Below are 243,793 nucleotides of genomic sequence, written 5' to 3'. Positions count from 1 at the left end.
GCTTCCTTTGGCTCAGGCCAGGATTCCTAGGTCCTGGGACTGAGTCCCATGTTGGTCTCCTTGCTCAGTGGGGAGCCTGCTTCTCCCTCTGCCTGCTGTTCTCCCTACTTGTGCTCTCTCTCTCTGAAAAATAAACAAATAAAATCTTAAAAAAAAATATAGAAACACCTGTCAAGAGATGGTTAAGGAAGATGTAGTATATTTATATAATGGAATACTACTCAGCCATAAAAAAGAAAAACTTGCAATTTGTGACATGAATGGACCTTGAATGTATTACATTAAGCAAAATAAGTCAGATGCAGACAAATGCCTATAATTTCACTCACTGAGTTTAAAAACAACAATAGACAAAACAAAACCTCATAGATACAGAGAACAGACTAATGGTTAGAGAAGGAGTTTGGGGTGGGCCAAACAGGTGAAGTGGGGCAACTGTATACTGATGGACAGTGACTTCACTTTTGTTGGTGATCACTTTGTAGTATATACAGATGTTGAACTATAGAGTTGTACACCTGACACATATGAAAGTGTAGGACAAATGTCACCATTTATGGGTTTGATTCTCAAAATATTTTCATCTTGAGAGAGGAGAAACTGGATGTTAAGTTTGGCAAGTAATAGCAGTCTCTTCAATTCAGCCTTGATTTCCAAAATGGAAAACAAGATTCAACAGCATCTAACTCATCAGCTGGGCATGTTTTATATTTTTTTATGGCATGTAATTTAGAACATTAAGATAAATGAATTTTTTAAAGATTTTATTTATTTGACAGAGAGAGAGAGAGATCACAAGTAGGCAGAGAGGCAGGCAGAGAGAGAGGGAGAAGCAGGCTCCCCGCCAACCAGGGAGCCTGACTCAGGGCTTGATCCCAGGACCCTGAGATCATGACCTGAGGTCTAACCCATTGAGCCACCCAGGTGCCCCAAGATAAATGAATATTGAAGAATGGAATGAAGAATGTGCATGAATTCTGTTGTGAAGATGGGAGTGAGGGGACTCTGATTTCTGGCTTAAGTAACAGGGTGGATATGAAACCCTGGACCAGGACTGAGGGGAAGGGAGCAGATGAACAGTGTAACCTGAGCCATTTTCTTTCACCTCTCCTGCCAGAAAAGGAAAACCTGGCGCTGTGGTGCCAAGAGTACCACCCTGGCACAGATCCTAACCTAATGTGAAGAGGGGGCCTGGGCTAGCTCCCAACTCTGTCCCTCTTGCCCACAAACATACAATTCCTTTCTCTTCTACAATTTCTCATGATATGCTAAGGTTGGCCCTCGTCTAGGAAGGAGGGAAAAAAGAACCACTGTGGAAAAGTGAAAAGGATTTAGTAATAACGTTGCGTGGGAACCATTATTAATTTCAGTTTTTGACATGTCTGAGATGCCTATAAGGTAACCAAGTGGAGATTTCTGATAGGCACCTAACAAAAAAATCTGGACATATAGGTAAGAGATTTGGGTTCATTCTATTATGCTCATTGAGGGCAGATGAAGTCACAAGAGGAGAGTAGCCAACTGTCAAGAACCTGTGGCTTCAGAGCATTAAAAGAAGCCAGGATTCAGGAATGATCCCTAGTCTAGGGAACCTAACATTATGAGGATTAAGCAGAGGAAGAAGCCTGTACAGATTGTGGGCCCCAAGAAGGGAGAAAAACAGAGTGGTGTTATGGAAGCCAAGGAAAGACCATTTAAGGAAGGAGAGGTGGAGAGAAGACTCAAAGTGCTCATTTACTACCCATGCCCTTTTGATGCTCCTTAGAGCACAGCAGGAAACAGCTCCCCCCAATGTGGCCTTTACTTCAAAATTCATGCAAATGTCGTATTCTATTCTTGAATATATTTTTGTTTTAATATAATAGTATTTTAGGGGCGCCTGGGTGGCTCAGTGGTTAAAGCCGCTGCCTTCGGCTCAGGTCATGATCTCAGGGTCCTGGGATCGAGTCCCGCATTGGGCTCTCTGCTCAGCAGCAAGCCTGCTTCCCTCTCTCTCTGCCTGCCTCTCTGCCTACTTGTGATCTCTGTCTGTCAAATAAGTAAATAAAAAAAAAATCTTTAATATAATAGTATTTTAAATGATATACCATAGAAGAAAAACAGAATAAAAATTCCAAACCTTATGAACTATCATAAGAAATTACTTCCATCTTCTGGGTCTCATACCTAAATGGCAAACAAACTCTAGCTGATTAGAGCCCTAACTTATCTGTCCATACTGACTCACTGGCTGTAGAAATTCCCCATTTTTGCAATTATCAACAATTTTATTTATTTATTTAAAAAAATATTTTATGTATTTATTTGGCAGAGAGAGACACAGAGAGAGGGAACACAAGCAGGGGGAGCGGGAGAGAAGCAGGCTTCCTGCTAAGCATGGAGCCCGATGCGGGGCTCAATCCCAGGATCCTGGAATCATGACCTGAGCGGAAGGCAGACGCCCAACAACTGAGCCACGCAGGGGCCCCGCAATTATCAACAATTATAAATAAAAAAGTGGGGCACACATCCCTTGGTTAGCCTAGCAGGTTCCAGTGGGAATAGGTCAAACTATCTATCTGTGAAGAATTTGTTTCAAACTGTTATATGTGCAATTCATAATGTCCTCTTGTGATAAAAGCTAGTTTTCTTATTCAAGTACTATTGATATTAACAAGGTGTCCTTGTTAATTCTTACACTCAATGGGTATTCAAAAGTTTATTGGATGAACAAACTTATGTGTATTAATTTATATGAGTTAGAACAGTCAATTCCCTCCATGTCAGGAAAAAAAAATCCATTCATTTTGCTAAATCAAGGAAAGATAGGGGGAAATACATGCCATCTACAAACTCAAGAGTCATGTTGCCTTATCTGCCACAGGGAAGGTATTCTGAAGTTAGGGAGTCTGGTATCAGGTCAATTAAACCACCACCCAGCTGGGACTTCTTCCCCCCAACCCTTTAAAAAATATTTTATTTATTTATTTGACAGAGAGAACAAGAGAGCACAAGAGGGGGGAGCACCGGGGGGAAGGGAGACGCATGCTCTCTGCTAATCAGGGAGCCTGATGCAGGGCTCAATCTCAGGACCCCAGGATCATGACCTGAGCAGAAGGCAGAAGCTCAACTGATGGAGCCACCCAGGCGCTCCAGCTAGGACTTCTTCCTTTGCTAGAACTACTGTTGGGCTGCCACGGGCAGGAGGCAGAAAGGAAGAGAAGGTGAGGTCAAGCCCCCAGCCACCTGTTTCATCCAGTTTGTTTATTTAATGTTTTCGACTCCAGTGTATTGAAATTTGATCTCACATGAGAATAGGGCTCTTTGCTCAAAAAAGAAAAAAAAAAGGCTTGAAAACCAATGGATTAGACTCTAAGGTCTAGAAAGACTTTCAAATTATATATGACTCAAAATATCTTTAATATTGCATAGCTAAGTTTTTGATATATTTCTGGCAATGTAAAGTTTCTGGGAAGAATTTTAAAAACTGTAATTTCCTCAAAGATCAAAATAAAAATAGGAAAAATAAGAAATGTCTTAAAACTGGAAAATCAGGAATAAAAGCTATACTGAAGAGAAAACAAAAGAATTAAAAGAAAACGGATGACACATCTTTTTCAAATGTCACATTTAATGTTTTCACCACTGTACTTCAAATCTACATTGTACAAAGTGACCAGTAAGTGTGCCACGGTAATTGACCAACCTCTGAGATTGTACCTTTCACACCAGTGTCTTCTTGGGCTCTTTTGATACTAAACACGTTTCTCATTCAAGTGAATTGAAATGCTTCAGTTGGGTTGATTCTCAGGAGCCTCATAAAAAAAAAACAAAGATATTGCACCATCTTTGTTTAGTAATTCAATGTTTGTTTCTTTCACAGCAAATAATTACTTCATTGAAGTTAAAACTTCCAAACATAACTTATTAATAGTCTTCAAATTCAGCTCAGATCACTCAAGATGAAAATACTCTGCTAAATACAGATAACTTACAATAACTTTAACAGTTAATTGTCCATAACACACACCAAGGTTTTTTCCTAGACCAATTTTAAGACGATCCATTAGTATTCCTTGTACAGGTGAAAAACGATCTTCAATTTTCTTGTCTTTTTATTTTTAATATAAAAGTTGGAAGGGACATTCAAGTTTCAAGTCTCCACATTGAACTTAAAAAAAAAAAATAGTCATCATCAGCATGTGGAGGTAAACAAGCCAAGTTGTATAACTCCAGGAGGTAGAGGCCTTCAATTTGTATTCATATATACATATGCACAGAAGAATTCAGTGTTCCAACAGAAAAAAAAAAATTTGTCAAAAAGTAATAAGTTATTTACTACTGTGACATTTCAAGACTCCCACAGCTTTGCCTAAGGACACAAACACATTTGACATAATTCCCTATGCGCCTTTTTTTGTGGCTTTAAAATTTTTAAAAATTTGTTGTCTTTATTTATTTATTTTTTAACTGTCCAGTGCAGGAAAAGTCTCACAAAATTTCACAGACCTAAAATGTGCAAGCTAGTTCTCTCTCTATACAGCAATGTTGGGATTCTTTTGAAATTAGCCCAGAAATGAATTATTTACACACATGAAAGATGCATGCTTGGGGGGTTCTTTTATGTAAGAAAGAGCAGAAAAACTTCTAATAAAAATAGATTAAATATATATATATATATTTATACTGGGTAAGGAAAACAGAAGTTTAGTCTCTCCTAGTCACAAACTCATTCTCTCTACCCACAACATTGGATTTTAGACAGCACACATCACCGTCACGGCTCTAATGAGAAGCTAATTATAGGGCTTGATCATTAGGTGGCATGCCCCACCCCCCACCCCCCCAGGTGCAGCCACGATCAGCTCATGTGGCTCCATGATTGGTCACAGGCAAGGTTTCTAGATTCTTTTGTTTTAGAAAACCCCAAATTTTCAGGAATGGCTCAAATATCAAAATGTACGACTGTCCTCTGTGTGTGTGTGTGTGAACAATCTCACTTCATTTTAAAAAAAGAAAAACAAAACAAAACAAAAACACAAAACCCCCAAATCCCAAATTTGGTTCAATTCTCTTTTGTTCTGAGGTGAGCCATAACAGCTGCACTAAATTCATAAAACATGTGCAACTCTGGGTAAAATATTTTTCTTCTAAAAGCACAACCACTTTACAAGATTAAAAGTCTAGTAACATTTCTAAATATTATTCATATCATACAAGTAGTGGTTGTTAATTTAAAACTTCATTAGTAAAATTACAGTACAAGCATGATTAACCTCCAGAATTGCAAATCCCAGACTCCAGTGGAAAGCTACATTACATCTTCAGTAGTACATTATCTTCCACCGTCACTCCCACACCAGAGGAGATGGGGGCATCTCAGACGGCTGGGCGACAGTGGAACTGGAAAAAAATGGAGACACAGTGAAACCAGGTGTGACACCACAAAGGGCAAGAGGATGAGTCAATGCTGTGTGTTTTCCTCTCTCCCTTTAAAAAAATTATAAAGTCCATTTCTGGATTTTTATTTGTTTAACTTCTCTAAAGCTACATTTGTTCCAAATTGTTCATTCAAGAATCTGTATTGATAAGTGAGGCAACAGTGATGGGCTTAAAGATGACAAGTCATTTACTCGCGGTGGGAGGCCGAGCATAATCCTCTTTTGGAAAGGGATGATGCCTGCCATCTATCTCATAGGACAGTGATGAATACATGAGATAATGTAGGTAAAGTGCCTTCTACCGTGCCTACTTTGTAATATGAAGTAGGTGGTAGGTATTATAGTAATGTCTATAATCAACCAAGAAAATAACCTCAAGGGAAGCAGAATTATCCATTTAAAAGCAGCCTCTCAAAATACAGTGACTTTAAATGGGAACCTATGTGAATGAGCCTTACAGGCACTCTTTTATGAAGTATGAATTCAACAGTAATGGATAATCATTTAGCATTTGTTATCCACGGATCAGTTTTCCGTTATTTCATGTATCTGTCTAATTTTGCTAACTAGATTATAAATTTGAGGGTGTGTGTATAACCATTTTGCTTCCCAGGGGCCCAGGATAATGAATAACTTGTACCTGAAAGGTATTAAAACACATGACTGACTGGGTCACTAACTCTTAGGGGAAAATAATAAAGTAATTTTAAATCACAGAAAGGTAAAAATGCAACCTAATTCCTTCTTTCCACAGAAAAATACATGGAAGAAATGAAAGTCACTCTGATTAAAAAAATTCTAAACAAAAATTCTTGACCCTGATTTAATAACTTTAATCAACTTCAACACCATGTCAAGGCAGGAAGCAAGAAGAAGAGGGGAAGGGAAAGGCAGAAAGGCAAGTGGAGAAGAAAGGAGGAAGAATGCAGCCTCTCGGGGCGCCTGGGTGGCTCAGTGGGTTAAGCCACTGCCTACGGCTCAGGTCATGATCTCAGGGTCCTGGGATCGAGTCCCGCATCAGGCTCTCTGCTCGGCAGGGAGCCTGCTTTCCCCTCTCTCTCTGCCTGCCTCTCTGTCTACTTGTGATCCCTCTCTGTCAAATAAATAAATAAAATCTTAAAAAAAAAAAAAAAAAAAAAAAGAATGCGGCCTCTCAGATCTAAATCCACCCTTCTCTGTCCTGCTTTGTGATACTGGAGCCAGACCCTACTCACAGTTATCCTTTGCCACCCGGCTTATGCTGGAAGGACACTGCAAGGCCACAGCATCAGGAAGCAGCTTCCCTTCCTGGTTCTGGAGTGGTTTTTTGACGTGGAAGGCCCAGTTTTGTCCTACCCAAGTTTTCTGGCAAGTTTCTCTGCAACCCAGCAGGCCTCTCTGAAGGACCAGTTCTGCCCACACCTTTTGCTAAGTTTCTTCACCACCCTCAAGCTCTGTGTGTTCTTGTGGCAGTCATATCCTCTACAAAGAGGTCCAAATTTTATTAGCCTTGGGTGGAGGGTCCTTCTCTAAATTCTTAATATCTTCCTTAGTCTAGAGGGAGTACCTGCCTTCTGCATTTGCTACTTCGGGGCCCTCCAGAATCTTCTTATGCACCTTTTAGAAGTTAACCATCTTTTCCTAGTTAATGCTTCTCACTATTAAATTTTCCCTGTTCACATTACTGGTGTGCTTTCTTTCTTCTGGCTGTACCTTAATTGATGCAAGGAATAGGGAAAAAGACACTGAGAAGGAAAGGACAGGGTGGGAGACAAAGTGAATGAGACTTGTCAGGTTCTAAAGCAGCTATAAAGCTCTTTAAACAAAACTCTAGATAGAACACACCAGCACTCGACCTATAAAATCATCTTGCTTGCATTATTATTAAGGTGGTGGGGACGGTAGTGGGAACCAGGATGACCACGTCTATTTCGAGGGCAGTGGCCACCATGCCGCTGCTGCAGGAGGATCCCTATGCATGTGCACGAGCAGGGAGCAGAGCGGTCATCTGTGAACAAAACTGCCAAAGCAACCCCCCCACCACCCAATCAACCACCATGAAGGGGCATCAGTGTAGAAACCAATGCTCACATTTTTTACTTGCTTTTGACTAAAGCCAAAACTCGTAAAAGAAACCTTCTTTTTGCCTGTATTATCTAAATAAAAAGAGAAATATGCTGAATAATCAAATCACAATGACATCCTTTTAGTAACGAGAAAGTAAGAATTACATACATATAGTTACCTAATAAAGCTCTTAAAAGCAGCAGACTGCGGGTTGATGCAGAGAGGCACTCTGTTTCCTTTCTGCTGTTCCAAAATGAACTGGTGAATAATTTCTGTGGAGAAAACAAACATCATACAATCCATGCCAATCTGCATGCCTGTGAGCACTGGACTCTCAGCTAACTGGCCAGCATCTGTAAACAGCACTTCCTATTGGTTTTATGAGGTCAAGCACACAGATCATGTATAAGGCAGGATCCAGTGGAACTTTCCTGAAACCAAAATGACAGTGGCTGCTAAACACAGGCAACTTCCCCACCCCCCTGACCAAATGGCATTTATATGGATTCAAAACTCCATCCAAGGGAGCTATAAAATGGTCTACAAATTTGAGAGTGATTCCACGGAGCTGGCCTTATGAATCGATTTTCTACGTTGATGGTGATTATTGCTCTTTTGAAAATCACTTAAAAAAAACCCCACAGTTGTTTAGGTACATAGTTTTGGGCTGTTTACCTCGGGGACTACTATCTTCTAAAATGCCCTAAAATGTCTAATATCATTCAGAATTTTGGGTGTCATTAACCTCCATCTCCACCCCAACAGGAGATCGTGTCAGGGAATTTTATGAGTAGACTATTGGAAATTCTCCTCTCTTGTGATCGTTCAAGGAATGATTCCCTCAGTGGATGTTTATCCTTCCTAAAATTTGCATGTTATATAGACAAGTCCAACGTGTTTCATTCAATGGAATTACACTGAGTGAATACATATTATCTGCTTTGAGTCTCACACTCACTAAATAAGTCCGTCTGAAAAGCTCCTCTGCCTGACCCTTCACTGGATGCAATATTAAATCTGTTTCTATAACACACATAGCTTTCTTGGCATATATGCCCTGGATAAACAGCTATATGCAAGGTTGTAAAATAAACATATGGAGGAACTTTGGTTCCTCAGTTTTCCACAGCCACATAATGGAAAATGTTATTATTTATCCTGCCTGGCCGGAGGCCAAAAAAGATACTCACCTTTAACCTGTCGAACAGAACTGAGGTTCTTCTCAAAAGTGTCATCAAACTTGGGATTGGTGATGGGCTCAAAGTCACTGGTATAAACTCTTCCAGTAGAGGTGGAAAAGCAACATTTACACATACACGTGTGATAGCGTAGTCGGCCTTCATCTAGGTAGGGGTGGGCTAAGGCATCCTTAGCGGATATTCTTTTGGACTGAAATCAAATTTAGAGACCAGCACATCAACACTACAGATAAACATGACTGTCCACACAGGATCTTTCATTAAGACACAGTGACTGCTTCTCACAGCTTATCCCTAATTTATAGTGTGTCTTGTATAAAGAGGCATGTCTGAACACAGAGGCACGTTAATGCAGCAGCAGAGTGAGTATCTAACGTAGGACAACCAACCACCAGACACCACCAGAAAGCATTCAGAAGTGACTCTGCTAAGATCCCGAAGAGTTCCTACCTTGAAACAGATATATGCACGGTCAAAAATGACGAATACCATGACATTTAAATATGCAAAGCTTTGGAGGGGATAAGTTTACATTTTAAATAACAGTTATATTTTCTAAATGTGTTTCAGCATTTGGTAGAGATGTGATCACAGTGGCAATTTTACAAAGTTGCTTGAAACTTTTATTCTCTTAGAATACCAACTGAACTTAGGGCCAAAGCCTATGGGGAACTACTGGGGTCAGGCGGCAGATCGGGTCTGAATGCCATGTTTTGACAGCCAGCACCGTCTGACTGTCAGTGGCCTGTGGTTTTCTAGCACTTCAGATCAGAATACTTCATGTAGTAGGTTCATTTCTCCATTAAAAAAAAAAAAAAAAAAAGCAACCCTGCTCCTCTTTTTAGCTTAGTGGACATACATGTACATTTTAAAGAATTTAAGGATGGATTCAGTACAGAGTAGAACAAAAATGGACACTCTGCCCCACTTCACACACAACACAATTAAAAACAAAGGAAACCATTTGGTACTCAAACCAAAAATAAATGGATCATCCTGACTGGTTCTGGTCCCCCAAGTAACAAAATGTTAAATATTTCCCATAAACCTGGTTTCCCTAAAAACACTTCTATCTCTAATTTTTTGCGATGCTGATGTTAAAAGGCATGTCATGACTTTTCAGGATATGATAATCACAAAAGAAAGCTGCTGTTTATACCCCATGAACAGACGAATGTAAACTTGACAACCTTGGTTTTATTTCTTTCACTACCTGTCCTATGGTATATCTGGTGATCCAGCCCTTCTGAAGCTTGACTCGCTGGTACTCTTAGCAAGTAAGCTGCTTCTTTTTTTTTCTAAATGGATCCAGCTGTTCCTGGAGGTTTCACTGGGATAAAGGTCTATTGTCAGAACCAAAGGAAACAAGCTGGCTAGACAGTACATTGTACCTGGGACCAGGCCCCTTGGGAGTCCTCAGTGACCCTGGCCGGTCTCATGTGAGGGACTGAGCTCCTTGGCTTTTTGCATACTAGAGCTGGTTCTTGGACAAATCTATTTCTGTTTCTGGCTGAGCATGGCCAATTGTGAACACACAGGTGTTAGCAGTGGGTGAATCTGGGTTTTGAGTTTATCATCTGACTATTAAGTCATTTCCGTCAGGTGGCAGATGTCAGAAACTGGGTCCCTCTCAGCTGCCATCAGCAGCTGGAATCTGGTTTTCCTGTTAGTTTTTTTTTGTCTGTGGATTCTGATATTTCCTAAAATTCCAGAATGCAGGTTGGGACAACATCAAAATCCATGCTCTGTGTTTGTACGTTCTGTGTGCACCAACATGGGGTCCTCTAAAGTGTTTTACCTCAGAGAAGTCTTTGAACAAAAGTAAATCAAATCCTTAGCATGCAACCAATGATCAGCTTTCATTTTTCTAAATAATGTCTCTTTAGAACTTCTGCAAAGAAAGGAAACTGGCATTTTGTAAAGGGTATGAACACTGAAAAGAAAAACTGCTTTACTAACTTGAAAAAGAGATCACAAAATTACTCAGATTTTTCAATAATGTTCTTTGGAAGGACCTAGTGGTGCTTAATTATGTCCTTTCTCTCTCTCTCTCTCTCTCTCTCTATATATATATATATGTGTGTGTATATATATATATATTAAAATATTTATTTATCTGAGAGAAAGCAAATGTGCGTGCATGTACAAGTTGGGGGAAGGGCAGAGAGAGAGGGAGAAGCAGACTCCCTGCTTGAGCACAGAGCCTGACTTGGGGCTTGATCCCAGGGCCCTAAGATCATGACCTGAGTCAAAATCAAGATTCAGACACTCAACTGACTGAGCCACCAAGGTGTCCCATATTCATATATATTCTTAATTACATATTGTACACACGTTGCTTAACTGATCAACATTTATAATAGATGTGGACACTCGTTTCTACCCTAGATTTTGTTGATTCATCAGAATTGTGGCTCTTTTAGTTCTGAAGAGTTGATAAAAATTTCCATTTTACAAATAAAAAACATTTCTAAGCAAACACATTGATGTACTTTGTATACCTCGAGGGGAGTTAATATATCATGTTATGAGATCTCTTAAAAAACTAATGGGGCAGGGACGCCTGGGTGGCTCAGTGGGTTAGGCCGCTGCCTTCAGCTCAGGTCATGATCTCAGGATCCTGGGATCGAGTCCCGCATCGGGCTCTCCGCTCAGCGGAGAGCCTGCTTCCCTTCCTCTCTCTCTGCCTGCCTCTCTTGTGATTTCTCTCTGTCAAATAAATAAATAAAATCTTAAAAAAAAAAACAAAAAAACAAAAAAAAAACACTATTCTTCTTTATGTATTAAATGTGTTGGCTATTTAGAAATTTTTTCTTGCTAAAGTTGTAACTCATAGGGGTGCCTGGGTGACTCAGTCAGTTAAGTGTCTGACTCTTGATTTTGCCTCTGGTCATGATCTCAGCGTCCTGGAATTGAGCCCTGTCCTGTGTCAGGCTCTGCGCTCAGTGTGGAGTCCGCTTGTCCTTCTTCCTCTGCTCTGGCTCTTTCTGTCTCTGTGTTTCTCAAATAAATAAATAAATAAATAAAATCTTAAAAAAAAAAAAAAAAAGGTGTAACTCAAAGATTAAATGAAGCTTTAACTGTGAATTAAAATAATATTCTTGGTTTAGTAGGTTACAAAGTAAAAAGCAAAATTCTTCTCTTAAAAGTTTAATATCTGGTATATAATTGTATAAGATAAAGAGGTCATATGGTATTACTATACAAGGTGACTCTGGACAAATCAGTCTGAGTTAATAGTTAAAAATATTTTAAAATCTCTGTTTTCTTTCTGATTTTACTGCCATGTACATGTAATGCCATCACAATATTCTATAAGTTTTGGGTTTGTTTTCTTTTTTTTTTTTTTTTTAGATTTTATTTATTTATTTGATAGAGAGAAATCACAAGAGAGGCAGGCAGAGAGAGAGGAAGGGAAGCAGGCTCTCCGCTGAGCAGAGAGCCCGATGCGGGACTCGATCCCAGGACCCTGAGATCATGACCCGAGCCGAAGGCAGCGGCTTAACCCACTGAGCCACCCAGGCGCCCCTTGGGTTTGTTTTCTCACAAAAAGCCTAATCATTTTGAATTTAATTTTTTTCCCACTGATTTTGCTGGTCAGATAAACTAATATTTCTTTGTGTAAGATTACAGAATTGCAAAATTACGTATTCAACTACATTAGGTAAGTGATAACAGGTAGTGTGCTTTTAAAAAGAAATTAGTTTTTAGAATGCTACAATTCATAAGGACTTAATTTGTCAACTTAAATTTTAATCTGATTCTTAGTTAATATTAAGACCTTGGCAATAATTAATTTGAGTTAATAGACAGTCCTTGGGATACCTGGACAACATAATTTTAATACACAAAGACTCTTCATTAACATATCATAGAGGAGCCATCAAAAACAGTTAAAAAAGATGTGCAAGTATCTTTGGGTTAAAGTAATATGTATTTTGTAAAGAGCAGAAAAGAGTATGTGGTGATAGGAAGATGTGTATGCAAGATAACAGATATATTTGGCAAGAGAAGAAAAGTGAATAATTTTGTCTAACTTCCTAATAATTATTGCTGTGCTTTAAAAATACTGCTTGTAACTATTTATTGCATTTAGATAAAGTCTCTGGAGGTTTGTTTAATGCCTTCACTATTTGAGTTAATAGTTAATTACACCTTTATAAACTGATTATTACATTCCATCCTTTCCAACACTATTGATATTATTATAATAAAAGAACCAGAGCCCTTCACCTTATCCTTTAGTGGTTTCTGGTTTCTCCTTATATTTGCCTAAAGGCTTCTACTACAAGCTAAGGAATTAAACTTCCCTTGAGAAACATCACAAGAACCTCAGTAAAGGACTGTTACACCAGGTACTCCTGACTACTAAATTCAGGACATAAGCTTATGGGAACACCTGATATTATCACCACAGACAGCCATCACCTAGATTAAACCAAGTAACCGAGTCAGGATTTCAGAATGTGTCAGTCCAAGAGCAGACACATGCTTAAACCAAGATCAGTAAAGTAATTAAATAATTATCTCAGACTAACCGGACTAAATAAACTGATTTAATTATGGCTAATGTTCTATTTTTAACGGATTTTTTAAAAAGATTTTATTTATTTATTTGACAGACAAAGATCACAAGTAGACAGAGGCAGGCAGAGAGAGAGAGAGAGAGAGAGAGAGAGAGAGGAGGAAGCAGGCTCCTTGCTGAGCAGAGAGCCCGATGAGGGACTTGATCCCAGGACCCTGGGATCATGACTTGAGCTGAAAGCAGAGGCTTTAACCCACTGAGCCACCCAGACGCCCCTAACGGATATTTTTTAAAACCTCATTTCTTTCTTCTTAATGTATCTCTAGCCTTCAATTTAACAGGTTAAAATCAGAAACACTCTTTAAAAATGCCATCTATTTCTAATTGAACCCTCAGAATTGGAAAGAAAAGAATCCGTAATATCGGTCATAAACTAATAAAGCATCAGGCCAATTTAAAAATGATTCTGTAAATAAATAATAATATATTTTGGTTGGCCTTGTTCTATAAGACAATGATAAAAATGGGTAAATATTACATGGGTGCGTTAATGGAATTCTTTTTTTTTTTTTTTTTTTTTTAGCTTTGAGGCATTTTATTATAAAAAGCTAACACTTGTATACATAAACTAACAAGAACTTAAAATTCATCACACATTTACTTCATTTTTTAGCTTGACCTTCTAGTAAATCTTTAGCTTCATTGATTTTGGCTGCTATATAAGGAGATCCTCCCTTGTCTGGGTGATTTAAAAGCATAATTCGTCGATGAGCATCTCTTATTTTTCCCTTATTGGCAGTAGGACTTACACCTAGTATTAATGCTGCTTCTCGTTTTGTCATTTTGGGTTCAAACCCACCTCTATAATAGCCACCACTGAAGGCAGATTTTGGTAGACTCTGAAAAACTTGTTTTACTTGAGGCTCCATATGTTTCATGGCTTGCAAAACATAACGGCCTGCAAATCCTGCAGCAGCAATGGTCAGTCCAACTGCTACCACTGTACTTGCCATGGCTCTGGCTTGGCTCCCGGGCCTCCACCGAGAGTGCGGTTCATCCCAGCCCCAAGGCCGCAGCCACCAATTCCCACTGCTCCAACAGAGAGCAACGCGGCAACCCCCCTGGAATTCTTTTTTTTTTTTTTTTAAATAACCATGGAGTTATTTGCATAAGTCCAATAAGAACTGATCCTCTTTTTATTTTTTTACCAGATAAATTTTTTTTAAAAGATTTTATTTAGTTATTTGACAGAGAGAGATCACAAGTAGGCAGAGAGGCAGGTAGATAGAGGAGGAAGCAGGCTCCCTGCTGAGCAGAGAGCCCGATGTGGGGCTCAATCCCAGAATCCTGAGATCATGACCTGAACTGAAGGCAGAGGTTTAACCCACTGAGCCACCCAGGCACCCCTTACCAGATAAATCTTACCTCCTTCTTATAGATAAACCTAATGTATAACTATGAACACACCAAAACTTTCATTTAAATTAGGTGTGACAATCCCACTCTTAAGGAAAAAGGACATTTCATGTGTAGAACTGATGTCTAAAAGGCCTCCCAGGAAAACATGCCTGGTATCCACTCTGTGGCTTAGGAAATTCCAGCCTTAGGGCCGTAAAGATTATGAACTTCTGGCAGGACAGGATCATTAATAATCATGGGATCTCAGAGAAACAGGACAGCTAACAGCTCTAAGTACTACAAGTACAAGTTGGTACAGGTGAATCACATAGTTCTTGGTTCCCAATCTTAACAGAATAAAAAGAGTAACATATTTCTGACACATAAACATAAAATTTAACCTCAGGGCCTTTATTATAATTTATTTATTATATATTAATATACAAAATATATTTATTATATATTGTCTAGAGGCAGACAGAAATGACCTCTAAAGCTTGAAATTCATGTGGTTCTAGTTTTGTTAACCACAAAAGATATATAAAAAATATATACAAAGTCTTTAGGTATTAACATCTGTTGTATAAATAGTTTAACTACGTAGAAGGCTTGCCAAATAAAACAAAAAATCAAACTAATGACACTAACTCACTAGCTCACTGAGCATATGATGTGCTGGAAACTGTCCTCAATGGTAGAAGCTTGGCCACAGGGAGGGGGTGTGGAAACAAGAAGGGCCACTCTGTTTTGCTTCCCGTATCATGGGCACCTCACATGCTGAAGTAAACAAATGGAAACCAAAAAATAAATACCAAATGAAGAAAAAATTCACTCCATCCCCTGAAATGCAGCTGTTTTCTCATTATGAACATACCAATGTAAATTTCATAAATGGTACTTTTGTGGTTTTTCCCTCTTTAAATACCTGCTGTGTTTGTACAGGAATTCTTATACTCTCGGCGAGTAAGATGTTCTTTTCTAAATGTTTTCATTTTTGAGTCTTCTTTGGTAATAGTTACCAGAACAGAGATGAGTAATAAATACTCTTTGGATGAATAGGTAAATGAAGACCTGAACTTTGTCCCAGAAGAGTCAAGACTACAAATGGCATTTGATAAAGCTACCATCTCAACCACCAAATGAGTCAACAGTTCCTTATGCAATATAATGGGTAGATTATTTCCAAGAATGTTAAAATTCTTTTCTCCTGATTTACCTTGGCGTCAAACTCTTTTTTCAAATCCTGAGATAAATAAGGATGGTGCAGTTCCTTATCTCTTTTCACCTAGATGTTTATGTGTTAATAATCAAACTTCTGTGCAGTGAGTGAGCACAATGGTACACACAAAAACTGGGGATTGAAGTTTATCTTTGAAAAGTCATTATTTACATTGCTCATCTATTTAAAGCCAGGATGTTTTTCTTAGAACAGATGTATCTTTAATTCATTAAAACAATATAAAAATAAACACTACTTACTGGATCAAAGACCAACATCCTGCAAAGGAGATGAACAGCTTCATGTGTAGCCTGGCTAGACAGGGTGTAAAGTACAGGAAGAGATGGCTGTAAGAAATGAAGAATTAAAATATGTGAGTCTCTGTGTACGTAGATACAGAATATAGCCAATTTATTACAAGTATCCAGCTCAAAAGTTGTGTGCATATACGTATAACCTCAAAGGGAAGGGGTATTCCCCTCATTAACCAATCTTCAGAAGCAGCAACTGTCACTGACTTCCAGTAGAATATTTTATATTGCAGGATTACCTATTGTAAGTTAGCTCACAAAGGAGCCTACAAAAAATGAAAGCTAATCCTGTAAATATGGTGCTCCTGTTAGCCTTATACTGTAAATGCTCAGGCAAGAAGGGAAGACCAAACATGCCTGGGATTGGGAGGCAAAAATATTTAAAACCACAGGTACGGGGGCACCTGGGTGGCTCAGTGGGTTAAAGCCTCTGCTTTCAGCTCAGGTCATGATCCCAGGGTCCTGGGATCGAGCCCCACATCGGGCTCTCTGCTCAGCAGGGGGCCTGCTTCCTCCTCTCTCTGCCTACTTGTGAACTCTGTCTGTCAAATAAATAAATAAAATCTTTAAAAAACAAACAAACAAACAAAAAAACCACAGGTACGTGCAAAGTCAAGCATGGAAACTGCATGTGAACTGTCTTACATGTCGCCTATTTCCAACAAAGCCACATATTAAAACCCAGTAAGAATAGCAGCAAGGTGTCTCAGAATCATCGGGAGAGAATTATTCACCTCATAGAAGTTTTCTGCAGGATCAAGGACTAACAGAGATAAGATGAGATGAGGCTCTAATTCACTAACTGATTGGATAAATCAACCTGTGAGAATCCCAGTATTCTTAAGCACAGGAGATGGTTGGACTAAATGATCTCTGAAGTTCACTTTAGCTCAAAAATTATATGAAACTCGATAGGATTATGACAGAAAAAGTATTACGTGCACAGAACCCATTTATTGGCACTCAAATATTTGTTTGCTAATAGAGGAGTATTTCTTGTTAAAAATATGTAAGTCTATGGTAGTCCTGAAATTATCTATATTAGTCAAGGAGTGGCATGTGGAGAGTGTGGAGGTTTTGATTTACAACTTAATTTACATATTTCCCCAAACAATTTCTTTATTGTGTAAAATGAACTAATTTGATATTTTTTTAAAGATTCTGATTCTTGTTTTGACTGTAAATAGCTGGTCCTTTTCAATGGCTTATGCAGGTTAGCAGCCAAATTTCAGCCAATTCTTACTGACCAAAATATCTCATCATAAGCAAATCTCTCCTTTCCACTTTTTAAAAAAAAATAACTTTTAAAAAATAATTTTTAAGATTTTATTTTTTTAGTGATCTCTACACCCAACACGGGGCTCAAACCCACAAACCTGAAGTCAAGTGTCGCACGTTCCACCAACTGAGCTAGCCAGGAGCCCCTCCTTTCCACTTTCTAAGTGAATCTAGTGTTATAGATGTTATAACATCTATAACATCTATAGATGGTGTGTTATAGCTTAAGGTCAGGGTCAGGGTCAGGAACACTGGGATGAGTACTAGAACAGGTGGGTTCCAATTCTAACTTTGCCATCACTACAGTCAAGTAAGTTGCTAGAACCTCAGCTTTCTCTTCTATTAGATTGTACTGGCACAGACCAGCCTACTGACCCAAAGCATTGTTAATCATTTATCATCCACAAAATGCCAGGGCCTGGGTTAGATGTTGGAGTAACAAAGATGAATATCGGGTCTTGGATGGGCAAGGAAAACATATGAACAAACAATTCTAGAGGATGGAGAATAGAGGACAAATTAGATGGCAAAATTTTTTTTTTTTTTTTTTTAAGATTTATTTATTTGACAGATAGAGACCACAAGTAGGCAAGTAGGCAGAAAGGCAGGCAGAGAGAGAGAGAGGAGGAAGCAGGCTCCCAGCCAAGCAGAGAGCCCGACGCGGGGCTCGATCCCAGGACCCCGGGATCATGACCTGAGCCGAAGGCAGAGGCCCCAACCCGCCGAGCCACCCAGGCGCCCCTAGATGGCAAAATTTTTAAGACACGAGGACAACTGGATACATGAGGAGCTTGTGAAAATCAAATGAGTGGATGTTAAGGCAACCTGAAATTTTACACCCTCTTCCATCTTATCTTTCTTTATAGAATTACACCCTAACAAACACACTAAAAATAAGGCTAAGTTTCACCACAGCCTGGAACCATCATCTTATGTTTTCTCCTTTTCTGTGTTGCATGTTCAGAAGGGGCACAGAGAAAAAGAAGTCAGTTCAGTTATGTCAATACCTCTCCAGAAGGATAACCATAATAATTTAGTTCCTAGCACTGGCTCCATGGGAAAGATGCTGTACTAGAGACGCCAAATATCTAATTCCATTTTCTTCCCCTCTAATTCATCAGCCATTATGATTGAAAGCAGCTGGGCACAAGGTATCAGAACTAGATAAGAAGTTCATATTTCTAAGTCAAGCACAACAGAATCAATTTGAATGAAAAAACAGAATGCTTAGAAATATGCCCTAAATACTTAGTTTGGGAAAAAGTTTTTGTCAATTCCCCCAACATTCACAGACATTACTTTTTCCCTTTTAAGACATGCCAGGCCATTTTCTGTTCGTTTTGCAAGTTTATAAGCCACGTAGCAATGTAGGAGTGAGTGGGCGCCAGTGCTGAATCACGAGGATGGGAAGGGTTATAAAGAGTCCTCCATTAATGACTATGATTAACTGTCAGTGAAATGAAGCAAGGATGAGCTTCTGGACCTGGGTGAGGGGCCCTAAACGATATGTCACAGTCATCATAAGCCAAGGGCAGAGTGCTGATCACCACAATAGTCAAATGGCTAGGCTGGCTTGGCCGTTTGAGTCCTGTCCTGTAAGTTTTCAGCGGGTGGAAAAAAAGCTGTGATCATCAGTCAGCAACGTTAATTAAGTATGCACAATGTGCAGTGCACTATACGGTGAACACGCGGGATTATATAAGAGAAATCCCGACCTGAAAAATAATTAGTTTGAATTGAATGAACTCTCTAACATAATCTATTAAATGTAAGATTCGGTTCCTGTCAGGAGACAGAACCATTTTCACTTTAACGAAAATATTACATGCATTTCTGTCACAATTAGTTGGAGCAATCTGAGCAAAAAGGAAAATCTAAACCTTGTAAGAGGTGAACTGAAGGACTAAGGGCTGTTAATAGACTTTTCAATCCTACCAGTAAGTCAGTGCCTCAGAAATTATCTACTTTCTTTTCTTCTTTTAAATATTTTATTATTTTAGAGCAAGTGAGAAGAGGAGAGGGGGAGGGAGAGAATCTCACGCAGAATCTGTGCTGAGCGCAGAGCCCAATGCGGGGCTTAATCCCACGATCCTGAGATCATGACCTGAGCTGAAATCAGGAGCTGGTGGCTTCACTGACTGAGCCACCCAGGTGCCCCATGTATCTACTTTATTTTTTTGTTTTACTTTTAAAGATTTTTATTTATTTATTTGGCAGAGAGAGACACAGTGAGAGAGGAAACACAAGCGGGGGGAGTGGGAGAGGGAGCAGCAGGCTTCCTGCTGAGCAGGGAGCCTGATGCAGGGCTCAATCCCAGGACCCTAGGATCATGCCTGAGCGGAAGGCAGATGCCCAAAGACTGAGCCGCCCAGGCTCCCCTCCCAAGTATCTACTTTAAAAGATACTTGGGTCATGGCAACTAAGATTGTATTCATCCAAGATTCTGAGTTGTAGAAAAGAAACAATAAATAAAAAATACCAAATACCACTCCCTCTTCACTCATAAATCAAGTGGCTGAGCTTGATTTCAATCTCTCAATTCCAAGGATGGGCATCTGACCCAGGCCTGGCCAATCAAATGAAATATTCCCCTGAACACCTTTGACTGGCTCTGGGAAAGATACAGGTTCTGAAACAGAGGACAGCCAATGGACTGGCTAATCCAACACATACCCCCCCAGTCCTCTTCTCCTTTACCTACCTTTATTACAGAAGATAGGAAACACTCATTTTTTTTTAAAGCTTGTCTAACATCTGGGAGGTTACATATTACACAGTTCTAGACAATGATATAGAAGCAGAACCTTGCTAGGCAGGCTTCTGGGAAAATGTTCTTTCCTAATAAAAGGGACAGATAACCACTAGTGTTCCCTCTTTCCTCCACTTTCTTGCTTTGAATGTGAATACGATTTCAAGCTAGTCATTTTGTGGCCAGGAGGAGATAAGCTAGAGGGTATGAAATCAATATTCTACAGATGGCAGAGCAGAAAGAAAGAAAAAAACCCTGGGTCCTTGATGACGTAAATTGAGCTGCTATACCAACTCCAGACTGCAAACCTCTCAACTTCTTGATAGGAGAAAAAAATGAACCCCTATGTCTTTAAACCATAGCAAGCAAGATTTTCTATTGCTCATAACCAAACATATTCATGACTGAATAAGAGACCTTGCAAATATTTTTTCGAGATCTGTTTGGGAAAGCTCTTTTCTGAAGGATTGATATGCTGGTAGAACGTAGATCTGGACCACTGGTTCCATTTTTACAAACACACAGGGGAAAAGAAAGCTTGTCTGAAAATGAAGCCAACACACGGGAAAACAAAACAGAGAAGAATCAGATTCCTGGCTCCGAACATCACTTGACTACTTAAACCCAGCAAAGACTGAGTCAGCTGTAGATCAACAACTTCATATGAAAAGTGCTATGAGCCAGTAAGTTCCCTTTTTTGCTTAAGCCAGTTTTAACTGAGTTTCACCGAAAAGAGTCCTGACTGATAAACTGTATGGGAGTATGTGTGTGTGTGTGTGTGTGTGTGTATATATATGTATATATATATTTTTTTAAGATTTTAATTTATTTATTTGACAGAGATAGATCGCAAGTAGGTAGAGGGGCAGAGAGAGGGGGGGAAGCAGGCTCCCCGTCAGAGAGCCCAATGCGGGACTCAATCCCAGGACCCTGAGATCACGACCCGAGCCAAAGGGAGAGGGTTAACCCACTGAGCCACCAGGCACCCATGGGAATATGTATATTAATTAACCACACAAGAAAATTAATTTGAGAGAGTAATCTGTACTCTAAGAAAATAGCCAATTAGATTCTCCTTTTGTGTATGTATGGTTGTATTTTTTAAGAAGTCCCAACAAACAACAGGACGTATTTTTCTTTATATAAATATATATAAATAAATAAAATATGTCTGGGAAGATATTCTCATATTAATCTAGAGGTGACTGGGATAGTATGGGGGGTAGCTATGGAGACTAACTGTAAAATTTTTATTTTACATGTACTCACATTACTTGCGTATGTATAAATGAAATTAATAAAAAAAATCTGCTGTGAAGGTGTATGTGTCAGGCAGTGTATACTGGCTAAGAACGTAAGTTTTAGAAGTAGAAAAACCTACTTTTGAGATCTGGCTTATGACCTTAAGCTTATTATTTGACCTCAGTAATCCTTCATCTCCTGTTTGTAAAAAGGAACAAATGGGGGGCGCCTGGGTGGCTCAGTGGGTTAAGCCGCTGCCTTCGGCTCAGGTCATGATCTCGGGGTCCTGGGATCGAGTCCCGCATCGAGCTCTCTGCTCAGCAGGGAGCCTGCTTCCCACTCTCTCTCTCTCTCTCTGACTGCCTCTCTATCTACTTGTGATCTCTCTCTGTCAAATAAATAAATAAAATCTTAAAAAAAAAAAAAGGGAACAAATGGTTTATTATAGTGCTGTGAGGACTTAATGAACTAATATATAAGAAATGGTTGGGACAGTGACTCATATATAGCACACTTCTAAATATTATTAGAAATGATTATTAGTAGTAAAGAATGGCTATTTCCATTTAACTTTGAGTAGCTACTTAAGTGGGAAATACTTGAAAAAAGTTTAGTTTTTCTTTTTATAGTCCAAACTCAAAACTTGTATTGAAATTTTAGAAGTATTTCTCATGAGTTTAAATATAGTTTATCGGGGCGCCTGGGTGGCTCAGTGGGTTAAAGCCTCTGCCTTCAGCTCGGGTCATGATCCCAGGGTCCTGGGATCGAGCCCCGCATCCGGCTCTCTGCTCAGCAGGGAGCCTGCTTCCTCCTCTCTCTCTGCCTGCCTCTCTGCCTAGTTGTGATTTCTCTCTGTCAAATAAATAAAATAAAAAAAAAAAACATTAAATATAGTTTATCTAACTCCTATATCCAGTAATTTAGTATAAGTACAGCAAGGTATATCTTGCCCTGGGAAGACCTCCAATAGCCTAAGCAGCTTCATTAAGAATTCTGAGTCCTGGGTGCCTGGGTGGCTCAGCGGGTTAAAGCCTCTGCCTTCAGCTTCGGTCATGATCTCAGGGTCCTGGGATGGAGCTCCGCATCGGGCTCTCTGCTTAGCAGGGAGCCTGCTTCCCCGCCCCCTACCTCTGCCTACTTGTGATCTCTCTCTGGCAAATAAATAAATAAAATATTAAATAAAAAGAGAATTCTGAGTCCTTTCTAAAAGTTAGAGGCTTTTTCTCTGTGCATCCATTTTTATCTCATTTAATTAGTAAATGAGATAAATACAGTAAAAGTGTAAATACAGCTAATTCTGCCTTGTTCATATACTTATCTATAAATTTATCTATAGGTTTTTGTAAAGAACTTTCATCATGGTAACACATAAAAAGGACTGAACCTTATCTAATGCCTTTTCTGCATCAATTGAGATAATCATGATTTTTCTCATTTAAAATGTCAAAATACATTAATAGATTTTCTGTAGGTGAACTGTCTTTGGATCCCTGGAACAAACTCCATTTGATCGTAATGTCGTATATATTAAAAAAAAAAATCACAAGCTATAGCTATATCATGTTAGGGTGGTAACTTTAACTGGTAATATTAATATTTATTAAATGTTTAGAATGCCAGACACTATTTGATGCTCTCCTGGCATGCACTATCTCTTTATCATCATAACAATTTAATGAGGTAGGAACCATTTTTATTCCCATTTTATAGAAGAATGAACTGAGGCACACAGAGGTTAAATAATTTACCCAAGATCACAAAATGAGTTACCAGGGGAGGCAGGATTCACATTCAGTCTGTCTGAAAACTGTAGCATTCAACTCCCGGGACACCGTCAACATGCTGTGCACTGCGCTAAGCCTGACACTGCCACCGCAGCCTGCACTCTTCATCACTACAGACCAAAGAAATAAACGAGCATATATCTGGTGCGGGGCGCTGAGCGAAGAACTATGCTCTTTGCAGAACAGTCATCATGTACAGAACTACACAAGGTACAGTGTCCATACTGGATTTGGGACCAAATTCATCTTTTAAAGTTAAAAAAAAAAAAAAAATCCAAGTGGCTACATACCAATATTCTTGGGCATGGGTATGTATGTGTCTTCCGATCTCAGCTCTAAATAGGTATAACATGAATGGAGATACCTTCAAACAGCTGCTAACAGGCCAACAAGAGGCATAAAAGATATGCATCATGGGGTCAGGGAAGGAATAGAGAGTGGAAAGGGGAAAAGTAGAGTCTGAATGATGGTCTAAGTAAAGAGCTTCAAGGGTCTGCTAACCTTTCTTGAGAGCACTAGTGGTATACAGATCAACTAGCAAATGTAGATGAAAACCTGAAGTTCTATACTGGGGAAAAACTGGAACTAAGTAATATGCTAAGTTCATTTACATTTAATTACACATGGTAGGCATAACTTTCTCTATACCAGTCTACCTGGGTTACTGCTCAAAGACCATGGACAGCTGACTCAGGAGACCATTTCTAGCTCTGGTTAAAAGCATCTAAAGATAAGATTTAAAAGTTTTGGGGTACCTGTGTGGCTCAGTTGGTTAAGCATCTGGCCTTTGGCTCAGGTCATGATCCTGGGATCAAGCTCTGTATCTGGATCTGAGATCCAGTCAGCTTCTCCCTTTCCCTCTGCCCTTCCTCCCTGCTTGTGCTCTCTCTCTCTCTCTAATTAATAAATAAAATCTTAAAAAAAAAAAAAAAGACTTTAAAGTTTTGTGCAAAGTGTATCTGGACTTTGAAGAAAAATGGTCACCTAATTTGTTTCCACTTTACCAGTCTTCTCTTCAAAACCAAAATATTCCAGTAGCTGATTTAAATTTAGTGGTAGCTGTGGTGCTCTCTTAAGACTATCACAAAACTTAATGATAAACAAAATAAATTCTAAGAGGCATTCTTGTTAAGAGGCCGGTTCATATAAAAATGTGTAGGAAAAAATTCTGCTTAACATCTTAACCCACTTAACTAGTTAAATAAACATAGGACTTTAAATTTTTCTGTCTTCCCTCCTTTGTTTTAGACAGTAATATGATACTTAACTATTTTTTATTTAATTTAAAATTTAAGGTTTTTACAACTAACAGATTTTTAAAAAATTTCTAGAAGGAAAAAGACTCGGGGCACCTGGGTGGCTCAGTGGGTTAAAGCCTCTGCCTTCAGCTCAGGTCATAACCCCAGGGTCCTGGGATCGAGTCCTGCATCGGGCTCTCTGCTCCGCAGGGAGCCTGCTGCCTCCTCTCTCTCTGCCTAGTTGTGATTTCTCTCTGTCAAATAAATAAAATATTAAAAAAAAAAAAAAAGAAGGAAAAGGACTCACTTGCCAGGAATGCTCAAAGGAGAGCATAGATACCTTCTATGGTGCAGTATGTTACCTTTTTGAGCTGTTCTAGTAGGCAGGGAGGAAACTCCTTAGGAAGCCTTGCTCTCTCAGCTGCACTTCAGCAGCTCTGACACAAAGGATTAATTAGCTGGCAACCATTAGCAATAGTTAAAATTCCTCTAGAGATGGAAGGGTGGCACCAGGGTATGTGATCTTAATCACATTTCATTACTGGCTACATTTAGCCAGGAAAGATTTGCTGACCTAAGGTCAGGAAAAGAGGAAAATTATTTTGCTAGTTCCAAGGACACATTTACCATGAAGTATTGATAAATTACTTTAATATTCCTGATAATGGCCAATAAATAGAACATAATAGATCTTTTGAGTTCCTTCCATTAATACAGAACCTTCCTCTAGGTTAAGACTTACTGTGTGTTCTTCTAAGAGAGTTAGGGCTCAAATTATTTCACAGTTTATAAACTTAATACAACAGAAAGATATAACCAACAGGGGGTAATTATTTAAAATACCAGCATCCACAGCTCTGTTTTTCTAGTTCAGACTGGTTTTAGAAGAGAACACACTTAACCCATTGCCCCCTCCCTATGATGTGAAAATGGGAGCTTTGGAGTCACACTGGAATTAGGGAGAGAAACTGCAGGGGCAAGGCACAAGGCCCTGCCTAAATGTCTGGCTGGTAATTTGAGAGGAGTATCAAACTCAGTCTGTCATTTGGTCATTCAGATCAATCAGATGTAATGATCAATCAGAGCATAAATGACTAATTTATTTTTATTTATTTTTAAAGATTTTATTTAATTATTTGACAGAGATCACAAGTAGGCAGAGAGGCAGGCAGAGAGAGGAGGAAGCAGGCTCTCTGCTGAGCAGAGAGCCCGATGCAGGGCTCGATCCCAGGACCCTGGGATCATGACCCAAGCCAAAGGCAGAGGCTTAACCCACTGAGCCACCCAGGTGCCCCTATAGATGACTAGTTTAAAAGAAACCAAGGCAGAGCCCATGAAAATTAGTTGCCGAGTCTTTCTGTTCAAGCCTTCTTTCTGTTTCAGTTTGCTGCACCGAGGAAAACTATTTCCCTCGCTCACTCTTCACATCAGTAAGCTGTTCTGTCCGAAGTAGATTAGGAAAAGTTCTCCTAAAAAAATGCTGCTTATGTGGAGATAAAAGCCATCTTCTTGTCTTTCTCAGCAGTGACTTATCTGGTTACAAGCAATATTGATCAGTGCAAATCTGGCAATCTCTTCTTCATACTTCCTTTCTACAAGCATTCAAACATGGTTCTGTGTGAGTGGTAAGAGTGCAATAGAATTAGCCTCATACTCCTGGTTGGAATAGGAGAAACCAGGTATTTTGGCTCAGTATTCAGAAAAGACATCTTGATACACATGGCGCCGAAGTGAAAGCTCCACCCCAGTAACTTTTCCCAGACACATCAAAGACCAGGAGACAAAATGCCAGGAGTCTTTTCTTAGCAACCGTGCTACAGAAGTATTTATTCTCTCCCACAGCATTGGGAATGATGACATTTTATTTGGTTTGACAAATATTTAACAATTTCTTATTTATGACTGTGACCTAAAAAACTAAATAAAACCTGTAAGTCATGTTTTTGTTTAAAAAGTCTCAAGTCATTATTCTGTTGAAAGAGAAGTCCTGCCCAGGTGGTTACCAACTATAGGCCCTGGCCTCTCATTTACCTGTTTATGAGGGCCCCTGAGTATGTGCGCCTTAGCGCCTTCACAAGCCGTCCTCATTGCTTCCAGCGATGGTGTGCCCAAAAGATCCGTGATCAAATCCAGCTGCAAAGAAACATGAAATACAGACAGATAGTAAGAGCTCATGGAAACAACTTTCCATTATTCTTAAATCACTGCCCTTAGAGACGAGGACCAAATGTGGGGTGAAAACAAGCCTTTAAGGTAAGTTCCAGATTAACTGATAGGAGCCCCTACTTTCACTTTCTGGACTATTAAAAAAGCCAGAAAAATGTTTTTATTAGGAACCCACAGGACAGAAATAAAATACATTTTGGCAAGCAGGGCATTCTAAGGCTATAGTAACTTAGGAATCTGCATGTATCTGCCCTGGGTCTTGATAAGACAGTATCTACGATCTTTGCGGGGTGAACTGCTGTTTTGCTCATGGCTAATGACTCTTCTTTTCAAGCAGTTAATGAATGGATTCTGATGCTTCGAATGGATTCAGGCTCATCAAGGAGTTAATCCATAAATCAGGCAGCTGTGACTCAGTAAATACTCAGAACTTTCACATCTGAAATGAAAGCTAAGCTATTGATGTTTGGGCCTGTACACATCATTTACATACTAGTTATTCTAGAAATCCCTTACAATGGCAGAAAATGGTCGTTCTTAGAAAAAACTGTAACACTGCATAAGACCACCTTAGTCAGCTGAGCATGACAGAAGATGGTCTTCTCAAGTCTTGGTAGATAGGAAACCACCTTCACAATTTTCTGTGGTGTGAAAACTGTTCTAACTTCATAACCTAATTAGCAATAACATGTCATTCAGATTTCTCCAGGATGGAAAATTCTTACCTACGTACTGGGATTGCCAGATATAAAGCCCTATTTTCTGCACTTCTCAAAACTATGAAGTTTAGGGTGCCTGGGAGGCTCAGTTGGTTAAGCAGTTGCCTTTGGCTCAGGTCATGATCCCAGGATCCTGGGATTGAGTCCCACATCAGGCTCCCTGCTCAGTGGGGAGCTGCTTCTCCCTCTCCCCTTGTTCCTCCTCCCTGCTCATGCACTCTCTCTGTCAATAAATAAATAAAATCTTAAAAAAAAAAAAAACAATTGAGTTTAGATAAGGATCACTGCCCTCCAGGATAACGGAGATGATCAAGCAGCTGTATTCCACAGAAGATTTCTATCATAGCTTTTTGGGAAGTGTGTTGGTGATACTTTTAGACCTCTAACAACAACTACCACAAAGGCAGAAGAGAATGACTGGCTCATGAAAACCAATGGGAACATTCAGAAAGTTGTCTAAAATGGGTAAGATCCATGGATGAGAAACATTTCCATGAAGTCTGCTAGGGTTTTTATTTCTTAAAGATACAGAGAAAATGTTACAGAAAATAACTACTTCCAATTAGAAGTTAGATTCTTTTCCCACTTTACGTCTTGATTTCTCATCCTAAAATACACTGATGATAGATAGATGCGAGTTCTCTGTCAGTGGCTACATCAGACTGGCAAACTCAAGACCCTATGCATTTCTCTAGGAAATAAGATAGCTGAATCCTACCTACGCCAGTTGCTTCATATGTATATGAATATATATATACATTCTTTCCAGCAGCAATCCAAGATCCTTCAATATACAGGAATTGAACAACCCCCCCCATTTTTTTTTTTTAAAGATTTATTTATTTGACAGATAGAGATTACAAGTAGGCAGAGAGGCAGGCAGAGAGAGAGAGAGAGACGGAAGCTGGCTCCCAGCTAAGCAGAGAGCCCGATGCGGGGCTTGATCCCAGGACCCTGGGATCATGACCTGAGCTGAAGGCAGAGGCTTTAACCCGCTGAGCCATCCAGGCGCCCCACAACCCCCCCATTTTTAAAAGATTTATTTATTTGAGGGATGCCTGGGTGGCTCAGTTGTTAAACATCTGCCTTCGGCTCAGGTTGTGGTCCCGGGGTCCTGGGATAGAGCCCTATATCAGGCTCCCTGCTCAGTGGGAAGCCTGCTTCTCCCTCTCCCAATCCCCCAGCTTTTGTTCCCTCTCTTGCTGTCTCTCTCTCTGTCAAATAAATAAATCTTAAAAAAAAAAAAAGATTTATTTGAGAGAGAACATACATTTGCATGCATGTGCACGCGCACACATACATACACACCCACACACAGGGTGGGAGGGAGAGGGAGAATCTTAAGAATGATGTGGCGCTGATCCCACAACCCCAAGATCATAACCTGAGCTGAAGTCAAGTCGGATGCTCAACTGACTGAGCCACCCAAGTGTCCCGAACAACCCCTTAACTTTTATTTAAGCTTTTCTTTTCTTTCTTTTTTTTTTTTTAAGATTGTATTTATTTGACAGACAGAGATCACAAGTAGGCAGAGAGGCAGGCAGAGAGAGAGAGGGGGAAGCAGGCTCCCCTCTGAGCAGAGAGCCCGATGCGGGGTTCGATCCCAGGACTCTGAGATCATGACCCAAGCTGAAGGGGCTCAAACCACTAAGCCAACCAGGCGGCCCTATTTAAGCTTTTCTGTGTGGTAGACATGTCTCATGTCCAGACATGATGGGTCTTATAGGTAGTCCATTAAAATCTACTTTCTAAAAAAACTGAATAGTAAAGTGCGTACTGTCAACAGTACCCAACATTATTATATAATTTTTTTTATCACCAGGATCAATTTCTAAGATGTAAACTTGATAAAAATAGACCGAATGTATAGCAGGGAAATAATTTCAAATGCTGATCATAGCAGATACAGTTTCTAATGTATCAGTTAATTCTTTTCTAGAAGAGTATAAAAGAAATTACTCCATTTTGGGTCAGGTGCAGGTATTATTTACAAAGATACACAGTAGTCAGGGTGATTTTTAAAAATGTGATCAATCAAGTCATAACACTCCCTTGTTCAAAATCTTCATACAGCTTTCCATTACACTTTGGACAGAATAAAATCCAAAGTCCTTATCCAGTCACCACGGTCAGGCGCTCTCTCTCTCTCTGACCTGGTCTCCTACGATTTCTCCTTTGATCATGCCATCCCTCCAACAGGCCACATTTGTTCCTGCCTCAGGAGCTGAATTATGTTGCTTGTCTTTTTCTTGGAATTCACCCAGTATCTCGCTCCCTCATTTCACTTGAGCCACTCCTTGAATGTCATCCTTTCAGAGAATCCTTTAGCACTGCTTTGCCCTAGCATCATTTCCTGTCCCTAACCTGGTTCAATTTTTCTTCACAGAATTTATCATTACTTAGCTTTATATTTATTTGTGTACTTATTTATTTTCTGTCTCATGTGAAAGTCGCACAAAGGCGAGAACTAACTTTGTCTTATTTACCGCTGCATCCCGAGCATCCTGGCATCACTATCATAGACTCTAACACTTGTTGAGAGCTCACTATGTGCCAGGCGTCATTTTCAGTTTATTACTTTTAATCTGCACAACGATCCTCAGAATGGTTTAATCTGCCCAAGAATTAATAGATAGTAAGTGTCAGAGCTAGGATTCGAACCCACCAATTTGATTCTGAAGACTAAGCACATCATTGTTATATTATTCTCATGCAACCACTATTGTTAAGATTTATGGATAAAAAAGTACTTAGGAATTATCCCAAGAAAACATGGAAGATAACGAATTCACTCTTAGGGCAGATAAAGTATCACAAATGGTTTCCTAAAGCTAAGTTTTAATAAGCTTCTAATGTTCTCTGCCATATTTAAATATGTTAGCTCCAAAATAAAGGTTAGAAATGTTCTTAAATGTTCAGATTTAAGGAAATCAACACTCACAATTTATATTCTAAGCACAAAGTGTAAGTACATGAAGCCATCAAATACATTTTCAGGTCTGACCCATTCAGTCAGAAAGAACAGAGGCCCTCTAACTAAGGAAGATTACACCTGTGCAAATTGTTACACCAGTCAGCTGCTATGCATCAGTGCATGTAATAAAGTCAGCACTCCCTCTAATAGGTTTGTAAGTTACAGAATGAATCTCTCTGTCATCTTCAACTTCCTAACTTTCTGAATTTTAAGTGAACCTCAATTTGCTGAAAGCAATTTAGACAGTACAACGAATAAGCCCAAGACACGTGTACAAGACAGTTTTTCCTTTAAATCTGTAGTAGAATTGAAAGCTACTAAAGCCCAAAGTAAAATCATACCTGCTGAATGGGACTTTGTGCCTGAAACAGTATTCTTCGTCCTAGTAGTTCTGCAAAGATACATCCGACAGACCAGATGTCAATAGCATTGCTGTAATGACGACTGCCCATCAGGATTTCTGGAGCCCGATAATACTGAGTAACAACTTCCTGAGTCATATGACGGGATTCATCTAATTCCTCCACTCTGGCCAATCCAAAATCACAAATCTAAATAGAAAAGATTATCAAAATATTGTAAGAGACAAATATATTTACAGATATATAAAGTAAAACACAATAAGCAAAAAAATCAGGATCTTGATAGACCTCTGAACATTGAAAAGTATTCAATGCTACAGGTATTGTATATTTGTGTCAATATATGATTTGCTCTTATTTGTATAAGAGGAAAAAAGTCTCAAACTTCCTTATTTCTACATAAAATGATGTATCTTAAAAATATTCTTCTCAGGTGCTTGGATGGCTCAGTTGGTTCAGCGATTGCCTTTGGCTCAGGTCATGATCCTGGGGTCCTGGACAGAATCCTGCATTGGGCTCCCTGTTCTGCAAGGGAGACTGCGTCTCTCTCTCCCTCTGCCTACCACTCCCCCTGCTTATGCTCTCACTGTGTCAAATAAATAAAATCTTAAAAAAAAAAAACTTCTCTCTCATCTTTTTAACTGATAAGCAAAGCAAAAAGACAGCTCAATGCATATTTCTAGGTTTAATGTAGAAACCAAACTATGTATTTTTAAGGCTTATCAAGGAATTATAGAGGGAAAAAAGGGGGCCTATCTTAAAGACCTCCTGAGCTATGTTCACCATCTTTATGGAATACACATAGTAAAATTTCTTTATATCTATGGTTTTCAAACTGAGTCCTCAACTTCCCATGTACCTATCTATTTAAAATACTATTCACACTCAAATACATATGTCAAATGTATTACACTGTAGAATACCAATGTTACTAGTTTCACTCATTTCTTTGTGCTGTAAATATTTAACTGAATGCCTCTTATGGTTTGGATATATGCTAGAGCCCGATAACACAATAGTAAATGAGAACGATTGGTTAATTTATATGCAGACCTGGGAATAAATCTTTTCTTGTTATTTCTGTTTCATTGAAAAGGAAAAAAGGGTCTGGCAGCTTTAAAAAATGTTTGAAAACCGTACCAAAAAGGAAAAACAAAACAAACCCCCAAACCCTAAGTTGCTTATCAAATTCTCCCAAAGGAAAGTGTTCAAATAACACATATTTAAAAAACTCTCTTCCTTGGCCATGATGTTTTAGGATGTCTTTAAAACAAAACAGAACCAAAGAACTTAAATCCATTTTCCTCTATCTTTATTGTATTTAGAGTAAAAAAACAAAAAACAAAAAACAAAACAAGAAAAAACAAGCAACCACCCACCGGACAGGAAATGTTTTCTGTTATAAAGCAAGTCCTTTGTTAAAAAGACCAGTCTGTCTGGAGTCATTTTTGGCAATTTATCTGGAAGACAAGCTAAACCCAAAGTAAGAAGCTTATATGATCAGAAAACCAGAAAGATAATGAGATTTCCAACAAAATTATCCATTTTGTGCTTAATAGGAAACAAAATATATTCAGAATATGAAAGGATACTAATATAAAAGAAATGTTTTATCATAGTTATTTTTTTTTTAAAGATTTTATTTATTTATTTGACAGACGGAGATCACAAGTAGGCAGAGAAGCAGGCAGAGAGAGAGAGAGGAGGAAGCAGGCTCCCCGCTGAGCAGAGAGCCCGATGCAGGGCTCGATCCCAGGACCCTGCAATCATGACCTGAGCAGAAAGGAGAGGCTTTAACCCACTGAGCCACCCAGGTGCCCCTATCATAGTTATTTTTGATGAATTTGTACATTTGAGAAAAGAATCGGTGTCTGTAGCTTGGAACTCCATTTTGGGTCTTAAAAGTAGGCTGCTAAGACAAGTCAAAGGAGTGGGGCACAATTTCAGTTCATCCTGATCTTTGTGTTGTTTATTCATTAATGACATATTCCTCTAGTTACTTGTCCATGTAGCTAGAAGTTATAATACCATAAGAGATTATTTGAAAAATGGACCTTAAGCTGGTAATGGCACCAAGCAAAACAGCTTCTAAACATGATGCTTTGTGTAGTTCTCCAACCGGAAACCAAAATAAGAAGAAACTGGCTTAAGCTGTCATAAAACTGATTTGGTCTGAACAGAAAAAGAATTCTTAAGGTTTAAAAAAATTTGTTTTTAAAATTAAATTAGGGTTATGGGGATAGGGTGTAACTCTTTTTATTTTTTTAAGATTTTATTTATTTATTTGACAGAGACCACAAGTAGGCAGAGAGGCAGACAGAGAGAGGAAGGGGAGCAGGCTCCCTGCCGAGTAGAGAGCCCAATGCGGGGCTCGATCCCAGGACCCTGGGATCATGACCTGGGCTGAAGGCAGAGTCTTTAACCCACTGAGCCACCCAGGTGCCCCGGAACTCTCTTTAAAAAAGTGGAAAGGTAGCCCGGAAATGAACTCAATGATCTATAGAAGGAATGTTTACTTTAGTGGACACTGGGAACAATTCATTTCTCTGTGGAAAGAGACTGAACTACAATACTAGTTGTTTTCAGGAAAATATGAAAGATAGCTTTTTTTTTTTTTAAGATTTTATTTGAGAGAAAGCAGAGAGAACAAGAGACAGCATGAGTGGGGGCAGGGGAGAGGGACAAACAGACTCCCTGCTGAGTAGGAAGCCTGACACAGGGTTGGATACCAGGGCCCTGAGATCATGATCTGAGCTGAAGGCAGATGCTTAACTGAGTAAGCCACACAGGCGCCCCTGAAAGATAGTTAAAAAAAAAAAATTTTTTTTTTCTAGAGTTACATCAGGAACAGTTCTTCAAGGCTATAATGGAGTTTTTTTTTTCACAGTATTAACATACCAGTTTTTTTAAAAAAAAAAAAAAAGATTTTTATTTATTTATTTGTCAGAGAGAGAGTGAGAGTGAGAGAGAGTGCAAGCGCGCGCGTGCGCATGCAAGCAGGCACAGTGGCAGGCAGAGGCAGAGAGGGAAGCAGGCTCACGCTGAGCAAGGAGTCCGATGTGGGATTCAGTCCCAGGATGTTAGGATCATGACCTAAGCTGAAGGCAGTGGCTTAACCTACTGAACCACCCAGGTGTCTCAACATACCAGCTTTTAAAGAAAATTGGTCCAGAGTTTAAAGAAAGCTTTTAAAATATAAAATATTCATTTATATACTTGCTTTTAATATTTAGTTTAACTGCCATCAAGCTAACTAGCAATGACATCTTGATAACTTATAAAGCAGGCAACATCTAAAAGCCAGTTTTCCTGGGGTGCCTGGGTGGCACAGTAGGTTAAAGCATCTGACTCTTGTTTTCGGTTTAGGTCATGATCTCAGTGAGATCAAGCCCTGTATCGTGCTTTGTGCTCAGCATGGAGTCCACTTGGAACTCTCTCTCCCTTTCTCTCTGCCCCTCCCCATTCTGCACCTTCTTTCTTCCAAATAAACAAATCTTTATTTATTTAAACTTAAATATAAATAAACTTTATTTTTTTATTAAAACAAAAAACAAAAACAAAGTTTTCTTTTTCAAATATTATCAGTTGGAATGTTAAGAGTATTCACTGCAGACTGAAGCACCATGTAATATCGTAGCCACTCATAAAATAGAATTTAAATTTGCTTACACAGAGAGGACACAACTCTAGGAAGGCCCTTATCTCTAATTTCTATGATGGAAAAAATATGGTGGGCCTCTCACTAGGAGTTCTGCTAATACATCTATTAGAGGCAGGGAAATGCAAAATGTGGATTTTGTGATTTGTGAGCCACTCTACAAGAAACAACAGGTGGAGGGTAGGTGGAGATACTAGGGGGAAGTAAAACTGAAATTGATGGCTTGAAATTTTGGGGCTACTACTGTAATTAAATCCTGTAATCAATTCCCCTTCAGAAGGAGTAGCAGAATTGGCTACTATATAGTCAAATATATTTGACCCTTTTCTGACATAGTATTTTTAACTTTTTTTTTCAATAAAGATTTTATTTATTTCAGAGAGCAAGCAAGAGAGAGCATGAATAGGGTGAGGGGCAGAGGGAGAAGCAGATTCTCTGCTAAGCAGGGAGCCCTGACATGGGGCTTGATCCCAGGACTTCTGGAGCATGACTTGAGCTAAAGGCGGGTGCCTAACCAACTGAGCCACCCAAGCGCCCCTAGTATTTTCACTTTTCAGTGTTTTCACTTCCCTACTTTGCTATCTGTCACACAGAGCATAGAAATGTCAGTTGTGCAAAAATACAGTCTTTTTTTTTCTTAAGATTTTATTTATTTGAGAGAGAGAGAGAGAGAGAGCATGAGAGGAGAAAGGTCAGCGGGAGAAACGGACTCCCTAATGAGCAGGGGGCCCGATGTGGGATCCTGGGACTCCAGGATCATGACCTGAGCTGAAGGTAGTCGCTTAACCAATTGAGCCCCCCAGGTGCCCCGCAAAACACAGTCTTTTTAAAAGCTATACTTCATTCTCATAAAAATAACTTACTAGTCTTGAAATAATTCTTTAGATACACACTTTCTTTAGCAATAGAACAATCTAAAAAGAAATTACCTTCTCTATCTTCTTCCTGGTCACACTGTAATTCCAATTTCAGTGTTTCCAAAACATATGCAAACTATCATGAAGAAATCATGAGTCAAGATGAAAAATCAGTTACTATGGCCATGACTAGTGATATTGGTAAAGAAAACTCAGTTCTTTAATTTTTGGTAAAGTGATGAAAATAACTTTAACTCTTTCACAAAGACACATTGTTCTTAAACCTGCCTTGACATTCTGAATTTTTCTCAGATATTTAAAGAAACTGAAAAGCTACCTTTAGAACACAGTTGCTGTTCACAAGGAGATTCCCTGGCTTAATGTCTCGATGTAAAATGCCAGCTGAATGGAGATATTTCAAACCTGAAATAACAAATGGATTTAATTGCAGATATTTAATTCTTTTCACTCAACCAATGATCTGGGAAAAACCACAGTAACAGAAATTATAGGATTTAAGGTTGTTCTTTAAATAATGACATAATAAACATTATTAAAAGCTAGACTCAGTCCTACCTCATAAAACTGTAATTTTGTAAAATGAAGTGTCATCAAAGGTTTACACAACCTACAGATAAGCTTTTCAGGCGCTGAATTAAAGTTGACCATACCAATATTCTTGGATTGCTCCTATGTGTGGGGGGCTACTGGAGCTTGGCTATTGGTACGCTCAACCTATGATTCTGAGCCAGCTCCCACAAATCCTCATCACCCACCAGGGAGCCCTTCCCAGGGCAGACTTTCACTGATCAGACAAAATTCAGTGACCTGCCCAGGTTTGTCAGTAGTATTCCCCACCACTGATATTCAAGAGGGGTAGTTAATTACTTTCAACTATTTTTTCACATCTTAAGAGACTGACTTTAGCACTGCTTTTAGAAAAAGGTCATAGCTTCAAGGCTTGAGTCTTTTGAATAAAACACAGCAAATTATACACACACACACACACACACACACACATACATATATATGTATTTTACAAGGGTAAAAAAAAATCCAATATCCAATATCTTTGTTCTGCCATAGAATAGCAACAAATCTATGGAGAGTGAACATCCTAGTTTTAATACTTTGTATGTGTTTTCATTCTGTTGGCAGATGCTTTTTAATCTCCATAAAGAATACAATCTATGAATCCTGGTGTAGGAGCTGAGGGAGAATATTTTACTAGGTAAGAAAGCTGTTTCAGCTTTAAACAATTCTCCATTTGTAACAGCAAAATTCCAAGGGACAAACCTGATGGCCAGAGGCAGCTCCAGGAATGTTGGCTAACACTGCCTCTCCCTCAAGTCGGCGCTCTCTAACGAGCCGGTCTGGAGAATCACCTAGCTGGCTGTTTCTCAGCCTCCTCGATCCTTTGGCTTTTAAGAGTCATTTTGGTTTTTTTAGAGTTGGACTCAGGTCTGACAACGAGCACTCTGACAAAACTTGAAGAATAAACGTCATCCGTAGGGAAGGGAACACAGTTATTTTTCAATGGAATCACCTGGATATTCACCTGGAATCACCGCATATTCCTGTTTAGAGGGAACTTTGTGACAGACCACGGGGTTCCACAAACCATCCTGCTTATTTACCTTCCCTACATTAACCTACTTAACCGAGTTATGAATTAGGCCTTTCTCTTCCATCCATGGAAATACGAACCATTTGGCCACTCTTAAAAGCTTATTTAACATCAAGTGTAGAGATTATTAAATATACCTTGGTCAAAAGAAAAAAGTCGTTAGGGAAGAAAAAAGCCTCGGAAGGTCAGATTAAAGTTCAAATAAAAAGTAAAACATTTCACTTTATACAGTGACACTATAGTTTTCTTCACAAAGGAAAGCTTACCTCGCAAAATCTGATAAAGAAAAACTTTGACATGATCTGAGCTGAGTGGTTGAGGAGAGACGATAATTTTATGTAGGTCACTCTGCATCAATTCTGTGACAACATATCTTGAGGTTTTAAGTTAAGGAAAATTCCGAGAATTCAGCCCCCAATCTCTCAAAGTAGGCAGTAGGTCTAAAGAATAACTTCCATTCTTAAAGCTGGAAAAAGCTTAGGGAAAAAAAGCTTCTAGACAGCATGACAGAAGTAAAAATTCCAGCCCTCACAAAATTAAACAAACAAACAAACAAACAAACAAACCATGGCCAAAATTAAAGAATTCACCATTCAAAGTCAGCAGAAATAAACTGTCTCTATAATCAGCATTATAAAAGAAAAATAAGGATAAACAGTTTTAAAAAGTTTTTAATTCCAATGTAGTTAACGCAGTGCTCTATTAGTTTCAGGTGTACAATATAGTGACTCGACAATTCTATACAGTACTCAGTGCTCATCCCGATAAATGCATTTTTTAATTTTTATTTATTTAACAGAGAGAGAGAAATCACAAGTAGGCAGAGAGGCAGGCAGAGAGAGAGAGGGAAGCAGGCTCCCCACCGAGCAGAGAGCCCGATGTGGGGCTCAATCCCAGGACCCTGAGACCATGACCTGAGCCGAAGGCAGAGGCTTAACCTGGCTTAACCTGGCTGGCTCAGGTGCCCCCCGGATAAATGCACTCTTAATCCCCCTTTACCGATCCCCCCAATCACACTCTCTCTGGTATTTGTTTTCTACAGTTAAGAGTCTGGTTTTTCCCTTTGTTCATCTGTTTTGTTTCCCTTTTTTTTTTTTTTTTTTAATTTATTTGACAGAGAGGGATCACAAGTAGACAGAGAGGCAGGCAGAGAGAGAGGGGAAAGCAGGCTCCCTGCCGAGCAGAGAGCCCGATGCGGGGCTCGATCCTAGGACCCTGAGATCATGACCTGAGTCGCAGGCAGTGGCTTAACCCACTGAGCCACCCAGGCGCCCCTCATCTGTTTTGTTTCTTAAATTCCACACATGAATGAAATCATATGGCATTTGTCTTTCTCCAACTGATTTGTTTTGCATTATATTCTCTAGACCCATCCACAGTTGTTGCAAATGGGAAGATTTCATTCCTCTTTATATTCTATTGTGTATCTATGTACCATATATTCTTTATCTATTCATCTAGTGGACACTTGGGTTGCTTCCACAATTTGACTGTTGTAAATAATGCTGCAATAAACTTAGGGGTGCACATATCTCTTTGAATTAGTGTTTTTGTATTTTGGGAGTAAATACCCAATAGTGAGATTACTGGATCCTAAGGCAGTTTTATTTTTGAGGAACCTCCATACTGTTTTCCACAGTGGCTATATGGTTTGTGTCCCCACCAACAGTGCACCAGGGCTCTTTTCTCTCCACATCCATGCCAACACCTGTTGTTTCTTGCATTGTTGATTTTAGCCATTCTGATAGGTATGAGGTGACATCTCATTGTGGTTTTGATTTGCATTTCCCTGATGACAAGAGATGTTGAGAATCTTTTCATGTGTCTGTTGACCATCTGTATATCTTTGGAGAAATGTCTGTTTTCTGCCTATTTTTAACTGATTTTTTTTTGGGGGGGGAGGTTCAGTTGCATAAGTTCTTTATATATTGGAAAATAACCCTTTATTGGATATGTCATTGGCAAATATCTTCTCAAAAATAATAAACATTTTAACTTATTTTTTACAGATTTTATTTATTGGAAAGGGAGAGACAGCACGAGCAAGAGAACATGAGCAGGGGGAGCAACAGAGGGAGGAGAAGCAGGCTCCCAGCTGAGCAGGGAGCCCAATGTAGGGCTCCATCCCTGGACCTGAGATCATGACCTGAGCCCAAAGGCAGACGCTTAGCCAACTGCGCCACCCAAGAGCCCCAAGGATAAACGTTTTAAATGACAGCCAGGCCAAGAAGAATGTGAAGACCAGATAGTCTCGGGTCTATTCAAACATGTTACTGGAGCATCCTTTGAATCCAAACAAGAGAGGGGGTTGGGGGGGGGGGGGAGTCTCACTCTAGGCCACCACGGCACCAATGGAAAGGATGACAACCTACCCATCAACAGTGGCCCAAGTTACTTTACAAAGAATAGTACTCCTAGAAATATGCAAAATGATTAGTTAAAATCCAAATCTACCCACAATCTTAATTCTTTTATTTAACTTTTCTTTTTTTTTTTAACATTTATGACTCCTTTATTAAGTCTGAAGCTTCCTATGCTTTGTACTTTAATACCGTCAGGGTTTTCTTCAAACAACACATGGCAGATGATCAAAGGCTGGATGGGCGGAGCCCAGGGAGCAATGAAGATGTGGAATTCAGAACTCTTGTGAAGGTAACTCTTTTGCTATATTTAAAATAGGGCAAATTCATGTCTTACCCTGAGCACAGTTAACGACTCATTACAAGTTTGGGTGAATTTTATAATTTAAATTTAACCTTCCTTAAGATTAGGGGAGAGTACCCTTGATTTCAGGAGATTCCTACCAGGTTTCAAATTCTTTGGACACCTTGTGAAAGTCAGTTTCACGTTCTGAGTTACAACACTAAAGCTCCCCTAGCCCTGTACAACTGAAAGCAGGGAAAGGCAAAACAGCAACAACAAAGCAGAGCTGTTACTGGGCTGCAGAGTTATTCTGCTTTCTTCCTTAGCTCTTCAGATCCTAACTTTCTTCTTCCAGAGTGATATAATGGAATCTTCTGAAAGGACAACCCATCTGACAGCCTGTAAAACACAGTATCAGCATTGTCCCACAGCTAGTCCTAGAAGACAGACCATCTTAAGGGGTTGATGTAGTCTTAGTGTGCTTAGCATTAACTATAAATGAACTAAGACGGTCCCAGGTCTCCTATTTTAGCACTTATATGCTTGCTGTAAGGGTAAATGCTAGGAATATAAAAATAAAGATGAGAAGGAGTCTGCCTTCAAAACTTAAAGTTTTAAAAAGTGCTGTTAGGCTTTGGATTTTACCTTTATGAGCTTTAAAGACTCTTATACCAAGTGGTCATTATCTGGGCAGAATGATTTAAAAACCCTTCTAATTTAACATTTTAGCAAAAGCAAATGGTAACAACTTGAGAGTAGGGAGAATTAATAACTGGTAACACTGGACACACAGTCAAAATGCCCTCGAGACATTTTCTTCAAATGGCTTCTAGAACACCCAACTGTCGCCTTTTCTTTTCTCTCACTGGTTGTTCTCAATTCTTTGTTGTTTCCCTTCTCCAATCATTTAATGTCGAAATGCCTCAGGGTTTGGTTCTCTTGTCTTTCCACACTCATTTTCTTGGGAAATTGGATCCAATCCCAAGACTTTAAACAATATACATGCAGGTGACTCCCAACTTTATATCTCTAGTTAATTTTGTTTCCTTAAGTCCAGCCTTGTTTATCAAACTGTCTACCTATCATCTCCTCTGAATGTCTAATTGACATCTCAGACTGTCCAAAACTGTCCAAACGTGTATTCTCCATCCCTCAACCAAATCATTTCTTTTAGTCATAAGCTTTGTTAGAGCAAACCTGTTTTTTTCCAGCAAGCTGCGCATACCACAAGCCACAAACCTTGGAGTCATCCTAGATTTCTCTTTTTCCCTCTTATTCTACCTCTATTCCATCAGAAAATGCTGTTGGCTCTTTCAAAATTTAGCCACAGAATTAGACTACTTATCATGTCCACTGTTACCTCCCTTGGCCCAAGACCTTTAGATTTCTAAGACACACAAGCCAGAATAAATTTTGACTCTTATTTCTAATCATCTATATATTGACAGTTATTCTATTATATAATATATAGAGAATATATATTATATAGAAATATACTCTATTTTATATCATATATCATATATTATATATGTAATTTTAATGTTTTCATATTCTTAAGTTACTTTTCTTCTAGGTTTTATTAATCAGATTCTTTCCAAAGAATTACATTCTACTCTGTAATGAAGGTTAGTGAGAAAATGGGATTTTTACATGTAGAATTTCCTAAGGAGAGTCTTCAGTGACATGTTAGACTCATTCTAAAAAACAATACATATCAGTTAAATTATGATATTATTACCAGGATTAGAATTAGACTTTTTTCTTTTTTTAAGATTTTATTTATTTGACAGAGATCGTAAGTAGGCAGAGAGGCAGGCGTGGGGGGTGCGGGGAAGCAGGCTCCCTGCTGAGCAGAGAGCCCGATGCAGGGGACTCAGTCCTGGGACTCTGGGATCATGACCTGAGCCTAAGGCAGAGGCTTTAACCCACTGAGCCTCCCAGGTGACCCACTTAAAATTTCTTCTTATAAAATTTTTTAAACACATGGAAAAGTTGAAAAAATGAAATAGTGATCACCCATATATATACAGCCACCCCTTAGATTCTACACTTAACATTTTGCCGTATTTGCTTTAGTACATGTTTATCTTTGGCTCTTTCCATTCATCAATTCATCTTATTTTCTTGGCTACATTTCACAGGACATTTTCTTAAATGAAAGCCCGATTATGTCACTCTTCTGCAAAAGTTTCCCATTTCATTTAGAGTCAAAGCCAAAGTCATTAAAAATGTCCTTAACAGGGCCATAAATGATCTGTCCTCCTTACTTCTCTGACCTCTCCTATCATTTCTGCTATTTTGCTATTTTCTGAACATGCTAGACATACTCTGACCATAGGCCTTTGCTCTAGCAGTTCCCTCTGCCTGGAATGGACTTTCCCAGACAGCACGGATAACTCTTTCACCTCCTTTGTGTTTTTGTGAACACTTTGTGTTCAAACCACATCTTTTTTTTTTTTTTTTAAGATTTTTATTTATTTATTTGACAGACAGAGATCACAAGTAGGCAGAGAGGCAGGCAGAGAGAGAGATTGGAGGAAGCAGGCTCCCCGCTGAGCAGAGAGCCCGACACGGGACTCGATCCCAGGACTCTGGGATCATGACCTGAGCCGAAGGCAGAGGCTTTGACCCACTGAGCCACCCAGGCGCCCCTCAAACCATATCTTTTGAAGGAGGCCTACCTCGACCATTCTAATACTGCATCTTGCATGCCTTATACAATAGCTACCCACTTGCACAGCTCTACTTTGTCTCTTTTCCTTTAGTACTTGTCCTATATAATTTACTTGATATGTTTACTGTTTATCTGTCTCCTCAACCCTGCCCCAAAAGGGCAAGTGTTTTTGTCTGTTTTGCTCACAAGTCTTTCCCAAATTCTCAGACACACATGTCTGCACACAGTTAAGTCTCCTATAAACAACTGTTGGGTGAATGAACTATATATACAGTATGTGAGTGTATATATATATACACACATACACACATATATGGAGTACCCACTAGGTACTCTACTAAGTATTTTAAATATATCACCTCATCTGATTTTCATGGCATTCCTGCAAGGAGATGGTAGTATTCCCAATTATAGATGAGGAAATTGAGGCTAACAGAAGGCAAGTAACCTAAGTTTACACAGTAGTAAAATTGGACTTGACTATGTTTAAGATTGTTTCAATGGCTGGATTTTATCTTCTTTTTCTGAATTATCATTTTAAAAACTGTAATAAAATATACTAAATGTTCACTGTGTTTCGTATAGAAGACTTTCAGCTAATCAATGCAGAAGCAATGCTACATGAGTAAAAAAAAATTGCCATTTTTCAACCTCTATGACATCATGGATACAAGCACCAATTATCAATGGCTGCTAAAACCATTTGAAAGGGAAACTGATCAGCATCACCTCAGTCCACCACTCAACCCCAGCTACACTTAATTTGTGATATTATGTCTTTGTGACATTCACACCACTGGCAGAAAATATTCATGTCTTTAAAAACCTCAATATAGGGATGCCTAGGTGGCTCAGTTGGTTAGGTGCCTGACTCTTGATTTCGGGTTGGGTCATGATCTCAGGGTTGTGAGATCGAGTCCCATATTGAGCCCCATTTTGGGCTCTGTGCTGGGCATGGAACCTGCTTAATATTCTTTCTCCCTCTGTCCCTCTCCCACCCCGTGAAGCCTCTCTCAAAATAACAAAAACAACAACAAAAAAAAACCTCAATATAATCAATGTTCTAGCTCCAATGACCAGTTTACGAGAAATATGAGGAATAAAAGAACAAGACACCATGAAGAAGTAATCAGCTAAACACAATGTGGAACATTCTTCAGGAAAAATTCTCCAACAAATAAATAACCAAAAAAAGGGGGTTGGATATGTGAGGGGAAGAGGATGTAGGAATGTTTGGGATAAGAGAGTCTCAAAAGATGTAATAACCAAATGCAATATATGGACTTTGTTTAGAACCTGATTCAAACAAACCTGATTTAAAAAGAGATCTTTGAGGAAATCAGGGAACAGTAAGAAATTAGATAATTTTATTAGATGTGATAATGACATAATGGTTAGGTTGTTTAAAGTCCTTTACAGTTAGAAATGCATATTTAAGTATTTGTAGGTAAAATAATTTGATGTTTGGGATCTAGTTTAAAATAACTCCAGCCTTCCTTTTCTAGGCCCTCAGTAAAAAGAGAAGAGATGAGATTGGAAAAATGATGAATAATTGTTAAATCTGGGTGTTGGGTAAATATGACAGTTATTACACTATTGTTTCTACTTTTCCGTATTTTTGAAAATTTCCAAAAAAGTTAAAAAAAAAAAAACCAAAACCAACTTCCACTATAGGAAACTAGGTAAATACAAAAAAACCAAGGAAAAGAAAAACTACCTAGAATCCTAGCTCTTTGAATGAACTTACATCTTTGTGAAAATGTTGTACATGTATATTTATCTATATATATGTATATTTAAAATTGGAATTATAACATATACATGGTGTTGCTGCCGGTCTTCTTAACTTAATAAAATATAGGGATTTTTCTCCTGTTATTATTCTAATAAAGCAGAATTCTTATGACCTTATAGTGTTCTAATGTACAAACAGAATTCATTTAACCAATCTATCATTGTTGAAAATCCAAGTTATTTCTGACTTTAACTTTAAATAAACCTGAGATAAACATCATATATCTCTATCTACCCATATCTTTTAGATGAATCTGATTATTTTCTCACACATTCCTTTAAGTGGAATTACAGTGCTGAAGTAGAATGTATGACATATACCTTTTTTCATTTAAAGTAACTTGTGAATACTTTCCATGATATATAGTTCTTCTACATAATTTTAAGTGCTTAAATAGTATTCCATTTTTTGGAATATGTCATGACTTAAGCAATCCCTGTCACGGTCGTTTAGGTTATTACTGTGTGACTGTAATGAAGCTCTGTGAGACGGCTTAAGAGTTTTAAAGTTTCATTTCATGAGGGATCCTCAATCATGTATAGATCCTTTCTCTTGGGTAAATCCATTTCTCTGGAGAAGAGCCTTCCAAACTTCTGTCTTAGAAGGCACAAGCCAGGCTGCCAGGATTCTGTATGAGTTGGGGAAGGGGCCAAAGACACCACAGCTCAGCTCTGCTGGCTTAGGAAATAAAGTTTTAGTCTTCTGCAAGACAGAAAAAGAAGATCTGAATCTTACTATTTCTCTCTTGTATATACTTAAAAATTACTTCCCCACTAGGAAATCTTTTTGTTTTCTCTATTTCATCATTTCCACCCACTAGGAAATCTAATCATAGAGACAGGAAAAAACTTCTACTTGTACCATTAAGCCTTAACCAAAAGTCCCAATATTCTTTTTTTTTTTTTTTTAAGATTTTATTTATTTATTTGACAGAGATCACAAGTAGGCAGAGAGGCAGGTAGGGGGCGGGGGGGGGGGAGGGGAGAGCAGGCTCCCTGCTGAGCAGAGAGCCCTATGTGGGACTCGATCCCAGGACCCTGAGATCATGACCTGAGCCGAAGGCAGCGGCTTAACCCACTGAGCCATCCAGGCGCCCCCAAAAGTCCCAATATTCTTGAGTTGGTTCCAAAATCTCAAGGGACCAACACCAGAAACATTATACATAAACAACAACAAAACCAGAAAAACTTTACAGCTGCCATCACTCTATTAAGTGTTGTTAACTTGAGATTTTACTCGGGAAAAAAAAAATTCCTGAAGACAGTATGACACATGTCAGTCATGTCTGCTGAGTCTGGTAACTTTTTGTTCCTGTAAGGATTGAAAATTTCTCGCATGGAAGTGATAGCAGGTTATATTCTATTCTGCCTTTCATATCTACAAAACGGGCAGCCAAGTTGTGATGCCAAAATCTTTACTGTTAGTAGTGACAGTTGGTATGCATGCAAATAGTAGAGAGAAAACATCTTAATTTTCAAGTTATTGGGTTGAATTCGTATTGCTGGCACTTGAAAAATCTTGCTTTGACTTATAAAGGGAGTAAACGACACAGAAGCCAAAAACCGAGAAAAGTATGAAATAATGTCATATGCTTTCTTCTAACAGAGACTACATTTTCAAAGAAAGGGGAAAAGGAAAACATTGGCTGGCTGGAATGGGTAGGTTCTATAACCAGATATTTTATAAATAATTATTCATCTCAGAAAAAAATTCTTACATTTCATTTAGCATTATGAAACATTATTTCCAGATCAGGGTGTTGTTCACTCTAAATCTACTGGATTTGAACTGACAATACTAGACTATTACTGACCAAGAAAAATAATTTCATGTGGTTCAATCCTAACACAGAGAAAAGTATATCAGGTATCAAAATGAAAAGCAAAGGGGCACCTGGGTGGCTCAGTGGGTTAAAACCTCTGCCTTCGGCTCAGGTCATGGTCTCAGGGTCCTGGGATCGAGCCCCGCATCAGGCTCTCTGCTCGGCGGGGAGTCTGCTTCCCCCTCTCTCTCTGCCTACTTGTGATCTCTCTCTCTCTGTCAAATATATAACATCTTAAAAAAAAAAAAAGAAAGAAAAGCAAGGCACTGAAAGTGAATATAAAGCATGATTTCACATGGTAAAGTCAATTCTTCTCTACTAAGACCACATACATGTGTGTAATTTCTTATACAATATAAACCATCATGTATTCCCCCTGCTAAACACAAATGACTAGATTACCATGTCACTGTCTTCAGGATCTGTATACCTGAAAAAGCTTTTATTCAATTGCCTGTTATAATACTTAAGAAAGGAGAATGCTACTTTTATACTTTTGTTTAAGATGATAAGCTGACTTACAAGAGAATGAGATAGAGCACTGAGGGATGTGGAGAATTGTTGAATGGCTATATTGTACATCTGAAACTAATAGCACGGTAAGTTACATTGGAATTAAAATTAAAAGCTTAATAAAAATGAAAAAAAATTTTGAATGGGGTAGGTTGATAAACCTTTACCATTTTGTTTATTACCTGTGTGCAGAGGGGCTTTCCTCTCCTCTAAAATACTATTTTTTAATGTTTATTATTTCTTATAGGTTTTATTTATTTACTTGTCAGAGAGAGAGAGAGAGAGAGACAGAGAGTGGGAGAGCATGAGCAGGGAAAGGGCAGAGGGAGAAGCAGGCTCCACAATGAGACTGATGTGCGACTTGATCCCAGGACCCTGGGATCATGACCTGAGCTGAAGGCAGATGCTTAGCCAACTGAGCCACTGCCTCTAAAATATTTTAAACACAAAAGACTGAAAGATTTTAAATGTATTATTTTTAGAAAGTGATTAAAATGATGACTCTGCAGAGAGTAAGTTTTATCAAGTTTTAGTTTAGCAAAGTAAATTCTTCAGGGGAAATACATTTTTCACTCCACAAATAAAGGAGTTTTTCCTTCATAGAAAACAAGCCAATGAACAGGCCAACCTTTAAAAACTTGATTTCTCTGTATAATACAATTTCTGAATTTGAAGACCGAACAATACAGCTTCAGAAATTTAGAAGCAACACACACCACTTTATGATAAGGTTTCTGCTTTGCTCCAGCAAAAATCCTCTGAAGTCTCAATCCCCAGCATAATGTCTCCCAGATGTCTCAACTAGTTGCCATGCCAACTAAAGCAGCTTAAATTAAATGAGGGCCCGAAAAAGCACCTGCATCACTCCAGGTCTGTTGCGCATTAAATAAAGCTCTCTTGACAGGGACTCAGAGGTGCCATTAACTTGAACAGCAGCTATCTGATTATTGTTTCTGAGTAATTTAATGAGGGTCTCCAAATAAGAGGGAAAACAGGGTATGCTTTCTCTCTCTAGGTCCTTCCAAATGGGACAGCCTCTCCAACAGCTGGTGTACCCACTGGGTCAATGACTTTGCTATGGTCATTTAAGTTACCTTTGGGTAAAGAGAAAATACAGGATTAAAGTTAGGATTTTCAGGAGAATATTAACAGATTAACCATTTCCCCCTATTAAATCTCATCATTAAAAATATGATCATAAAAAACACTGCACGGTATACCAACCTCAGAGTGATCTGAACAGCCCTGTTATAAAATAAATTGCTGCTGATTGCAGCAATTAGTTAAGTAGCTCCACGAAATATGGATTTCTAAATGTACTGATTTGCTTCAGAAAAATGAGCAATGAAAATTAACAATTAAACTGGGGGGGGGGGAAATCTCTGATCCTCAAGTGCCCAAGGAAAACAACAGTGTTTCCACATTATTTTAAAGACCTTTTTGTTGCCGATCTGTTATTCTTGTTAATGTTGACATTTTAGAAACTTATTTTTAACAGGGTAGAAAACAGTGCTTTTGATGCTTTCTCAAATATTGTTAGTCACTGGGGGATATCACTTAATAGAAACAAACTCAGGCCAGGGAGGGTATGTGATTTATCCCAGGTCACATTCCCAGTCTGAAAAAAAGCTATTATTACCTTTGGTTTCCCAATTTCTGGTCCAGTGCACTCTCTACCCCACCGATCTGTTTTCCCTAGGAGCCTGACTGCTAGTATTCCCATTTCTTTTTTTTTTTTTTTTAAGATTTTATTTATTTGACAGACAGAGATCACAAGTAGGCAGAGAGGCAGGCAGAGAGAGAGAGAAGCAGGCTCCCCACTGAGCAGAGAGCCTGATGCGGGGCTCGATCCCAGGACCCTGAGATCATGACCTGAGCCGAAGGCAGAGGCTTAACCCACTGAGCCACCCAGGCGCCCCTAGTATTTCCGTTTCTTATCCAAGTATCATCACCGTATGCAGATTACTTTGAAATAAAGAAAAGCTGAATTATTACTTTTTTTAAAAAAAGATTTTATTTTTAAGTAATCTCTACACCCAACATGGAGCTTGAATTTACAACCCCCAGATCAAGAGTTGCATTCTCTGCTGACTGAGTCAGCCAGGTGCCCCCGACTCACTTTTAATTATGTGCTATGAGGAGAAGAAAAGGAGAAAGGAACCCAACTTTTTGTTGAAGCTTCTTTGTGCCATTTTGTATGTCACCTCATTCAATTCTTATAATGCCTAATTTGAAACTATCCTTATTTAAGAGACGGGCACACAGAGGCTGGGAGAGCTTAAGCTGTAAACACATAGCTTGGATTCAAACCTAGGTTGTAATGATTCTGCAGTCTGATCTTTTCCATGAAATTTCCTTCACTTTGTTTACTACTGAGAGAGAAAATGAAATTCATGAGAATGCCATTACTTGCACTGTTGCAAAATTAGTTTTCAAACAAAAATCAGAAATTCAATACTATAATACATGACACATCTTTAAGAATCCCTTCCTTGTCATGTGTTTTCAAATGGGAAGTCACTCTATTCTCCAACAAATATTCTGAATAGGAGCATGTGCCAGACACTGTTCTAGGCACTGAAAATACAATAGTGTGGTGCAAGAATGTCACTGCATTCACTGACTTTATAGTTTAACAAGGGAGAGGGACCATTAAACAAGCAATTACAATAGATTTGCTCAAAGATTACAACAATGTCATGGCTGTTAATCTCGTAAAGCCCCTTAGGCACTGATCTGCAACTGACTACGCCAGACTTGCATCACACAGCCAATAGAAATAAGAGAAACTAAGTAACTCCACCAAGAGATATTCTTCTAAAGAGATAAATCTCTAAATTATTAGGACTGCTAAGTTCCAGTAACTACAGAGATTTAGACCTTTAAACATGTAAGAAAACCAGGGCCTCTGTCTGGCTCAGTCAGTAGAGTATGCAGCTCTTGATCTTGGGGTTATAAGTTTGAGCCCTGCACTGGATGCAGAGATTACCTAAAAATAAATCTTAAAAAAATGTGAGAAAACCACTGAGATTTCTTCAGCTCCTACTGGATTTCTAAATTAGATGAACATTCTAATTGGCAATTTACCTCTATCTATAGAACACTTACATACATTTGGTTTCCTTAAAATGGTTCACCTAAAAAAGTTTTTTTAAACACATGAGAAATAATAAAAATAAAAGCAATTAACACTCACTGAGTTCTTACTATGCACCAGGCACATTCTAAGCACTTCGAATTATCTCAAAGAATTCTTACAACACAAGTCACAGGCTATTATAAAGAACTAATAGTTCTCTTTTTTGAGTTTGAGTCTTTCCTTTTGGAAGGAACTGAATCCTAAGATGTCTCAAGTAATTGCCCAAATCCACACAAGTATTCTTATTCATTTCTTCTAGCACCTGAATTAGTCTTAGTTCTGTCACTAGGAGGCCACAGCCTCAAATAAGAAATAACCCCACAGTTTGCCAAGGGATTATCTCAGTTTGCTGAAAAGCATTTTTGGGGCCTACTATATGCCATTTTTAACATAGGTCCTCTCATTTAATCCTCATAACAACCTGGGACTATTCTCACGTAACAGATCAAGACTGGAGGTGAAGGAGGCTGACAGGTTAAATAATGATACTCTTTTGCCATCAACAGAAAAGACAAATGTTAAAAAATCAGAGATGAGTTTTTCTACCTCACATTCTTTGCCTCTATCTTTTTCTACCTCCTGAATATTCCACTTCCTTCAAAGCTTACTCCTTTTACTTTCTTTAGTCAAATTATAAAGCCAAAATTGATATTCAACAAACATTTCCTTGTACCTATGAATCTCATATGCTTACTTGAAATAGTTTCTTGAATAGCTTCATGTTCCCTATTTTCTTTAAATAGATGAGAACTTAAAAAATTAGCATATGTGTTTATCTGTTAGCCTACTATTCATAAGTATATAAATATAAAAATAATAGGGACTCCCAGCTAATATATTGTGTGTGGTGGGGGAGAGGGTTGGGCTAGCAGCCCTTGACAAGAAAATGAGAAGAAAAAAAAAAAGTCTTCATTAGAGATAGCTGGAAATATAGGACAGGCTTTTGGTGGGAGGTCTAAGTTGAGAATGTAAGTTTGGGAATCATTAAATGTGATAAGAAATAATCTGTATTTTCTACTAAATGAAGTCTGCCACAGACAGGCTTTTTAATTGATTTTGCTTTTAGTCACAATCTTCCTTTTCTTTGAACAAAGTTTTTCTTATTAAAAATTTTTTTTCTCATTTCGTTCCTTTTTTGTTCAAAAAACCTGGCTATTGAAATTATGGAAGTATATCACCATTACTGAGTTATAAATTCAACCTTAACATCATGACTTTCTTTCGAAAAAATGCACATCAGCGTCATTAGCAGAATTTTTAGTGCATAGTGCCCAAATATAGTATACAGGACGCCCTGCTAGACTTCCACCAAAGTTGCTGAGTATGAAGATGTGTTCAGGAAGGACAGAAGATTGAAGTAGGAAAAAAAAGCATAAATAAGGAATCTTCTAGGGATCAAAGAAATGAGGTGGGACTATATTAGAGATACCAGAAAGGCAGAGAAAAGAGAAGTATTTAAGTTTAAAACTGGTTCTCCACAGTTTTCTCCGATACAAAAATGATTATGGGCAAGAAGAGTAGGAAACTCTCTAGAGTCTAGCAAGCCCACCATACCCTCAATGGTAAGCCTCCCCTGAACCCTTGCTCCAATTAAAACAAACCTGTACTATGACCAATATTTGTTTAACTCACCTCTGTGATGCTGCATCTATTTTAGGAAGTAATGTAAGAAATGTATGATAATCAGCCTCATGACAGAAAACCCGACCACTCTGACTTTGAAAGGTAATTTTGCAGAAAAAGCTACATAATCACCACAGAGACAAATGCTGACACCAGATTCTGACCTTCAATTATGAGGAAGATGACTGACTCCTTTTCTGTTTTTAGGAAGTCATGAGTATTCAAAGCAGTCTCAGAGGCTACAGGGCTGGTGCCAGCAGCATCTTTGTGTAACCATCATCATTAGCATCCATAAATACTGACTGGGCACCAAGTGGGTGTAGAGAGCACGCTAACTCAACGACGAAACAGTGAGGAAATACAGATGAAGGCAAGGCAACATTCAAGAGGTTAGAAAAGACTGAGACTGCTATGTAAAAAATCAAGTAGAGAAAACAAGGAAGCATAAAGATTTTAATGTACAATACATGGCCACAGAAGCTTGACTGGAAAAGAAAAATATTTACTGAGAAGAAAAGTGCTAATATTTATTGAGACTTTTCTATAGATCAAGCATCCAGCTTTAAACTTATTTAACCTCATGTACTGCTAATTATGCTAAGAAATAAGTATATCCTGGTTCCATTATACAAACAAGTCGAGAGGTTTAGAGAGGCAAAGGAACCAACCAAAGGTTATAGCTAGTATGCAGCAGAGCAAATGCAAGATCCTGGCCTTCGTTCTTAACTTGTGCTCTCTTTCAAAAGATGAACTTCGGGAAAAATGGTGAAGGAAATAATTCTACTTCAGAAGAGAAGACTAAGAACCTGGTTTTAAATATGAGTAGTTAAATGAATTTAGGTAGTGGGAGGCAGTGTGGCCGAAGCTTTGGAATGAAAGGCCAGGTTAAGAATCTCAACTGCTACTTACTAGCTTGATTATATTGGACAGGTTAAATAGTTTCTCTGAGTTTGTTTCTACATCTATAAAAGAGGCACAATGATATCTACCACACAGTTACTGCCAGGGTTTAGATGTTGTATGTGGATCACATATAAATGCCTGGCACACAGGTAACAAGGATTACCTGGTGGCTGCTATCATCATCATTGTGATGGGCAGGAGAAAGAGTACTGAACTTATTAAATATCAAGAAGCCAGGCACTGTGCCAAATGTACTACATACATGAATTCACTTATTCCTTGCAACAGTCCTTTTTAAAAAAAAAAAATTTAAAGATTTTATTTATTTGACAGATAGAGATCAAAAGTAGGCAGAGAGGCAGGCAGAGAGAGAGAAAGAGAAGCAGGCACCCTGCCAAGCAGAGAGCCCGATGTGGGGCTCAATCCCAGGACCCTGGGATCATGACCCAAGCCAAAGGCAGAGGCTTTAATACACCAAGTGACCCAGGTGCCCCGCAACAGTCCTTCAAAGAAAAATATCTCCATTTATCACTGAGAAAAAGTGAGCCTCAAGGAAGAGTAACAAAATTTTTTGAAGGTCAAAAAACTAATGGGAGGAAGGGACATAGGATATGAACTCAGGAATGCCCAATATCAAAGTCCACGCATTTGCCAAAATATATGGCTGACTGTGTTCTTATTTTTCCCAACATTTCCCCCTCTCTGAAGAAAAAGGCAAAAGAATGCAATTACCAAAAAACACATAAAAATTAAAGAAAACACACAAAGTTTAAAAAGATCCTTTAAGGGCACCTGGGTGGCTCAGATGGTTAGGTGTCTATCTTTGGCTCAGATCATGATCCTGGGGTCCTGGGATCAAGCCCCATGTCAGGCTCCCTGCTCAACGGGAGTCTGCTTCTCCCTCTCTCTCCTCCTACTGTTCCCCCTGCTTGTGCTCTCTTGCTCTGTCAAATAAATAAAATAAAATCTTTAAAAAAATAAATAAGATCCTTTAAGTTACTGGTTGTAAAAGGAAAGATTAAGACTATCATTGCTAAAGAAGAAAATTTTGGGCCACCTGGGTGGCTCAGTGGGTTAAAGCATCTGCCTTCAGCTCAGGTCCAGGTCATGATCCCAGGGTCCTGGGATTAAGCCCTGCATCAGGCTCTCTGCTCAGCAGGGAGCCTGCTTCCTCCTCTCTCTGCCTGTCTCTCTGCCTACTTGTGATCTCTGTTTGTCAAATAAATGAATAAAATAATATCTTAAAAAAATAAAGAAAATTTTATTCACTTATTAAATAGGGTCTTGTGGTTTTTTGGGCATTAAACATGTCAATCATAGTGACGTTCCTTCATATGAGGACATAAAACCCTTTTAGACCACGAAAAGTTTTCTACAGGACATATTATTTTTGAGGGGTGGTTTTGGACAGATTGGAAACTCAAGGGAGCAATTATAAAAATGCTGATCTCTGAGACTTTTGAGAACCTCCACACAGGGACCCTGCTTCTGGTAAAGGGCTTCTAGTAACCTAATGGGTCTCTCCATTTTGATCTCAGGATGGTAAAAATTAGTAAATGATTAGTATTCCACATAACTAAAACAATAAAAACAAACACATGCAAAACAAAACTGCTCAGCTCATGCATAACAGACTTCCTTTGGAAAAAAGCCACAACCTAATCCTATTTCCTACCATCTGGTTCTCCTGCCACCTTTAAGTGATTTATCAGTAAGAGGAAAAAACTATCAATTAAACATATAATTATTAAACCTATTACCAACTGCACAAATCAGTGCTCTTAATATTTAATAATAACATTCATATAGTATGCAGAGAGCAAACTGATATACTAAGTAGTACATAAATAAATTGTATCTGGCTAACATACAGGTTTGTGCTAGTGTGCTCTGTGAAGTTCCCTGAAGTGCTGCTCTCAAATAAATTGAGTTGGTAGCAGGAGACTCAGCTGGTCTATCAAGTGGCTAAAAGCCCCACTGCTTCCCCACATCCTCCAATTAAGGCAGGTTTGATATATTTAGTGGCTTCTGAAACCTCTGGATCTCCATGTAACACATGCCTCCTGGTATCTACCAACCTTAAAAAACAGAAATAAAAGTCGGAACAGTGGGATATACAAAAAAGATAAAATAAATGGTCCTATGAGTCTCCCTAAATGCTCACACCTGAATTAAATATGTCACGAGGCTAATAATCAGAAGGTTAACCAGAAGGTTAAGCAGTTCAGGAGAATGATAATGGGGTTATGAGGTTTTTCAACAGCTTAAATTAGGTGTGGCTTTGTTGTCATCCAATAATAGTTGGGAGGCCTGGCAGCATTTCATTCCCACAGCTGGGAAGTTATAGAGACACATTTATTTTTTAATGGAGAGGTGAAGGTGAAAAAACTAGATTCAAGCTCCCCCCCCCCTTTTTTTGCTTCACCTGGAACACATGTATTTCAAAGAGCTGATGTGAATAAGTTGCTCTATCTATAGTGATTCTCTTCAAAGCAGAGGGGAAAGAAATTCCAATTGTGAGTTGGAACTTTAAATGTTCTCTAAAACATTCTTAGGATTTGCTAATACGCTAAGCCTGGGTGGGTAATCCACATGCAGGCAGGAAGGGACACTATTAGGAGAGGTAACCATGGGGCAGAAGAAAGGGAATGGTTCTTGGGACAGTGGGCTGAAGGAGGAAATTGTGTCTTATCTTCCTAATTAATAGGAAGGGTTTGGGAGAGCTACTGGAGAAAGGACCAAGAAGCACATAATGTGGATTCAGTCTGGATGGAAGTCTTGGAAGTGCCACTGGGTTGTATGTGGAATACATTTTTCTGGGAGGAGGAGAGCAGGTAAGTAAACATGAGGTACTGAGCTTATCAATTCACTCCTCATTAACAGTTCACAGCCTATTTAAAAAAATAAAAATAAAAAATAAAAACAGGCCATTATGAACGTCCATTTGTTTGCAACAAGTACTTGCTAATGCCATCTGTTGGTAGTCGGTGCTTGCCTTGACGCATTTTGTTGGCATCAGAAAATTCAAATGGATTCCTACTGTCTTTCAGCTTCAGTAAATCCTATCTCCTCTATAAGGCCTTCCCCTACTACTTTTATAGCACTTATTAAGTGCCAGGCACTGTTTTAAGTCAGTCTGTCAATCTATACCAATTTAATTCTCAAAATAACTCTATGAGGGAGATGCCATCTATTATTCTTATTTCATTAACCAGGAAATTGAGGCACAGAGAAGTTATAGGTAATAAGATCACAAAGTCACAGAGATAGTGAGAGGCAAAGCTGGAATTCAAATCTAGGTAGTATGGCTCCAGACTCCATGCTCTTAGCCACAACAGATTTTCTATTAAGTCAAGTTAGAATGCTGACTAGGTACGCCCTGGAGTAATCATAAGATTTTGAAATAAACAGAGGTGGAGGACCCCTGTTCCTGTTTCATGATGTGACAGTAAGTTATTAAACTCAAGACTGCTACTGTCGGGCGGCAGAAGTTAAGGGATGATGAATATGGCAGGGCAGAAGGATGGAGAAGGGGACTGATTTTAAAGTGCTTTAGTATCAAGAATATCAATTAAAGCTCTAGTTATCTAGTACTAAAGAAGCCATCAAAGCTTTGCACGGGGAAGAAATGGAGACACTCTCCAGTCAGTTTTCCAAATATAACAAGAATATGGGATGAAGGTCAATATTCCATATTCCCATATTCAGGCCCGCCAAATGGTCTCTGACTTAGATCATTTCCACCTCCCAGACAAAAGAGAAAGAATAAAACCGATTCATTACACAGCTTCCGCTATCAATAAATACTGGGGAAATTTGAAGCTATTAGGAATAAATGTTTATTAATGATAAGGTGTTGTGCAAATAGGTCATAAAAAAGCACGGCTAAATGAACAATTCAGAGAGCTCATCGTCCTGGACAGCTCAAGTTGCGTATAACTGTGGAATCTGTAATATGGTCTTATGTAGACGACTACCTATCAGGTTCTAAAACTCTCACCATCTGCAATTCAGAACTATAGTGGTCTGACCTGCTTGCTCAAGTAAATTGAAGTCTGAGAACACATTTAATGTTTTACGTGCAATGAGCAACTCATTTTGTAAGAAAAATTATTAATGATATGTTAAAAGCTCTCACAGAGCAAAATAAGGGTATTTAACTGGTTTAGCTGGATTGGGAGAAGAAAACTGAGAATTTGTTGTATCAAATTATTTCCTACAGAATGAATATGGGCAGGAAGCTTTGAAAACACAATTTTATTCCCTAAACAATCTTTACTGACTTCAGATAATGAAAACTGGATCATTCTTTTTTCCATTGCACATTGGACAAAAACCAACACTAAGCCAGACCAAAAAGAAATCTTACAGTATTAAATATTTATCAAGTAGGTGTCATATTGGTCAAAGGTTCTATAATCCTTTTTTTTTTTTTTTTTAAGAGTCTTCATCTTTGTGTGATACATGTTGGAACAAATAGGAATCAGGTGATTTTCCCAAAAAGACACAGTGTATTTGTGATTTAATAAGTTATAATACACGGATTGTCATGTCTGGCTCCTTCAGCCATGAATTCTCTTATATGAAAAGTCCAAGAATGACAATGAAAACATGCCCAAACCCATATTAAGCATTAATTCTGAAATCTTGCCATTCCTATTTGAAAGAAGAAAATCTCAAAACCATAAATATGGGAGACTTTTAATAGACTCACATTCCCTTTCCCCCAAATCAGGTCCACAGAGGAGGGAAATTTCAACCTAGATCTCAGATATGTAACTGCCTCTGAAATAAAAATGAGGGCATTAAATAGCATGGATAATGAAACTCTGGTTTATGGATATTGTTGATTTCAAGCAATGCTTTCCATGTGGAAGAAAAACAGCAATGCATCACAGAGAGAATTGCTTTCTCCTGTAACAAATGGTCAGCCCTAAATCTCATCATCTTCTTTGGAACAAAAAGCATGGGCGCCTTTGCAACGAGAAAAAAAAAAAGAAAATCAGTGTGTGCTTCAATTAGAATCACTGACCTTTTCTGAAGCATGCTTGTGCTTCTCTATAGAAATCAATGGAATAAAAGGTCATGTTTTTAAAATGTTTGAATACAACAATCTCTTTCCCAGGCAATGGCAAATTCCTTTTATTTTTAAGGTAATTAATCTGTCGTATATAGAATGTCAAAGATTTAAAAATTAAAACCACCTTTAATTTGCAATTTAAAACTAATTAAAAATATCAATTCTGTCACCAGAAAAAAGGGAAAAATCATTGGAAAGATACATACTATGTTCTTCATTCTGCATACTCTGTCATAGCCCAAAAGGTTCTGTTGGCTGAGTCCTTGTCACTAAGGCTATAAACAGAAAGAGCATCCTAGAGGAAAAAAAGGTTACTTTAAACAGCTCTCTTCTTTCCAAAGTGTCTTGAAGAAGACAAAAGCAAGCTCTATGAGTGTCAAACGGAGATGGTAAAGCTTGGTGATTATTAACTTCCCACCATCATAACTCTCCAAAGCAAATGCACATACACACAAAAATGGAGACTAAGAGTCAAGAAACAGATGCCAAAAGAAATGATTGGAAATAGTCACGATTTTTTCTGGATATTAAAAAAGATATTTGAAAGCAGAGCCTTTGCCTAGATTAGAAACATTTTACTTCTCCAGTTTTTTTAATTCATGAAGAGAAAGGGCAAATTCTTCAATCACCTCTTAATCCATTTAGGGAATAAATGCATATATCAGTCATATAAAATACTCCTTACTGCCATCATAACAAATCTTAATACTTTCTCTAAGGACAATGAGCCTTCAAATTAGACCCACCAACCTTTCCTAACGGGTCTAAAAACTTACTTCTGTGTCCAGACAATCTGGTTTCAAATATCCTTCTGCCCAACAGAATTTGAGAGCAATTTACTCCAGTCCGATCTATTGTAAAGCAGCAAGAATGATGTCATTAAAACCTGAGAGCAGATTGCTATCAGTGGTATAAACAATCCCAAACAGCATTCTGAAGGGAAGACAAGCCTCTCAATATGACAAGCTACAGATGCTTCCTTACCTACCAAGTGAAATTCATTTTAAAAGACAAAGTTATAAAAGGAACCAGTTATGAAGGGCAGGGAGGATTCAAAATATACAGAGAACAAAAATATCTAAGAAGAAAGAATCTAGGAGAGGTGTATCAGAGAAGTCTGAGTACTTTTTATGGCAGTAAGATGAGATGAAATAAAATGGTGGTCCATGTAAAGGGGTCTGCCTCTCTGTCAAGATAGAAGTTTGCTGTATGTCAATTTTATCTTTAAAAAGATGTAAGAAAAAAGATGTAAGTTCTGCCTTTTTCATTTGTTCAGAGTGCCCACTTTCTAACATTTGTGTAATGAATGATCTAATATACACTCAGATGTGCAACCTATTAGCACTGTTCCACACCACTTAATTAGAACAGCTATGCAGAAAGTCGCATGGACCCACAAACACAAAATCAGATACTGCCTAAAACTTTGTGGGAAAATAAAAATGCAGCTGGAAATACTGAAAATATAATTTATCCTACTAATAGGTCATTGATCTTGTATGGCTCCTATAAGGAAGGACCAGAGGAAATATTTTATTCTATGAAAACTTTAAGTCCTAGGTAAGTCTTCCAAACTCTTTTTAGGAATGAGAGAAGGGCAGAGCAGTTTTTTCTGCTTAAGAAAATTACTCTAGTATTATAATTATTTGAAAATCATGAATCATCCACAATTGAACCATGAACCCCTTAAGGATAACAACAATGCCCATTATACTTCACTACCTGCTGGTACTTCTATCCTGAAGATAAAGTTCTAAAGTTACGCATAAAATGAACTTTGAGTATCACAAGTCATCTGGGAAGATACCATGTTGGAAACAAATATGTCAAATTCACATTAAATTCAACAGTATTGTGTTCTCTGGCGTTGAAGCAGAATGCTGTTTTCTTTGAACCCCACAGAAACAGCTGGCTCTTGTTAAGGGGTCATACTATATAAACTATCTCTCTCAACAGCATCATGCTTAGTTTGGGGACATTCTCTCACTAGGGAAGCCTATGGGAGCTGAAATTACCTGAGGGAACAGCACAATCTTGATTCTTAGTTCATGCTCACTCTGGAAAATCCGCTAAATGAATGGAATGGGACACAAAGTAATTACCACTTTTATTCATGTTTAAAAAGTCAAAGAATGAATGAAGCAGAGATTTGAGGTGATTAGTTCAAGGCTCCAAGTCAAAAACACACATAGCCTTAAACTTCTGCTACTTCATTTTAAATCCTTTCCACTCTTGTGTCAGAATGAAAATACAGTTGGAACTTTCTTCCTGAAATAGAAAATAGATTCTAACTTTCCTAAAGCTTAAACATAAGATGAATTAGATCCTCAAGTTTTTTTAATATTCTTTTTTTTAAAAGATTTTATTTATTTATTTGACAGACAGAGATCACAAGTAGGCAGAGAAGCAGGCAGAGAGAGAGGAGGAAGCAGGCTCCCTGCTGAGCAGAGAGCCCAATGTGGGGCTCGATCCCAGGACCCTGGGATCATGACCTGAGCCGAAGGCAGAGGCTTTAACCCACTGAGCCACCCAGGCGCCCCTACATCCTCAAGTTTTTAAACACTGGTAGATCAATCACAGTTAATTTGGTCATCAAAAAGCATTTACGATGAATACATGAAGAGCATCGACACCATTCTGAGGAGCAGTCTTCATGTAAAGAGCTAACAAGTGGAAACAGAGTAAGCTGTTTCCATTTCCCCTCCTTTTCTAGGCTGTGGTTGGTCCCACTGCTAACGCTCAAAGACCTCTCCTTAAAAAAACAAAAGAAAGAATAAAAGAAAAAAAAATACCAGAAAGTAAAGAGACTAATAGTCTCTTATCCTTGTCTTTTCTAGCAGTCTTCACAGTAATCCAGATCTTAGCTAGATGACACAAACAGCTGGTTCACATTTGCTACTTAAAAGTCCCTTAGGTGGTCACTGTTAACTTCAACATTCGTGCTGATAATTATTCTGGTGACTTTAGTCTAGTGGATCCTAACTCCGAGGGCACATTCAGATCACTGGGAGAACTTTTCAAAAATACTTACTGATACCTCGGACCAAACTCAGAATATAGGGTTCGAGCATTTGAATTTTTTTTTTTTTAAAGATTTTATGACCCATCATGACCCAAGCCGAAGGCAGAGCTTAACTGAGGCACCCAGGCACCCCCATTTGAATTTTTTTTCAAAAGCTCCTTAGATGATTTTAATGAACAACCAGGGTAGAGAATCTCTATCCCTCAATTTCTCAACTGTCTGACCTCTAAGGACTTTTGTTACTATTCTACTTTGTCTACCTTAAAGCATGACTCTACTTTCTATCTCGAAACGACTACAACTTGTTCTAACTACAAATTCCTTTCTTTGAGCACAGTCTCCATATTCTAACCACACTACTACTCCTTCTAAACCTGTTGCTTGCTATCACCCCAACATCTGTCTTTGGAACTCATCTCTCCTTTCTCAGGGTACACCAACTCCTCTTCTGATATTAAGTGCTTCTCTATCGATGTAGCCAGCCTTCTGTGATGATCTAGGGAGGCCCCTCCCCATTTTTTTCATTTCCTTGTTCTGCCTCTGTGAATACCCAACCAGCCATCAACATCAAAGCCCAGGCTGTTGAGTACATGGCTGAAGAGGTCCCAATGAATTGCCAAGAATCCTGGGTCTGCACCACAGTTGCTGCCTCTCAGCCCTAAGAGCTACGTCCTTTTTAAGTTTTTTTTCTTTTTTAATTGTGGTAAAATATACATAATGGGGAGTCCCTCTCCATCAGATGCAGCCCCCCAGATGTGGGACAATGATCAGGGGGAAGCCAGTGGTGCAGGCAATGAAAAGATTCACCTGAGGCAGAACAAGGGAGATATAAGTTTATTGAATACATTGCAAGGTAGTGGTGGGGTGGAGAGCAAACAAGAGACTGTCTGCAAGGTGGCAGTGAGTAGGGGTTCTATTTAAAGTGGGAAGGTGAGGAGGTATGGGGATGCATGGAATTTTCCCTTTTTTGGTAATTGTGCCTGGTTGTAAGTAGCCCATTCCTCAGTTTGGGCCAATGGATATTTTGAGGTGGGTTACCTGATGGGCCTGTCAGTATTCAGCCAGGTGGTCGTTGTGGGCCCTTTAACCTTGATCAAGTTTCCATTGCTCAAGTCTGTTGTCTAAAAGTGGCCTCTACACATAACAAGAAATTAACCATTTTAACCATTTTTACATGTACAATTCAGTGGCATTATGTACATTCACAATGTTGTGTAACTGTCACTAATTTTAGAACTTCCTCATTAGCCCAAAGAGAAACTGTTAAGTTTATAAAGGACACTTCTGATTCTGTCATTCCTCATCACAAGTACCTTTCACTGCGCCTTCAAATGCCTACTGAATAAAGATGAATGTTTTTAGTTTAACATTCAAGGCCCTCCATGATTTGCCCCAACTAGCTTAATTTCTCATTATCCATGCATGCTAAATTCTAGCCAAATGGACGACTTGCCATTCCCTAAAAGATGATCCTGATACTTAATCTCTCCATCTTGAATATCCATTTTCCTCAAGGCTACCTGTCCAAATCCTTCTCATCTTTCAACAATCAGCTGAAATGTCATTTTCTTCATGAAGTCTTAGACTGTTTTTTTTTCTGCCTGAAGCAATCTCTCCTTTTAAAGCTCCACACCATTTGCCCATATTCTTTTAGAACTTCTACCATATATATGTGTGTATGTGTATATATGTGTATATATATATATATATATATATATGTGTGTATGTATATATACATATATATGATGGAAGAAATTCTAACAATATGGGAATCTTCAAAGCTCCTCAGATGTAGATTTCTGGTTCTTGCTGGTACGGTTTGATTGAGAGTATGAGTGCACTTATGTATGTATACACCTACTTCATTTTGTTTGTTCTTAGCAATTCAAAGACTTCTAAGATTCCCTGAGGTTTACAGAGCTCTTTCTTTGTTTTCTTTTTTTGGAAAGATTTCATTTATTCATTTGTCAGAGAGAGAGAGAGAGGCAGAGGGAGATGCAGGTTCCCCACTGAGCAAGGAGCCTGATGCGGGACTCAGATTCCAGAACCCTGGGATCATGACCCGAGCTAAAGGCAGACATTAACCGTCTCAGCCACCCAGGCATCCCTACAGAGCTGTTTCACAGCACCAAGGAATCATGTATTGTGTATTCTTTAAATTACAAAATGCAGCTATAAAATATACTATACAAATACTATTAGTTAAACTTAAAACGACTGCGTTTGAGGAGCCCAAAACTACATTATTGCTCATCAAGGACTCTAACTGGTCAAAATGGGGATGGAGGTTCCCTTGCTGCCTTTATGACAAGACATTCCCATTTAAACAATGCCTGCACAGAACAAACCTATTATAGAAACACTTCTGAAAGTAAAAGGAGGAACTTATTAATAATTATACAGGACATTAGGTAAAATCCAGGAGTCCTGATAAACAGGGACACATGATTCCCCCATTAGACTTCTCACTTCCATAGTTTTAGCAGTAGTTGCTTCTAGTACAAATAACCTGTTCTACCCATATTCTTCTCCATAAAACATTAAGAGCATGTTTCATTATATTTCAAAGTAAAAGTAAACTTTTCCCAAGGCAGGCCAAATTTTTATTTCTAATCCAGCAGGCATCCAGTACTTTCTGGGAAAAGGCATGTTTATGTACAGAATTCAGGATTCTCACTAAAGCATGATAAACGATTTTCAATCAAATAATTACAACTGGTTTTTCTTGGGTTAAATTTCAGTAGGCTCAAAGTATTTTCATTTAGCGCTGAAGTATTTTCACACAGTTTTCCAAACAGAAAGTCAAAGTGCAAAATGAATAACGTAATCCTTTAACAGCTAAAAGCTCAGTTAAAAAATAATCTTTCTTAATTATTAAGGAACATATTTTGCAGGGTGATACATTAGATTTAAAAAATATGAAAACAGAAAAGCTACAAGATAAAGAGAACATGGGAGAATTTATTGCTCCTTTCATATTGGACTCCTGCTAAATCTGCTGGACCCTGTAGGCAGATTTGTCAACAGTTAAAATCTGGACATCATCTTTCTACAAGTTGCTTAAGGAGCTATCTAAAGAAAACTCAAGCCACTGATGGTGGGCACTGTTGCAATCATTTTATTGAAGTTTCAGGGGAAAATGTATGATTAACTGCATACTATATGATCATACTCTTACTGTACATCTGATTACATCAAAATGTTCATAGACTCAGATTTTCTAAAATGATATTAACCATTAAAATCAATGTAAAGAGAGGGGCACCTGGGTGGCTCAGTGGGTTAAAGCCTCTGCCTTCAGCTCAGGTCATGATCTTGGAGTCCTGGGATCGAGTCCGGCATTGGGCTCTCTGCTCAGCAGGGAGCCTGCTTCCTCCTCTCTCCCTGCCTCTCTGACTACTTGTAATCTCTGTCTATCAAATAAATCAATAAAATCTTAAAATCAGTGTAAAGAGATCTTAAAATGTTTCTGTAGTAATAGTTACACATGCAATATAACAGCACAATTTTTTAATCTTAGAAAAAAGTGCAATAAATGGTACTGTATGTATAATAGAAGGTTAAGATTATTTATTTCCTTTTAATGACTTAAATAATATGATAAATACATACTTTTGACTCTATGAACTGATTCCTTTATCAACTAACTAAATAGTAGAACATCCATTAGAATAGCAACATACTTAGAACTTACCTAAAATGACAGAGCCTCAAACAGACCTCAAGAGTTTCTTCAAAGCACAATTCCATGATCATACATTTAAAACTCAAAATATTATCCATTCTAAAATCTGCAAAGACACAACAATCCTCTAATTTAAAAAAAAAAAAAGCCACTGTCTAAAACCGTGTGTAATGTGTATGCCATGTTCTTGAGATACTACAGAGGGAGCTGCTAACACAGATGAATAATTGCCTTCCTACAAAGTCTTTATAATCCTGGGGCAGCTATAGGAACAAATCCTTTTTATGCTGAAAGGATTCAGTGTTTTCCAAATAGCATCACCAGTAGAAAACACCTTTTTTTCCTATGCATTATTCTATATATAGCTAAAAATTATACAACAGAAAACAAGAATATTTGAGGCTTAGGTTTGAAGCTCTTTTGTGGCTAACTAATTACAATAGGTGTCCATTTTTTAACCTGAAGGTAAAAAAATTAAATAAGAAAGTAAAACATTTAAGTAAATGGTCTACCAGATGGTTCCACAAAAACTTATGGCAAGGACTTAATTCAACATTCATGAACAATTCTGAAGAGAGGAATTGCACAGAAACATTATGCTAACTAACGAAATGGGCTGAAATAAGCCACCAACAGGTACTATACTATCTATGCCACTCACGGTTTTAAACTATAACTATGTTAACTTTCCCTCTGCTCTGCAAGTATTTGAAATAATAATCAATCAAGGATCTCCCAGACTCCAATTATGGTCACTAATAAGTGACTGAGAACTCCTAGCTTACAGAAGCACACAAAGTTTTTAAAGGAATGACAAACCCAAGTATACAGAATTAATGCCTGATATAAACAATTCACGCTTGAACTAAAGAACAGAAAATGATATTATAAATTAGCTAAGTGCTCACTGAAGAGAATCTAAATATATCTGGCACTTATTAAATATAAACATATTCACAATTTATTATTCGAAAACATTCTTTCCTCACAGATGGCCTAGGTGCAATCAAGGGTTAACTTAGCAGATCTAGGCTACCCAAACCCTACATATTCCAAAAATCTTTAGGACTGGCTCAGGACCAACTCCTGGGAAATAACCTTTGAGCCCTTGCAATGTCCTGCCTCATAAGAGTGTCTTAGTATACCTGGGGCTTTGGTCACATCAGACAGTTTATGCTAACAGTATGATTTATGGTGACACCTGTTTTTGTTTGCCTGGGGCCTTGGGCCAGCTGTATTAGTTTAACCTCTGGGTGTGGAAGAGGAGGAGGGCTGGAGACTGAGTAGCTAAGGTTAGCCCTGTGGGTGCTCTATGCCTACCTGACTGACCTCTGATAAAAACCCTGGACACTAAGGCTCAGGTGAGCCTCCCCAGTTGACAACATTTATCTGTGTTGTCATACACTGTTGCTGGGAAAATTAAGCAAGATCTGTGCAATTCTATGGGGAGACCAAATTGGAACTTTGTACCTGGTTTCTGATGGACTCTGCCTTATGCACCACTTCCCTTTGCTGACTTAATCTGTATCTTTTTGCTGTAATAAACTGTAGCCATGGTTAGAATACCTTTCCTGGATCTTATGAGTTCTTTCAGCAAATCACGGAATCTGAGGGTAATTTTGGGGACCCCTGACACAACCTACAATACAATAAAATTCGTATTTAATAAAGAAGATTTCTTCTAATTTCAAGGTTTGCTGTCAGCAACGTCATTTCCAAACAGGTAGAAATAGCATTACACATTCATAGGAATGCTTCTAATTCTAATGCTTTCCAGCCAGCTAAAAGGATAAAAGTGACTCCTGGCCAGGTGTAGGAAGTTACTTTGGATGAATGACACAAGTATGGCTCCACTTCCATGAGTTCCCTACCTTGGTAATTTTCAGGAAGCCTATGAATTTCTCCTTTCTTTCTCCTCACTTGTTACTTCTGATCTACAGTTGAGGAGAAAAGAACTTTCTCAATTCTTTACATTTCTAAATTCTTTAAATAAGCATATGTCAAGAAGCATCTGACCAGGCCCAAGATCGCAGGTATACAAAGACACTCTTGTTATCCAGAAGCTGATCAAGACCCAGTCCCTCCTTTGAAAGTGTAAGGTTGGTGCACCCCAAGTCCACTGAGTTAAGCCTTTACTAATTCCATAAAAGACTTATGGGTTTATGGTCATAAAAGACCAAGGATTACAGCATTCAAGAGCTCTAGGTTTATCAGATCACAATATTGCAGCAGTGTCGATCAGCGATAATTCTATCACTTTACAACGTTTCCCAATTCCCCAGTCAGCTTAGCTATTCTCCTTCCCTTAGGGAAGCTCTTAATTGTTCCCAGTTACTAAAGAAATTATCAAAGATAATTGTCTAGTATAGAATTACCTACCACCTGTGTAAGAATGAGATTTTTAATCTCACTGTTAAGTCTGAAAAACTATCTTGCTTTCATATTTGTTTCCACTCTTAAGTCATAGGTCTAGTGTTAATAACAAGCCTTGGGTCAATAAACTAGTGTCCTGAGCTCACTGAATTTAAAGATTTAGGACTCCCTGTCTTTCACTTCAAGTTTTACCCTGTTAAATACAGAATGGTAAATTGTGATGCTTTTCCTAGGACTAACCTATGTCCCAATTTTTTATTTTCATGCACAGTCCCAGGAGTTAATACTAGGCATTATTTTAGAGTTTGTTATTATCCATGATACCTTACATACTATTTTTACATATTAACAGTAGTAATATAATGGTAAAGCCTCTATCCTGAGAGAATCATGTAGGAGTTGAAATAAGGACCACAGAGTCAGACCATTTGGAATTGAACCTCAATCTTAATATTTACTAGGTCTGTGATCTTAGTCAAGTCTTTTTTATCTTTTGTGCCTCAATTTCCTCTTCTATAATATGGGAACAGTCAAAGTCTCTCTCCCAGATGGTTGTTATAGAGAATAAATAAACTTGTATGTGTAAATAACTTAGAATTGTGCCTGGCATCTGAAAAAAACTTACTTAAGTAATGACTATTACCAGCATCATCACCATTACTCCAAAGAACTTGGGATTTGACTTACATTATCTCTTTAATTTTCATCTTACCCCAAGTGGTAGAAAAAAAGGGCAGCATTATCCTCTTAACTGATAGGCAGTTGTTGTATAGCAACAAGAGTACTTTCTTGAGTTCCATACAACATAGCACTGGCTTCATCTGCAAAATGGGGATGGTAATAGCCTATCTCATAGGCTGTGTGGAGATTAAGTAAAATATGTGCTCCAAAGTCCGGTTTTATGGTATCACAATTCAGGATACATTGATAATACTGCTCTGTCAGATTTCAAAATTACCTGGTTCCAGGTACTCAACCACCTCTGCAAAGATGAGATTTTATACACCTTAAAGCATGAACCCCCAAAGGTGCTAGAAGAATAAATTAATATTGTCCCCTTCTTTCACATTCCCTGGTTAGGATACATTTCTTCAAAATAGTCAATGTGTGGAGGTTGGAGTATGTCAAGGGCAGAGAGTACCTGAGAAAAGGGAAAAAAAAAAAAAAGTCAAATTTAGAGAACTAAAAAGGAAGCAAAATATGACATAAATGCAAGTAAATACTATTAACTTTTTAATGATGTAAGGCTTAGTTACAATTGCCCACTGAGATGAACTAAATTTGTCAGTCAAGTAACAGTCTTAAACACTAAGGTGGGTTTGTAAAACTACTATGTAAAAGACAATTCTATCTAAACTAAAATGACAGGGCCAACTGGGTTCTACCACATGCCACCAGATTGCTGCATGGCAAGTGTTTTGAAACGCCATTATTTTTAACAATCAGTGTTGCTCTAAGAGCACGAAGAGACACATCTATCATTCATTCCTCTACTCCTCTGTTCAAAAAATGTTTACCAAGTACATTCTACCTGGCAAGCACCATGGTAGGCTCTTTGGTTATACTGATAAACAAAAGTGATACCATCCCTGCTCTCATGACTAGTAGTGAGGAAGGCATTAAAGAAATAAGCAGTTATACAACTATATAATTATGATATATATTATTTGAAGGGAAAAAGTCAAGAGGAATGGGGACAAAAGTTTCCCTGAAGGGCGCCTGGGTGGCTCAGTTGGTTAAGCAACTGCCTTCGGCTCAGGTCATGATCCTGGAGTCCTGGGACTGAGTCCCACGTTAGGCTCCCTGATCAGCAGGGAGTCTCCTTCTTCCGCTGACCTCTCTCCTCTCATGTTCTCTGTCTCTCATTCTCTCTCTCTCTCTCAAATAAATAAATAAGTAAAATTAAAAAAAAAAAAGTTTCCCTGAAGTAACACTAAGAGTTGAAGGGTGAATAGGAGTTGGCCAGGCAATGAGTAGGTACTGTAAAGGCACTGAAGCAAGAAGGAACCAGGCAAATTCTAGAAACAAATGCCAGTGCTTATGGAACATAGAGGGTGGGAGGAAAACAGATTGGGATAAAACAGAAGAGGAAGGCAGGGGATATATCACATAAAAATCTCTTTAAGTTTTTGTTAAGCATTTTGGATTTTATTCCAAGTACCAAAAAAGAAGTCACCAGGGTGGAAAGACTTTAAGGCATCTGAAATTCAAGTCCTTTATAAAAGCAGCATACTAACAAAGTCAGTTCTGCCTTTGAAACATAACAAATAGGCCTACTTCCCCTACCAGCTGTCCAGCTATTCTGTTAGTTCCATCTATGATATCACACGTAAGAATCTGAACCTACCTAACTAATAAGAAACCTGAGGGTGAAAGAACATGGAAGAAATTTTTAACAGGAAATGAATTGTGGTACAAGTTCAAATTTTCTATCTTTAGCTAAGTTTTTTTTTTTAAGAAAAAACTTTTATTATGGAAAATTTCAAACATATAAAAGTAGATAGAACAGTATCAAGAATGCTCATGTAATCAATACCCAGTCTTAGTAATCTACATATGCAATTATTATTGCTTCTATACTCCCACTCTCCCTATATAATTCTGAAGCAAATAGCAAACTTATTTCAGCCATACATCAGTAAGCATCACTAAAAGACGAAAAGCTTTTTTTTTTTTTAAAGATTTTATTTATTTATTTGAGAGAGAGAATGGAGAGAGAGAATGAGCATGAGAAGTGGGAGGGGGTCAGAGGGAGAAGCAGACTCCCTGCCAAGCAGGGAGCCCGATATGGGACTCGATCCTGGGACTCCAGGATCATGATCTGAGCTGAAGGCAGTCGCTTAAACAACTGAGCCACCCAGGCGTCCCTATTATTGCTTCTATACCCCCACTCTCCCTATATAATTCTGAAGCAAATAGCAAACTTATTTTAGCCATACATCAGTAAGCATCACTAAAAGATGAAAAGCTTTTATTTTGTTTATTTATTTATTTTTAAATAATGTGGTGCCTGAACTCACATCCCTGAGTTCAAGAGTTGGACACTTAGCCTGCTGAGTCACCCAGGCACCCCAAAGAGAAAAACTTCTAAAAAATATAATTATCAAGTCTAAAAATTGTTTTTTAATACCATCAAATATCCAGTTCTGAAATTTCCAATTTTCTTTTCCTTTTTAAAGTGTTTTTGGTCTAAATTAGGACCTAAATAAGATTTATATATTATGGTTGATTTGTGTTTTAAGTTTTAACCTACAGATTTCTCCTCTTTTTCTTTTCCCCTTGCAATTTACATGTGGAAGAACCTTTGCTCATTTTTTTTCAGCCAAGCATTTGTCACTTTAAAATTCTAAATTAAACTAAAACCTCCTGTAATGAAAGTCTTTACTCACTTTAAAACCAGTTATACATGAAAGTTTGAAAATAGTTTAGATGCTTTATAAAGAATCTTGATCCTTCCTTTCTGAATTAAAATGTTTATACTTAGAATCTTGGTATAAATGAAAGATAACAGATTTTTTGGTTTCTTCAAAAATAATTTTTATCATATAAAAGATAAATTATTTCATTTCTATAAATTTAAAACCCTATAATTAGCTAGTGTCACAAATTCACACAAATTCATTTCTGATTATGCGATAGAACAATTTTTAACATGAATATTTGATGTTTGAGGAAGACAGAAATTAGTGTTTTACTTGACATCTTTCGGACTCTCCATTCTGTATCTGAACAACACACATCCTGTCTTGGGGGAAACCAGAATGCAATGAGTGACAGCGTCCATTAGACAAAGCTATTTTACACTTCAAATCTATCTGCTATAATTAGAGGTTATCTAGAGAAAGTGACAACCATACATTTTAAACCTTGATGGAGAAGAATGAGGCTTTCTTATTCCAGATTTGATGAGGCTTTTTGTAGAAAAGCCATATAAAACAGGGTCAGACATTTACACTAAAGCATTTAGCTGTGATTGTTAGCTTCAAAGGTACAATATTTTAAATTCTGCTTGGAATTTTTTAAATGCCTGTTGTTTTATATTACTGCTATTTTATCTCAAAATGTTTATCAGAGGATGGCATTCCACAGTGTTTCCACAGGTGCAAAACCAGTGCTTAGATCAATAGAAATGATCCAGGAATCTCAGAAATGATATAAATAAGTAAGAAGGAATAGTACCAGTTTCAAACTCCAGACTTCATGTATGACTCCCTATTTAAATAGCCCGAGTCCCTCTATAACCCCATTATTTGTGGGAATAGAGTGTGTGAGATTAGCCTTATGATGTAAATAGGAGGACTCTTATAAAGACTGACTTGTAAAGAGTCAAAGTATCCCCAAAATACCACCAACTCTTCAAAGGATCTTAAATACAAAAAAGGCAAGCAGACTGGTCTAATTAAAAAAATGGACTAAAATACCTCTGTCAATAATGGTCATTACCAAACAGTGTCTCAAATCTTTTTAAGAACTGGACAAAAGCCCATTATGGTGGCAGTTTTTTAGAATTTTAACCTCTGTGATGTTGAGATTCACTATAAATTGGTTATGCAATACAAAACTGGCTGCTTCTTCTTAGCCCTTTACCAACAAAACAACTGCTGTAAATAATCCTAATCCTAAATATAAAAACTAGAAATTTAACTATTCATAAAATACAATTAAATCTCATGTTTAGCAAAGGAGCTACCCCTTCCCCAATTTTACTCCCCAACAGATTTTAAGTTCTTTAAGGTGGAGACTATGTAATTACTACTATTTTTAATAAAGTTGTAAAATACAGCTGCCAAGTACGTAATTTGATTAATTTTTACACAAAGTATATAATGTGATGGATTTTTACTTCATGGTTAACATCTAGATCAAGAAGTTAAGCATTTCAACAACCAGAAGGTCCCCTTGTCCCTTTCTGGTCAAATCCCATCCCTGCTCAGAGGTATCCACTATTCTCATTTCCATCACCACAGATTCATTTTGCCTGTCCTTGAACCTTATATAAATTGAATCATAAAAAATGAAGCCTTTGTGTATGACTTTTTTCCTTTACTGTTATGCCTATGAGATTCACTCCTATTGATGTGCATATCAGTGATTCATCCTTTTTATTGGTGTGTACTATACCATCATGTGAATGGACTATAACACAATGTACTTATCCAGACAATCCAATTGTCTGCGGGCAGACATTTGGGTTATTTCCAATTTCTAGGTATTAAGAACAAAGCAGCCATGAACACTCCTGTACATGTCTTTTGGTGGATATATGATTTGTCTGGAGTATACCAAAGAATATAAATGCTGGATCACTGGGTAGGTGTGTATTTAGCTAAATTTAGTGGAAACTGCCAGTTTTCCTTTCCTAAGTGGTTATAGAAATTTACACTCACCAGCAATGTTAAGAACGTCAGTTGATTTGCATTCTTGTCAACAGTAGGTATTGTCAGTCTTTTTGATTTTAGCCACTCCGGTGGGTATATTATTATCTCGTGCTTTTAATTTACCTTTCTCTGATGACTAATGACTTTGAGCACTTTGTTACATGCCCATTAGCTATTTGGTTATCCTCTTTTGTCAAATTCTTAAGTCTTTTACTAATGGGCAAAAGTTCTTGATTTGTAGAAGCTCTTTATAAAATAAATGATGTTTAGATACAGAATTTACAGTTCAAAAAATGTCAAGTAAATAGTTACTTCTAATGGTCTTTCTCAAATGCCAAATATTTATAATTGTCTATCACACAGTTGTTTAAAATTGCCTAACACATAACACATTCTAGAAACAAGTTTTTTGTGGAATATATGTCTAAGGCCTGTCCTTTCATTCTCTTAACTTTTGATGAGCATTAATTCTTAAGGTTAATGCTGTCCATCTCTGCAAATTTTTTTTTTTTTTTTTAAATGGTTAAAAGCTTGGAGTGCCTGGGTGGCTAGCTCAGGTCAGTTAAACTTGATTTTGGCTTAGGTCATGGTCTCAGATGGTGAGATCAAGCCCCGTGTCAGTCTTCACGCTGAGTGTGGAGCCTGCTTAAGATGCCCCCTTCCTCTGCCTGTGCTCCCCTCTCAAAAAACAAATAAATAAAATGGTTAAGGCTTCACTTGTCTCTTAAGGAATCTTTGCTTATCTCAAAGTCATGAAGATATTTTCCTATGTTTATTACAGAAGCTTTATTATTTTACCTTTCACATTTAAGTTTATAATCTATTTTGAATTAATTTATATATCTGTTAAGAGATAGACTTTGTCCAGCTTCTTCAAGACTGTCTTGAGTATTTTAGGTCTTTTCAATCTCCACAAACTTTAGAATGTTTGTCAATTTCCTCACACACACACATATATAAAATCCTGCTGATTTTTGATTGGGTTATCATTGAATATAGAGCTCAACTTGGAGAGAACATGCATATTAACTAAATTGACTTTTTTGATTCATGAATACAAGAATGTATTATTTTGAATACATCAAGAATCTGCCCAGTACCACAAAATTTTAGGCACAGAGCAAATAAAACCAAATCCATGAAAAGTAAGCCAGTCTATAGCATCCTTTGCCTTTTTACTCTTCTCAGCAGCAGAAACATTAGCATTAATAATGTCTGCAGTTAAACAGCATGTCTGCATTCAGAGAAGTGTCCTGTTGGTCTCATATTGATATGATTCTTCATCCTATTTATGAATCCAAGGCTCTGATTTAGGTCAGATTATACAAAGAAAAATGAATCATTCTTCTTTGGCTCTACTATCTCCTCTTTGTCTTCTCTATCTCTCTGGAGTATTCCAGAATTAAAAGACTGGGAAAAAGTAACTCTGAGAGAGATCACTGAGGTTATCATGCCAGACTTGGGAGATTTCTTTTTTCTGTCACTTTCATTTACTTACTCATTCTTCAAATAGACTGACTGCCTACTGCATACTTAGTGCTATTGCCTAAGGACAAGAAAAGCCCCAGATTTGTATTGCAGGGGATATTTGCAGGAATCAATGGACCCTTAAGGGGGCTCTGAATGGGCTTTAGAGGACTAGCAAAAGCCTAACATGACATAAATATTATGTGTATGTGCACTCTTCTAAAAGAGGATTCATAGCTTTTATCAGATTCTCAAAGAAGCACAAAACTGAAAACAAAACAAAACACAAAACCCCTTCAATCATGCCTTCACCATGCTGATAATATGCAATTTTGTGTGTGCATAAACGCATGCACAAGTGCATAGGTGGGTAAAGTAGATAACATTTTTGCCTGGTTTTATAATAGCTCCAATTCTGGCTAGACTCTGGTGATAAGCCTAGCTAACAACAACCTTTAGAAAGTTAAACCCATTATTGTATCAAGGTGAATGTATCCTTAAGAAAAAAAAAAGTGTGTGTATATATCTCAGTCAGTCAGATCAGCTAAAACCAATGAATTTGATACAGTGACTTTTTAATTTTTTTTAAAGTAAGCTCTATGTCTAACGTGGGGCTTGAACTCATGACCCCCGACTGAGCAAGCCAGGTTCCCCTGATACAGTGACTTTGAAGGTTCTGTTCAAAAGAAAATCCAAAGAGCCTCCCAGGGCTCTGTAGCTATTCCTTGACACATTAGATGCCATCCAAATTAAAATCCAACCTCCCTACAGTGGCCAGGGTAATCTTTCTAAATGCCATTTTCATCATGACATTCTTCTCTTCTCCTTCTTTCAATCAAATCTTAATCTCAAAAGGCTCATTTTAAGGTTTATCTCCTCCATGTTTAAAGCATCTCAGAGCTTGTAAGTCTACAACAATTTCTCTTTTCCTTAGTATTATGGTACTTGTGTGGCAGCATTCGCCTGAGCTTTAAAAATTACAGATCCCTGGGCCTCAATCCCAGAGATTCCAATTTAGTGGGTCTGGGATGAGACCCATGAATTTGCCTTTTTTAAGAATCACCTTTGATGACTGTAATATACTTCTAGGTTTGGTTGCCCAGCTTTTTCCATGCATAAAACAGACTGTCTTGTCTTAATACTTAACTATGCAAGCAGTCCTCCCAGGGCACTGTAATCATAGTATTCATCACATTACTAAACTCCTTAAGGGTAGAAAGCCCTAGAAGCTAAATAGTTTAGGAATATAGGATGTACAGAATAAATGTTTTCTGAATTAATGAACATGGGCTCTGAAGCAAGACAGACTCCAATCTTGTGCCACCCTGACCTTGGGCAAGTTACTTAACTCTAAGCTTTGGTTTCTTCCTTTGCAAAGTAAGGATAACAAACCCCATCTGACAAGATGTTTAAGGATTATATGAATTAATGTATGGAAAGCCTCTAGCATACATCCTGACACACAGTAATAAGTGTTAAATACCTGATTCCTCAAAATAGGACATTTTAAACCTTTTTTTGTATCCTCCACATGACGTCTCACTGACTCTATACAGGACGTAATAGACCTTTTTTGCCTTAACCACATCAAATACCAGCTGCTTCTTGGACTGGCATTCCACATATACCAGGTATGTGGCACTGAGAAGCTTTTGGAGATCTCAGAGCACAGCATAAATTCATGATTTTATAAAACATTGGTGCCATACCATCCTCATCTCTAACCATCTGTCTCACTTTTGAATATTCACAGAAGTCACAAGCACTCACTTATGAGTGCTCAGGAGCTCCAATTGGTTACTATGTTTTCATAGGTATGATTTTCAAGAATTTCATTTATTTCTTTTCTTACACTACTCACTGACACCACCTTTGTAACTTAATTAGTTACTTACAGGAATGAGTTACAAGCAAAGATACCAGTATATATAGATAGCAGCCTATTACACCATCCCTCCTTTATAAAAGAAGCCACCATAGGTCTGAATATAATAAACCACTGAAATCCTTAGTAAGCAAATTACTACTCCGTCCTTAAAAAATTTCTTCACCATGGATACCTTTACTTGAGTCTCTAACAGTGTAAATAAGGTCTGGCCTCTTTGATGTTGGGATGGTACTCAAATTCAAGAAATAACTAAGCAAGCACTAGATATCTTTCTAAATCACTTACAAAATTTGAGGGATCAGTCATAAATTAGCAACTCGAGGGGTATTTTCAAAGTCACTGAAACCAATTTTTAGGCAGTTCCAATTGACTGAAAGACAGTAATAACTTTTTAAACAAAGTTTAAGGAAAATGGATGTCAAGAGGAGTAATCAATAAAATGAAATACGTCAAAGCAAGGAATTTCAAGTAAACCTATCTATTTGATATTCCTAGTCTTACCAAACACCTCAAACTTTTCCACATTTCTCTCTTAAAGTGAGACTTACAGTTTGGCCAAAGTTCTAAAGTTCCTGTGCAAGCAAGCAGTCAGACTCACAAGGAATTATTATATTTCTGATAAAGTTCTTATTTTGGCAATTAAAATAACATAGGTTGAAATGAAGGATGTGAGGCAGTTTTTCTTTTCACATGAAATCGAAAACTTGAGTCCAATGCTAACATAACATCCCCAGGTAAGTTTTAGATGTATCAAATGTTTACTTCAGGATTGAGGAGAAGCTGTCTCTCAAACCACAGTGATTCTACTCATCATGAGTGAGTACACCATGAGCGTCCTCTAACACAGCCATAAATAAGCTAACCTATGTTACTTTAACAGCTATACTGGTTTTTAAGAAAAGAAACTGTTTCCCTACATCTTTATATTAATCTGATTTAAAAATATTAAAAGTTAAGAATAAAGCATTTAAAATCAGGGAGTGGGATGCCTGGGTGGCTCAGTCGGTTAAGCAGCTGTCTTTGGCTCAGGTCACGATTCCAGCGTCCTGGGATCGAGTCCCACATCAGGCTCCTTGCTCCGAGGGGAGCCTGCTTCTCCCTCTGCCTCTGCCTGCTACTCTGCCTGCCTGTACTCTCTCTATCTCTCTGGCAAATAAATAAATAAAATCTTAAAAAAAAAAAATCAGGGACCAATTATTTCCACTTAAATAACTCATACTACATATTGCACTCTTTTTATGTTTAATATTAGGATCGGTCCTCAGCTAAATATTAACATTTGTTTTACATCAATTAATGTTTATCTGTTGACTGATACAGCTTAGAATTCACAAATTTGCTCATTGTTCACCAAAAATAGTCTAATTTGTCTCAGGTTCCTAAGCTTCTTAATAACTTGCACATTCCCTTTTTAACTCTCTTTTGCTTTCTACTAACACAATTAAGCATGCATAGGAAACAGTCTATCTCAAACACCAACTTCACTTACATTATCATGTTTAAAAAAACACAACATCTTCAATTCCCGGAAGACCCTTTTGCAAGAGACCAGATTCTGGAAGACGTTGGGCATCTTTTTGAGTGCTACTCTCTTTCCATCTCTTGGATCTGTTACTGACCTAAAGAAGCATTATTCGGGGGAGAAAGAAAAAAAAAAAAGAGAGAAATCAATTCCAAGCTTTGTTCTTCAATGTGTCAGAGCATGACAATCATCTTTATCTTAGACTACTCAATCCACTTAATGTTTAAAGGTATCAGTGAGAAAGAAGATTTAAAACAAGTACACACTTAAAATCAAAGAGAATGTTAATTGCCATGCTTTTTTTTTTTTTAATTCTTCTCTAAATTTTTATAAACACTTTTTTTGAGAGGTCACTTAACAATTTATCTCAGGTAAGAGGGTTTTAGTGGTAAAACCATTTTAAAAATGAGGGGTGAGTACAGATTAATACAACTTAACTCAAATTAGTGTTATGCTTCATTTTTGGAACCAAATTCAAGATGGAAGAGATGTTCATTCAGATGTCATTACATTTAGTTCAACATAGAGAACACAATTTAATTATTATGGCTCCTTTTTTTTTTTTTAAGATTTTATTTATTTGACAGAGAGAGATCACAAGTAAGCAAAGAGGCAGGGAGAGAGAGAGGGGGAAGCAGGCTCCCTGCCAAGCAGAGAGCCCGATGCAGGGCTCGATCCCAGGACCCTGGGATCATGACCTGAGCCGAAGGCAGAGGCTTTAACCCACTGAGCCACCTAGGCACCCCTGGTTTCCATTTTTCTCACTGGACCCAAGTGATACATATTAAATCAAATAGTGAAAGGAAAAAAGCAATAAATGTTAAATATGGCCAACTGACCATTTTATAAGTGATTTTCCATGAATTATCTTAGCTTTTTTTTTTCCCTTCCACCCAATATATACTACTGGTTGTCCTTGTAGAATTTATTTCTGTCAAATTTATTTTGCTGATTCCTGCTTGTTATTCTCAGCTACCATCATCTTTCAGTTCCAGTTTCAGTCACCCAATGCTTTGGCTATCCTTCCCAGATTTGTGTCATTTAAAAGTCTGTTCCGGGACGCCTGGGTGGTTCAGTCGGTTAAGCCTGTGCCTTCGGCTCAGGTCATGATTCCAGGGTCCTGGGATCGAGTCCCACATTGGGCTCCTTGCTCGGCAGGGAGCCTGCTTCTCTGTCCGCCTCTGCCTGCCTCTCGCCTACTTGTGTGCTTGTACGCGCATGCTCTCTCTCTCTCTCTCACAAATAAGTAAAATCTTTAAAAAAAAAAAAAAAGTCTGTTCCATTGGTTATCAATGACTTTACCCAAGTTATTAAAACTTAGAACAGGACAGAATAGATCTCTGCAACAGATACAACACTAGAGACCATCTATGAGCCTAACATGTAATTGTTATTGAATTACTTATTTAACTATAACAACCTAGTTTATTTCTTCATCTTGTCCACAAGAAATCACTTATCGAATTGCCTTCCTGAAAACGAAGCATTCCTGTTACCTACTAACCTGTCTAAAAACTATACCAAACTTCTTTACGAATATCATGACTTCTTTATAAATTCATCTTTGTGATCTTAGTGATCATTTACTTCTTAAGTGCACATGAAACTCTTAAATGGTGCTGCATTCTACTATGTAAACAGCATGAGGAGGGTGCCTGGGTGGCTCAGTTGTTAAGCATCTGTCTTTGGCTCAGTTCATGATCCCAGGGTCCTGGGATTGAACCCCGCATAGGGCTCCCTGTTTAGTGGGAAGCCTGCTTCTCCCTGTCCCACTCCCCCTGCTCAGGTGTTCCCTCTCTTGGTGTGTCTCTGTCAAATAAATAAATAAAATCTTAAAAAAAAAACCAGCATGAGAACTCTTCTTCCATTGACTGAAAATTTGATAAAACAATTAAGAATTATAATTTTATAGGTTTTCAATAGCTTGAACTGTAATTCAACTAAGAGACTTAACATTGGCGATTAATGCTTAAAAAACACCTACCCAGTGCTGGCTTCAGCAGCACATATACTAAAACTGGTACATAACAGAGATTAGCACAGCCCCTGTACAAGGATGACATGCAAATCTGTGAAGTGTCCCATATTAAAAACAAAAACAAAACAACAAAAAACAACCTAAACCCAAAACAGATCTACAACATTGACTAAAAATCCACATAAACATAAAATAAGAAGGAAACTGGATATAGTATTATATTCAGACTGTTAAAAATATTTTTTTCCTGTTCATTACACCACTTCTATAACTAGACTATAAGACAAAAATGTCAATGAAATAGGAAGGAAGGAAAATTTTGGACCACACATTGTTGCCAATGTCTCTTGAGATTTCCTTAATGTAGAATAGTTACTTAGCATTCCTTTGTCTTTGATGACACTGCCATTTTTGAAGAGTACAGGCCATTTCTTTGTAAACTGCTCCTCAATTTGGGTTTGTGTGGTGCTTTCTCATGATTAGATTCAGATTAGGCATTTTTAACAGGAATAACTCACAGAAGTGATATCTTCTCCGTGAACATATTAGGAGGCACATGATGTCAATTTACCCCATTTGTGGTGATTAACTCTGGTCACTTGGATGAGGTGTCTGTCAGGTTGCCACATTGCAAAATTACTCCTTTTTCCCTTGGTAATTGTGTAACAGTTCTATTCCTCATCAAACTTTGACCCACGACCTTTAGCATCCATTGATGATTTTAGCCTGAGTCAACTATTACTATGATGGTTGCCAAATGGTAGCTTAATAGTTTTAACGTCTCCACATAGCTAGTCCACACATAAATACTCGTTTTTAAAAGTGAGTAAAAAAAGCCCTTTCGGGGCGCCTGGGTGGCTCAGTGGATTACGCCGCTGCCTTCGGCTCAGGTCATGATCTCAGAGTCCTGGGATCGAGCCCCACATCGGGCTCTCTGCTCCGCAGGGAGCCTGCTTCCTCCTCTCTCTCTGTCTGCCTCTCTGCCTACTTGTAATCTCTCTCTCTGTCAAATAAATAAATAAAATCTTAAAAAAAAAAAAAAAAAAAAAAGCCCTTTCCCGGACCTCATATAGCATTACTTCTTCCCAACTTCTGACTTCTTATTGGTCTTGACTCTACTACTCCTGGCCCAAGATTAGTACTGCGCCTTGCAGTGTTTTAAGGTAAAATTCACAAAGTAGCATTTTATTTTATTATTCATGCAAAAGCCAGTCATGCCTGTGGCTGGTAACAATGTAACTCTAATGAATGTGAATGGCTGTGCAGTAATTTCACGCCATGTTGAGTTTGTTCTCTCTTAACTTGAGGTAGCAGATGCTTTAGTTCAGCTCAAACAGTACCACAGAACACAGATAAGTGTGGAAGCCTGTTACACAGAAATTCTTTTATTTTCTTTGTTACTGAAAGGCTTGCAGTGCTTAGTTCCTCTGTGGCTGCAACACCCTGGTTATTCCAACTGTACTTGTTAATGAAGCTCCAGTTGTAGAAATAATGAACAACATTTAGGGCAACTTGCCTCATTTCAGGAAAAAAAAGGAGCTGTCCCTTGATCTACAATTCACTTACTGGTCAGTTACTTTCTCTCACTGGAAGCCCTGCATAGAACAGTGCATCTGTCATTTCACCTCATTATCTTCATGGGCAATCAAGTTACGCTAAAACAGGTATTTACTTCTTAGGTTTTAAATCAATGTTTGATTCTGTAAACAGTATGTTAAAAATACAGTTTTAAGGTTTGTGAAAAAAGAATCCTTTCTTACATCTGCCCGGATGTAATCAATCCTTCTCTACATTGCAAATACCAGTTCAACTGTTTTTAAAACGGTCGGAAGAATCGACAAGCCATTCTTCAGAGAAATATAGTCAGCCAAGAGTAGAAAACCATAACTACTAAGCAAGAATTTCCAAGAAATTATATGCTCTACATTCATTTTATATGAAGAATCTTTTCCCCACATGGGTTAGCAGTTGTTTTTTTTTTAAAGATTTTATTTATTGTTTATTTGACAGACAGAGATCACAAGTAGGCAGAGCAGCAGGCAGAGAAAGAGGAAGGGAAGCAGGCTTCCTGCTAAGCAAAGAGCCTGATGTGGGGCTCGATCCCAGAACCCTGGGATCATGACCTGAGCTGAAGGCAGAGGCTTTAACCCAATGAGCCACCCAGGCGCCCCATGGGTTAGCAGTTTTAAAGTTCATGTTTCTGATACAGGTTTTTAACTATTCAAAGCAAATAAATAATTTATAATGAGAATGTTTCACTCAGATTGAGAAAATCAGGTTCTTCTAATTCTATTCACATAAACTTGTAATCAGCAATCTTCTATTTTTTGCTATGCACACTACAATTACTATGTCAACTGTACCAATACAGTATGTATCTCAGTAACAGAACCTCCTAACTAGACTAAATATTTAGATTATTGCCTTTGCATTCATTTTGAAATTCATTTCCTTAAAAGTTATCTTTACTTGTATTTAGATTAAGTCAGCTTCAGAAAATAATCACAAACTATGAGGTAAAATTTCTGACAACAAATAAATCTAAAAAAAAAATGTATCTTATCTGTAACTTAGTCCCTGTTATATGTTCAAGGACACTATAGGTTAAGGAATAAGGAATTTATTTTTACATCTCTTTGGTCTTTCTAACCAAAATTTTAACAGGCTATAGTTCGTGTACTTTGACATAATTTATAAAGTTGCACACTATTTGGAGGAATAAACTTTCTCTGCCTCCACCCAAAGATCCATGAAAAAAGATTCTCATGGTTAGGTAATTTGTTCCATCAGTGGGGGTTTTCTGATGTTTGGTTTCTCTTTTATGTTTATCCAAATTTGGTATTTGTTGAGTTAGTCCTACATATAAGAAAGGGTTCTTTTTTTTTTTGTTTCAAGATAATTCTACTAAACTGATCCTCAAATTTGTTAATCTGATATTACAAGGAAAAAAGATCTTATGTAACAGCTAAACTGAAGCAGTAAAATTGTTCATTTTTTTCCTTGTACCTTCACATTCCAATATTGATCAGAAGAAGCAAAACACCTACATTTACTTGAAAGAGTTAAATATGAACTTAAACATCCTCTAACTCTGTGTTTAAATAAGTATAAATAGCAGTGATCCCAGCAGGTGAGACATCCCTGGGCCATTCTGATCTGTAGGGAGATCCCCAGGGGTGCTGATAAAGGAGGAGAAATAAGACATAGGCAAATCATCCAATATCAGGCTGTCATATTTATTTTCAAATACTTGTTCTAATGAGTAAGATCTAACTTTTAAGACCCCAATCCCCCACCAATTTTTATTGGTTAAGTTAAAATATATATGCAAAATCCTCTTCTATTAATTATTGTTGGCCCGAAAGAATTTTTGTTCTTTAAACCATGAATTATAATTAGTTTCATCCTTGCTGCAGATGCTGGGAAAGACATAGAGACTCTTACTCCCTAGTCACTGTTAAATATCTTTGTGAGGAGTATGATTTGCCTGCAGGAAAGTTGCCACACTGTCTTTTCTTTTTTATATATATATTTTATTTATTTGACAGAGAGAAATCACAACTAGACAGAGAGGCAGGCAGAGAGAGAGGAGGAAGCAGGCTCCCTGCGGAGCAGAGAGCCCCCACGGGGCTCAATCCCAGGACCCTGAGATCATGACCTGAGCCGAAGGCAGAGGCTTTAACCCACTGAGCTACCCAGGCGCCCCCACACTGTCTTTTCAATAGGGATTTTCTCACATTGGTGGGTGAACATGACACAGCCTAGCATACCAACTCTAGGAAGTTTCCACGGCCCACTAGCCACAGTCCTCTCCTAGAAACACACCCATGAATATTGTATGGGAAGGAGAACCACCTGCAATGAAAGACAGGTTTCTGTACAAAGACAAAAGGAAAAAATTCACAGCCGCACCTTCTTCTTACATTTTTTTTTAAAGTTTTTTTTTTTTTTTAAATATTTTATTTGACAGAGAGAAATCACAACTAGGCAGAGAGGCAGGCAGAGAGAGAGGAGGAAGCAGGCTTCCTGCGGAGCAGAGAGCCCAATGAGGGGCTCGATCCCAGGACCCTGGGATCATGACCTGAGCCAAAGGCAGAGGCTTTAACCCACTGAGCCACCCAGGCACCCCTTCTTCTTACATTTTAACAATTTATGCCGAAAAGAGGTTATAAGGGATAACCAAAACAAAAACTATGTAACACAAAAATGTGCTTGCTTTTAATCCCACTGATGACTTCTTGAAAAATGTGTTCGGTAATAGGAATACTGAGAAATATAAAGATTTTTTTTAAAAATTAAAGAATGGCAATTTTTGTTGTACATTAGATTTAAAAATATAGAAGACACCAAATGAAAGAATGGTTTTCTTTACACAGGTTTATAGCAGCACAATTTTGATGATGCTGAAAAACTAATGAATTTAGAAATGCAAAGTTTCAGACCGGAACCCCTGGGGCTAGTAGTACATTGTATGTTAATAAAAAATTAAAAAAGAAATGCAAAGTTCACACGACTGGAAAAAATTTGTGTTTAATTGCTTATTATTTAATATTTTAGTGGCTAAGCTAATATTTTAATAATTACTTAACATAAAATTTAAGTCCTAGTATGCTGTTAGTTAAAAGCAAACTGAACATACCAACCAACACACAAGTAAAATGTAAATTTTGAAATAAAAAGGAAAATCTGAACATGGCTTGGAATTATGGTTATAAATCAAATGTCCATATGTTCTAGGAATATATACTTAAGTATATATAGGTGAAATGATAAGAGACTTAAGATTTCCCTTAAAATACTTCATCAAGAAGGACTGTTGAAACAAATGAAGAAAATGTTGATAATTACTGAATCTGGTGATCAGTATAATGAGGTCAAACTATTCAAAAATAAAGAAAATACATGTTTAAAATTTTTCAAAATAAAAACATTGAAGTGAAAAACATTAAAGATACTATTTATAATATAAAAATATCTGGTTTCTGGGATTAAAGCTAACAAAAGCTAAGTAAGCAACACCTATACATAAAGACTAAAAAACATTACAGTGGGTTAAGCCGCTGCCTTCGGCTCAGGTCATGATCCCAGGGTCCTGGGATCGAGCCCCACATCGGGCTCTCTGCTCAGCGGGAAGCCTGTTTCCTCCTCTCTCTCTCTCTGCCTGCTTGTGATCTCTATCTGTCAAATAAATAAATAAAATCTTTAAAAAAAAAAAAAAGACATAAATAAATGGAGAGACATACCATATTCATGGACTAGAGAACTCATATTATAAAAATTTCAATTCTCCCCAAACTGATTTATAGATTCAGTGAAATTCCAACCAAAACCCCACAAGGTTTTCTTTTCGTGGAACTACACAAATTAGATTTAAGTCTTTATGGAAATGCAAATATGCCATGGACTAAAACACTCTTGAAGAAGGTGGGCAAAATTGCTCTTCAACATATGAAAACTTAACATAAAGCCATAATAGTTTAGATAACATAACTCTGGAGCAAGACCAAAGAAATGGAAATATGACCCCAAAACACACTCTCACATATATAGAGCCACTTGGCTTGTCATAAAGATGTCTTTGTAGAAAGGAAGGCTGTGCCATAAGCTACTGTCTCTCAGGTTCAAACCCATCTGTTTAAACACAACTCTATAATCTTGCGGCTATAACTCCGCAAAGCATATTTTGGTTTTGCCAACTAGTTCCATGTTAGGCTCTCCCAATATGGGGCTTTAGAGTAGACTACAGAGTTATAGGAGTAAAAGGAGACTTGCCCCTTCCTGTGGGCTTCCTGCCTGTCTCTCTTGTTTCTGTGTCATCCTAGCAACACTTCTTCACTTCAGCAGTGGCAATGCCTTCCTATAACTGCAGCTGAGCCCAGTTTTTAGTCTTCCTGTTTGCAGAATAAGCCTCACTGCCTCCTCCACCCCAGAAACCAGCACTAGTGAGCTTGTATTCTCTCCTTAGATAACTGAATTACTGCTGCACAATGTTCTAAGTCTTAATAATTCCAACCTCTTCCATGGTATTTCTCTAGTGATAGCTAGAGGTAGCTGTTAGTGTTCTCTTCTTGGCTTTTTAATTACCTACAATTTTAAATTTTACAAACAACTTTACAGCTAATCAGCACCCCCCCCCCCCCACAACACATTAAAAACTCTGTTTAAATAACTGGTATGGTTTCTTTTTCCTCACTGGACCCTGACAGATACAACATTCTTTTCAATGCATGGTATAGAACAACTAGATATCCATATGGAAAAACAAAATGAATCTTTACTCCTACTTCATTCTGTACACAAACTCCAGGTAGACTGTAGATATTGAGAAGTAAAATCATACAGCTTTTAGAAGATAACATGTAGCAGAATATCTTTAAAACACTGGGGCAGGGAAAGAGTTCTTCAGTAGGACACAAAAAGCACAAATCAGGGGCGCCTGGGTGGCTCAGTGGGTTAAAGCCTCTGCCTTCGGCTCAGGTCGTGATCCCAGAGTCCTGGGATCAAGCCCCACATCAGGCTCTCTGCTCTGCAGGGAGCCTGCTTCCTCCCCTCTCTCTCCCTGCCTCTCTGCCTAGTTGTGATTTCTCTCTGTCAAATAAATAAAAAATATTAAAAAAAAAGCACAAATCATAATACAAAGAAAAATTCATATATTTGACTCCTTTAAAATCAAGAACTTCTTTTCATTGTATGTACACTGTTAAGAGTAAAATGCAAGTCATGCAGAAGACATCTGTATTACACATATAAGGAATAAAGTGCTTATCCAGAGACATGCAGAATTCACACATACCAATTTTTAAAAAGTGCTAAATAGGCATTTAACAAAAAAGGATAATCCAAACAGCTAATAAACATATGAAAAGGACCTTAACCTTATTAGTTATTTGGGAAATGAAAATTAAAACCGTAATGAGTGGACAACACCAAATTTTTAGTGACGATGTGGTACAACCGCAATTCTTCTAGACTGCTAGTAGGAATGTAAATTGATACAATCGCTACAGAAAAGATTGGTTTCATATACTAAAATGAAGATATGAATACAATGTGACCCAGCAACTTGACTTCAATGTATATACCTCAAAAGAATGTGCACACTTATCACTAAACATATGAGTGTGTTCACAGCAATATTTTTAGTACCCTTAAAACTGGAAACAATCCAAATATCCATGAACAGAAGAGATTAACAAATTGTTGTCTATTCATATAATGGAAAACTCTACATTGATTAAAATGAACTATTGCTATGTGCAACAACATAGATGAATCTCATACACCTGATTTTGAACAAAAGAAACCAGTCACAAATAATGTAAGATTTCATTTCCATAATATTAAAAATATAAGTAAAGTTGAACTCTAATGTTTAGGGGTATATACTTAGGAGACAGAAACTATTCAGAAAGGAAGTAGTTACCATAAAGTCAGGATAGTGGTTATCTTGGGGAGGCAATGATGACGGGGGAGACCAGAAGGGACTTCTGTGTGCTAGTGATGTCCTATTTTTTATATGAATGGTGGCAACAGAGGTGTATACAGAGCTCTATACAACAGAGCTGTATGTTTTCTGTACATTTCTATATTTCTATTATTATATAACTAAAAAGGTAAAGACAAATTTCTCAGTTAAAATTTTGAGCATCAAAAGGCACTTCAGGTTGAAGTCTGTATAGGTAATTTTTTAAAGAGGACAATTCTTTTTTTTTTTTTTTTGTAAAAATACAAAAAAATTTTTATTTTATTTTTATTTTTTTGGTAAAAATACACATCTATACCAGCCCAATGAAACTCTCATGTATTTCCTTGTGCCACTGATTTACTTTGTAGCAAGGAGTATACATACTATCTTTCTTATGTTTTGGTAGAATTCCAAAGGAATTTGCTTACTTAAAAAAATAAACATTTTCTTCATCATTACACAAGAATATGTTATTAAGAAACATTCCACAGGAGACTGCTGTCAGCAGAATTACAGCAGAACTACAGTCCCACCCCTAATCTAATCAAAATCTCCTAACTTCTTCCATTGTAAAGCAAACTGCTGAAGCAGCTACAATATATAGATGTGCTTCAGGTTTTTAATTAGCTAGTCTTTTAAAAATAACCAAAACCCCAAATGCTGCAAATACAAAGCAGGAGGCAGGACTTCCAGCTGTGGCAAACTGAAGAGGTCAGCAAATCCTTTCCCCTCAAAACAACTATAACACTAGACAAAAATGCCAAAAACAATCATTTCAGGACTCCAGAAAACAACCAAAGTCAAACAACAAATTCAAAAGTGTTTATTTATGAAAAATTATGGACCTGTGGGTAAGAACAATGAGAGTCAGTGGTGTTACTGCTTGGCTGCTCCTTACCCCCACCCAAGCAGAGTCCATGCAGTAGTTGGCCATAAGAACCAGCAACTTCACTGCCTGAGGTTGCTGATGTGATCTGAAGTGGAGGGATGAAAACCCCACACTCAGTAGCATTGACCATAAAAGCATTAAACTCAACTGGAGAAGAAAAAACTGCAAATCTGAGGTTGCTATTTCTGCTGGGACATTAAATCCTGAAATTTAACAAGGAGATTCTGGAAATGAGAGCCACAGTGGGCTAGGTAAACTATCTTCCTGGCTAATTGGAGGCTGCTCATATATTCAGAGCTGATCTGAGGGGACCTAAGCTCTGCACATACTCGTGGCTGACTGAGAGCCTTCCCACATGTGAAGGGAAGAACTCAGCGGCTTGGGAGAAAATAAAAGCTGGGGCATAGCTGAAAACTAGATGAGCTCCCTAACATAATCACAAAGGACAGAAGCCTTACTGGCTCAAGATATTTGAGCACAATCTTCAACCAATCACTAGCTGACACTAAGCTAGAGAGACACAAAGGGGCATCCCAAGAAGGCCAGCCTAAAAATTAAAATATAATTTTTAACAACCTGAGTGGCTGTATACCCCATGGGGGAGAAAGACTGTGCACATTAAATCCAGTCGAGTTACTGAAATATAAGCAAACATACACAATAACAGCAATATATCAATAAAGACAACCCTCAGATGGGAGGGAGGCTGGGGAGGAATCAGATCCAGAGTTGTTACAATAGATTATTAAATATGTCCAGTTTTTAACAAAAGAATTTTAAGACATGTAAATAAACAGTAAAATGTGACTCATACTCAGGGGAAGAAGCAGTCAATAGAAATAGTTTCTGAGTGAGCCCAGATGTTGTATTCAGTAACACTTCAAAAGCAACTATTATAAATATGTTCAAAGAATTAAAGGACATTGCCACTATAAACATTTGGGTGTACGTGCTCCTTCAGATCCCTACATTTGTATCTTTAGGGTAAATACCCAGTAGTGCGACTTCTGGGTCGTAGAGTAGCTCTATTTTCAACTATTTGAGGAACCTCCATGCTGTCTTCCAGAGTGGCTGCACCAGCTTGCATCCCCACCAACAGTGTAGGAGGGTTCCCCTTTCTCTGCATCCTTGCTAACATCTATTGTTTCCCGACTTGTTAATTTTAGCCAAACTATGGAAAGAACCTAGATGTCCATCAACAGATGAATGGATAAAGATGTGGGGTATACACACACACACACACACACACACACACACACACACAATGGAATACTATGTAGCCATCAAAAGAAATGAAATCTTGCCATTTGCAACGAGGTGGATGGAACTAGAGGGTATTATGCTGAGCGAAATAAGTCAATCAGAGAAAGACAATTATCATACATCTCTCTGATAATGAAGAATTTGAGAGGCAGGGTGGGGGTCTGGGGGGGTAGGGAAGGAAAAAATGAAACAAGATGGGATCATGAGGGAGACAAACCATAAGAAACTCTTAAAGTTCACAAAACAAACTGAGGGTTGCTAGGGGGTAGGGAGAGGGTGGTTGGGTTATGGACATTGGGGAGGGTATGTGCTATGGTGAGTGCTGTGAAATGTGTGAGCCTGATTATTCACAGACCTGTACACCTTGGGCAAATAATACATTGTATGTTAATAAAAATAATTTTAAAAAAGAATTGAAGGAAATCATGCTTAAAGAATTTTTAAAAATGGTGACCATGACAAGTAGGATATCACAATATAGAAACAAACTTAAAAAAAAAATCAAATTCTAGAGTTGAAAAGTACAGTATTAGAAATGAAAAATTCAGTAGATTGGCCCAATAGTGGATCTGAAATAGCATAAGAATCAGTTAACTTAAAAGATTGATCAACAGAAATTATACAATCTCAAGAACAGGAAAGTTTGAGGAAAAATGAACAGAGCCTCAGAAACCTATGCAATAACACTGAGTGTAGGAATATACATCTAATGGGAGTACCAAAAGAAAAGGTGAAAGAACAGGGCAGGAAAAAAATTTTTGAAGAAATAATGGTTTAAAGTTTCCCAAATCTGATGAAAATGTACAGATCCTGAAAGCTCAAAAATCTCATATAGGATATACACAAGAGTTCTGCATCTAGACATGTCAAGAGTCAGAGATCTATCAAGTCAAACAAACTCCTGAAAATAATGAGTAAAAACAATATAATGGTTGACTGACTTGCCATCAGATACAAAGGAGGTTAGAAGGCAGTGGAATGCCCTATGTGCAGTGGTGGTAGTGAGCAGGCAAAAATTCTATATCCAATAAAAAAGACCCTATCCAGGGCGCCCGGGTGGCTCAAAAGCCTCTGCCTTTGGCTCAGGTCATGCATGGTCTCAGGGTCCTGGGATCGAGCCCTGCATCGGGCTCTCTGCTCGGTGGGTAGCCTGCTTCCCCCTCTCTCTCTGCCTGCCTCTCTACCTACTTGTGATCTGTCAAATAAATAAAATCTTAAGAAAAAAAAAAAAAGACCCTATCTTTCAAAAATAAAAACATTCCAAAATAAGTAATGGTGGACAGAATTTGTTGTCAGCAGATTTGCCTTACAGGAAATAACCCCAGATGGTAATTCAAATCCACAAGAAGAAATCAAAAACTAGAAATGGCAAAATGTAGGTAAATAGAGGAATATATACGTTTATTTTATTTTTATTTTTTATTGCAGTATAGTTAACAACAGTGTTATATTAGTTCTGGGTATACAATACAGTGATTCAAAAATCCTATACATTACTCAGTGGTCAGTATAAGCGTATTCTTTAATCCCCATCACCTATTTCACCCACCTCCCCTCTGGTAACTATCAGTTTGTTCTCTATAGTTGAGTCTGTTCCTTGGTTTATTTCTCTTGCCTACCCCTTTTCCTTTGCTTATTTTGTCTCTTAAATTCCACATATAGTGAAATCATACAGTATTTGTCCTTCTCCAACTGACTTATTTTATATATAGATATATAGACACACACACACAGAATATTATTTCCGCCATAAAAAAGAATGTCATAAAAACACATACACTACACTTTCTTTATCCATTCATCTATTAATGCACACTTGGGCTGCTTTCATAATTGGCTATTGTAAATAATGCCGCAATAAATATAGGTGGACATGTATCTCTTTCAACTAGTGCTTTATATTTTTTGGGTAAATACCCAGCAGTGCAATTACTAGATCTAGGGTGGTTCCATTTTTAACTTTTTGAAGAACCTTCATACTGTTTTCCATAGTGGCTACACCAGTTTGCACTCCCACCAACAGTGCAAGAGAGTTCCTTTTTCTCCACATCCTTACCAGCATGGCTGTTTCTTGTGCTTTTGATTTTTGCCATTCTGACAGATGTGAGCAGATATCTCATTGTAGTTTTGATTTGCATTTCCCTGGTGATGGGTGATGATCATCTTTTCATGTGTCTGTTAGCCATCTGTATGTCTTTTTTCTTTTTTTTTTTTTTTTAAAGATTTTATTTATTTGACAGTCAGAGGTTACAAGTAGGCAAGAGAGGCAGGCAGGGAGAGAGAGGAGGAAGCAGGATCTCTGAGGAGCAGAGAGCCCGATGTGGGGCTCGATCCCAGGACCCTGGGATCATGACCTGAGCCGAAAGCAGAGGCTTTAGCCCACTGAGCAACCCAGGTGCCCCTGTATGTCTTTTTTCTTAAGATTTTAATCATCCATTTGAGAGAGAGACAGAGACAGAGGGTGCACCTGAACAGGGAGCAGCAGAGGGGAAGGGGGAAGGAGAGGGACAAGAAAGACTCCACACCGAGCACAGAGCCCAATGTGGGGCTTGATCCCAGAACCCCGGAAGTATGACCTGAGCTGAAACCAAGACTTGGATGTTTAAGTGACTGAGCCAGTGAGGCACCCTGCCTGTATGTTTTCTGTATGTATTTCTTTCTCTGTATGTCCATTTGTCTTCTGCCCATTTTTAACTGGATTATTTGATTTTTGAATGTTGAGTTGTAAAAGTTTTCTATATATTTTGGATACTAACCTTTTACCAGAAATGTCATTTGCAAACATCTTCTCCCATTCAGTAGGTTGTCTTTTAGTAGGTTTGTCTTCAGTAGGTTTGTTTCCTTTGCTGTGCAGAAGCTTTTTATTTTTATTTTTTTAAAGATTTTATTTATTTATTATTTGACAGAGAGAGACACAGCGAGAGAGGGAACACAAGCAGGAGGAGTGGGAGAGGGAGAAGCAGGCTTCCCGCTGAGCAGGGAGCCCGATGCGGGGCTCTATCCCAGGACCGTGAGATCATGACCTGAGCCGAAGGCAGTCACTTAACGACTGAGCCACCCAGGCGCCCCAGAAGCTCTTTATTTTTATATAGTCCAAAAAGTTTATTTTTGCTTTTGCTTCCCTTGCCTCAGGAGACATATTTTTAAAAAGCTGGTATGCCAATGTCAGAGAAATTACTGCCTGTACTCTCTTCTAGGATTTTTATAGTTTCAGGTATCATATTCAGGTCCTTAATCCACTTTGAATTTATCTTTATGTATGGTATAGGCCAGTGGTCCAGTTCTCCCAACACCATTTGTTGGAAAGGCTGTCTTTTTCTCATTGCGTACTCCTTCCTCCTTTGTCAAAGATTATGTGACCATATAAACGTCAGTTTATTTTTGGGCTTTCTATTCTAGTCCACTGATTTGTCTACTTTTGTACCAGTACCATACTGTTCTGCTTATTACAGCTTTGCAGTATAACTTACAATCTGGAGTTGTGATACCTCCAGATTTTTCTTTTTTGAGATTGGTTTGGCTATTTGGGGTTTTCTGTGGTTCCATACAAATGTTAAGACTATCTGTTGTAGGTCTGTGAAAAATGATGTTAGCATTCTGATAGGGATTACATTAAATCTGTAGATTGCTCTAGGCAGTATGGACATTTTAGCAGTGTTTATTTTTATTTACTTACTCCATGAATATGGAGTATCTTTCCATTTGTTTGTGTTGCCTTCAACATCTTTCATCATTGTTTAATAGTTTCCAGAGTACAGGTCTTTTACCTCCTTGGTTAGGTTTATTCCAAGGTATTTTATTATCTTTAGTAATATTGTAAATGGGGTTGCTTTTTTAATTTGTTTGCCTCATTATTGGTATATAAAAATGTCATAGATTTCTGCACAATAATTTTTGTATCCTGCAACCATACTGAGTTTATCAATTCTAGTAGTTTTTTTGGAGGGGTCTTTAGGATTTTATGTAAAGCATCATGTTGTCTGTAAACAGTGTAAATTTTACTTCTTCCTTACCAATTTGGATGCCTTTTATTCCTTCCTCTTGTCTGACTGTTGTGGCTAGGGCCTCCAGTGCTATGTTAAATAACTGTGATGAAAGTGGCCATCCCTGTCTTATTCCTGACCTTAGAGGAAATGCATCTCATCATGTTGTTGGTGTGGGTTTTTTATATATAGTGTTTATAGAACAGCTTGTTGAGGTATATTTCCTCTAATTTTACTCTGCCGAGGGTTTTTTTTTTTAAATCATGAATGGATACTGTACTTTTGCAAATGCTTTTTATCCATCTATTGAAATGACCATATGGTTTTTATTGATGTGATGTGCCACACTGATCGCAAACACTGAATCACCCTTAATCCCAGGAATAAATCACACTTGATTACGGTGAATGGGTTTTTCACGTATTGTTGGATTCAGTCTGCCGACATATTAACAAGTTTTGCATCTATGTTCATCAGAGATATTGGCCTATAGTTCTTCTTTTTTTTCTTTATCTGGTTTTGGTATGAGGGTAATTCTGGCTTCACAGAATGAATTAGGAGTTTTCCTTCCTCTTTGACTTTTTGGAATAGATTAAGAACAGGTATTAAGATCTCTTTAAATGTCTGATAGAATTCACCTGTGAAGCTGTGTGGCCCTGGACTTCTGTGTGCTGGGAGATTTGTGCTTAATGGTTCAATTTCATTGCTGGTAATCAGTCTGCTCAAATTTTCTATTTTATTCCAATTTGGTTTTGGGAGATTATATATTTCTAAGAATTTATCCATTTCTTCTAGGTTGTCCAATTTGTTGGCATTTAATTTTACATAATAGTCTCTCACAATTTTTAGTATTTCTGTGGTGTTGGCTGTTATTTTCCCCCTTTCATTTCTGATTTCTTTTGAGTGGTCCCCCGCCTCCCCTCAGATGGGTCTGGCTAAAATAAAGGTTTATTGATTTTGTTGATCATTTCAAAAACCCAACTCCTAGTTTCATTGATCATTGGTTTTTTGGGGGTGGGGGGTTGTTTTGTTTTTGTTCTGTTTTAGCTTCTGTTTTGATTATTTCAGCTCTAATCTTTATTATTTCTTTCCTTCTACTAATTTTGCCTGTTGTTCTTTTTCTAGTGCCCTTAGATGTAAGATTAGGTTGTTTATTTGGGATTTTTCTTGCTTCTTGAGGCATAAGCCTGTGTTTCTATAAACTTTCCTCTTAGAACAGCTTTTGCTGTATCCAAGGATTTTTGGACTATTTTGTTTTCATTTTATCTCCATGTATTTTTTTTTTTATCTTGTCTTTGATTTCTTAGTTGACCCATTCATTGTTTAGTAACATGTTACTTAAATTTTGTGTATTTCCAGGCCTTTCTGCATATTTTCCTGCTTTCCAGGTTTTTCTTGTGGTTGATCTCTTGTTTCATAGTATGGTCAGAAAAGATGCATGGTATGATTTCAGTCTTTTTTAATTTGTTGAGACTTCTTTATGGCTTAATATATGATCTCTTCTGGAGAATGTTCCATCCCTGCTTGAAAAGAATGTGTATTCTAATGTTTTTGGATGAATGCTCTGAATGTATGTTAGATCCATCTGGTCCAATGTGTCATTCAAAGCCACTGTCTCCTTGTTGATTTTCTGCTTCGATCATCTACCCATTGATGTAAATGGGTGCTAAAGTCTCCTATTACTATTGTATTACTTCAATTACTTATTGTTTGTTATTAACTGCTTTATGTATCTGGGTTCTCCCATGCTGGATGCATAAATATTTACAATTGTTAGATCTTCTTGTTGGATTGTACCATTTGTGATTATATAATGTCCTTCTTTGTCCGTTGTTACACCCTTTGTTTTAAAGTCTATTTGGGGGGCACCTGGTGGCTCAGTTGGCTAAGCATCTGCCTTTGGCTCAGGCCATGACCCCAGGGTCCTGGGATGGAGCCCTCATCAGGATCCCTACTCTGTGGGGATCCTGTTTCTCCCTCCTCCTGGCTCTTGCTCTCTCTCTAATAAATAAATAAAATCTTTAAAAAAAGAAAAAGTTATTTTTCTATTTTGTCTGGGGCATCTGGGTGGCTAGTGTCTGCCTTTGGCTCAGGTCATGATCCCAGGGTCTTTAGAGGTCAAGCCCCACATCTTCTCCCTCTCCCTCTGCCTGTCACTCCCCCTGCTTGTGCTCTGTCAAATGAATAAATAAAATCTTAAAAAAAAGTCTATTTTGTCTGATTTAAGTATTGCTACTCTGGCTTTCTTTTCACTTCTATTTGCATGATAAATGATTCTCTAACACTTCATTTCCAGTCTGCATGTTTCTTTGGGTCTGAAACAAGTCTCTTGTAGAATAGAAGAATATACTGTTGGATTTATAACATATATAAATTAAACATATTTATAAATATTTTAACATATTACATTGTATAAATGTATGTATACATTATATATGTCATGTAATACACATAACAATAACACAGAGGGGGAAGGAAATTGAGCTATATTAAAGCAATACTGAATTTTATGAAAATTAAGATAGTATTAACCTGAAATAAGCTGTTCAGAAGTTAAGATGCATACTACAGTCTTTAGAACAATCAAGGAAAAAATAACTAAAAACTAAAAGGGGGTTAAGAAAATAAAGAGATGAATTTTAAAAAGTTTAATGTAAAGGAATATAATTTTGAAATATAAATTTGACAAAAGAAATAAATAATGTAGAAACAAAAGAAATGTGAGATATATAGAAAGCAAATAGCAAAATGGCAAATGTAAATTTAATTATATCAATAAGTACACTAAATGTGAGCGGACTAAACACTTCAATCAAAAGGCAAAGATTATCTGATTTAATTTTTAAAAAGCGAGATTCAACTACATATTACCTATAAAAGACATACTTTATATTAAAAAATAGATATAGGTTAGAAGTTAAAGAATAGAAAAGATATGCCATACAAATAAGAGAGCTGGAGAAGGTATATTAATATAAAGGCAGGAAAGATTTTAAGACTAAGTTTTAAGAAATATTACTGTAGACAATAAGGGACATTTCATAATGGTAAAAGAGTTGGTATATTAGAAGATACAACAATGATCAATGTATATATACTTAAAAATAGAGCCCCAAAACTCACAAAGCAAAACTTGACAGAAAAGAAGAAACAGACAATTCAATAATTATATTTGGACGTTTTAATATCTACTCTCAAAACTAGGAACAACTAAACACAAATTAAGAAAGGACAGAACATATTTAAATAACATCACCTAATTTGACCTGTGTGACATTTATAGAACACTGTACCTAATGAGAATAGAATACATATTTTTCTCCAAGCACATTTAGAACCTTCTCTAGAAAAGTCCCAATACTAGGTCATAAAGTAAGTCTCAATAAGAGGAAAGGATTGAAATCAAAGTATGTTTTGTTAGCCCACAACAGAATTACAAATAACAGAAATACAATTTGGAAATCCTCAAATATTAGGACATTAAAGAGAACATTTCTAAATAATCCATGAGTCAAAATAGAAATCAGAAGAGATATTAGAAAATATTTCAAATTGAATGAAAATTAAAATATAATACATAAAAATTTATTGGATGCAGTGCTTAGAGGGAAAAATTGTATCTTTAAACAGTTATATAGGAAATAAAGGACTCCAGACAGTAATATATAAGTTTCTACTTAAAGAATACTAGAAAAAGGGACACCTGGGTGACTCAGTTGGTTAAGCCGCTGCCTTCGGCTCAGGTCATGATCCTGGGGTCCTGGGATCAAGTCCTGCATCGCATTGGGCTCAAGTCCCGCATCGCATCGGGCTCCTTGCTCAGCAGGGAGCCTGCTTCCTCCTCTCTCTCTGACAAATAAATAAAATCTTAAAAAAAAAAAAAAGAATACTAGAAAAAGAGCAAATTAAGCCCAAGGCAAGCAAAAGGAAGTAATAAAATCAGAATGGAAACAATAAAAAAAAATCAAGAAAATCAATTAAAAGATGGTTCTTTGAAAGATAAAAAAATTGATAAACCTTTAGCTACACTGACCAAGAACAAAGACACAAACTGACAAAATCAGGAATATAAAAGGGGACATCACTATTGAGCCTACACAAATTAAAAGAAAATGTGAAAAACAACTTTGTGCTAACGAATCAGGAAATTTATATGAAACAGAAAAAGTCCAAGAGAGATATAAATTACTAAAAATAGTCTCAAGAACAGAAAATCAGAACAAACCTAGAACAAGAAACTGAATCAGTAATTCAACATATTCTCTCAATGATTACCCCAGGTCCAGATGGCATCATTCATCAGTTATAACAAACAATTAAGAATAGTACCAAAATTTCACAAATTCTTTTAGAAACTGAAAAGAGACAACTTCCCAACTCATTCTGCAGCCAAAGTCAGACAATAACATCACAAGAGATGAAAATTACAATTCAATATCCTTCATGAATATAGATGGAAAATCCATAAACAAATGAGTAGGAAATCAAATCTAACAACATAAACCTGAACCCATGATAAAAACATTCAACAAACTAGAAATAAAAGGGAACTTTTTCAATGTAACAAAGAGCATCTATGAATAACACAGAGCTAATAAATACCTTATTACACAATAAAAGACGGACCACCTCCCCCTAAGATCAGAAACTAGGTAAAGATGTCTACTTTAGCCATGTCTACGAAAATTTTACTAAAGGTCTTGTCAGTGGAAAAATGCCAAAAAAGAGAAAAAAGAGGAAAGGCACCTAAACTGAAGAGGAAAAAATGAACTGGTTTTATTTGTATATAACATGATCCTCTATGTAATAAATCCTAGGGGACACAAACACATTACCGGAACTAATAAACAGGTTTATCAGGGTTGCAGGATACAAGATCATTACATAAAAACGGACTGTTTTTCTATATACCAGTAATGAAAAATCTGAGGATGTAATTAAAATTTCACAACAGAATCAAGAGGAATAAAACACATAGAGACTAAATTTAATAGAAGTGTAAGTTGTATACCCTGCAAACTGCAAAATAATGCTGAGATAAATTAGAGAAGATTAAAATATACCAAACATTTCATATTCATGAATTGGAAAATTCAATGTTAAGGCAGCAGTTCTCTCCAGAGTGACCTAGAGATTCATTGCAGTCTCAGTTAAAACTGGGATCCTTATATATCATTGATGGGAATGTAAAATGGAATAGCCACTTTGGAAAACAGTCTGGCTGTTTCTTTTCTTTTTTTTTTTTTTTTTTTTAAAGATTTTATTTATTTACTTGACAGAAAGAGATCACAAGTAGGCAGAGAGGCAGGCAGAGAGAGAGAGAGGGAAGCAGGCCCCCTGTTGAGCAGAGAGCCCGATGTGGGACTCGATCCCAGGACCCTGAGATCATGACCTGAGCCGAAGGCAGCGGCTTAACCCACTGAGCCACCCAGGCGCCCCAGTCTGGCTGTTTCTTAAAGGTATCATATGACGCAGCAACTCCATTCTTATGTATTTACACAAGGGAGATGACAACATTTGTTCATGGAGTGCCTGGGTGGCCCAGTCTGTTAAGCGTCTGCCTTTGGCTCAGGTCATGATCCCAGGGTCCTGGGGCTGAGCCCTGTATCAGGCTTCCTGCTCAGTGGGGAGCCTGTTTCTCCCTCTCCCTCTGCCAACTCCCTCTGCTTGTGTTCTCTCTCCCAAATAAATAAATAAATAAATAAAATCTTCACACAAAGACTTACATGTCAAAATTCATAGCAGTATTACAGCCAAAAAATGGGGTCAAATTCACCAACCAGTGAATGGATAAACAAACTGTGGTGCACCTATATAACAAAATAAAAAGGAACAAACTACTACTTATTAAGACATGGATAAACTTCAAAAACATTATGCTAAGGGTAAGATGCCAGACACAATGATAGCATTTATAAAAAATTTTTGGAAAAAACAAATTTATAGAGACAGAAAGCATTTCAGAGGCCGTTTAAGTTTCGAAATGGAATGGGGGATTGACTGTAAAGCATTAAATGTTTCTTGGGGGTGATGAAATGTCCTAAAATTGGGTTGTGGTAATAAATGCATAACAGTGAAATTTACTAAAAATCACTGAATTACAGATAGTTTCCCATTACCTGTGGTCAACTGCTGTCTGGAAGCAGATGACCCTCCATCTGACACAATGTCAGAAGGTCAATAAAGTAGTCTAATGCTATGTCACAATGCTATGTCATTCACCTCACCTCATCTCATCATTTTATCACTACAAGAAGGATGAATATAGCACAATATTTTGAGAGAAGGGAGAGGCCACATTCATAAGTTTTGTTACTGTATATAATTATAATTGTTCCACTATTATTACTGTTCATCTTTTGCTATGCCTAAGTTATAAATTAAACCCTATCCCCTGAAACTAATATTAGTTTAGTTTGTTAACTGGAATTTAAATAAAAACTTAAAAAAAAACCATAAAAATTTTTAAAAATAAATCTTATCATAGGTTTGTATGTATAGGGAAAACATAATATATATAGGTTTGGGGGGGTGCCTGAGTGGCTCAGTAGGTTGGGCAGCTGACTCTTGATTTCCGATTAGGTAATCATCTTGGGGTCCTGGGACAGACCACCCTGTTGGACTCTGTGGTCTGTTGGGAGTCTGCTTGAGGATTCTCTCTCCCTCAGCCCCTCCCCAGGCATACTTGCTCTCTCTCTAAAATAAATCTTTAAATAAATTTTTAAATATATATATTTATAAATATATATTATCTTTAATTCTATCTATGTCTATTTTAGTCTACTTAATCTATATATAATAAAATATATAGATACATTATATCTCAATATTTAAATATATTTATATAAAATAAAACTTTAAATACATATTTATATTATACTTTTATATCTAAATCTTTAAAAATGTGTATGTGTGTTGGTGTGTCTCTATACATACAAAATATTTGGTACAACCTGCAGTTGCAGTTTCAGGCATCTACTAGGGTCCTGGAACATATCATAACCCCTGTGGATAACGGGGGTACTGTATTCATAATGGTATTTAAATTATGCCTCCCGAGGCTCTTAGAACAAAAACAAATTATTACCTCAGAGTATAAACAGTTTACAATATTCTAGGTCCTATTCTGATTTTATTTGTATAGTTTCTTCCCTTGATACTTACAGTTTTTCCATTTATCCACACAGATCACATATTAATCACTTATTCAGAGAAATACAGAGAAATGGTATTTCTTTCTCTTTTTAAATATCTGTTTGGTTTAACGCTAATTGACTTGGAAATTTCTATAATGTGTTATATAATTAATATAATGGTTCATTAATGGTTCATTAATATGGTTATATTATATTGGTTATGGTTAATTAATGGTTAATTAATATAATATATAATATAATGGTTAATAATATAAAACTATGAACCAATTTTTTCAACTGCTACTTTGTTCTATGGTCAACCAATGTCTTATGACTTTTTCATTTATACTTTATTGCCATTTTATCAATTTCTTTAAAGCAGCTACCATCAAGTTTAATATATCATAACCAACTGGTGGGCTTTAGAAAAAGGAATACAAAAACTGAAGCAATTCTATTTCATTAAACTCATGGCATGGCCTAAAAATTTGTATTTTAACGAGCTCCCACCTGACTTTGACTTTTTTTTTTTTTTAAGATTTTATTTATTTATTTGACAGAGAGACAGCAAGAGAGGGAACACAAGCAGACTGAGTGGCAGAGGGAGAAGCAAGATTCCCACTGAGCAGGGAGCCTGATGTGGGGCTTGATCCCAGGACCCTGGCATCATGACTTGAGCAGAAGGCAGATGCTTAAGGACTTAGCCACCAAGGTGCCCCAGACTTTGACTTTTAACAAGATTCAAGAACTACTGCATACATTCATAACTTTAATGTACATAACAATCATCTGGAATTCTTAAAAGTCTTAAAAGGTACATTGATTCACTATGTGTGGTGTGGGGAATTGAGCTTCTGAATTTATACAGCAAGCTCCCAGGTGATGTTAGTGGCAGGCCTTTAAGATATGTCGTCGGTATCTTACTTGGTTAAATATTAAATATACTAATATAGTAAGCATGGGATTTTAATACATTTGGCCTTCCCTTTGGCTAGGGTATAACTTCCTATTTATTCAAACTTCTTTTCTGCTTGCCATTAATGCTTTTTTTTCACATATACATAACATTAAGCTACAGTATTTAATGTGTATCACCATAAATAAGTGTTTTATCATCTATTGTTAACATACTTTTATGAGACTGACGCACTGCCTACTGCGCTAAGAAGGCACTGTTAATTGTTAACTGTTAATACTTTTAATTTAAAATTTGCCACTTTCCTAGATTCAGTTGTTATGCCGCTGAATTCTTGAGACGTTTCTAGGTATATAACTATCATTGACATTGTTATAACTTAATTTCCTTCTTGCATATACCTATATCTTATTTTGTTCTACCTTTTTTAGACTGGCTGATGTTCCATAATAGACAGCATTATTTCGCTGATGCCTCTACTTTTTTATTTTGGTTAATGTGGACTTTTAGTTACAAATATATAGGGAAAACCTTTTTTATATAGGGAAAATGTATTTCCTTTATACTTTTCAGAGTTGTCAGAAATAGTGTTGATTTTTATTAAATATGTTTAGAATATTTAAAAATATTGTGGAGACATCATGATTTTTACTAATTTTCTTTTTAATTTTACCAAATTATAAATCCTTGGGGAAAAAGGACTCTAACAGTATTTTTGAAACTTCCTAGTGCCTGAAACAATACTTTCTCTATCCTAGGTCAAAGCATGTTGGTTTAATTGATCTTACTGTTTTTCCTAATAAAGAAAATGGATTATGTTAATACTTTTCCTTTCACAGAAGCAATCTTAAATTTCTACACTAAAGTTCACTTGGTCATGGTGAATATTTTTAAAAAAATACTGAACACCTTTTTGTTTTTTTTTAAAGATTTATTTATTTGACAGAGATCACAGGTAGGCAGAGAGGCAGCCAGAGAGAGAAAGGGAAGCAGGCCAGGATCCCAGGACCCTGGGATCATGACCTGAGCCGAAGGCAGAGGCTTTAACCCACTGAGCCACCCAGGTGCCCCTACTGAACACCTTTTAATGTGCATTCTATTTCATTACTTTATTTAGAATTTTTTCATCTGTGTCCATCAACAAGATTGGCTTTTATTTTCATGTTCTGATTATATCAAGTACCATATCTATCTGCCTCACAAAATAAAACAGTATCCTTCAGTATTTAGTAGCTATTTATATAATAGAAGTATTATCTGCTGAAAAATATTCACCAGTGATTCCAGCAAATTTTCTTGTGTCTCCTACTGCAACTGACTTATTCAAAGCATTTAGCGTACTGTTCTAAATTTTTGTCTAGTTTCTAAATTTTTACAAAAAATTAACCATTTCAAAAGTTTGCATCTTGGAGGGGTGGGGGTTGGGGGATGAGGTAACTGGATGATGGACATTGGGGAGGGTTGTAATGAGCACTGGGTATTATATAAGACTAATGAATCACAGACCTCTTTCTCTGAAACCAATAATACATTATATACACCTAAAAAAAAAGGTTCTTGGGGTGCCTGGGTGGCTCAGTCATTAACCACCTGCTTTTGGCTCAGGTCATGATCCCAGCATCTTGGGATCCAGCCCCATATCAGGCTCCGTGCTCAGTGGGAAGCCTACTTTCCCTTTTCAGCTCCCCCTGCTTGTGTTCCCTCTCTCACTCTCACCCCCCTTTCTCTCTGTCAAATAATTACATAAATTCTAAAAAAAATTTCTCATCTTAATTTTATCTACATTATTACTATTTTCTTAAATCTTTTTGAGATTAACTAGTCCATCATATATTTTTTTCTCACTGAAACAGGCATATAGAGTTGAATAAAACTTAGCTTTGTCAGCCTTAACAGTTGAATGATTGGTTATTTGTTTTAAATGTTTTTCTAGCATAGCTTTCTGTAGTATATATCTTCCTTTTTCATCTACTTGAAAATGTGCTATGTTTTGCTACTCGTTTATAACCTAATAATCTAAGGATGATCTAAGGATTACCATAATCTAAGGATGCTGTATGTAAAATTTATGCTGAAAGTATTTATGAAATACCAGAAGTATTTAAATTTAAATAAAGCATATATTCCTACAATTTAATTTCATTCTTTAAAAAAATTTTATTAGAGAACAATTAACTTTTGGTTCAGTTGAATTGAAATTGTGATTGTGAGATATTGTCACCTACTCAAGTGTTCTTGGTATATATATATATATAGCTCTTGCATTTATTAGGTTTTGTTTCCCATGTTTTCCTGTTATGTAATCTGGAACACATCTGCTGGCAGCACAGTGTATAAGACATATACCAATTTTATAAATGAACTTGTAAGACAAATACTTTATATATTTTCACTGCAAATGAATTGGAAATTATTTTACAGTGATCATGTATTTGCCTATATGAATAAAGCATGCTATTTTAGTTGAGAATAAATTCTAGATATGAAAAAACATTCTAAAAAGTAAAAAAAAAATAAGAAATTTATCTTGTTTGAGGTGTATTTTCAATAAAATAGATACAGTGAGGTGCACAAATCATTATTCTATGTATTTCATGCTGGTTCTTCAACCACAATATGAACACTTGATACAGGATAAATTTTGGAACACATATTTGGAAAAATGGAATGGCAAATGTAATTTATTCTACCTCTGATTTTTAATTATTATAAACAGAACAATAAAGGAAATGAAGTAAATCACCCACAACAGGAACATCAAACATTACAAACAATAAACTTTCATATGTTGGTGTTCTAACACAGGGCTCTACACAACCTTGGCTCTGTGCATTGAAGCCTGCTGGCATGATGCAGGGAGCAAAACAGCTCTAAATGAACAAAGTGATCATACAGCTAAAAATGTCTACCTCAGACCCACCTGGGAAAACAGGAGTGGGCTTAAATGTTGCTAGTAAGAGATAAAAAGAACTTTCTTCTATGGTCCATCTATGGTTAAATTACCAGATCTTCTTCATGCCTCACTTAAGGGGTAAGGGGAGGATTTGGCTGCTCAAACATCTGGCAGGGATGTATCTGATGACTGAGACCTCACTTTTTCTCAAATCCATTTTTCATCAGCAAATGACACCTGCAACCCTTTGAAGGATAATCCATATTTTCTCCCACTTAAAAAGACAGCTAGCTGAAGGGAAGGAGATGAAAACACCATCCCAGGTATAGATCTGAAGCACACCAGCCTTTGGATCAAATACACATTTAAGAATTTTATATTACCAGTTTAAAATATATTTATAAGTTAGTATAATATAGAGATTTATATAACTGCAAACTATAAAATCTCAGGTAAGGAGGGATGCGTTTGCTTCAGCTACAGCTCATTAGTCATGTTAGAGAAGCCACCTGTTATACTACAGCTAGAATTTCAGGTGTATATTACATGGTAAGAGGATTTTCAATCCTCCTTTGGGATGTGAATTTGAAAGCCTGCATTGGGTGACAGAGGTGCTGGTTTCCTTTCCCTTCAGCGAAGATAGAATACCTTGAACCAAGGTAAAGATTCAAAGGTAGCAATCAGCGACAGTCATGCAAATGTGGTTGAGTACAGAAAATGGTCTGCTGCCTGGGATTCACCTGAGGAGAGGAACACCTAACAAAACCACCAGAAAAATGGAAGGCTATTAAATCAAGCAGAACTAAAGTGGGATTAATGGTGCAAGAGTTTCAGTAGTGGGAGTTCAGAGAAGGTGACCACAAGAAAACCATAAAATGGATTTAGAACTAGGACACCATCAGATTGTTGTTGGGTTTTCTTTTGCCACTTAAATCCAAACTACCGTCCCAGGGAAAAAGAGAGGCTTTCCTGAACCCATAGGTACAGGGTTCCATGTAAAAAGATCTCAAGATTATTACTACTACGGCCTACCAAATAAATGTAAATTACTTCCACATGGATCCTGACTCTTCTCTCCTTGAAAGCCTTGCTCTGCTTGTTGCTAGTTTCATTTCACTTCAGGAAAGATGAAACTAACCATCAAAGTCATGAAGGATGAGAAATGTCAAGTTTGTTTGCCAAAAAAGTCTATGTGAAATATCACTTAAAACATCTAATAAAAATAACTAAAACCTAGCCCCTGTCTTCCATTGACTGAAAAAGTTCCACTATGGTAAAGTAAAAATGATTGTTTATATACTTTGCTATTGGGTCACACAAATTCCCAGGAGAAACAATAAATTGTTATTGGGTCAAACAAATTCCCAGAAAAGAAGCTGCCATGGTCCAAGAAAGAGGCTAGAAAAGCGGCTTTACATACTTTTATTCCAAGACTCTATCTCAAAATCCCTGTCCCTTCTTAAAGAATATAGTAGTTTTGGTGAACAGTGTAATGAAACTTATCACCAAACAAGGTCAACAGGGAATCTCAAGTTGAAAAGGAATTCTAGACTGTTACACTAATAAAAGTAGCAACTACAAACAATAAGAGAAATAGAATGAGAATATACAGCATGATAAATATAGGAGTCAAAAAGCTAGCAGGAAGGGCACCTGGGTGGCTCAGTGGGTTAAATCCTCTGCCTTCGGCTCGGGTCATGTCCTGGGATCGAGCCCCACATCGGGCTCTCTGTTCTGCAGGGAGCCTGCTTCCTCCTCTCTCTCCGCCTGCCTCTCTGCCTAGTTGTGATTTCTCTCTGTCAAATAAATAAAATATTAAAAAAAAAAAAAAGCTAGCAGGTAAAGTGGTCAGAAAATTCTCCTACGAGCTTATTGATCTTAAAACTATTTCCCTTAGGGTCGCCTGGGTGGCTCAGTCGTAAGCGGCTGCCCTTGGCTCAGGTCATGATCTCAGGGTCCTGGGATCGAGCCCCACATCAAGCCCCACATCGGGCTCTCTGCTCAGCAGGGAGCCTGCTTCTCCCCGCCCCACACCTGCCTCTGCGTACTTGTGATCTTTGTCAAATAAATAAAAATAAAATCTTTAAAAAAAAAATCTTTAGGACTTTACATATATAGTGACTACCTGAAGCAGCTCTTGTTGAACTATGGGGGAGGGGGGGGGAAGAGGGAAGGAAAAGAGGGAATCTTTTTTTTTTTAATATTTATTTATTTGAGATAGAGCGCATGTGCACGAACCAGGGCAGGAGCTGGGGGCTGTGGGTTGGTGGGAAGAGGGAGCAGGAGAAGCAGACTCTCCATTGAACAGGGAGCCTGACTCAGGGCTCAATCCCAGGATCCTGGGATCATGACCTGAGCCAAAGGCAGCTGCTTAACTGACGGAGGCATCCAGGTGCCCAGACAGGGAATCTTAAGCAGGCTCCAAGTTTAGCAGCAAGCCCAACACTGGGCACAATCTCACCACCCTCAGATCATGACCTGAGTCAAAATCAAAAGTCAGATGCTTAACTGACTGAGCCACCCATATGTCCCTGAACTATTTTTTTGATTACTTAATTAATTTTTCCCGTTTCTTATTTTTTAATAAGTCTGTGAATTGCCAGGGCCCCTGAACTATTCTTAATAGATGGCTGAATACAAAACAACTTTCAAAAAAATTTTTTAACATCAGAAAAGTCTGTAGTTCAGAAAAAGGGGTAAAGCATAATCTTAGAAAGTTGAGTGCCCAAAGATTCCATAATAATTTCATAATATTATTCCATAATAATTCCATGCATAATCTCAAAGGTGGCTGGTTTACTAAACTTTCTTTCCTTCCAGAGAGCTATCTATAGGACTTATCCTTGTCACCCTTCTCACACATTTTTTTTTTTTTAAAGATTTTATGTATTTATTTGACAGAGAGAGATCACAAGTAGGCAGAGAGGCAGGCAGAGAGAGTGAGAGGGAAGCAGGTTCCCCACCAAGTAGAGAGCCTGATGTGGGACTTGATCCCAGGACCCTGAGATCATGACCTGAGCCGAAGGCAGCAGCTTAAACCACCGAGCCACCCAGGCGCCCCTTCTCACACATTTTTAACACTATATATACAGTTGCAAAAAACAGAGCAGAAATCACATATTACAAAATAAAATTCCCTCCACTTCACCATTGCTTAGGATGGAATGGCAACTTCTAAGCTTCCTGATGCTGGACCAGAAGCAAAAGTTCAATTTCCTTTCCAAATGGCAATTCTTAAACATACAGCTTAAAAGTCCTCTAAAGAGTTAGTATATCACATGAAGGTAGAACAAATTTATATCACGTTAGAAATATTCTATTTTACTTTGCAAAGACAGCCTTTTCAATGTCAAAATCACACTAAACATGAAAAAAAGAGTAAGATGAAAAAAAATCCTGAATGATCCAAAATATACAGGAATAAATCTAGTAAGAATGAAGGACAGATAGGCAACAGATGAATATAGATATATAAAAATGTAACATTTTACTGAAAAATACAAAAGACAACTTGAATAAGCAAAATTAACCACATTCCTGAAAGAGAAGGGGGTGACAGATATTATCTTCCAAAAATGGCCACCAATTCCACATTACCAATGAAGTCTTCAAAACCTCACTGTTCCTCTCATGAGAGATGGGCCCTACATTCTTCCCTTGAATCTGAGGAAGCTTATAACAAATAATGTTATTGAAATGCTGAAATTCTCCCAAACATAAGCCGATCAAAGTTCTCTTTTGACCCTTGGAGCTGAGCTGCCATGTAAGGAGGTCTGGCTCTCCTGCAGCAACCATGTTGAAGTGACTACACAGATACCTGGGGAGCCCTTGCTGTTGTAGCCTAGCTACCATTTATGTTGAGGAAGAACTTTCAGGTAATTCCAGCCTTCAGCCTTAGAGCTGTCAGGGCCAACACCAAATGAAGCAGCAACTAACTATCCCAACTGAGTCCTTATCAGACTGCAGATTCACAAAGCATGTTGTTTTTAGCACTAAATTCTCAAGTGGCATTACACAGCCATTTTAATTAAGTGGGAAAATATTATTAGCAAGTAAAGTACGGATTCGTCTGTAAATTTAACAAAATTACAATTAACACTAACAAAATTTTTGGGAAAATCTGATAAAATGACTCTGCAGAACTCACAGTGCATTACATATAACAACTATGCCATAAATGAGGAGATGTTTTAGAAACTATAATGTTGCAAAATTTTGATATTTTGTGAGTAGTACATTACTAATTGTAGGTGAGCTGTGAAAGGTAAGGATATATACTACTATCCCTGGTGCAAGTACTAAAAACATAATGCAAGTAAATACAGCCAAAAAGGCAAAAGGAAAATTGAAATAGAATTTTAAAAATATAGTTCAAATGACCCCAAAGTAGGGAGGGGGCAGGCAAAAAGGAGCATCAAAACAAAAAACAAGAGATGATAGAAAACAAATAATAAAATGGTAAACCCAAACTTTACCATATCACTAATTATGTTAAACATTAATGAACTAAAAATCCAATCACAAGGCAGACTGTCAGAATGGATATTAAAACAATACCCAACTATATCCTGTCTATAAGAGACACATGTTTAACCATCAAAATATGTTAAAAGTAAATGAATGAAAAAGGACATATCATACCACTTCTGTAAACATAAGAAGTCTGGAATGGTTATATTAATAGTAGATTAAATAGATTTCAAGACAAAATTTATATAGGATATAAAGAGAGACATATACATTAAAGGGCATTTCATCAGGGGGACATAACAATCATTAAGTGTGCTTGTGCCTAATAACCTATCTTCAAAATAAACAAAGTTAAATTTATAGAACTAAAAAGGGACTAGACAATTCTATAATTATAGCTGTGATTTTAACCTCTCTTATTAATTGGCAGAAAAGCAACCAAAATATCAAATAAGACGTACCTGGAGATGCCTGGATGGCTCAGTTGAGCACCTGACTCTTAGTTTCAGCTCAGGTCATGATGTCAGGGTTGTGAGATCCAGCCCCACATCAGACTCCAAGCTCAGCGCAGTCTGCTCGAGATTCTCTCTTCCTCTCCCTTTCCCCCTCCACTTGCCTGCCCTCACTCAAGCACACGTACACACTCACTCATTCTCCCTCTCAACGTAAAAAAAAAAAAAAAAAAAAAAAAAAAAAAAAGACACATCTGGCCTTTCCTTAATTAGTATTTACAGAACATCACACCTAACAACAGCAGAATAGATATTCTTTTCAAGAGCACAGGCTATCTTTAACAGAACATATTCTGAGCTGTAAAACAAGTTTCACTACATTAAAAAAGAGGGATGTCTGGGTGGCTCAGTCAGTTAAGCATTTGCCTTCGGCACAGGTCATGATCTCAGGATCCTGGGATCAAGTCCCATATCAGGCTCCTTGCTAAGCAGGGAGCCTGCTTCTCTCTCTGCCTGCTGCTCCCCCTTGCTTGTGCTCTCTCTCACTAACAAATAAATAAATAAAATCTTTTTAAAAAGTATAAGGGAATATTATAAAAACTTTTACGCTCATAAATTTAGGAACCTAGATAAAACGAGCAAATTCCTTGAAAGACAGAAATAACCAAATGTGACCCAAAAAGAAAGAGATAACCCAAATAACCCTATATCAATTAAAGAAATTACATTCATAATTTAAAAACTTCCCTTAAGGAAAACTTAAGACACAGATGGTTTCCCTGATATATTTTATCAAATGTTTAAGAAAATAACAAAATAATTCTATGAACTATTTCAGAAAATAAAGAAGAGAACAATACTTAATTCATTTTATAAGGTCAATATCAAAGCAGACACAGACATCATAAGAGAATTATAGACCAATGCCCCTCAAGAACATACATAAATTGCAAAAATCCTTAACAAAATGTTAGCAAATTGAATCCAATGGTATATACAGAGGAAAATTCATCACAATCAAGTGGGTCTTAACCTGGGAATGTGAGGTTCGTTTAACATCTAAAAATCAATTTACCACACTGGAATGAAAGAGAAAATGAACACAATTACTTGAATAAATGCAGAAAAAGCATCTGACAAAATTCAATACTCTTTTCATGATTAAGGGCAGATAATTTCCTCAACCAGATGAAAATGGACAGCAAAAACCATACTCAATGATCAAAGTCTCTATGTTTTTTAAGATCAGGAACAAGGCAAGGATGTTCACTCTCACCACTTCTATATAACGTATATTGGAGTACCTAGCTAACACAATAAGGGGAAAAACAAATAAAAGGCGTATGGGAGAAAATTTAAGAAAAACTGTCCTTATTGGGGCACCTGGGTGGCTCAGTGGGTTAAAGCCTCTGCCTTCGGCTCAGGTCACGATCCCAGGTTCCTGGGATCGAGCCCCACATCTGGCTCTCTGCTCCTCGGAGAGCCTGCTTCCTCCTCTCTCTGTCTGCCTCCCTGCCTACCTGTGATCTGTCTCTCTCTTATTTATTATAAATAAATAAAATCTTAAAAAAAAACAAAAACTGTCCTTATTGACAGATGACATGATCATGCATGTAGTAAACTCTATAGAACCTTCAACAAAACTACTAGAATTAATAAATTAATGTAACAAAGTTCTAGGATGTAAGGTTAATATAAAAAATTCAACCGTATCTCTAAATACTAGCCATGAACAATTAGAAGATAAAAATTTAAAAGCCTTATTTACAATAAAATGAAAAAATAATATACTTAAAAATAAATTTAACGAATGATGTGCAAGATCTATATACACTGAGAACTACAAAAATTATGAAGAGAAATTAGAGACAACCTAAATAAAGAGAAATACTATGTCCATGGTTTCATGTTCATTGGCTTCAAAAACTGAATACTGTTCAAACAGGAAATCTTCCAAAATTTGTCTTTAGAGGGGACCTAGATAGCTCAGTTGGTTAAGCAACTAACTCTTGGTTTCAGCTCAGGTCATGATCTCAGGTTCCTAAGATCCAGCCCGGTGTCAGGCTCCCCACTCAGTGTGAAGTCTGCTTGTCCCTCTCCCTCTGCTCCTTCCCCCACCTGCATGCTCTTTTTCTCTCATACCAAAAAGCAAATCTTGAAAAAAAAAAATCTATCTTTAGAATCAGTGCAATTCCAACCAAACAACTGATTTAAAAATTCATATGGAAAAACAGAAGATCTAAAATACACAAAATAGTTCTGAAGAACAAATCTGAAGGACTTACACTATCTGATTTCAGAACTTATTACAAAGTTACAGAAGTCAACACAGTGTGGTATTGGCATAATGATACACAGACATAAAACATGAGAGTAGAGTCCAAAAATAGACCCAAACTTACATGTCAACTGATTTTAAACAAAGGGGTGAAGGTAATAGAGTGAAAGAGTTCTTTCAACCAGTGCTGCTGGAACAATGAGATAACCAACCACATGGAGAACAACAGACCATGCTGTATATCTCACACTACAGACACAATTAATTCAACGTTGACCACAGCCCTAAATATAACAGCTAAAACTATTAACTTTCAGGAAAGAAAAATAGAAAATTTTGTGATTTGGGGTTAGGCAAAGATTTCTTAGGATACGAAGAAGCACAGCTGCTCATAAAAGAAAAAAAAAAAGATGAAATGGACTCCATCAAGATTAAAAACTTTTGCTCTTCCAAAGAAACTATTAAGAAAATGAAAAGGCAAGCCACCAAATAGGAGAAAATATTTTTTTAAAACAATGAAAGATGTGTACCCAGAATATATATCTCTCCTTGAACTCAACAGTAAGAAGACTAATAATCCAATCAAAGATGGGCAAAAGATCTGCACACTTTAAAAAAGAAGATCCGCTGATGGAGAATAAGTCCATGAAAAGATATTCAGAGAAATGCAAATTAAAGCCACAGTGACATTCCACTACATACCCGGTAGAATGGTTAACATTTTAAAAGAGTGACATTTTTGGTCCTAATCACACTATATTGTAATTATGAGTATTTCTCTATTTAGATAAAATGCAAGCTCTAGAGGAAAAAAAAAGACTTGACAATTAGTGATAGGATGTGGAACAACTCGAACTCTCATATGTTGCTTGTGGAAATGTAAAGTGTACAGACACTCTGGAAAACAGTAAGGCAGTATCTTATAAACTTAAGTATATACTTCACATGTGAAGTGAACCACTTCTAGGTGTTTATCCAAAAGCAATGAAAAAATACATATCCACAAAAAGACTTGTACACAGAAGTTCACAGCAGCATGATTCATACAATAGCCAAAAATGTGCAATCCAAATGCCCATCAAGTTGAATGTACTTTAGTGCACCCATATTACAGAACACAATATTACAAACAAATGAAATTGTACTAAACAAAACAATGTGGATGAAACTCAAAACATTATGCTAAAAGAAGCCAAACACAAAAGACCATGTACTATAGGATTCCATTTGTTTGGAACTCTAGAAAAGACAAAACTAATGACAGAAAGAAGATCAATTGTTGCCTGGGGTTACTGACTGTAAAGGCATGGGAAGAAACTCTTTAGGGTTAGAGACCCATTCTATGTCTTGACTGTGGTGGTGGTTGCATGATTGTGTATAATTACCCAAATTCATCAAACTGTGTAATTAAAATGAATGAATTTTACTGTATGTAAATATAACTTAACTATTTATTTATTTTTGAAGATTTCACCCATTTACTTGAGAGAAATCACGAGAAAGCCAGAGAGAGAGCATGAGTGGAGGAGAGTGCAGAGCAGAAGCAGACTCCCCACTAAGCAGGGGAAATGGGGCTTGATCCCAAGACTCTGAGATCATGACCTGAGAGGAAGGCAGACGCTTACCAACTGAGCCACCCAGGTGCCCAATATAACTTTAATTCTAAAAAAATTTAAAAAACAAAGGCAATGGTGCTCTACTTCACCAATAAAAGGAATGATATTAACACTGAAATGTTACCATGAGCTACATTGTTTTCTTTCTCCATAGACATAGCCAAAATTACACTACTGATAAAAGGTGCTAATTAGTCATTTCTATAGAGTAGTCTGGCAATATATACCTAAACTCTTGAAAGATGAGTGCAATTTTTGATGCAGCAATTATTTTCACTACAGAAATAATCAGACTAAAAGTAAAACTATATACGAAAATGATATTGGAAAGCCTTTCATAATGGTGAAAAGTAATTAGGAAAAAAGCCCTATATGTCTAACAATAGAGGACGTGTTCAATAATGAAATGTCCATCCAATTAAAATTATATGAACAATACACATGTGTCTTTAAAAATTTTTTTATTTAAATTCAATTACATTAACTATATGTTATATGTATTATTACTTTCAGGGGTAGAATCTGGTGATTGATTAGTTGCAAACATGTGTCCTTACTGATATATGAAGATGTACTCAATGTTAGTATTTTTCCCCTTTAAGGCATACTTTCACTTGTACAAGTTATGAAACAAAAAGTAACTAATAACTACCATAACAGTTAGATTTCTATCATTAAAAGAAAAAGAATTAATCACTCCTGCCCTGTTTTATACCACTTTAGCATATGAGGCTTTATTTTCTGTTTAATTCTTATGATAATAATAATAAATTAAAAGATAATCTTTGGACTCAGTATTATCACAAAAGATGTGACATGAGCAACTATTTCATTTCAAAAGAGCTCTGATCCACAAATTTAATTAGTTATTTTAATAATTTACTGACAGTCTGCTCTGTGGTAAAGGAGTAACAGAAGGTTCTGGTATATAATTTCTAGGTATTATTTGGGCCTTGGTTACTTACCTATAAAGGGAAATGGCTGGCTGTGGAATTAGTTCATTTCTAGTTCTAAGGAAGAATAATCTGTTAAAAATCTGTCAACACTTTCAAAAATTACAGAACTGGCAAATGCAAAGTGCCCAGAAATAAAACTTTGTCAATGAGTCTGGTATTCCTTATAAATATTCACTTTTAAAAAAAGGACTAGGATCCTTGTTAAGTCCTGATGAATTTAAACCTAGGGAACATTCACTATAACATAAAATGGAAATTCAATCATCAAGGAGACTAACAAAGGTAGGAATCACAACTGAAAAGCGATATAACCTCAATGGTTTTCTAGTTGCTAAAATTTAAAGTCAATTATCTTACTTGAAGACAGTGAAAATGTATGAGTATCTGTCATTATAACCACATCAGCATCAGGTAAAAAGATGTTTAATAGTCCCACAACTACAGCTGATTTCAAACAGGAAAGAATAATATACTACTGGTTACTCAAGACTAAGAATTTATTGTGCCTACTTTAAAATAATGTTTCCCAATTCAACTAGGCTCATATATTCAAATCAAGTAAGGATAATTCATTTATAAAAATGAAATACAATTTCCTTCTCTACTTAACAAATAGTACCAAGTCTAACAAGTTTACCCTGCAATTAAGCATATCTTAATTCAAAGAGAGTAAATAATCTATGCAAAACACTTGTAAACTTGACTGTAAAGAAAGAAGACTTGAGTTTTACTTGTTTAATGCCAAATCCAAGAAAACAAGTTAAATATAGGGGCACCCGGGTGGCTCAGTTGGTTAACTGTCTGCCTTCGGCTCAGGTCATCATCTCAGGGTCCTGGGATCAAGCCCCGAGTCAGGCTGCCTGCTCAGCAGGGAGTCTGCTTCTCCCTCTGCCCCTGTCCCCTGCTAGGGCTTTTTCTCTCATAAGCAAATAAATAGATAAATAAAATCTCAAAAAAAAAAAGTTAAATACATACACACATGAAATGTAGCTCATTTAATAAATATTCTTAGGACAGTAGCCAATTTCTCATAATCAAGTAAATATTTTGTTATCTGAACGTTCTTCTGTGCAGCTGTCTTCACAAATTACACAATGAAAATAACTTGTAGTATGGTCCTTATACCTCGGTGCCTCATTTTTAAGTTAAATTATAACCCAAACCAAACTGAAATACAAGCAATTGGCCCAAGCAAAACTGCATTAGATGGGAAAATAAAACTACCATCAAGTCTGGCGGGAGATAGTGGTAATGAGATGTGGCGCTGCAACATACAAGACACAACCAGACCAAACAAAGCTGAAGCAGGGAAAGGCTCCATCCTACTGCTGTTTAGATCCCACAGTGTCTCACTTATGTATTCTACAAAGCAACTGCTAAGAGGAGAATGCATCTCTTATTTTCTAGCAGAAAAGGAAATGATTCTTTATCTGCCAATAGCCAAGAGATTTCTTTAAAAAAAAAAAAAAAAGATTTTATTTATTTATTTGACAGAGAGAGAGAGAGAGATCACAAGTAGGCAGAGAGGCAGGCAGAGAGAGAGGGAGAAGCAGCCCTGCTGAGCAGAGAGCCCGACGCAGGGCTCGATCCCAGGACCGAGATCACGACCTGGGCCGAAGGCAGAGGCTTAATCCACTGAGGCACCCAGGTGCCCCCCTCCTTTAAAAAAAAGATTTATTTATTTATGTATTTGATAGGGAGCTAGTGAAAGAGCACAAGTAGACAGAATGGCAGGCAGAGGGAAGAGGGAGAAGCAGGGAGCTGCTCCCTGCTGAGCAGGGAGATGGACTAGTGGCTTGATCCCAGGGCCTAGGAATCATGACCTGAGCCAAAGGTAGATGCTTCTCCAACTGAGCCACACAAGTGCCCCCAATAGCAAGAGATTTCTTAAACAGTTTCCCTCAGTGATATGTAAAAGTACATTTTTATTAGGGTCTCATTTCTTTACTAAAGCAAATGAAAACATTTCAATATTTTCTTTCCTCTTCTCTCTGCCGGTTGGAAACGCAAGTGGGAATGGGGAATTAGAGAAGTATCTTCAAGATCTACATGGGTTTTTTTACTAATTTATATCGATAACCAATCGAATGTTTCTCCTTTGAAGCCCAGGTGTCAGGATTCCAATATTAACGTTCAGATGACCTTCTCAGTCCAAATGCAATGACTGATAGACATTTTCTCCTCCTTCCATACCTCCTTTGATTATATTCCCTTCAGTCTAGAGATCTAAGGCTATATTGTAGGAGGACTTAAAATACATAAGAACATTACATTTTCAAAAACTCAAGGCTATACCAACTCAATCATAATAACAACAGTTCAGCAAAGTTTTGGTCAGCCTGCATTTTCTAGGTTTAATTATGTATATTACACTAAAAGTAAACTAGTTGTACTTTTGTCTCATGTGTAAAATTGTAATTTTACATAGTAGAATCAAGGACTTATGCATTTTGTTACCTTCTTCAAAACTAATTCCTATTTTTTAGTGAGTCAGTGTAACTCCAGAATGCTGCTTAAACTAGATTTTCTGTAATTAGTTAAGTAGCTATGATTCTTTTCCAACTTTTTCAAAAGAAGTATATTCCTGACCTATAAAAGAATGTTAATGCTGACTATGTCTTCAATATCACTATTTAATAAGGAAGGCATCATCGTAAACATACAATTATAGTTCATTCATGAGAGAGACTTGGATGGAAAAACTAATGGAAAGTTTGGGAAAAGTTACATTCTCCATTCTGGTTTTCTGATTTTAAGACAAATGCAACAGTTAGAACACACAACCAAGAAAAAAGGATAGGAACATACCTGGGGGAAAGATGACTTTTCTATTTTAGAAAATCCTAGAATATGCCATCTAGCTACACTACTGATGTAATTTTTGAATGTAACTTTAAGGACTGATGAAATGGAAGGAGTGCCTTATAAATACTTCAGGTGTATTTATTTTAATCATAGAAAATTTGGAATCATAGGATACTTTACATCCTGATCAAGAAAATGAATTTTAGGGGTGCCTGGGTGGTTCAATCAGTTAAGCCTCTGACTTTTGGTTTCAGCTCAGGTCATGATCTCAGGGTCCTGGAATCGAGCCCAACAGCAGGCTCTACACTCAGCAGGGAGTCTACTTCTCTGCCTCTCCCTCTGCCCCTCCCCAATGAATCTTTAAAAAAAAAAAAAAGTGAATTTTACTAACACTTCACTCTATAATAAAGCCTCTGAAGATTAGAATACAGTTATACTACAATCCTCAGCAGTAGGATCCCTAACTCTAGAAGTGACACTTGGATAGAGAGATGGATCTTTTCCAAAGAATTCTAATTTCTTCCATAACTCCGTGAGTTATAGTCGGGGGGGGATAAAAGTAAAATAATTCTATCACATGTAGAAGCTACTAATGTGAGTTAGGAATGGCATGAATGAAATACACTACCAGATAGAATGGTCAGCAAACTCTTCCCTAGGGTCCAGGCCACTGTCCAAGTTGACTACCCTCCCAGTTTGATGGGGGTACTGCACTGCTTAGGGGAGAGAGGGAGATCAAACAGGAGGACTAGGAAAGGGAAGCAGCAACTGTGTAACAGTGTGGTGTTAACATTTAATCCCACTATGTATAACACACAGTCTCTTCTCCTTTGAAGACAATCCTTTCCTACCACATGCAGCAACAATTTCCACCTGAGATGGCTAATGGTTATTTACACCTTCCCAAAGTTCTTTCTCAACTTATTCTGATAAACAGATCCATCCTCTACTAACCAAAAAGACTTCTTTAGAAATTTTAAAATTGAAGGTGGGTAAGATCTCCTTTCCTCTTCTGGTCGGTTAAACAGGAGGCTCTTGGTTTCAGCTCACATGATCTCAGGGTCCTGAGACTGAGCCCCACACCTAGCTTCACACTGAGTGTGGAAGCCACTTAAGCTTCTCTCTCTCCCTCTCCCTCCCCACCCCCTCTACTGCAGTTCATACACAGGAGCTTTGCTCTCTCTTTCTCTCTGAAGAAAAGAAGAAGTAGAAGAAGCAGCAGCAGCAGCAGAAGAAGAAGAAGAAAAAGAAGAAGAAGAAGAAGGAAGAAGAAGAAGAGGAGCAGCTGTAAGAATGTACACTGAGCTTGCCTTGGCCATGTAGAAAAAATAATTCCAGAAAATAAACACAATTTGCAGAGAAAGAGAAAGGAGACAAGAACACAAGATAATATTCAAGTCTTACATTTCACATATACATAAGGCTGGTTCTACTTTTATCTTTAAGTCCAGTTATGGGAGCCAACAATTTTCTGGTAGTTTGATTTGAACTTTTATAATCCAAGAGACCCAGCTCATATAGCAACCTTTACTAGATACTCATTTTCACCTGTGTAAAAATATTATCACTTTTTGCATCCCCCTCCTCTCCCATATCATAAACATTATAATTTGCTCCTCAAGGCGCCCGGGTAGTTCAGAAGGTTGAGCGTCTGCCTTCTGCCCAGGTCATGATCCTAGGGTCCTGGGATCGCGCCCTGTATCAGGTCCCTGCTCAGCAGGGGAGTCTGCTTCTCCCTCTCCCTCTGTGTGCTTGCCTTCTCCCTTATTCTCTCTCTTTCTCTCAAATAAATAAATTACCAAAAAATCTTTAATTTGCTCCTCAAGCCCCTGGGAGATGGCACTGTTTAAAATAATGATCTTCAGCAGCGCCTGGGTGGCTCAGTTGGTTAAGTGGCTGCCTTCAGCTCAGGTCATGATCCCAGTGTCCTGGAATTGAGCCCTGCATCTGACTCCCTGCTCAGCAGGGAGCCTGCTTCTCCCTCTCCCTCTGCTGCTCCTTCTGCTTCTGTTCTCTCGCTCCTGCTCTCTCTCAATAAACAAAATCTTTAAATATATATATATATATATGTATATATATATAATCATTTTCTGACATTTAATCTTCCATAACTGACCTTACATTATATGCTACCATGGATACAAATCAGTAGCTCCTTTATCAAGAACTCCCCTCATCTCTCCCAAAACTACTTCCCTTCCGTAGTATGCAAGCCTTAAACTTGATCAGCAAAGGACAAGTGATCATAGCTGGGTTATAATGCACTATTTATAAATATATCCATAATAGTCATTTCGAAGGTGCAAAAAAGAAAGGCAGCCTTATTGAAATGTGTTACTGCTTTTAAGATTCTTAGGACAGAAACAATCTAACATCAACTTCCAAGCTACTTGGATTTGAAACTACTTCTGGTTTTGTTTTGGTGGTGTTTTTGCTCAGAAATCTGAAGAAAGAATCTCTAAACATTCCCTATATAGCAAATCCTAAGGAAGCTGTGAAAAATTATAGCTTTTTCAGAGAGTTTAATTTCACCACACATAAACAAAAATAAATCATTTTGCTTGTTCAGAAGTTATTAAGTATCATCTGATGAGAATATAACTGCTACTGCCAAAACTTGCGAATCTATCATATTTTAGTAAAAGACTACAGATCCTTTCTGCTATCCTGGTTACTGAGCAATAGCCATTTTTTACAATCTTTCTTGTCATTCTCTTTTTAGAGATGTTCGGTTGAAATACTAATGTGTTCTAATGCGGACCATACCCTGACTTAGGCAGTCTAACAACTGAATAAAGCCTGACACAGTGTTCATCAATTATTAACACTAGCAAAAACCATTAAAGAGTCTAGTACAACATCAATAAATTAGCTGAACAAATGAAATAAATGAATAGTGAGAGCCTTTGATGTGCAATTTTCATGGGAAAGATTGTTGCCTTCATTTTTTCAAAAAGGAAAATTGATACACAGAGAAGTTAAAAAATTTACCTTGGGTCACAGAGAATAAATGGCAGAACTGGGACTGGATTAAAGTCTGCTAGACTCTACAGTATGTGTTCTTTTTTCTATACTAGCCTGCTCTCTCTGAACTCTGAAGTTCTATGAAGCAGCAATTACAAAGCTCTCCCTTTATACTTCCTAAGGACCCCTTTGACCACAATTACATTTCACAGAATTCTCCTTTTTATTATAAATCACTCCTTCTGGCAAGCCTATGGAGTAAGTTAAGGGGAATATGCAGGGAGGACATAGAGGGAGAGTTAATGGGGACCGCCCACAAAAGTTCTACTTTTAGAAATGCTATTCTATTATATATAGATCAGCCTACTTTAGGAGTGCTCAATTTTGGTTTCATTAAGTATGGATGTATTTCAGAGCCAGAACTATATTTAAGAAACCCATTGTATATTTTTCTAGCATCTGGTCACAAGAATATTTCAAAGAAACCAAAGTCCTTTGTTTCATTAATATATGTCCCCTCCTCCCCCAACTATCTTCCCAGCTGGTTATTATTCATTAGTTGGGAGAGAGCATTTCTCAGAAATCTGGTTAAGGAAAACTTTAAAAATGCTGTTTCTATGCAAGGATAGGACCTGTTTCCTTTCACCTTTATCTCCATGCCACTTGTTACACAGCAGGTGTTTGTTGAAAGGAACGGCTTTTCTAACGTAAACCTGGTTAGAAAACAAGTTTTATAAAATATTTTTCACTGAGTTCTAAGATGGAGTAACCTTAACAAAGGTAAGAGAAATCCTAAAATAATGTTCAAAAACATTTATGTAGTTAATGGGAACAAGAAAATCCCTTGCAAACTATGGCTTCCTCCAAAAAGATTAAGTATCACACAAATGAAAGACTTACCACATACTGGTAAAATGGAGTGGTAAAAAATGTTCTAGATGTTATTTGTTGTAAAGAACCATGTATAGCCATAAGTTTTCTGAAACCGCTAACATGTTAAATGTTGCATTTCGATGATCTAAAGTCTTTTTTGAAGACAAAAATGTTGACAAGCCTACTCATTCTCTTACCCTCTATTCTTCCTTCTTTTTTTTTTTTTTTTGTTTTCCCAAGCTATAAGCAATACATCAGTCTTAATGTATTAAGACCAGAATGTATTAACAGCACAGAAAAAGCTGGTCCTGACAGAGAGACATTTTACTTTTGAAATGAGAAGAAAAAGCTGCTGTGCAAGTGCTACATGTCACCAATCCAAGAGGTTTTGCTCTTTGGCAGCACATTTAAGAAAAACTTGTATGTTGGTACTTACAATGATTTCTAAGTCTTTCTTGTTCAACAAGGAGCACCTACCTGCCAACATTTCAAAAAATGATAAATGACATTCAGGACATAGAAGACAGGCTAGCTGTCCAAAGTGAAAAGAAATCTGATGCCAGCATGACAAAGGCTTTTTATTTTGGAAGGTATGTAACAACCACATTACTGAAAATGAAGCTAAGAAAGGGACATTACCCAGTATGAACTGTTTTACTTGGATTAAATGCCATAAAACTTTCAATGTGTCTTCTGGGATACCTTAATGTAAAATCAACAAGAGTTTCCTACAGGAAAAAGAATGGTCCCACAGAATGGATAGTCTCATTTTATAGAGTGCTATGAAAAGTCTGGTCTATTTATTTATTTTTAAATGATTTTATTTATTTGACAGAGAGAGACATAGCAAGAGAGGGAACACAAGCAGGGGGAGTGGGAGAGGGAGAAGCAGGATTCCCTCTGTGCAGGGAGCCCAATGCGGGGCTCGATCCCAGAACCCTGAGATCATGACACGAGCCGAAGGCAGACACTTAATGACTGAGCCACCTAGGCATCCCAAGTTTGGTCTATTTTTTAAAAGAGACTACTAGAAAATAGGTCTTACATCTGTGTGAGCAACTTAGTTGGCAGATTACTGAAATGTAACTAAACATGTGGACAAGATTTATGCGGGAGCAGTTATTACACATTTAATAAAATGAAGCCATAGAAGCTATAAGAACTATACAGACCTTTGTTCAAACCAATGAGAATGTATTTCAGACACATGTATGCAAAGAAATTAAACACCAATGTACTCATTGCCCAGATAAAATGTTTGCCATTTCTGCTTCAGAGACCTTCTGTTAAGACATTAAATGCTATAGCCACATCAGAAGATTGCCTCTCCCTCAAACCCCTCCCCAGAGTTGGGTTTTTTTTTTCCTTTAAAGATTTTATTTATTTATTTGAAGGAGAAAGAACGAGAGAGAGCAGAAGGAGAGGGAGAAGCAGACTCCCTCTGAGCAGGGAGCCTGATGTGGGGCTCAATCTCAGGACCCTGCGATCATGACCTGAGCTAAAGGCAGAATATTAACTGACTGAGTCACTTAGGAGCCCTCCCCTCCCCAGAGTTGACCATTATTTTGACTCTAGTGTTTGATACATAAAACTATATCCATTAAAACATATATAATTATTATCTTAAAAATTTACATAAATGGAATCACACTGGCCTAAACTTTTACCTGTAACTTGCTTTTCCCCACAACTGACCTTATTTTAAAAATTTATCCATGTTGATCCATCTAGACCTAGCGCACTCGATTTGTAGCATAATATTCTACTATATGAAGAACCAATAAACCACAGTGATCAGAGGTTTTTATTTCTTTATGATCCAAGAAATTCACTGAACCCCAAGCAGAAGAAACATGAAGATAATTGTTCCAAGACACATCATAATCAAAATGCTTAAATTGGGATGGGAGGTGGGAAAACTGAATGAAGGTGGTAAAAAAGTACAAACTTTTAGTTGTAAGTAAGTACTGGGGATGAATACAGTTAACATTGCTGTATACTATATATGGTATATTAGAATTTAAGACTAAAGATATTCTAAACAGAAGAACAAAATAAGGATTATAGCATTTCTCACTGAAAACAATGCAATCTAGAAGACAAAAGACTGACATCTTTATAAGTATTTAAATGAAAAAACTGTCACCCTAGAATTACATATCCAACAAAAATAATTTTCAAAACTGCACATGACATAGACTTTTTCAGCTATACAAAAACTGGAAGTATTAATTACCAGCAGACTTGTACTGTAAGTGGTAAAGAAGTCCATAAGCAGAAGGAAAGTGATACCAGATAAAAACCTGGATCTACACAAAGGAATGAAGAGCACAGGCATAGTAACATAAGCAAAGACTTTTTATTACTTAAATCTCCTTGAAAGATAATCAACTATTTAAAGCAAAATAACAATGTAGCGTGGGATTTAAAACATGTAAAATAGTAGTGCCAAGATCAGAAGGGGAGAAATGGAAACAGACTATGTAAGGTTCTTACACTATCCATAAAGTGACCTCAACTAAAGGTACACACTGTGGTAAGTTAAAGACGTATACTATAAACTCTAAAGCAACTTCGAAAATAACAAAGGATCGGTTTATAGCTAAAAAGACAACAAAAAAACATAAAATGGAGTAATAAAAACACTCATAATCCATATAAAAATGTCGATATACTGAAGTCATCAAAATTAAGAACTTCTCTTCAAAGGACACTATTCAGAGAATGAAAAGATGTTAACAACTGAGCAAACTTATTTGAAAAGCGTATAACTGATAAAGGATTTATATTGAGAATAAAAGCCTCTTAAAACTACAGTAAGATACCACCACATACCTATTAAAATATCTAAAATTTAAAAGACTGATCCTACTAAGGATCAGCAAGAATGTAGAGGAACTAGAATTCACACACTGTTGGAAATATAAAATGGTACAAAACATTTTGGAAAACACTTTAACTTACAAAGTTATACATACACTTACCTTATTACCCAGCCATTCACTCCTGGGTGAAATGAAAACATACATCCATACACAGAAATAACCCAAAACTATGGTAAATCCTTACATAGACTACTACTGAGCAATAAAAATTATTGATTTGTACAACAACATGGATGCATCTCAAAATAAATATGCTAAATGAAATAAATGAGATGAAAAGAGTACATCCTATATGATCCGATCATCATTAAATTCTAGAAAATACAAATCACTCAATAGTGACCAAAAGTCTAGAAATGGTGGGGGAGGTCATGAGCTACAGAAGGGAAAGATTACTAAGAGACAAAGAAATATTTTAGCGGTGTTGAATATGTTCAGAATCTTCATTGGGGTGATAGTTTCATGAATGTATACAGACATCAATCTTATCATATTGTGCAATTTAAATATGTGTAGTTTGCAAAGGAAATAGTCAACAAAACCAAAAGATAACCAACAGGATGGGAGAAGATATTTGCAAATGACATATCTGATAAAGGGCTAGTATCTAAAATCTATAAAGAAATGATCAAACTCAACACCCAAAGAACAAATAATCCAATCAAGAAATGGGCAGAAGACATGAACAGACATTTCTGCAAGGAAGACATCCAAAGGGCCAACAGGCACATGAAAAAAGTGCTCAACATTACTTAGCATCAGGGAAATACAAATAAAAACCACAATGAGATACCATGTGACACCAATAAAAATGGCTAAAATTAACAAGTCAGGAAACAACAGATGTTGGCGAGGATGCAGAGAAAGGGGAACCCTCCTACACTGTTGGTGGGAATGCAAGCCAGGGCAGCCACTCTGGAAAACAGTATGGAGGTTCCTCAAAAAGTTGAAAATAGAACTACCCTATGACCCAGCAATTGCACTACTGGGTATTTTACCCCAAAGATAGAAATGGAGTGATCTGAAGGGACACATGCATTCCAATGTTTATAGCAGCTATGTCCACAATAGTCAAACTAAGGAAAGAGTCTAGATGTCCATCGACAGATGAATGGATAAAAAAGACGTGGCATATATATATATATATATATATATATATATATATATATATGAATATTAATCAGCCACAAGAGAAAACGAGAGAGTGAGTGTGCTTACCATTTGCAACAACATGGATGGACCTCAAGGATACCATGCTAAGTGAAATAAGTCAGAGAAAGACAAATACCACATGTGGAATTATGTGTGGAATCTTAAAAACAAAACAAATGAATAAACAAACAAAAAGCAGAAACAGACCCATAAAAACAGAGAATAAACTGATGGTTGCCAGAGAGGAGAAGGGCAGAGGTTTGGGTAAAATGGGTGAAGGGGAGTAGCTTCCAGTTATGGAATGAAGAAGTCACAGGGATAAAAGGTACAGTATAGGGAATATAGTCAATGGCACTGTAATAGGAGATTGAAGATGAAGATGGGCGTTACACCTGTAGCGAGCATAGCATAATGTACAGTTTCCAAATTATTATGTTGTACACCTAAAATAAATGTAACTCTGTGTGTCAACTACCCTTCAATTTTTAAAAATCTGTTTAAGTAATCTTATCCTATTTTCTAAAAGGGTACAAACTTTCTGTTGTAAGATGAATAATTCTGGGGATCTAATGTTATAACATGGTGACTGCAGTTAATAATACTGTATTGGATAACTGAGAGAACTTAAGAATTTCTACCCAAAAAGGTGGGGAAAAAAGTGTATGAGGTGATGGATATGTTAATTAATTCAATTTTGGGACTCCTTTCACAGTGTGTACATAAATTGAATCACCACACTGTACACTTTAAATATTTTACAATTTTATTTGTCAATTATATCTCAATAAAGCTGAAAAGAAAAACCTTCAGTTGTTGGCATTGGTATGCTGAGTTCTGTGTACGTACTGTGAAATGAAATAAATGCATACTTCTGTGAGATTTTACTTCTGTCATTTCTGCTGTCACTGAAAACAGGATGCTCAACGTGAGAAAGAAGATACAAGTCTAAAATCAGAGTTTTAGTAATTTCGATTTGATGTATCAGTATGAAATCCTGATATCATTTTATTTTAAAAAGATCTGTCTGCTGAAATAATGAGCCTTAGAAACAATGTCCAGTCCAAAAGGAATGAGTACCTCTATTGTCCAGGGGACCTGGAGAAATGTACGGGATAAGTCTGGAACATTGTGTCATATCTACATTACTAGGTTTATGTTGAAAGGACTCAGAAGCCCAGTGCAAAACAGTTTAATTTGTATAGCAGCAAAGACAATAACTGCAATGAAGTGAAGATATCAAATATTTTTAAATTCATAAATTAATATTAATCGGTTGCTGGAGGATGCTAGTAAGCCAATTCATCATTTTAAAAACAGATATAGGAACAAACTATATCAAACTGTATCAATCAACAGGCAGTCAAAAAGACAAAAGTTTCACTTTATAGAAGTACTTCAGCTAATAAATGAAGAGGGATAATAAGGTATCACCATTTTGCAAACCTTAGCAAATCAATGGATGTAGGCATGAATCATCAATATCTACTAATATCACAAAAGTGAGACAACCCAATATTATGAATCTGTTGATTAACTATACACCACTACCCAGTGAAGCAGTCATGCCCATCTGTGAAAAAAAAAAAAGAAACAAAACATGAATGGGATCGAGCCTCTAGATCCAATTACTAATGAGCAGAAGACAAAATGAAACAGAACAGCATGCTAAACCACATGGACACAACTAGAAAATCTCAGAAAACTCTAAGACAAAGCCACCTAGATTCCTTAAAATTAAATTCTAAGGGGAGAAAAGGGAGAAAGAAGAAGGAACCACTCCCTTGATGTGGGCATTCTCAGGGAACTCTCTACCCTTTCCTCCTTGGTACCTCATCCACTGTATTATGCCTTATGACTAATGACTAAATCTCTCCAACTGACACCACAGAGGTGACATGTGTATACCCCAGCCCCATCATGGGTTACAGATTCATAGTACTAAACAGCATCTTAGAGATCATCCAGTCTAACCCCCTACCTAATATATTCATCTAATGTAAACAAGGTCACTTTCTTCTTCAAAACCTCTGAACAAACAAAACTAAATTGAATAAAACACAAGTTTCTTATCCTAACATTCAAAGCCCACTCTGTTTCTAGCCTTGCCTCTCTTCTCTATTACATATATTCTTTGACGCTGCCAAACTAGGCACAGTTATTCCTAAGTCTACATGCCCTTGCTTGATTTGTTTCCCTGCCCCCCCCATCTACTACTTCCATTAGCTGAAATATTCCCATAATGGGACTACGAATAGTTTTCTTTTTCTGATTTACATTCCTATATACAATAATAATGGCAAATGATTAACATTTCTGTGGTATTCTTTGACACCGACACTTGTTAATACCTAGGTAGCTCTAATTCATCTCTGACCGGTATGTCCTGAACTATCTTCTCATTTGGTATATATAGGCAGCCTATACAAAGTTTAAAAAATCAACCTAGGTAATTTTGAAGTTATAAACTCAAGCCATGCTAGAAATGAGACTGTAACGTTCACATACATAAATATAAGATGAGCTTTTCTGCCTCTGTGAAAACTCACTTATTTTGCCTAAGAGCAAAAGACACCCATAATCCTTGTAAGAAGTATTTTGCTTGCAGTTATATCTACCTAATATCTACCTCTCATTTTTAAATGAGATGAAAGCATAACCAAGATCTTTCGAACTTCATGAGAGTCACACTTTATATTGAAATTCGATTCTAAAGTTAAGGCAAAAAACATAAGTTCTTTAGCTTATACGAATTTAATTATGCATGGTTAGTAAAAAGTAACAAAACAACAATACTGTAAACTTGTATTTTCAGATGTTGCTGGTCAAAGTAAATCAGAACCATCTTAGGCAAAGACCATGGCTGCCATCCAATACCATCTTCTTCTCCTTTTCCTAAGAAACAGAACTGCCACCTTTTTTCAAGGGAGCAAGGCATTCGGCTAAAAGACTCTTTTGCGCTAGTTGGCCAGGTGATCCAGTTTTGTCCAGTGAAATACGGATGGAATATTGTGTGATTTTTCAGGAAGGATCCTTAAAAGGAAACTAGTAACATGCTTTTCTTTGCCTCTAAGAGGCGTGACTGGGAGACAGAAAATTGTATAAACTTCTGTATATTTTGAGTGTTGACACATGTAAATGTCTTATTCTTTTTTTAAGATTTTATTTATTTGACAGAAAAAGAGAGAGAGAGAGAGCGTTCATGCACAAGCAGGGGAGAGGGGCAGAGAGATGCAGGCTCCCACTGAACAGGGAAACTGCCTCGAGGGCTTGATCCCAGGACCTCATGACCCAAGCCCAAGACAGACACTCAACCAACTGAGCTGAGCCACCAAGGTAGCCCGTACTTATTCTTTCTTTAAAAAACCCCACACATTAAAAAAGACTATAGTAACTACAAACAACTATTACAGGTTTAGTGAAGAAAAATGGCAATTTCAATCTTTTCCGAATATCAGAAGAGGTATTTGCTGTGGATGCGAAGTAAACTAGCTCAATAAACCAATTAGTACACCCATTCTACAGGAAAGCAGTAATTTTCTAATGCAACACAACATTCTACTACTCTGAATCTTATGTGCTTTAAAAACATATTCTAAATGAGTATATCTGGTTCCAAACATGATTAAAAAATAAATCTGAGCTATTTTCCCAGAATAAACCTAACACATGGAAATATATATTTCCCTGTATCTAGTTTAAGTTTAAACCAATCAATCTATCTATCTATCTGTGAAAGATTCTGTGAAAGGTGTCTTTTGAGGGGAGGGAGAGGAAAAGTACCAGAAACTTCCTTTTTGCAAGATGAAGTCAATTTATTTACTTCATGAATATCAGAAAATTCACTAACAGAATAGTGTCAATGGAAAGAAAAAGCATAAGACATACATGATCCTTCTTACTTAATCAAGTAAATTAAAAATGTTGAGCAATGAAATAAAACAATTTTCCTAGCTATACTTTTTCTGATTCATCAAATATTGAACTCTTTTTTTAAAAAAGGACTTTACTTTTAAGTAAACTCTACACCCAATGTGAGGCTCGAACTTAGAACCCTGGGATCAAGAGTCACAGGTTCCACAGAATGGGCCAGTCAGGCATCCCATATACTGAACGAAACTTTAATGCAGTGAAATTTGGTTTCTCCAGCACACACAATACTCCAAAAAATTACAAAATGCAATGACACAGAACTTTTAGTCCTATTGACAATTCAAAGGCCAGACAATTCAGAAGCCTAGAAGACTTTATCTCTATCACTCCAGCCCCATTCTGGGACTGGCAGTTAGGTGGCTGGGTTCTATCTGTTACTAGCTCTACCACTCAGCAGCTTTCCGACTTTGGGTTAGACATTTAACAAAACAATATTTTCTAATTTGAACATCCTTATATGCTAGTGAAGGCATGCTACAACATTCAGTCATTATGACAACCATGTAAGGTAGGTTCTTTTACCTTTATTTTACAGAGGAGAAAACAATACTCTGAGGTATTAAAGAAGGTGGTCATAGTCACACAACTACTAAATGCAGAACTTAGATACAAGTCAGGTTGCTGACTCTGTGTCCAGGGCTAGACCTACTACATGTAACCCTAATGGGCCTCAGTCTTCTCAAATACTGGCCTAATGGATCTTCTACACTGTCGTAACCTACTCTGTCATAACACAATTCATTCCTTCCACATCATTTTGTGCTAAGCATTGTGCAATAAGCTATCAATTGAGGGAAAAATGTGGGGACCACTCAACATATCTTAAACTGCTTCTCTGTTGCTACTTCTCTACATTCTCTCATAAAGGTCACATAAAGAATTTTTATGGTTATGTGATAAGAAGTCCCACCTCTAAAAGAAAGCTACAATAATAGCTATTAAATGGCCAATAAGATTTAAAGGAATTATTGTGCTCTTGACTTGTATTCAAACTCCAAATATATGAAAATCCACGTCACACAAAGCAATATTTAATTGCTACAGAACCATCAAAAAGAACCTTCAAACAATAACAATACATGCAAGTTCCTGATAGAATTTTTAAAAAATCAATGTCTCTTCTTCCAGAGATTAGGATTTAGCAGGTCTGGGCTAGGAAGTGGACATCAGAAGTAGACATCTGATGCATATTCCTGGCTAACATTCACTACAAAGGCTTAGACTCTCTGTTTCAAATTTATGTAATAATCCAGAACTACAACCTTTTCCTTTCTCAATGTGATATAAAGGTAACTTCTTATCAATATCACACAAAATCATATTATTTTCTATTCCAAGAAAATATTTGCTTAAAGTAATTAAAATCTTCAAACACAAACTCATTTTTAGGGGTGTTATCCAAAGAAGGATGGTACGTTACTTTATTAATTCAATGAATATTTATAAATCAACTACAAGCTGCTGTTAGGCAATATCAACATATACAAAGGGAACAGACACCCACCCTGACTGAAATCAAGAACTTTTCAATCTAGTAATTAAACAAATACGATTAGATTCTAGAAATCAAGACTCTTCATTGGTACAAATAATTCTGGAAACAGATGGAAGACTTAACACAAGACAATTTTCTACCTCTCAAACAGAAATAATAGTGTGGGGAAAGGTAGATGTAATACACAACATAAGGATGTTCTTTTCCTCTTCTTATTTCTAAACCATGTGTCTATTATTTCAAATAGTCCTCTGCACACAGTTTTTATGATAACAAAAATACTTTTTAGGAAGAGCCATAAAAAGAACTTTGGCATTAAACTATGTAGCATAACCCATTCTAATGGTTAAAATTTCCCTTATAAATGACTGCTTAGGTGTAACTTTTAGGATAAATGAGAAAATTCTAAGATGTGCACCTGCATATGTTATGTTACTTAGTCATTACAAACATGCTATTTTCTCAATGTTTACATTTTAAAGCTTTTACAGCCAAAAGCATTCTACTCAATTCAACAATTGACAGGCTTTAGTCAAGATAAATAAACCCTTTTGGACCATCAACTTTAGAGGTCAACATTAAATTCTGCTCTTCAATTTCATCTCACAATCCAAACTGATCCTGCAATAAAAAGAGCTACAGGAAACACAGGGGACTGTGCTTCCCTTTTAACCCCATCTTCCCTTTTTCCCAGACTTATTCACAAGGATAGGGAGGAATCCTGGTTTCAGACAAAAGGTATTGAAAGAAGTTAGATGAATATATTAACAGAAACTCATAATCAGGTATCTGGGACTAGTAAAGATAAATTTTGCTGAAATATTTTCTTATAATTCAGGTGTCTCAAATGCATTTAATATGCCATGATAGCACTCTTTTTCTTTTTAATAGCCAATAATGTTTTTAAGATAAAGATTACACAGAGAACTATTTTCTTTGGCTAAGCCCGTCAGAAAAAGCCATTACTAATGCAATACAGATGCAACATTTCTATATAAAGAGTTACTTAAAGAAAAAAAAAAAAAGGCATGACATTTGGGGCAGGGGGAAGCTTTCCCCTGGGCAATTAACAAGTTTTCAGGGACCTGGCAAGAAAAAAAAAAGGCATGACATTTGGGGCAGGGGGAAGCTTTCCCTTGGGCAGTTAACAAGTTTTCAGGGACGTGGCAGGGGGGAGAGGTAGGGAGAAAAGGGGGGTATTTAGTAATCAAAGCATTCCTAACACATGCTCCTGAAGGGTGAATTTGCTTGGAAATGGCTATCAAATGCAAACCTGATAACAGGTAACCTTCATATCAACATAAAAGCCAAATACCTTTGCTCCCCCGATATATATATACATCAGTGGTCTATGTGAAGGGTTAAAAAGTCCTCAGGACAAAAAGGTCAAAGGTAAGCTTTATTCAATCTTGCCCCACAATGGAAGAGATTATCCTCCAGTTCTTTGTGCTCTGTATTTGAATTTTGGTTTTCTGTGTTTAACAAATTTTCAGACTATTTAACAAGAATATATACTATGCTAATCTGCCAACCAGGTTCACGATACTACAAACTAATTGAAGAACTAAAGTGCCTGCAGATGCACTGGATAGTGGTCCTCATCCTGCTTCTCACTAAGGCTCTCCATTTCATTAGTAGGATGAACATACCCTGCATTCGTAAGTGTGCTATGTTCCAAGGATAACCACAATTTTCCCTAACCAGGCTCAAAAACAAATTTACATTTAGATAATTACCTCTTTGAGATTGTCATCGTCCTAGCCTTGGGGGTAGAGAGAATCACTTCCAGAATCTGATGAAAGTTAATGGATCTTCTTAAAAAGTCACACACACACACACACAAACACACACACACACGCACACACACACACAGTACTGCATACAATGTCAGGGATTCACAGACCTCCTGAAGCTGCTGACCTGCAGGTCATAGTATAATCCATAATATTGGGAAAACTGGATATCCACATGCAAAAGAATGACGTTAAACCCTTATTTATACCATATACAAAAATTAACTCAAAATATATTAAAAACCTAAATGTAAGACCTGGAACTATAAAACTCCTAGAAGAAAACACAGGGGAAAAGCTTCATGATACTGGATTTGGCAATGATTTCTCAGATGACAAAAAAAGCACAGGTGGTAAAGTAAAAATGGACAAATGGAATAATATCAAACAAAACCGCACAGCAAAGGAAACAATCAGTAGAATGAAAAGTCAACCTAGAGAATGGGAGATAAGTATGTACAAACAGTGTATCTGGTAAGGGATTAATATCACAAATACATATATTTTTTATTTCATACAACTCAACAACAAAAAATAACTTGATTTAAAAAATGGGCAAAGGACTTGAACAGACATTTCTCCAAAGAAGATATACAAATGGACAACAAGTATATGAAAAGATGCTCAATCTACCACTAACCATTTAGGAAATGCAAATCAAAACCACAATGAGATATTACCTTACACCATTAGGATGGCCGCTATCAAAAAAGAAAACAACAAGTACTGGTGGGGATGTTGAAAAACTGGAACCCTGTGTATTGTTGCTGGGAATGTAAAATGATGCAGCTGCTATTAAAACAGTATGGAGGTACCTTGGGCACCTGGGTGGCTCAGCTGGTTAAGCGTCTGCCTTCGGCCCAGGTCATGATTCCAGAGTTCTGGGATCAGGTCCTGCATCAGGCTCTCTGCTCAGCAGCAAGTATGCTTCTCCTTCTCCCTCTGGCCCTCTCCCGACTTGTACTGGCTCTCGTGCTCTCTCTCTCTCTCTCTCTCTCAAATAAATAAATAAATAAATAAATCCAAAAACAAACTAACAAAAAAACCAGAACAGTATGGAGGTATCTCAAAAAACTAAAAGTAGAATTACCATATGATCTAGCAATCCCACTTCTTGGTATACATCTAAAAGAACTGAAAACAGGATCTTGAAGAGCTATTTGCACACCCATGTTCATTGAATCATTATTCACAATAGCCAAGAAGTATCTATCCATCAAAAGAATAGATAAAAGAAAATATGCGTGTGTGTGTGTATATATATATATATATATATATACACGTATATATATATGATATTCCTTTACATACATACATGTATGTGTGTGTTAAAAAGTCTTAAAAAAAGAGATCTTATCAACATGAATGAAACTTGAGGGCATTATGCTACGGGAAACAAGCCAGTCACGAAAACAGACACCATATAATTTCACTTATATAAGCTACCTAAAGTAGTCAAACTCATAGAAACACGGTAGAAAATGGATACTAGGGTTGGGAGGGTGAGGGATGGGAAGCTGTTGTTCAGTGGATATAGAGCTTCAGTTTTGCAAGATGAAAAGTTCTAGTGGTCTTTTAAACAACAATGTGCATACAGTTAACACTATTGTGTACACTTAAAAATGGCTAAAAGGGCAAATATATCACGTTTTTAATAATTAAACAACAAAAAACAAAACAAAAAAAGAGATAGCAAGGAAAGAATCCATAATAGTACAATAAATCTAGGAAGAGAGTCTCAGGTGGGTTTTTAGGAGTCCTTTAATGGCATGCTAGAGCTATGGATGAACTTTATTAATAAACGCATTGACGAAATGGGGTAAAGTGTGCTATACCAAATATTCTGATAACTCTGATTCCAGCCCTGTACTAGGCACATTACATGCACAATCTCATTTAATCTTCCACTAAGCCTGCAAATGAGGACAAAATAAAATGGAAAGTGGTGGGGGAGGGGTGGCTATAAGGAGATCAACTATGGAACACTGCAATAATGCTGGCATAAGGAAATAACAGCAGTGATAAAATTTACTAGCACCACAACTGAAATGACCCCCAGAAAAGTCTTCAACAATTTCCTGGACCAGGTTTAATTCTGTTAGCAAGAGGAAGATTTTGTTTTTATTTGTTCTATAGAATTTCTTTTTTAACAAATAGTAACATGATCATAAAATCCAGAAGTCACACTCCTTGGCATTTACCCAAATAAGCTGAAAATTTACAACCATACAAAAACCTGCACATGAATGTCTACAAAAACTTTATTCATTAATAACTCAAACTTGGAAGCAAACAGTATGTCCTTCAACAGGTAAACAGATAAATAAACTGTGCTAAGTCCCTACAAAGGAATATTATTTGGAACTAAAAAGAAATGAGCTATCGAGCAGCAAAAAGACAAGGAAGAAACTTAAATGCATATTACTAAGTGAAAAAAGCCAATATGAAAAGGCTGCATATTTCATGAGTCCTACTGTATGACATTCAGGAAAAGGCAAACCTATGGAGACAGTAAAAAGTTTGGGGAGAAGGAGGGATAAAGATTTGGGGGCCAGTGAAACGATCCTGTATGATACTTTAAGATTAGATATGGGGGCGCCTGGGTGGCTCAGTGGGTTGGGCCTCTGCCTTCGGCTCAGGTCGTGATCTCAGGGTCCTGAGATTGAGCCCCGCGTCGGGCTCTCTGCTCAGTGGGGAGCCTGCTTCTCCCTCTCTCTCTGCCTGACTCTCTGTCTACTTGTGATCTCTTGTCAAATAAATAAATAAAATCTTTTTTAAAAAATAAATAAAAAATAAAAATAACATGATCTATTTTATAATATAATCAAAAAAGGTTTTACAGACATTTTTGTTGCAGTGCTTAAAAAAAAGGTATTATTATTATTTCAGGAAATCTTCTAGTAAATAAATTTTAATTTTCTTCTTTTAGAGAGGCAGTGATCTAAACTCCCATTCAGCTACCTTTACCAAAAATTAGCACACCGACACCTTCTAGGAGAAAAGAAAATAATGTAGAGAAGCAGACTGAACCAGTACTCTTTCATAATTTTAATTGACTGAATACATTAATAAGCTCCATTCAATGCCATTTTATTTGCTTATTCTTTTCAGTGTTTAAGTAACAACATACACTATTCTGTTCCACAATTTGAACTATAAATGCTTGAGAAAGACTGGAATTTTCTGTGAATTTATATTTTTTAAAAAGAATTAATCTTCTTTCAAAGCTTAGGAAAGAGACTATGATAGCAATGTAAGGTTAATGTTATACAACAGGAATATCCAGAAATCATTTATCATCTCCAGTATGAATAACACATCACTGACAAGAAGAAGCTTAAGTTGCCAAACATTTTCTTATTAATTCCCTCCATATTAATGCAAAGTTTAATATAATAGTGTTCTCTGCATCAAACTGATCAAGATGGCTGACTTTAATCTCTAGATTAATGTTTTAGATTAATTTACAGTGCCAGATGCCTAATAGGCTTAGAAATAGTTATAATTTCAGTATTCCAAGACAATTCTCCAGAATGACTTCTATCCCCAAGGGCTGGCAAATGGGGGAAGAAAGGGAAAGGAGGTTTATAGCTAGTATAAGAAAGAGAAGTGCACAGCAAAAAAAAAGATAAGAATAGGAGACATGTGGAAAGGGGACATAGGTATTAACAAGAGAAAGCACCAAGAAGAGTAAACATTAAAAAAAAAAAAAAGAGTTGGCATGACACAACGTATTATATTAATATAATTTTATGTCTATCTTTGGCTATAATTCTCAATCTTTCATGCCACACTGTTACTTCAGAGGCAGAATAAATAGGGAGAAAGAGGAAAATATGCCAATGGTGAGAGGAGTCCAATTCCCACTTTGGACTCAATTTGGTTAAAGAGAGGACAAATGTTTGAATAAAATGCAGACACCAATGACAGTTAACCCTGCCCATCCCCATTTCTTTCCTTCCACTGTTTTATAAACTACAGGTTCTCTGTATTGTATTCACATAATTAACTCAACTTAAAACACACGCCCACAAATGTATAGAAATAAGGGTACTTTTCTGTCTTTTCCATTCTCAGGCAAAATGCCAGAAGAAAAGCACCTTTCCTGTTAGAAAAGAATGTAATTCTCTCACACTACTTCAGCTAATCAATAATTACTAACTAGGCGAACCATAAGAGACTATGGACTCTGAAAAACAACCTGAGGGTTTTGAAGGGTCAGGGGTGGGAGGTTGGGGCAACCTGAGGGTTTTGAAGGGTCAGGGGTGGGAGGTTGGGGGAACAGGTGGTGGGTAATGGGGAGGGCACGTTTTGCATGGAGCACTGGGTGTTGTGCAAAAAGAATGAATACTGTTATGCTGAAAAAATAAATAAAAAAAAATTACTAACTAATAAAAGTTATTCGAATGTTTAATTATCATTATCATTTCTTTAAAAATCCAGTCTCTAACTCAGAAATAACTTGAAAGAATTCACAATCCTTTTTAGCCCCCAAATGTGAGAACAATGCCAAATGATTCAGCAAAACAAAATTCTTCTTTCCCCAAAACAACTCACCTCATTTAATACAGGTATGAGGAAAGGAAAACAAAAATGGACTTTCTGCTTCAACTGTTTCAATTTGCTGTTTTCACTATGTGGAAAAAAGGTTTTTTAAAGATAGATTTTATTGTTGGTGTTTTTAGCCTTAATTTATATCCTGCCCATTCCAAAACAAATGGGAGGTAGCTAAGAAAGAAAAATATAGTACAGGACTTTAGAAAAAGAGGAAATAAGTCTGGGAAGGGGAAAAAATGGGTAGGAAAGTTTTGAAGTGAGGATGAGGGGGACTGAAGGTGGTCTGTATGCAAAACATAAGCTAAATTATTCTACATTCCTTAACCAAGAAGGCTGCACAGTTGGCTATGAGCTTTATAGCAGCCAAAACAAAAGAGGAAAACTTAAGAATGGTTTTTGAGTTATTTTCACTGAAATGACCAGTTCTGTCAAACAAGGCCAAAATAAGAGGAAAACTTAAGAATAGTTTTTGAGTTATTTTCACTGAAGTGACCAGTTCTGTCAAAATTCCAAGAGATTCAACAATAAAATACAGAGATGAACTTGAGGGACAAATTTTGCAAAGATGTTATCTAAGCAATGCCAATAAGAAGTTACAAGTTTTTCTTGTCTAATAAAGAATAATGAGGTGTTACAGCAAAACGCCCCCCCCCCCCACTAACAAGGATGGGGAAAGGTCACTTTCATTTCTGTCTAGTGACTGCTTACACAAGATTCATAATTTCTGGCAATTCCAAGTACAGCTTGTTTAGTGGTGGACATTTTACAAAAGTGCTGCTCAACAACTACCTTAGACAGAGATTTCTACTGAAATAACATCAAGAGTCAGCTGTCTGAATCAGTTTAATGCTGAGAATCTGTTTCTGAATGTTTTAAGAAAACTGTTTTGTCTGCCAGATCACATAATGTAAGCAGGTTAATACAGCCAATATTCCTCCTCATGAGCAATGTAAAGTTACACCCTATTTCATTAACTGTAAAATGCCACTAATGGTAAATGTGCTACTGTTTTACCAATTTACCATTACCAAAAAGAAAAACAAACATGTATGTGTTATGACTGATGGTAAGAAACATCTTGATTGTGGACATCTTAAAACAAAATGTGCATTATCAGAAAAACATTTACATGGGAAACACATTTCTTTGAGCAACATAAGCCACCTTCCTGTCCATCCCCCAACCTCTGGTACTGGTGCCCCTTTTTTCATTTTTTTTTTAAATTTATTTTCTGAATGTTTATTTATCTGTTTGACAGCGAGAGAGATCACAAGTAGGCAGAGAGGCAGGCAGAGAGAGAGGAGGAAGCAGGCTCCCTGCTGAGCAGAGAGCCGGATGCAGGGCTCAATCCCAAGGCAGAGGCTTAACCCATTGAGTAATCCAGGCTCCCCCCACCTTTTTTCATTTTTAAGAAACAGTGCCCTGGGATGCCTGGGTGGCTCAGTTGGGTTAAGTGTCTGCCTTTGGCTTAGATCATGATCTCAAGGTCCTGGGATGGAACCCACCATCAGGCTCCTTGCTCAGCAGGGAGTCTGCTTCTCCCTCTGACTGCTGCTCTCCCTGCTTGTGTGCACTCTTTCTCTCTGACAAACTATAAATAAAAATCTTATATTAGAAAAATAGTGCCCCAAAGGCAAAAATTCCCTTTGATGGTCCAGACACAAAGGCTGCTTCCCGAATATTCTAGATTTCATTTTTTTTTAAAGATTTTATTTATCTATTTGACAGAGATCACAAGTAGGCAGAGAGGCAGGCAGAGAGAGAGAGAGAGAGGAGGAAGCAGGCTCCCTGTTAAGCAGAGAGCCCCATGTGGGGATGGATCCCAGGACCCTAGGATCATGACCTGAGCCGAAGGCAGAGGCTCTAACCCAGCTTTAACTGAGCCACCCAGGCGCCCCTAGATTTCATTTTTTTTAAAGTTTTTTCCTTTCTTTTTTCCCCCCATAATCTCCACACCCAGTGTGGGGCTCTAACTTACAAACTTGAGGTCAAGATTTGCATGCTCCTCCACTGAGCCAGCTAGGGGCCCCTACATATCCCATAATTTTTTTTTTTTTAAGATTTTATTTATTTAGGGGCGCCTGGGTGGCTCAGTGGGTTAAGCCGCTGCCTTCGGCTCAGGTCATGATCTCAGGGTCCTGGGATCGAGTCCCGCATCGGGCTCTCTGCTCAGCAGGGAGCCTGCTTCCCTCTCTCTCTCTCTCTGCCTGCCTCTCTGCCTTGTTGTGATTTCTCTCTGTCAAATAAATAAATAAAATCTTAAAAAAAAAAAAGATTTTATTTATTTATTTGACAGACAGAGATCACAAGTAGGGAGAGAGGCAGGCAGAGAGAGAGAGAGAGAGAGAGAGGAGGAAGCAGGCTCCCTGCCAAGCAGAGAGCCCGATGCGGGGCTCAATCCCAGGGACCTGAGCGAAAGGCAGAGGCTTTAACCCACTGAGCCACCCAGGCGTCCCATATCCCATAATTTTAAAGTAAATTAGAATTCAGAATTGGGATCTAAATATCCATCTGTTCCAAAATCATACCACCCCAGTCCCTCTAAAGATTGTAAGAGATAACATTTTAATCACCTTAATCTTTCCTTAAATATAATCAGACCAAGCAATTTAGCAAACACCAGATAAAATTATTTTATCTTCAATATGCTAAAATAAACTTTACCTACTTAAAAAGTTATTTCCGTGTGTGGTGTAAGGAAGTGGTCCAATTTCATTTTTCAACTGGGGGTTGCTGGGGGGAGGTGGGATTGGGAGAGGGGGAGCGGGCTATGGACATTGGGGAGGGGAGGCGAACCATAAGAGACTATGGACTCTGAAAAACAACCTGAGGGTTTTGAAGGATCAGGGGTGGGAGATTGGGGGAACAGGTGGTGGGTAATGGGGAGGGCACGTTTTGCATGGAGCACTGGGTGTTGTGCAAAAAGAATGAATACTGTTACGCTGAAAAAATAAATAAAATGGAAAAAAAAAAGTTATTTCCTAAAAATAAACAATTCAGTTACAAAGATCTTGAGAACTCAATTCAACAAACTTAATGAATGCCTAATACATGCTAGGGACATGGAAATAAATAAAAACCAGTCTTTCTTTGTATCTATAGGGATATCTCCCCTTTTAAAAAAGATATATATAAAGCAGCATGGAAACAAATGTAAGAGATTAATTCATCCTGTCTGGTGACATAGATTAGGGTGGGAGTTGAGCCAGAGGTGAAGAATACCTAGAGAGAAAAAGAACTGAAGTGAGTGAAGTGTGTGATGTTTTTGCCACCATTAAAGCAGAAGGATATTCCAAGCTTGGAGATAGGACTGAATGTGGACTTTATTTTTTCCTCTTATATTATACCTTGTTGCTTGTCATACTCCGAAAACAAATAGAGGTCTAACTCCCAAAGATATACTGGTATATGGTAATAGGAAATCAGGTTGAAAAATATACCTAGAATGTTGGAAAAAATATATTTTAAAATGTACATGCTTTTAAATATATGGCTAACTTTGAGAGGGAAGCAAAGGAAGTCCTGAGGGCAGAAACGAGAAAGCACAAATTAATAAGAGGGAGGAACACTATAGCTAGAGCTTTCCCTGAAGCTACCGGCTAATCCTTGGGGGGTGGGGGGTGGGGCGGAGGCAGTGGAGGGGCGCTTGGTTTTAATGGGCTATTGACTGAGATGAAAAGGCTACCTCGCCTGGGTGGCTCAGTCAGTTCTGCCTTGGCTCAGGTCAGGATCCCAGGCCCGGGATCAGCCCTGCTCACCCCTCTGGCCCTCCCCTCCGGCTCCTTCTCTCTCTCTCTCTCTCTCAAATAAATAAAATCTGAAAGCAAAACAAACTCTCCCTTCCTCTCTCCCTACCCCTCCCCATGTGTGCACACAAGCAGTGTTCACACACTCTTTCTAATAAATAAAACGAAGTCTTTAAAAGAGAAAGAGAGAGAAAGAAAAGGCTACCTTGAGCACTACCATGGAGACAGAATGGATTAACACCTGTCTAATGCCAAGACGCCCCAAAAAACTGCATCCTTAAGAGGGCAAAATACGTAAACAAAACAAAATTCATTCTGCAAGGGGAGATGATGGGGATAGGGTTTTTAACTGGCTTTGGTTCATGGTAGAAACATGTCTTCACTGAGAATTCCTAACCACAAGTCTGCACCCTTGTGGTGCTACAATTCAAACTAGTTGTTTGGCCTAAAAAACTGAAGTCAAAAATTTACTTAAAAGTAGGTGATTCCTCTAGACACTCATATTATCTCTGAAGAAAGATCTGATTCTTAGCCTCAAAAAAATTACAAAAAAGCTCAAGGTCATAAGCTCACAATTTAAAAAAGCACAAGAACCACCTATGGGGGGCGCCTGGGTGGCTCAGTCATTAAGTGTCTGCCTTGGGCTCAGGTCATGATCCCAGGGTCCTGGGATCGAGCCCAGCATTGGGCTCCCTGCTCAGTGGGAAACCTGCTTCTCCCTCTCCCACTCCTGCTTGTGTTCCCTCTCTCGCTGTGTCTCTATCAAAGAGATAAATAAAATCTTAAAAAAAAAAAAAAGCATCTATGAATCTGAGCCAATGAATAGTAAACTATAGACTAAGACCAACAAAGACTGCAAATAATGTACATTTTACATAATGTAAAATAAGTATTATGTAACGTAAAATAAGTATTTTAATATGAAGAAATAAGACAGGGAAATAAGTATGATACAGGAATAGGAGACTATTAAAATTGACCACATTTGAGGGCAACTGGCTGGTTCAGTTGGTACAGTGGGGTTGTGAGTTCAAGCCCCATGCTGGGCATGGAGCTTACTTTAAAAAGAAAAAAAAACTGACCAATTGGGGCATCTGGGTGGCTCAGTGGGTTAAGCCTCTGCCTTCAGCTCAGGTCATGATCTCAGGGTCCTGGGATCGAGCCCCACATCGGGCTCTCTGCTCTGCAGGGAGCCTCCTTCCCCACCCCTCCTCTCTGCTTGCCTCTCTGCCTACTTGTGATCTCTGTCTGTCAAATAAATAAATTAAATCTTTAAAAGATAATAAATAAATTAAATAAAAAAAAATAAAAAAACTGACCAGAGCTCTCAGCTGACTCAGTTGGTATAGAATGTGACTCCTGATCTTGCAGTTATAAGTCTGAGTCCCAAGCTGGGTACAGAGATTATTTAAAAATAAAATCTTAAGAAATCTGAAAACAGGCAATATTATTGCCTATGGATTTTAATCACACTTTAAAATTTCTATGACAGGATTGCCTGGGTGGCTCAGTTGGCCAAGTGCTGCCTTCGGCTCAGGTCAGGATTTCAGGGTCCTGGGATCCAGCCACGTGTCGGGCTCCCTGCTCAGCTAAGAGTCTGCCTCTCCCTCTTCCTCTGCCCTCCCCTGGCTCATGCTCTCTCACTTGCTCGCTCCCAAATAAATAAACTCTTTAAAAAAATAAAATAAAATTTATAGAGATGAAACTTATTAGAGAAAGGGGGTATGAAATCTCAAGCAATTCAAAAGCAAGTAAAGAGAAGAAATACAAAAACAAGAAAGGCAGGACATACCAAAAATACAAGATGACAGAAATAAATTCAAAAAGATCAGCCCTCATGCTCAATGTAAATGAATTAAATGTTTCACTTAAAAGACTGTCTAGATAAAAAAAATTTAAATAAAAAAAATTAAAAAATAAAAAAAATTTAAATATATGCTGCTTACCAGAGACATACAATAAATACATAAAAACGTTGAAAGTAAAAAGATAATAAAAAAGAAGTTAAAAGACACCAAAACACTGAACAAAGAAAACAGGTAACCATTTCCAATTAGGGTATAGAAATTTAAAAGATACTCCTTCCTAACAAAGGAAAAAGAAATAACATAGTTTCCTGGTTGGTTGTATACATGAAAGTTAAGAATTCAAAGAAATGTAAATAAACTAAATTCCAGAAAGGGATAAGCCCTCGCTAAGAGAGAAAACATCCAAATCTCCTTTCATCCTAAGACAGTAAGAGAAGCAAACTGACCACTAAGAATGCGAAGGAGAAAACAAACTAAATTTTAAGCAAGCTTTTATTTGCTGAAAATGGGTTGGTTCAATTGACTAGAAACTTAAGGGTCTGCAGACCCAACATCCACACCTTTTCTGCCAATTTTTTCCCATAAGACCTTCAGTAGGATAGAGCAATAGGAATAATGAAAGAAATCCCCTTCAAGTGCTGTGGTGCCTTAACTGAATATAAGGTTGGCGAAAGAGCAAGAGGGCCTACAACTAGCCAATGAGATTAAACAGTAAAATTTAAAATAAAAATACCATTTTCAAAAGCACTGGAAAATATTAAATACTTAGGAACAAATTTAATAGAACATGTGCAAGACCTCTATAATGAAAACTCCAAAACACTGCCAAGAGAAATTAAAGACAAAAATAAGTGGAGACATACCATATTCATGGATTAGAAGCCTCAATTTTGTTAAGATGTCAGTTACCTTCTGTTTGATCTATATATTTAACATCATCCTAATCAAAATCCCAACAGATTTTTAAATAGCAATTGACAAGTTAATTCTATAATGATACAGAAATACAAAGGTTTAAAATAGCTAATGATCCTGAATGAGACCATGAAAGTTGGAGGACTTTCACTATCTGATTTCAAGAGTTACTTTAAAATGGTTCTCAACTGAGGGTGATTTTGTCACTTAGGGAATATTTAGCATTTTTGGTTGTGAGAACTAGAGGAATGCTACTAGCACCTAGGGTGCAGAGGCCAGGGATGCTGCTAAACATCATTATAATATATAAAGAGAACCTTCACAACATCATGACAAATACATGTTAATAGTGCTGAGGTAAAGCTACACTAATCAAGACAGTATGGCAATAACATGAGAATAGACAAAAAGACCAAAGAAACTGAAGTACAGACTAGATTATATTTACATAATCAAGTGATTTTCCACTGCAGAGCAAGCCAATTCAATAAGAAAAGGAAAGTCTTTTCAACAAAAAGTACTGTTAAGACCAGGTTATTAGGGACGCCTGGGTGGCTCAGTGGGTTAAAGCCTCTGCCTTCGGCTCAGGTCATGATCCCAGGGTCCTGGGATCGAGCCCCGCATCCGGCTCTCTGAGCCTGCTTCCTCCTCTCTCTCTGCCTGCCTCTCTGCCTACTTGAGATCTCTGTCTGTAAAATAAATAAATAAAATCTTAAAAAAAAAAAAAAAAGACCAGGTTATTAGTACTAAAAAACAAAATAACAAAAAATCTTCACAACTTTATGTTATTCCATATACAAAAATTAATTTGAAACAGAACAAAAACTAAAAGTATATAATTTCTTAAAAAAAAGTAAAGGTGAATACTTTCATAACTTTGGAGTTAGGTATGCAACATGGATGAATTATAAAAACATGCAGAGTGAAGTAAGACTGGCACAAAAGAGTACATACAGTATGATTCCATATATATAAAATCTAAGAACAAGTAAAATTAATCAAAGGTGATAGCAACAAAAAAGTTGCCTAGGGCAGGAGGAGGAGAGTACATTGTGGTGAACTTCCTGGGGTACTGAAATGATCTGTATTTTCACTGGGGTGATGCTTGCTTACTTGTCAAAATTCAAATTATATACATAAGTATATTCTGTTGCATGTAAATTATAATTACAATAAAAATTAACTAAAAATAAAGAAAAAGGGACACCTAGGTGGCTCAGTCAGTTAGGTGTCTGCCTTCGGCTCAGGTCATGATCCCAGCATCCTGGGATCAAGTCCCCCACTGGGCTCCTTGCTCAGCGGGGAGCCTGCTTCTTTTTCTGCCTGCTGCTACCCCTGTTTGTGTTCTCTCTCTCTCTCTGATAAAGAGAAAAAAAAAAAAGGGAAAATAAAGATAAAGTGGTAGCTACATTATTAAAAGATAAACTTTGTGGGAAAGGAATTTTTAGAGATAAGAGGGACTACGTGCTTACAGGCTCAATATAATAGACGGATATAAATTCTAAACTTGTACATAAGAAAAATTTCAAAATATATAAAAGCAAAGTGAGAGATCCAAGAGAAGAAATAATAAAAATTCACCAGAGTAAGCTTTAACAATATATTCAACAGTACTTATCAACTGAAAGATTATGCATATAAAAATATTTAATTATATATTTAATTATATAAAGCATATTATAACATTTAAACAACACAATTAGCAAACTAGTGAACATATACAAAACATTACACTAAATAACTGCAGAATAAACATGTTTCAGACACAAAAAATTTTTATAAAAAGTGATCACATACTAAGTCATAGGTTAATCTCAACAAATTCAAAGAAAATGGTATAATGCAGACATATTCAAATCATAACAAAATAATGTAAATTTTAGTAAACTAAAAATAAGTATTAATTTTTAAAATTAAAAACTTCTAAATAATCTATCAGTTAAAGAAAAAATGAGATATATACAAATATGGCCAGTTGATTTTCGAAAAAGATACAAAATCAAATTAATGGAGAAAGGATAGGATGTGCTTTTCAACAAACGGTGTTGGAAAAACTCGATATCCATATGTTAAAGAAAAGAAGCTCAGCCTAAACATTACAACTTGTACAAAACTTAACTCAAGCACGGATTATAGATCTCAACATAAACCATAAAACTATACAAGTTTCAGAAGAAAACACAAGAGAAATCCTCATGACATGACAGGCAGAGTTTTGTAAATACCTCACCAAAAGCAGGACCCATGAAAGAAAAAAACTGATCAACTGGACTTCACCAAAATTGAAATGTTTGTATTATGAAAGACACTGCTGAATTTTTTTTAAAGATTTTATTCATTCATTTGACAGACAGAGATCACAAGTAGGCAGAGAGGTAGGCAGAGAGAAAGGGGGAAACAGGATCCCTGCTGAGCAGAGAGCCCGATTCGGGGCTCAATCCCAGGACCCAGGATCATGACCTGAGCTGAAGGCAGAGGCTTTAACCCACTGAGCCACCCAGGCGCCCCTGAGAGAATATTTTTTAAAAAAAGAACTAGAGAATCAGAGAAAAATGTTTGTAAATCACATACCTAAAAGAGGACATATATCCTGAATATATAAAGACGGCTCAAAACCCAATATTAAGAAAACAAACAACCCAATTTAAACATGAGCAAAGACTTGAAGATGTACTTTACAAAAAGGATAAAGAGATGGCAAACAAGACAGATACTTAATATCATTAGCCATTAGGAAAATAAATCATAGGGCTAAAATGTGCTCACTGGATTTAGTATCTACTTGCTAGTTTGTCAGAGCAGTTTGAGCTGTACAGTTTGTGCAAGAAAGGAACATAGAGCAGTTGGCGAGAAAATGCGAAGTGGAGGTAATAATTGAAAACTAATCTTTCAAGGAATGTGGCTATGAAGGGAAAGAGAGCTTAGGCTGGTAATCTAAAGGATAAAGATTGAATTTAGGGGTGAGTCTTGAGCAAGTTTATAGGTATAGGTAATGTACCATAAAGGTATAGGTACTACAGAGAGGTATAGGTAAAGGTACTATAGAGAGGCAGAGGTTGAAAACCTAAGATAATAAAAGGAAAAAAGGCCCGGGAAAATAATAGGGAGAGAACGGGATCTAAAGACAACTTGAAAAGTGGAGGAAAGCTGAACAACATTGACATGCATATTTGTCTGTGGGTGGAACAGGAAGTTATCCAGTTCCTGCATCCTTTAGCTTTATTTTCTATGTGAAATAGAGGGTGAAGTCATCTGTGGAAAGTGAGGAAGAGGTGGAGTAGGAACTTGAGGAGAGTGACAGAGGTCTGAAATAGCTGTTGTGGGCAGTGGAGAAAAGAGCTGTCTTGAGATAAGTGTAAGACTTGCCAAAGAACACTGAAAGTTCAGTAAAGGTTATCAACCTTGAATTATGTCAAGCTGCCATCAATTTTCTAAACGTCTAGGGATAAGCCTCAAGCAAGTAAAGGCAAAGGTACTTTCACCACTGCCAGCCTGTAATGAAGTTTGTGGTCCACACTAGGAGTAGCACTGACCTAAACTATTATGGTTGCCTTCTCCTCACTTCTAGACCTGTTCCTACTGCAAACCATTCCTCTCAGTACTGCCTGGTACTCCCTGAGCACTTTATAAAAATAAATCTGATCACTTAAACCTCTGTTTAACTTAACCAATAGCTGCCTAGATTCAGATAAAATCTGAAAACATTAAAACAGTAAACAAGGTCCTTCTTAATTTCATCTCTTAGCAATCACTCTCAACCATCACAGCTCATCTTTAACTTTAGTCATAATTAAGTAATTTCAGGTCCCCAACGTACCATGGTCTCACATGCCCCCATTACTCTGTACATGAAATTCCCTCTGTTGGTCATCCCCTGACCTTTGCCAACAGGTAACTCAGATACTCCTCCCTTAATTTGGCCTACTACTCAAATAAATAAAAAATAAAAAATAACTGCATAACCACAGGGATTATCATTCACAATATAATGCTGTAAGAAGTCTCCCCTTGAGACTGTACAATCTGAGGGCCTGGGTATACCACCTATGTCTTCCCACAGTTAGCATCCTCTGCCTACCTGTATGCGTATCTTAACTGAAATCTGTTTACAAAGATTCAAGTACAATCTTCTTCAAGGTAGGGATTTTGTCAGGGAAACTTTCTGGGCCTCACCAGTTAGACTACGTACCATAATCCATAATCCATAAAAAAAGATGGTAAGTGTTAAGAGATAACCATAAAAATAGCTGATATTTATTGTTTACTATGGGTAAGCACTATATTAAGAATTTTATACATCTCATTTAATTCTCAAAAGAACCCTGGATAGGTACAATTATAATTTCTATTTTATAGAAGATGGAACTGAGACATGAAGAGCAACAAAGCAACTGGCTTAAAGTCGCATGGCCAATAAGGAGCTGAATGTGAATGTGAGTAAATTATCTCGGGAGATTTTTAAGTGTGTCTTCCTTACTTAACATCATATAAATTTTGTTCCCCATGCACCCTCAGTGCTCAAAGTCTACTTACACAGGTCTTCAATAAATGTTTGCTAATTTAAAGATAACTCTAAAGTCAGACCTTCACATTTAATCCTCCTAGATTTCCACTTATCAATTTGTGCCTCTCATTCTTAGAGTGCTCTCCCTGAATACTTGTCATCTACTATATTAGCCGTCTTCCCTAGCTCCTGTTGATTGGGAAATTTGATAAGCCTTCTATGTTATTGTCCAAATTGGCAATAAAAATGTTAGTCTTACATGTGGGTTCAGAAAGTTACTTTTGACATTTAAAAAAATTATTTTTGACATCTTAAATCTGTACATTCACCTAACTACTTAAATGAAATCACAGCTATTTAAACTATTTAAAAGGTCAAAGAATAGAACTATTACTTTGGTAGGGTTTCCTTTCTTTTTTTTTTTCCTTAAAGATTTTATTTATTTATTTGATAGAGATTACAAGTAGGCAGAGAGGCAGGCACAGAGAGAGAAGGAGGTAAGCAAACTCCCTGCTGAGTAGAGAGCCTGACTCGGTTCTCGATCCCAGGACCCTCAGATCATGACCTGAGCCAAAGGCAGAGGCTTAACCCACTGAGCCACCCAGGCGCCCTTTGGTAGGGTTTTCAATAAAATATTATTTTGCCTTAACTTTTCTTAAGTCTTGCAGTTTTTCAACAGGTAAATAATCACTCCTTGGTCATTTCATTCAGTTTTTAATTATTTATTAGTCTCCAAATGTACCTCTCAGGGTTTCTCATTATATCATGATTCCTTCCTGTGAATCCCCCATTGTCATAAAAGCTCCAGAATAAAGAGTGGGGAAAAAGATGTTCCATATTACTAACTGAACTTTTGAGAGTGAAGGTAGAAATCTTCCACAAGTTGACTCTACAAACATCGTTGGAGAAAGGAATTAGGAACTTCCCTTATATAGACAAATACAGACAAACATAAAAGGACTTTTATACTATAAAATTATCTCCCCTTTCAGGAAAGCAATTTAGCAAACACTTGTAAAAGAACAAAGTTTAATAAGAAAGATACGATAAAATGACTTGTTTTTCCAACCCAAACCCTGAGAAATCAACTTAGAAAATGGATAGACTGAGGAAAAATGGTGTACATACATAAATCACCTTTAATTTTCTTTTTCCTTTTGGAGGCTATATACCAAGCTTTATACTTGAAGTAAGCTATCTTCGGACCCTAATATTATTCAACCAAGTTTATTTGGGGGTAAATTATTCCAGCTGGGTTACCCAACTGAGAGCATAACAATCAAAAAAAAAGATACGGGGTGACTTGGTTATTGTCTTAATGATAAAACAGTTGTCAATCTATCATAATTTAATAATTTTGCTGAAAGCATTTATTCCATAGTTTACTGTGTTAATTATACTATACACGACTTTAATATTGAACTTTTTATCATTATCCAAAGACACCACAGTACATTTCACTAAGATTGTTTACCTAAAACATTGTACAAGTCCAGGTTTTGATTTTACTAAGTAAGGATTTTTTTTTTAAATCCAGAAAGTCACTTTGAGAATCCTCATTTACCCTCATTTTTTTTTTAGGATTTTATTTATTTATTTGAGAGAGAGTGAGTGAGCCTGGCGTAGGTAGAGGGAGAAGCAGGCTCCCCACTGAGCAAGGGAGCCTCATGCGGATCTCGATCCCAGGACCCTGAGAAATCATGACCTGAGCCAAAGACAGATGCTTAAGCAACTAAGCCACCCAGGCACCCTCACCTTCACCCTCACTTTTTAAGTGTCATAGGAAGCTTAATAATAGTATTAACATTCAGTGAAAGAAAACTAAATGATAGGAAATGGGCATAGAGTTAGTATTAGATCTAGAACTCTTTTGAGCAGAAAGTCAAGAGGACAATAACACTCAAAATTAAAGTCACTAAATGAGGACTATAGAGTCACCACTATAGGGATCCCAAGAAAAAAACGTCAAAACCTGTCCTGTCTATAATTGTTCTCTCTCTCTGGAGTTTCAATACCCCATTCTAATTTACGCAGTTTCAACAGGCATCACCTTTCAAACCCTGCCCACTAAATCACATGACTTTATTTTCTAAAAAAATAACTTTATAATAATTTGAGAAATCCAGTATATCCCCCTGTATAGCAAAGCTGAAGGAAGGAATCATCAATTACTGGAGCATCACTTGAATATATTAGATGAAATGATCTTTGTGTCTCTTCTACCTCTACAACCACAAAATAAAGATTTTATGGAAAAAAGCCAATTTTGATTTGAGGAAGAATGGACCCCATGAAGTACAGAGACCCCACAAACCATGTGGTCACTTATATCACTCTGAAATTCAAGTTAGGAACTCAAGTGAACTGAATTATAACCCAAATTAGTTGCTGTTACTTTTGTCACTAGTACTGCTGAATCAGAACTAAGGCAAAAAAAAAAAAAAAAAAAAAAAAATCATCTCCAGGATTGTGCAAAATCATTTTTTTACATGTCTTTTTTCAATTTTCTTCTAACAGTAAGACTATGAACTCCTGGGGCACCTGGGTGGCTCAGTGGGTTAAGCCTCTGCCTTCAGCTCAGGTCATGATCTCAGCGTCCTGGGATCAAGCCCCACATCGGGTTCTCTGCTCAGCGGGGAGCCTGCTTCTCCCCCTCTCTCTCTGCCTGCCTCTTTGCTTACTTGTGATCTCTCTCTCTGTCAAATTAATAAATAAAATCTTAAAAAAAAAAAAAGACTAGGAACTCCTTTCACAAATACCTCATGGAATTACAGAATGGTAAAACACTGAAACTGGAAAAACTAGTACTTCAGCCTTTAAATCTCAACAACTTGAATCACTGGAGAAGTCTGTAAAACTAACTGTTCCTCCCACCATCTCTTATAAACCATGTTCCCACAGCATTCTGCAAAGAATCAAGTTATCTGAGGATGCAGCTGTTAAGGAATAACAGCTGCTCGGTATTGAAATTCAGGGGTTATCCCTAAAACCAAATTCCCCAAAACTCAGATTTGAAAAATAACAGAATCATTAGTTTAAGTAAAAAACCCAACAAAGTTTATTTTAATAGAAAAGAATGATTTTTATTTGCCAAGGCTAACAAGGTGGTGATACTTATGCAAATATCTTTGAAGATATCATGGACACCATAAAAAGTTAGCTACAGAGAAATTTAAAGGTATGCCTCAAAGAACCATTTTTATATTTAACTTAGTTAAGCATTTCCTCCACTTTCAGGAACTTGAATAAATAGGGCAACCATCCTCTAAAGTATACAGATTCTGTATAAACCCTGACTCATCTGTTCCCTCAAAGATTCACTAAACTGTTGATGAAGAAAGAACAAACCCATCTCGTCTTTATCACTTTTGTTGATTAGAAAAAGAACCCAAAGTTTAAGTTACTGCATTCTGTATTTATACTTTTCTCTAAGAAGTTTCAAGTACTCTAGAATCTATTTACCATTTGTATAAAGCCCCCAAATAAACAAAACTAAACAATATATTGTTTAGTGAATTTTAGGGAGGATGGGGGGGTGTGATAGAACTGTTCTCAAACTAATAATGGTGATAGCTGCGTAACTATATAAATTTACTAACTCAATGAACTATATACTTTAAATGGGAGAACTTTACAGCATGTATATTATACTTAATAAAACTTTTCATAAATAAAGTATCAAGATAATGAGAAGACAAGCTATGGCCAAGGAAAACATATTTGCAAATGACATCTAATAAAGGATTGTTATCTAAAATCTATAAAGAAGTCTTAAAACTCAGTAATATGAAAACAGAAACACCCAATTAAAAAATGGGCCAAAGACCTTAACGGACACCTCACCAAAGAAGATATACAGATAGCAAATAAGCATATGAAAAGATGTCCCACATTTATGTCATCAGGGAAATGCAAAGAGAAGGTACCACTACACCCTGCTCAGAATGGCCAAGTCCAGAACACCAACAACATCAACTGCTGACAAGGACATGGAGCAACAGGAACTCTCATTCATTGCTGGTGAGAATGTATTCAAAATAGTCCAGCCACTTTGGAAGACAGATTGGCAATTTTTTACCAAACTCAACATAGTCTTACCATACAATCCAGCAATCATGCTCCTTAGTATTTACCAAAAGGAGCTGAAAATTTATGTCTACACAGAAACCTGCACATAAACGTTTACAGCAGCTTTAATTGTAATTGCCAACACATGGAAGCAACCAAGACACCCTTCAAGCAATGATGAGATAAACAAACTGTGGTACATCCAGACAATAGAATATTTTTCAGCACTAAAAAGAAATGAGCTCTCAAGCCATGAATACACCTGAAGGAAATTTAAATGCACATTACTAAGTAAAAGAAGGCAATCTGAAAAAGCTAGATACTCTGATTCCAACTATATGATATGAAAAGGAAAAATTATGGAGCCAGTAAAAAGAAGAGTGGTTACCAGTGGTTAGGGGGGAGGAATAAATGAAAAAGTAGAGCACAGAGGATTTTTAGGCAGCAAAATTATTCTGTAGGGATAGAATGTCATTATACATTTGTCAAACCCATAGAATGCATAATACCAAAAGTAAACCCTAATGTAAACTATGCACTTGGAGTGAAAATGATGAGTCAATGCAGGTTCACTGATTGTAATAAATGTTATCATTCTGGTTCAAGATGTTCATAGTGAGGGAGACTATATATGCCCAGATCAGCGAGTTAATGGGAACTCTCTGTACTTTCTATGCAATTTTGCTGTGAACCTAAAACTGCTCTTAAAAAATAAAATTTATTTAAAATAAAAACAAAAATAAGATGATAAAACAAGCTCAATCAGGGTGCAGAGCAAGATCAATATACAAAAATCAACTATACACACAAGCAATGAGCAATCCAAACATGAAATTAAGAAAACAATTCCAACTACAATATTGTTAAAAACAATAAAACATGTGGGAATAAATTTAACAAGATGTGTAAAACGTACTCTGAAAACTACAAAATTGTTGAAAGAAATGGAAGATCTAAATAAATGGGAAAATATCCCATGTTCATGGATTGGAAGACAGTATTCCTCAAATTGATTTGCAGATTCAATGCAATTTCCTATCAAAAGCCCATCTGGCTTTTTTTTTTTTTTTTTTTTTTAAACAGATAAGCTAATCCTAAAATTCTTATGAAAATGCAAGGGACCCAAAATAACCAAAACAATCTTAAAAAAGAACAAAGTTGGAAGACTCACATTTCCCTATTTCAAAACATACTACAACGTTACCGTAGTCAACAGTTGTGGCCCTGGCATAAGGAGAAATTTATAAATCAATGGAATAAAATTGAAAATCCAGAAATAAGCTCTTACGTTTACGGCCAAATGATTTTCAACATGGGTGCCAAGGCCATTCAATTGGGAAATAATAATAATAATCTTTCCAGCAATTAGTGATGGGACAACTGGATATCCACAGGAAAAATAAAGTTGTACCCATATGTCACATACAAAAAATAAACTTAAAAGGGATCAAAGACCTAAATATGAGTTAAAACTATAAAACTCTTAGAAGAAAATACAGGTGTAAATCTTTATGATTCTGGATTAGGCAAAACCTCAGATATGACATAAGGGTAAGCAACAGAAAACAGATCAATTGGATCTCATCAAAATTATTTATTTATTTATTTATTTATTTGACAGAGAGAGAATGAGAGAGCCAAGCAGGGAGCCTGATGTGGGGCTCATTCCCAGACCCCAGGATCACGACCTGAGCTGAAGACAGATGCTTACCCATCTGAGCTATCCAACTATCCCTCCAAATAGTCATTATTTTGCTACTGCTTTCTATAGTCTACTTTTTTTATGCTTTAAAGGATACCAATGGCTAAGAAAGTAAAAAGACAAACCACAGAATGGAGGAACATATTTACAAATCATGTATCTGATAAGAGACTGGCATCTAGAACACATAAAGAATTTAATAACCCGGGGCGCCTGGGTGGCTCAGTGGTTTAAGCCTCTGCCTTTGGCTCAGGTCATGATCTCAGGGTCCTGGGATCGAGCCCCGCATCGGGCTCTCTGCTCAGTGGGGAGCCTGTTTCTCCCTCTCTCTCTGCCTGCCTCTCTGCCTACTTGTGACCTCTCTCTCTGTCAAATAAATAAATAAAATATTTAAAAAAAAAGAACTTAATAACTCAACAATAAAGACAACCCAATTTAAAAATCATCAAAGGACTTGAATAGATAGTTCTCCAAAGACAACATACAATTAGCCAACAAGCACAAGAAAAGATGATCACCGTCATATTAATGGAAAATACACATCAAAACTACAATGAGTTGTGGTAACTTAGTGTGTAGTGGTAACTTCACACAAAGATACCTATAATCAAGAAGGCAGATTGGGGCGCCTGGGTGGCTCAGTGGATTAAGCCGCTGCCTTCGGCTCAGGTCATGATCTCAGGGTCCTGAGATCGAGCCCCACATCGGGCTCTCTGCTCCGCAGGGAGCCTGCTTCCTCCTCTCTCTCTGCCTGCCTCTCTGCCTACTTGTGATCTCTCTCTCTCTCTGTCAAATAAATAAATAAATAAAATCTTAAAAAAAAAAAATTTAAAAAAAAAAGAAGGCAGGTAAGAAGTGTTGACAGGGATGTGAAGAAATTGGAACCCTCTTACATTGTTGGTGGGAATGTAAAATAGTTCAGCCAGAACACAGTTTTAGCGATTCCTCAATAAGTTAAACATAGTTATCTGATGCTAGATGACCCAGCAATCCCACTCCCAGGTATATACCCCCAAGAGAAATGAAAACATATGTTCTTATAATAAAACTTGTCTGTGAATGTTCATAAGCAGTACTATTCAAAATAGCCAAAAAGTGGAAACAATCCTAATATCCAACTGGTAAACAAAATGTGGTATAGCCATACAATGGAATATTATTCAGGAATAAAAAGGGATGAACTTTGAAAACATTATGCTAAATGAAAGAAATTAGTCACAAGGACCACATATCCTGAGAATGATTCTATTTATACGAAATGTCCAAAATAGGCAAATCTATAGAAACAGAAACATTAATGGTTGCCAGGGGCATAAGGAATAGAGAGTCATTTGTTAATGGGTATGTTTCTTTTGGTGGTGATGAAAATGTTCTAAAAGAAAATTTACTCTGTGAATATACTAAAAACCATTAAATTATACACTTTAAATGGGTGATTTATAGGATATGTGACATATCATCAAGAAAGCTATTTTTTTTAAGCAGAGAATAAAAAACAAAAATTCTGGAGAGTAGTTTCTTCTTAGCAGGCAGGTTAAGGCAGAAAGATGGAATGGGGAAGTGGGACATGTTTAAGGACAGCTTCACAGTGTTGGTTTTAAGTTCTATTTCTTAGGCTGGGTTGTAGATACTCTATTCTTTTTTTTTTTTTTTTAAGAGTTTTTATTTATTTCTTTGAGCTTGAGGAGAGACAAAGACAGCAACAGGGAACAGGACAGAAATGAGCAAGTACAAGCGGGTAAGTGAGGGAGAAACAGTCTTCCTGCTGAGCAGGGAACCAGATGCCGGGCTCAGTCTCAGGACCCTGGGATCGTGACCTGAGCTGCAGGCAGACGCTTAAACGACTGAGCCACCCAGGCACCCTGGATACTTTATTATTCTTAATAACCTCTATCACATATCTTTTATGGATCTCTTAATTAGCTCTGACGCCTCATGCAAGTCACTTAGACCTCTCTGAGCTGTAGCTTCCTCCTCTAAAAAAGAGTGACACTATCACGTACCTCCTTAGGTCTATTCTTTATAGTAAAGAAATTCTTAGTATTTCTTTAAAGTGGAAGTTACTATAAACTCCAAAGTGAGAAGCTGCTATACTCTCACCTCACTAAAACCATTATTGGCAGATATCCTCCCAGACTTTCCTGGAACATATGAGTAATTCTTTTTTTTAAAGGGGACAATCTGGGGTGCCTGGGTGGCTCAGTTGTTAGGCGTCTGCCTTTGGTTCAGGTCATGATCCCAGGGTCCTGGGATCAAGTCCCGCATCGGGCTTCCTGATCATTGGGAGGCCTGCTTCTCCCTCTCCCATTCTCCCTACTTGTAGTCACTCTCTCGCTCGCGCGCTCTCTCTGTATGTCAAATAAATAAATAAAATCTTTTAAAAGTGGGGGGGGCAATCTTTGACACTGACTTTTACTTAATAAATTGTGAGTATCTTTCAAAGATAACCACTCCACTACTCACAGACATTTAGGTTGCTTTCCTTGTGAATACATCTTTGCATCTGTAAGCTCAATGACATCTCCAGTTAAAGGGTGTGTACATTCAGTTTTGAGAAACTGCTCTTCCAGAAAGTCTCTACCCAACTACACTATTATCAAAAGTTTGAGTATCTGTTTTACTACATCTGTAACAACTGAAAGAGCTATCACTTTTTTAAACAATGTCAATCTACAGGACACCTGGGTGGCTCAGTCGGTTAAGCCTCTGACATTAGCTCAGGTCATGATCTTGGGGTCCTGGGGTCGAGCCCCACTTTTGGCTTAGCAGGGAGTCTGCCTATCCCTCTCCCTTTGCCCTCCGCCTACTCATTCCTGCTAGTCCTCTGACTTTCTCTCAAATAAAAAATTTTTTTAAAGTCAATCTAGCAAGTTAAAAGTGATATCCTATTTCTGCATTTCTTTGTGAATGAAAATAAGAATCTTTTTCAAATGTTTTAAAACAAATTTTATTTCTTCTACAAACAGCCCATTCCCTAGCTTTTGCCCATTTTTAGTTAGGTTAATCACCCTTACTTCTCACTGATTTTAAGAGGTCTTTAAGTATTTAAGATATTAACTTCTGTCTTTCATATATGTTAACAATATTTCCCTCCAGCTTTTTTTTTTCCCTTTTAGGCTTTTTATGGTGTATTTTACTAAATACACCTCGTAAATATCTACACAAACAAATCTGGTATTTTTTCTTGCTTTGAAGTCAAGGTAATAAGTTTTCCCCTGTAAGATGATAAAAATAGTTATCTGTATTTTCTTATTTTCGGATTTTTTTTAACACTTAAATTTTTAATCCACTTGGGACTTTTTGTACAATGATAAATATGGATCCAATTTCATCTCTCCCCAACACTAGCGAACTCTCCCAACAAAGATTTAATAAATCAGTGGTGTGTTAGAGCTGGTTCATACTGGCTCCTGAGAGATTATTACATTTTCTGGTATTTTGCAAGCGGACTATGAAACACAGGCATTATTAAAAATTAAATTATATATAAAAACTAAATTATATAAACTTACAGTGTAATAAATCAAAACAAAGGTAACAAATACTCTGAAATCATCATTTCCTAATTATCTTAATATTATACTCTTAAAGTTAACATCTTCTTTATCTGTAGGGTAAAAATTCTTTATAATGGTGTGCTATTATGTTTCTTTTTCCAATTCAGGCATTTGGTGACTTCACATTGGTAGCCTGAAACTGGCCATTACAGGAATATTTACACCACAGGAATTTGGCAGGCCCTACAAACCAGGGCAGTTTTATTTTTCAGAGACCCTGTGAAACATATACCAGCACACCACTGAAATAAACCATCCTTTCTCACTAATTTTAAAGAGCATGGCTACCACATACTAATCTGTCATTTATTCGCAAGTTTATAGAATGGAATTTGGAGCTTAGAATTTTTTTTTTCCTGTGCTAGCATCAGGGACGACTTTGATATGTTTTTATGTAGGAGATGAGACTTTAGACATAGTTTCCATTTTTCTAACATGAGATCACAGTTCTGCATCAAGAATATATTTCTTCTAAACTATTCAACAGCATTCTTAACTTAAAAGTAGATTATAGAGAGCAACTACGTGGTTCAGTTGGTTAAGCATCCGATTCTTGATTTCAGCTCAGGTGACGATCTCAGGATAATGGGACTGAGCCCCATACTGGGCTCCGCACTGGTTGTGGAGCCTGTTTAAGATTCTCTCTCTCTTCCCCCCCGCCCCAAAAAGTAGACTATAGAAAGCAGTAGCAAAATAATGACTATTTGGAGGGATAGTTGGTTACTGTACACTATTTTTAGATCAGGGCTCTTAACTCTTAAAAAAAAAAATCCAAACCCCAAAAAACAAAATCACTATCATGGGGCAGTCTGAATACCACTCTCCAAGTGTTCCCTCCTAAAAATCCCTGCAGTGCATGAGGAAGGAGCGATCTATATAATGGCAAGGGCCAATGATAGTACTCTTCTTTGACAGTCACCACCACATCAAATTTAGCATTAGCAACTTTCAAGGTAACAACAAATAATAAGTACCCACCAAGGACCACATTTGGCACTGGAGATACAAATGAGACACGGCCCCAGTCCTCGAAACACTCACCATTTTCAGTGTATCAGTGGGTAGAGAGTTTGTCATAAGTGGTTGTAAGCATTTGCTTTTATTTGCATTGAGAGGGAAAGGACAGAAGCCAATTTTGATTTGTCTAAGAAACAAACATCTACTTTAAAAGGAAAAAAATCTAGGTATAAAAACTAGTTATTTAAAGTTTGCCCACCTGTGGAGATAAGCTGATACATGCTGAAAACTAGATCTTCAGCATCTACACCAGTTAAACATCAGTGTCCCAATTGTAAGGTCTTTACTGCTGAGGTACTTTAAGTTGTCAGCAATTTATTTGCAGATACTGACATCAACTGTATCAAGTAAACCAATATCTGCTGCCTGTATATTTCCTTACCTGTCACAAGCCATTTAGATTTGAACTCCAGCTACCTCATTCTAGGTGTTTACGTTATGAAACTATGTAATGTAAGAGCTGGGTAGATTCAATAAAACAACCCTTTTTTGCACATAAACCAAAAGACTTCTTTTTTAAAGACTTGTCAGTTGGTTTCCAGTAGGCATAATATCTCATATTGTAGCCTAGGGAGCAAACACAACAGCTGTCCTTTTCATAGACACAGTTGTGCCTTGATATACACAGAGCAATGATTTCAACCACATCCAATCACTAATATTTTAAACTTTAAAAGCTATTTCTTAGGAATTTGTGCTATATATAGAAATAATCATTACCCCTTGGGAAACAATGGCTCATTTACTGAAAATGAGTTTAACAAAGGAATTATTTGGTACTGAAAAATACAGAGCAGTGAATTGGGTGACACAAATCACAGCATCATCAGCTCATGTGACTAACAGGGTAATTTACTTAAAAAAAAAAAAAACTACAGTAACTTAAAATTTAGCTTCAACAATGTAGTATCCTCAATGATGTCCTCTGTCACAAAATAGTGAAACCAGAAATCAGATTATTTTAAATGCCCCTTTACTCCCAACCTGAGATGAATACCACAAAAAAGAAAAACTTTGCAGAAGGAATATTTCTATTCTGCCTGAAGCTTAGTTTTGACTGGTATATGTTTCAGTTACACGTTTGATTCACACTGAATTTTCTTTTAAGTATTAGGAGAATAAATAGCATTCCAAAAGTCACAAGCTTGAAAATATCCAGTTCCTTCTCTAGTTGGGAGAGCCTACAAAACTTACACGGAACAAGTTGAGGCAGTGACCATTAACCCAATCTCAGCAAATTCTGTAGAAATAGCCTCTAACTAGATAAAACAAAAGTCACAAAATGTTAATCTGAAGGAATGGTTTATGGATTTATCACAGTTCAATTCTTTCGTATTTTATGAGGTTTAAAATTTTTCAAAAAATAAGAGGGGGACACAATACTCTCAAAGAAGATACACAACACAATTATATATAGTATGAAGAGACCCAGCTGTTTTCCACCAAAAGTCTTCTAAAAACTCATGACATTAAAATTTTACCAGAAACCTTAGAGTCACTGGTACACAAAAAGCAACCAATGGAGTAAATATTCTTTTTTTTTTTTTTTCCAGATGCACTATTCCTGGCTTCAGAGTTTTTGTTTTTTGTTTGTTTTGTTTTTATAAGAACATTTCTACCAGTTTCAATGGGCATTAAGTTGAACAGGTATTACTAGTAAAGCAGCAAAAGAGCAAAGGTTTTGGCTCAGCTTCTAACCAGCTGTGTGACCTTGAACTGATCTCTTAGCTTCCCGGGGTCTCAATTTTCCCATTTAAAAAATGAGGCAGTTACACTAGATGCATTCTAAAGTATCTTCCAACTCTAATTCCTCTCAAGATAGAGCTCTAGGCTTCTGAGAATGAAAAAATTAGCTCTCCAAAACACCACCACCACCACCACAACAGTCAAAATCTTTGTAATGTAGTGAAACAAACAGTAAACAAAAATTTACATTTTTGTAAATACCCAATACAATCATGATCCCAACTCTTTACAAACACACTGTCCAGATGCAAAATTGGGGGGGAAAAAAAGTATCACATGCTATCTATCAGTGCTATCTCTGAGTTGTAGGTTACAACTCTGTATTTTTCAAGTTTCCTACAATAAGGGTATTGTTACTTTGATAATGAGGTGGGAGGAGGGAGATGGAGTTAGAAAAGGAAAACCCTCCTTTTATGTCCTAAAGGTAATTTTACATTTGGAAGGCATTCTACAATTTGAATGACTTTTCAAAAATGGCTGGAGCTAATCGGTAAAAAAAAAAAAATATCTGCGATAGTCACACATCTATCAACAGTCAGACAAACACTGTTGGGTTATTTACCCCAAATTAATAAACTTTGAGGAGGTACTACATTTTCACTCAAACTGGTAATAATAATTACAAGAGTCAACACATACCTAGGGCCAGGCACAGTTCTTTGACTTTACGTATATACGGATTCATTTAATCCATACAATAACTTCTTTGAAACAGATAACACTACTACTATCCCTGTTCTACTCACTACGACCATGAGGCACACAGAGGTTAAGTGAGAGAGCAGAGCCAAGATTTAAATCCAGTCTATAATCATAGTACTGGCTCTTAACTACTAACCCATACAGTCTCTTTGTACTTAAATTTTGTCCTTCTCTGGTCATTCTTTCACTGCTTTTGTTCTCAAAGTTCTTCTGAACTACTTTTCTTTAAACTGAAAAGAAATAATATGTAAGTGTTGAGATAAAAAGCCTGGCCAAACTTTTAATTTGCTAGCTTACGATTATGATTCATTTCAAAATCATTACTTCCACGCTACAAGGAATATAATTTAATTTCCGTACATATCACTAGGTAAATAATACTGTAACATCTGAGGAATTCAACAAAATTAATTGCTAAGATTGATAATGGAAATATCGTTTTTTTTTTAAAGAAGTGTTTTTTTAAATTTCCTTAAAGATTTGTTTATTTATTTATTTATTTATTTGACAGAGAGAGAGATCACAAGTAGGCAGAGGGGCAGGCAGAGGGAGAGGGGGAAGCAGGCTCCCTGCTGAGCAGAGAGCCTGAAGGGGAAGTGGGGCTCAATCTCAGGACTCTGAAACCATGACCTGAGCCAAAGGCAGAGGCTTAATCCACTGGGCCACCCAGGTGCCCCTGTAAATATTGTTTTAATACAAGGAAGTCACTTTGATATTCTTTGTCCTTGTAAATCTCCTGGGAAAAGAGCCCCTTAAACTAACTGTTGTACTAAAATGTCTAACATATTGAAATGATATTTTAAAGTGTATTATAATTAATTATTTTGATTTTTTAAAAGGATACACATAATATTCATTTTGAATACTGGCTTTAATACCCACCCAGTTAACTTCATAATAATCCCAATTCCTGCAACATGTAGAACCTGGGAAAAGGAAAACAGAGGAAGCCAACCAATTAATCATGGTTGAAGTTCTCACCTAATTCTCTCAGGCAATTCAAACACAAACCAAGTATCCATGTGTCCCTTTTCCTGCACAGTACCTTCATTACTTGCCATTTTTTTGGGCTTCTGGATTACTTTGAATAAAGCTCAAATTTCCCCACATCAGTATTACCAAAATTTTAGCCATGTCAAGGTAAATATAGAAATCAATAGTTTCCTATTTTTAAAAACTAAAATGAGAGAGAGGTAGAAAAGAAAGGGGAAAAAAAACAACCAAAAACCTTTGCACCAGGCTGCCTGTTAACTTAGATGTGCAATGAGATAATCACCGGATAATTGCACCCTTTGGGTACTTCTGTACTGGTAAGATAATAAAGCAAAACAAAGTCACCTGGTTTATTTCAATTTACTTACACAATTTGCAAATCTGCAGTTCTCTGCCATGGTACATTAAGAAAATTAGCATGTAAGAAAAATCACCTGCTTATGCAAATTGAAGGATGGTTTTTATCCATGCAGACAGAAAAAAAAAAAACAGCTGCAATCTGGGTCAAATGACTAATTTTATCTATTTGTTCAAATGTCTCTCTTCACCTTTTCTCTGTAGCTCAGAGCAAGAATTTTAGGTCAAGGAATGGATAAACAGTAAGTTTCTGTGTTGTCCATTCCCCTGTAAGGAGTTTGCTGCCTGACAATACTGAGCCCTACACTACTGAAATTGAAAACAAGACTGAGAACTTTATCTAGATAACAAAACCACAACACTGAGAGAGGAAAGAAATCAATGGAGGATATCTGATCCAACTGGGAAGGAAAGCAAACATGGCAAGGATCAGGTACCAATTATACCTTCTGGTACCTTAGGCAAACAAGGCTTCAGAAAAGAAAAGGAAAAGACTCCAAATGATTCAGGGCAAACAGGACAACTTCTCTACAGAGAGCATCATTCCACTTTATTCTATAAATGCACCCGGTCAAGATCTTCTGAGTCTGATATAAGTTAGATGAATGCATTCTTGGTAACTAATGACTGCCTTCCTAGCATCTGTTGCGGGAATTCATCCTTTCCACTTACAACTGACTTCCTTTCCAGGTCCACGGTAGACCTGATTGCTCCAAAAGTAATACTAACTCTACTGACATCATTGGTTCAGAAATCAGTATACAATCCAATAAAGGTCAAAGAGACTCTACTACTGTGCTGGACAATAAGGTAGTCAGTACACTTTATATGAAAAAAAAAAAAAAAGAATGTAAAATATCTACTTAATAATTTTCATAGAATAACATGCTAAAATGACAATATTTTGGCTAAAGGTGTTAAAAATATATTACTAAAATTAATTTCACCTGTTTCTTTACACATTTTTAAAATGTGGCCACTAGAAAATTTTAAATCACATACGTGGCTTGCATTATGTATCTACTGGACAGTGCTGCTAGTTTGCTGAGGGCTTCTGTGAAAATGCTCCCTTCCTATTGTGTAGAAGCTTTAGGAAGTCACACTCCTGCTCTATCTCTGGGCATTGTATGCCCAAATGGCTACAGCCTTAAAGCTGTGACACAGCTCATTTTGTGCTAGGTCAATCCGCCAACTAGTAAAGTCCCTACACAAATTCAGAATTTAAAAGAGATTCCTTAAAAAAAAGAGAGATTTCTAAAAACAAAATACTGTAAATCAACTTGCTAATGTAACCACTGGCCTCCGAATCATCATAGCTATTACCCACATGCACACAAAAAGACAAAATATTTAGTATTAAATTTCATTTAAAATTTTAAAAATCAGGGGCGCCTGGGTGGTTCAGTGGCTTAAAGCCTCTGCCTTCAGCTCAGGTCATGATCCTAGGGTCCTGGGATTGAGCCCCGCATCAGGCTCTCTGCTCAGCAGGGAGCCTGCTTCCTCCTCTCTCCTCTTTCTCGGCCTGCCTCTCTGCCTACTTGTGATCTCTGTCAAATAAGTAAAATCTTTTTAAAAAAATTTTTTAAATCACTCCAAATATTTAGGAAAGCAAGAAAATAAATCTAAAATGCTAAAAGGTAAAATATTACCAGAAAAACAGTATCAAATTTACATTTAGGAAGGAACTGATAGTCCATGTGCAAACAGGCAGGCTCTTCATAACTAAGTATGTATAATCCTTACCAGTAGGTCAACAGAAGAAAATAAATGTCTTGGACAAACTGCACATTTAAAATCTGATCCCAAATTTGAAAACCCTATGAAAGTCACCACACTGAATAGGGTTACATTTATCTCATTCTTCCTTTAAATAATTTTAGAAACTATTCAACATCTGTAGTCTTGAAGAAAGGTGTCATATGGTCAATAACAGACCTGACTTGTCCACAAATAAAGCTACAATGCTTTATAAATATTAATGCAATTTTATAATAGAAACTTAGAAAACACAGGCTTTTATAAATGAGGAAACCAAGACCCAGAAAACTTAAATAACTTTATCAAGGTCATAGGGTTGTTGGCAGCAAGGCAGGACCAGAAACTTGTCTCCTAACAAGTTTAGTTGAGTACTCTATTACCCTGTCATTAAAAAAATTCTTCCCAAGCAAATGGCACCTTGAACATGATAAACACTAAATTCTCTGGTTTATTAAACTAGAAATAAAAACTTGGGATTTGGGAGAATTTTATTAATAATAAAACAGAATGCTGCTAATAAACTTAAGACATTCTTTAGAATCAAATGTGTATAAATATATATACACACACAACACACACACACACACACACATTTATATATCAGAGAAAAAAAAAAAACATACATAATCGTTCTCTCAAATACCATCAATGACCTACCTGCTAAATTCAACGGCCTTTTCTCCCCCTCATTTTCTTTGACTTTTTAAAAATCTGTACCAAAGATCACTCCCATCTTCCCAACAATCTTCTGCCATGCATAGGTTGTCAATCACTATAAACACATTTTCCTATCTGACTGCCCTTTAGTTCTGCCTCCAATAATTTCCACCGACAACTGAGAACATTCCCTAAGGCTCAGGCCTGAGCTACCTCCACTCTTCTCTTTATATGTCGAAATATACACATATGTATCTCTGAACAAGTCACTCTCTAATTTTAAAAACTTTCAATGGTTGCCATTCCCAGTATTTCAACTTTTTTCATTATCACCCCCTCCAAGGAGCCTTTTTAGACATTTTTCCCCCAATCAGACTTCCCGTGAAATTTTAATACGACAGATATGCTATACATTTGTTATATATATGTGTGTTTTATTCATAAAAAGTGTAAGTTTTTGCCCCTCTCCCACTACCAGTGGTCTCTTCAGCAGAACACTCCAACTTCTGGATCCAGCTTTAGTTTGTGCCTCCACCCTATCACCTCCCACCCTCTCCACAGCACTTTAATTTCAGTAACTCCAGCCCTACAGTCTCCTGCGTAGGAACACATCCATCTAGAATGCTCTTCCCCATTAGCTCTGGTTCTTGAAACTCAGCTGAGATATTACTTCTTCTAGAAAACATTCATACTGGGGTGCCTGGGTGGCTCAGTGGATTAAAGCCTCTGCCTTCCTTCGGCTCAGGTCATGATCCCAGGGTCCTGGGATCGAGCCCCACATTGGGCTCTCTGCTCAGCGGCGAGCCTGCTTCCCCCCCTCACTCTGCCTGCCTCTCTGCCCACTTGTGATCTCTCTTTGTCAAATAAATAAATAAATAAAATCTTAAAAAAAAAAAAGAAAGAAAGAAAGAAAACATTCATACCTTCCACAGAAATCCCTCCTCTGTTCCCATAATATCCAGGGAATATCTCTATTGAATCATATCTACTACTACATATCGGCTACTATTGTATCAATGGAATGAATTATAATTATCTATTTAAAAGTCTCTTTCTTCCACTACATCATAATCTTCTTTAAATCCCTCTCATCTAGCACAGGGCCTGGGAAATAGCCAATAACAAATAAGTATTGTAAGAACTAGTGAAAATCCTCTTTTTTTTTTTTGCTTTTTTTTTTTTTTTTTAAGATTTCATTTCTTTATTTGACAGAGAGAGAGAACCCAAGCATGGGGAGCAGCATACAGAGGGAGAGGGAGAAGGGGCTCCTCACGGAGCAGAGAACCTGATGCAGGGCTTGGTCCCAGGACCCTGGGATCATGATCTGAGCTGAAGACAGACACTTAACTAACTGAACCACCCAGGCACCCCATCCTTTTGTTTTTATTTCAAATTGAGTTTCAACTCTCCATCAAGACTCCCTGAAAGCAAGGATGTATTATTTTACACCCTGTTTACTTAACTGTAAGCTCCTTTAGGGTAGTATCATAACTAAACTCTATATGCCAGTACAAGCAAAGAATAGATAATAGCAGAAGCTTGATAGAGTTTATAAAATTATTTATAGAACTAAATATCCTCATTAGAGTCTACAGTGGTGCTGGGCCATAGCAGGTTGATAATAAAAATACACTGACTAGTGAGTTCCAGCAATGTCAAAACCTCTGTCTGATAGTAGATATGATTCAATTAGACTAATTCAAAACAGAGATATGAAGCTAGGTATAAGTAAAGGCTGCCAATCATAATCAATGACAGACATCACTGTACACACATTTCCTCTACTCACACCATTATACTTAACTGTTAGAGTACAACTCAATAGTTTCCTTAGTTTCCTTTTCATAATGCCAGAGTGCTAGAATTTTTTCTAATGTCTCTTGGCTAGGTACCTTAGAACTACCAACTAAGTTTATGACGTGTCACATGCTTATTGACAGTATTACAACTGTTGCCTCAGGCACTCTCTGTGTTACCCCTAAGCAACAACCCGATCAAACTGACAAACTGTATTAGTTAGGAAATCACTGTTGATCTGCATTAGATGACCCAATCAACAAATAATTCACTGGAGTATTATGGATGCACAGGGAATCATAAATATAACCCAAATAGAACTTTATAATGAAAGAGCTTCTACCCAATGACTTCTTTCCATTTGGTTGGATGACAAATGAGAAAGTTTCTTTGGCCTTCACAATTACCATCAAAGAAATCAGATTAGCATTAAAAAAAGAAATATACATTATATAAACAGTTGATTCTTTAACTGCTAGAACATCAGCAAATCTAATAAAAACAACCAAGAACAGTCACTCAGTTCTACAATATAGAAGTCAATGAAAACTGTAATACACCAAATTGTGAAGATAATGAAATATTCCAATACTGTATTAGAGGATGGCCTTCTGTATCATGGAACGACATTTCTATAATTGCTCATGGTAAAGCCCCAGAAACCCCAGAACTTAAATTCAAACAAACATTCAGTTAATACATTTTGCAAATATTCTTCTTCCAGCAAGCATTTGAAAGCTAACTTTATCTGTCCCCATCTTTTTTTCAGAACATGCACTGGTGGTACTAAGTGATGCCTAAAAAAGTGGGATGTAGGGGTGTCTGAGTGGCTAAGTCAGTTCAGCACCTGCCTTCGACCCAGACCATGATCCCAAGATCCTGGGATCGAGTGCCCCGAGATGAGCTCCCTGCTTAGTGAGAAGCCTGCTTCTCCCCCTCTTTCTGCCACTCCCTCTGTTTATGCTTTCTCTCATTCTCTCTCTCAAATAAATAAATAAAATCTTTTTTTTAAAGTTGCATGTAGTTTTGAAGGATATTGTTGTTTTAGCTTGTTTGAAACAGCAATTCTTTCTGAAATGTTTTTTCTTAATAAAAAATATTTATCTTTCTTTCTAAGCTAGTAATCAGTAATATAAAATTTCTGCCCAAGAATAAAATGAGTTTCTTTTGTTGTAAATAAAAGTTCTTTTGTTGTATTGTGGTTTTGTTTTATTTTTGGTTTTTAAATATAATTTGGAAAAATCTTGTCAGGAACCTAAGTACAAAACGACTTCCAATGTTAAAGGCTATAGCGTTTGTATCACCAAAAACCCAGTTCATTATCATTAGATTGTGTTACTTTTATTCTCTCTGACTTCTCTACTTTATGACCATGAACCTGCAGTTTCTAAAAGTGAGTTCGTTTGCAGTTAAAATTAACAATATAGATTTCCACATTTCTAGTTTCACACAGATGCTTTGTTATGTCTAGAAGAGAGACCGTTTCCTTTTTATGGTGCAGGCTCTGCTTCTTCAAAGCTCTTTTCACAAAGCAGAGCACACCAACCCCCCCACCCCACCCCAATGAATCCAGCTGTGGCAGTTAATCCTGGCCGATAGAGAAACTTCTCAATACTACAAATTCTTAACCTGTAAAACACAGTTAAGAGAATATACTCCAGTATACTTTTTTTTTTTATTCCAGTATACTTTCGAATGCAACTAACTCTAGGATTTTCCCCCAAACACATCCCAAAAGCATTCCCCATTTTTCCAAATTAAAGCTGGCTATTTGAGGTGTAAAAGGACCAAAGAAAACATCACAAAAAAATGATGCCTCTAATTTTCACAAGATGAGCAAGCTAGATGATATCTGCCACGCATGAGAATTTACACTGAATAATTTTTCATTAAATCACACATATTTCCCCCACCTCACTGGGATCTTCTTTAGCAATTCACACTCTCTCATCCAAACACAAGTAAAATAAGTTTCCACTAAAGCTGAACTTTGACGGTAAGAATGTCCTTCATTTGTCACGTTCTGAGAAAGAAAAAATTAATTTCTTTCCCACTACATAAATCCATAATACTTTCTAAAACGTGTAGATGAACTGACTAGAATACCTGCAAAGTCCATGCAAACATGTTATTTTATATATTTTAATGTGTTTGTTTTTAATTGTTAGTAACAGATATATAGCACATAGCACAACTAAGGGGCACTTTATGGTATGTAAAGTCATGCTTCCAAAAATGGTCTGCGTGTTGTTGATTTCACCTGATAAATCTGGCCATACATGAAGTCATTGCTGCATACATTAACACGACAGGTTTTTCTACCAACAATAACTAAAATAAAAACAGCTAACATTCACTGAATGCTTACTGTAAACTATACAGTGTAATCATTGGTTTACAAGGATTATCTCATTTAATCTTCATACCAATCCTAGGAGAGGTGCTATTATTATCCTCATTTTATAATGAGGGACAGAGAGGTTAAACAATTTATTAAGATGACACAGCTAGTAAGTAAGTATCACTATAGTGACGCTGAAGTTTTGAAAGACCGACATAAAAGTAACCCGCTGAAGGTATTAGAATAATAAAATTCAAAGTTCTCCCAACTTTACCTGGAGTACAAAGAGAAGAGACCAAATGAATCCCAGGATCTTTGATCTTTCAATTAATCAGATAAATTAAAAACCAAAACACTAATATTCTAAGTAGAAGCTTTTCCCAGACTCATTATCAAAGTGGCACTATATACCATTAATCCAATCAGTATTTCAGGTTGTCATTGATAAAACTGATCGAGTTTAGCAGTCCTCAAACCTCTCTCATGTGGTCAACTTCCTCCAACTCTCAAAATTATACACTTCATGAGTCCCCGAAGCCTTATGCTATAACACTTTTTGTTCCAAGGTTGTCACATTTTTAAGTTTAAGTGAGTACACTTTCCTCTGGTCAATGTGAACTATGGACAAATAGGTATTTATATTATCCTCACCAAATGACTGAGGTTTCCGTTTGCGGGTTGTTTTGTGTTTTGGTTTTTCATTATGAAAATGTCCATATGGATATCTGAAGCCCTGACATCTGATAAAGGAAGGTCAAATTATATATGATGCTTTGATAACGCATGAACAATATTCTGTCATTGGAATGAATGTATCTCAGGCTACCACATGATCATATTACCAGGTAAACTAGAACCCTTACTTTGAGATAAAATACAGCAGACAGTTGTTAATGAAACCTTAATTGAACTGTCAAAGCACCATCTTTACCAGCAAGCTAAAAGGTAATTCACTACTTTTACACAACTGTCCAATACTGATAAGTTATTCCACTAGTTAAATTCAACAGAGAGATAAATCAAGGATGGCTGACTAAATTGTTCAGTGATAAATCTGACTGGTAAAATGCTATACCACTTCTATATCTTTCCGTGTCTACACAGAGGAAAAACAGTATCTCTCAAAATGACATGCAATGTTTTCAGCCATCAGTTAGTAATTTTAGGTGCAAGTCCAGAAAAAGACTTGAGAGCAAATACAGCTTCCTTTTAAAGAAAAATACCTGCAAAATGCATTAAATAAATATAAGAATCTAAGTAAATCTTATGATGCCCAAGTAGTCATATGGGAAAATATTTTTATGTCCCATTTTAATCATTTTATAAAATAGTTTCAGGTTCATTAAGTGTTCCCTAAATTAAAAAGAAAAATTCTGGTTCAGCTAGTTAATATGTTAAAAAAAAAAAACCTCACTAATATCTTTAGCTTGGGTTTCAGAATACTAGTGCAATTCACTCTGGTTTGGTGTTCAAATCACTAGTTTTAACAATTTTACTCGGGTTATACAGCAGTTAAATTCCAAATGTAATAAGCAATTCAGATAGCAAGTCATCAATATGTAAATATAAAAATAGAAAAGGATTTGCATACTAAAATGCACACCTGGAAGTCTTCCCTTTTTTCATACTGAATTGTACTTCACCTGTAACAACTGATTAAAAACACTCAATGCAGCTAACCGGAAAAAGCGTGGTTAAAGAAGAAAAGAACAACCTGACCAGGAGATCAAGTAATCAAACAGCAAAGATTCCACAGCACTGTGCTAAGTGCAGAGGAGAAAAAGATGTACTCTGGTAGATACAGTCCGTACCCTTAAGGGGCTTACAAATGTTGTGAGATAAGGCAAACACAAAACAACCGGCATAAAACAGAAGATGGTGTACAGAGAAGGTACACTTCAAGAACAAGGAATGAACTCTGCCGGTGATGGAAGGGGTCAATCACTGAAAGAATACAGAATGGATTCAAATCAAAACCATTTAGTTTTTCATATGAAAGTACTTCAGAAGCGCCACTACCAGAATGTTTGCTGTGGGAGATGTTTCAACACTCCAGTTTCTCACCTTCTTCCCCATAAAAAGAATCTTTTCCTTTAACACGGGCTTGAAGTGAAAACTTCTACAAGTCATATCATCTTTTGAGAAAAATGCAGAACAGTTTTAGAATACAGTGAATGCTGTAATCCACTTCCCTTTCAGTATTAGCATTGTATGTAAAGCACTAAAATGAAAGAGAGCATCTAGGTCTAAGAAAATCCAAACAAATTCTCAGCCAGTAGATGACAAAATTTAAAGCAAAGAACAACCTTTTTCCTGTCCACACCCCCCAGGCCCCACAGCTTTAATCCTCAAGTGTTAGGCAAGGAATGGAAGTTCACAGTGCAATCCCTGGAGATAGGATATGGAAGAGATGAAGGCAGGAACAGACAGGTCCCTGAGCAGACTGACTGAAGAGGCACCATTACCGGCTATACTCCTTCCCACCAGGAATCCCATACACCTTGGAGGGAGCACTGCACTGGAGCTTCGGCAGCCTCCTTGGAGAGCTGCTGGGAAAACACTAGACCCGACTAATTTAAAAACAAAACAAAACAAAACAAAAACAGTTCACATTGTAGTCTAGATTATAAAATCTGAAATATAAAGATGCCCAGATACATGCAAACATGACACTTGTATCAATTATAGCCTGAAAAACAATGACAAAAGGAGACATTTACCAGGCTAGTTCCAAAGAGTTCATTTTCCCGTGGTGATGGGGGCTCTTCTAGACATTAACAAGAATCTATTTTTGAATGCACTGAAAACATCACTTCATTTGTCCACACCAGATTACTTAACCCTTGAGAAAAAAATTCAGTTTGTTCTAGTTTTGATAGCAACAGGCCCTACAATGATAAATTCGTTTTATTACAAACTACTAAGAAGAGCAAATAGACAAAATGTGGCATTTAAGAAGCACTCAAGACTTTTTAAAATACCCTAGGACTAGTCAAAGTGGAGCAGTTTCATGTGTTTAAAAAGTATACTACTTCAGCAACCAACCAAGGGATAACAGCAACTTAAGAGACACTAAATGACACTAAAACATTACACAGAATGTGGGCCACGGCATAGCTACAGTCTACTGACCTCATTTGTGGTACTCATGTGTGATGCTATATTTAATGCATTCTTATCAAAAAGCTAAAGCTACATACTTCCCAACTGTAGCTTTATGGTTTAAAATACACCACTCAAGCAATGACTTAACTGGTTCAAGTATGAACCCTATCTTCCTTCTGGGGAACAAGATCACAAATTAAGGAATGAAAAAGCAAAAAGGAGAGCGAAGTACTTATGCAGAGTATTACCCAATGACAAGACTATTCTAAGGAATCAAGTTTGGGTCATCTGTGACATCTGCAGCAATTGAGCAACTGATTCAAACTCCATCCAACCTAAGAGATGACCAAGGTCTGTAGCAATACACATTTCATACATCCACCCAATGATCCTACATTCAGTGGCTTGCTTTCTAAACCAAAAGTCGGGTAGACAGCAAACGTGTGTGAATCCTCGGAGGGTGTTCTCTCCCATGATTTGCCAGGACTCGAAAACATAAGCCCAACCAGCCAACACGCTGGGCCTCTGCGTGAGGGTGGCTTCCTTCAGTTGACGCGCTCCACTTCGGTCAACATGGAGAGAAGCATGACTTGTTGACGCGCCCAATCACAACCGTGAGAAGAAACCACGAGAAGCTGCGTTCTTCTTTTGATACTCACCAGACAACACCAAAGGCTCCATATCCAATAGGTCTATCCGGCTCAATATCCAGCTGCTGCTGTGGATGATGCGAGTGTTGATGGTGGTGCGCCTTAACTGTAGCAGCTGCGGCAGCCTGTACCTGAGCTGGGGCTGCTGCAGCTGGTCCAGGAGCCTGACCCGGTGCAGGTGATGGGAAATATGGCTGTTGTTGCCCAGGGTTTAACATGGCTGCAGCTGCGGCCGCTGCTGCGGCTGCCGCAGCAGCCGAAGAGGTATGCTGCTGTACAGGGTGGACAGCGGCAGCCGACCCCGGATGAAGATGGTGTTGAGGGTGGTGGTGGTGGTGAAGGTGAGGAGGAGGGAGGTGCGGAAGGTGGTGGTGATGGTGGTGGTGGTGACCTGCTGCTGCTGCAGATGTACCGCCATTGTAAGCCGCCATCATTTTTGCGTTGGCTCTTGCGCCACAAAGAGACATTCAAAAAAATGCCCTTTGATGGGAAAGCAAACTGGGTCAAGCTGTCATTTGGCCATTTAAAAATGAAGAAAAACCACTCACTCCACCTCAAAAAACATGGAGCGTAACTGGCTTTATGTCTTCATCAGTCAATCCAAACAAGTTAGAGGATCTTGGTGTTTAGTTTTGGGGTGAGCGTGTGTGGAAGGGTGTGGACTGCCAAAAAAAAAAGAAAAAAGAAAAAAAGAAAAAGAAAAAGAAAGGAAAAAGAAAAAGAAAAGAAAAAGGGAAAAGGGACCCCTTCCCCCCAGGTTTCCTGCCACAAGTGGGTACTAAAACTCCATCCTTAATTGGGGGGAGGTTCCAACTTTGAATGTGGGAATAAAGGCCAAACCTCCCGACCCCCTGAACTCCACACACGAAAAGGATCAGGTAACACGCCACCCTTGGAATCTTGTAAGAGGTTTGACTCATCTACCCCTTCCATTCCCACATCCTTTTCTAAACACCTACCACCTCCTCAAAAATACAATTTTATATATATATAAAAAAAAAATTCCAACCACCCCAATTCTAAAGATGGGGGGAAATTTTTAGGGAAACCAGCTTCCCCCCCCTCGAACTCTCAGGCCTTCCTACATCTCCCCCTACTCCTAGTCAGGCTGACCTGATTGGAGGGGGGTACTAAACTTTCCAGAACAGAAAACAGCCAGGGAAGGAGGCAGGAGGGACAGAGCGAGCAGAGCAGGCGACAGGGCAGAACGGAGAGGAGAAAAGAGAACCGGGGCAAAGTAAAGGTAAGGAGGTGCAGGGAGGAATGAAAGAGAGGTGGGCAGCACTCGGACGCCCAGAGGGAACCGCCCCGGGATGAGGTTAGGGTCCCGGGGCCAAAGAATAGGAGCCCCGGGAGGCGGGCGGGGTGCAGTCGGAAGCGGGCTGATTCCTGCCCCCGCCGCCGGCTGCTTCTGCTGAGGAGGGTTGGGGGGGAGAGCGGGTGGGTCCCCCCGCGCGACGGCCCCCGCAGGGCTCAAGGCTGCTCCGTCTCCCCCCCTCCCCCCCACCCGGCTTCCCGTCCCCGCGGCCGCTTTCTCCTCAGTCGCTGCCGGCCGCTTTCTCCTCAGCCGCCGCCTCCTCAGCCGCCGGTGCCGCCGCGGCCGGACTCACCTCCCCTAGCAAAGCCGGATAGAGCGGAGCCAGCGGCGGACACGCGCAACCAGCCACCGAGGCCCCGCCCCCGCCTCACACTGACCGGCTGCCCTAGCCAATCCACGCCCACCTGTCTGCGTCTGCCTCCAATCCTGGGCCCGTAGCTTCAGACAGGCGCACTGTTCGGCCAGTGGCAACAAGGTGTGGGTCTCCTGGGGAAATCCCACCCCCGATCCGGGATGGGCAGATACAGGGACCAATCAAAAGACAGAGTTTGGTCTGACCGACAAGACTAAAAGCGAATTAAAACCCAAAGATCTCCGTGACATTTTCTTTCGCCTCTCTCCTCTTTTCTTTTTCTTCTTTTATTTTTTTGGCAGGAGCAGGAAGCTGCGTGCTAATCCCGCCCGCAAAAGCTGGAAGAGAGGGTGGAATAAAAGAACCAATTATGAGCCGGAGACCAAGAACAGATCAACCAATCCTTGGCTTGAAGACGAAGTGGGATGGGACTGGGGCCAGATAGACACTTGATTTGACAAATGGAAAAAAAGATTGATCTCGGTCCCACCCTTCAGGTCTACTACAGGTCAGGATTGTGGAGAATTCTCTGTCGTAACAGTGACGACCTCCTCGGGGGCGGGGCCAAGTGTAAGGGGGTGTGGTCTAAGGAGAGGTGGGCGGGATTGAGACTTAGAAGGCGGAGTCCCAATCGTCGCTGGTCCATTGATGGGAGCCATGTCCTATCCCTTCTTAAGTCAAGTGTGGAGAAGAAAGAGGGAGAGCAAAAGGGGATGTCGAACTTCAGAAACTCAAGGTCCAAGGTTATCCAACAAGACACAGAAGAAACTCAGTAGACTGGTAGTTCATAGCCTGTGGCCCGTCCTCCATGGCGAATCCTGATCTTGGCAAAAAGAGGTGATGTTTCCAGCATTCACCACTCCACTCAAATGGATGATAAGGCTATTGATACAAACTAAAGCAACATAAGTAATAAACTTAACCACAAAGATCGTAATTTTCTCTTGTATTTTCTGAGTTTTCGTCATTGAAATCTTACTAAAATAACATCTTTTCCCTATCACGTAACCACACTTACTTTGAATTTTCTTTTAAAATATGAAATAATAGGCTCACAGAACCTTATTCTTATGAAAACTGCACTCAGAACCCTGGAGATCAGCTTTGATTTCTCTTTGCCTGCCCACTCCTTCCCTTCTAATCAATCATCACGTCTGAAACACTTTAAAACACTTCTAGAGGCGCCTGAGTGGCTCAGTAGGTTAAGCCACTGCCTCCAGCTCAGGTCATGATCTCAGGATCCTGGGATCCAGCCCCACATTGGACTCTCTGCTCAGCAGGAAGCCTGTTTCTCCCTCTCTCACTCCCGGTGTTGTGTTCCTTCTCTTGCTGTGTCTCTCTCTGTCAAATAAATAAATACAAATCTTTTTTTTTTAAAGATCTTTTAAAAAACAACAACAACAACAAACTTCTAAACACCACCCTTTCTCCCCAGTTACGACAATAGTACCCCAATTTATGTCACTAGTATCTTTAACACATCTCCCTGCCTGCAGGCTAGCAGGCCTCTATTCCATCCTCCACTGAGAGTATAGCAATCTTTTAAAAACACAAGTCTGACCACGCCCCCACCTTTGAAAAAAGCCAATTAATTGCACCGCTAGATCTGGTTTTCATCTTGCTCAATAACCTTATCTATTACCTCCACCCTCTATACTTCAGACATTCTGAACTTTCAGTTCCACAAATGGTCTTTGGCTTCTAAGCCTTCATGCATATCTTTTGCCCCAAACACTCCCCACCCAGCCTCCACTCTTTTAATCTATCATTTAGATGAATTTTACTTTTCACATAAATTTTACCTTTTTCTTTTTCCTGGAAAAATTTCCCTGACTTTGTTGTAGAGTATGTATCTCTGTTATGTATCTCCACTGCACTGCCTCCCTCATAGCACTGAAAACTCTCTATTTTAATTGTTTACTGAGTCTGACCAGGACTGAAAGCTGGTCTGTCCCACTCTGCACTGTATGCCCAGTTCGTGGGGCAGTGTCTAAAAGGTGGAGATAGGGGTGCCTGGGTGGCTCAGTGGGTTAAGCCTCCGCCTTCATCTCAGGTTATGATCTCAGGGTCCTGGGATGGAGCCCCCTCTGCTCAGCAAGGAGTCTGCTTCCCCCTCTCTCTGCCTGCCTCTCTGCCTACTTGTGATTTCTCTCTCCATCAAATAAATGAATGAAATCTTTAAAAAATAAATAAATAAAAAGTAAAAAAAAAAAAAGGTGGAGACACTTATTAAGAAGTTGCACAAATTATTGAGTGTAGGAGTGGTGGATACCAATCCAAGCTCTGCCGTTTACCAGCTCTGGGACTTCAGCAGTTTAACTAACCTTCCTCAGTCTCAGCTGCCTCAACTGAAAATGAAAATAAAGTGTGCCCATCAAATTGAGTTGAGGGTTAAATGAGGTCATGTATTTAAAAGTTCTTGGCAAGTAGTAAAAGTTCAAAATATGGTAATTTTCCTTCCCTATCCCCAACCTCACATAATATTTAAGATATCTTTCCAATTTCCCAATGTGTATCAGCCTCCTCCAAGGTGTAGTTTCCTAGAAGCTTCTTAGAAATGCAGGGTCTCAGGTTCTACCCCAGATCTACTGAATCAGAATCTCATAGGCAGGAATCTGCTTCATGAGCCCTCCAGATGATTCTTACACACTAAAGTTTGAGAAGCACTGGCCTAGAAGAAAAGGGCTGAGTCTTAAACTTTGCTTACTTTTCAGCACCTAGAAAGTATTCAATACGTGTGAAATAAAGAAATACATCCAATCCACCAGAAAATGATTGCATGTGAGGAACTATTTATTCCTGCCACAAACATTTATTGAGCACCAACTATATCCAGGTATGATGCTAAGGCCAACTATGGGGGAGGGAAGATACATGGCGTAACAGACTCTGTCATTCAGGAGCTCTAAGTCTGGTGCAGGAGTTCCCCAAATGGTGTGGGCACAACCCCCGCCCCGGGTACACAAAGTGAGCCATTAGGCACCAGGTGGAAATTAGTACAACTTCTATTTCGGCCTATTTTTAATTTCATCTTTCTTTAAAGATTTTATTAATTTATTTGAGAGAGAGCGTTCATGTGCCTGCTGGAGGGGAAGGGCAGAGGGGAACAGAATCTGAAGCAAACTTCGATGAGCCCAGTGCCCTACTCGGGGGTTATCTCATAACTGGAGATCACCATCTGAGCCAAAATCAAGAGTCAGTCACTTAACTGACTGAGCCACCCAGTCACCCCTATTTCATCTTTTTAAATGTCTATTTTGTCAGTGTTTTATAATATACATAATATACAATGTAGTGTAATGTATATAACTTATAAACAAAAATACATAAATTGGGAATTAATGCTCAAAAAATTTTATCAAAAATATTGAGAAGGGGCACCTGGATGGCTCAGTGGGTTAAGCCTCTGCCTTCGGCTCAGGTCATGATCTTGGGGTCCTGGGATCGAGTCCCACATCGGGCTCTCTGCTCAGCAGGGAGCCTACTTCCTCCTCTCTCTCTGCCTGCCTCTCTGCCTACTTGTGATCTCTGTCTGTCAAATAAATAAATAAAATCTTTTAAAAAATAAAAAAATAAAAAAACATTGAGAAATCTGCGTGACCTGGGAGGCTCAGTCAGTTAAGTGTCCAACTGTTGATTTCAACTCAGGTCATGATCTCAAGAGTTTGAGATCAAGCCACGTGTCCGACTCCACACTCAGCAGAGTCTGCTTAAGACTCCTTTGCCCCCTCTCCCTCTGTCCACCCCCCCGCCACTCTCTCTCTCTAAAATAAAGAAATAAATCTTTAAAATCACTAGCTTATAACCATTTAATGTCCATGGTTTAGATAGCTCTCTGATAGAAATATGAGAACCACATATGAAATTTTAAATAGTATAGTAGTCACATTAAAAAGTTAAAAGTAGGGCACCTGGGTGACTCAGTCATTAAGCATCTGTCTTCAGCCCAGGTCATGATCCCAGGGTCCTAGGATGGAGCCCCTCATGGCGGGGAGCCTGTTACTCCCTTTCCCACTTCCTCTGCTTGTGTTCTCTCTCACACAATCTCTCTCTCTCTCTGTCAAATAAATAAATAAAAATCTTAAAAAAAATTTGAAAGTAATAAGGAGGATTATTTTTAATATATTTTACTTAACCCAGTATATCCAGAATAATGTCATGTTAAACATGAAATCAATGTAAAAAAAAAGATGTGTATATATATGATAAATACTCTGATTCTAAGTCTTCAAAATCTGGTGTATATTTTGCATTTGCAGCATGTCTCAAGTGAATCAAAAATTCCATTTTCTCAGTCACACTAGGCACATTTCAAGTGCTCAATAGCCTCATGTGGCTAGTGGCTACCATATTAGGCAGCAAAGACCTTGATCATGGGTTTGAATCCCTGCTCTGTCCCTTACATGTTGTGATCTTGGGCAAATTCCTTTACCTGTCTTAGTCTGAATTTCCTTGTTCATAAAATAGAGAAGATCCTTGACTTCTCCAGTTGTGGTGATTCAAACTGACAACCATGGAAAGCACATAGCCTAGGGCCTGCCTAGCTCCTCATCAGTGACACTGAGAGGGGTGGTTATTATTAGTATTACAATCCAAGGCAAAGTGTCCTAAGTGTCAGATGAGAAATACACTCTGGGCACTGCTCGGTTCATGTCCCCAGCATTCCAGCCACGTGGGGCCGGCCTGACAGACACCCAATTCCCCTTAAACACATCACCAGACAGTACAATATCCGGCCCTTTCCATTCTGTTCCATTTTCAGGAGCTGAGCATGATGAACGAGAAGTCGGAAGTGAGTCAGCAGGATAGCACTTAGAGCCTAAAAAAGCAAGCAGGACATCAGAATGCTTAAGCAGGAATAGAATGTACAGGAAGTGGGAGGTGATCTTCCTTTTCTTCCAAGAATTGGCTCCCCCCATGCGTTGTCTGTGGAGACTTTGTAGAACTTGGGCCAGGGCGAGCAGTGGGGGTGGTGTTAAAGGACCACAATGGGAGCAACTCACATTCAGCAGAGCTGAGTGCTCAACGCCTGTTATTTCATGTGATAAATAGTCCCTAAATTCTATTCTGCAAATGAAGAAATAGAGTCAGGGAACCCAAGTAACTGATCTGAACCTCAAAGAGAGAGGGAGTGGCCGGCTCCCTGGGTCATGGTCTTCCCACCACCCTGCACAGCTGGAGGGGATGGCCAAGGAAGTGACGCTACGACGTATGGGGAAGAACAGGTAGAAATGCTTCCATTTAGGAGTCTGGCAGCCAAAGGCCTCTGACACTGAGTCCATGATATCTTCCCAGTATTTGTTATCCGAACCCCCAGGGGCAGACAGGTAGGACCACCTCTGGCCTTCCAGCATATGCATACTTCTGAGTGGTGCTTTCTCCATGCTCTGACTCCTTTCCCACAAGCCTGGAATATCCTTCTATTTCTTCTTCTACCCAAATTCGGTTCACTTTTCAAGGCTCCGCTCCCGGAATCTCAGATCTTTCTTGAAGTCTTTCTCTTACCCTAGCCTCTCCGTATGTCTCCTTCCCTGAAGAACTTAGACATGCAATGTCTGCAACATTTATTTGAAACACGTGATGCCGTGAGAAACTGTTCAGCTATGTGACTTCGGGTCCCTAACACTTCTGGGCTTCAGTTTCTTCATCTGTGAAATGGGAGTAGCAACACTTACTTTGAAATATAAAGTAATACCTACTTTGAAGGGATAGTGAGAGGATTAAATACATTTCTATGCTAATGAATGAAATACCTAGTACGGTACCTGACACAGAGTAACCATGCAAGACAGGTAGCTTCCTTCCCACCTCTACGCATTGTTGACTGATCAGTTTTTTTTCTTGGTGTGTCCATTTCAAGTGCTCTTCAGTTTGGGGAGTTGGGGCTGGGGGATGAAATATGATACTTAAATCTTAATAAATTGTAAATTGCTTCTCCCATTTCCCCTCATCTATTTTCGTGTGGCCCTTTATCAGCCTTGTGACAGGGCATAAACCTGTCAGTGCCAAAGTAAAGCCAGAGGCTTGATAAAAGAGAGTGTGAGCAAGGCTGTGAACCTTTCAGCATTTGGTGATACTGTGGGATAAAGACCATGTCCACAATCAACGACAGGGAGGCATAGCCAGGGAAGCCAGACAGGACTGTGGAAGCCTCAGTCCGTGGCTCAGTCGGGTGTCAGTAGTCAATAGCAACTAAGAACAAGATGGGGCATGGTAACAAACTGGGGACTTGGAGAAAGCCAGCCAAATTCAAGTTCATGTGTTGTCCAGTCCCTCCTCTGAAGGCCTGGGACTTCTTTCCCTGCAGCTAGGTCTCCATTCAACTCAACAACACTACCTAAACTTCACAAGAGTTCCTGCTGCATGCATCAGAGGCCTTTGGCTTCACCTTACCCCTCTCTGTCTTTCAGTCCCCTGGTGGGATGTTTGTCCCATCTCCAAACCCCAGGACCAAAGCTTAGCCCTGACCCACATATCCCTGACCCACATAGGGCCAGACAGTGTCGAATATTTTCCCCTTTCCAAATGAGTCAGCAACGAATATTTTATCTTAAAATTGGTTTTTAAATAAAGGTTTAAAATATGTAATAAAATTGTTACATTTAACATTTGTATGTGCCCTTTATTCCTTTGACTTCTTAAGTAAATACAAAAAAGTATAACTCACATGAGGACATATGATAATATAAGGGATGCTTCCTCATGTCATACAGGAAATGTACTGTGGATCCCTTTCAGCTTGGACTCCAAATACAATAAGATACTTTTTACTAAAAGGCAATAATGAGCCTTGCACAAAACTTCCAACTATACACCCTGAACACATCGAATTAGAGAGCTCAGCCTCCAGAACAGAATAAAGGCTACCCTCGCCGGAAGTCTCCAGGTTAGAAAGAGGCCTGAGCCTTAAGGAGCCATTCCTAGAGTTAGCAAGTGAAACCAAGTTCCTCGAGACAACACAGCACAGTGCAAGCAAAGACTAAGACTGCTTCCCAAACCTTGCCGCACATTGGGACTACCTGGGGATCTTTAAAAACTACTGATGCCTGGTTTCAGGGATGTGCTGGTAAATATTTAACAATTGGTTCTTTAGAAAGGAAGGAGATGTGAGATATATATTTATATCTATATCTATATATAGAGATACACACACACACACACACACACACACACACACACACACACACACTGGAATGCTATGCAGCCAACCAAAACCGAAATCTTGCCATTTGCAATGATATGAATGGAACTAGATAGAGGATGTTATGTAAAGCTAAATAAGTCAATCAGAGAAAGACAATTATCATATAATCTCTCTGATATAGAAAGAAAGACTGGGAGAAAAAAAAAGAAGCCCTGATCTGTTGCCCATTCCCGTGGTGTGAAAACTTTCTCCCAGTATGACTTCACTGAAGGTGGAGATGGACAGAAATATACACGATAGGGTCTTCTGAGTCAAGTAGCAGCTGACCACTTCTGGAGTCCACCCCCATTTAATTGGTATAGGGTGCGAGCTGGACATCAGGGATTTAATGTTTTTTATTTTTGGATTTTATTTATTTTTTTAAGATCCCATTCAACGAGTTTTTTGGTCAAAACTTTTCTGGCAGATACATCTTTACTTCCCCAATTTCTTTTCTTTTTTTTTTTTTAATTATTTAAATTCACTTAATTAACATATCATGTATTATTGGTTGCAGAGGTACAAGACTGTGATTCATTGGTCTTATATAATACTCAGTGCTCATTGCATCACAGTGCTCATTATATCAGGATTTTTAAATTTTTCCAGTAGATCAGCTGCAGCAAAACTTGGGACTTCTGGGCTAAGGGGTCTCATAATGAGGGCCAGAAACAAGAAACAGGCTACTTGATTACCTTTCAGTGACAAATACAACAGGAAGCTAGATTGTAACGCTTGTCTCCTCAAGCGAGTACATTTTCTTCTACTAGGCAAGCCTCCACGGGAATATAGATCATCCAAGGAAGGTCACTTGTGGGCCTGGTCTCAGAGTATGGAGTGGCTGGGAGTACCAGCATGGAGGAGAGGCTGGTAAGGGAACAGAAGAGCCAGGGTCATTGTGCCAGTGTAACTGACTGGAAATTCCTGGTGGCTCTAGAAACACCAATAAATTTCTGCTCCAGGACACCTTTCCAGGGATTGTCATGACCTGTCTGTTAAGACCATCTTTATTCTGACCAGGTTGCGAGCACTTGATTTGTTTCATTCTTTTTGTCGTTGTTGTTGAAGATTTTATTTATTCATTTAAACAGAGAGAGAGATAGAGAGAGAGAGAAAGCATGAACAGGAGGTAGAGGCAGAGGGAGAGGGAGAAGCAGACTCCCCACAGAGCTGAGAGCCTGACGTGGGCTCCATCCCAGGACCCGGAGATCATGACCTGAGCCGAAGGTAGACACTTAACCATCTAAGCCACCCAGGCACCCTGATTTGTTTAATTCTCAATTGTTATGCCTTTATCTGTGCTGACTGAACGCTAGTCATTTTGGTTGAAGTGTACTTAAACCTCCAAGTTTTCTTCCTTTTTTTTTTTTCAAAGATTTTATTTATTGGGGCGCCTGGGTGGCTCAGTGGGTTAAAGCCTCTGCCTTCAGCTCAGGTCATGATCCCAGGGTCCTGTGATCCAGCCCTGCATCGGGCTCTCTGCTCATCGGGGAGCCGGCTTCCCACCCCCCTACCCTGCCTGCCTCTCTGCCTACTTGTGATCTCTGACTGTCAAATAAGTAAATAAATAAATAAATAAATAAATAACTATTTCATTTATTTATTTGATAGAGAGAGACACAACAAAAGAGGGAGCAGAAGCAGAGGGAGTGGGAGAGGGAGAAGCAGGCTTCCCACCGTAGGTTGCTCAATGCGGGGCTCAATCCTGAGACCCTGGGATCAGGACCCTGAGTTGAAGGCAGACACTTAATGTCTGAGCCACCCAGATGCCCCTCCACATTTTTTTCTGATAGATGGCTGGCTGGATCCCATCTCTGGGTTCCCGCAGTCTCTCTGCTTATTTCTGTCATGGTGTTCATCACACAGCATTACAGATGTTTACTTGTCTGAAGCTCTGGGAGCTCCCTAAAGGTGGAGACTCTGTTCTTATTTTTCTCCACTTGCCGGTGCCCAGTGTTGGTTTTTTTAGCTAAAGGAAACTGAATTCATCCATTAGGTTATCAAGTATGTTGAATTTAATTTTAGGGGCATCTGGGTGGCTCAGAGGGTTAAGCCTCTGCCTTTGGATCGGGTCGTGGTCTCAGGGTCCTAGGATCGAGTCCCACATCAGGCTCTCTGCTCAGTGGGGAGCCTGCTTCCTCCTCTCTCTCTGCCTGCCTCTCTGCCTACTTGTGATCTCTCTCTCTGTCAAATAAATAAATAAAATGTTAAAAAACCCTTACTTTTAAAAATACAAATAATTCACAAATACATTTTTGTTTTACAAATTCCAAGTTTTGCTATTTAAGTGAAAATCTCCCTTGACTCTCATCCATGTCAGGCTCTGCACTTGGCACAGATTCTGCTCAAGATTCTTTCTCCTTTTCCCTCTGCCCCTCCCACTCATGCTCGCTCTTACGCTCTCTCTCTCTCAAATAAATAAATAAATCTTAAAAAAACAAAAACAAAAACCCAAAATGCTGAATTCTAAAGTGAATTCTAGAATTCAAGTGCAGGTACTTCAAGTGAGAAGTGATTCCAGAAAATACCAGTAGGGAAGTGGGGAAGTGAGACAAGGAAGAGAAAGGAAGTCAGTAAAGAGTGTTTCATTAAGCAAGTCATCACTGTAGGTAACCAGAGTTCAAGTGCACTGGGGAACTCTAGGAGCCAATATATAACATGAATGCATAACCCCTTCATCTAAAGAGAGCAGAAGTATTTATCCATTAGCTCCTCATCTACTATTGGTTGAGGGCTGCTTCACAGAAGCATTAACTCCCTAGTACTTATGGCTTGCCATGTACCTGGGCAGAGAGAGGTCTGGTGGCCAGAGAAAGTCCTTAGTTAGTACATGCAGCTGTGAGCAGCTGGAAGTCTGCCAGCATACAGAGATATGGCAAGTCCCAGGTTATGTGGGTAGAATGCTGACACTACCTTACTTTATTAAATAATTTCCTATTTAAGTTGCTTAAAATTTTTAGCTTTTACAAACAAGGCATCAACAAATACGCAACTGGTATTTCACTGAATCCACAGATCAATCTGAGAAGACTTGACATCTTAACAACATTGAGTCTTCCAACTTATAAATACAGTATATTTCTCCAATTGTTTAGGGTTTCTTTGATTTCCCTGAGCAATATTTATATTTTTCGATGTATAGGTCTTGAATGTATTATGTCAAATTTATCTGGAAGTATTTCAAGATTTTTAATGTTATAATAAATGGTATTGGTTTTTCCATTTTATTTTGCACTGCTTCATCACTGGTATATAGAAATACAATCAATTTTTTAATTTTTGAAAGATTTTATTTATTTGAGAGAGAAACAGAGATAGCACAAGCAGGGGGAGGGACAGCAGAAGATGAGAGGGGCAAGCAGACTTCCCAGTGAACAAGGAACCCAATGCGGGGCTTGATCTCAAGACCCTGAGATCATGACCCGAGCCAAAGTCAGATATTTAACAGACCGAGCCACCCAGGCACCCCATAATAGATTTTTTTTTTATAGTGACACTGTATTCTGTAGCCCTGCTAAATTCATTTATTAGTTCTAATAGTTTTTTTTTCTGGATTTTTGAGGATTCTCTAATCTCAGTACTCTATAAATAAAAAGTTTTATCTCTTCTTTTCCAATATTAAGTCCTTTTATTTCTTTTTCTTGCCTTATTGACCTGGCTAAGACCTCCAATGAACTGTTGAATAGAAATGATGAGAGCCAACTTCTTTGCTTTGTTCCCAATCTTAGGAAATTGTGTTCTACCATTCAGTTTTTCAGCATTAAGTATTGTGTTATTGGTTGGTTTTTCATAGATGATTCCTGCCCAGTTTGAGATATTTTTCTCTAGTTTTAACCTGCAAGTATTTTTAGTTCCAAGTATTTGTGTTTACATTACACTATGCTAAAAGTTATTGGGACTCCAGGTCTTGGTTCTGTTTTCTTTAGCATTATGATAGAGAAAGTATAGTTTTGGAGTTGAATAGGCTCGAACTCTACCACTTTAAAGCTATGTGATCATATTCAAGTTCTTTATCTTCCACCTCAATTCCCTCACTTGTTAAATAAGGATAACTAAGTAGAATTTCAGGTTTGTTGTGAATGGTATTTGGTTTGCTTGCAGGTATCTGATACATAGTAGACACTCAAAAATATTATTACCTTCCTTCCATCCCTTGCTTTCTATTTGTAACATGCTTTTGACTTAATAATGACATTTGTAATGTCTGCCCAAATTTCAAAATAGGGTTGTTGTTTAAAGATTTTATTTATTTATTTGACAGACAGAGATCACAAGTAGGCAGAGAGGCAGGCAGAGAGAGAGGGGGAAGCAGGATCCCCATTGAGCAGAGAGCCCCATGTGGGGCTCGATGGGATCATGACCCAAGCCGAAGGCAGAGGCTTTAACCCACTGAGCCACCCAGGCACCCCAGTTGTTGTTTTTTTAATATGTACTGGCCATATAGAAAAGTCAAGAGTTCATCAACAGATGAAAACGCCATGGGTCACAGTAACTTTTGATATCCAATCAGGCACTTCCTCTGCTGACTGAAGATACCATAATTATTCCCAGACTAAGACTGGGATAAACATGTTATCCCAACCACTACGAAAACAAATGCACTATTCCAAGTGATACCTAATTATATCACGTTCAATGCTTTTAATAGTATATCCAGAAAGAATGATTCATGTCTTGGCTCCAGTTCAGGTATACAGAGAAACTTTACTGTTAATTCATACACACATCTTCTTAGGCCTGGAGTTCTCCAGCTCCGAACACAGCAGGAGTTAAGGATACTAGGACAAAAAGTGTAAAAATTATGTTATAACTCCCAGAGCGGTGATTCCAAATGCCAGCCCTAGAGCCAAAGCCTGATGAAGTGTCTCACACAGACCTCTGCAGAACAAGAAATATAAGGATGATTTGTGAGTTCTTCATGAAGCTAAATGTGTTGTTCCTTATTCTGAGATTCTAGCTCTCCTACCTTTTTGGTGTGAAAATGTCTCTATGTCATTATTTTATGACGATGACGTTATTTTATCATTATTTGGTAAAATAAGTTAGCAAACTTATCTTAATCTACCACACACTACCAATAAAAAAAAATGTTACCAGTCTGAGAATTAGAGAATATATAACCTCAGTCTGCTTAGATTTGTGCCATGCTATGGTAATAGATCATCTACTGTCATTATTACTTAGGGCAACTATCGACCTGCTTAGAGACATTGCAGAATTCTAGCCTCCATCCCCCAACTAGAGGGTGTCAGCCCCAGTGACAGAAATGCGAGGGACTGGATGCAGAGGGCCTCTGATGCTTTAATGGATTGAGGTCAACTTCACCTGGCCTGAAAAAAAGTATTAATTGTCAATATTGTGGCTCTAAACAGATGGATATAAGGACAAGTTGGAACAAATATAAAAATGGATAAACAGCAAGAGAAAGGACCTATATTCACATGTTGAATATTGGGAGAGAACCCAGGATTTGTGGGAAGCCTGGTGTAGGGCATTAAAGACTGAATCATGAGTGAGAAGAAGCTCAGCCAACTTGGCTGAGGCTTAACCTTATAAGCCTCCGTTTCCATAGCTGCTAAGTGGAAATGATCACCCTGCCTTGTCTCTCTGGAGTGTTTGCCTGTGGACTGAATGATAATGGATAGGAGAGTGCTTTGCAAACTACAGCGTCCCAGACAAATTTAAGAAATGACTCCCTTTTACTTTGTTGACAATTGGGAAGGCAATATTTCTAGACACATGCTATAGCTCCAGGCAATCTCTTTATGGAGAAGAGATGATGGAAATGTACATGGCCTGTAGGCTAAATACTGTCAGAACATGTTATCACCAAATAAATCTGGATAATCGTATTTTTAACGCCATGTTCCCAAACCTAGTAACTAGGCAGAAAGGCTCAGCTCTGGCGAGATGCTGGTTGCAACATGAAGTCTGAGGTTCACAGAAGGACAGCCAGGGAACGAGGGAGTCAGCTGCTCATACCTTTATATTATGGGTAAATTTCTCAGATCATATTTGAACTGCAAGAATATGCTGGTATAAATTCAGAAGGTTCACCTGAAGATCTATCCTAGCCTGAGCAGATTTTTCAACCAACAAATTATTTTAATTGCCCTGAAGTCCATACTGCTAGAATATATTCAGATCATAGTCAGTTCTTTAATAATAAAGGTTATTTATTCAGGCTATCTATGCAGGAGAACTACTTTAAGTGGTTTAATGTATTACTTTATTTAAGCCTCCCGACAGCCCTTGAGGATGGTGCTATCATTATCTCCATTTTTAAGACAAGGAAACTCAAACACAGAGAACTAAGTACCTTACCCACAGTCATAATACATGACAGAGACTAGATTTGAATAAGGCGGTCTCACCCAGGTTTAACCTACACTGCTCCTCTATTTTTATTACACACATGCTCTATTCCAGGTTCTGAACCAGTAAGTTACAGGGATTAATAAAATCAAATCAATGCCCTCAAAAAATTCTCTATCTAGGGGTGCCTGGGTGGCACAGTCGGCCGAGGGGTGGACTGTTGGTTTTGGCTTAGGTCCTGATCCCGGGATCACGAGATCAAGCCCCCTGTGGGGCTCCGCACTCAGTGCGAAGTCTGCTTATGACTCTCTCCTTCTCCTTCTGCCCCTCCCCCTCTCAAATAAATAAATAAATCCTTTAAAAAAAAAAAAGCTCTATCTAGTGGGGAAGAGGGAGGTGCAGATCATTATTCAATGTACATGATACAAAGTAGCAAGTACCACAATAGCCATGCTTTCACTCTCATCCTCATTTATTTTTCTCCAAAGCATCCTTTATAGCCATCCAACAAACTCCATATTTACCCGTTTATTTATTATCTGTCTCCCTCTACTAAAACTATCAACTCCATGAAGGCAGGGGTTTTGTTTTGTTCCCTTCTCTATCCCAATTTCAAGAGGAACGTCTGATATGTAAATATATTTAGAAACTGCCTTCAAGGCACAGGAGTTGGAAATTAAATAAAAATGAACACAGATGTCACAAAATATCACATAATTCTTCCTTGGTGATCTGGATTGACAAGATCTTGGTAGAATGGAATGTGCTGAAAAGCTTCAGGGAGAAGAAAGGACATCAGCCAGAACTTAGGCAGTGAAGTTGCCCTTTAAATATCCTGGAGTTATTCTATGTCTATGTTCATGTGCATTCCAGACCTACAACCTCCCCCTCCCCCCTTCCCCCTCTCTCCTACTCCCCCTCTCCGCCTGCCTTCCTCATGCCCTCCAGCCATATTGAGCAGGTTGTCCTTTTCCACAAACTGACATACCTTCACTCATTCTGTTCCCCTTCACTGGAGAGCCATCCCCCGGCACCCACTCCCCGCCTTCACTTTCCCTCTGCTGTACCATCACAGTTAAATCCTTCAAAAGTCCTATCAGTTCTTGCTTCTTCATTAAGTTGACACACTTCTGTGCTCCCACAGCCCTCTCAAAACCCATTCAGTACTGAGAATCATAGGTTTGCTTGTTTCTGCCCCTACACTGAAGACTCCTTGAGAGCTGAGTCCATGTCTTATTGTATTTCCAAAACCAAACACAGTGCCTGGCGTGAGAATAACACTCATGAAATGTTTTTGAATGGTTAATGTTAGAATCAATTTCTCTCTCTCTCTCTCTACACACACACACACACACACACACACACACACACACAGCCTTCATTGCAGGGACTCTGCTCTAATTCTAGTACCGCTTTCACTGAGCTTATGAAAGTGGTCCACATGGAAATTGTTCAGTAAATTTTGAATAAAAACAAACATAAAATTATGAAGAATGATACCATGGGAGTACTTGTACTACTCGTATTTGTGAAACATGTTACAAACCTATACAATGTTACAAAGTAAAATAGTGTGCTCATTGTGTAAGAATAAACAGGAAAATCAATGAAACAGAATAGAAAGCCCCTAACAATTAAAAGTATATATTAAGTACCAGTCATTGAAGGTGGCATTTTCCGATCACTTAGGAAATGGTGGATCATTCAGAAGATGCTGGGACAATTTGATTAAAAATGTGGGGTGGGAAAAAAAAAGTTAGATCCCTATATTGTACCATTTACTGAAATAAATAAATATGAATTCAATAACTCAAATTACTGTTTACTATATGCCAGACCTGATAGTATGCATGTCACAAGTCTTTACTAATTAGAGCATCATGACAATTCTGTGAGGTCGGTATTAACCCTGTTATTTCTGTTTTCAGATGAGTAGACTGAGGCTCACAGGGTTTAAGTTGACCAAGTTCTTAGAGTTAATAAGTAGAGGGAACTGGTATTCAGATCCAGGCCCAGCTAATGCTATGGCTCTTAGTCTTAACCACTACATTACAGGGCCTCTCACTAAAGACATATAAACACTTGAAGCAGAACAATTGGGGCACCTGGGTAGCTCAGTTGATTTAGTGTCTGCCTTAGGCTCAGGTCATGATCACAGAGTCCTGGGATTGAGCCCCCAGGCTTGGGATCAGGCTCCGTGCTTAGAGAGCCTGCTTTTCCCTCTCCTACTCCCTGTGCTTGTGTTCCCTCTCTCCCTGTGTCTCTCTCTGTCAAATAAATAAATAAAATCCTTAATAAAAAAAAAAGGAAACAGAACAGTTGTTACTAAAAGAAAGTAAAGAAAATTTTTAGGTGTCATATTTCATTAGCCTCCTCTGGTCTGTGACAGTTTCTCAGACTTTTCTTGGTCTTTTTTGTTGTTGTTGTTGGTAAAGATTTTATTTATTTATTTGACAAAGAGAGGAGACACAGTCAGAGAGGGAACACAAGTAGGGGGAGTGGGAGAGGGAGAAGCAGACTCCCCACTGAGCAGGGAGCCCGATGTGGGGCATGATCCCAGGACCCTGGGATTTTTTTTTTTTTTTTAAGATTTTTTTTTATTTATTTGACAGAGAGAAATCACAAGAGAGGCAGGCAGAGAGAGAGGAAGGGAAGCAGGCTCTCCGCTGAGCGGAGAGCCCCATGCGGGACTCAATCCCAGGATCCCGAGATCATGACCTGAGCCGAAGGCAGCGGCTTAACCCACTGAGCCACCCAGGCGCCCCCAGGACCCTGGGATCTTGACCCGAGACAAAGGCAGATGCTTAACAACTGAGCCATCCTGGCGTCCCAACTTTTCTTGTTCTTGATGACCTTGAATGCTTTGAGGGGTACTGATAAGTTATTTTGTAGAATGTCCTTCAGTTTCTGTTTGTCTGGTATTCTCCTCAGTGTTAGACTGGGGCTATGGGGTTTGGGTAGGAAAAACTTCCATTGAGGTAAAGTGCCATTCCCATCATATCATAACAAGGGCACATGGCCTCACATGACATACACTGTTGATGTTGACCTGTCACCTGGCTGAGGTAGTGTTTGCCAGAAATCCCCATTGTAAAGTTACTCCCTACACCCCTCCTTCCATGCCAGACTCTTTGAGAGCGAGTCACCAAGCACAGCCCAGCTCAGGGTGTCCTTTTGACATAGCTTCTTATCCTCCTTAGCAAGGCCTTTCCCCTCAGAACAGCACCCACTTTGGAGCCTCCATTATAAGACAGATCACTGTGGGTTGGCTTTTGGAATTTTTTAGGTGGTGTACTATTTAGAAGACTTTACAAACCATACTCAGTTGTACAGGGCCTTGTGTGAACCCCTGAGATTAATAGTGGGAAAGGGAGGCTACCAATAGGCAGATTTCCAGAGCTTGCTGATGACCCATCCCCATTTTAGTTCCAACTCTCCCCAGCTAAGTCCATATTCTCTGTCTTGTGTTCACCCTCACCAACATGTGTATGGTAGGGCTCCGTATATTTTATTGCCTAGTGAATTTTTTAACTTGCAGTTACTCATTTACCCAACTGCATGATTCTCCAAGGCTTTATTTATGCTGGCACAAGTCAGCACCCTTTTTAAAAAAATGACATTGAGATATATTCACTTAAATAAATTAATGTACCCATCTCAGTATTTCCCTTTGGCTATATACACAAGCTTGTATTCCAAAGCATGTGACCCTAGCACTGAAAAAAACGGTGCCTCAGGCACCTTATGATGTTACATTTGCTTGTGAGCGTTAGATGAGATGATGTAACCTTTTACCCTGCACCAGATGCAGAGTTTACACTCAATAAATATTAGCTATTATTATTGAGAAGTCCTAGGTCTTTCTTTTTCTTTTCTTTCTTGGTATTTGTTAAGTTATGCAGTAGGTTGACATTTCTCCAAAGAAGATCTATGAATGGCCAGCAAACATAGGAGAAGATGCCCAACAGCATTAGTCATTAGAGAAATGCAAATAAAAACCACAATAGGTACCACTTTGCATCTGCTAGGATGGCTATAATAAAAAAAGACAGATAATAACAAGTGTTGACAAGGATGTGGAGAAATTGGAACTCTCTTACATTGCTGATGGAAATGGCTCAAGCACTGTTGCAAGCAGTTTGGTTGTTCCTCAAGAAGTTAAACATAGGGGCGCCTGGGTGGCTCCATGGTTAAGTATCTGCCTTCGACTCAGGTCACAGTCCCATGGTCCTGGGGTCGCGCCCTGCTTTGGGCTCCCCGCTCAGCAGGAAGCCTACTTCTCCCACTTTCACTCCCCCAGCTTGTACTACCTCTCTCACTATCTCTCTCTGTCAAATAAATAAATAAAATAAAATAAAAGTTAAACATAGAATTATTTGACCCAGAAATTCCACTCCTAGGTACATACACAAACAAATTGAAAATTAGTACTCAAATAAATGCACATACATAAATGTTCCTAGGGGTAGATTCACAGTGACCAAAAGGTGGAAACAACCCACATGTCCATCAGTGAGTATGTGGAGAAACAAATTGTGGCACATATGTGGAATGTAGTATTATTCAGCTATAAAAATGAACTATTGATATATATTATAATGTGAATAAACCTTAAAAACATTATGCCAGGGGCACCTGGGTGGCTCAGTAGGTTAAGCCTCTGCCTTTGGCTCAGGTCATGGTCTCAGGGTCCTGGGATCAAGCCCTGCATTAGGCTCCCTACTCAGCGGGAAGCCTGCTATATCCCTCTCTCTGCCTGTCTCTTTGCCTGCTTGTGATCTCTCTCTCTGTCAAATAAATAAATAAAATATTTTTTAAAAAGGAAAAAAAAAACATTATGCCAAATGTAAGAAGCCAGAGAGATTATATATGGCATTATTTCATTTGTGTATGTATTTATTTTAAGTAAACTGCATGCCCAGTGTGGGGCTTGAACTCACGACTCTGAGATCAAGAGTTGCCTTTTCCACCCACTGAGCCAATCAGGCACCCAGCATGATTTCATTTAATAAAATATTCAGAATAGGTAAGACATAGAGACCAAATGAAGATTGTGGTTGCCAGGGGCTGAGGGAAAGGAGAATAGGGAACAATTGCTTAATGGGCATGGGGTTTCCTTTTGCGGTGATCAAAATGTTTTGGAAGATAGAGCTGGTGTAGCACAACATTGTGAATGTACTACATGACACTCAATTGTTCACTTTAAAATCGATCACTTTATGTTATGTGAATTTCACTTTTTTTAAAAAAAAAGAATAGTCCTTTTCAAAAGGAAGTCATATTGTGCCACCTTTCGTGGTTTTAGATTAGGTTGAAGAGGCAGCTTGAGCCATGTCAGGCAGGGCCTTAGGATCAAGCGTCATGAGATGTCAAATCACGGTCCATCAAAAGCCATTTACCATGAAAGATCACTGTCTCAGGGGTCAGAAATATGGACCAGCACTTTCTCTCCCTATAAGAGACAGGTTCAGAAGGTTGCTTGAAGGAACAAGGAATTAGCCCCAAAGGTAATAGATTGATGGATGTCTATTGATACCAGCCTTGGGTGGCCTGATCTGTTCTTCTCATGGCAGAGGTGACTTTGCCAATGGTCCATGATGCTCCAAGTCTGATTGATGAGGCTCCCTTGGAGATGGGCACTACCAACCCCTTGCTTCAGCAACTTTCTTTTGTCTGTGTTCTCTTAACTGACCAACTTTCTCTTACCTCTGCACTACCCACTTGTTTACTTTGATCCACTCTTTAGTCTTGTTAATATCTTTAGTTATGCAAAGGAGTCACCCCTATCTCTTTCAGGCGATTATGCATATGTCTAATCCCATCCATTATCTTATTTAAGGTCCAAGGTGTGTGTGTGTGCATGTGTGTGCACACTTGTGTGTGTGTTAATGGGCAACTCATTTATAGACTGTGTAGCCACAATACTCTCAAAGTAACCCAAGTGGCTGGGTAATTCTCAGTTTAATGGTTTCCAATTAAGTCCAGAAGTGAGGATATTGTGGGAGTGGAAAGAGAAGTGAGTCAAATCACTTAGGGAGATTTTCTGAACTTTACATGATTGACATCCAATCTACTGACAACTCTGTTAGACCACAGGGTTGGGGTGGATTGAAAGGACAAGAATGAGTATTTTAGATGGCTTCCAGAGGTGATTCTGTAAGTCTTTTTCTTTCTTTCCCATCTTTGTGAGAACTCTCATCTATTTAAGGGAGTCACTGATTGTGGCTGGAAATGTGAGACCCACAGACCCTTTCATCAAAGGAACTACACCTTTAAGCTGTGATTCCAGAGCCCAGCTGCTTTTGAAGAGACAGGAAGATCCCACAAAACTTCCTTGGAGACTTCTCCATCAGCCAGGTCTTTGCCACTATTTCTGTTTCAGAACCACCCACCTAGTTGAGGCTTTCTCAGGAAAAGCATTTATCCACCAGAGTTCTCACCCACCAGAGAGTGGGAAAGAAGAGGACTGATGGAAGTGGGAGTTGCAAGGCAAGAGGAATATTTTTCCTCTGATGACTGATCCCCACCCCCCACCCCTTGCACCACTACTTCTCTCTGTGACAGAAAAGATTGACTAAAGGGTTTTAGAAAGTGAAGGAAAATGAATGAATTCACAGTCATTTTGTGATGGTAGAATGTAAAGAAGCAGGTTAAATATTCTTCACAAATGTCAAATACCCCCAACTCCCTTAGCATCTGGGTTGACAGGTTAAGCAGAGTGTGATGCCAGCTTCAAACTGTTCCAGTTGCAGAGGGTGATACCTGTCAATGGAGGTGACTCTTTTACATGGGAGATTTGGAATATGTGCAAGAGGAAAAGGAACTGGTCTAACTGCTGGAGTTCTAACAGCTTTGAGTTGGCCATTTGATTTTTTTTTGGGGTCTGGACAGCAGTAAGGTATGAATGGTTTTCAGCAGTGGAATTTTAAGGCCATCAGCATGTCAGTAAGATGCTTTAGTATAACCTACCAGAGCATGTTTGGTGATGATAAGAAGTGATTCTGTCCCAGGCCTTCTCCCTTAACTTGTCTCCCTAAAACCAAAGGCCACACTAAGAGCTTTGTCCTGACAGGTGGCCAAAACCACACGGCAGTGACTAAGTGCTTTAGAATTGCAGCTTCCAAAATGCAATTGATTCCTTTGGCAGACATGGCCATGTGTGGCAGCCTGCTCTCAAGCTAACCAAAAATCAAGAAGCGGTTGTCTTCTGCTGAGTTTGGTTTGTAAACTGGCCAGATGTGATCTACAGAAATCTTTTGTTTGCACACATGATATTTTTAAATTTTAATTTGAACCAGCATTTAGAAATCCCTATTTCTGGCCTTATTTTATTTTTTAAAATCAGAACCTCTGGTAATACTGAGCTTGCATTTCTATATAGCAAGAATTGACTGGTACTGAGAAGCAGCATTTCCCTTTAGACTGTTTACCTTAGTTCCCACTACTCCTGTAGCGCATAGATGTGCTATTATGCCTATTTGAATTTAGACCTCCTTCAGTGTGCAGGCAGTAGCCAGTGTGCCCCAGAACACTCAAAAATGAGAAGAGGAAGAGTCAGTCCCCTATGTAGAAAAGCCCAAAGAGAACCTCCAAGTGCAAAACCCCTCAAGTTGTAATGGGGAAACACATGGGAAATTCCCTGGAGATTGATTACAAGTCCTCCTGGAAGATATACCAGATGGTGAAGAATGTAGTGGCTGCTCTGTAATAGTGCAGAAGAGGTTAATCCCTGAGGAAATGACTATCTCTTCCTTCCAGTAAGTTCATTTCTAGGCTCATTGGATATGCAGTAGCTCTCAAATGGTGTATATTGGGGTTAAGAACATGTCCTTGGAGGCTTTAGGTGGCTCAGTCAGTTAAGCATCTGCCTTTGGCTCATGTCATGATCCCAGGGTCCTGGGATCAAGCCCCATGTCAGGCTCCCTGCTCAGCAGGGAAGTCTGCTCTTCCCTCTTTCTCTCCCTCTGCCCCTGCTCATGTGCTTTCTCTCTTGCTCACTCTCTCTCTCTCAAATAAATAAATAATATCTTTAAAAAAAGAACATGTCCCTGGTTTTGACACATGGCCTTCTGATTAAGAAATACTGACCTAACCAGTCTTTAAGTACTGTGTGTCCATTTCCATGGGAATTGTAGGTCTTTGTAGTGCCTTGGTTCTGAGTCTCCTGAATAGTGTTTTGTAACTGCAGGCTGAAGGGGAAAGCCTGAGGCTTTTAATATTGCCAAGAGAAGTGGTTCCTGAATCTGTCTGTAGAAGTGATTCTGATACAGCCATCCTAGCAACAGCTTGTGCTTCTAAGATAAATTTTTGAAAAGCACTGGCTCACAGATGTGAAGGATGCCCCTGAACCTTCCACATTCATCCTGGAACCATCAACTTGTACCCCACATTCAGTCCCTATTATGCTAACAGAACCTTTTGCCTTATTGGAGTATCTGAAGCCACAGGTAGGTAGTATAGTCTGGTGTTAAGACTGAACTGTTTGAATCTTGCCTTTGCCATTTGCAAACAGTGCGGTGTTAAGTCTTCAAGCCTTAAGTTCCAACCACATCTGTGAAATGGGGTTCTAACTCTTACCTCCAAGAGTTGCTATAAGGACTTGTCGAGATAACATGCATAAAGCATCTGACTGAGACTTGGGTACACAGTAGTTATATGCTGGCCCACCTTCCAGAAGGGGGATCATCTGAGTACTCTTAGGAAGTCTTTATCAGGCTTCTTCCTGCAGACACTCTAATACCAGCATGTTGCTATCAGCCCAGGACTCAGGTGAAGAGAAGAAAGACTTCAGCTTAAGGAGGCCTAAAGACAACATGCAGCATTTAACATTTTAGCTTTATATGTCAACATTTAAGTATCTACTATCTTTGCTAATGTATGTATCATTCTGTTTAGTTCCCTTAAACAAAACAAAACTATTCCCTATGGCAACAGTTACTATTTTTTTCCTTCCATAGTCCATGCCTGTCTCTGGGGGAGAAGAGAGAAAAGAATTATTTAAGCTGTATACTCTCAATGTAAGTCTATAAGACACAATTCCCCCCAGATGTGCCCTTAATCCCTTGATAATTTGTGAAAAGCTAAGGCAGCTATACAAAGCCACAGAAAGTGCAACTATAAAAGGCATTAATTTCAACCCAGTAGGAGTTCATTAAAAAAACTTTAAAAGTTATACTATTTGCAAAACATAAGCATTATGTCAGAATCAGCCTCAATAGCTATGCAACATTTCCTTAACAGCTGGACAGTGGTACAGGTTTAAAAATTTATCTATCTGAGCAATTTTTAAAAGATATTGTTTAATCTGGTTTGTTTGGAACTGGGTACTTTCTAGTATTCTAAATGCCAAACCTGTGAACTCTAACTTGAATGCTTAGCTGCGGCAAGAGGGCAAGAAGGCAGGGAAATCCTGATCAGAACCATGGGCAGAGGCCAGGTTCTGGAATTAGAGTAAGGAAATCCTGGGGAAGGAGCTGTCCACGCCCTTGGTGCTGATACCCCCAGCAGGGAACCCACTGTGCAACTGCAGGCAGAAGCCGTATATGCAACAATCTTGTAGTCCTAGGAGAGCCTTACCTAGTGAATTTATGCACCCCAGATGGGGATGGGCACAGATTCTAGATCATGATGGAATGCAACTGGATCAGGTAAGGCTGTTAAACCTTATGCCCTTGCTCTGCCCAAATGTAAAACTGACCCATGAATACCACAAATGCCTTGGGAGATATCACATCCCAAGAATCTCACAAAGGGGAAGAAGAGTGGATGTAACTGATATTTGTTGAGCACCTAATTGCTTCTTGTAGGTTCTTTATTCTGAATCACTCATTTTACCTTTAAGACACAATTATCATTGCTCTCATTTTCAACTGGGGAAATCAAGACTCAGAAAGGTTAAGTAAATTTACCCAGTATAACATAGCTAATAAGTGGTGTGTCCCCTTCTTTGAAATCCAGGTTCTGCATATGAAATTTGTCTCACTTCCTAGCTTGTATCCTTTTACCAGCTGACATTTACCTAGGGCTGACGTCAAGACAAAAGTGGAACCATGCCTATTACATGGAAAGGAGGGTGGCCCTGGGAAATCAAACTTATGAGGTAGGTATTAAGGCCAGAATCTGAAGACCCCATGTTAACTCCATTGCCTCTTTTCTTTCTGATAGAGACATTTGGTGAAAATAATGCTCATCTTCCTCCTCAATTAGAAACCCATCACTTGTAGTTAAAAACAAGAGTTTATCAGTAAGAACAACTCTGCCAATGGATGGAGGTGATCTCAATTCTGATATCCTTCCCTGCGTAGAGAGCACTGGGGCATTTAATATGTCCCAAATGAACTAATTCCTCACCTTACCCTACTTTTCCTCATCTTCTCTGTCTCAGCTGTTTCACTAAACCAAGCTGCAAATCTGAGATCCATATATATGCCTTCCTCACACTTATTCTCCTAACTGTACCAAATCTACTGGTGGGCATTTCTCCATATATCTTTGCAATTCTTCATTTCTCTCATTTCTACTGCCACTGCCCTGGCTCAAGACATCATCATCTCCTGCCTGGACTATTGCAGAAACTTCTGAACTGGTTTCCATGCCTCTGGTTTGGTCCTCCACTAATCTCTCAAAAACAATTTAAAAATGCAAAGCCGATTATGTTATTCCCCTCCATTTAATGTAGTGAGCATTGTGGTTAAGAATGAAAGATCTGGAGCCAGAAAACTGGGGTTTGAGTCCCAGCTCTGTCATTTACTATGTATCCCTGCACACGTTACCTAACTTTTGCATACTTTAATTTCTGTGTCTGTAAAATGGGAATGATAATAATGGCGCCTACTACAAAAAGTTGTTGAGGATCAGTATAATAGTACCAGTCATTGCCTTATTTCTCTAGTCTCTTTCACAGCAAAACTCCTTGAAAGAAGTGTCTTGGGGCACCTGGGTGGCTCAGCAGGTTAAAGACTCTGCCTTCGGCTCAGGTCATGATCCCAGGGCCCTGGGCTCTATGCTCAGCAAGGAGCCTGCTTCCGCCTCTCTCTCTCTGCCTGCTTCTCTACCTATTTGTAATCTCTGTCTGTCAAATAAATAAATTTTTAAAAATCTTTAAAAAAAAGAAAGAAAGAAGTGTCTCTATCCACAATCTCCAATTTCTTTCTTTCCTTCAGATTTCTATTTTTTACAAATATTTTTTCATACAAAATTTCAAACATACACAGAAAAGAAAGTGGTTTGATATATTTCCATGTGCCCATCACCCAATTTTCAATAATTATTAATTTATGATAAATGTTGTTTTATCTCCCAGGCCTTCTCCTAGATTACTTTGCACCAAATCTAGACATACAATTTCAACTGTAGATATTTCATTATGTACCTCTAAAAGATAGAAAATCTTTACCAAAAACCTCAATACTCTATCACATCCAAAAAAAAAATAAAAGCAATACTTAATATAATCAAATATCCAACCACTATTCAAATGTTCAATTATTTCAAATGCCAAGTTTTCCCTCCCAGTTTGTTTAAGATCTAAATAAGGGTCATTCACTATAATTTGTTGATTTACCCTTAAATCTCTTTTAATATATAAGTTTCTCCCTCCATCTTTTTTTTTCATTTTTGAAATGTTTTTGTTAAAGAAACTAGCCATTTCTCCTGCAGAGTTTTCCATAGACTGGATTTTCCTGATTGCCTTCCTGTGGTGTTGCTAAATGGGTTCCTCTCTTCCTATGGCTTTTGTAAATTGATAGTTAGATCTAGAGGCTTAATCACATTCAGGTTCCTTTTTATTCAACAGTACATGTCTTTTTACAATGCCAATGGTAAGCATTGTTAAGATGCATTTATTCATCAGGGTCTGCAAAATAATGATATTCTATTATTCCTTCCTTATAAGATAGCTGAATATTTGTATAAGAAGAAACTCCTCCTCATCAACTATTTGGTCATCCTGAGGAAAAAGAAGATAAATATTTGATTTCCCCCCTTTTTTAAAACTAATTTTCAAAATAATGAGTTGGCTCATTCCCATTTTCTTCTAAACGTACTCTAATAAGGATTTCATATCTCCCCTCATACACACAACTGAATCTACTATTATTGAGGTTACCAAAGAACTCTATGTTGATAAATTCAAAGGTTATATCTCATTCCTCACAATGATCCCTCAGCAGCATTTAATGTTGAGGATAAATCTCTCCTCCTCAAAACACTGTTCTCCTAATATCAGCTTCATCCAAATTCTTTCCCATCTTAGTTGATGGCAACACCCTTTCAATTGCTCTGGCCAATATTCTTGGAATAATTGTGGAGTCCTCCTTTTCTCTCATATCCCATATCTAATTTGTGAGGGAATGTGTTGATTTTCCTTTCAAAATATATCCAAGATCCAATCTTTTCTCATGCCCTTCAGTGCTATCCCTCTGGCCCAGGACACCATCCTCTTTGACCTGGATTATTGCAGTAGTCTCTGGTTCATGCTGTCTACCTAGTCCTTACCATCCACTCTCACTTGCATTGCTACCACTCAATATTTGAGACTTAAGTCAGTTCAGTCATCTCTTCTTCACATATAAGCCAGAGTGATCCCTTTAGAATCAAATTACATTAGACCATATCACTTCTCTCTTTAAAACCCTCTAAAAGTTCCCATAGTACTCAACGTTAAAGCCAACTCCTTACAATGGTCTATAAGGACCTGCGTGGTCTGCACTCCTTACTTTTTCTCTGATCTCATCTCCTACCAGCTTCCCCTCACTTGCCCAGTTCTAACCACACTGCTTCTTTGAATAAGCCAAGAACACTATTGCTTTAAGGCCTTTGTATTTGCTGCTTTGTTTGCTTGCAGGTCTTCTTCTTACGCTCCTACTTCACTCTCTTACTTCCTTCAAATTTTTGCTCAAAAGTTACCTTCTTTTTTTTAATTTTTAAGATTTTATTTTTTTATTTGACAGACAGAGATCACAAGTAGGCAGAGAGGCAGGCAGAGAGAGATGGGGGAGAAGCAGGCCCCCTGCTGAGCAGAGAGCCCGATGTGGGACTCGATCCCAGGACCCTGAGATCATGACCTGAGCTGAAGGTAGAGGCTTAACCCACTGAGCCAACCAGGCACCCCAAAAGTTACTTTCTTAGTGAGCCTGTGCCTGGGCTCCCTTTTAAAAACTGCACTTCTGGGTGCCTGAGTGGCTCAGTTGTTGGGCATCTGCCTTCAGCTCGGGTCATGATCCTGGGGTTGTGGGATTGAGTCCCACATTGGGCTCCCCGCTCTGTGGGAAGCCCACTTTTCCCTCTACCATTCCCCTGCTTGTGTTCCCTCCCTCGTTGTGTCTCTCTCTGTCAAATAAATAAATAAAATCTTTAAAAATAAAAATAAAAAATAAAAAAAATTAAAACTGCACTTTTCCTAGCACCATTATGCTCTCTTCCTACATAGCTTTCCTCCATTTTACTCATCCCCACTTATTTGCCTCATTTGTTTCATTGGCTTGCTACCCTCACTTGAATGTAAGCTGCTAGAAGGTGGGATTGTTACCTGTCTGCTTTGTTCAACTGCTTTCCCTACAGTCAAGAACAGAACCTCACACATGGTGGTACTCCGGGAACAACTTCCTGGGCACAAAACTGAAACCACTTGCACAGGGTCCACTCTCAGAATGTGGGCCCCCATTTTTGGAGGTTAATGCTCTGTGGTCACCATCTTGAAATTCACAATAATTTTATCTTTGAATCTGTGTTTAAAAGAGAAGTATATTGGAACAGTAGAGCACACCCCAGGATTTGGAGCCTCAGTTCACACGTGATCCTGCCCCTATTGCTCCCCACCTCTTTGGGATGGGTTCTTGCCTACCTGCCCCTCCACCCCTACTCAGCAACCACTGCCACTCTGTGTCCCAGAGGAGATTTCAGTATGGCCACAAGGAAGATCAGAGTCAGGCATATGCGTGCCCATGGTCCAAGTTGCAGGGCACGACACTGGGCACCTGTGATATTTTCTACTTGCCCTGCCAGTATCTTTGTGCTCCAGGAATGCAACATTAAATAGCAAATAAAGTTCCATGACTAGTGGAGAGAGAGACTGCAGAAGAAAGTAAAAAGTTTTTCTTGCTTTTGAGCAAGGGCTTCCACATTTTCACACTGTACTGAGCCTCACACATCAGGTAGCCAGCCCTATAATGCTCAATAAATATTTGCAGAGTGAATGAATGAATAATACATGTAACGATCTTAGAAGTTTCTGGCATGTGGGTAATCATTCAATAGAAGTTAGCTATTATCAGCTATTGTCTTTTTAATGGCCACCTCTTGCTTCAAGTTTAACACTCACATTACATCCAACCATAGTTTTCTCCCCACTCCTTGATTTTCTGGCACGTGTGCCTTTGCTTACTGTCTTTTCTGCTGGGAAGCTGGGGATTTTCTTCTCTTTTCCTCACTCCCATTTCACTTACATGGCTACCACTCAACTGAATTTTCCCTTCCTCTAGGAAGTCTTCTCTTCTCCTTCTGGGCCAGATTCTCACCTCTGTGTTCCCTTGATATTTTCTGTTCTCTTTCCTTATCATGCTTAGTCTTTCCAAGGTGGGTCTATGTCTGAAGTCCATCCAAAGCCCAAGACTTCACTGGGTGGGGTTTGGAATGCGGTTGTGCCACTAACCAAGTTAAGTATCTCTTCTGCCAGGGGTGAGCCCCGTCCCCAGCCCTCTGCCCCTGAGGTAAGTAGTTGCTCTTCCTCTGTTTCATGCTTTATCTAGAATCATGTTGATTGCTCTGCCTTAGTTCCCAGGAGGAACTTGTCCCAGGAGGACAAGAACTTCCTTGAACCACAGCCTGCACTGGGATCTTGACACTCATCTTGGTTGCAAAAATGGACATTTCTTCTGGGACCATGATGCAGCTCTGTTTAATATTGAATTTTGTTGCATTTAGCCTGTGCATTTTATTTTTCATGTGTAATTTTTAACATTTCTGAGCCTTAGCATCTTCATCTGTGAAGTGGGGATAAGAGTGTCTGTCTGGCAGGGTTGTTGATAAATTAAAATAAAGAATGCCAGCCCATAGTATGAGCTTGGAAAACATCTGCTTCGCCTTCTTGCCAGGTGTATCATTAGCTACTGGTATGGACTATTTCCTTTGGCAAGGCCATCTTGGTTTCCATGTTGCCGTAAACACTTTTAAGTCACCCTAGCTCCAGCCTGTATGGCATGCTGGTCCAACTTCATTGTTAGCGACTATCTCCCCAGTAGGTCCTCCTGGCCTCAGAGAAGTAAAAAAAAAAAAAAAAAATCATTGTTTTGGTTCAAGTGTGATAAACAGTGATTGACAGGCCTGAAAAAGAGGCTGTTGAATAACAAGAAAAAACCTCTAATTATTCCCCTTAACCTGTCTGTTATCCCGTCTGTTCAGTTCATTCTTTGACAACTACCCCCCCCAACCCTGCTTTAACTGTTTGTTTAGGAATAAATCATTTTGAAGAAATGTGTTTTCAAATAAATTTGTTAAAGCTAAAATGTTGACATTTGGGAAGCTCTCTGTATTCTGAATCTGAGTTCCCCTGTCCTCCACTGAGAGACTGGGAGTCATGCCTGCTGGGAAACCATTGGTGATGGCAACTAACAGGGGTGCCTAGATCTCAAAGGGGGAGACCAGCCTTCTGGTCCTGGATCCTTTACAATTAGCTGAGGGGCCTTTGGGCAATCCCTTACCCTCTTGAGACATAGCTTCTTCATCTGTAAGATGGGTACACTCCACATACCTCTTGGGATAATGGATATAAAAGCACTTAAAAAAAATAAATGTTTTCTTTTAAAGATTTTATCTATTTATTTGAGAGGGAGAGAGAGAATGCACACAAGCAGGGGGGAGGGGCAGAGGGAGAAGCAGACTTCCTGCTGAGCAGGGAGCCTGATACAGGACTTGGGGCTTGATCCCAGGACCCTGAGATCATGACCTGAACTGAAGGCAGACACTTAACTGACTGAGCCATCCAGGCATCCCAGATGTAAAAGCACTCTGAAAGTGTAAAGGATTATTATTATTATTATTATTATTATTATTATTATTATTATTATTATTTTTATTATTACACTGGCCTCAAAATACTGACCAATTCAGTGAAAGAAAAAGGATGACTGACTCTGGGCTGGATGCCCCAGTTCCTGGGTTCTTGGAACTCAGTCTCTGACTTTTGCCTCTCAACCAGGGTCCCCTGCATAAGTCCTTACATCTCTGTAGTGAAGATAGCCTGTGAGCCCTTCTGGGACTCTCCTGGGGCTGGGAATGGGGCAAGATGGTGGTGGAGGAAAAGAGCAAGGCTTTTAGGAGGGGAAAGAAGGTGGCCAAACTCAGGATTTTACCATGGGAATTGGGAACCACAGGTTTTGTGGTCCTTATGGTTATTATTATCCCAGCCATATCACTTTGCTCATTCATCCTCCCCGCTGTTGCTGGACCCCAGGAAACCACAAGTTACCCTGGCAGTCATTGTCAGTAACCTGGGCATGGTTCAATTCATGGTGTCGCTTCTCTTGGCGGTGAACTTGTGGTCTACCTTAAGTCCTGGTGGATAAGGTTAAGTAAGGGGAGGAGCCTGAACCAGGAGTGGGAATTCCTGCCCAGTCATACAGTCTGCTGTTTGGAGCCAGGCTATTGAATCTGTAAGGATGAATAAGCATTTTCCAGGAGAAGTGAGGAGAGGGTGTGGCAGGCCAAGGAAATAGCAGGAACAAAGGCATGAAGGTGTGAAAGAACATCCAGGAGGTGTCAGTACTGTGGCCTACCAGGAACACGGGGTGTCTCTGGGTAGGTCATGGGAGGTGAAACACAAGAAGCAGATCATGGGGGGGTAGGCTAAGGTCATAGGGATAGGCTAAGGAGCTGTGACCTAATCCTGTAGGTGACAATGGAGGGGCAAGGAGGAGTGTTAAGGAAGGGAATGAAACGGTTGGATTTGTGGGTCTGGCAGCTGTGAGAAGACAAATCAAAGGGGCATGTCCTCCTAAGTCCATCAGTTCTTCTCACAAGCCTACTCCCTTGCCTACTCACAAGCATAGCCTCGTGGGTTTGGGATGTAGGCAAGCCCGGAATTGCTTGTGGTCATCTGGAAGCCCAATTGTAGCAGCAAAGAATGAGGTCAATATAGACAGGGAAGCAGGCCTGGGAGACTGACAGTGAGCAAGTGACAAAGTTTCTCAGTGACATCATTTGAGCCCCTGAATCTAGATGTTTCTGAAGCTATCCCTAACCCCATTCCATTGCACTCCATCCTTCTGAGCTATATGAGCCAAAAAAAAAAAAAAAAAATCTCCTTCTTGGATGAAGCTAGTTTGGGTTGGGTTTCTGTTCAAGCTATTGAATCTTTCAGTGCCTCAGTTTTCTTCTCTGTAAAATGGAGGTAATAATAGTATTTACATCATAGGACTCTAGTAAGAATGAAACGAGATTTTTTGATATAGTTAGATACAGATACAGATATGTACACACAATGTGTAGTACCGTGTCTGGCACATAGAAAGCACTCAATAAATGTTAGTTAGTATTATAATAATTATTATCATCATCATTATCATTATCATTAAACTCCTGGGCTTAAGTCCAAAACCATCAATCTGAGCCTACACACCCTGTTGCTAGTAGAGGGACAGCTGTACTTTCCATCCGCTTATTCTCCAAATGCTCAGGATTTGGCAGTTGCTGGTAGAGCATTTTAATGTGGCTCAGTGTTTTCATTTCTGTCATTTTGTTGTACCTGCCCCCTGAGGTGGCTGGAGCAGAGAAATCCCAGAGAAGAAATAAACAAAATGGGAAAATGTGGTAAAACCCCTTTGTTACTCTTTTAAGTTCAAGCTGGTTTTTAGGTATCTTTTGGTAAGCAAGACAAGACTTGGAACCCAGTGGATCAAAGCATAGGTTGTGGCCCCTGGAGGGGATACATTATGTGGGGCTGGGGCCAGCACGTGACAGGGACACTATGCGGAGGCGTGGCAGACAGCAGTCAGGGCAACAATGCATTCTGGAAACAACGGTTTTCAAATTCATATGACAGCATGAAGATCACCCATCAGTTAGAGCCAGCTTAGAAGACTCTAAAGATTATTATTATTTCTAAAGATTTTACTTATTTATTTGACAGAGAGAGGGAGATCACAAGGAGGCAGAGAGGCAGGCAGAGGGAGAGGGAGAAGCAGGCTCCTTGATGAGCAGAGAGCCCGATGCGGGTCTCAGTCCCAGGACCCTGAGATCATGACCCGAGCCGAAGGCAGAGGCTTAACCCACTGAGCCTCCCAGGCATCCCTAAAGATTATTATTATTTTTTAAAATGTTATCTTTTTTTTTTTAATATTTTTTATTTATTTGACAGAGAGAAATCACAACTAGGCAGAGAGGCAGGCAGAGAAAGAGGAGGAAGCAGGCTCCCTGCGGAGCAGAGAGCCCAATGTGGGGCTCGATCCCAGGACCCTGGGATCATGACCCAAGCCGAAGGCAGAGGCTTTAACCCACTGAGCCACCCGGGCGCCCCCTTAAAGATTATTTTTAACTACATGTACCGGAAGTCAGCCTGTCTTCTCTGGCAGCTCTATCAATCTCCGTAAATTTGAGTCAGAGTCACGGAGGGTGACAGCAGGGGAAATGGTGGACCACGACAGCGTTCCTCCTGGGTGTGCAACAATTGAAGAAAACTCTTTAGGTTAGGCAGACCCACTCCTGAACCACACCAACATAGCAGATAAGAAACCCCTTTCTGGAAAAAATTTTAAAAGCCCCTTTTGGTCATCAGTATTCAGCCAAGCCTTCAACCAGCTCCTGTTCTTGACTGATGAAAGAATCTTTTAAGTTCCTGACCCTTTGGCTTAGTCTCTTGCTTTCCGCGCTGCTCCTGTTTTTGTTGTTTGTTTTTTTGCAATTTAAAGATGAAATGCAGCATCTCTACTTTGACCTTTAGTGGTCTCAAGGATGCTCCCGCATCTCCAGTTAGTCTGCCTTGGATAACATCCTACGTGCCTGGAACTTCATGATGTACAGGTATTTCCTGACCCTCCTCCCACCTTCCTACCAAGGGGGTACTGGAGAGCTTTCTTCCCCTTCCTCCTTCTTCTTCCCCAGAGAGTCTGATTCAGTAGGGCTGGGATGAAGATGCAGCATCTAAGTTTTCACAAGTTCCCCAGGTGAGCTGGTGCAGGTAGTCTATGGGTCATACATATAGACACACTGCTCCATGAACCTTCTGTTCCTTATTTCCATTATTTGTATAAGGAATCTTTTCTCTTAGACAAGGATTTTTAGGGGAAATAATTCAGTTTGCAGAGATTTGGGGAATTCATTAACTCCATGAAGCCAACAGGCCACAGAAGAACAAATGATATGATATTTCAAGCTCATTGATGAAGAAACTTCGCAAAGATTCTGTAGATATGATTTTGCCACTATCTTTCCCATTTCTTCCCTGTGTCCCATAAAAATCCTTATTTCACAATGAAGAGTAAGAGAAAAAAAATCCAATGGTTGCCTTTCTGGCACTTATGTTCTTTCAGATTCTTCATAATAGATAGCATCACTAATCTTGCCCTCAATTCCAGAGTTTTCTGCCACTCTTAAGACTACCGCTATGCTTCAAAGACCCTTAAGTTACCTACGTGCTATCCATCCAAAAGGACAGTTTGGATTCTAGCATGGCCGTAAAACAATTGAGATGAAGGAAAGTTAAGTTGCAGTAGACTTGGTGTGAAACAAAAAAGTTAAGAACGTCACCATGTAAACAACAGGTAATTCAAGGCCATTACCTCCTGAAGGTGAGACCCTTGCTTTAGACACAGAGAGAAAGGAGAATGGTAGTATTCTGCCTGTTAGCATGCTTTAGTCCATCTCTGTTTGATGTTCAGACCTTTATGTCATTCTGTAGCATTAGGTCTCTGTGACTTACAATACTCCACTATCGTGTTTGATTCTCACATAGTGTAATTAATTAATTCATTAATATGCAAATACTCATTAAGCTAGTACTGTGTGCCAAGTACTCTGCTAAGTCTTTGATATGCACAGAGGTGATTACATCAGACAAGATCCTTGTCCCCATGGAGTCTGTAGTCTAGGGGCTCATTCCTCACAGGAAAATCAAGGATAAGAGAAGATAAGCGACCTGATCAGAGTTGCAAAACCGGTAATGGCAAAGTCACAACTGGAAGACAAGACCCCCATTCTTTTCTCTGGTCAAGGGTTCCCTCCATCTGCAGGCTCAGCCCATTGGCCAATGGGGTCTGGAATTACTCTTACTTCTGAAGACCTGAATATAACATGCTTGGAACCTTAGATTCTTGAATTCTTAGCAAAATGAGCCTCTCATTGGTTTCCCTTCCTTTTTTCTTTTCCCATCTTCCCACCCCCAACCCACCATGCTGATACTGTTCTGATGACTGGGCTTCTGCCAGGGACCTGCAGAGAACTCTAGCTCTCTGTGGGAGTTCAAACACTCCCTAAGTTTAGCTTATTTGGTTGGGGTTCCAACACCCTACTTCATTCTTGGAAGCTCTTTTTCTGGGATGGGAAGAAAGGATACTAAGTTCTTCTGGCCTGATTTTTGCTGTGAAGGGACAAGTTATCTGAAGCCAGGAAGCCCGATTTCACTTGGATTCCTTCTGCTACACCCTAATCTACAACTGGGAAACCTTAGTGCCTATGCTAGCTAAGCCATAGGGGAGCACAAACTTCTCAGTTTGCATCCAGCCATGTGGTTATCCCAGGATGCACTTAGGGATTCAGCTTCCCCAGCTTGGCCCCCGCCTTTTCATACTTCTGCCTGCTCCTCACCAGGTATGTAGCTGTGGCTCCAACTCACTGTATGGCTGAGCCTGCCTGAATGAGGTCCAAGATGGATTTTCCCTGACCCATTTATCCTCTTTTGCCTTGTGATCAAGGGTATATGTGTTCCCTGAGGGAGTAGAATGAAACTATCTAGCTTATACTGGGGTCATTCCTAGAGCCACATTGCCCTTGTTACAGTGATCATTTCCAGCTGAACCACCTCAAGACGATGTATGCATATCAGCAGGAATATTTGTAGGAATTAAATGGCCCAATGTAGGTAAAACTCTTTGCATCGTATCTGAGATACTGGGAACAATCAATTAGCAATTTGTTTAGCATTGACCCTGGGATCTCAAGTGGCTCGAAGCTTGTGGGAGCACAGTTCAGGAGCCTGGAAGAGAAGTTAGCCTGACAACATCTAACTAGGAATGGAGTGAAGGAGCAAGGGATTCCGATGGATAATCTTCCCTTCCATATTCAATTTATTACTATACTTAAAACTTCTGAGGCACTTCCTGCAAGTCTAAGCACTCACTTATCTACCTCCCTCCAAATGTGTTCCCTCTACCTTTCATAGGCAGGTTGGGAAGATCCCTAAAATGAAACATATATATATATTTTTTTTTGCCTAAAGTATCCTTTCCGTCTCCCAAATTGTAGGAGTCATAATCACTATAAAGTGAGAGTCAGCAGAAACAAAAATAAGGGGTGTGTGTGGACCAGCATAGTAAAGAGGACAAGATTCTGGAGTCAGATGGTTGTGTGTGTGTGTGTGTGTGTGTGCGTGTGTGCACGTGCACGTGTATGTTTTAAAGACTTTATTTATTTATTTGACAGAGAAATCACAAGTAGGCAGAGAGGCAGGCAGAGAGAGAGGGGGAAGCAGGCTCCCTGCTGAGCAGAGAGCCCGATATGGGGCTTGATCCCAGGACCCTGAGATCATGACCTGAGCCGAAGGCAGAGACTCAACCCACTGAGCCACCCAGGGGTCCAGATGGTTTTATTTTTAAACCACACACCTGCTCTTTACTAGCTATGTGATCTTGGGCAAGTTATTTAATCTCTCAAAGCCTCAGTTTCTACATCTTTCAAGTTTGAGATGCTTGACCCAGCATCTAGAAGGCACTAACATTGACAGGTGTCAACTGTTATACTATCCTGTTGGTAGGGGACTCCAAAAGTCAAGCAGAAGAGATTATAAAAGCTATTGTCTAGAGAAGAAATTAAAATTCAGGGAGAGAGGAACAAAGTTAGTGTGTATGTTTTGGGGGGGTGCTGATGGTGGTAAAGAATTAGTTCCACTAATGCTGTCTAGTACACCTCTAAGTTGGCCCCCAGTGATATCCATCTCCTGGTATCTGTACCCTTGTGCAATCCCCTCCCCTTGAGTGACTAGTGACATACTTCGAGCAAATAGAACTCATCAAAAGTGATAAAGCATTTTGAGATTAGGTTATAAAAAGACTGGGGCTTGCACCTTAGATGAGCTTTTTCCTGCTCTCTCCCTTAGCTCACTTGTGTTGGAGCATGCAAGCTGCCATGTGTAAATAGTCCTATGGAGAGGTCCACATGGCATGGCAAGGAATTGACATCTTCAGTCCAATAAGCATGTTAGTGAGCTTGGAATTGAACCTTTGGTTCCAGTTGAGCCTTCAGATGAGACCACATCCCTGGCCAACAGCTTGACTGTAAATAACCTCATGAGAGAACCAGAGGCACCTAGCTAAGCTACATTCAGATTCCTAGCCAATGGGGACTGTGAGATTATAAATGTTTTAAACTTCTAACCTTCGGGGATAATTTCTTATACAGAAAGATAATATCGCACCTTTGCCACCTGGGCTTTTAATTTAGTTCTCTTCTGCCTTGAGGCTTCTCTAAGGGTCCACTCAGCCTGGTGATAATTAGAATGGGGAGACTGGAGTGTGTTGAGGGCACTGGAGTTGCAAGAGAGTGCCTGGAGCAGCAGGAAGTAATTTCATCATGATCTCTTTCCTCAGAGAATGGCCATGGAGGAGGACAGAGAGGACAGAGGCTGGAGAATAAAGCTTCTCTGCGGTGCAAGTCCAGCTGGGCTGGGCAAGGCCTTAGTGCCAACCTTGGACTTCAGGTTTTAAAGACTGTGGACTTTGCCTTGGCAAGGTTGGGGCTCCCAGCAGGTCACAAGGGACAGGATCAAAAGTGAGAAGGATTTTAGGCAGCACTACAGAGATTGGAATCACTGCCATTAACGTCCGAAGGACCAGCCTCTGCAACTTACTAGCTCTGTGACCTTGAACAAGTTGTTTAACCACTCTGAACTAAATATTCAAAACAGAGATTATACCACTTTGAAATTTTATTTTGAAGATTAAATGGGATAATGCAGGTAAAGCTTTTAGCAGAATGCCCATGAATAATTGCTATTGCTATTATTCCTGGAAGGAAACCAAACTGGAGGTCTTGCCTTGAGTGTTTATGCTGGGGTCTAGGCAAGTGGTGGAGACCAGCAGGGTCTTCCAAAGCAGGGTTGTGGAGGACAATTTGGTGAGCCTCTCCCTGAAAAACAAAGGCATGAATAAAAGGTCACTGGGGATGCCAAGAGACCACCTCAAAAGGGAATTGAAACTTAAAGAGAATTCATACGAAAAAGTCCTGTGATCTACTGAACATGGGTTACGTTTCCAGATACAGCTGAACCCTCATATGACATAAGAAGCTCATATAAAGGGGACTGGGTGGCTCAGTGGGTTAAAGCCTCTGCCTTCAGCTCAGGTCATGGTCCCAGGGTCCTGGGATTGAGTCCCACATCGGGCTCTCTGCTTGGCAGGGAGCCTGCTTCCTCCTCTCACTCTCTACCTGCCTCTCTGCCTACTTGTAATATCTGTCTGTCAAATAAATAAATAAATAAAATATTAAAAAAAAAAGAAGCTCATATAGACAGCTTATTCTAAGAAATCAATGAGCAAAAATAGGCAAAGGTTTCCATCTAAAAGTCATGACTCACAGTTCTCCAGAGAATTCATATGGGAACAAAACCCAGGAGAGTGAATTCACACCTCATTGATGTCAGCAATTTTACGAGAAGAAAGTATCAGTCTAACAAGTTGGAAAACAAGATAATATTAGAAGAGAAGGGTGTTTCAGGAAGGATATTAAAGTATTTGTAGAAAAGACTGCAGAAAATCCATAATAATAAAGGATAGCCATGATTGATCATTCTTGGGTGTAAAGATTTAAAAGGATGAATAAACTGAGTAATAACATATATGACCACTTCCCAAAGCATGCAAGGGTTATATTCCTGAGTCTGTTACATTTTGAAAATTATGCAAGTGTTGAAGTTGCATCTGTGAATTTAATGTAATTCTGAAGATGAAATATTATATACCAGGCCCTACAGATTGCTTGATGTGATAATGTCCATATAAGATCAGGCCCTAAAGTGTTTGAAGCATTAGTAGGTAGAAGCAGAAAAAGTGCTCATTTGCCATTTATAGATCATCATTTTCTGTATCTGGATTTGGAGACCTTAATTCACCTTTGGGGAAGATTGCTGTTTAAAGAAAAATCTCAGGGGCACCTGGATGGCTCAATTGTTGAGCGTCTGCCTTCGGCTTGGTCTCTCAATCCCAGGGTCCTGGGATTGAGCCCTGCATCGGGCTTCCCTGCTCTGAGGGAAGCCTGCTTCTCCCTCTCCCATTCCCCCTGCTTGTGTTCCCTCTCTTGCTGTGTCTCTGTCAAATAAACAAATAAAATCTTAAAAAAAAAAAAAAGAAAAAGAAAAATCTCAGAATAGCCCTTTAATTATCCAAATGTAAAACACTGAACTCCTTCATTGTTCCTGAAGGAAATAGTAACATCATTGTTAAACTGATGGTAGATATTGATAAGAAAATTACAACCCTATAAAGCTACCATTTATTGAACACTTACGATGAGGTCATAGGGACCACTTGGGATGCTCATTAAACATACAGATTCTAAGCCCCTCTGTGGAAATCCAATTCAGTAAGCTTGGGGAAAAGCCCTGGAACTAACAGGCAGGCTAAGTATTCCTCAAATGATGCTGTGGCTTTCAGCCACAACCCCAATCCTGGGGACCCTGAATCACAGAAAAAACAACTTGCCCAATGTCACCCAGCTAGCAAGTGGTAGAGTAGGGGGTAGAATCTGTGATTGTTGCTTCACTTTAGCATGAAAACCCCTGCATAGTGGGGGAAGGCAGTGTTCTCCCGGATGGAAAAGCATGGAGCTTCTAGAGAGACCAAGCCTACTGACCATCCTGGGAGGTCATAGGCATCAGTCTTAGGAACACTGGGACTCAGGTGTCCCAATCTGTGAGTACCTAGACAGAGGCCTGGCCTGTGGAAGACAAGCCACTCATGCCACTGTCTTCCTCATCCCACTGCAGACTTGAACTGATTACTATTGCAAAGAAGCCACCATCCCAGACCAGCGAGAGAACTTCACATTCCCCAGCTCCCCTTTTCCTTCAACCAAGAAAAGAGTAAATGCAAAGTGTTGGATGACTTGAGTTCTGTCTCCGGCCAATGACTTGCTACAGTTTCAGTTACTAATTTTGGCCTCAGCTTCCTCCTCTTTTCTCATGCACGCCTCATGCTCTTCAAGCAAACATGACTTAAACTTTTTGACATGTTTTGTATTTCCATGTTCCCAGAACCTAGTGTGGTGCCTGACGCATGGTAGGCATCCAGTGAAGGTTTGTTGGGTGCGTGAATGAATGAATCAGTGACCCTTTGAATGTGGGGGAGACTCACAGGTACCTGCAGCTCTGCCCTCCCTCTGAGGCAGCCCCCTCTCTGGTCTTAAAAAAGTCCCTTACTCTGGACCTGATGTCATTAGCCAGGAGAACGGAGGTAACTTTGGCACAGATATCTTCTGCTTAAGGGAAACCCATTGTGTGAAAACTTACAGTTATGGGAATAATAAATTATGATGATGGTGGTTCTTTTAAACAGACATCTGTGAGGAAAGATAAGAAAGATCTCACCATAAAGGCCTTACAATTGTGGGTAGAGCCTGGGAAAGGCTGTTAAGAATACAAACAATGAAGGGCTATCACAAAAGACAGAAAATTGTTTCTCATAGTCACGATTATGCTTTTAAAACCCCCAGCTAACATTTGGTGTGTCTTCCTTTGCATATCTCTTTCTTGTAGAGACTGCAATGCATATATATTTTGAATTTCGCTTTTTAAAATTCTATATAACATAAACATTTCCCTACGTTGTTATAAACCCTTTATAAATAGCAGGTTTAGTGGGTAAATAATACTCCATTTTATGGATGTGCCATATTTATGTAACCTTTCCCCTGTTGTTGATCAATTACCTTCCAATTTCTTCCCTGTTATAGGTAAGTCAGTCTGCCAAGACGATCTCTGTGCATTAAACCTGTTTTGTGTTTAAGATTCTTTCCTCAAGATAGGTGATCAAGGGTCAAAGGCTTGAGATCTCAAAGATGGATAATTCTTGAGATTCTTGAAAATACGTCATTGCTAACTGGGGGGACTCTCTCATTTTTCCCAAGAATCCAGGCTCTGGATTCAGACACGCTGAGCGCAAACTCCCACTCAGGCACTTACCTGTGTGATCCTGGGCACCCTGGACCAGCATTCCCATAAGTCTCAGTTCCGGGTGCCTGGGTGTCTCAATGGGTTAAAGCCTCTGCCTTCAGCTCAGGTCATGATCCCAGAGTCCTGGGATCAAACCTCACATCAGGCTCTCTGCTCAGCAGGGAGCCTCCTTCCTCCTCTCTCTCTCTACCTGCCTCTCTGCTTACTTGTGATCTCTGTCAAATAAATAAATAAAATCATAAAAAAAAATAAGTCTCAGTTCCTTAGCTGTAAATTAGGGGTGAATGAATCCTCCACATGGGGCCCTTGTGGAAATGGACAATCAATGTACATGAAGCTTAGGGCTTGGCAGAGAGTGTGCTCCATAAATATTAGCAGCAATTAATTTGTCTCGCTGATTATCAACAAAAATGGACCCTTTGACTTGTGTTTATTGTCTGTTTATATTTGCATACGGGCATGTGTATGCACGTATAAATTAAGATATATTATTTTAGAGCCAAAAAAACTAAACCATAAAGAACTTGAAAAGAGCATATTTCTCAGGCAACCCACTGCACATACGGCTCTTTCTTGGGGCTCACAACGCCCAGAGAAAAGCAGCCACGGTTGCCCCATATTTTCTACATGGCCTTCTCCTTTTTGCTAGTTTTAAGATCTATCATCTCCTGTCATTTTTCTCTTCAAGTGATGCCATTAAGACTAACTGCATTTTTAAATATGATGCTTATTACGCCGCGGGATCCTGCGGAACATATCGCCAACTGTGGAACAAATGCAGAGGGAAAACTGGATTTGAGTTCCCGAAATCTGTGGTACTGCCGACCCTTCTAGAAACACATTTCTCTGCAAAGCGAGAACTCTCAGGGCCAGAAGCGGGTGGGGGGGGGGGGCGGTGGGGAGGGTGTGCTCTGGGCAGCTCTCAGCCCTTTAGGAACCCAGAAGCAGCTCCAGCCGCCGAGGCGGCTCCCCCTCCCACTGAGACTGTCTATAAATCCATTTCCTGTCTTGTAATTATGTTTCATGTAGTAATTAGCCCCTTCATATCAATGAAGCCAAATTTCCCTGCGTAATGGAGTGAAGCCTGAGTGTATGAGACAAATGGAAACGCAGCTTTGGCAGGTGGGGGCCTCTGGGAGCTCCTTGGTCGGGGTGGGCGGGGAGGACCGTCCTCGGTCTGCAGTCCTACTGTATGCCAGGCTCTGCGCTGGGCCCTCTTTGCGCACCCTACCTCATATAATCCTCACGCTGATCTCTTTTCTGCAGAACCTTCGCCTTTGCTTTCATCGTCAGAGAGCTGCTCCTTCCCTTCTGGAATCTCAGCTGTACCACAAGCCCTTCACAGCCCCGGAGGTGGGCAGCAGCAGGGAGGGACAGAGGCCCTGGAAGGCACTTCAGGCTCCCAGGAGCCTAGAGCCCCTCACAGGGAACACGCTGTGGGGGGAGGGGGGGGGCGCGAAGGGGACGTTTGGGGCATCTCCATAAGCCTTCGGGAGGACAACAAGGCAGGGAGGCACCGGGGTGGGGGCGGGGGCAGACACAAGGCTGGGGGGCGGGGCACGCAGGGTGGGTGGGTGTTGCTCTTGGCCTTGAAAGAAGAGACCCGGTCTCAGTAACAAAGACATTGTCCCTCCCTTCACCTCACCCTCTTATCCTTTGCTTTCCTTTTCCTCTCCCCTCTTCTTACGTGTCTTCTCCCCAGAACCAGACCCTGTTTGGGGGAATCCATAATCCTTTTGTTTGAAAAAGAATTTGCGTGGGAGGGGAGGGTGGGCATAAATTCTGAGGAAGGTTAAGAAAAGGCTAGAAGGGACATTGGATTAGCCTTGAATCCTTGAGCAAGCTTCCTAGATCACGCGGAGTCTCTTAGATTCCTGATCTCTAAAATGGGGGTAATAATCGTTGTCTGGCACACACCCCACTGGACTGAGGAGTAGGTAGAATATGCCCTATTTTGATTCAAGCACGTGCTGGTTTTTCAGTGACCTATCTGGGAAACCACGTATAAATGCATGTCTATACCTATGTACGGACACGCCTCTGACAACTGGTTTTTATTTTTTTCCTGTACTCCAAATTTTCATTTAAATTCCAGCTAGTTAACATGCAAGTGTAATATTAATTTCAGGTGTAAAATTTAGTGATTCATCGCTTACATACAACATCCCGTTCTCATCACAAGGGCCCTCCTTAATGCGCATCACCTGTTTTCCCCCATCCGTCCTGTCCTGCCTCCCCTCCAGCAACCCTCAGTTTGCTCCCTATAGTTAAGAGTCTGTTTCTTGGGGGGCACCTGGGTGGCTTGGTGGTTTAGGCCTCTGCCTTCGGCTCAGGTCATGATCTCGGGGTCCTGGGATCTAGCCCCGCATCCAGCCCCGCATCCAGCCCCACATCAGGCTCCCTGCTCGGCCGGGAGCCTGCTTCCTCCTCTCTCTCTGCCTACTTGTGATCTGTCTGTCAAATGAATAAAAAATCTAAAAAAAAAAAAAGTCTGTTTCTTGGTTTGCCTCTCTTTCCCCCACCTCCCATTGTGTTTATTTGTTTTGTTTCAGTATTTTTGTCTTTCAGAGATTTAAAACCACCACATATAAGAAAAACTAGTTACTACTTATTAGCCACTTGTTCTGTGTCAGACCCTATCTAGGCTCTGTACGAATTCTCTTATTTAATCCTCAAAACCCTATGGGAAGGTATTGTTAGCCCCACTCTGCAGATGAGAAAACCAAGACCTCAGGTTAAGACCATGTCCCAAGGTCATGGATCTGTATAAATGTTGGAGCTGAAATAGGCCTGAGTTCTGAGTCTTTAGTCTCAATCATTATGCTGTTCCTAAGAATCTGGGCTTTTCCATAGCCAGACATTTTTGGACTCAGAGGGAGGATATTTCCAAATACCATTTTCCCCGGTCTGACTCCCACCTTCCAGTCCCATTGTGGCTCTGGTTCAAAGTGATCTAATGCTTGAAATGAAAAAGGCGTTGGGAGTGTGCCTTGACTTTCATCTCCGCAGAGACCTAGCAAGTTTCTCCTGCCCCCTTCCCTCCACGCAGGGGAGAGAGAACCTTAGCCAAAGCTTCAGGCTCAAGACAGGGGTAAAGGGGGCTCTCGCCGGGTTATGGCCTTTCCACACCAGAAGGTGGCTGCCTGCCAATGGGATGCCTCTCAATATTGCATTGGGAAAGAACTGTGTCCCCTCTAACTTCTCCTTTTACGTGCCTCTCCCTTCTTGACCGGGTGCCCTCTTTTTCTCATTATACAGACATCTGGAAAGGTTCAGGACAAGTCCAGCTTCTGTGCTGGGCAGGGAGACCCTTTCTCCATCTTTGCCAGTTCAAAAAGTGGGTGGGCAGTAGCTGAAAAGTGGGAGCAAGAGCTTGGGCTCTGGAGCCATGGGTTCAGATCTTAACTTGACCTCTCTGTTGTGTACCTTGACCTCTCAGGGTCTTTGGCTTCCTACTCTTTTTTTTTTAAAGAGGGGACTAATACCACCTATGCTATAAGGCAAAAGTGCACATTAAGGATGTGGGACAGTGCTGATGTATATGAATGGCTCAGTAGTTCTCATTTTGGTTTGTTTTTTTTTTTTTTCAAAGATTTTATTTATTTGACAGAGAGAAATCACAGAGAGGCAGGCAGAGAGAGGAAGGGAAGCAGGCTCTCCGCTGAGCAGAGAGCCCAATGTGGGACTCGATCCCAGGACCCTGAGATCATGACCTGAGCCGAAGGCAGCGGCTTAACCCACTGAGCCACCCAGGTGCCCCTCATTTTGGTTTTTTTAAAGATTTTATTTATTTATTTGACAGAGACACAGCAAGAGAGGGAACACAAGCAGGGGGAGTGGGAGAGGGAGAAGCAGGCTTCCTGCCAAGCAGGGAGCCTGATGCAGGGCATGATCCCAGGACCTGGGAATCATGACCTGAACCGAAGGTAGACGCCTAATGACTGAGCCACCCAGTCAAACATGTCACAAAGCTCTTTACACATGTGATTCTCATTTAGATCACGCTGCAATCCTATGAAACAGATGTCGTTATTATCCGCATTTTCACCCAGCAGGTAAGTGAGAGAGCTGGGATTCAATCAGGACTGCCATTTCCAAGTTCATACCTTTAACCTCCTCACTGCACCGTCCCTCAAAAACCTCATGAAAAAAAAGTCCTAAATGGCTTCCTCATCCTCTGTCTGGGCTCCCCGCGGGAAACCCTGCAGTCCAAGGGTGGCTGCAGTTGGCTCATGTCAGTGAGGAGGGGTGGGAACAGTGTGGTGCTGGTGACCTTAGGGTGAGCTGGACCCTGTGATTGCCAGGGTCCCCTCCAGCATTAATGTTGGGGGCACTGTCACCAAACTGACTTGTAAAGGCGTTTGCGGGGGGGGTCTGGCAGAGTGAAGATGTGATTTGAAGAATCTTAAGAGCTGAGAACAGACAGGGCAAAAATAAACTTTTGCATTAATCCATTATCCTAATGATCGTCGTAAAGATAAGCTTGATCAGATATGAGCATTGCTGAGATTGATTTGCCTAAAATAAGAATCTCATTTGCATTTTTCTGATTTTTCCCTACTTCATTTAGCCACATCAAGACAGCTGCAGCTCTCACCAAGGACAGACATTTGAAATAGATGGATATCGCCTACATGTATTTATGGGGCACAAGATCCTTCCCACCCACCTGTGTGTGTTGTAATCTCTTTGACAGAGGAGAGGAGCACAGTTTAGGGAACTTCAAAGTGACAGCTTTGACTTGCTAATGGAAGGTCAGCATTTTCAACTTACCTTTGATCACATTTTTAGAAGTTCTATCTCTGTGGACCAAAGAATATGCGTGGGTAAAGTGGATTGGAAAAGATCTTAATAGTCTGGAGTCAGAGTTAAAAAATGTAATATCACATGTATCTTTGCATTAACTATTCCTGTCAACCCCAAAAGGTAACTAGGGCAGTCATTTTTATTCCCATTTTGCAGATGAGAAAACTGAGGCCTGGTGAACTTAAGGTATAGATTTAGGTTATATATATATTTTAGATTTTATTTATTTATTTGACACAGAGAGAGAGATCACAAGTAGGCAGAGAGGCAGGCAGAGAGAGAGAGGGAATCAGGCTCCCTGCCGAGCAGAGAGCCCGATGTAGGGCTCGATCCCAGGACCGGGGGAGATCATGACCTGAGCCAAAGGCAGAGGCTTTAACCCACTGAGCCACCCAGGCACCCCTAGGTTATATGTTTTTTGAATAAAGACAAACCTCAACTCCCAACCCTGGGTCTCAGACCTTGTAACTTTCCGGCCAGGGTTCTCTGCAGTTGGAACCAGCGGTCTGTGAGCAGCTCTGGGAGGAACCACTTCTCTCAGAGAGTAAGATTTGGTCGTGGTCGTATAGACAAGACTACGCCTTTCGTCATTTGACCTTCAGTGATCCTCCCGAGGAGAGACAAGACCACTGAAAACATTGGAGTGCTGATGATGAGCCCTGGCAATGGTTCCCGGCAGAGCTGATCATGGATAATAAAGACCCATGAGGCCATAGCATCTAAGCTTCAGACTGATCCCATTCCCATCTTCAACCTAGGGAACCTCTTGAACCTGATTGGGTGATTAACTTTCGGATTGGAAAGCATACCGACTGTGGAATCAGTCAGATTGTCACAGGTTGAGTCCTGGCCTTGCCACTTATGGTAGCTGGTGTTCAGACAGTGCTCTCCATGCAGAATTTCATTGATTACATTATTTCATTTAGTATATTATTTAATTTAATCCCACAACGAAGATCCTAATGTTATCGTCCCCATCCCATAGATGGAAAACAGGTTCGTAGAGGTAGAGGCTGAGTGACTTGCTCAAGCTAGACAGGTAATTCTGATTCCAAATCTTATATATTTTTTAAAAAATCAACTTAAAAGCATAGGTAATGCATTCACTTGACTCAAAACTCAAAAGAAGCAAGATGCCTGGCCGGTTCAATCAGTAGAGCACATGACTCTTGGTCTCAGGGTCGTGAGTTCAAGCCCCATGTTGTGGGTAGGGCTTTGGGAAATAAATAAATAAATAAATAAATAAATAAATAAATAAATAAAATAGTCTATGTTTAAAAAAAATTCAAAAGATGCAGAAAAGAAAACTGAAAATTCTCCTTCCTGCCCAGTCCTCCAGCCCGTGTCCACCTTCCTGGAAGGGACTGATTTTACCAGCTGCTTCTGTTTCTTCCGGGGACTTATGACACACAAATGAGCAAAGAGGCAAGTCTATTGTTTCTGCTCTATTTTTTTTTTTCTTTTTGTGGACGCATACATCTTTTTTAATTGAAGAGCTATTGTTAAATTTCTATAGATAAGACACCAGTGCGGTATTGATTTTGGAAATTTTTAAACTTAAGTCATATTTTTAGTTAAACATGTTACATTCTTTCAAGTTTCCTGCCTTTCTCCTGCTTTTCCCTCAATTCAGAACGTGTGGCGCCTCACACTCCGCATCTGGCAAGCTGCTGGGCATCTTTTGGGCTGAAGCCCAGATGTCATCTCCTCTTGAGAAATCTTCCCCAACTACCCCCTCTCCCTCTCCCGGCTTATGGTTATTCATTTCCTTCTTCATATCCTCACATGTTTCAGACTATACCATAATTACTTTTAAGCTAATTTTTTCCCCAAATAGTCTAATAGTTCCAGGAAGATATTCATTCATTCAATAAACACACATCTGTGTGTGTATGTGTGTGTGTGTATATATATATATACTTATAGATATGTATAGATATAGGTACATATATATACACACACACACATACACACGCACATATATCTATATATCTATACACAGTTTCTTGTGAGGGTCTGCTCTCTTTACTTTAAGTGGCAGCATATTAAATACACTACTCTGCTTCTTGCTTTCTAAAAACTTTTTATTATAGAAAAAACCCCACACATGTGCAAAAGTGGAGAAAATAGTGTGAATCCCCATACACCCATCAGCCTACTTCAACAGTTATCACACATGGCCGATCTTATTTTATTGACACCCCCAGCCTTAACCCCGATTATTTTTTTAAAAGGTTTATTTATTTATTTGAGAGAGAGAGAGTGAATGAGTGAGAGCATGAGCAGGGGGAGGGGCAGAGGGAGAGAGAAAAAATCCTTGAGCAGACTCCCCCCTCAGCATTGAGCCCTATGCGGGGCTCGATCCCAGGGCCCTGAGACCATGACCTGAGCTGAAACCAAGAGTTAACCAATTTAACCAACTGACCCACTCCTGATTATTTTAAAACCAATCCCAGACATACATATAATTTCTTCTATAAATAATTCAGCATATATTGCTAAAAAAAAAGACTTAAAAATATAACCACAATATCTATCACATGTAAAAAAATATATCATAAACTATCCAGTCAGCATTCAGATTTCCCTGATGGTCCCCCCACCTCCTTCTCTCTCTACCCCTTTTTAATAGATGCTGCTTTGTTCAAACAAAAATTCAAGTAAGGTCTACACCTCGGAGGTGTTGAACCCTCTTCTCTTATCGCCTAACAATACTCTTGGAGATCATTTCATACCAGAACATAAAGAACTACTTCGTCCTTTCTTCCATTGCAGAGTGCTCTTCATAAGACTCTACTAGAATTCACTTAATCAGCCTCTTGTTGGTGGGCATTTAGGTCATTCCAAACGTTTCGCTATTGAATAACCTTGTTGAGTATGTCCCTTTGCACAGGTGGGAGTGTGTCTGCAAGATAAATTCTCGGAAGTGGAATATCTGTGTGAAAGGATATGTATTTAAAATTTCAAAAATTATTGCTGGCTTATCCTTTATAGAGGTGGTACCCAAGCAGTCAAGGCTTCCATCAGCCATGCAGATGAGAACTCTTTCCTGCACCTTCCCTCAGAAGCACCATCCCCTCTCAGACGTCTGACCGTGCTATTCCCTTTCCCTGGGACATCCTGTCTCACCTTGTCCATCTGGTGCACTCCTATTCCTTAAGGCTCAGCTTTAACTCCACCCAAGCCAGATTTGGGATGGGTGCTCTCTGTGCTCCCAGAGACCCCTTTTCCTAGCACACGTCACACTTCATACTGGGTCGACTTTGTTGACTCATCTCTGTCCTCTGCTGTTTGGTGAGGTCCTTAAGGGTGTAGCTTGAGGAACACAGGAGGTGGTCTACACAAATCGGTCCCTAATCTCTGGCTCTTGTCCAATGGGAGTTCAGGAATTTCAGCTGTTTCCTTGGGTGGAATGAACCCGGAGTCAGGGGTGCATCACCCACATTTGTAACCCACTGGAGCCCAGAAAAACCCCAAGCTCCACACTGCCCAGCCCCAGAAGCTTGCAGCAGATGGCCCTGCATCCCAGAGGCTGGGAGGTCTGATTATCCTAGACCTGCAAATCGTTTACGGATTCTGACCTTTCCAATTGCTTTCTATTTAATCTGGGCTGGAAGACCTTGATTTTTGTTGTTTGAAAATCTAGGTTCTCTTCCCACCCCACAAATGAAACTGTCATCCTCCGAATTATTATTATCTGGATGGGCAGGAGCAGAATGAGGCCCCACAGAAGCAAGTGAGGCGGGGCAGGTGGGAGTAATCCCATGTGCCCGGGGTGGGGGACGGTGCAGCAGATGGTTCCCCAGGCAAGCCTTGAAAGCCAGGATTAAAAAGTCATTTTCAGCATGCTGAAAAAGGGACTGCAGATTTGGGTCACCACAATTAACTCTCTCCCAGCTGCAGGCCAGAGCCTTGGAGTCAAAAGGAGGTACTCTGACTAGGAGAGATGCTAGGTGAGAACCCCTTGATTTCTCCTCCAAAAGCTTCCTGGAGAACATTTTCTGGGCTGTGAGGAGGGAGCTCAGGACCTCAGGATCAGCCTCTTCCTAGAGACAAGGCTTCTAGTTCCTCTCTAAATGCGGACTCTCTTGTCAGAGGGAAGTCCTTCCAAGGCCGTAGGAAGCCCTGTGCCTCCAGAGATGGAGTTCTTATCAGAGACCAAAAGTGGCATCTCATCCTGTTATCAAAAGTACTGCAGGCATTTGCCCCACAAAAGGTGAAATACTGCCTTGCCGATTACTTTCTGTGCTGGAGCTGCCACCATTGTCCCTGGACGGGATCTATCGCTAACCGTCCCTGGACCCGCACCACCCCTGACCATAATTCCTTTATCTTAAAATCCAGTGCGTTAAATTCTTTTCCTTGAGGAATGATATTCCGTCCCCCACCCCCCACACTCTTGAACTATAGAACTGCCAAGTACTGGGGTTTCCCTTTTCTCTTTGTTTACCAGGAAACTCAGAGCCAAATTCGAAAACTAATTTCCTGGTCTCCATGAATGCATTTTACTTTTCCACCTACCTTGTTATTCTAATCTACATAGCCTGTTGGTTCTGATTTTGTCTTCCTCTATACATTGCACTATATTGCTGAATGTATCCTGTGTGTTATACCACATCCTTTGTGCAACTATGCAGAATATAAATAATTAAACACAGAAATAATTCGTACTTTCATTCATGAATGCAACTTTTGCAATATGTACCACTTAGATGCTTAATACGGTAGTAGGTGAGTGGCTGATACAAATAAGAATGCATTTAAGCATTTAGCACCTATTCCATTCAGGTACAATGCCTAGGATCTTCTATGTCATCGACTTTAATCTAACAACAATTTTTACTTTTAAGATTTTTATTCATTTGAGAGTGAGAGAAAGCACAAGAATGAGGGAGGATCAGAGAGAGCAGCTGACTCCCCCGCCCAGCAGGGAGCCCAAAGCAGGACTCCATCCCCGGACTCCAGGACCATGACCCAAGCCCAAGGCAGCTGCTTAACCAACTGAGCCACCCAGGCATCCCAATCTAACAATCATCTTAAAACATAAATAATTAGGTTGGAATATATAAAACACTTAGCCCAGTGCCTGGGCCACTAAACAAGGGGTAGCTATTCTTATTAGATACCACTATTCTCATTGCAAAAGAGGAAACTGTAGAGCTGAAAGGTTAAGTTACATTGTTGTGAGAGCTCGATGAAAATAACGAACGAAGGGCCTGGCGGAGGGTAGGCGGAGCAAGCCTTTGACCACATCTCCTTGGCTCTCCGGAATCCACTCTCCTTGCTTTCAAAGAGATGTCCTAGTTGGGAAAACTCCCCACCGCCCCCCCACACCCAGCCTGCGCAGGGCTTCATCCCCGCCTCCTGGGGCCTTGTGACCCAAGCATGGCCAATCAGGGCTCTGAACTTACCCCACCAGTCATGTCTTAGGAAGGAGCATGTGACCCAAGCTTGGCCTATCAGTGCTCTGAGTTTACCTCACCACCGTCATTGACTCAGAGGTACAGCATGTGACTCAGATCAGTCCAATGCAAGTGACTCCTTGAATTCTTGTGAGCATTTTTAAGAAAAGTATGCTCCTTTCTGCTTAGGATGAGTCCGGCAGTATGTATGACTGGAGGTTGGGCAGTCCTTTTCCTACTCTGAGTAAAGAGCCTGTGCGGTAATGGAGCCCAGAGAATGGGGACTCCAGAGGCAGAGAGAATGAATGTGGGTCCTGAAGATATTCCCCTGGGTCCAGCCACGTCTGAAGCCAACAAAACCTGTTCCAGGATTGTGGGATTGTTGAACCAGTAAATTATCTTTTTTGCTTAATCCTGTTTGAATTGGGATTCAACCACTTACAATCATAAAGATCCTATTTATACAGGCCTTCAATACATTTTGTTCCTTTACTTTTTCCCCCTTTGATGGACCTGCCCAATGGCTCAGCTAGTAAATGGCCACAGCAATATTGGAACCCAGTTCTGACCCCAAAGCCCGTGGACATCATGTTCCCTGCCTATAGGAACTCGCACGGTATTGGGCTGCCAGACCAACCCACATGGAACAGGTGGATGATGAGCCAAGGTGGGGAGGGCTTGGCCCTTGTGGAAAAGCCGTGGGCACCATGCCCCTGGAGCCCCCTCACCCTGCACTCTCCTTCCCAGAATCTGTAAATGATCTGGGAGAGGCACAAATGCTGAGTTACAGACAGGCCATCTGGCCCTCCGTGTTTCCGTGCAAGTTGTTGATGCTTCCCCTGCTTATTTCAAGGAGAATTCTTGCCTCAAGCAGAGACTGGGCAAAACAGACACATCTCCAGCATTGGACTCTGACTCACCATGTGACTCCTTTGGTTGAGTCATCTCCCTCCTGAGATGGGCTTTCTTTGCAAAATGAAGCTTGACAAATGAGGTGCAAATGAGATCTCTTGAGCAGTGGAACTGGAAGGTGGCGGCTGGGTAGTCCCACCTGAGTAACTGGAGGACTAGGCCTCCCCTCTGTGGCATATCTGGGAGTCCTCGAGGGTGTGGGTGAACAAGTCTATCCGGTCTGACATCACCTCCACAGCTCTGGAAAGAACCTCTGCCCCCACGGAGCTCAAGGTCTCATGTTGCACAGTTGTCACCATTGCCCAGAATGCCCTGTTTCTGTGGCAGTCCCCCCCCCTCCCCCGCCCCCAGTCTGGACTCTCTCCCCCAACCCCCCTTAGCATGCTGCCCAGCTGCCCTGGACCTTTGAGGAGGATGGAAGCTCCCTTCCCCAGTGCTGTTCTCACAGAAAGACTCCCCAGGGAGTTGTCTACCGTGTGTCATGATACACCTGTAGGAAAAGACAACTACTGGAAGGCTGGCCCCGGGTCTGTGAGTTTTGTTACTTTCAGGGCGTCTCCCCTGTGACGGGCAAGTGCACCAAGCTATGCCTATGAGGCTGAAAGCACCAGTGTCCCCACTCAAGGACAATTTCAGCAAGGATGGAAGATACTATTGTTAGAGGCAGCACATTCAAAAGAAATCAGCCTGGTGAAAGAGTTCTTTAAGGGAGTTGCTAACCCATTTTGCTTACTCTGGGCACCAGAATCATAACCTTAATGATCAGCAAGGATCCACCCCATTCAGGAGTCAAAGATGATCAAAAGAAGGTGCTGGTAAATGTCAAAAAACCAGCTCTCCAGGAAAAAATATGTTTATTATAAACTTTACATAATTTATATACATTTATTATAAAATTTTATAGATAGAAAAGGAATGTAGCACACCATCTACAAATAACAGTGCAGTACTGTAAATTCCAAATGGGCAGTTGGTTGTCATGATGATTCTCAGGATGCTTGACCTTTGTTGAACTCCTGTGTCCATAGCCAAACTATGGTTGCAGTTCAACCATGATTTGACAAAATCAGACTATGAATAAATACTTGATTACTATCCCATTCAGCAAAGAAGGTGCTCATGTCACAAAATAAGTGAGTATAATTCCAATGTGAGTATGGGTTGATATTCTCCTTTCTGTTAAGGAGTAAGGCAGAAGAGAAACAACAAAGATGTCTATTGGACCTTCATTTGTTCACTAATGACATAGTGACTTCTTTGCTGAATCAGGTAGTGTTTTTTGAGCTCTGAGAGAACATTTCCTGAATTTTCTGTGCCAGTCACAACGTAATTGTTATAGATACAATGTGCATGTAAATCGAATCTGCATTTTTGATGTTTCTCCGTCATTTTCTTTAAGTCTATGCAATCAACAATTTTCGTGATGTAAATACTCTCATCATGGCTGATTTCAATCTTCCATCTTTAAGTCATGGAATGTGGATTTGGAAAGAGATGTAAAATAGCATGACATTATCTGTAGTATTTCTGCCACACAGACTAGGTGTAAATAATCTCAAGAGCATAGATGATAATAAAATGTAATCAAATAATTGGAAAGTGAGGTGTTCTGAGTATTTATTACCTTTGTTTTTACCATAATTGATTTCATTATAAGGATATATGATATACTTATGTATACCTATACTTATCCAGCACTCCACGACCAAAGATAGTATCAAACCGCAGTCCTGGCTCAAACCACGTTTGGTAAAGAAAACTAGATTGGTGTCTCTGAATGTTAATATCTGATGAATTTTTAAGGCCAGTTTGCCATGTGGGTGAGGAAATAATTCTAGGCTGTTGCATCGGTTGTAGGCTAGTGCTTCTCAAAGTGTGGTCCCCAGCATCAGGATAACCCCAGACCTTTTGAGAATGCAAATTTTGGGGTCCACTGCCAACCTATTGAATCAGAACCTGTGGGGACAGAGCCCTGACATCTCTCTCCCATGTTCCTAATGCGTATTCAAAATGTTTCTGACATGTGCTCAAGGTCCATCTTTTCTAGGGACTAAAAGTTTGAATAACATTGCTCTTTTGGGTGTCCACATTGTTCTCACCCTTCCCTGTGGGTGATGGAGTGTCAGCCACCCCCCCCAAAAAAAACCCCACTCACATGGTGTCCCTTCCCTCCTACTCCCCCAAAGGAGGAAAAAAACCATCATTAATGACAAAGGGCAGGAAGGGACACTGCGTCTCCTCTTCGTGGTTTCAGGTACTCTACACGTTCAGAGAAACTTCTCTAGCAATGAAATATAGAAATGATCCCTGAAAGTATAGTCTTTAGAATGTCAGCTTTTAAGTTTAGAACCCTTGTTAGGGCTTTCAGGCCTGCTCAATGTGCAGTAGTTAGGAAAAGCGTTCTTGTCGACTGGTCTCTGTGCAAGGCTTCACCTCCATCCAATATGCTTTGCAAAATGGTGCTGTGAGACAGGTGCTTCTCTAGCCTCTGTGGCGTAGGTCTCGGGGCTGACATGACTTGGGGGAGATCAGTGCTGTCCTGCACTGTGAACATAGCAGGGTGGTTTAAATTGGTTTTAGTCTGTGTTAACTATCCTGGAATTAAAATTAAAAAATAAAATACATGGATTTTAGTCAGGAGAGGAGCTTCTTGCTTTGGGAACTCAGTGTAGATGTTGCATTTGTTCTGTCCTATGACCGTGACTCTGATATAAAGTTAAACATTTTTTTCCCTTGTAAATTAGCTAAAGAGACTGAAACCCTGGCTCAAATGGGCTTGAAAAGTAAGTAATTTTATTACTTTTCATAGATGAAGCCCATGGGCTCCAGGGTTGGTTGGTTTAGAGACTCAACATCAGCATCAAGGACTTAGTTTCTTTTCATCTTTTTGCTATGCGAACCTCCATACTAGTTCATCCTTAGGTTGTTAGCAAAATGGCTGCAGTGGCTCCTGCCATCACAACCACAGAGTACAAAGTCCAGAGCAGGGGTTCTTTTCTGAGCTCAGGGATCCATGAACCTGAATGAGAAAAAGAATCACATCACCAAACTCTAACTAATATTTGTTATTTCCTTCAATTATGAATGTAGGTAACAAACGACAGTAGTAGTAGGGCCATGTGGGTTTCCACCAATAGAAATCATACGTAATTTCAAGTAGCATTATAATTGTGAATATATCATGAATATACTTTTCTTTTTTTAAAGATTTTATTATTTATTTCACAGAGAGAGAGATCACAAGTAGGCAGAGAGGCAGGCAGGAAGAGAGGAGGAAGCAGGCTCCCTGTGGAGCAGAGAGCCCGATGCGGGGCTCGATCCCAGGACCTGAGATCATGACCTGAGCCGAAGGCAGCGTCTCAATCCACTGAGCCACCCAGGCGCCCCTATCATGAATATACTTTATGCTTAATTTGAAACTATAGTAGTTATTAGACCTGCCACTAGAACTTGATATTGAGTATGTTAATAAAGTATTGCATATATTATTATATCATAAATTTGTTGTTTTAGTATTTTAATAGTTATGTTACATTATAATTGTTTACATGTAGTTTATTTGATGTATTTAAAAATATCATTCTAAGAAAGGGTCCATAGAGTTCACCGGACTGCCAAACGGACCCTGACACCAAATATACACCCGATGTGGAAGGAGGAGCAAGGACATCTCACACCTCTTGTTGCTTTCAAGAAACATCGTATCTCATTGGCCAGAACTGGGTCACATGACATTCTTGAGCCAATTCTTGTGAAAGGAAGCGCACTTGCCTTTGGACCAATCAGATGTAGTCAGCTTTACCTGAGACTTGGAGCTTCTTGGGAGAGAGTAGTCCCAGAACAAAGTGGGGCCCTGTTAGGGAAGAGGAAAGGAAAGACGAATTCTGTGTGTCAGGAGTTGCTTGGAGATCTGCCTCATTTTGTGCCGCATACCAGACGGATAAGAAACAACAGCAAAACAGCATGATTTTATGCTAACCCGTGGGAAGAGTAGGAAGGGAAGATGGACTTTTTACCTCTCCAGCAAATTTTCCAGAGGAAGATATGCATGAGTTGAATCTTGGAGAATGGAATGGACTTTAGCCAGGAGAAAGATGGAAACTTGGTCCAGAATGTGGAAACAGTACGTGCAAAGGCTAGAGGCATGGAAAGGCATGGTGTGTTCTGAGAACCGCAATAGTTTAATATTTGATAAGAGAAGGGATTCGAGAAGGGAAGCTGGAGAGGGGGCCTGGATGCCAACGTGAGGGGTATTATATACCAAGATCAGGGATTGAATTTTGTCCTTGTGAACACAGGTAGTTTCTGAGGTGGTTTTTTTTTTTTTATTTTTTTTTTAAGGTTTTATTTATTTATTTGACAGAGTAGGCAGAGAGGCAGGCAGAGAGAGAGGAGGAAGCAGGCTCACCTGCAGAGCAGAGAGCCCGATGCGGGGCTCGATCCCAGGACCCTGAGATCATGACCTGAGCCGAAGGCAGCAGCTTAAACCACTGAGCCAACCAGGTGCCCCTTTTTTAAAAATTTTATTTATTTATTTGAGAGAGAGAGCACAAGCCTGGGCGTGGGGGATAGAGACAGAAGGAGGAGCAAGCTCCCCGCTGAGCGGGGACCTGATGCGGAGCTAGATCCCAGGACCCTGGGATCATGACCTGAGCAAAAGGCAGATGCCTAACTGACTGAGCCACCCAGGTGCCCTGAGTTTCTGGGGAGGTTTTTGTTTGTTTGTTTGTTTGTTTTAAAGATTTTATTTTTGACAGAGAGAGAGTAGGCAGAGAGGCAGGCAGAGAGAGAGAGGAGGAAGCAGGCTTCCTGCAGAGCAGAGAGCCCGATGCGGGGCTGGATCCCAGGACCCCAGGATCATGACCAGAGCTGGGCAGAGGCTTTAACCCACTGAGCCACACAGGTGCCCCTCTGGGGAGTTTTAAGCAGAGCAGTGATATGATATATTTTGTTTTTGATCTTAAAAGATCATCCTGGCTCTAGTGTGGAGAACAGAGAGAAAGGAGCAAGCCTGGAGGCAGGGAGACTGGGTGGGAGCCTCTTGTTAAACCAGGGGAAGCTATGGTGGTTTTAACAAAGGTGGTAGTGGTAGGCTGGAGAAGAAAGAAGAGTCCTGACGGGCCTTAGAACTTAGGAGACTGGGTGGGTCTGGTGAGGGATATCTCACAGGGATAGTGGTGAGGGAAATAGGTAAGTCCCAGATGACCGCCATGTTGATGGCTTGAGCCAGTGGCAGATGGTGGAGCCGTTCCGTGAACAGGAAGCATGAGAAAAGGCATTTGGGGGCGAGGAGAGGTCAGAGTAGACAATATCACTGGTCCAGAATTGGACAGATTGTGATATAATTTTGTCTCCTTTCAGTCTTGGCATTCCCATTTCTTGTATTTTCCCTGAAAGCTCAGAACCCCCTCAACTTTTCCACAAGAACCATGAGGCTGGGTCTGAGGGCTGCAGGATCTCTGTGGAAATAAGAAGATGTGGTGGAGGAGGGATGACACCCCGTGATATAGTCTTTGGTCCACTGCTCCAGAGATGCACTAAAACAATAAAACCACTAATTCTGTCTCCTAGTATACCAGGAAATGGAAGCTTTGCAGGAAAATCAAGTTGTATTATAATTACAGGCTTTTAAATAAGTATCACGGGTGATATTTAACACAAAACAATGAAGTGTTGAAGACCTTATTGTTTTTTGTGTGTGTGTGTGTTTTTTTTTTTTTTATCCTGTTCGTAGAGTGAAATCAGACTCAGCAGAATTCAGGGACTTTTAAATAGATTTGGAAAGTGACTCTGAGCCAAGGTGCCTGCCACTTTGCAGAGTAAATTACCAAGGCAATAAGAGGCTAGAACTTCAGCCTGGGGAAATGGTTAATTGCTTTGCCCTCTAGTTGTTGTTTCGGTCCTACACTTGCTGTAGACTGTAGCAATCCAAGAAAGGGGCTATAAATTTCATGGTGGGGGGGATACATGGGTGCGGGCGTGGAGGCAGGAAAGGCAAGCAGTTCATTGATGCCGAAGTTAATTATCAATCATGGGAAACATGGACCTTTTAAAGGCAGTGCTGTCTAACAGAATCCTTCCCTTTTGGCTTCTTCCTGTGTTCTTGACTTACCCCCTGCTCACACAGACTCACACAGACCCATGAGTATAGTTTTAGATACCCGCAGGTGCACAGGGTCCTTAGTCATGGACCTTATTAATCCCGGTCCTTAAAAAAGAGGACACTTGGCTTGGAGAAGCACAGTTCATGAGGAAGTAGATGGCTCCCCTGATTTCACACACCGCACATCCCCAGCCCACCCCCTCCTGGGACTTTCATGGTCCTTACTGTTTCTCGACCTATGTCCTGGGCTTGGAGCTGGACAGAATGTACCGGGGATGCTGGCCCCGTCCTGACGGGCTGCTGGGCAAAGGCTGGTAGCAGTCGCATGACTTTGGCTGTTGGGGGCGGAGGCGGCTGCTGCGGGTGTCACCTGGTGGGTGGGGTGCTGGAGAGACAGGTGGGTTCTTTCACACGCTGGAAGTTTGTGAAGGCGTTTGGAGCTTGGGAGCTGTTTGTGCCTTCGTCCTGCAAGCTGTCGGATGCCTCTGCTCAAACACAGGCCGGTTCCCCAGCACCCGGCTCTGCTCAAGGGCTGCCTCGGTGGGGCGGGGGATCCCCTCCCAAGCAGCCAGGCTTGTCACCCAGGCTTGCTCTCCAGTGTCCTCTCTGGTGAGGAGCAGGCACACGCTCTTAGCACCAGGAAGCGGGGGGGGGGGGGGGGGGGGGGGGGGAGGCAGGAGGCCCCTGAAGGCGGGGGATAGAGTCAAGGGAGGTCAGCTGCGGGCTGGGCTAGCAGCTGGCTCCAGGGTCCAGGGGCCGGAGAGGCAGCCTGAGGGCCCCACAGGGAGCAGGAGTGTGAGCTCTGCTCCACGGGCCCTGGCCACGTGCTGCTGGCCTTATTGGCACTGCCGGCCGAGTGGGTGGTCCCAGCTGGCAGGCTGGTGATCTGCAGATGAACCTGGTCTGAGTCAGGCGAGGGTGGAGATGCCAGAACAGCATTTCCCAAAGTCTGTTCCGCTGAACACTGATTCCATGGCACCTAAAAAGGATGAAAGGGTTCTGGGATTACATAAAAAAGAGGCACTGAGTTAAATAAAGAGAGGCAGATCTCTTTACTGAAAAACTTCTCAAACTTAAAATTTGCTAAGGAGTGTAGTAAACCCCGAGGCAGGAACTGGAGTATGTACTGTCTCTCAAACCTGTTTAACTATGGAAACTGTTTTTTGGTATATCATCTCCTGGGGTAAGGGTTCCCTAGGGCAGAATTTGGGAAACATGGCTTATGCTTTCTTTACATACTGAGTCTTGGTGACTGTGCTGGGCTGCTCAGATCCTGGTACTGGGATGGTGGATTTTGAATCCAGCTGTTGGTGGGGCTACTCTAGGTCTTTAATTTTGGTGTTTCTCATCTTGCTTTCTTTTCCATAAATTATTCAATTCTTGGGGTGCCTGGGTGGCTCAGTCGTTAAGTGTCTGCCTTCAGTTTAGGTCATGATCCAAGGGTCCTGGGATTGAGCCCCGCATCGGGGCCCTTGCTCAGCAGGAAGCCTGTTTCTCTCTCTCCCACTCCCCCTGCTTGTGTTCCCTCTCTTGCTATGTCTCTGTTAAATAAATAAATAAAATCTTAAAAAAAAAAAAAATCTTAAATTATTTAATTCTTTACTTAAAACATGATGAAAATTTAAAATGTTAACAATAATAGGAATGAGGGCGCCTGGGTGGCTCGGTGGGTTAGGCCACTGCCTTCGGCTCAGGTCATGATCTCGGGGTCCTGGGATCGAGTCCCGCATCGGGCTCTCTGCTCAGCAGCGAGCCTGCTTCCCTCTCTCTCTCTCTCTGCCTGCCTCTCTGTCTACTTGTGATCTCTCTCTGTCAAATAAATAAATAAAATCTTAAAAAAAAAACAAACAAACAAACCAAAAAAAACAATAATAGGAATGATTATATATTAATACCCGCCTAGGTATCCGTTACAAGATTTCAGCGACTTAAGTTATTTTTTTCCCATTCTTTTTTTTTTTTTTTTTTTAAGATTTTATTTACCTGCTTGAGAGAGACAGTGAGTGAGCTAGAGAGAGCATGATCCTGGGAGGGGCAGTTCAGACGCCCCACCCAGCAGGGAGCCTGACCCAGTGCTTGGTCCCACAATCCCAGGATCCCAGGATCATGACCTGAGCCGAAGGCAGATGACCAACCGACTGAGCCACCCAGGCATCCTTTTCCCTATTCATTTTTCATTTTGGTGTTTCTTGCAATGCTAGCCAATGACTATGTCACAGGTGTAGGAACTCAGACCTCTTGATATTGAAACAAGACTGAGAATCTTAAGCTGCCTTGCTTGGAATCACACAAGCGACTTAAGGCAGTGAAGCCGGAGAAGTGGCAAAGAGGGGCCTATGTGTAGCAGGCCTGGGTGCTCGATGTAAAGAACCTCCGCCTTGAATCATGGAGGGGGCAGAACTAGTGCGAAGACGCATCTGCAGGGAGGATAAGGCAGCATTGCAGGGAGCAGCATGTTGTGCTAGGACCAAAGTGGGTTCTGGAGTTGGAGAGACCTCATGCAAACCCTGGCTCAGCCCTTTGTTCGTTGGATGTGAAATCCAACCAATTTCTTAACTGCGCTGAGCCTCAATTTCCACATCAGTAAAATGGGGTTGATGACACTACCTGCCTTGCAGAGTATTTGTGAGGAATAAATGAGACAGTACCACTCGATCACTTAGCACACGACCTGCTGCAAATCAGGAGCTCAGTGAGGATCTTTTTTAAAAAGTTCTGATACAGGAGGAAATACAGGTCAGCTGAGAGAAGGGACCAGGAATGAAGTGCTCTGCTATATCCCCGAGGCAGGGGGACGGGGTGGTGTGAATGAGAGGATGCATGGGGTTACCTTGCTGCCGTCAGGGTGGCTAAGCTGAAAGAGGCCCGATACAGAATCAGGGTTCTGCTTCTGCATCTTGGGCCAGCCTGGCTTCGACTTGGCTCTATCACCAGTTAGGGTACCCATGGGGAAAAGCCACAAACACATGCAGAAAACTTTAACCTGTGCCATTTATAGAGTCTAGAATCCCTTGATGTGCCCGAGTGGTTCTGCACCTGGATGGGATGGGGGTCTGGGAGCCTGGGGTGGGACCTCTGACCCAGAAGCCCCCCATCAGCCCATCAAAGGGAAAGAAAAGGTTACTGGTGTTTTGGGATGCCTGCAACCTAGTGAACTGAGCGCTGAGGTCACCAATGCACCCTCAGGCTGTGGAGTCACCTCTGGGGAAGTGATTCATGTCCTAATGGGGGGGGGGGAGGAGGCAAAATAATGAGCCGCTGTTTCTCCAGCTCCCTGGGTGGGGCACTGCTTCTGGGCCAGGCACGGGCAGCTGGAGGAAATGATCTGAGGGTTCAAGGCGAGGCCTGAATGTGGTGAAACAGTCTGTACCACATGAAGGGAGCCAGGGGTACAGCTGGGTTGTGAGCTATTAAGGCCACACCTGGCCAGTTTCAAAGAGCATCCTCCTTCATGTGGAAAGGCCTCTCGGCCAGTCCCTTCTTGGTTCTCTGGAAGGGGTGACGGGGGAGGTGAGGGGGCAGGCAGGGCTGAGCCAGGTGCTTGCGATCTTTGCCAGTGTTAATGGCCCTAGGTCCATATTTGGGTGGCAGAGATGGGGTTATCTCCTGGGCTTGTAATGGTCCCATAGGCTTCAGAGGCAAGAGGATTCTCTTTCCAGGAAAGGGGAAAAGAGCTTTAGATACAAGCTTGGCAGGGCTTGAAATCCGCTCCAGGTCACAGTGACTGTGTGACTTGGAAGATTACTTAACCTCTCTGAGCCTCACTTTCTTCATCTGTAAAATAGCGGTAATAATATGTACCTTGTAGATTTATTATGGGAATCAATGCGTGTACACGAGGATACGTGTACGTTATACAGTGCTTGGGCATGGTAGGTGCCCATGGTCCTCATGGTCTGGGGGCGTTTTCTCTGCATGTTTGCCTTCTCCTTCTTTCCTGGAAAAATATGATTGTCTGGGGTGGATAAAAAGTGAGCAAGGGAAAGGCAGCGAAGCTGCAGGGCCCGCAGCCTTCCTTAAACACCTGTGGCGATGGAGAAAGTTATTTCTGATTCCAGTTGTGCTTGGAGAAGACAAGTGTGCGCAGAGAAGTCCGCTTGCCCTGCTTGCCTGTGGTGGCAATCGCCATGGCGTTGGTGTTGCCCTGGGAACCGACACCGGAGATGGCACACACAGCCAGGATGGGGCTGAGGTGCGCCTGAAGGGGCAGCCGGGACCCCAGGCAGGGAGCTGGACCTCTGGAGAGCTGAGACCAGAGGAGGTAGCCGCGAGGCCCCGGCCAGAGAGACAGGACAGGATGGCAACTGTCGCCTGGCGGGGAAGCCAGCCTATCTCCGTGAGACTAGCCATTCTCTGCCTTCTCTTCCCCTTTCTAGGAAAAGCAAATCAGATGGGTTGTCTAATGGGCTATCAACTTGCCAGGACAAGGCCAGAGGGAGAAGGCAAGCGGAGCGCATTCACTCACTCATTCCTTCATTCAGCTGATATGTACTGAGCACTTCTTTCCACCAAAAGTGTTTGAAACCATAGGCTACTTATGCAGACCAGTGTGACTGCATTCAAGTCACTTACCTGCTGTGGACATTCCGTTTCTACCTCTGTGTAATGGGCAAGAAGTCACTTTCTTCGTCTATGGCAGGCACCGAATGGATATTGTTTCTCTTTCTTCCCCACCTTGTCCTCCTTTCCAAACGTCTGATAAGGGAGGCTCTGCAACTGCCCGCACTTACGTGCATGTGGTTTTGTATAAATGCAGGGTGTTTTTGTAGCTGGGGACGTGGAAAAGCTGCGGGAGGCCCACTTTTATCTTTCCTCGCTCTGCTCCCTGGGAATCTTTCAGTTATCTGTTGCTTTGAAATGAATCATCTCCAGAAGTAGTGGCTTAAAACAACAATGATTATTTTATTATTATCTCTTGTGGTGCTATAGGTTAACTGGCCTCGGCCATGCGCTCTTGTCCAGGAACACTCGGACAGTTACAGTCAGATGGCAGCTGGCGTCACATCAAAGACTTCCTTGCTCACATGATGCTGGCTGTCTGCTAGGATCTCAGCAGGAGCCTCTCCGTGTGGTCTGGGCTTCCTCACAGCATGGCGGCTGGGTTCCAAGAGGGAGAGTTCCAAGAGAACTAGGTAGAAACCAAACCGTTACTTCTAGTCACAAGTCTGTCTAGACCTGCAGGGGGGGAACTTAGACCTCGTCTCTGGATGGGAGAATCATTGGTGTCACTGCGTAAGGACACAGGGGATGGGAGATGTTGTTACAGCCATCTTGGAAAATCCCATCCTCCACGTTGCCGCACCAGGAAGAATTTGCAGAAGGAAGGTTCTGGCTGGACTACCAGGTGGGAAGTTGCTAGTGTACAGAGAAGCACAAGTCCCTTGAAAAGAGGCTTTGGGTATGAGGTGGGAGAGAGGGGCTTCTGTCACTGCCAAGGTCGTTCTTGAAACTCTGGAACTCCAAAATTGGATTAGATTCTTATAGAGGACAATGGGGCAGAAAAATGGAGAGAAAGGGAAAAATCCCAGAGTCTGGCATTATGCAGATTTTTTAGGCTTCAGAAATAGCATTTAGTCTTTGTCTGGTAATGTTCTGGTCTTCTTCCAGGAGACCTACTTAAGCTACTTGAGCAGGGCCCTGGGAGCTTAGGGGATGGGGAACTACATTTGGGTCGGAGGTCAGTGGGCTCCCTGGTGCCAGGAGAGCGTGGCTTCAGCCTTCTCCTGGCATCCCCGTTCCAGCCCCAAAGTAGATGACTGTCCCTAAACCTCAGGAGGCCAAAGGCTGGTTTGTCTGTGACGAGCCCTCCCCCAGCAGAAATCGAAATCACCATATATATGGCCACCCTTCCCCCTATTCTTAAAAACTTAATAATAAATAGGAGAATGAGTTTGGAATCAGTCTTAAAAAAATAATCCTCCAGGCGGAAGCAGGATGAAATCTATGGAAATATACATGATCACTCAGCATGAAAAATAAAAGAGGGAGCTTTCCCCGCTCCACCTCCCTGTGAATGAGGCAGAGATTAATCTATTGAAATCAAATGTATAAATTATACATGGATGGGAACTGGCTCGGGCGTTAGGTGTCTGATAGGGTGCTGACGGAGATGAAAATGAGGCCTGAAAGATCAGTTCTGCTTTTGAATCAGCTCCAGTGTTGCTGAGGCTCCCAGACCCGCTTGGCAGAAACACCCTGACTTATCAAATTAGAAAACGCCCCATCCCTGCACCTCGGGAACACGCACCTTCAAAGTAATTGCTAATGTTTTGGATGATATTTCTGTGCATCACCAGGAATAATAGAAAGGCAATGAAAGTTGGAAGGCCCATATTTTTGCTGCCTGATAGCTGATGTAAATCCCACTCACCTCTTCAAAGGGATAGACAGAAAATTTTATGGGGTGGCTGTTGGTTGCCAAGAGAAGAAAGGTGGGCCCAGACAAGCGGTGTCACCCTCGGTCCAGACACAGCTGTGTGACCCTCGGCCTGCTGTGTGGCCACTCCAGGCCTCGCTGCTCCTCTACCCATCTATCCACTCGTAAACGCACCTATCCCTTCAGTCAACTTTGTGAACAACTGCCACGTGCCAGACTCAGCGATACCCACATTATCTGGCACTCAATAAATGTAATCAACACAACGATGACTATGGCAAGTCCCGGTCTTCCAGAAGTTCACGGTTAGAGAAACAGAAACAGATAACCTACAACACCACCCAGTTAGAGTGAAACCAAGGGGCTTTGATCTGAGAGTTTGGAGAGGAGCAGGTTTATAAAGGAGTAGAGGCTGTTTTGCTTGCCAAAGAGGCTTATTCCTTAGCGGTGATCATCTGGCCAGAGCTTCCCAGTATGCCCTCAGAGAGTCTTTAAGATGACCTCTGCTGAGAGAGCCTGCGAGGAAGGGAGCTGAGATTGAGCGGGTGCTTGTAGGTGGGGCGGCACAGAGCCTGGCCGTGTATATTGTAGGTGGCTTAGGGAGATGGCAAGGGTTGATGTAGCTCCTTGAGGTCAGGGACTCTCTCTGCATCTCCACGGACTTCTACAAGGGCCTGGCTCAAAGAAGGCATGGTTTTTCTCTCTCGAATGAATAAACAAGTGATCCATACCCAGCATGATTTCAGGATAGAACAGATCTTGCCCCGTTTGCATAAGCAAGGTATACCCTCGCAGGAAACAACCCAGCCCAGGGAAAGATGTGGGCCGTCCCTGCCTGTGATGTTGTTCTTTGTACCCTTTTGAACTGACGGCTCACTCCCTTTTTAAAACCACGTCAGGATAAACAGGGTAGAATAAACATACGGCAAAGTGCATAACTCATGGTTGAACAGCTCAGTGATTTTCACATGCGTCCCGTGTAACTGCCGGCAGATCAAGATACAAAACAATTCCTGCTGCCTACGAGGTTCTTCTGGGCCCTTTCCAGGCCTGTGGAGGAAACCACTACTCTGACTTCTGTGCTAACTCCTCCTGTAGGCTCTCCCTCCACATTCCCACCCTATGAAAAGAAAAAAACTTGAAGGTAAACTTTCGTTTATCTTCATTCTAGAAAAAAAAATTACCAGGTTGAGTTTAAACTCCTGGTATTAGAAAACATAGAATCAGGGGCACCTGGGTGATTCAGTCGGTTACGTATCCACCTTCCGCTCAGGTCATGATCCCAGGGTCCCGGGATCGAGCCCCGCATCGGGGTCCCTGCTCAGCAGGGAAGTCTGCCTCTCCATCTGCCTCTCCCCCTGCTCACACTGTCTCTCGCTGTTTCTCTCAAATAAATAAAAATCTTAAAAAAAAAAGAAAGAAAAAGAAAAACAATAGTACATGTGAGTGTGAGGCTATCCTTTTCTACATGCACCGACATGTGTGTGTAGGACACACACAAAGATTTCTAAATCTTTGTGATGCTGCCTCCTCCCAGTGTCTGAGACCCACGGATTAACCTTAGTTCTTCATTTCCACGCTCCTCAGTTGAAGACACTGAGGCTCAGAGAAGGGAGTCACCTTGTCCAGGGCCACGCAGTTGGTCAGTAGCAGAGGCAGGAGAAGACCTCTGGGCCTGAGTCCCTCTGGCAGGTGCTCCTGCCCCTACGCCAATGCTGTTCTGCCCCAGCTCAAGATCACATGCGTTCTTCTGAGCCTCTGTCTTCTGTTTCCTGCAAACCCTTAACTAGACGTGATTACCAATTCGGGGGCTCCTCACTTGCCTGTTCCATCAAGGCAGGAAGGAGGATGTACAGCCAAGAGATGGGGCCTCCTGATTCCTTTGAAATATGACCCTGAGGCCCGCTGGGGCAGTGGGGGCTGGTACGGCCCCTTTCTTATCATCAAGGCTGTGTCATGGCTCTTGTGAACAGGGACAGAAGCACCTGGAGGCCCAATGTTCCAAGCCACAGGCTGGGAGTCCAGTTTCAGAAGAGAGGTGCTGTCAGAGGCGAGAGTGTGTGCCTTGGCTATTTTGGCAAGAGCCGACAGTAAGGAATCCTTCTCCCGCCCAAGCTGTGCGGCGCGTTTTGTATTGTGGGCTGTCCTGCCTCCTCCTCTCTCTTTCCCAGCCCCCTCCCTGACACTACTAATGACACCAATTAATTCAGCATAATTTGGTTCATTACAACCCCTTGGATTGCTAACAGTGTTTTACTGGTGTGCAAAGCAGCTTCCCTGAACTTTCACGAAGGGACAGAGATCTAAGCCTGGGAGGAGAGGGAGAGTCCTGCTCTCTCTGCCCAGTGGGGTATGAGGAGCTGGTGGGCGCCTGAGACCAGCTGGGCTGGGCTCACTCCGGCAAAACACATCTTTCCCGGTGTCCCCTCAGGCCTGGTTAAAAATACGATGGAAATGGGACACAGCGAGACACCCGGCAGGAACATCAGGCCACCTTAGGGCCTACCCACTGGCACCATTCTTGTGGGGCTAAAGATGTCCATTCTGGGCTGAGTGGGCCTGACCTGATGACTGTGGGAGTTCATCGAGTGGGGAAGGAGACCTGCCTGTGGCTGAGACCCCACGAGGCTAAGCAGGCAAGTGGCAGGGTCTGTTGCACAGGCCTGGTCTTCAGCGAGGAGATATGAATAAGAGAGCCCAGAATTGTCCAAACAGGATGGGGCACGGAAGGAAGGCAGGGCCATGGGAACAGGCCGGGGCAAAGGACCAGGAAGGGTTTCTGAACCGGGCAGGTCAGGACTGGACTCAGAGCCTGCATCGTCCCCACGGTGTGACCATGGCTTCCTTGCTCTTTCCCGTCTCTGATTATAAGAACAATACAACAGCTCATTCACTGGGTTGTGGGAAGGCATGGAGGTGATGGGAGTCCGAGGATGTCATGGTTAAGGCAGGAGGCCCAGCAGCCTGGGCTGTGGTCCCGGCACCATCCCTGTGTGACCATGGGTGAGTCACTCCACCTTGCCAAGTCTCAGTTTCCTTGTTTGTGGAATGGGGTTACAGCAGCATCTGCATCGTGGGAGTAATGGGGATGAAATGAGCGCTTAAGAGTCCTGACAGCCAGCAGGCCCGCGGCTTGGGTGAGCTGTGACTACTCTTCTGAATGATGTGTGTATAGTGCCTGGAAGGAGCGTCGTAAAGGCTCTGAGACTGGTTTATCCCATCCCTCTCCCTGATGACTTCAATTCCTTTTGTTTTGTTTAGGTTGGCTCCATGCCCAATGTGGGGCTTGAACTCACAACCCAAGCCAAGCCGTATGCTCTCCTGACTGAGCCAGCCAGGTGCCCTCCTTGTTTTTGAACAGAGATTTTTTTTAAAAGATTTTTTTTGAAAAGTTTATTCATTTGAGAGAGAGAGAGAGACCCCAGGAGCACGTGCTTGAGAGCACAAGCAGGGGCAAGGGCAGAGGGGGGCGGTGAAGCAGGCTCCCCACTGAGCAGGAAGCCCCATGCAGGGTTTGATCCCAGGACCCCAAGATCATGACCTGAGCGAAAGGCAGTCACTCAACAGCCTGAGCCACCCAGGTGCCCTTTGAATAGAGAGGTCTTAATCGCTATCTCTCTCAAAGGGTTTCTGTAGAATGCGCCTTAAGTACTCTCCTCCCATCCTTTGTGCCCTACGGCAAGAGACCGACTGCCACCGAGGTCCCCTGAACCTGTGGGCCTTGCTGCTTTTTCTCCTCTCTGGAGCCGGGTGGGTGAAGCCCGTGACATCCCTGTGCCTCTGCCCTTCACCCAGCACCTGGCCGGTGGGACACCCAGCTGGGTCCTGCAGGGTGGGCTGGAGGCCGTGTTAGCCAGATGGGGCAGGAGGACACACATCAGCCTAAGAAAGAAGCTACCTGCGTTGGTGAGTGCCCACCCTTCGAGAGGGGAACAGCCAGGCTCATGCCCACCGGGGTCCCAATCCCACCTCTTTCCTAGACACTGGAGTCTCTGAAAGCCCCAGGACACAGAGGATGGGGCAGGCTCTGGATGGAACGGAGGGGAGAATTAATACCACGATCCTAGCCCTGCTCATCCCTCACTCCCCTCCACCTGATTCTACCCCTCCCCCCGCCCTTGGGTAATAAGCCCCACGTTTGCACCGCGCAAGTCTCCAGGGGAGCCGTCACAAACCCAGAATGCCCAGGCCTCACCCCAGACCAATTAAATCAGAACTCTCTGGGGGCAGGACCCAGGAGTGCGGATTTTTTCCTCAAGTCCTCGGGTGAGTCCTGTGTGCCTCTAAGGTTAAAAGTATCAGCTCATGGAGGGGAAGACACTCTTTCAGATTCTCGGGAACTGCAGGATTGAAAGATGCGTCCCAGCAGCCCCATTGATTCAGGTTTCCAGCGTGGCCGTCTTAGAGTATCAGTAATTATCTGATACTGGGCAGTCACTGTGCAAAGCCCCCGGCTGGGTGCCGAAGGGAATCCGGCAATAACCAGCAGCAGAGATCATAACACCAACATTTATCGAGGGCCTCTTCTGTGCCCGGCACTGAACAGACATTCGCTAATCCTCTCAAAAATTCACTATTTTTAAAAAACTCCCATATTCGAGATGAAGGGTGTAGCAATGCTGTCCACACCTTACCCACATTCACCCCCAGACCCCTAAGACGGCTGACTACCAACATCTGGGAGTTTGGGGTTTTCGTTTGTATTTTTTATTTTTACTTTTTTCTGGCCAAGGGAGCATGCTAAGACCACTCAGGAGTAAGCTGGGAAGTAGCTCTCCAATCAGCAGTGAATGAGGAGTTAGTTGGTGGCTAATGTTTCATGTTTTCCACCTCCCAGCTCAGCTCTCAGGTGTGTGCTACACCTGCGATCTTGAGTTTTGCTGTGTATTTGGTAACCTGGGGAATTAAAAAAAAAAAAAAAGCTTTGATGCCCAGGTCACACCCCGGACCAATTATTTCCAAATCTCCATGGGTGGAACTGAGGTATCCGTACTGATCTCCATGTTCAGCGAAGTTGTGCCCTTATTTTCTCCTTTGTCTCCCCAGGTGGCCCAGCAGAATTGAATTCCAGGTGCCCAGTGTGGTAAATCTCTTGGTGAGGCACCCTATTTGGGGTTCTGCCTTTCTCTGTCTCACTCCTTCGTTTGCCTTCTGGCACTTCCTGAGATCATTTCCTGGTAAATTTCTGATATTAAATCCTGGTTTGTGGGAATCAAAGGAAGCAGAAGTCTGGAAAGTCTCAGTGTGTCACCTAGAGCATCACAGCCAGGATATTTGATGTCCTGCTTTCCACAGACCTTGCGGTATGATGGAAGAGACAGGTATTCAGAAAACTATAACATAAGACAAAAGGAAATGAAAGATCAAATAGATCTTCAAACAAATCCCAGCTCAACATTAAAAAAATAAATCAAACCCAGCCCAGCAATTAAATGTGATTTGAGTCATGAAAGGCTATACAGAGTCAGGATCATTTATGCTAGGCAAATGAGAAGGAATTCCCTAAGTGGAACGTGGGCAAGGTCATTGCCAATGGTGGGCCAGCAGGAGCAGAGGCCTGGAGACAAAGCCTAGGGCAGATCTGGATGTGTAAGTGGTGGGGAAGGTCCCCAGGGTCCTTTCTGAGCCTCCCATTTTGGATCTCCCTCTAAGGCAGGGTTGGGCAAGAGTCATCTCCTTTCTGTAATCTTTGATCCAGACTACAACCACCAGAGGTCAACCCAAAGTCGTATCCAGGAACATGGATGGGAAGAGGAGAAAGAGGTTCATTGGTGTCGAGTCCTGATGATGAACTTGGGTTGCCATCCCATAGGGACAGAGCAGCAGGGGTCGGGGGTCCATCTGATCCCGCCCTCCTTTTGCCCTCTCACCACCTGCCTCTCTGCCATTCAGAATACTAATCTTCTCATGGTCCAAAAGGCTGAGTCTGCTCCTGCCACAGGGCCTTTGCTTCTGCAGTTCCCCTCTGCCTTGAGAACTCTTTCCTCAGATTTCAGAATGGTCCATTTTCCCCAGCACTCAGAATTCAGCTCAAATATCACTTCCTTGGAGAGGCCTTCCTGGGCTGCCTTCTCCCCAGTCCTCCGACCCCCACACCATTCTCTCTTGCCTCACCTCATTTTATTTTCTTTATTGCACACAACACATCTGAAATTCATCTTAGGTATGTATCCATTTCCTCCTTGTCCTGCCAGTCTCCCCTTCCAGGCTGGCTGTGTGAGAGTAGGGGGGCCTTCTCTGTCATGGGTGGGTCTGTCCCCTCAGCTCCTAGAGTGGTGAATGATTGAACCAGGCAGGCCGGGAGGGCCCTGTAGTGGGGCCTGGTGACAGGAGGGGGTCTGGGTGAATTCCGGGGGTGGGAGGGAGGGCGAGCTGTCTTTGCTCTTCCACACTGCATCTGTGATGACGAGCTGTGTTCCAGCAGCCAGGCTGGTCTAAATGAGCAGTTGCTAACAGTGACCGATCAATACGGATAGAGAAGCTAAATCAGGTTAAGACCCGGCTCTCATGGGTGGGTGTCATGCTATAAATGGCTTCCCAGCAGCCCAAAGTCAAGGGTGTGGCTCTCACCAATGCCAACCCCCACCGCCCTGCTCCCATTCCCCCGACTGCCTACAAGGGGCCCCTCCCCACGGCCCAGGATGCCCACCAGCCCCCACACAATGTGTGTCCCAGGCCGTTGCTCTCCTGTTGCCCAGCCTCCCTCTCATCCCCTGCATTAGAATGCCCTTTCCTTTTGCATTTTATTTCTGTGCCCAAGGTCTGAGGTGGTCACGCACATGCTGACATTTAAAGACTCAGCTGAGAAATCAATCAGTGTGGTCTGTCCTTCAGCGCCTCGGGAACCTGTATGGCTGAGCCAGGCCTCATCTGGCTCAAACTCTATTGATTTGTCATGGTATCTGTGGGTTGCTGAAATTACATGTGGAACCTGCTTTGAGAAAGCCGGGAGGGTGTGCAGCAGAGTGCCGGGGGCCTCTGGAGCCAGACGGCCCGGGCTGGAACCATAGCTTCTGTCATTTGCTGGCTGTGTGACCTGGACCACTTGCTCAACCTCTCTGAGTCTCCGTCAAGGGAGTCATCTGGAGTACCTATGCTATAGGACTGCAGTGATAATAGAATGAGTTAATAAGCCTACAGCACTAACAAATGACCGGCTACACAGTGTTATATAAATGTTAGCTATTGTCTGTGAGCTGGGGATAGGAACAGTATCCACCCCCAAGGTTGTTTTGAGGCCGAAATGAAATAACTCATGTATAATTCACTTAGCATGTTGTAAACACTCAGCAGATTAGTTCTGCCCCATATCTTAAGCAGACACAGTCTGGTTGGTGAATATAAGCCAAGGCCGAGGATCCCTTGGAATAATGATAATGATTAGGCATACAAGAGGTTCCATTTATGAATTCAGATGCTACCCCACATTTCAGGTAAGCCCTGCCGTGAGGCTAACCCGGAGTCTGGCAGTGGGAAGCTGCTTTGTCCCAGGGAGCTTGTCCAGTCTGCAGTGAGATGGGAGGCCATCTGGGCTGGGGGTGGGGGTGGGGGGATCACGTGTCCCCATGTGACACCCCAAGCCTTATTAATGAGCCGTGGGAGGTAGAAATCCACCCCCGAGGAGCTCAAAGCTCCCTGTCTCAGATACAATGTCCTTTTTATATCTACCCTGTGTCTGGGCCAGGACCTGATCATATGCCTGTTTGGATTGAGGGCAAAGGGGAGAGAGGGCCAGGACAGAGAGGATTAAGAATTACCCAAGTCCCATAAACATGACTGGAGACAGCCCTTGGGACTGGAATGTGGCAGAAGAAAAGAGCCTGGAGGAACGCTGTGTCTGCAAGAGGTGGGGAGCACCCCTAACCTCCCCGGCTGTGAGCTTTACACACATTCACTGTGCGGGACATCCTGGAGGATTCGCTATGGGGAGACCCTGGAGGCAGAGCAGAAGTGAGGCATCTTTAGTCTGAAGTCACATGGTTAATAAATGGAGGAGCCGGGATTTGAACCTGGGTTCGCAGTTTCCAAAGCTTGTTTCCCCCACTGATTGGGCTGGTCAGTACGTTGATGGAAGAGAAACAAGACAGAAATCTGCCAGGGTTTACCTGGCATTCTGCAAAGGTAGGGTTCACAGCAATGGGGAGATGCCCATATTCAGTTCCGCGGAGATGAGTTCTGTTGTGC

The 243,793-nt window shown here is 39.5% G+C and overlaps 2 protein-coding genes, 1 non-coding gene and 1 pseudogene across 4 annotated transcripts; 1 reads left to right on the top strand and 3 right to left on the bottom strand.

Moving 5' to 3' along the window:
- Positions 1 to 3,596: 3,596 nt before the first annotated feature.
- Positions 3,597 to 172,120, bottom strand: NLK (nemo like kinase). The gene is made up of 11 exons (XM_045985973.1): positions 170,481 to 172,120; positions 76,267 to 76,396; positions 67,130 to 67,185; positions 37,039 to 37,145; positions 35,483 to 35,568; positions 30,610 to 30,819; positions 26,441 to 26,542; positions 16,068 to 16,154; positions 8,657 to 8,855; positions 7,645 to 7,738; positions 3,597 to 5,382 (listed from the first exon to the last, which is right to left on the bottom strand). The coding sequence occupies exons 1-11, from the start codon at positions 170,936 to 170,938 to the stop codon at positions 5,328 to 5,330; spliced, it is 1,584 nt and encodes a 527-aa protein (XP_045841929.1). The 5' UTR covers positions 170,939 to 172,120; the 3' UTR covers positions 3,597 to 5,327.
- LOC123929861 (mitochondrial import inner membrane translocase subunit TIM14) lies at positions 13,830 to 14,305 on the bottom strand. Of its 2 annotated transcripts, XM_045985975.1 has the most exons (2): positions 14,201 to 14,305; positions 13,830 to 14,148 (listed from the first exon to the last, which is right to left on the bottom strand). In XM_045985975.1, exon 2 carries the CDS (start codon positions 14,126 to 14,128, stop codon positions 13,853 to 13,855), a length of 276 nt encoding a protein of 91 aa, XP_045841931.1. In that variant the 5' UTR covers positions 14,129 to 14,148; positions 14,201 to 14,305; the 3' UTR covers positions 13,830 to 13,852. The 2 variants fall into 2 exon arrangements, with proteins under 2 accessions (XP_045841931.1, XP_045841930.1); XM_045985974.1 differs by having other exon boundaries at positions 13,830 to 14,305.
- LOC123930330 lies at positions 78,287 to 78,390 on the top strand. Its single transcript, XR_006816050.1, has one exon. It is a non-coding gene; the product is annotated as a U6 spliceosomal RNA (small nuclear RNA).
- Positions 172,121 to 225,276: 53,156 nt separating the features above from the next.
- On the bottom strand, positions 225,277 to 225,453 carry LOC123930408 (annotated as a pseudogene).
- Positions 225,454 to 243,793: the final 18,340 nt, after the last annotated feature.

Source organism: Meles meles, chromosome 18 (genome assembly GCF_922984935.1).
Source record: "Meles meles chromosome 18, mMelMel3.1 paternal haplotype, whole genome shotgun sequence".
NCBI lineage: Eukaryota > Metazoa > Chordata > Mammalia > Carnivora > Mustelidae > Meles > Meles meles.
The sequence above is the reverse complement of the archived record's forward strand: the minus strand, read 5'-3'. Positions and strand labels throughout refer to the sequence as shown.

Coding starts and splice junctions, on each gene's coding strand:
- NLK (XM_045985973.1), bottom strand. CDS start 170,938: ATGTCTCTTTGTGGCGCAAGAGCCAACGCAAAAATGATGGCGGCTTAC. Junction 37,146..67,129: donor ATTGACTATTTTGAAGAAAT/GTATCCTAACCA, acceptor TAAAACCTCAAG/ATATGTTGTCACAGAATTGA. Junction 8,856..16,067: donor GGATGTTGGTCTTTGATCCA/GTAAGTAGTGTT, acceptor ATTTGATTTCAG/TCCAAAAGAATATCCGCTAA.
- LOC123929861 (XM_045985974.1), bottom strand. CDS start 14,203: ATGGCAAGTACAGTGGTAGCAGTTGGACTGACCATTGCTGCTGCAGGA.